The 249762-nt window shown below is 44.2% G+C and overlaps 3 protein-coding genes and 1 long non-coding RNA gene across 14 annotated transcripts; 2 read left to right on the forward strand and 2 right to left on the reverse strand.

Moving 5' to 3' along the window:
- The first annotated feature begins 1656 nt into the window (after window positions 1-1656).
- Window positions 1657-56528, forward strand: IFT57 (intraflagellar transport 57). Its single transcript, XM_044285022.1, is given in 14 exon segments — window positions 1657-1673; window positions 2718-2891; window positions 6259-6413; window positions 6415-6473; window positions 9074-9236; window positions 10409-10527; window positions 12679-12769; window positions 13175-13246; window positions 18650-18766; window positions 18856-18927; window positions 28565-28696; window positions 34340-34402; window positions 47043-47109; window positions 54710-56528. Coding segments are annotated over 12 exon segments (1230 nt in total). The 5' UTR covers window positions 1657-1673; window positions 2718-2891; window positions 6259-6317; the 3' UTR covers window positions 54889-56528.
- An 8122-nt stretch (window positions 56529-64650) lies between these two features.
- HHLA2 (HERV-H LTR-associating 2) lies at window positions 64651-141149 on the reverse strand. 5 transcript variants are annotated; one of them, XM_044285035.1, is made up of 7 exons: window positions 140998-141149; window positions 112366-112463; window positions 98149-98457; window positions 83946-84254; window positions 78891-79124; window positions 72869-73168; window positions 64651-65216 (listed from the first exon to the last, which is right to left on the reverse strand). In XM_044285035.1, exons 2-7 carry the CDS (start codon window positions 112409-112411, stop codon window positions 65128-65130), a joined length of 1287 nt encoding a protein of 428 aa, XP_044140970.1. In that variant the 5' UTR covers window positions 112412-112463; window positions 140998-141149; the 3' UTR covers window positions 64651-65127. The 5 variants fall into 5 exon arrangements, with proteins under 5 accessions (XP_044140970.1, XP_044140972.1, XP_044140974.1 ...); XM_044285037.1 differs by lacking the exon at window positions 140998-141149 and adding an exon at window positions 125927-125996; XM_044285039.1 differs by lacking the exon at window positions 140998-141149 and adding an exon at window positions 125884-125905.
- A 6569-nt stretch (window positions 141150-147718) lies between these two features.
- BBX (BBX high mobility group box domain containing) lies at window positions 147719-229891 on the reverse strand. 7 transcript variants are annotated; one of them, XM_044285028.1, is made up of 15 exons: window positions 229576-229891; window positions 221891-222130; window positions 213975-214170; window positions 208677-208786; window positions 206973-207053; window positions 203701-203781; window positions 200691-200771; window positions 197611-197691; window positions 186913-187696; window positions 178746-178878; window positions 168589-168737; window positions 166835-166924; window positions 162081-162269; window positions 155359-155545; window positions 147719-153225 (listed from the first exon to the last, which is right to left on the reverse strand). In XM_044285028.1, the coding sequence occupies exons 1-15, from the start codon at window positions 229648-229650 to the stop codon at window positions 153141-153143; spliced, it is 2562 nt and encodes an 853-aa protein (XP_044140963.1). In that variant the 5' UTR covers window positions 229651-229891; the 3' UTR covers window positions 147719-153140. The 7 variants fall into 7 exon arrangements, with proteins under 7 accessions (XP_044140963.1, XP_044140962.1, XP_044140965.1 ...); XM_044285027.1 differs by having other exon boundaries at window positions 166835-166927; window positions 229576-229890; XM_044285030.1 differs by lacking the exon at window positions 166835-166924.
- LOC122931099 lies at window positions 196871-211551 on the forward strand. The gene is made up of 3 exons (XR_006388212.1): window positions 196871-197005; window positions 209193-209294; window positions 210328-211551. It is a non-coding gene; the product is annotated as an uncharacterized LOC122931099 (long non-coding RNA).
- Window positions 229892-249762: the final 19871 nt, after the last annotated feature.

The following is a 249762-nucleotide window of genomic DNA, read 5'->3' on the forward strand; positions in this document are numbered from 1 at the left end:
AGACTGTGAGAAACAAGATTCTCTGGTCTGAGGAAACCAAGACTGGGCTTTTTGGCCTCGATTCTAAGTGTTGTGATTGGAAGAAATCAGGCACTGCCTATCACCTGTCTAATACCATCCCCACAATGAAGCATGGTGGTGGCAGCATCACGCTGTGGGGGTCTTTTTTCTGTGGGTGGAACAGGAAGAGGGAAAGCCAAATGGAACAAAATACAGAGCTATTTTTATGAAAACCTGAGTGGCTTAGGGACAACTCTGTGAATGTCCTTGAGTGGCCCAGCCAGTGCCCTGAGCATCTCTGGAGAGACCTGAAAATGGCTGTCCACTGACAGTCCTCATTCAACCTGAGCTCGAGAGGATCTTCAGAGAAGAATGGCAGAAAATCCCCAGATCCAAGTGTAAATACCTGATGGCATTATACCCAAGAAGACTGGAGGGTATAATCACTGCCAAAGGTGCTTAACTAAGTAATGAGTAATGGGTCTGAAATGTCACAGATTTTAGTTCTTCCTTTTCAATAAATTAGCAGACTTCGAACATCTATTTTCACTTTCTCATTATGGTGTACTGAGTGCAGAATGATGGGTAAAAACTTGACCAGCACCTATCTGCCATTAGTGGCATCAGGGTTGCAAAACGTCTGTAGATTTACAGACCGTCAGCAAAAACAGGGTATTATTTTCTGCCACCCGTAGCATCCGGCAGAAAAAAAAACTGTCCGTGAATTATCTTAAGTATCTGTAGATTTGTCGCTGCAGCCGCCATGCTGCATAGGCCGCAGGCCTCTTCCAGGCCAGTCTGCAGCCTGAGTTACTTCCCGGTCCAGCTCTATCCCAGCGCAGGCGGCGTGCCACGTGATTATGGCTTTGTTACTACTGGAGGGACTATGGCGCACATTATTTCTGTTATGGGGCTGTTATTACTAATACTGGAGGTACTAATGGGTGGGTTACAATTATTTGGCACAATATGGGGGGAACTATTGCTAACAGGTACTTTGGGGGAGCATTATCATTATTATGGCACTATTACTAATGATGACACTCTGAAAAAGAATTATTAGTAGTGATGAGCAAAGCAAGTTTCAGATGCTACATCCAAAGACGCTTAGTTCAAAACTTCGGATTAATGCTGTACAGAGAGCCGTCTCCGTACAGCATTAAAATGTACTTGCTCCGATGAGTCGAAGTCAGTTATTCGTGAACTTTGGTAGTTGATATTTAAAGTGGAAAACCACATTAAAACTTGGAATCGAACTCAGCTTCGCTTCAGAGGTACCAGTCATTACCAGTACAGCATTAATATGAAGTTTTGAATGAAGCGACTTTGGATGTAGCACCTGAAGCTTGCTTCGCTCATCACTGATTATTAGTAGGACTAGTGGGGACTATCCCCACATATTAGTATGTGGGGAATATCTGTATGACACTGTCGTTGCTGCAGTATAGAGTTTGGAGGCATTGGGAGCACAGAGGGCACAGTATTGGGGTAGCAGCAGGATAACAATGTGGGGGCAGGAGGAGAATGACAGAAAAGTGAGAAATCTAAGATGTCTGTGTGGTAAACTCTGCAGAGAGAAGACGTGGCTGAAAAAGATCATCATGGCGGTCTGGTCTGAATGGAGAAGATGAGGCAAGGGAACGTCTACATCACATGTGGTGCTGTGTTCTCCTGTATGGTAGTGATGCATGTAATGTCTATCTAAATAAGTCTTTAATGCTGGGGGTGTTGATTGGAGCAGCAATTTGGCACATATGCATTTCTTCAGCGCCATTGTCTGCAGCTCTGGTCCGTTCCCTCCTAAAACTGCAGCGGGAACTTACTGGTATATGGCATGTTACCACTGCAGCCAATCTCCTCTCAGTGGTCTAATGCTGAGGGCAGTGACTGGCTGCAGTGGCCACATGCCATAGCCTTGCACATCATTGTGCACATCACTGACACTGTACTTGCCGGTTATATACCTGTCAGTCTTTGTCTACATGGCCGCAGCAATGATGCCAGGAAGTCCAACAGAAATAAAGCCGTCATACTGATGTAACAGCGTAGAACTGTGGATTTCTTTCCACATGCTGCTGCCATATTTTATTTAACTACTGGACAACCCCTTTAATTATGGGGAGTTTGTGATTCAAGGGCATCCTGTTTAAGACATTTTGAGGGAGTGGAATGGGGGGGGGGGGCATGGTCTCTAAAAAGGAGTGGGGTGTATGTCTGTAAAAATTTAGGCTGTCCATGATTTTTGGTTAAGTTGTCCAGAAAAACGTAAAAGGAAGGTTGTTAACCCTGAGTGGCATATCCTAGCAATATGCCTTCAATGTCTGCGCTGACCCTTTTGAGCTTCTTCAGTCAATTTAATATACTTTTGTTAAACACACAGAAATGAAACAAGGGGAAATGAACAATCATGCGTACAATCTAGATATGTCGGTCAACATTGCATGTACACCCACAATCCTATATATGAGCATGTGCAATTATTATCTATGGCCACAATATTTGGGCTTCAGTTCTACTCATGGCACTGAGACTGACATGCATTGAATGCATATTATAGTATTTTAAATAAAACATTTTGAATAAAAATCCTCCCTTGTCAATGGCTATATTTAGAGTCTAATCTATTGTGTAGAACTAGATCCATTACTTTACTGGGCAGACCTGCTGCACATAGTGGCCCTCTGTGGCTTATGTATCTTATCGATGTTCATTAATAGGACACGCCATATGTATTCCGCTCTGCCAGCTCTAAACATGGAAGGCGCAGCGCGAGTCACGTGACACAGAGAGTCGCCTCGCGTGACGTCATCGCGCCCGTTGCCATAGGAAAGAGATTAACGAAAGCTGACGCGCTGGGAGAGAGAATAACGGGGACTCCCTTGCTGTTACCGGTGGGTTCCACGTGATGTATATTCTCCTGTAATTGGTGCTGATTTCTCTTCTTCTTGTGGTTCCGCTGAGGGAGGTGTCACTGGATCGTCCTCTGTATCTAGGGCACGGACAGATCAGTCAGCCCATATTCTTCACTATGGGGATTCTTCCCTCCTGCAGATCGTGTATATACAGGGAAGACATGAATATGTCATGGTGATTCTCGTGATAATTCTAGTCTTTTTGGTGGCGATGTGTTAGTTATCATTTGTTTCTGCAGAGTAAAGTGCCTTCTACAACTGAGCTCTTTCCAAAGAACCAGCTGTGATTAGTTTTCACTGGATATAAGTTTATTACTGTACAACTGAAAGGAGGCTGTAGTACCCTCTAGCCTGGATGCAAGATGAGATACAGGTTTCATATAGTATCCGGCAGCACATTTGCCCTCAGATGCTACATCTGGGCCTGTAGATCCTGCACACTCCAAGGTTGCTGAAGCTGATGTCCCAGCTGGTCCCATAAATGCTGATAAATCTGGCGACTGGGCAGGAAGCGTAATCCAGACATCCCAACCTGCAAAAACTCATTTCAGGGAGGTGCACTTCTCATTTCAGGGAGGTTTTTTTTCACGAACTTTTTATTACATTTTCCAAACATATGAAGTATCTGCACACTTTGCTCTATGGTGTGGAGGACCGGGCTCATTACCCTGCCCCAAATTATCATATTTATATATATGATTAAAGCATCCAGGAGGTGTGAATTTAACACTGGGGTAAATAATATAATTAAAATGGAGGGTTAAATGTGTAAATGTATTTTTAAAAAAATGCATCTCTCTCAATAGTTATATAGCTACTGAATGAGACCGAAGAAGGGATGCCTTTAACATATATATCTCCTTGAGAAGCCAATTTGACCCTAAAGGGTTAATTCAACCTGTAATCTAAACTCTGTCCTGTCACTTCTCTTATCTCTCTGCTCTGCTATCTGACTGAGATAAACCTTTCCGGGAGATATTGTTTCACATGTGGGTGTCAGGGAGCCGCTATCTAATAGCGGGAGACTCCCTGAACCTCCGGGAGAGTTGAGATCCCTGGTAATCTGGTGGAGAAACCCTTGCTGAATGTGGGGTGCATTAAAGGGAGCCTGTCATCAGCATTTCACTTTTTTAACCCTTCCCATAGCTCCCTAGCATGCTTACAGTTAATAAAAACGTTACCTCTGGCATCAATCCTGTACTTAATATTATCTTTATAACATATGCAAATGAGGGCTCGCAAGTGCCCAGGGGCGGCGTTACTCTCGTAGGTGCCCTGCTAGCTCATCCTTTTCATTGCTTCCCCCTGCCCCTTCCTACCCTCCGCCCGCCCATCCTTTCCCTCTGACCGCTTATCTACCAACTTGTTATTCCGCTGAGATCCTGCGCCTGCGTACTCATTCCTTTGGCCGGGGCATGCGCACTGCGATGCCCATTCCTTGTACGGCATCACAGTAATTAATTTGCATGCGCCGATGGACCGCCTCCTTTGTTGTGTTTTCGCATCGTTAGCCAGCGCATGCGCAATAGTTACTGTGATGAGGGATTCTGTCACCTCGTTTTACCCTATAGAGCTGCAGACATGCACGGCTAGATCGCCGCTAGCATGTCCGCAATATACCTGTCCCATAGCGCTGTGTGCTTTTATTGTGTTTAGAAAATGATTTTATAGATCTGTAAATGAGCCTGGTAAGGTGCCCAAGGGGTTGCACTAACCTCCTTGGTGCCCAGCCATGCCCCCTGTGAAGGAGCCCAGCCCCGCCTGCGTCCTCCCAATCTCCTAGCTCACAGTTAGATTGCCATAATCTCGCGATGCGCAGTGGCGGCATAGTGTTCCTTCCCTGTGCTGGCATCAGCCTCAGGGAAGGAACTGTGCATCGCGAGATTAAGACAATCTAACTTTGTGAGCAAGGAGGAGATTCGGAGGACGCAGGCGGTGCTGGGCTCCTTCACAGGCTAGTACAGCCCCTTGGGCACCTTACAAGGCTCATTTACATATCTATAAAATATTTTTTTAAACACAATAAAAGCACACAGAGCTATGGGACAGGTATATTGCGGACATGCAAGCAGCGATCTAGCCGTGCATGTCCGCAGCTCTATAATCTAAAACAAGGTGACAGAATCCCTTTAATATACAAACTATGAGCCTAGTCATAAACTCTGACTCAGTAAAACCATAACCATACATCAGAGTCCACCCCATCACGGGATGACTATCCAAACCACTCTCCTTAGACCCACGTCCAACATTCAACAAAATAGGTGTGGGCGGGGAGAGGGCACAAAAGATCAGGCTCCTCAGGCGGGTGCAGATGAAAGGCAACCCAGTCCGTGGAGCACAGACACTTATAGCCCATTAACTGTCCCCATTCCACCAATCAGAACATTTTTACCAGGGACCGGGTAACCCTACCCAGAACCCTGGGTCACAATAGGTCAATCAATCTGACCAATTAAGGGAAATCACTAGGGAGAATCAAACTTCTGCCCAGTGATTCTGACTAGAAGCGGGAAAACTTTTCCCTCCAAAATCACAGGCTAAAAATAGCCTTACCATCACTGGGCAGAAAACCTTTCTAGCCAGTGACAGTCACCTAAAGGTCAGCAGGCAATGCGAGTATTGCCATGTGTACCCCTCCTTAATGTCCGGGGTCCCTCCATCCTGCACATATCACTGAGCTGTTAGTGTCCCTCGTGTCACTTCTACAGGCTGACCGACTGTCATGGCTCCCCGATCATCACACCAGCAATTGGGGCAGTGTGCTGCTCCACAGCGAAGGCAGGATTGGAGCGCTCACCGCCAAGCTTCCATGCTTGAACCTGACCATTGTGGGATCCAAAACAGAACCTGGAAGACGATACAGTCCAGTCTGTAGCAGTCCAGATTTCTCATTCACTGCACCCAGCTGGGGCACCAGAGGACTTTTCTTATAACCTGGATAACCCCTTAAATCACACATTTCTTCTGACTTCTACGAGACAAGTTGAGCGACATGACTCAAGCCCTAAAAATCATAAAGCAAAAATCTGAGAAAAAAAGCAGAAGCACTCTGCTTTCTGAGATCATGGCCACAAGTGGTGCCCTGGGTTCCTACAAGGCATAAGAATCCACAGTCTGTTTCCTCATCCTTGGGCATGGCTGATGTAAAAATACAGAAGTAGCCAATGTTATATTGACATGCTTAAGGCGGCACAATTACATTACAGTAATACAAGTCACATTAAGGTGACCATTCCAGTGTGCCTGCAGTCATATTGACCATGGCTACATCTGTAGGAGAGCTTGGACCCGCAGATTACAAAGTAAATGGAAATGATCACAAATTAACTTTTTTATCTTCCAGAGAAAGACAAGGTTATAAAAAAATTTTCAATTCCTTCAAGTAAAAGGCCATTGATTGAAATGACTGAAGACGGGAGGAGAATGGAAGAGGAGGAACGTGGCCCTGGAGCCGTCTTCCAGGTGTTTGTCCTCATGGAGGACTTGCTGGAGAAACTGAAAACTACTTGATTTTGAAGAGGATTTACTGAGAAGGCACAATATGCGGCCAATATCTCGGTAAGTGGAGTGTAGACATATTGACCAGTCATCTCTTGGTTTTACACAGAAGTTCCCAAGATAACCCTTAATGGACAGCAATTCTGGGTCTCCTATCAGGTTATTACTTACCTAGTCCGAGATCTCACTCAGCTTCTCTTCTGGTTGCCACTTTATAATGGACTGAGTGAGAAGATGGTGACATTACCAGCAGTGCTCACTCCATCCACTACACTCTACTGGTGTCTAGTTACTGACATCAGCATACTAGCGTCTTTTACTACCCCTTAGGACTATTTACATGGGCGGACTATCAGGTCAGTTATCAGGAATGAACGTTTGTATAGATGCCTGGTCCAGATAACTGGCCCATCTAAGGCTACTTTCACACTTGCGTTTTTGGCTGATCCGGCAGGGATCTGCAAAAACGCTTCCGTTACTGATAATACAACCAGCTGCATCCATTATAAAGGGATCCGGTTGTATTATCTTTAACATAGCCAAGACGGATCTGTCATGAGCTCTATTAAAGTCAATGGGCAACAGATCCGTTTTCTATTGTGTCCGAAAAAATGGATCCTGCACCATTGACTTGCATTGTGGGTCATGACAGATCCATCTTGCTCCACATCCCAGGACAGACAGAAAACTGCAGCATGCTGAGGTTTGCTCTCCGGGATGGGAACCCAACCAAACAGAACGGAATGCATTTTGGAGCACTCCGTTCAGTTCAGTTTTGTCCCCATTGACAATGAATGGTTACAAAACTGAAGCGTTTTTCTCCGGCATTGAGATCCTCTGCCGGATCTCAATATCGGAAAAGTTAAATGCAAGTGTGAAAGTAGCCAAAATATGGTGCGGAGTTTGTTGGGTGATCCATCATTTATGCAGCACATAAAATCATCGCTTGTCAGCAGCATATGTTCCAGTGTGAACAGGGATGTGCTACTCACAAGCATTAAAAACAGTATGGGGACAAATAGTCGGAGTAACAATTAGTAATTCCTGTACAGAGCAGGTCATGGCCGCTTATAAATGCAGCCTAACCTAGTGGGCAATGATTGGGAAGAAACTTTTCCTTCCCGATTGCTGCCCATGTTACTAGTCCTTACTCCATACATCCATTAGACCAGTAATGCAGATCCCTTTCTTGGCTGAGGGCCGTATTGTCCAATTGAACCATTCCCAAAGACCGCAAGAAAGCTTAAAGGGGTATTACCATATGAGACAAATTAATACAATTACTAAAAACACCTAAATATTACTTTTATCATAAACACAATCGCTTTTTCTATTTCTAATGGTTTTTTTTTCTCTAGGGAGCAATAATCAGGTGTAATAAAATGGCCACTGCAGTAATGGCACACAAAACCCGTTAGGTCACTTCAGAGCAGTTATCTGAAGAGCTGTGTCCGCTCTCCTCACTACTCTTGCTGTCATGAATTGAGATATCAGCCGTTGTTGTAATGGAGTTGGAGAAACAACAAGTCTTTCACTACTCCCATAAACTAGGAAGAAGATAGCTGAATGTACTCATGGCCACTTCTCCACTTCATCATTTCGGAAATCCCATAGCAGTGAAGGGAGAGCAAGTTGCACAAGCGTGGCCACCTCTCCATTCACCACTATGGGACTGCCAGTGCTCGACTGTGTTCAGAGTTCCCATAGCAGTGAACGGAGGGTGGGCGTACATGAGCGGCTGCTCTCCCTTTACTTCATTGGCCCCGTTCTGGAGATAGGAGAAGGTCTCAGAGGTGGGACCCAAACCTATCTGACTTTAATGTGAAATGCCATCAGTGTCCAACATGGGAATACCCCTTTAAATGTTGAATATTATAATCCAGAGCAGTGGTCACAATTCTGCTGGTTGACAATGGAAATGGTAGACAAGCTTGTTGATAGACACTCCTAGCTAAACTCCTATATTGTGGTGGGACAGTTAAGCCTCATGCAGACGTCCGTGAAACACGGTCCGTGAGATACCAGACTGGCATTACAGGAGCGCACGGCGTCATTGGTTGCTATGACGCCGTGCGCTTTGTGCCGCCGCTGCTGTGCAGTAATACACTGGTATAGATCATACACGTGTATTACTGTACTGCGGCGGCACAAAGCGCACAGCGTCATAGCAACCAATGCGCTCCTGCAATGCCAGTCCGGTATCTCACGGACCGTGTTCCACTGGACGTCTGCATGAGGCTTTAGTCTTTCCCACTTTCGGTTATTGTGCAGCACTTGGTGTAAAGACTGTATATCCTTGAATTAAAGTCAGCATAACAAGTTCTGCACATACATTGAGCCAGACAGGGAATACTGGGAGATTTCAGTGAAATCTGAAGAATGCAGTCCTGGACTATAATACAGAATTTAACATTTACCGGGACAGATGACCCCCAAAACACAGTTGCTCAAATCTAAGTATAGCAGAGGCACCCCTGCGCTCACGGGAAGAACTTCTCTGTGCCTGTGTGTGAACCTTAGGCACACGAAGGGTCATAAATGTCTCTGTTATTCCCTTTAAGGTCTCCCTGCCATATATTGTTTTGTTCTCTGTCTGCTGTTGAGGTGTGTTGTAGGATTATTATATGTATATAACACACTTTTTAATATTTTCTTAACAGGCTATATTTTGCAATACCAACCAACCCTGGGGAACAGTTCTACATGTTCAGTACTCTTGCTGCATGGCTTATAAATAAAGCTGGACGTGATTTTGAACAGCCCCAAGAATACGATGACCCAAATGCCATCATTTCCAAAATTCTTACAGAGCTGCGTTCATTTGTAAGTGCATGCTTAAAACTAACTTGAAGTGTTGAACACTCGGTCTAATCTGCAGGCAGCATGTTGTAGAGCAGGAGGAGCTGAGCAGGGTGATATATAGTTCTGTGGGAAAAGTAAAACTTGTCATTTATACATTTACATCTCTGCTTTTCCTGGGCTTGTCTTATCAGTGATTGACAACCTACCCTGCATGACTTTACATATAGAGATCTCTATCAGTCACTGAGTAGGACCGCCCACTGGACTAATCATGGAAAGACCTGGGATTTAAGTCAATAAATTATACGTTTTACAGAATCTTTTCCTATAAACTATATATAAATATGCTCAGCTCCATCTGCATAATAGCATGCGGCCTGCAGATTGCCTTGGGTTTTCATGGTGATAGGTTTGTTTAACCACCTAACTGTTCTGCCCGAGTTCAGCTCTGGCTTTGGGAAAAGTACTTAAAGGGGTTCTGCTGTTTTTTTAAACTGATGATCTATCCTCTGGATAGATCATCAGCATCTGATCGGCGGAGGTCCGACACCCGGGACCCCTTCCAATCAGCTATTTGAGAAGGTAGCGGCGCTGGCAGTAGCGCCGCGGCCTTCTCGCTGTTTACCGCAGGCCCGGTGACGTCACGACTGGTATCACTGGCCTGGGCGCTGCTAAGCTCCATTCAAGTGAACAGAGCTTAGCCCCACCCAGGCCAATGATACTAGTCGTGACGTCACTGGGCCTGCGGTAAACAGCGAGAAGGCCGTGGCGCTACTGCCAGTGCCGCTGCCTTCTCAAACAGCTGATCAGCAGTGGTACAATTTTAATGTGACTGTTAAGAAGTTTAAAGGGATTTTCCTCAGGATAAGTCATCAATATGAGATTGTCGGGTGCACCCCCACTGATCAGCTGTTTAAGGAAGTCACCTCACTCACTGGGGCTCTTGTGAGCACCACGGTCTCATGTAGCGGCTGTGCTTAGTATCTCAGCTCAGCCTAATTCCCTTGAATGGGGCTCAGGCTCTTCACAGAGCAGATCAGGGGAATGCTGGGAGATGGCCGATATGATATTGATGACCTGTTCTGATAGGTAATCAATATTAAAATCCTGGATAACCCCTCTTTTTATGAGGACTTACTCCTGTGTGAGAATCGGCATGTTGTGTTCATGATGCTATATATTGTTTTGTTCAGGGAGGTACCGCAGATTTCCCCCCCTCTAAACTGAAGGCAGGCTATGGAGAACAAGTCTGCTATGTCCTTGACTTCTTGGCAGAAAGAGCCTTAAAACATATAGATTTTACATGGAAAAGGTAAGTTACCCTTTAATGTTAGTTCTCCTGTAGAGTCACTTTCATTATTACAGTGCCTTGCAAAAGTATTCACCCCCCCCCCCCCCCCCTTGACTTTTTTCATATTTTGGTGCCTCACAACCTGGAATTAACATAAATTATTTGAGGATTTGCATAATTTAATTTACAGAACATGTCCACAACTTTTTTATATATATTTTTTATTGTAAAGGAAACAACAAATTGGACAAAATAACAGAAAAAGTCAATGTGCAGAACTATTCACCCCCCTAAAGTCAATACATTGTAGAGCCACCTTTTGCGGCAATCACAGCTCCAAGTCACTTTGGATAAGTCTCTATGAGCTTGTCACATCCAACCACTGGGATTTTTGCCCATTCCTCCTTGCAAAACTGCTCCAGCTCCTTCAAGTTGGATGGTTTGCGCTTGTGAACAGCAATCTCTAAGTCTGAGCACAGATTTTCTATTGGATTGAGATCTGGGCTTTGACTAGGCCATTCCAGCACATTTACATGTTTCCCCTTAAACCACTCAAGTGTTGCTGTAGCAGTGTGTTTGGGGGCATTGTCCTGCTGGAAGATGAACCTCCATCCTAGCCTCAAACCACGCACAGAGTGGTACAGGTTTTACTCAAGAATATCCCTGTATTTAGCACCATCCATCTTTGCCTCAACTCTGACCAGTTTCCCAGTCCCATCCCCACAGCATGATGTTGCCACCACCATGTTTCACTGTGGGGGATGGTGTTCTTTGGGTGATGTGATGTGTTGGGTTTGCTCTACACATAGCGTTTTCTTTGATGGCTGAAAAGTAACATTTTAGTCTCATCAGACCAGAGCACCTTTCTCCATACATTTTGGGGTCTCCCACATGCCTTTTTGCAAACTCACAACGTGCCTTATTAGTTTTAGCTGAAAGTAATGGCTTGCTTCTGGCCACTTTTCCATAAAGCCCAACTCTATGGAGCGTACGGCTTATTGTCGTCCTATGTCCAGATACTCCAATCTCAGCTGTGGAACTCTGCGGATCCAGGGTTACCTTTAGGTCTCTGTGCTGCCTCTCTGATTAATGCCCTCCTTGCCCGGTCCATGAGTTTTGGTGGGCGGCCGTCTCTTGGAAGGTTTGCTGTTGTGCCATGTTCTTTCCATTTGATTATGATAGATTTGATGGTGCTCCTGGGGATCATCAAAGATTTGGATATTTTTTAATAACCTAACCCTGAGTTGTACCTCTCAACTACATTGTCCCTTACTTGTTTGGAGAGTTCCTTGGTCTTCATGGCAGTGTTTGGTTAGTGATTCCTCTTGCTTAGGTGTTGCAGCCTCTGGAGCCTTTCAAAATAGGTGTGTATATGTAATGACAGATCATGTGACACTTAGATTGCACATAGGTGAACATCATTTCACTAATTATGTGACTTCTGAAGGTAATTGGTTGCACCAGAGCTTTTTATGGGCTTCCTAACAAAGGGGATGAATACATACGCACATGGCAATTTTCTGTTTTCTATTTCTAAACAATAGTTTTATTTATATATTTTTCCCATTTTACTTCACCAAATTAGACTACTGTGTTGTGATCCATCACATAAAATTCAGATTAACAAAACTTTGAATTTAAGGCTGTAATGTAACAAAATACAAAAAAGTCAAGGGGGGTACTTTTGCAAGTGACCCTGCTAGAATTGCATTGGTAGATAAAGGGGTATTCCATCCTCTAAAGAGATGGCGTATCACTAGGATCCGTGGTAGTTCATCCTCTGGGAACCCCCAGTGAGTTTGAGAATGTAAGGGATGCAGTTCTGATGTAGTTCTGCACATCCTTCACTGTTTTTCTTGCCCAAAGAGGCTCCCATATGGATGCCGCTAAGAGCCCTGCTGTGCAGGGAAAACATTCTGCTTTGTAAGGCACCTACAGAATGATACCGCTGATACTCTCTACGGTGCCCACATTTTGATGGTGGGGTCTGAGTTTTCTCCAGTTATGGCTGTTGGCAAGGGGCACAGGGGGTCACTCACAGCCACTATGCCAACGTGGACATTTGTGCCACTTTCTGTTAATGTGTTGGAGTAATTTTCTCAATAAATGCATAGAAACCAATTATTTTAAAACGAATAGTTGAAGCCGTTATTTAATTTCATACTGTTTCAGACCAAGCTACCCGTCAGAGGAACTGGAAGAAGAGGTTGTGGCGGAAGACGACGCAGAGCTAACGTTGAATAAGATCGAAGATGAAATTGCTGTGAGTTTATTATATATACGCTTTACTCTCTATACTATATCCATGCAGCACACATTCAAATAGACTTCCAGTCCACCATTACTATTGTACTTGGCCATGAATCGGTGTAGATTATTGGATAACCGTACATTAGTTATGCAGTAAGGCTTTATTATATGGGGATTTCATGGTGCAACAATTTCTGCTGGTTTGCATTAAAAAAAGAACATACATCCCAGATGTGATTTGGTGTATGTCTATGTGCTTGATCGGTACAACAACTTCAATGGATGACATGTGTACACTGACTTTTGTGCATGTGGGGATATACATTACCCCATCCCACAGTTTGCCCATAATTAGTACTTTTCCTTGGCGCACCATGGACTTTATGGCAATAACTAATACTTTGTAACTGTTTACTAGGAGGAAGATTCAGACAATGATGAAGAACAGTTCATAGATTTAAATGTTCTTAAGGCGCAAACTAGCAAATTGGTAAGTACCTTTATATTAATGTATGAAACATAAAAGGTCTCCCAGACAAGTCAATGCACATCTAGGTCTGGAGGTGTCTTCATTCCTGAGCCCTCCTGATAGCTAAAGCCAAGACTGGTAGCTAGACGCTCTGGAGATGGAAATATTATATTTTCATCTATGTTTTAAGATGATCACAACTTCTGGATCCTGACTTCAGCCAGAGCAATGTGGCACAAATCTTAAAGGGCTGTTATGTTACAAACTTTTTTTCATGCTGTTGTTTCACATTGCCATTTTTTTTTGCAGTTTTAAAGGAAATTTGTCACCAACAACCACCTTATTAAACTGTTTGCATAGACACATAGCTGTAATTCGCCTGATAAAAACGCTGATTTTCTTTGGCTGATCCAAGACTCCGTTCCAGAGTTATGATGCTTTTTCTTAATATGCAGATTAGGCATGTGGTGCATTGAGGGCGTCACCTTTGCTCTTTTTGCACCCAAGCTCCACTCCTTTCTGTGGTCACCCCATTCCTCACTGCTTTGATTGGCAGGGACAGGCAGTGGCAAGGCCATAGAAATTAGTGAAGCTTGGTTGCAACAAGAGCAACGGTGACACCCTCATTGCACCACATGCCTAATCTGCATATTAAGAAAAAGCATCATAACTCTGGAACGTATCAACTCGAGAACAGAGCCTCGAATCAACAAAAATAATAGAGTGTTTTAATCAGGTGAACCACAGCTATGTATCTATGCAAACGGTAGAATAGGTCACTGATTCCCATCAACTACTGCAATTATTTGTATGGGTTTTAACCACTTAAGGACCACAGGTTTATACCCCCCTAGTGACCAGGCCCTTTTTTACAAATCGGCACTCCACAACTTTGGCGGTTTATTGCTCGGTCATGCAACTTACCACCCAAATTAATTTGACCTCCTTTTCTTCTCACTAATAGAGCTTTCATTTGGTGGTATTTCATTGCTGCTGACATTTTTACTTTTTTTGTTATTAATCGAAATTTAACGATTTTTTTGCAAAAAAATGACATTTTTCACTTTCAGTTGTAAAATTTTGCAAAAAAAAACGACATCCATTTATAAATTTTTCGCTAAATTTATTGTTCTACATGTCTTTGATTAAAAAAAAATGTTTGGGTAAAAAAAAAATGGTTTGGGTAAAAGTTATAGCGTTTTTCAAGCAGCTCTGACTTTCTGAGCACCTGTCATGTTTCCTGAGGTTCTACAATGCCCAAACAGTAGAAAACCCCCACAAATGACCCCATTTCGGAAAGTAGACACCCTAAGGTATTCGCTGATGGGCATAGTGAGTTCATAGAACTTTTTATTTTTTGTCACAAGTTAGCGGAAAATGATGATTTATTTTTTATTTTATTTTTTTTCTTACAAAGTCTCATATTCCACTAACTTGTGACAAAAAATAAAAACTTCCATGAACTCACTATGCCCATCACAAAATACCTTGGGGTGTCTTCTTTCCAAAATGGGGTCACTTGTGGGGAAGTTATACTGCCCTGGCAATTTAGGGGCCCAAATGTGTGGTTAGTAGTTTGAAATCAAAATGTGTAAAAAAATGGCCTGTGAAATCCGAAAGGTGCACTTTGGAATGTTGGCCCCTTTGCCCACCTAGGCGGCAAAAAAGTGACACACATCTGGTATCGCCGTACTCAGGAGAAGTTGGGGAATGTGTTTTGGGGTGGCATTTTACATATACCCATGCTGGGTGAGAGAAATATCTTGGCAAAAGACAACTTTTCCCATTTTTTTATACAAAGTTGGCATTTGACCAAGATATTTATCTCACCCAGCATGGGTATATGTAAAATGACACCCCAAAACACATTGCCCAACTTCTCCTGAGTACGGCGATACCAGATGTGTGACACTTTTTTGCAGCCTAGGTGGGCAAAGGGGCCCACATTCCAAAGAGCACCTTTAGGATTTCACCGGCCATTTTTTACAGATTTTGATTTCAAACTACTTCGCACACATTAGGGCCCCTAAATTGCCAGGGCAGTATAACTACCCCAAAAGTGACCCCATTTTGGAAAGAAGACACCCCAAGGTATTCCGTGAGGGACATGGTGAGTTCCTGGAATTTTTTATTTTTTGTCACAAGTTAGTGGAATATGAGACTTTGTAAGAAAAAAAAAAAAAAATCATCATTTTCCGCTAACTTGTGACAAAAAATAAAAAATTCTAGGAACTCGCCATACCCCTCACGGAATACCTTGGGGTGTCTTCTTTCCAAAATGGGGTCACTTGTGGGGTAGTTATACTGCCCTGGCATTCTAGGGGCCCTAATGTGTGGTAAGTAGTTTGAAATCAAAATGTGTAAAAAATGACCTGTGAAATCCGAAAGGTGCTCTTTGGAATGTGTGCCCCTTTGCCCACCTAGGCGGCAAAAAAGTGACACACATCTGGTATCGCCGTACTCAGGAGAAGTTGGGGAATGTGTTTTGGGGTGTCATTTTACATATACCCATGCTGGGTGAGAGAAATATCTCTGCAAAAGACAACTTTTCCCATTTTTTTATACAAAGTTGGCATTTGACCAAGATATTTATCTCACCCAGCATGGGTATATGTAAAATGACACCCCAAAACACATTGCCCAACTTCTCCTGAGTACGGCGATACCAGATGTGTGACACTTTTCTGCAGCCTAGATGCGCAAAGGGGCCCAAATTCCTTTTAGGGGGGCATTTTTAGACATTTGGATCCCAGACTTCTTCTCATGGTTTCGGGCCCCTAAAATGCCAGGGCAGTATAAATACCCCACATCTGACCCCATTTTGGAAAGAAGACACCCCAAGGTATTCAATGAGGGGCATGGCGAGTTCATTGAAATTTTTTTTTGGGCACAAGTTAGCGGAAATTTATTTATTTATTTATTTTCTCACAAAGTCTCCCTTTCCGCTAACTTGGGACAAAAATGTCAATCTTTCATGGACTCAATATGCCCCTCACGGAATACCTTGGGGTGTCTTCTTTCCGAAATGGGGTCACATGTGGGGTATTTATACTGCCCTGGCATTTTAGGGGCCCTAAAGAGTGAGAAGAAGTCTGGAATATAAATGTCTAAAAAATGTTACGCATTTGGATTCCGTGAGGGGTATGGTGAGTTCATGTGAGATTTTATTTTTTGACACAAGTTAGTGGAATATGAGACTTAGTAAGAAAAAAAAATATATATATATATTTCTGCTAACTTGGGCCAAAAAAAATTCTGAATGGAGCCTTACAGGGGGGCGATCAATGACAGGGGGGTGATCAGGGAGTGTATATGGGGTGATCACCCCCCTGTCACTGATCACCCCTCTGTCACTGATCACCCCTCTGAAAGGCTCCATTCAGACATCCATACGTTTTTTAAGGATCCACGGATACATAGATCGGAACCGCAAAACACATACGGACGTCTGAATGGAGCCTTACATGGGGGTGATCAATGACAGGGGGGTGTCATTGATCACCCCCCTGTAAGGCTCCATTCAGACGTCCGTATGTGTTTTGCGGATCCGATCCATGTATCCGTGGATCCGTAAAAATCATACGGACGTCTGAATGGAGCCTTACAGGGGGGTGATCAATGACAGGGGGGTGATCAGGGAGTTTATATGGGTGATCACCCCCCAGTCATTGATCACCCCCCTGTAAGGCTCCATTCAGACGTCCGCATGTGTTTTGCGGATCCGATCCATGTATCCGTGGATCCGTAAAAATCATACGGACGTCTGAATGGAGCCTTACAGGGGGGTGATCAATGACAGGGGGGTGATCAATGACAGGGGGTGATCACCCCCTTGTCATTGATCACCTCCCTGTAAGGCTCCATTCAGACGTCCGTATGCGTTTTGCGGATCCGATCCATGTATCCGTGGATCCGTAAAAATCATACGGACGTGTGAATGGAGCCTTACGGGGGGGGTGATCAGGGAGTTTATATGGGTGATCACCCCCCAGTCATTGATCACCCCCCTGTAAGGCTCCATTCAGACGTCCGCATGTGTTTTGCGGATCCGATCCATGTATCCGTGGGTCCGTAAAAATCATACGGACGTCTGAATGGAGCCTTACAGGGGGGTGATCAATGACAGGGTGTGATCAATGACAGGGGGTGATCAGGGAGTGTATATGAGGTGATCACCCCCTTGTCATTGATCACCTCCCTGTAAGGCTCCATACAGACGTCCGTATGCGTTTTGCGGATCCGATCCATGTATCCGTGGATCCGTAAAAATCATACGGACCTCTGAATGGAGCCTGACAGGGGGGTGATCAATGACAGGGGGGTGATCAGGGAGTCTATATTGGCTGATCAGTGGTTCATAAAGGGTTAATAAGTGACAGGGGGGGTGTAGTGTAGTGTAGTGGTGTTTGGTGCTACTTTACTGAGCTGCCTGTGTCCTCTGGTGGTCGATCCAAACAAAAGGGACCACCAGAGGACCAGGTAGCAGGTATATTAGACGCTGTTATCAAAACAGCGTCTAATATACCTGTTAGGGGTTAACAAAATCACATCTCCAGTCTGCCAGCGAGCGATCGCCGCTGGCAGGCTGGAGATCCACTCGCTTACCTTCCGTTCCTGTGAGCGCGCGCGCCTGTGTGCGCGCGTTCACAGGAAATCTCGGCTCACGCGAGATGACGCCTATTGGCGTTAGCGTAGCCTGGGAGAGCCGCCGCGATGACGCCTTTCGGCGTTGGCGCGGCGGGAAGTGGTTAAGATTCTATTTGAGATGCAATTCTATTTTGCTTTAAATCTCATTTCATTGTGAAATACCAATGAAAAATAATTAAAAAGCAGGTATTTAAATGTCACATTACACAAAGTGTAATACACGCTTTGGAAAGGATGTGTAGTGGAAGCGCAACTGCATTGAAAAACCACAAGTTGCAGAAACACAATGACCCAGATTTACGAATCTGTCTGTGCCGAGAATCAGTTCAAAAAGTGGGGCAGTTTGGCACAATTATGGTTTTTACAACTATTTGCGACTCGCTTTAAAATGTGGGATTAGAAAAAAAAAAAAAGGTTGTGTCTTTACCTGAAAGGGTGTGACGTAAATGTGACGCTTTGCGGGAAAATTGTGCCACAGATCTGGCATAAAATTCTGTCTCAAAGTAAACCAACAATGGTTGGGATAGAACTAGACAATAGTGTCTCCTTGTGCTTCCCCGGGGATAACAGCTGCTTATCCTGTGGGGAGAGGTCGTCCATATTGGCCCGCTCCTTCTAAAGCTCCGTTATTTGATTAGCTTGATCATAGGATACAGGGTGCACGTTTTTGAGCTTCATTGTAGATAATCTTACCTAAAAATTCTGACATAAACTGGAATTGCATAGGGTACAGTACTCAGTGCTTTAGAAATAATAAGACGTATTCCCTTTCTTCAGAATGAATCTTCTAAGCCAGGAGAGATTTTGGAATCCAATACAGATGCAGCAGAGTGGTACCTGGAGGTGGAGCGGGTTCTTCCTCAGTTAAAGGTGATCGTCAGGACAGACAATAAGGTGAGCAGATATCAAGAGATACCGTCTTGCTGAATGTCTGGGTATGAACTGTGTCACATGCTGAAATATTTCCGATGTTTTACTCCTAGGACTGGAGGGCTCATGTGGATCAAATGCATCAACACAAAGATGGCATGGAAACCTCCTTAAGTGAAACAAAGGTGAGATTGCCTTTCTTGCAGAGAAGCTTTGGCTTGGAGCTGCAGTCAGCTGTTTTGAAGGCTCCTGACAGCGACTGTCTGTAAGTGAACAGTTCTTTTAAAAGGGTTTTTCAAGATTAAAATACTGATGACTAGTGTTGAGCGAACTTCTGTTTTAAGTTCGGCGTCTAAAGTTCGGGTTATCGAAGTATCCCGTTATGGATTCCGCTACCACGGACCATAACGGAATTTTGAATCCATAACGGGATACTTCGATAACCTGACCTCGAACTTTAGACGCCAAACTTAAAACACAAGTTCGCTCAACACTACTGATGACCTATTCTCTGGAAAGGTCATCAATATGTGATCGGTGGGGGTCCGACACCTGGGACCTCCGCCGATCAGCTGTTTGAGAAGGTGCCAACGCTCCTGCGAGCACCGCAGCTTTCTCTATGCTCATCAAGCACATCGCCGTACATTGTATAGTGGCTGTGCTTGGTATCGTGCTCAGCCCTATTCACTTTAGAAAAGCTTGGAGAAAACTGTTAGGGTCCATTCACACGTCCATGGTGTATTGCAGATCCGCAATACACCCGGCCAGCACCCCCCCCATAGAACTGCCTATTCTCGTCCGCAATTGTGGACAAGATTAGGACATGTTCTATTTTTTTGCGGAGCCGCAGCCCGGAAGTTCGGGGCCACTCTCTGGAAATGTAAATGCGGAGAGCACATAGTGTGCTCTCTGCATCCATTCCTGCCCCATTGAGAATGAATGGGTCCGCACCCGTTCCGGATATTGCGGAACGGATGCAAACCCATTTGCGGACGTGTGAATGGACCCTTAGGGGGGGTTAAAGGGTGCCACCATTAAATTTTATTTCTCGCCCATTTTCCTTGGGGGACACAGACCTTGGGTATAGCTCAGCTCCCTAGGAGGCGTGACACTAAGTAAAACTGTTAAGCCCCTCCTCAGCCTGGAGATAGAGGCTACCAGTTTTAGCTTAGTGTCCAAGGAGGCAAGACACTCCCTGCTACTGCAGGGCTGTTTTCTCCTTGTTATTTTTACTTTTTCTTCTAATTTTGTTATTTTATTTTTTCCTAGGGATACCAGAGACGCATTTGACCTCTCTGCTCTCCCGGGGTTGAGCTGCGCCAGTGCCAACTTATCTGCACTGCTGCCTCCCCCACAGAAGCAATAGGAGGATCTGGGCAGCAATGGCTCCCCTACATCCCGCCAGCTAGGGGGTCGCCCGCACGCCAAGCCCCTCTTCCAGCTTCCTGCCACTGCGGTGCCAGTGGCTGAAGGGGCGACCCTGCTGGAAAGGACTGAGGGTGAAGACGTCGCACGGTGAGATGGCTATTCCAGCCCATACCCCGTCCCTATCTGCAGCATCTACCCCTCTGGGTAAGGGGGGCACCCGTGGTCGCTCATTCTGAGCGCTCATCTGCAGGACAATGCAGCACAGCAGCATCCTCAGCACCCCCACGCTTTCCCCCCCCACGCTGCTATCTTTCTCCCCCCCCCTCCCCCTCATCGGGGCTGACTCCATTTTTCTCTTCTCTCTCTCCCCCTTCCCGCCGAGAACGGGGGGCGGGGCTTAGCGGTCCCGGCAGGGGCGGGGCTTCCGCGCGTCATTTTGGGGGCGGAGCTACGTTCTCCTTCACAGGAGACATTTCAAGCGCTGGAGGGGGCGGAGCTTGTTCCCCGCGCTTTCTGCTGAGGTTTCCCGCGCTTCCTCACTCCTGACAGGAAGCTGGGACACGGTGGGGGACTCTAACCTCCTGTGTACATCGCTCGGCTTCTGTGGGCGCTCTCTGCTGCTCTCTGCTGCTCACTGCTGTTCACTGCTGTTCACTGCTTCTCTGCTGCTGCTGATCTGGGCCATCTCCTGACGTTCTTCTGAGGCACTGGTAGGACAGTTAACCCTCTCCTAACCCTCCTGGTCATAGCTGCTATAACCCTTTGTGGTCTCTATATTAGAGTACAACCACACTTCAGCATGTCAGATCCCACAGGTGCCCCCAAACCCTGGTACCATGCCTGTACCGCCTGTAAGGAACTTTTTCCGCGTGGGCAATCTGAGCCGCATTGCCTTGCATGTCAGGCCCCGGTGCAGGGCCCGCTTCCCGCTGCGCCCCCCGGTGCCTCTGAACCCCCTGACTGGGCTAGGTCTCTGTCTCAGGCGGTGGAAAGCCTTACACACGTAGTGGGCCGTCTCGTGGATAGACCGCCTCTCCCGCAGGCTGCCACAATCCCTGTCGCACCCGCTGGGACTACCGTTTCTGCCGCCCCCACTGGTTCCCTGCCTCCCAGCGAATCTTCCAGGGCCCGGCATACTCAGAAACGTTCAAGGGTTGAGCGCACATCTTCTCCAGATGCTTCGCTCTCTCCGCCATGCGTGCGAGCTCAGTCAAGTCTATCCTCTCAAAGGGATACGCTTTCTGAGGGAGAACTGGCGGATTCGGACGTGGACATGGACTCAGAGCTTCCGTCCAAATTGGCGTCCGCGGTGGGGCATCTTGTCACTAGCATCCGTGATACCTTTCAGCTACACGATGACCCCCCCAGCTCTGAACAGGCCGGCGTGTCCTTTCTCCGCCCCAAACAGGCCTCCAAGGTTTTTCCCATACACGCTGATTTTTCTTCTGTGGTATCCAAGGCTTGAACTCGGCCTAACGTCCGCTTTATTACACCCAAAAAGCTGGACATTTGTTATCCCTTTCCAGCGGATTCTGTGACCACGTGGACATCCCCGCCTAAGGTTGATCCTCCCGTGGCTCGCCTGTCCAAAAGCACTACTATTCCTGTACAGGACGGATCTTCCCTCCAGTCTGTTGAGGACCGTCGTACGGAATCCCTCTCCAAGGCCATATTTACTGCCTCTGGTTCGGCCCTTAGACCGGTCTTTGCCTCCGCCTGGGTTGGCAAAGCGGTCTCTGAATGGGGTTTGCAACTGGAACGGGAGTTAGGGTCGGACGTCCCTGTTCAGGACCTCCGTTCCTTAGCCCAACTAATTGTTCAGGCCGGAAAATTCGTCTGTGAGGCCTCCCTTGATGCGGGTGCCCTCATTGCCCGTTCCTCTGCCCTGGCAGTTTCTGTCAGGAGGGAACTCTGGCTGAAGGTTTGGGCGGCGGACGCCGCTTCCAAACGCTCTTTGGCCGGCCTACCATTCACGGGTTCCCGCCTGTTCGGAACCCGTCTGGACGAACTTATATCAGAGGCCACGGGTGGGAAGAGTACTCACCTCCCCCAGTCCAGGCCAATGGGCGCCCCCCGTGGTCGCGCTGGTTCGTCCCGTTTTCGGTCCTTTCGCAAGCCCACCGGGTCTAGACCCGCGGCCAGTTCTTCTTCCTCTGGCCCAGCCCAGGATAGACGCAAGAAGCCGTTTTTTCGGACGCAACCTACCTGGCGCAAGTCCCAGCCTGCACGGGCTCCCACAGGCCAGCAGCCCTCTGCCTGAAGGTGCGCCCCCACCCACCCGGGTGGGGGGCCGCCTTCTCCTATTCAGGAACGTATGGCGGGCCCACATCTCAGACGCATGGGCGCTCGAGATTGTATCTTGCGGATACAAAATCGAATTTGCGTCCATTCCGCCAGACCGTTTCTTCCGATCCCGTCCTCCGCGAGATCCCGTACGAGTGGCCGCCTTCTTCGCGGCCATTCACTCTCTAATGGACAAGGGTGTCGTCGCCCCCGTGCCTCCGACGGAAAGGTTCAGGGGGTTCTACTCGAACCTCTTTGTGGTTCCCAAGAAGGAAGGCTCAGTGCGTCCGATCTTGGACCTAAAACGCCTGAACCGTTTTCTCCGACTGCAGAGATTCCGGATGGAGTCTCTCAGGTCCGCAGTGGCCTCCCTGGAAAGAGGGGATTTCATGGCCTCAATCGACATTCAGGATGCATACCTCCACGTTCCGGTTGCTCCATGTCATCACCGCTTCCTGCGCTTTGCGGTGGGGGACGATCACTTCCAATTCGTCGCCCTTCCCTTTGGTCTGGCGACTGCTCCTCGAGTGTTCACCAAGGTCCTGGCCCCTGTCTTGGCCCTTCTACGTTCAAGAAGTGTTTTTCTTCTCCCATACTTGGACGACATCCTGGTCAAGGCACCCTCCTTCTCTCAGACATCCCGCAGTGTGGAACTCACTCTGGAGACCCTGACGCGGTTCGGTTGGATTATCAACCACCCCAAATCTTCCCTTACCCCCTCCAGACGGCTGATCTTCCTGGGGATGCTCCTGGATACAGAGTTGGCGGAGGTCCGCCTTCCGTCGGACAAGCGTCTGGCCCTTCGCGGGTCGGTTCGCAGTCTCCTCCGTCATCACCGCCCTTCCCTCAGATCCAGCATGCGGTTGTTGGGAAAGATGGTTGCCTGTTTCGAAGCGGTGCCGTTCGCACAATTCCGATCCCGCACCTTTCAGAGGGCAATTCTGTCGGCCTGGGACAAATCACTGAGGAGTCTGGACAGGACCTTTCTTCTGCCTCCCCTGGCTCGAGCTTCCCTCGGCTGGTGGTTGCATATCCCTCTAAGGGGGAAGTCCTTCCTTCCACTGAACTGGCTGGTGATTACCACAGATGCCAGCTTACGGGGGTGGGGGTGGGGTTTTCCCTCCCCGGTCCGTCCAGGGCGTTTGGTCTCTATCGGAGTCCAGACTTCCAATCAATATTCTGGAACTGAGGGCGATTCTTCTGTCCCTCAGACACTGGACCCATCTGCTGAGGGCCACCCTGTTCGGATCCAATCGGACAATGCCACGGCTGTGGCATACATAAACCATCAGGGAGGCACTCGCAGCGCTGCAGCGATGCAAGAGGTGACCCTCATTCTCCTCTGGGCGGAGACGCACGTGCCGGCCTTATCTGCGATTTACATCCCGGGGGTGGACAACTGGGCGGCGGATTTCCTCAGCCGGTCCACCATCGACCCGGGAGAATGGTCCCTGCACCCAGAGGTGTTCGAAGCCCTTTGTCTTCGCTGGGGTCGCCCCGACGTGGACCTCATGGCCTCCAAATTCAACCACAAGGTCCCCCTATACCTGGCCAGGGCACGGGACCCGAAGGCATACGGCGCCGACGCGCTCGTCCTTCCGTGGCGCGAATTCTCCCTTCTGTACGTCTTTCCTCCTTTTCCCCTCCTGCCACGGGTTCTTCGGAGGATCGCGGCAGAGGGCGTCCCCGCGATTCTAATCGCCCCGGATTGGCCCCGCCGGTCTTGGTACGCCGACCTAATGTTGCTGTTGGCAGACGCACCGTGGCCACTGCCCTCCAGGGAAGACCTTCTCTCTCAGGGACCGATCTTCCACGAGCATTTAGGCTCGCTACGTTTGACGGCGTGGCTATTGAGACCGCCGTCTTAACGCGACGGGGTTTCTCCGCGGACGTAGTCCGCACCATGATCCGGGCTCGTAAGCCCGTATCCTCTAGGATCTACTATCGGGTTTGGAGGTCCTATCTGGGGTTCTGTGAGTCCCGGAGCATCCCACCTCTCTGGTTTTCTCTTCCCACAATCCTGTCCTTCCTCCAGTCGGGTCTGGACCTGGGGCTGTGCCTCAGTTCTCTGAAGGGTCAGATTTCGGCGCTGTCTATTCTTCTCCAGCGTCCCCTGGCCCCTCTAGGGCCAATTAAGACCTTTTTACAAGGGGTGGCTCACTCTGTTCCGCCGTACCGCCCTCCAGTTCCTTCCTGGGACCTGAATGTGGTGCTCTCGGCGCTCCAATCAGCCCCCTTCGAGCCTTTACGGGAGGTCTCCCTTCGCCTTCTGTCCTGCAAGGTCATCTTTCTTGTGGCCGTCACGTCTCTCCGACGGGTGTCGGAGTTAGCGGCTCTTTCTTGCTCCGAACCTTTCCTGATCTTCCACCAGGATAAGGTTGTGCTTCGGCCTGTCCCGACTTTCCTGCCAAAGGTGGTCTCCGCCTTTCACATCAATGAGGACATCGTCCTTCCGTCGCTCTGTCCCTCTCCTTCCCACCCCAGAGAACGGGAACTGCACCGTCTGGATGTGGTCAGGGCGTTGAGGATTTACTTGGAGGTCACCGGGTCCTTTCGGCGCACGGACTCCCTGTTTGTGGTTCCGGAGGGTTCGCGCAAAGGGTTGGCGGTCTCCAAGGTGGCTATTGCCCATTTCATTAAACTGGCGGTGTCTGAGGCTTATCGAGCCAAGGGCAGACCTCCGCCTTTTGGCGTCACTGCTCATTCCACCAGAGCAGTCGGAGCTTCCTGGGCGCAGAGGCATCGGGCCTCGGCTGAACAGTTGTGCAAAGCAGCCACTTGGTCCTCTCTGCACACTTTCACAAAGTTCTATAGGGTGCATACGCATGCATCAGCGGATGCTGCGTTGGGCCGCCTGGTTTTGCAGGCAGCGGTTTCCTGATGCTCTGGTGGTGTTCCGCCTTGGGTTTGTGGTCCCTCCCTTCTTGGACTGCTCTTGAACGTCCCAAGGTCTGTGTCCCCCAAGGAAAATGGGCGAGAAAAGGAGATTTTTGTATAACTTACCAGTTAAATCTCTTTCTCGCTCTTCCTTGGGGGACACAGCACCCACCCTTCTGTGTTTGGTTACAGGGTTATGGTCTGGCGCCCCGTTGGGTTGCTGGCTGGTTGTTTCCGTTATTGGTTGTTATCCTTTCACTACTTGGACACGCAACTGGTAGCCTCTATCTCCAGGCTGAGGGTATAGCTGATGGAGGAGGGGCTTAACAGTTTTACTTAGTGTCACGCCTCCTAGGGAGCTGAGCTATACCCAAGGTCTGTGTCCCCCAAGGAAGAGCGAGAAAGAGATTTAACTGGTAAGTTATACAAAAATCTCCTTTTTAAAATAATTCAGTGTGAAAAACATTAATTTACTTTCTGTTAGAAAAATGCTCCAGTAGTGAGGTATTCTCTTTATTATTATCACAGCCCCTGGTGTTTAATCTGTATAGTAATGTGTATGTCCACCTACTGAGGAGGTTGCACATTCTCAGTTCCAGCCTTTAACTGCCACTGGTCATACAGGTGAAAACCGAAAAATTTGAATATCGTGCAAACTTTATTTATTTCAGTAATGCAACTTAAAATGTGAAACTAACATATGAGAGAGACTCATTACATGCAAAGCGAGATATTTCAAGCCTTTATTTGTTATAATTTGGATGATTATGGCTTACAGCTTATGAAAACCCCAAAGTCACAATCTCAGGTCCCCTTTGCTCAGGGGATATGGATTAATCAGCTGACTAGAGTGTGACACTTTGAGCCTAGAATATTGAACCTTTTCACAAAATTCTAATTTTAAGCTGCATTAATGCAATTCCTTTTAATTTGCATTACTGAAATAAATGGACTTTTGCACGATATTCTAATTTTCTGAGTTTCACCTGTATATACTGTTAGAAGCTGTGACAGTTAGGGCTCTTTCACACCTGCGTTCTTGTCTTCCGGCATAGAGTTCCGTCGTCGGGGCTCTATGCCGGAAGAATCCTGATCAGTTTTATCCTAATGCATTCTGAATGGAGAGAAATCCGTTCAGGATGCATCAGGATGTCTTCAGTTCAGGACCGGAACGTTTTTTGGCCGGAGAAAATACTGCAGCATGCTGCGCTTTTTGCTCCGGCCAAAAATCCTGAACACTTGCCGCAACGCCGGATCCGGAATTAATGCCCACGGATCCGGCCTTAAGCTAAACATCGTTTCGGCGCATTGCCGGATCCGACGTTTAGCTTTTTCTGAATGGTTACCATGGCTGCCGGGACGCTAAAGTCCTGGAAGCCATGGTAAAGTGTAGTGGGGAGCGGGGGAGCAGTATACTTGCCGTCCGTGCGGCTCCCGGGGCGCTTCAGAGTGACGTCAGGGCGCCCCACGCGCATGGATGACGTGATCGCATGGCAGGTCATCCATGCGCATGGGGCACTCTGACGTCATTCTGGAGCGCCCCGGGAGCCGCACGGACGGTAAGTATACTGCTCCCCCGCTCCCCGCTACTACTATGGCAACCAGGACTTTAATAGCGTCCTGGCTGCCATAGTAACACTGAACACATTTTGAAGACGGATCCGTCTTCAAATGCTTTCAGTTCACTTGCGTTTTTCCGGATCCGGCGTGTAATTCCGGCAAATGGAGTACACGCCGGATCCGGGCAACTCAAGTGTGAAAGAGCCCTTACAGAGGACTTCAGCAGAAAGAACACCCCCTTGAGCTGTAATAGGGAGAGATCTGCAGCAGAAAGGACACATATCCTGATCTTGTTAGAAAGAGCCTGCGTCTGCCAGACTTACAATTTATCCCAGTTTTTAACTCCTAGTAACTGAAATTGACACCAGATTCTAGGTGGTGTAGATTTCAGTTTCCTGTTCACTGAAAGCCAGAAGAGTCTGTGCCTCTTAATAAATTTGGTGCATCTTACTACAGCGACTGTATAGTAAGTGCTGTAGGAAACAAAAGTATTAGTCCTAAGGCTGGGTTCACACGGGCGTTGCAGGTGACGTGCGGGAAAAGATGCGGGTGCGTTGCGATTTTTCCCCGCGAGTGCAAAGCGTTTTTAATAAGTTTTGCACGCGCGTGAGAAAAATCAGCATGTTTGGTACCCAGACCCGAACCCGGACTTCTTCACAGAAGTTCAGGTTTGGGTTAGGTGTTGTGTAGATTTTATTATTTTCCCTTATAACATGGTTATAAGGGAAAATAATAGCATTCTTAATACAGAATGCCTAGTAAAATAGGGATGGAGGGGTTAAAAAAATAAATAATAATAATTTAACTCACCTAATTCACTTGTTCACGCTGCCCGGCTTCTCTTCTGTCTTTTTCTTTGATGACCTGGGAGAAAAAGGACCTGTGGTGACGTAAATGTGTGCATCACATGGTCCATCACATGATGCCCACCATGGTAATGGATCATGTGACGGACCATGTGATGAGCGCAGTGACATCACCATGGGTCCTTTTCCTCCCAGGTTCTCAACGAAGAAGACAGAAGAGAAGCCGGGCTGCGTGAACAAGTGGTTGAGGTGAGTTCAATATTTTATTTTTTAACCCCTCCATCCCTATTTTACTAAGCATTCTGTATTAAGAATGCTATTATTTTCCCTTATAACCATGTTATAAGGGAAAATAATAATGATCGGGTCCCTATCCCAAATCATCTCCTAGCAGCCATGCATGAAAATCGCACCGCATCTGCACATTCACTTCTATGGGGCCTGCTTTGCGTGAAAAACGCAAAATATAGAGCATGCTGCGATTTTCACGCAACGCACACACGATGCGTGAAAATAACCGCTCATGTGCACAGCCTCATAGAAATGAATGGGTCCGGATTCAGTGCGGGTGCAATGCGTTCACCTCACGCATTGCACCTAAGCAGAAAACTCGCCCGTGTGAAAGAGGCCTTAAACAGGATTGCAATAACTTTGTTTACAAAGGACCCTTGGAATGGGTTTTATATACGACGCCCAGTAGGACCAGATGATTTGTACATGTAATGTGTAGAATCGGATATGTGCCTCCTCTGTGCTTAGGTAGGTGCAGAGGTTGCTATTGATCTGTACATTACTCCTATGCAGTTCCTCCTCATACTGTATGTAAGTGAATTGTAGAAAATGTTAGTTTTATATTGCATTCCCTTCACACTCTTTCAGTGAATTAAATAATGCTTAGTCTGTTAAACGATGTGCATTGTGTTTACAGGGATATCTGGACAAGCTCCACAGTGAAGTCAGCAAGACCTTGGAGAAGGTGGGCAGTCGTGAGAAGTATATCAACAGCCAGCTAGATCCCTTGATCCAGGAGTATCGGGCTGCACAAGCCCAAATGAGCGAGGTAATGTTGTCAAATATATTTGATTGAAAATGTCTCTTTCTGGCCCTTAGTAGAATTTGAAGATATCCCATATTTTTGGTGATTGCTATACTTGGAAATGTGTAGTAGAGCATAACGCGGCACTCACCCGGGAGTAAAAATCTTCTAGCTTTATTGCTTTCTGCGGGTTACATAAACATGGACATGAACATCTAGGCGACGGGCGTTTCGTGCATACCTGCACTTCGTCTGGCCTTCTCACCACACAAACTGTGGCACGCCCCTTAAAGGCACCTAATGAGCCACATTATACAGCACCTGATACAAATCATAGCACTAAAAAGAAGGATAAAAATGTGTACCTGAGAGACCGGGAATGTCACATAAACCTTACAGTATTGCGCTTCCTTAGGAGATATTTCATAAAAACACACTAAGGTCATTCCTGTCGTTTAACCCTAGAGGGCCCAACACACTGGTTTTTATGATAATTTCTGCCTCCTTTTGTAATAGCATTTTTTCTCTATCTCCTTACCTGTTGTAAACGGAATGAACCACAGAACCGCATTTGGCCAATATCACCTCCATGTTGCTTGCAAATGTGGTCGATCAATCTCGGTGCTCCCACCTTAGTTCTAAGTGAGCGTGCATGCTCGCCAAAGCAAACCTGCATCGCCCTGACCGTTTTCCTTATATAGTATAAACCACACGTGCATATAATAGCATACACTACATAATTAGTCTGACAGGTAAAAAACTCCTTTAAAAAGAATTACCTATTGCCCAATCTTACATATGATCCCTTTAATAACTTGCTGCAAAAACGGCACTGGCCACAACGATGATTACCCTCCAGCATCATACGTTTTAGCCAGTTAGGTCCCTGTTCAGACAGTCGCATACGGACTGGCATCATACAGACTGGCATCATTATAGTAAATAACATGTATACCATATATATGGGTATAGGTTTTAGAAATCGATTTGGGAGTGATAGCAACTGAAAGTGAAAGCAGGTTTCAGCTGCTTTCACTACTGACCCAAATTCTAAAGACTATGGGGGTAATTTACTATGCACCACTATCTGTGACTTCGCCCCGCTCACGGCAGGTCTAAAATTGTGGCGGGTTAGGGGATGGGCCAGCAGGCCCATCTCATTCATCATTTTCTAAGCCTGTTTTAGGCGTAGAAAAAAGTCTAAATGTAAGTGTAAAAGGAAATATTAATTATTAATATTTTGGGATAGTATCAATAATTCATAAATAGGTGTGAGTCGTCTAGTGATGACTCTGCCTATTTATACTATATAAATACAACTACCTGTTGCCCTACCTCTTTTCTGGACTACGTGCGATGGATTATTACGGTGGTGACCACAAATGACTATAAACTGCGTATATAACAATAAAGTAATTTATACAAGTCTGCAGTCTATAAATTCTATTATATCTATATATAGTTATACCAATGGTTATAAATATATATACATATAGACATACACCGCAATACAGTAGCAACACTACAAAACCTGACTACGCTAACACAACACAATCTACTATGCAATCCCAATTCCACCCCACACACTATCTACACATACACTTACATACACACACTATTAGCAGCGCCCACCCACCTAGCTACACACTGTCCCCACAGGATAACAAGGGGTTAATACAATATAGATATAGGCAGGGTAGATAGCAGGGGTTACAGTGGTAGCAGTTAATGAAGTTGTAATATTACAGGGGTTAATATGTAGCTGTGGGCTATGTAATATAGCAGGGGTTAATGATATTGGAAAATATTGGTGGCAGTGGGTAAGGGTTAAATATATAATATAGTGGGTATAAGGGGTGGATAAATGCTCGCTTGACAGGCGCTGCACGGGTTAACCTTCCTCCTCCATGGAGCTGCTTGGTTCATCCTCCCCCTGAGTGCAGCGCTGCCAGGATTATTTAAACCCACCAGCGCTCCTGTGCTTCCAGCGCTGCAGGCGTGCGCGCACGCCTGCAGGCAAGTCCACGTGTGCTGGCACAGTGATATGACATCATCGCACCAGCCCGCACGTCCTGGCTCGCGCTTCCGGGCGGGTGGATGCTTTGATCCTCCCGCCTGTGAAGTGTCCGCGCATCTCCGGCACCATAATTACAGCACCGGAAGTCCGCGGCATACAAAGACAGGGGAGCCCTTTGTTCCCTTGTCTTTGTAATGCAAAGCATCTCCGGCCCTGCCGGCGATGCTATCAAAAGGCAGAGGATCTCTATTAACGTGGCCTAAACTGGACATAATTGTCCAATCACCTAGGTGTCATTTCTCTCCTGCAGGCGCGCAGGCATGCGCTTGCAGGGGGAAATCGGCTGGGGACACACAAACTATTTGTTTGCTTTATTATTGCTGGGTAGCTTGCACCTGCGATTTGTCTCAGGAGGTGCTGTTCTGTTTTTTGCTTATATGTACAGTACAGACCAAAAGTTTGGACACACCTTCTCATTCAAAGAGTTTTCTTTATTTTCATGACTATGGAAATTGTAGATTCACACTGAAGGCATCAAAACTATGAATTAACACATGTGGAATTATATACCTAACAAAAAAGTGTGAAACAACTGAAAATATGTCATATTCTAGGTTCTTCAAAGTAGCCACCTTTTGCTTTGATTACTGCTTTGCACACTCTTGGCATTCTCTTGATGAGCTTCAAGAGGTAGTCACCTGAAATGGTTTTCACTTCACAGGTGTGCCCTGTCAGGTTTAATAAGTGGGATTTCTTGCCTTATAAATGGGGTTGGGACCATCAGTTGCGTTGTGGAGAAGTCAGGTGGATACACAGCTGATAGTCCTACTGAATAGACTTTTAGAATTTGTATTATGGCAAGAAAAAAAGCCGCTAAGTAAAGAAAAACAAGTGTCCATCATTACTTTAAGAAATGAAGGTCAGTCAGTCCGAAAAATTGGGAAAACTTTGAAAGTAAGGGCTATTTGACCATGAAGGAGAGTGATGGGGTGCTGCGCCAGATGACCTGGCCTCCACAGTCACCGGACCTGAACCCAATCAAGATGGTTTGGGGTGAGCTGGACCGCAGAGTGAAGGCAAAAGGGCCAACAAGTGCTAAGCATCTCTGGGAACTCCTTCAAGACTGTTGGAAGACCATTTCAGGTGACTACCTCTTGAAGTTCATCAAGAGAATGCCAAGAGGCGTGCAAAGCAGTAATCAAAGCAAAAGGTGGCTACTTTGAAGAACCTAGAATATGACATATTTCAGTTGTTTCACACTTTTTTGTTATGTATATAATTTCACATGTGTTAATTCATAGTTTTGATGCCTTCAGTGTGAATCTACAATTTTCATAGTCATGAAAATAAAGAAAACTCTTTGAATGAGAAGGTGTGTCCAAACTTTTGGTCTGTACTTTATATTATAGAGGACCAGGCATCCTCTTTGGAACTTAGCACTCCCCGCCCATCCCCCACCCCTTGGTTTTTAATCAGAGTAACAATGGAGCTGGCCCCTCCGTGTTAGAGTAGGTCCCACCTGATAAGAAGCTACATTGTTGTCTGGTAGGTGGGCCCGACATATTTTTGATCAATAATATGCGCTAAGAGCTTCTTCACTGCTTTGCAGTAAGTATTGGCGTCATGTATTTGACCTTGTTCACACATTCACCTGTTCACTCAGTCTTAGTGCATTTAGTGGTGTGCTGCTACTTTATTTGTTTGCTTTATTATTGTCGGGTAGCTTGCACCTGCGATTTGTTTTTATATATATATGTGTATATATATATATATATATATATATATATATATATATATACACATCCTGGGGGCATCACTAAAGTATATATAGCCATGCATATGAATTACAGAGGCATATATGCATGTCTATATATACACTTATACATTGGGCCCATATGCAAGGGACATATATATCTATCCCCACATATATACTGGCCATACAGGGCCAATATATATATATATATATATATATATGTTAGACATATATACGTATAAATATTCAAATCTCCCCCTTAAAGGGCTTCTGTCAGCCCACTAAACCGTTTTTTTTGTTTTGTTAATATTAATCCCTACACTGCGAGCTCCCTGTACATATGCTAAATATTCGTTTTTGTTCAGTAGATTTTGTTAAAAATCAAGTTTTATAATATGTAAATTACCTTGCTACCAGCAAGTAGGGCGGCTACTTGCTGGTAGCAGCCGCATCCTCCTCTCATCATGACGCCCCCTCCGCCGTTTGATTGACAGGGCCAGGGAACGGGATCGTTCTCTGCTGGCCCTGTTTGAATTCAAAATATCGCGCCTGTGCCATACCTGTCTTTAATCGGCGCAGGTGCACTGAGAGGCGGCCGCTCTCTCGGCCGCTCCATCCTCAATGCGCCTGCGCCGGGTGTAGATGTGACGTCATCGGCGCAGGCGCATTGAGGATGGAGCGGCCGACAGAGCGGCCGCCTCTCAGTGCGCCTGCGCCGATGACGTCACATCTACACCCGGCGCAGGCGCATTGAGGATGGGGCGGCCGGGAGAGCGGCCGCCTCTCAGTACGCCTGCACCGATTAAAGAAAGGTACGGCGCAGGCGCGATATTTTGAATTCAAACAGGGCCAGCAGAGAACGAACCCGTTCCCTGGCCCTGTCAATCAAACGGCGGAGGGGGCGTCATGATGAGAGGAGGATGCGGCTGCTACCAGCAAGTAGCCGCCCTACTTGCTGGTAGCAAGGTAATTTACATATTATAAAACTTGATTTTTAACAAAATCTACTGAACAAAAATGAATATTTAGCATATGTACAGGGAGCTCGCAGTGTAGGGATTAATATTAACCCAAAAAAAAAAAAAACGGTTTAGTGGGCTGACAGAAGCCCTTTAAGACAGCTCGGAAGCTGTCTTACATTTAGAACTGCCGCTGGATGCGCCAAAGTTATGGAGGGGCCTGGATCTCTTGATAACTTTGGCGGATCCACTGCCAGTTTTAGACGCTGTTCTTAATAAAGCCCTAAACACTGGTCTTAGTAAATGTGCCCCAATAGCTCCCTACATGTAGCAAATGCAAATGGCTAATGCTTAAATCCTGGTCTTGTTTTAAAGCTTAAATTGTCAGCTGTCAAACAAGAGCAGACTCAGATCTCTAGATACATCACTCGAGATATGAAGGGTTAGAGAAGCCCTTAACCCCTTAGCTGGCTGCGATCTCAGTGGTGTGTATAACCTGCATACAGACTGGCATCATTATAGTATACAGTGGGAGACACATATGCAAACTGTTGTAATTCCTACACCATTTACCTGATTTGGATGTAAATACCCTCAAATTAAAGCTGGCAGTCTGCAGTTAAAGCACATCTAGTTCGTTTTATATCAAATCCATTGTGGTGGTGTATAGAGCCAAAAATCTTAGAATTGTGTAGATGTCCCAATATTTATGGACCTGACTGTATATTGTATATACCAAATATCAACATCCTCTCCAAATAGATGCTCACATCTTGCCAATACCATGATTTCCTACCCAGCAATTATATAGTGTTCAGTAATGTATTCAGAAAAACAGGTAGTGCACAATTTGTGCAAAATTGCAGCTGTTGCTTTATTACAATATGTATTGAATTGCATAGAATGAATTAGTTGCTTGTTTTCTCCCCCCCTTATAGTTAAAAGAGCAACACCAACAAGTAACTGAAAAGGTGACAGAAAAGACACGAATCCTGTCAGAGGTAAGTAAGCATTTCATACTTTTATGGTTTTTCCATCTATATCTATTTTGAAGTTACCGTATGTATATAGGATCTGTGCACACTGCATCAGAGCCCTGTGTTTAACATATCCATAGAAAATAAAAAATACCCCTAAAGTAGGTGCTAGATATCAATATATACAAGTCACAATTGCCCACGGGGGCAAAATCCCTAATTGGCACCCACCTCCCCTTAAAATGCTCCTTCTTAAGATGGATAGCTTCCAGATATATAATGCAACAAATATATATATATATTGTAAGGGATTAGGTAGCGGGGCTGTCGTCTCCTGGGTAGACAGGCACAGTTTAGCAGGCACACCGAAGAAGTTACAGTCCACACGGCAGGAACTTCGTTTAACTGACCTCAGCCAGTTTTATTGTCAGGTTGAGGTACAGAACATAAAATATAGCAAACAAAAATCCTAAGCCTGTCCGGCTCTAACAATACAGCATGAACCCTCCCTGACCAAGTGCCGGCCTAATACCAAGCACCTACACAAAATAGCAAAGTCCGTACCTCTTGAAGTGCTCTCACAGGCTCCATGCAGGTAACCTGTTCCCAGGCTGAGCGAGCTGTGTCTGCATTCTCAGCCTTATATCAGGCCAGCACACCTGAGGAGTAATTACCTGACAGCCCAAAAGCCGGACTGTCCGGATGGAGTGGGCCCCACCCTTCTCTCCCCACTCCAGCAACACAGGCCCTAAGAACAGGTTTTATGCAAACCCGAATTGCACAGACCTCTCCTGAACATTTCCCTGGTTGCTTTTAAATGACAGAAGTGAGAAATCTTGGGCACACATAGACCCCATCCACTACTTCTCCAGACACTCTGTCACATATCCTCCCCCCCTGTTTCAGACCCGGGGCTGGAACACATCTGGACATCAGACAATGTACACGGGACAAGGCATCTGCATTTCCCATTTGGGTCCCTGGCCTGTGCTTTACGGTAAACTGGTACTCTTGCAGGGCTAAGAACCATCTTGTTACCCTCCTATTTTTTTCCTTATTCTCACACATCCATTTTAAGGGAGCATGATCCGTGACCAATTCAAAGTGACGGCCAAGCAAATAGTAGCGGAGTGCTTCCAGGGCCCATTTAATAGCGAGGCACTCTTTTTCCACAATTGCATATTTTTGCTCATGGTCATTAAGTTTCCTGCTCAGATACAGTACAGGGTGTTCCTCTCCATCCCTTACCTGTGACAGTACTGCCCCCAGTCCCACCTCAGACGCATCAGTCTGTAGGACAAACCCTTTCTTAAAATCTGGGGTTATCAGCACTGGCTGAGCGCACAGGAGGGTTTTTAAAGTCTGAAATGATTTTTCAGCCTCTTGTGACCACTTGACCATGACAGAGTCTTTCCCTTTTGTCAGGTCCGTTAATGGGGCTGCAAGGGAAGCAAAATTAGGTATAAATCGCCGGTAATAGCCTGTAATCCCCAAGAAGGCACGGACTTGCTTCTTGTTTACCGGTTGAGGCCACCTTTGTATGGCTTCGATTTTGTTTAACTGGGGCTTTACTAGGCCTCGGCCTATGATGTAACCTAGATACTTAGCATCTTCAAGACCAATGGCACATTTTTTGGGATTAGCTGTGAAGCCTGCCTCACACAGGGAATTGATAACCGCCTGCACCCTAGATAGATGGGATTCCCAGTCTGGACTTTGGATGATGATGTCATCCAGATATGCGGCTGCGTACTGTCTGTGGGGTCTTAAAATCTTATCCATCGCCCTCTGGAAGGTTGCAGGGGCTCCATGCAAACCAAACGGCAAGACCACATAATGAAACAACCCATCAGGAGTGGCAAAGGCAGTTTTCTCTTTGGCCTCATTTGTCAGGGGAATTTGCCAGTATCCCTTGGTTAGGTCTAGAGTGGTTATATACCTGGCATTTCCGAGCCTGTCAATGAGCTCATCAACACGGGGCATTGGGTAAGCATCAAACTTAGATATGGTGTTCAACTTTCGGAAGTCATTGCAAAACCTCCAGCTGCCATCTGGTTTGGGGATCAGAACTATAGGACTGGACCACTGGCTATGGGACTCTTCAATTACCCCAAGTTCCAACATTTTCCTCACCTCTTCAGAGATAAGCCCTCTCCTGGCCTCTGGTATTCTGTAGGGCCGCAGCTTAACCCTTTTCCCCGGTTCTGTAATGATGTCATGTTTTATGACAGAGGTGCGACCTGGGCTCTCTGAGAAAAAATCCCTATTCTTAAAGAGGAATCCCTGCACTTCTACCTTTTGTGTCTTGGCCAGGGAGTCGGGAACTGTTACCTCTGGCAACAGGGGCTTCCCAGAGCACCGCTGCTCTGGTGGGAAGGAGGTGTCAGCTGCAAGTGATAGTCGATCTTTCCACGGTTTTATAAGATTAACGTGGTATATTTGCTCAGGCTTCCTCTTACCTGGTTGACGTATTTTATAGTTTACCTCATTTACTTTCTCTATCACCTCAAAGGGGCCTTGCCACTTAGCCAGGAACTTACTCTCTACTGTAGGGATCAGTACCAGAACCCGGTCACCTGGTGCAAAGGTACGTACTCTGGCACTGCGGTTATACACCCTTTGCTGTGCCCCCTGAGCCTGGGCCATATGTTCTCGTACAATAGGCATCACCGCAGATATACGGTCTTGCATTTGTACCACATGTTCTAGGACACTTCTATAGGGGGTAGCTTCTTCTTCCCAAGTTTCTTTTGCTATATCTAGAAGACCCCTAGGGTGGCGACCATATAGCAACTCAAATGGGGAGTAGCCTGTAGAGGACTGAGGCACCTCACGGATGGCGAACATGAGATAAGGGAGAAGGAAATCCCAGTTTTTCCCATCTTTGTCTACCACTTTTTTAAGCATGGCTTTTAGAGTTTTATTAAATCTCTCTACCAGTCCATCAGTCTGTGGATGGTAGACAGAGGTACGCAGCTGTTTAACTTTGAACAGTTTACATAACTCCTTCATGATGCGTGACATAAAGGGGGTACCCTGATCTGTTAGGATCTCTTTTGGTAGTCCCACGCGACTGAACACCTGCACCAACTCTTTAGCTATGGCCTTCGATGACGTATTACGTAAGGGTATAGCTTCCGGGTAACGAGTAGCGTAGTCCATGATTACGAGAATATGTTGGTGGCCTCGAGCAGATCTTACAAGGGGCCCCACCAGATCCATGGCTATTCTCTCAAATGGTATTTCAATGATTGGTAGAGGTACCAGGGGACTACGATAGTGTGGCCTAGGAGCTGAAATTTGGCACTCGGGGCAGGTGTCACAATAGTCTTTAACATCTTTATGGACCCCAGGCCAAAAGAACCTTTGAAGGACTCTGTCTGTAGTCTTTTCAGCTCCCAAATGTCCCCCCATAAGGTGACCATGAGCAATATCTAGTACCGTGCGTCGGTACACTTTAGGAACCACCAGTTGTTCCACCAGATCCTCTCCCCTTTTTACCACCTGGTACAACAAGTCATGTTTCACAGCCATATGCGGGAAACAAAGTCTGCCGTCCGGTTCCACCAGTTTACCATCAATAGACTTCACATTTTCCCTGGCTCTAGTAAGGGTGGGATCTTTTAATTGCTCAGCACCAAATTTCTCTTTCCGTACTGCCAGGTCTGGCAAATTGTCATTAAGTGAGTCTTCCCTCTCTGGACTGCTCTGACCCTCTTCTAACCTATCACTATGGTCAGAGACCTCAGGCTCCCCTACCATGACAGACAAGGGAAACGATTCACCATCAACAGAAGTCTCTCTTAAATACCCACACCTTTCGGTACCCGGTGGTAGGTCATCTCCTTCCTGACAGGCATTTGAAAGTTTATGTTCCCATAGCTGCCAGAAATGTGGAAAATCCCGCCCCATGATGGCATCATGCATTAACTTAGGCACTAAACCAACCATAAATTTTTCTGCCCCGAATCGGGTATTTACATCTACCACAGCAGTGTGATAATTACGGGTGTCTCCATGTATGCAGGTTACCGCCATGGTTTTCGTTTGCCATTTCCTGGGGTTTACCAAATCCGTTTTTACAAGGGTGACCAGACTGCCTGAGTCCAACAAGGCACTCACATCTTTACCTTCCACCGTAATAACACACATTTGTTTCTCCCCCGCAGTATTTAGTAATGCTACACACGCAGGCTGGGCATACAGTGATAAACGGCGGTTTATATATGAGGCATCACATTGCATTGGTTCACCATACATTGGGCAATTGGCAACAACATGACCTGGCATTTGACATCTGAAACATTTTATTAAGTCCCTATTAAGTCTCTTATAGGCCACAGATCTCCCTGGCATGGCTTGCCAGCTTCTAGAGCCTGGGCCTCCAGTCTCTCCACTTGCACCCACAGATACATCGCTTCTGCCAGCCCCCTTTTCCCTTAGAACAGTCTTACCAGGTAGTCCCGGAGATCTCCGCTGCAGGGCTGGGGGGCGCTGCGGCAGACTCAGTAGCTCCTCTGCGGATGTGTACCTCTCCACCATCTCCACCATCTGGTCAGCATTCTTGGGGTCACCGTGGCTCACCCACTTGCGCAAGGTAACAGGGAGGGCCCTTAAGTACCGGTCCATCACAACCCGTTCCACCATCTGAGGGCCTGTCAGGAACTCCGGCTGCAACCACTTCTTGGTCAGGTGTATGAGGTCGTGCATTTGGGAACGTGGAGGTTTATCCATACTGTAGTCCCAGTTGTGCACACGCTGAGCACGGACCGAAAGAGTAACCCCAAGGCGTGTAAGGATCTCCTTTTTTAGCATAACATAGTCCATAGCATCCTGATTCTCCAGGTCAAAATATGCCTTTTGGGGTTCTCCTGAAAGGAAGGGGGCCAACAGTCCGGCCCACTGTGCCTTTGGCCAACCTTCTCGCTCGGCAGTCCTTTCGAAGGTGGTAAGGTAGGCCTCCACGTCATCTGCGGTTGTCATCTTTTGCAGAAAGTGACTAGCCCTTATGGCGGCATGAGGGGCCTCTGCCATCCCTGGGACCCGTCCAGCGACACTGGACAGTTGCTGCACCACAACTGCTAAGGTCTCCCGATCTTTTCTTTGCGCCTCTTGTGCAGCCTCCAGTTGGGCCGTCAGCCTGCGGCTGGTTTCCTCAAGCGCCTTTTGCTGTACTCGGGTAGCCTCCTGCTGCACTCGGGTAGCCTCCTGTTGAGATGCAACAGCTTGCAACATAGCTTTAACCACATCCTCCATTTTCCAAGAGGCAGAAAACAGTCTTTGGTGCACCGCACAAAAATGGACTCTGTCCCTTTAAATGTTCAGTTTTTTGTTTTTTTTTTCTCCTTATGCCAGAATTTGGTGTGCCCGCATCCTCCACCACAGGTAAGGGATTAGGTAGCGGGGCTGTCGTCTCCTGGGTAGACAGGCACAGTTTAGCAGGCACACCGAAGAAGTTACAGTCCACACGGCAGGAACTTCGTTTAACTGACCTCAGCCAGTTTTATTGTCAGGTTGAGGTACAGAACATAAAACATAGCAAACAAAAATCCTAAGCCTGTCCGGCTCTAACTATACAGCATGAACCCTCCCTGACCAAGTGCCGGCCTAATACCAAGCACCCAAACAAAATAGCAAAGTCCGTACCTCTTGAAGTGCTCTCACAGGCTCCATGCAGGTAACCTGTTCCCAGGCTGAGCGAGCTGTGTCTGCATTCTCAGCCTTATATCAGGCCAGCACACCTGAGGAGTAATTACCTGACAGCCCAAAAGCCGGACTGTCCGGATGGAGTGGGGCCCACCCTTCTCTCCCCACTCCAGCAACACAGGCCCTAAGAACAGGTTTTATGCAAACCCCGAATTGCACAGACCTCTCCTGAACATTTCCCTGGTTGCTTTTAAATGACAGAAGTGAGAAATCTTGGGCACACATAGACCCCATCCACTACTTCTCCAGACACTCTGTCACAATATATATATATAAAAAAACATCCATTTGCCAATAATATATATGTGGGAGCGTAGTCAGTTCTACTGATGTGATCATGGGGCCAAATTAAGGGTTAAGTCGAGTGGCTCAGGAAAGAAGGGAGGTCTGTTCTCCATAAAATGACCTTCAATTTAGTTTCAACATGCGTGTATATATACCAATGGCATATCATAATGGCTTTAGGCCAAAAAGGAATGAAATTATTACAAAGGTTCTCATAGAAGTAAAGACAAAGTAATATGATTGTAAGAGCTTTGTCGCACTCTGTGCAGATATTGCTGTGCAAAGGGTTCCCACCCCAGTTTACAATTCATTAAAAATCCCAGCAGATTTCCTCAATTGGAATGCTTTTACCACAATGTATATATGCATATTTATTGTGAAGGACATCATACCTATTCCATTTTGTTCCTGTCTCCCCCTCCTTCTTTCTCATACTCAATTATTCTCATGCTGAAGTTTGCATTTTGACATTATGGTTAGATCAGAATGTTCTAAACTCAAGGCAGAATACTTTGTCTTTACTGTTAATTAAAAATCACAGCTGATGATCTTCAATTGGAATGCTTTTATTTGCCGAGTACATTAGGTAGACATGTGGCAGTTTGTGTAGGCCTTCGTCAGACACTATGTCACATATATACTCTTCCTTCAAGATGCTATATGCACCATTCTACTAGGTGTGAACACCCTCTCTATCCTGGCTACCGACTGCGGCATAGTGTCTGACGAAGGCCTACCCGCCGAAAACGTTACCACGAACTGCCACGTGTCTACCTAATGTACTCAGCAAATAAAAGCATTCCAATTGAAGATCATCTGCTGTGATTTTTAATTAACAGTAAAGACAAAGTACTCAGCCTTGAGTTTAGAACATTCTGATCTAACCATAATGTCAAAATGCAAACTTCAGCATGAGAATAATTGAGTATGAGAAAGAAGGAGGGGGAGACAGGAACAAAATGGAATAGGTATGATGTCCTTCACAATAAATATGCATATATACAGTGTGGTATCAGCAGGTTGTAAATGCAGAGCTCAATGTAGTCATTGCAGCACTGCTATTTATGTTGGCGTATCCCTTAATCCGGTCTGGCGTATAATGAAAACGGGGGCTGTGTTAAAGAGCACCTGTCACCACTCCTGACATGCCTGTTTTAATAGCTTCATGCATTCCCCGTGTAGTAACAATTCGGGAGCAGCTATTCTTATGACTCTATGTTGTGCCATTCCTGTATTATTTCAGCTAGAAGTTATGAATGCGTTGCTAGCAGTCTGCAGTAAGGGTACAGAGGGGTGGTAACCAGTTGGGGGCGTGTACCTGCACAGACTGACTCTATCCAATCAGTGCTGCCATGGTCAGACTGTGCAGGGACACCCCCATCTTGTTACCTCCCCTCTGTACCCTTACTGCAGACTGCTGGCAATTCATTAATAACTTCTAGTAGAAATAATAAAGGAATGACACCACATACAGATATAAGAATAGATGCTCCAGAATTGTTATTACATGGGGAATGCATGAAGCTATTAAACCGGCATGTCAGGAGAGGTGACAGGTCCTCTTTAAGGTGGCCATACACATATCTAAAGATAGAAGAACTTTTGATGTTTGAACAGTCAATCATCTGGGGAACAACCATTTCACACGCACAGCCGTACACATTTTAGTCCATATTGGGTGTTACAGTTGTGTAAACTGCCCATACTTATCCAGTGAAAGCAGGCGATGGACCAAACATCTTTCTGGGAACTTTTGTTCAAAAACAAAAAAAGATCTTTCATTGACAAATGATTATTATTTCAATGAAAGATCTTTTGGGCAAAAAAAACGGCTGATTTATTTTTTCAAACGGTAATGGTCAAAGATCTTATGTTGTTACATTTCAGCTCTAATAAGTCTGGTTACTTAAAGGATAACTGTCACACTTAGACCCCAATTTCAATTTTCATATATGTAGTTACTAATAACATGATATTCCAGCATCAGTTACTATTAGACTGACTCACCCCTATATTTAATAAGATTCAGCCCTTAGCAACCAGTCTGCATAAAACTGCAATTTCACTATTCAGTTAAGATGGCCGCCACTGCCCTCACCCTGAGGCTAATCCCGCCTGCCCTCACTAGCCAGTAACAATAGCCCCCCAAAAGTGTCAGTAACCAGAGCCCTCCCCCTAAAGGGTTAATCTCCTGCAGCACAAAGGGGTCCTCTTACCACATGTTGCTTTCATTTATACACTGAGCAGACAGCAGATCTCCCTTCCCTGGTCTGCGCTGCTCCAACTCTACTTCTCCAGCTCTGCTGAGTGAGGGAGCGTCTGCCAAGCGCAGGGACAGGGAGAAGTGCACACAGCCCAGGCACTGTTATCAGCTGCTGGGGAGGACCTGGCTTTAATCATTTACTTACAGTCCCTTACTGTCAGTAATGTGACCTTGCACGCAGTGTGCTTCTGCATCCTCCGTCCTTCAACAGAGAGACGGACCCTGCCTAGCAACACTATTTTAAGCACAGGTAAAAGTAGGCAGTACAGGGAACAAAACTGTGGAATTAAGGGGCAATTGAATACACAGTGAAAAGTTGAAATAGGGCCACCAAGGAGATATCAATCACCACAATCCAATACTCCCCAAAAAAATATATGACAGTTATACTTTAATGAAGGGGGTGATGTTCTTCTCCAAGTAAACCTTCAATAGTAAGAGGTATAAGAGCTTAAAGGATAACTGTCGTTTTTTTTTTTTGAGTATTGGATTGTGGTGATTAATATCTCCTTGGTGGCCCTATTTCAACTTTTCACTGTGTATTCAATTACCTCTTAATTCCACAGTTTTGGTCCCTGTACTGCCTACTTTTACCTCTGCTTAAAATAGGGTTGCTAGGCAGGGTCCGTCTGTGTTGAAGGGCGGAGGACGCAGAAGCACGCTGCATGCAAGGTCAGATTACTGACAGCCAGGGACTGTAAGTAAATGATTAAAGCCAGGTCCTCCCCAGCAGCTGATACCAGTGCCAGGGCTGTGTGCACTTCTCCCTGTCCCTGCGCTTGGCAGACGCTCCCTCACTCAGCAGAGCTGGAGAAGGCAGAGTTGAAGCAGCGCAGGCCAGGGAAGGGAGATCTGCCATCTGCTCAGTGTATAAATAAATGCAACATGTGGTAAGAGGACCCCTTTGTGCTGCAGGAGATTAACCCTTTAGGGGGAGGGCTCTGGTTACTGACACTTTTGGGGGGCTATTGTTACTGGCTAGTGAGGGCAGGCGGGATTAGCCTCAGGGTGAGGGCAGTGGCGGCCATCTTAACTGAATAGTGAGATTGCAGTTTTATGCAGACTGGTTGCTAAGGGCTGAATCTTATTAAATATGGGGTAAGTCAGTCTAATAGTAACTGATTCTGGAATATCATGTTATTAGTGACTACATATATGAAAATTGAAATTGGGGTCTAAATGTGACAGTTATCCTTTAAGACCTTCTAGATGGAGTTCATAATAAATGTCCATTAAATTACCTTATGTTGAATTATGATTAATTGGCATTACAGGACAACTCTGTCCTGCTCCAATTCTGATGGTATTTCGTCATTTTCCTTTTCTTCTATTGGTTTGGATGCACACAATGTACCCATGACAATGCTGTACCTGACAAAGCTGGGCACGTTGTCTTGCAGTTGTGACTGACATTCTGCTGCAAATGTTGGGCCTGTAATGTCAAGTAATTGTATCTAAGCACAGAAGTAAAGGTGTACATGTCAATTGCTCCTTCAAAGACTTAGGTCCTAACTGCATACCGTACTTCTTTTTACATTGAACTCAATAATGTGACTGGGTACACAGTAAGTCTCCATGCGCCCTCTAGTGGAGGCTGCAGGTAGCTGTTACATTCAAAGGGTTTTCTAAACCCTCGCTAATTTTTTAGTTTTCCTACTGCTCCACACTGTCAATGAAGTCCCCACTACACCGCAGTGGTCACTAACCATTTTACATAAATCACAGAACAAGGGGTAGAGGCAGCAGTCCAAATATCTTGCAAAAAGCTGTTCTCCTTTATTCCAGATGCAACATTTTGGCTGTTACAGGGCCAGATTTATCATGACTCTGACAGCTCACTCCACTTTCACATATGGCTAAAGTCAGTTTTAGCCAAGTCAGATTTATGAACGGCCCTTTAAGACTGTAATAAATGTGGTTTGACGGTAGCAGTTTATCCGTCAGTAAGCAGCTTTACAAAAGTCGCACATCTTTACGAAAAAGTCGCACATTTTTATGAAAAAGTTCCATGTTCTATTAAAAAGTCTCATAACATGAGCATTGTCCTCACTGGAGCGAAATTGCGACTGTTTGGCGACTTTTTAAATAGTCCCAATAGTAAATCTGTCTAGAGATTCATTTATATAAGACAGTGATGGCGAACCTATGGCACGGGTGCCAGAGGCGGCACTCGGAGCTCTCTCTGTGGGCACCCACGCCCTGGAAAAAGTCTATGGTTAGACTCTTCCTGCCATTCATCAGCGCAGGGCACACTTTGAAAGCACGGGCAGTGCATTGAATGTAGGCAAGCTATTATATCTAAATGATAAAGTACATGGAAGATATAATATACTGTATTGGACTGTAGTATTCAGGGTAAATTGCTGTGTTGGCACTTTGTGATAAATAAGTGGGTTTTGGGTTACAGTTTGGGCACTCGGTTTCTAAAAGGTTCACCATCACTGATATAAGAAAACACGCCCACTTTCATAGTGCAGAGCAGAAAAAAGTTGCAAATTTGTGCGCAGTTTTAGCGTTTGCGCATTTTTTGGGGACTTTTTCAGTCCATTATTCTGACCTGAGCTAATGATAAATCTGGCCCACAGTCTTTATCAAACTTGCTTCATAGAGGCTATGACAGCCGAAACGTTGCATCTGGAATAAAGGAGAACCACATTTTGAAAGATATTTGGAATGCTGCCTCCATCCCTTGTGTGGTTTTGGATTTCTCGTCTTTAGGGATGAGTTGGACCAAATCCCTTTAGGGGCACGCACCCTCACATTTTGAGCACTAGGAGTATAGTCCACTTTTTATTTTTTTATAAATTTTTTTACGTGACTGCTACAGCCAATTAGTAGCCTCAGTGGTCACGTGTTCATGAATGGCACACGACTGCTGAGGTCACCCACCAACCTGCAGCTGCCCGGATCAGAGATTACTTCAATCACGGCCATTTATCCACTGAGATGTCATGGTCAATAGCAACTGCAGCATAGAGGTTAGAGTCTAGACAAAGGGAAGGTGGTCCCTCTATCCCCGATTGAGTGCAATTACTATACCCCCCAGCCATTCTTTTGTTAAAGTTTTCTTTTTAAATAGCATTGCCGTGATTGTACAGACCCACAGAATTAGGTTATCATGTAATTTTTACCGCATAGTAAACGCCATGATAACGCCATTAGTTTCTGATGTTTTATATATTCACGTTTTTAAAAGCCATAATACCGAAACTCTATAATAATGCTGGATCTTCTTTTTTCACTCCATTCCACCCTCCCAAAATATGTTTGTTTCAAGGTTTTTTTGCAGTTTCTCAGTACATTACATTTGGTATGAAATGGGGCCATTAAAAAATACTACTTGTACTTTAAGAAAACAAGCAAAAAATAAAAAGGAAAAACCGCTGACCCCCACATTGGTTTGGTGCTGTTAATAACAAATTTAAAACACATCAAACTAAATGAAAGTCTGTGTACAGATGTAGCAGGGTTAGCACTCAAGCTCTTAAGGCATTTGGTGCGGATCCGTCATGGATCTGCACAGACTGATCCGTTCAGAAAACACAAACATCTGCATCCGTTCAGAACAGATCCGTTTGTATTATCTTTACATAGCCACGATGGATCCGTCTTGAACACCATTGAAAATCAATAGAGGACGGATCCGTATTCTATTGTGCCAGATTGTGTCAGTGAAAACGGATCCGTCCTGACACACAATGTAAGTCAATGGGGACGTCACTGACACAATCTGGCACGAAAACGGATCTGTCCTCCATTGACTTTCAATGGTGTTCAAGATGCATTTCATACCAAATGTAATGTACTGAGAAACTGCAAAAAAAAACTTGAAACAAACATATTTTGTGAGGGTGGAATGGAGTGAAAAAAGAATGTTCCGTTTGGCTCAGTTTCATCAGACGGACACCAAAACGCTGCAAGCAGAGTTTTGGTGTCCGCCTTCAAAGCGGAAAGGAGACGGAACTAATTGCAAAGCTGATGCATTCTGAGCGGATCCCTTTCCATTCAGAATACATTAGAATGCGAACTGATCCGTTTTGGACCGCTTGTGAGAGCCCTGAACTGATCTCACTAACGGAAAGCCAAAACGCCAGTGTGAGAGTAGCCTTACTCAAATTTCTTAACTCATTGCGTTATCTTGAGAAAAAATCCATTGAAAAGCAATTGAAGGTGTTTGCTTCGCGCATTTAGTTTAGATAACACGTCTGATAAATCGTGAGTGTTAACTCTACTACATCTGTATGTAGTAACTCACATGAAGCATCTTATGAAGTACATCCTGTTGGAGGAACCCTTTCTCTGTTGTAATACATTCAGTGGCACATGGCCCTGGCTCAATGAATATTTATTGTATTATCTGGGATAAATATATAGAAATAAAAAATGTTAATTCAAGTTATTTATTTTAAGCTAAATGAAGAATTAGAGAAGGTAAAGCAGGAAATTGAAGAAAAGGGAAGCAGCATTTCAGATGGTGGTAAGTATGAAGGAAGGAACGTGATTGAATCTGATCCGCTTCCCATTTTATTGTGATTGTCATTTCAATGTGGTACATTCACACGAACGTAAGCCGCCAAAACTGCGGTTCGCAATGCACAGGAACTGGCTGTTCGAATCCCATCTTGCGGCGCAGACCCATTGACTTGAATAGGTCCACGATCAGCAATATGCAGCAAACTATAGGACATGTCCTTTCTTTTGCAGTGCAAAGGCAGCGACCCAAAAAGCCCTCCATTCCGCACCGCGCCGAAACTTGAGAACTGCACACCCATTCAAGTCAATGGGTTGTTTGCAGTCCACAATACGGGCATGGACCGCCTACGGTCGTGTGAATGTACCCTTAGTATAATTCAGGAGGGCGACTGAGGGCTCCACTTGGGGTCAGAGATGGAGGCATGACTTATATTATAAGGTTAGTTGTCCATGTAAAAGTATGTTCACACATTCAGGATTTGATTTAGGATTTATGTGCCTATATCTTCATCAAATCCATTGGCTGGCTCCAATGACATTGGAGGCTGATCTTCATTTGGATCCGTTGGCGCATGCTTGACAAAATGTAAGTTTCAGCCTCCGATTTTTGCTGTGGCTTCTCGAAGATACCCTATGATGGCTAGCCATGGCTTCCAGCTGGTAAGAAGGTCCTTTATTGATAACCATGTCTGCTATTGCTCTTATGCTGAACTCCAGGACGTCTAAAATGGGTCGTTCCCCAGACGTGGCCAAGAAAATGCTCTGTTCTAGTCTGCTTCAGTGCACTGATATACTGGAGTTCAGAGTTGTACACGTTGGTGCCCGCAGCTTTGTATCACGTGTTCTCTCGCTAAACCAGTTCTACTTTACACCAGTTTGATCATCTCCCCCTTGTCGTCTCACGCCTGTGCTGTGTCTCTATCTAATTAGTATAATTATAAAAAGAGTGATTCCTCGAAAATCGGGCAATGTAGAAACATAATAAAAGCAGCTTTTTAATCAGCATGATTAACCCTATGAGGAGTTATGTCTGGTTTCATAGGGTTGATCATGCTGACAGATGCTTTTTCAGTTACACAATAATTGCAGGGTTCAGAAGCTTCCAAATTCACATGAATTGTTTTATAGCTGTGTACATTTAAGGGACACCCAACCTCTTATGTACGTTTTCTGTGCAGCCGAATGCAATCTGTCATTACTGGCGTATTCTACAGTAGGATTACTGACACAGCCCCACAATCACCGTATCGCTCATATGACGCTATGTTTCTGTCTGAAGGTGTTGGCATCCTGGGCCGTGTTGTGTTTGTGAATGTCATATGAATAACCTAGTAAACAGTGGACTCGGATTACAGAGGATCTATCAGTATGCCTTGCAAGTCTCTTTTAGTAATTGGTTGCATTTCTTCATACACTAACAATGCTGGAAATCCACTTCTTGGAATTGACAAGGAGAAGTGTTACCCTTCTCCTTGTCAATGTCCCTACACACGTTGACACTAATAAATCATCTGACAGTGTCAGATTGTGTACACACATTGTGGTAACACCCAGTTTTCGATTATTTTTCATACAGTACATTTTCAAGAGGGATAACAGAGGGAGACCACAATACAGATTTTTTTTAGATAAGGCCAATTAAAAATGTTCTTAAAGGGAATGTCACCACCAACTAGTGGAGAAGAGCTGAAAGGACACGGCCTATTTTTATTGTTTTCATTTTAGATTTTACTTCCCCACCTTCCAAGAGCCATAATTTTTTTTGTTTTGTTTTGTTTTCTGTTAACATAGCTATATAGAGTGTTATAGAAATTAATGGAGAAGTAACTCACTTCCTGTCCTTTGTCAGTTGGAGATCAGAGTGTTGGTCACATGACACAGCTGAGAATCGGAAGGGAGGGGATAACTTACAAATACTCACAAAAATTACCTTCACTGCAGTTTACATGATGTAATTTTCTTAACAGGTCAGAGAATAAACATTTTTAAATAATGAAAATAATATTAAACAAGATACACTCCTTTATAAGGGGTTTTTCCAGTTTGCATCAGTATCCTTTAAAATAATAATTTATGGAGGTAGCTGTAATTTTGTTATGTATTTCTTGGGAAGATTTACATGCAGTAAGCAACTTCATGAGCTTATCTGTTAAAACCTATAGTAATTTTGGAAACTCCCCTTAAGGGTTGTTTTTTGCAGGGCAAGTTGTGAATCACGGGCTCAGAGCGTGACCATGTGCGAACTCTACACGCGGCACCACAACCTGGTGTGTGTAAGAGTTAAGTGTGGAATCACTTTCAGATAAATAATTCTATATCACCTTGTGATAACATGTACTGTACACAACAGCAGTGCCCGCATGATCACCTGTACAGGAGGACAGCTGTAAATGACAGACCTTTAAATGCCAGGATCTGAGATACCAAATGTGGAACTCTGGCTGTGACATTGTAAATGGCAGGAACAGAGTTTAAAAAAAGTTAGAATGCACAAAATATTTGAAAAACAAACTTTATTGAATAAATTATGCAGAAGAGTTATTCATATAGATATTTTGTTTCCCAGCAGATACTAAACATTATTTATGATCTGTGGCGAAACCAACCTCGCCACTGGGTTTTGGAGAGGGCTGTTTAAAAGCCTCTTGCCTCAGGATTATGGCCCATAGTAACTTTAAAGGAGAAAACAGACCGGCCGCACAGCTTAAATCTGTCTGTAGAATTGTATTTTATGTTATTATGCGTTCGGTTAAATTGTATGTTATGTGAGGGCACCCAGATAGCTAATATTATTGTATTTGTGTATTCTGAGTGCCATTCACCTAATGATATGCACTCAGACTTGAGCTATCTGGGGATATGTTAAATGTCTGTGTTTGCTGTGGGGGTGTGCCATTGTGTGTTTGGGTGGTGATTCCTGTCCTGTTGTCTCCACATGTGTATTGGTGATCTCCCCTTTGTCCTGAGACATAATTGGATTGTCTTCGGTCGTCTCCGGGACAGAGGGGAGGAAACCATGATGCATTGTGGGGATATGTTGTATCTGCAACAAACTGTAATAAAAACCAGGCTGGGTGTGCCAGCACTTCAGATCACTGCTGACCCTCAAGACGGAGCCTTGTCTCGTTATTGGGGGGATTCCCTGTATGCTGTTGGAGACTGATTGCCAGGAGTGTAAGCTGATTGGATGCTTTTCCTGTTCATCTGCTGGCAGCTACTTGTGAGGTTCCAGTTTGGAGTGCTATTTTGTATCCAGTTCGGGAGGTTGGTGTTCTGCAGTAGCTGTGCCTGTCTCTCGGGAAAGGGGCATATCGCCTGAACGGATCTTAACCCCTTGTCTGCCGAAACGGTGCCGTTACATTGGTGGCAAGCAGCGGGATCGTTCCTACAGCCAGAAGGACAGCTACAGGAGACACCATTTCTTTGGATTCTACAATTTAAGGGCAACGCATGTCCCAGTACAGCGACCCTAAAAGCACCAGGATGGAACCAGCAGTGTTATATGAGGAGGAGGACCTGGATGGCCGGGATGCATTAAGGAAAGGCATCTGGTACCAGGCCCTGGATAATGTACAATACCAGCGAGGTGAGAGTCTCCCCAGTGAAGAGCAGCGGTTGCAGAAGCAAGTGGCCCTGCGGATGTCCTTCCTGGGAGAGCAGCCCCTGGAGGAATGGGTGATAGAACTACAGCACCGGGTATGGCAGGAGCTATGGCTGGAGGATGCCTACCAGGCGCTTTGGTGGTATGTGGCACAGTTTATACCCTGGACAGCTGAGCATGACAAGCCAGAGGGAGAGGAGTTTGATGGTCCTGGCTTGTTATGGGAGTCCTTTGCAGAGCCTGACTTCGGGAGCCCTGCACAGTCCAGACTTCAGGACATTTTCTATGAGAGGGAGGCTAGGCATGAGTGGGATGACCCCCATGAGGTAGAGAAAGACCTGGCTCACCTAGCAACCCTGGAGTGGGAACTGGAGCAGGACTACCGAGATCTCTTCCACTCCATTGAGAAGGCTCAGCAGGACGGTAAGGTGACAGACCCAGATCCAGAGCCATTCAGCTGGGCAGATATTGTAGAGTGTTACTGGGAAGGACCCCAGGTGGCCGGTAGAGATGGGACCGAGGTCTCTCCGCCGGTCCTGCAGGGAATTGGGAGCCTAGTCTCCATTCCCCAGCGGCAGTGTGAAGTGCAGGGAGGGGAGAGCAGCGGCCTCCCTCCCCAGCGGCAGGCTGAGTTGCAGGGGGCAGAGGTAGTTGTTCCTGCCCCCCAGCAGCAGCATGATTTTTTGGGAATTGGGAGCCGAGTCTCCATTCCCCAGCGGCAGACGGAGTTACAGGGGGCAGAGACAGTCGGTCCTGTCCCCCAGCGGCAGAGTGTCCTACAGGGAATAGAGAGCCCAGTCTCCTTTCCCCAGCAGCAGGACACTGTATTGGGAGCGGAGGCGGTCGGTCGCCCTCCCCAGCGGCTGGAAGTATGTATGGGAGAGGAGCTTGTTACCCCCCCTTCCCAGCGGCAGATTAACGCACCAGGGGGAGACAGTAAGCCCCACAGCTGTGCAGATGGGACCGTGGTCTCTGCACTTACAGCACAGGGGGTAGGGACAGTTGTTCCTGTCCCCCAGCAACAGGGCAGTTTAGCCAAAGGGGAGACAGTCGGTTTCTCCCTCCAACAACCAGACTCCAACCAGGCTTCTTCCGTGGTAGTGATGGCACCAGGGCAGAGTCCCGCTGATCCCTGCCCACAAAGCAACCTCCACTCCAAGCCAGGGAGCAACTCAGAGACCGGGAGTACCAGCTACCAATATAACCTTGGTGGATTCACTGGACAGAGACAGCCTACTAAATTCAACAGGTCCAGTATTGGGTTGTGGGTGGGCTGCCAGACTAACTCAGGTACCGACCGGCGTGAGGTCAGGTATCTGGTTAGTCTTCCCTGGGGGGGGGGGATGTGTGGCGAAACCAACCTCGCCACTGGGTTTTGGAGAGGGCTGTTTAAAAGCCTCTTGCCTCAGGATTATGGCCCATAGTAACTTTAAAGGAGAAAACAGACCGGCCGCACAGCTTAAATCTGTCTGTAGAATTGTATTTTATGTTATTATGCGTTCGGTTAAATTGTATGTTATGTGAGGGCACCCAGATAGCTAATATTATTGTATTTGTGTATTCTGAGTGCCATTCACCTAATGATATGCACTCAGACTTGAGCTATCTGGGGATATGTTAAATGTCTGTGTTTGCTGTGGGGGTGTGCCATTGTGTGTTTGGGTGGTGATTCCTGTCCTGTTGTCTCCACATGTGTATTGGTGATCTCCCCTTTGTCCTGAGACATAATTGGATTGTCTTCGGTCGTCTCCGGGACAGAGGGGAGGAAACCATGATGCATTGTGGGGATATGTTGTATCTGCAACAAACTGTAATAAAAACCAGGCTGGGTGTGCCAGCACTTCAGATCACTGCTGACCCTCAAGACGGAGCCTTGTCTCGTTATTGGGGGGATTCCCTGTATGCTGTTGGAGACTGATTGCCAGGAGTGTAAGCCGACTGAATGCTTTTCCTGTTCGCCTGCTGACAGCTATTTGCGAGGTTCCAGTTTGGAGTGCTATTTTGTATCCAGTTCGGGAGGTTGGTGTTCTGCAGTAGCTGTGCCTGTCTCTCGGAAAGGGGCATATCGCCTAAACGGATTTTAACCCCTTGTCTGCTGAAACGGTGCCGTTACATGATCTATGTACATATTTATTTTAAAATAGCACTCCCACAAAATTTGTATTGTCTGACCTGTTAGAAAGGTACATGATGTACATTTTAACAAAGGTAATTTTCTTACCAGTGACTGTATTTGTGAGTTATAACCTCTCTTCTGACTGTCCAAATAACACAGCATTTGGTGTGTGGACAGGAAACCTATTTCTCTATATATTCCTATGGGAGCCTCAATGTCAGTATTATAGAAATGAATGGAAAAGTAACTCACTTCCTGTCCTTTGTCAGTTGGAGATCAGAGTGTTGGTCACATGACACAGCTGAGAATCGGAAGAGAGGGGATAACTTACAAATACTCACAAAATTACTTTCACTACAGTTAACATCATGTAAGTTTCTTAACAGGTCAGAGAATAAAGATTTTTAAATGATGAAAATAATATCAAACAAGATACACTCCTTTATAAGGGTTTTTTCCAGTTTGCATCAGTATCCTTTAAAATAATAATTTATGAAGGTAGCTGTAATTTTGTATTTCCTGGGGAAGATGTACATCTGGTAAGCAACTTCATGAGCATATCTGTTAAAACCCATAGTAATCTTGGAAACTCCCCTTTAAGGTGTTTGGTGAATGGTGTTTAAAAAATGTTTTTTTCCTTTGCATGTTTCCAATCTTAAAAATGTATATAAATAAAAATGTAATTTACATACCTCTAAATGAAGTCTAAAAAGTGCAATCTGTTCTACAGTTTATAGGGACCCCACGGTATGATAAGCCATCACTTAGTAAGGACAGCACCTTTGAAAAAAGCACTCCATATATTACTAACTCACCACCAGTATAGTAGCAGTCTAATTTGTTACACCCTAGCTTATTTGCATCCATACTTTTTGAACCTTTTCATTATGGGAACCAAGTCAAGTGACCTGACTGCTTGTTCTAATGTGTATACAGGAACTTAGTTTCCCCCCAGTGGCGGACTTCCTGTGAACTGTAGGATGACAGTACGATCAAATCCCTCCTGGCACAAAATTCTGCCTTACACATATGGCTAGCGTGCCCACTTGTTGTTCCATTTTGGAGGGATGTCTCAGCAGCCATCAATCATATCTGTTCTACTATCAACTCTCTTACCCCTTCACTAGTGCTGCTTAACCTACCAAGTGACTCATACCCTCTTTCTAAATCATATTTACCCACTCTATTGCTTATGGCAGCCAAGTTACTGATACCCTTACACTGGCTGAGTGACCAACCACCTTCACTTGAGGAGTGGATTGTCAAAGTGCAGGAAATGTATAGACTAGAACAGGGATCAGCAACCTTCGGCACTCCAATTGTGGTGAAACTACAACTCCCAGCATGCACAGCTCCTTGGCTGTTCTCAGGACTCCCAGAGAAGTGAATGGAGCATCCTGGGAGTCGTAGTTTGACAACAACTGGAGTGCCGGAGGTTGCTGATCCCTGGACTAGAAGAAGACCTCTCTAGCTGGGAATCATTCTCACACGATAATAGGGCATACAAATTTAGTGAACTTCCTCCGTGGCCCTTACTCTACTTAATACATATATGCTGTCTTTGACAAGTTTCAAACCTTCCAGCCATTGTCTCTTTACAAATAGGGGAGGCAATATATGCAACTTTATCTTAGGCTATGTTTAGTGGAATTGCTTCTTAATGTGCCATTTTATGGGCAATGCCTTTGTGAGTAGCTGAATGTCGTCATGACCTGTTGGCACTGTTGCATATACTATTATTATGACTGTACTGTACAAATCTCTCTCTCTGCAATTGTTTTATGTTAAAAGCAAAAAACAAAAAACTCCTAGTAGCTCTCAGCGCAGCATAAAGTCTTGCCTTGATTATTTTGAATGCATTAATAATCAGTATTTTCCCCTTTACAGCCCCCCTTGTGAAGATGAAGCAAGCCTTAACCAAGCTGAAGCAGGAGAACGTACAAATGGACATTAGGATCGGTGTTGTGGAGCACGCGCTGCTGCAGTCAAAGCTGAAAGAAAAGTCAAACATGACGCGAGACATGCACGCTGCAGTTATTCCAGAATCTTCCATCGGAGATTATTAATTATCAGACTTTATTATACTATAAATAAACATAATGAAAAATAAAAATCTAGTAAATTAACGGCACCCATAACCTCTAGGAAACAAGCGCTGGACCACAGAATAAAAAAAACATATCCTCTTTATTTTTTATAGATGAACCAATGCAAAGAGACTGGGTGAGGAAAAAAAATGGGTAATCACATACATGTCTGTGAAAAGAAATAGTTTGCATATAAACATACAACGCAAAACAGTCGAATGTCCCAAAATGTATAGGGAAATAGACGAGGGAATAAAAGTGCAAGCGCAGAGAGAATCTACCAGAGCTCACCCGCCACACTCGTCCACCGTTCTATAAATGTACATGTAAAATCCTTCATTATGCAGTACAGGGTTCATGTACTTCTGTGGGAGAATTATTATGGCTCAATAAAAAACAGAAATGCCGAGGTCTAAGTGTCTACATGTCTTCACAGAACAGCGCCAGCAAAGCAATGACCCAGCATCAGAAGGAATATCTATCTGTAGCCACCTTCCCACTTGGCACTGGCTCTGCCCTACTGTACTCGGTTTTGGTGAGAGGCAGTTTATTTTCCCCCGTGGATATGCTACCTCCTCAATGAAGCTAGTAGCAGCTAGTCATCAGTATGGTCATGTGACTTCATTGTGCAGACAGGCCGATCGATATTTAGATAGACACATATTAGATTAGATAAACCAAAAGATAATTTAATAGATATGAGATTAGGTAGACAGAGCAATAGATAAGTAGATATGAGATTAGTCTAATGTCATACCTAATTATTGCTCTTACTAATCTTATATCTATCTAATTATCTAATCTTATCAGTCTGTCTAATGTCATCTAATTGCCTACTGGTCTGTGTGTCTGTCTATTTATCTGTCGGCCTATGTAATCTTTTGTAGATACTGTTTTGCTTTCTCTTTTTGATGAAAAATGTGTATTTTACAAAATGTATTTATTCTTCGTTTGGTGTAATCATTGCATTTTGCATATTATTTTGTAAGTGTTGTTAATAAATCTATTTTAAATAATAATTCACACATCTTAGAACCATAAGTGGATATTGGTGGGCAATCCCGTAATTGTCAGGTTTTGTATTAAAAAAAAAAAAACATATGCACTAGAAAGGTTAGAAGGGTGTTTTTTCTATTTGTTTTTATTTTCCTGAGCTTTAGGGCCTCATTCACACATATGTGGACAATGGTCTGTCAAAACCCGTCCTGATTAGTGCACAGCGTCATTGGTTGCTATGACGCCGTGCGCTTCGTGCCGCTGCTGTACAGTAATACATTCGTATAGATCATATGAGTGTATTACTGTACAACAGGGGTGGCATGAAGCGCACAGCGTCATAGCAACCAATGACGCTGTGCGCCTGTGCACTCGGCAGGACGGATTTTTATGAATGAGGCCTTAGCCAGTACTGAGGTCTGCCCATAAGTATAGCAAGCTTTCTTCATTTCCGGAGCTCACTTGATTCAATAGGGAGAACGTTGACAAAACCTTTATATCCAAGTGAGAAGTTGGCAGCTTTTCTGACATTTCCATTTCCAAATACCATCTTCATTTATGAGATGGGCCTGTCCAGCTTGGTCTGCCCAGAGGCATATGCACTGATTTCACGGCAATCTAACTGTGAAAAAAGGAGGAGATTCGGAGGACGCAGGCGGTTCCTTCACAGGCTAGTACAGCCCCTTGGGCACCTTACAAGGCTCATTTACATATCTATAAAAATCATTTTTTAATCTAAGTAAAAGGACACAGCCCTATAGGACAGGTATATTGCGGACATGCTAGCGGCGATCTAGCCGTGCATGTCTGCATCTCTATAACCTAAAACGAGGTGACAGAATCCCTTTAAGTGATGTGCTGGGTGTTGATAGATATAGGATCGTGTCATCTGCGTATAGCCCAATACGCGCCTCCTCCCCCAGTTTCACCCTAGTTAAGTTATTGCTATTTCTTACTCTAATTGCCAGTGTCTCAATCGCAAGGGCAAACAGGAGCGGTGATGACGGGCATCCCTGTCTAGTGCCCCTGTGAAAATGGAATGTTTCTGAGAGCTCCCCGTTTATTAATAATCTGCTCACCCGGTTGCTATATAGGAGAGTGATCCATTTAAGAAATTGTGGGCCAAAGCCATACCTCCTTAGGCGTTAAAACAAGACCCATTCTATGGAGTCGAAGGCCTTGGCTGCATCCAGTGAAGCCAGTACCCAATTGTGTGACTACTTGAACTCTTAATATTTTCTGTAGTAGACTTCCCCGGCATGAAGCCTGTCTGATCCTGGTGCACCAATGACAGGGTTACCTGGTTTAATCGTGTGGCCAATACCCTAGTTCCTTCTATCTGGTTTAAGTAATAAGATAATGGTTGCTTCCATGAATGACTCCGGCAAATGTCCTGTTTCCTGGGCTGCATGTAAAGTGAGCAGTAATTGCGTGGCTAGTTCCTTTGCATATTTGGCATATACTTCCTTAGGAAGCCCATCAGGCCCAGGTGACTTCCCATTATTGAGATCCAATATGACTTGCGTTATTTCTTCTAGGCTACTTGGTTGGTATAAGGGTCCATTCACACATCCGTAAGTGTTTTGCGGATCCGCAAAACACGGACACCTGCAATGTGCGATCCACAATTTGCGGGACGCCCATCACAGACACTATAATAGAAAATGCCTTTTCTGGTCCGCAATTGCGGACAAGAATAGGGCATGTTTTATTTTTTCCAGGAATGGAATTGCGGATCCCGAAAAAACGGATCCCGAAAAAACAGATGCGGATCCCGGAAATGCGGATTCGCATCTGTTTCAGCCCTATTGAAAGTGAATGGGTCCGCAAATTGCGGAACGAATGCGGACCCAAATTACGGACGTTTGAATGGACCCTTAGTGCGTACTTTGTGCTGCGGTGAGCTTGGGGAAAGGTATGCTCTCCAAATATGCGCCTATCTCTGATTCTATATAGCTCTCGGTAGAATTGTGTAAAGGTCTGAAGGATTGTTTGTCGTGTGTTAAGTGTCTGACCTACAGAGTCCCTTATCGATAGTATTGTTAAGGAGGGTGAGTTGTGACGGATCAGTTGGGCCAAAAGTTTAGCTGATTGATTCCTTAGTTCAAATGCTGTCTGTTTCAAGAAAAATAATTTCCTATCAGCTTTGTCCTTAAGTATCATAAGATACTTCCTGACCGCTTGAAGCCAAGAAGTTCTGGTAAAGTCAGTCGGGTGCTGGATATATTGTTGTTTTAATGTGCTACATTGAGACTCCATTTCTGCTTCTAACCGTTTAGTGTCTTTTTTAATGTGGGATATGCTAGAATGCAGGGACCAGCGAAGGAATGCTTTTAACGTGTCCCATACCAGTGCTAAGTTGGTCTCTTCCGCATGGAGCTCCAAGAATTTGTTCCGTCTGCTGAACCCAGTGAGTTCAACCAGAACCGGTGTATATTCATTCTGTACATTACTGAGGTAGTGCCTCGTGTTATAACCCCCAGCATTGGCGAGTGGTCCGATATACCGCTAGATAGATATCGTATAGTCCTGAGGCTCAACATAGTCAATCCATTACCTAGCACGTAGTCTATTCGGGTTAGGGAATTGTGACTACTGTTATGGCAGGAGTTTACCCTATCTCTGGGGTGCCTAGCTCTCCACAGATCAAACCATCTAAACTCAGGTTCCCTTTAACAGGTTCCCAACTGTCACCGGGATTTTGTGTATAGAGCTGAGGACATGGGTTGCTAGATGGCCGCTAGCATTTCTTCAATACCCAGTCCCCATAGCTCTGTCTGCTTTCATTGTGTAAAAAAAAAAACATTTGATGCATATGCAAATTAACCTGAGATAAGTCCTGTCCCTGAGATGAGTCCTGTCCCTGAGATGAGTCCTGTATGTGAGATGAGTCAGCGACAGGACTTATCTCGGATTAATTTGCATATGTATCAAATCGCTTTTTTTTTACACAATAAAAGCACACAGAGCTATGGGGACTGGGTATTGCGGATGTGCTAGCAGCCATCTAGCAACCCATGTCCTCAGCTCTGTACACAAAATCCCGGTGACAGGTTCCCTTTAAGTCTTGAAGAACTCCCTATCCCTGCTGGGGCTACTATATCCGTGAATCCGTCCATCGAGGGGTCTACCATCATATTGAGATCCCCCATGCATATTATTCTAGACTGCAGGTAAGTGGCTGCGAATGTGGCAGCCTGATACAACATTTGTATTGAACCAGGGGGAGGATTGTAGATACATAATAATGTGTATTGTACATTGTCAGAGTGAACAAAGACATATCTGCCTTCCGAATCAACAACTAGTTCTTTTACCTCCCAGCGCAGTTGTTTATGAATTAGTAGGGAGACTCCTCGGAAAGAGGAAGTGGGATCGGAATGTGCGGCCCATTGAACCCAGGGCTTTTGTAAGTCTCTAAAAGTGCTATTGGTGAGATATGTCCTGCAGACATAGGACTTGTGGGTTAGAATTCCTAGTAAAGGTAAATAACATAGATCTCTTTTGCAGGGTTCCCAGGCCCCTGACGTTCCATGACATTATTTTTAGCTCAGCCATGGACTCCAAGGCAGACATGTGTTGTCACAGGTGGAGTACAGCGCAGTGGGTTTAGTAGTGTGTAACATTACTATATAAGCAACTTCATTTCACTTCTCAAATATCACTGTGTGTGTCTCCTATATGATATATTTAACTGACATTTTTTATCGTAACAACCAACGATTTATACAGGAAAATCATGATGATTAACAAAGTTGCCCAAACTTTCGCATCCCACTGTATCTTGTCTCTGTCTTTGCAGTTGAGAAACCTGGCAAGCATAGGGCGAGGTGGAGCCCCTGGCGGCGGGGGTTTTGCTGGTACTCTATGTGCCCGTTCCTCTGCATCAGGGAAAAGCTCTTTTATCCATTTTTCTATGAACTCATCTGGTGCACGACCTTCTGCTCTTTCAGGCAAACCGATAATTCTGATGTTGTTTCTACGAAGTCTGTTTTCTAGGTCGTCTGCTTTTTGTGTCCAGAGTTCTGCTTTGGTGTTTAGATCAGAAATGGATCGTGGAACAGTGGCAGTAGCATCTTCTTTGTGGGATATGCGCTCTTCGGTGTTCTGGACTCTTTCTCACAGGTTGTGTAGGTCTTGGCGTAGTGACCCCAAATCAATTTTGACTTTGTCTAGTTTCCCTGTGAGGGATATCTTACAAACTGTTATAGCCTCTAGAACTTGGGCAGATACTTGTTTCAGTGCGAGTTCATCCTGGTCTTCCCCAGGGGATGTTATAGGCGTTGGTGGGTCCGATGCTGTACTTGCTGTTGTATTGACATTCTGTTGCGTTATTGGCGACCGCGATCCCTTTTCTGGGTGTCTAGCGAATTCACGCAATTTGTCAGCACCACTCTGTGCTTTTTGTGGACCCATTGTAGTGTCATTTATTGTAATGGACTCAGGATATGGACCTCTTTAGGACGTAGTATATTTCTGTTTATGGCCCTTCCGCTGTCTTGCAGAGGGGTTGTCTTGTCTCCTGTGTGTGTCTTGTAAGATGATATGTAGGGCAATAGCTTATGTCTGCGCTCTCCTTATCTGTATTTCCTTCTGGTCTTTTATATAGTGACCTGCTGCTGTTATATAAGGCCCAGCAGATCGCTATGCACTTTTCATTTTTGCTGCGCAGGAGCTAGTGTTCTTTCACCCCCCTCCGTTACTGGGTAGTGGAGGTGTGGGCAAAATGGCCGACTGGCGGGAAACCAAGGAAGTGACTGACACTGCAACCAGATCACACTGTTCCCCCACAGGTAATGTGTCTGCCGCCTCCCACTCTTTCTCCCTTCTCACCAAGTCCGGTGTGTCCGGGCAAACTGCTGGACTCTATGCAGGCTTGCCGCGTGGCGTGCTCCTCCGGCTCCCGGCGCGATTTCACTGGCTCCCGTCCCCGCTCATCTGTGCACTGCCTCAGGTGCCACTACACAGCTCAGGCTTCAAGTATTGCAGGGTTTCATCATGGGTCTTTGTTTTGATGAATGGCTGTGGTGTTGGTCAGAATGTATCCTTTTGTGTAGCTCCAGCCACGGAGTTCCTCTCACCAGCGTCTGTTCATCTTGGCTGCTGCCCCCCCCCCCCCCCCCCGAGCAGGTTTTTCAGCGAAAGCCAGAAGTGGATCCAGTAGAAAAGATAAGTATACGTTCTTCCTTCATAATTCTGATTCCTTTTGAATCCACTTCTGGCTTTGGCTGAAAAACCTTCAGGAATATCTGCCTCCAAAAAGCTCTTACAATTCTAACAAGGAAAAAAAAACAGGTTAAGAGCTCATGCACACAACCATGGTTTGGGTCCACATTCCATCCTCTTTTTTTGCAGGTCGGATATAGACCCACTCATCTCGATAGGACCGCAAAAGATGCGGACAGCACACTATGTGCTGGCCACATCCATACTTCCGTAACGTCCGCAAACTTATAGAAAATGTCCTGTTCTTGTCCTCACGTCCAGGACTACTATCAATAGGCCTGACAGAACAACAGACGTGCAGGTTGGGGGGACACCTGGGAAATAGTGACTATAAAGTAATAACCTTCCAATTATCACTAACTGGGACAAAGTCCTCAAAAATAAAAATACAGCCACAAAATGGGATATCTTTAACAGCATCCTAAAATCTCATTGTGAGAGGTACATACCGTATGGGAATAAAAGGTTAAGGAACAAAAAGAAACCAATGTGGATAAACAGAACTGTAAAGAAAGCAATAAATGACAAAAAGAAAGCATATAAATCACTAAAACAGGAGGGTGGCACGGAAGCTCTGAAAAACTATAAGGAAAAAAATAGAACATGTAAAAAACAAATAAAAGCGGCCAAACTAGAGACCGAGAGATTAATTGCCAAAGAGAGTAAAACTAACCCTAAAATGTTCTTCAATTATATAAATGTTAAAAAGTATAAATCTGAAGGTGTCGGTCCTTTAAAGAGTAATGGGGGGGGGGAGTCGCAGAGAGCGACGAGGAGAAAGCAAAGCTGTTAAATATTTTTTTCTCCATTGTATTCACTGAGGAAAATAAACTGTCAGATGACATGCAGAATGTAAAAATAAATTCCCCATTAAAAGTGTCCTGTCTGACCCAGGAAGAAGTACAACAGCGACTTAAAAAGATTAAAATAGACAAATCGCCAGGACCGGATGGCATACACCCCCGTATCCTAAGAGAATTAAGTAATGTCATAGCCAGACCCTTATTTCTGATATTTGCAGACTCTATACTGACAGGGAATGCCCCACAGGATTGGCGCATGGCATATGTGGCGCCAATATTCATTAAGGGTCCAAAAACAGAGCCTGGAAACTATAGGGCGGTAAGTTTAACATCTGTTGTGAGTAAACTGAAGGTTTTCTGAGAGATGCTATCTTAGAGCATCTCAACGGAAATAAGCAAATAACGCCATATCAGCATGGCTTCATGAGGGATCGGTCATGCCAAACTAATTTAATCAGTTTCTATGAGGAGGTAAGTTCTAGACTTGACAGCGGTGAGTCAATGGATGTCGCATATCTTGACTTCTCCAAAGCATTTGACACTGTACCACATAAAAGGTTAGTATATAAAATGAGAATGCTCGGACTGGGAGAAAACATCTGTATGTGGGTAAGTAACTGGCTTAGGGATAGAAAACAGAGGGTGGTTATTAACAGTACACACTCAGATTGGGTCACTGTCACTAGTGGGGTACCTCAGAGGTCAGTATTGGGTCCTGTTCTCTTCAATATATTTATTAATGATCTTGTAGAAGGCTTGCATAGTAAAGTATCAATTTTCACAGATTACACTAAACTGTGTAAAGTAATTACCACTGAAGAGGACAGTATACTACTACAGAGGGATCTGGATAGATTGGAGGCTTGGGCAGATAAGTGGCAGATGAGGTTTAACACTGACAAATGTAAAGTTATTCACATCGGAAGGAATAATGCAAGTCACCCGTACATACTAAATGGATAAGGACTTAGGAATTTTAGCAAACAGCAAACTAAGCTACAAAAACCAGTGTCAGGCAGCTGCTGCCAAGGCCAATAAGATAATGGGTTGCATCAGAAGGGGCATAGATGCCCGTGATAAGAACATAGTCCTACCACTTTACAAATCGCTAGTCAGACTACTCATGGAGTACTGTGTACAGTTCTGGGCTCCTGTAAACAAGGCAGACATAGCAGAGGGTCCAGAGGAGGGCAACTAAAGTAATAACTGGAATGGGGCAACTACAGTACCTTGAAAAATTATCAAAATTAGGGTTATTCACTTTAGAAAAAAGACGACCGAGGGGAGATCTAATTAATATGTATAAATATATCAGGGGTCAGTACAGAGATCTATCCCATCATCTATTTATCCCTAGGACTGTGACTGTGACGAGGGGACATCCTCTGCGTCTGGAGGAAAGAAGGTTTGTACACAAACATAGAAAAGGATTATTTACGGTAAGAGCAGTGAGACTATGGAACTCTGCCTGAGGAGGTAGTGATGGTGAGTACAATAAAGGAATTAAAGAGGGGCCTGAATGTATTTCTGGAGCGTAATATTATTACATGCTATAGCTACTGGAGAGGGGTCATTGATCCAGGGAGTTATTCTGATTGCCTGATTGGAGCGGAGAAGGAATTTTTTATTCCCCTAAAGTGGGGAAAATTGGCTTCTACCTCACAGTTTTTTTTTTTCCTTCCTCTGGATCAACTTGCAGGATTACAGGCCGAACTGGATGGACAAATGTATTTTTTGGGCCTTATGTACTATGTTACCATGTTATTATGGCCAAGGATAGGACTGTTCTATTAGGGATCGGTCGTTACGTTCTGCAAAATGCGGACTGTACAAGTCCGATATCCATGTTTTGTGGATCCGCATTTTGTGGACCGCAAAACAGCCAAGGGTCTTGTGCATGAGCCCTAAACCTGGATATAGTGCTGGTGTTCAGCTGGTCTAGAACCTTACAGAAATGTAACTGAAGCAAATTTATTTGGACTGTCACATCATAATTTCTTGCATCACTTCTCCTATTCTTTGGTAGTGATGAGCGGCAGGGGCAATATTTGAATTTGCGATATTTCGCAAATATTTGGTAGAATATTCGTCATATTTTAGTGAATTCAAGATTATTTTCTTGATCGCGAAAAATCGGCAATGTAAAATTTGCATAATGCGCGCGAAATACAGGCGTGGGTCACGTTTGCTACATTTTTCAAGCTGCTAGAAGTTTCCTGAGTCCAGAGAAAATAGTTGGCACAGCAGAACATTACAATAGTGTTATATGCAGATAGAGTGCTCCAATATATTCGTGATTGCGAAATATTCGCTAATGATGTGAATATTTTGGCGCAAAACGTGCAACTTCACATTTTAACAGGTCTGACTACTTATTAGTGATTGGTGCACTAAGTATTGTTGTGAACTGGTGACATCACAGCACTATGTCTGTAGATCACTATCTAAACTACACTGACTATTTTAAATATATATATATATATATATATATATATATATATGTATATGTATATGTATATAAGCTAACTAGCTATCTATCTAATGTAATGACACAGGAAAGCAGAGAGCACAGCAATACATCTCAGATATACTGGATACTGGATACAAGGGCTGCTGGGGAGGTTCTTATATAGTAAGGGGTAGGCAACTTTCCTATTGGTTGCTAGGGATGTTGCTAAGCTCAGACAAAGACACTGCAGCCTTCTCATTGGCCCACAAGCAAGAAGGGAGGTTACTGATGGAAAAAAAATCTAGAATATTCAAAATTACGAATATATATCACTATATTCTAAATATCTGCAAATTCTCGATATTCGCGATGAATATTTGCGCCCAACACTATTCTTTGGTAGAAATCCTGTTTATACAGAAATGCAACTTTAAGTATTGTGGCTCCACATTAGTAATCTTGTTACAGTCATTGGATTGGAAATTCCCCCTAACCTTGTTATGTTCACAAACAGTATTTTTTATGCAGTCTTGAATGAGGGTTTTCGAAATCAAGTGCAAATAATTAAATATCCTTCATAGGCGCAGACCTCTTTCATTTGGCTCTTCGGCTGTTACTTTTGCCTACAGGATCCAACATTCCTGCAGGATACCTGTCAGGAGTCGGCCCCAATATCTTCTAAAGCTGTTAGGCTTTTTGTGATTATTCCGTACTCCTTCATCCTGTATCTGTCTGGTTTCTGTTTCAACAGATTATAAGTAATACAAGACAAATGACGACTGGAATAACTGCTAGAATAAATGCTAGGGATATTGCCCATCTCTGGCGAGTTCCTGCAAAAAGAATATGAATATTTAGACAGAGGTTATAAAACTGTATGGATGTATTATATATAAACACAGAAAAATCCATAATCATGTTACTGTAAATCTTGCTTATCTATGGGAAGAATATATGGAAGGTCCCCGGAAGGAAATATTTCTCCCAGAAGGGCATCCCTGAACTTTATGGCCAAGTTCAGCGGCAAGTTAATATATGTCTGGCACACAGTGTCAGTGGCAAGATACATCTGACCACAGACACGTGGTCTAGCAAACACGAGCAGGGAAGGTACATAACTTTTACTGCCCACTTAGTGAACCTTCTGACGGCCGTCAAGCATGTAACTCATGGCTCCCGTGTTGAATAGGTGTTACCGCCAAGGATTGCATGCAGGCCTGCCTCTTCTTATCCTCCTCCTACTCCATCCGCCATCTCCTCCTCAACTGACTCCTCCTTTTTCACTGCTACCGCCTCTTCCGCTGCACCCCCCTCCAAGCTCCCCAGAACCTATTCGATGTCCCAGGTGAGACGTCATGCTGTGTTGTGGCTGTTGTGCCTGGAAGCCAAGAGTCACACCGTTCCTGCACTGCTTTCAGCTCTGCGGTCACAGGCCAATCAGTGGCTAACCCTGCTCAATTTGACAGCTGGTAAAGTGATGTGCGACAACGGTGCCAATCTGCTGAGCGCGCTGAAACAGGGCAAAATGACACGTGCCGTGCATGGCACACGTCCTGAACTTAGTCGTGCAGCGATCAATTGCCAAATGCCCCCGGGTCCAGGACGTCATGCTGCAGGCCAGGAAAATCTATGGCCATTTTAGATCTTGCACGATCGCCTTGCTGACGTTCAGCGGCGACACTACGTGCCCGTCAGTCTGATTTGTGACAGCCCGACACGCTGGAACTCCACCTTGTATATGCTTGATAGGCTGCTCCAGCAGCAACGTGCCGTTAACGACTACCTGTACGAACTCTACAGCAGGACAGGTTCTGGGGAGCTTGGTTTCTTTTCACCGAGCCAGTGGCTGCTCATGTGCGACGCATGCAGACTTATACAGCCATTTGAAGAGATCACCAAACTCACCAAACTGGTCAGTCGCAGCCAGGGGGGCCATCAGTGACATCTTACCTTACGCCTTCTTTCTGGAGCGTGCATTGCATCATGTCATTGATCAAGCCATCGAGGAGCAGGAGCTGGAGGATGAGGAAGTCGCAATGCTGAATGAATTCCCAGGGGGGCTACTCCATCTGAGACAAGTCAGCAGGAGTCTGAAGAGGAGTCAGAGGAGGATGGTGGCTGGGGGGAGGAGGAGCAAGAAGAGCAGTGTTTGAGGGGGACTTTAAACTCGCCCTGCAAGAAGAGGGCGGTTTGAAGATGTGTTGGTCACTTTGGATATGAGATCATTCTTGCAACCAACCCATCGACAGCCGCCCTCTGGATTCAGCCTCAGGGAACGCCTAGACGACAGGGGTCTGACTACATCGGGTTAACAGCCAATGTGGATGCTCTGAGAAGCGAGGAACCCCTGGACTACTGGGTGTGTAGGCTTGACCTGTGGCCAGAGCTGGCACAATTTACCATGGAGCTCATGGCTTGCCCCTCGTCGAGTGTCCTGTCCAAAAGGACGTTCAGTGCAGCAGGGGGGGATCGTGACCAATAAGCACATTCGCCTAACTCACGGCAGTCTGAAATACCTCAAATTTCTAAAAATAATTGAGGCATGGATCTCGGAGGAATTCAACACCTATGACGACCACATGTAATTGAATTTCCTCATGCCAGCCCACACATATCCGCCACGACCCAGAACAAAGAATGGTCCTTGTCTTATGTATATACAGCGGCATAAAAGGCCTTTTCTGTCAGGTGAATGCCTAATTTTTGGGGCCTGTACTCCAGTGACGTACAGTAAAATTTGTATGCAGTGACCGCCTAATGTACCTCCAGCCACATAATCACAAGTTCTTTTCTGTCAGGTGAATGCCTAATTTTTGGGGCCTGTACTCCAGTGGCCTACAGTAAAATTTTTATCCAGTGGCCGCCTAATGTACCTCCAGCCACATAATCACAAGTTCTTTTCTGTCAGGTGAATACCTAATTTTTAGGGCCTGTACTCCCGTGGCCTAAAATAAAAAATTTCTAAGCTCCAGAAGGGCACATTTTTGAGTTTCCCTTTAAGACGCATAAAAATGGCCCCTGATTAAAATACATATTTTTGGGTGGAAATTTTTGCCAATGATCCCCCTCTGGTATGTCACTGTCCATGTTGTGGGACTATTTGTGCACTTCTAGTAAGTATTTGGTGGCTGCAAATATGACCTGAAGGTCTTTCAGGTTCGCCTGCCATTAAAGTCAATGGGGCCCACCGCGAACGCGCATTCATGAACCGTCCCGGCTGATGTTCGTCCTTTACTAATCCAGACTATTTAAAACAGCAGAAACCCGCCATCTATAGTGCCGATAATTTTTAAAGAACAGACTTCTTCCACACATGTATGATGGATGACCTTAAGGGTTTTCTTAGGTTATCAATATCTGATCAGTGGCGGTCCAATTCCCAGCACCCCCGACGATCAGCTGTTTGAAGAGGCCACAGCGCTTCCTGGACCAGTGACGGTCACGTTCATTGGTCACATGTAAAGAGAAAAATCTCTGCACTCCAATGTTTATGTTGCAAATAAAGATATAGTTTATTGTCCTTTACAGAGACATTAAACAGATTTCTGATCCAGATATTATTATCATAATTTTTTCACAGTAAGTCACCGAACGTTTCGGTCCAGGTTTGACCTTCTTCAGCGGTGTTGCCTATAGGTAAGTATAATATATGCAATGAGTAATGACAAATGATCAGAACGGATGTCCAGGTCAATTCATAGAATACAACAAAAAATTAAATAGAATAAAACTAAAATCCGGATAACACAAAAAATCACAGGTAATTATATGTCTAAAAACATATGTATCTCGTACAATAATACATATAAAGCATGGCCTAATTATCAATTCACAAAGTAAAAAAAAACAACAGAAAGCTCACATGGAGGGGTGGAGAAACGGACCTGTGTGAGTATTATGGCATCAGGGAAGGCTGGATCGTGTGTTAAGCTGTAGTAGCATCCTGTAATATGTAGGGTGCACATGTGAGGGTCGGGGAGCATCATTGTGTCATTAGATGACGTTAGTTATATATCTAATACGGTTTTATGGGTATATGGGGCAGGGAGCGTCATTGCGTCATTAGGTGACGCTGATCGAGTGTTTAATGCGGTTGCCCGGGTGACCACAAGACGCGTTTAGTGTCCGGGCAGTCGGCTGCATAGAATAGCCCCTAATATTGTTCTCAATGTTACCAGGGACACTTCATGACTATCTTTGCTCTTTCTATACGCCCCTGTATTTTGTTAGGGAGAATAATAGAGCTGCTACAACAAATGTTATACTATATTGTAATGTGAATTAATGATTAGGCCAATTTTGGCCAATACGCTGAAGTTTTGCTTTATATGTATTGTTGTACGAGATACATATGTTTCTAGACATATACTTACCTGGGATTTTTTGTGTTATCCAGATTTTTGTTTTATTATTTTTATTTTTGTTGTATTCTTTGAATTGACCTGGACATTCATTCTGATCATTTGTCATTACTCATTGCTTATATTATACTTACCGATAGGCAACACCGCTGAAGGTCCACCTGGACCGAAACGTTCGGTGACTAACTGTGAAAAAATATGATAATATCTGGATCAGAAATCCGTTTAATGTCTCTGTAAAGGACAATAAACTATATCTTTATTTGCAACATAAACATTGGAGTGCAGCAATTTTTCTCCTTACATGTGACCAATGAACGTGACCGTCACTGGCCCAGGAAGCGCTGTGGCCTCTTCAAACAGCTGATCGTCGGGGGTGCTGGGAATCGGACCGCCACTGATCAGATATTGATGACCGATCCTAGGAAAACCCTTTTAAACCCTTAAGGTAATCCATCATACATGTGTGGAAGAAGTCTGTTCTTTAAAAATTATCGGCACCATAGATGGCGGGTTTCTGCTGTTTTAAATAGTTAACAGACACCCGGAATTAATGTCTGTGATCAGCAATAGTAGCACCTAGGATGGATTTCCCCAGGAGTGCTGCACTCCCAGGAAATTGAATGGCTCCCCTACACTGATTGGGGGAGCCATTCATTCCTTGTTGTAGCCTCAAACTTTAGAATGGTTTGAGGCTACCACATCAATATTTTCCTTATGGAGACCTGCCTGTGGTCAGACTCAGAAGGAAGGTATTGAATGTCCCACAGGCTGCAATGGTAATTCATTGCAGTCTATGGGAGAAGTGATCTAACAATTGCATGTTCAAATTCCATCTCCGTGACCACACAGTACAATAAAGGGCTTAAAAATGCATTTATTAAGAATGATATGAAATGCCTATATTTCACTGGGCAAAATAAGAGAGAGTTCTGAAAATTGGAGCAGATATGAACAACATTATGGGGATTTCAGCTCAACTATGCAAGAACTATGAAACAGTAAGTTTGACTTTTCCCCGTTCATCTGTGTCTGTTTTATTAAAGGCGCTGTCTCGCCAGCAAATGTTATTTATCATTTAGACAGAGATAATACAAGGCACTTACTAATGTATTGGGATTGTCCATATTGTCTCCTTTGCTGGCTTGATTCATTTTTCCATCACATTATACACATCATGGGCATCACCAGGTGCAAAAATGCCCATACTATTAAAATATTTTTCCCATATGGAAAATGGTAAAATGTAAAACGGTACTCAGGAAAAGTCGAGCAATGTGTTTTGGGGTGTCTTTTTACACATGCCCATGCTGGGTGAGATAAATATCTCTGTCAAATGACAACTTTGTATAAAAAAAATGGGAAAAGTTGTCTTTTGGAGAGATATTTCTCTCACCCAGCATGGGTATATGTAAAAAGACACCCCAAAACACATTGCCCAACTTCTCCTGAGTACGGCGATACCACATCTGTGACACTTTTTTGCAGCCTAGGTGGGCAAAGGGGCCCACATTCCAAAGAGCACCTTTAGGATTTCACAGGGCATTTTTTACACATTTTGATTTCAAACTACTTCTCACGCATTAGGGCCCCTAAAATGCCAGGGCAGTATAAATACCCCACAAGTGACCCCATTTTGGAAAGAAGACACCCCAAGGTATTTCGTGATGGGCATAGTGAGTTCATGGAAGTTTTTATTTTTTGTCACAAGTTAGTGGAATCTGAGACTTTGTAAGAAAAATAAATTAAAAAAAATCATCATTTTCCGCTAACTTGTGACAAAAAATAACAATTCTAGGAACTCGCCATGCCCCTCACGGAATACATTGGGGTGTCTTCTTTCCAAAATGGGGTCACTTGTGGGGTAGTTATACTGCCCTGGCATTTTAGGGGCCCTAATGCGCGAGAAGTAGTTTGAAATCCAAATGTGTTAAAAATGCCCTGTGAAATCCTAAAGGTGCTCTTTAGAATGTGAACCTCTGAATGGAGCCTTACAGGGGGGTATTCAATGACAGGGGGGTGATCAGGGAGTCTATATGGGGTGATCACCCCCCCTGTCATTAATTAACCCCCTGTAAGACTCCATTCAGACGTCCGTATGTGTTTTGCGGATCCACGGATCCATGGATCGGATCCGCAAAACACACACAGACGTCTGAATGGAGCCTTACAAGGGGGTGATGAATGACAGGGGGGTGATCAGGGAGTCTATATGGGGTGATCACCCCCCTGTCATTGATCACCCCCCTGTAAGGCTCCATTCAGACGTCCGTATGTGTTTCGGATCCGTGGATCCGCAAAACACTGACACAGCGGATCCGCAAAACACATACGGACATCTGAATGGAGCCTTCCAGGGGGGTAATCAATGACAGGGGGGTGATCAATGACAGGGGGGTGATCAGGGAGTCTGTATAGGGTGATCAGGGGGTTAATAAGGGGTTAATAAGTGACAGGGGGGGTGTAGTGTAGTGGTGTTTGGTGCTATTTTACAGAGCTGCCTGTGTCCTCTGGTGGTCGATCCAAGAGGACCAGGTATATTAGACGCTGTTATCAAAACAGCGTCAAATATACCTTTAAGGGGTAAAAAAAAAAAAAAATCGCATCTACAGCCTGCCAGCAAACGATCGGCGCTGGCAGGCTGCAGATCAGCTAGTTTACCTGCACTTCCTGTGAACGTGCGCGCCTGTGTGCGCGCGTTCACAGGAAATCTCGGCTATCGCGAGAGGACGCGCCGGCACGTCCAGGAGGAATAACAGCGGCAGTCCTGAGCTGGTTAAAGAGTTAAAAAAGGGGTACGTAGAACAGGTTTTATTTTTCTTTCGTAGTTCTCAGACAACTACTTATATTTTTTTGTCTCAATAAGAGACTTGAAATTGCATATTTGACCTAATGTATAATGCTTTACAATACTTATAGAATACTTTGTTGGGATTGCTAATGGAGTCACAGAGTAAGAATTCCCTAGAATGGTATCTGAAATAGATTTTTCTGAAGTAGACAACCACTTTAAAGGGTTTTCATGAATATTGTTTTAAAATAATAATTTATGAAGGTAGCTGTAATTGTGTTTATTGCTCTTATCTTAATTTTTGGGCTGTGGTCACATGACCATGTCCATGCAGCTCTTTCTTATTTCCTGTGATGTATTGTCCATACAGGGACAGTGATAGGGGAGTGCCTATGTAACTAGGTGGGAGGAGGTATAAATTAGCTGAGTGTTATTAGAGGCGGAGATGGAGGTGTGGCAGAGGAAGGAGAAGTGCATCATGGGTTTGGTTGGATACAGCAACAGGAAGTGCCAACAGGAAGTACCAGAGGGATTTGTTCACATGGTGTAAATGGGTCAGGAGAGTTCAAATTGAAGAAAAAGTATGAGGAAGGTGTACATGAGGTAAGCAACGACAGCATACTTGTTAAAACCACAGTAATCCTAGAAAACCCCTTTATGGTGTGGAGTACAGCTTACGTGCTTAACCTCTTAATCTCCTATCATTTAAAGAGCATTTGTCAGCAGATTTATACCTATGAACCTGGCTGACCTGTTACATGTGCACTTGGCAGCTGAACACATCTGTGTTGGTCCCATGTTCATATGTGCCTACATTGCTGAGAAAAATAGTGTTTTAATATATGCAAATTAACCTCTAGGAGCAATGGGGGCGTTGCCATTACACCTAGAGGCTCTGCTTTTTCTGCAACTGCTGTGGCCTCTGCACTTTGATTAACAAGACCAGACATGATGTTTTCAGTGCCTAGCACCGTCAACCAAAGTGTAGAGGGTGCGGGAGTTTCAGAGAGAGCAGAGCCTCTAGGTGTAATGGCTACGCCCCTGTTGCTCCTACGGCTCATTAGCATATATTAGGCCATCATTTTCTCCGCAATTTAGCCACAAGACCAGACATGATGATGTTTTCACTGCCTAGCACTGTCAACCAAAGTGTAGAGGGTGCAATTTAGCCATATATGGACATGGGACCAAACACAGATGCCTTTAGCTGCCAAGCGCACATGTAACAGGTCAGCCAGGTTCATAGGTACAAAGCTGCTGACAGATGTCCTTTAGTAAAGTTATAGAAACCAATCGATTACTACTACTATATTAGAAAAGAAATTCAGCTTACCTTCGACTGTGATATTGATCATGATCATCTCAATATTCATCTTCTGTTCTGTCTTAATTAAACAGATATAGATCCCAGTATCATTTGCTCCAAGATTGGTTAAATTCAGATTTTTGTTCTCATCTTTGTGTACCCTGTTCTTATAATCTGTAGATATCACAGGTGGTGAATTGTTCATGGAGGCTATTGGCACTTCATTTGTTCCTTTTCTGAAATACCAGCTAGAGTAGAAATTAGTGCTTACACCTTTACAAAAAGTGCATCCACATGTAATATTGTCATCTTTTTTTAAGATGCGTTCTAAAAAATAGAAAGAAAATTAATATTATTGCAATTCAAGTATAACCAGAACAAATGTCATCTCTGCAGCCTACGCTGTATCATGAGGTTGTACTCACATATAAAGGCAACATGCAATTCGGTAGACATTGTGATCAAAAGTAGAACTTGCCTGCTCCTCTAAACCCTGATCCAGGCATGGGATTCAGCTAGTTCCCTCCAGTTCTCCAGATCCGGTTGTTAAAATTACAACTGGATCGGAAAACCATGTTACTGGCTGAGTCCCGGTCTGGTGCTCTGGCGGCGGCAGGGCAGCTGGAGATGTTCGCTTACATTGCTTTGCACGCCGCTGATAGTTTAGCTCCTTAGTTGGGTGATGTGTGTGCAGTGTATATATGGTGTATTTATGTATGTGTACCATGTATATGGTGTATTTATGTGTGTTGCATATATATGGTGTATGTATATGTAAACATGTGGCATTTTCTGGAGTTCCGGGGTCTCCATGGGGCTGTTAGATGGAGGCTTCCGCCCAGCCGTGATCCCGGTGACGTCACCGGCACTGATGGGCGGGCTTTAGCGCTGCCCTAGCCTGTAGAACGGCTAGGGCAGCGCTAAAGCCCGCCCATCAGAGCCGGTGACATCAGCGAACACACTGCTGGGAGGAAGCCTCCGCCCGGCAGTGTGTTATTGTAAATAAAAGAGCCCTAGGGAGCGCATTGGAGTATGAAATGCTCCGATGCCAACATCAGGGGGGATGCCTGGGTGAAATTATGGGTATGTCTGGGTTCCAGTCTGTTTAGAAAGGATAGTAAAAACAGAAGAGGAGTTCTTTGCTTTTATGTAAAGCCCACACTCCGGGAAGATATAAGTGAGGGACATTAACATGTGGAGTCACTGTGGGTAGAAATATGTGGAGGTAAACAATAATAAAATACTGATAGGAGTTTACTATAAACCACCTAATATACCAGAGTCCAAAAAAAATCTACTACTAAAGGAGATAGATGAGGCGGCAAATCATATTGAGGTCGTTATTATGGGGGACTTCCAGGAGTGGACTGGGAACTTAAAGTGGCCCTGGAAAAAAAACTAAAAGTGGCCCCAGATACCACAAAATGCTACCTCAGCAGAACCAGATACCACAGTGAAGAACAAAATACTGCCTAAATTAATTAATGGTGAGAGCATTAGATCTTTATGTGCCTGGTTTTTGGCCAAGAGGAGGGTTTAGGTGGCCCTCTGGGCATTGGCCCACCGAGAAATTTCCCTGTAGGGTCTATGGCCCTGGGGACTTCAAAATCACAGATATAGACTGGGAAACTGAAGCCTGTAGATCTCATAAAGAAAACAGGTTCTTGGCAATAACCAAAGACAATTATCTTTCCCAACTGGTTCAGGCCCCCGACGGCCATACTGGACTTATTACTAACCAATTGACCTGACAAAGCAACAAATGTGCAAATTGGGGGACACCTTAAAATATTGTCATTCAAAAGGGTGTTTTTTCAGGAAGGTACAAAAACACCAGACTTCCAAAATGCACAATTTGACCAGCTAAGCCTCACAAACTGAGACAACGTCCTTGAGAATAGGAATGCAGCCATAATGGGATTTTTTAAAGGCATCCTAAACTCTAATTGTGAGAGCTACATACCGTACAGGAATAAAAGGGTGAGAAACAAGAAAAACCAATGTGGATAAATAGAAATGTATAGGGAGCAATAAATGCCAAAAAGAAAGCATTTAAATCGCTAAAACATGAAGGTAGTAAGGAAGCATTGAAAAACTATAAGGAAAAAAATTGAATATGTAAAAGATAGATAAAAGCAGCCAAGCTGCCAAAGAGAGTAAAACTAACCGTAAATGTTCTTCAATTATATAAATGGTAAAAAGTATAAATCTGAAAGTGTTGGCCCTTTAAAGAGTGATTAGGGAAGAGTTGTAGACAGTAATGAGGAGAAAGCGAAGCTATAAAATATTTTGTTGTAAAAGAAAAAAAAAAAAAAAGTCTAAATAAACTCCCCATTAAAAATGCCCTGTCTGACCCAGGAAGAAGTGCAGAGATGTCTTAAAAAGATTAAAATAGACAAACCACAAGGTCCACATGGCATACAGTATCCTAAGAGAATTAAGTAATGTAATAGACAGATCCTTTTTTCCGATATTTAAGGACTCTATATTGACAGGGAGTGTTCAACAGGATAGGCGCATAGCAAATGTGGTACCAATATTAAAAAAGGGTCCAAAAACAGAGCCCGGAAACTATAGGCCAGTAAGTTTAACATCTGTTGTGGGTAAACTGTTTGAAGGTTTTATAAGAGATGCTATCTTGGAGTACCTTAATGAAAATAAGCGTTTAACTCCATATCAGCATGGCCTCATGAGGGATCGGTTATGTCAAACTAATTTAATCAGTTTCTATGAAGAGGTAACTTCTAGACTTGACCGCGGTGAATCAATGGATGTCATATATATCTGGACTTCTCCAAAGCATTTGACACTGTACCACATAAAAGGTTAGTACCGTATATAAAATGAGAATGCTTGGACTGGGAGAAAATGTCTGTATGTGGGTAAGTAACTGGCTCAGTGATAGAAAACAGAGGGTGGTTATTAACGGTACACACTCAGATTGGGTCACTGTCACTAATGGGGTACCTCAGGGGTCAGTATTCGGCATCAATTTATTCTGGGCTCCTGTGAACAAGACAGACATAGCAGACCTGGAGAGGGTTCAGAGAAGAGCAACTAAAGTAATAACTGGAATGGGTGGACTACGGTAACCAGAAAGGTTATCAAAATTAGGGCTCATGCACACGTCCATATGTATTTTGCGGTCTGCAAAAAACAGATCCGCTAAAAATACTGATGACGTCCGTGTGCATTCCGTATTTTGAGGAACGGAACAGCTGGGCCCTAATAGAATAGTCCTATCCTTGTCTGTAATGCGGACAATAATAGAACATGTTCTATTTTTTTGCGGAACGGAAATATGGAAACGGAATGCACTCAGAGTACCTTCCGTTTTTTTTGCGGACCCATTGAAATAAATGGTTCCGCATACGGTCCGCAAAAAAATGGAATAGACACGGAAAGAAAATATGTTCGTGTGCATGAGCCCTTAGGCTTATTCAGTTTAGAAAAAAGACGACTGAGGGGAGATCTAATAACTATGTATAAATATATCAGGGGTCAGTACAGAGATATATCCCATCATCTATTTATCCCCAGGACTGTGACTGTGACGAGGGGACATCCTCTGCGTCTGGAGGAAAGAAGGTTTGTACACATAGAAGAAGATTCTTTACGGTAAGAGCAGTGAGACTATGGAACTCTCTGCCTGAGGAGGTGGTGATGGTGAGTACAATAAAGGAATTCAAGAGGGGCCTGGATGTATTTATGGAGTGTAATATTATTACAGGCTATAGCTACTAGAGAGGGGTCATTGATCCAGGGAGTTATTCTGATTGCCTGATTGGAGTCGGGAAGGAATTTCTTTCTTGCCTTCCTCTGGATCAACTTGCAGGATAACAGGCTGAACTGGATGGACAGATGTCTTTTTTTTTCCAGCCTTATAAACCATGTTATTATGTTACTATGAATAACTCACTGGTTATACTAAATTTGTAATTACATGCAATTACAAAAGTATTCAGATACAGGTGCTGGTTTGGAAATTGTTGAATATACTTTGTGCCACAATCCCTTTAAGTTGGCGCACAGTTTGAAATGGCAATAAATTTCATGATATGTCTCACCTTTGCCTCTACTTGAATTTGGTTAGGGTCTACAATTTATCATGAAACAATTTCACTACTATACTGAAACAGGCTAGTAAAACCTCTAACAGTATTATGATGAGCCAAAAGCAAAGATAAGAAAGAACAAATACACAGCATGCATAGATTTCATTTTCTGGCCTAAAGACTGCCCAAGATGTGCCAACTGTGCACACCTCTTAATAAATGGGTTGCATTTTACTCCAACAGAAATGTAAATGCCAGTCTTAGTAAATCTGCCCCAATGAGGAACCCTTGTGCATTTAATCCAGGCCACACTTACATGGCTGGTTGAAATGGGCTGCAAACATTGCTGCTAACACCACAAAACAGATGCTTTCATTACACCGAACAGCACCTGGAAACTCGAAACTTTACTATTTGAAGCGATTATACCAAAATGTAACTTTATGGTCACAACCATAAGCGCTATGTTTCGAAATAAAACAGCTAGGCCTATGAAGAGAAATACACCAAACCCATCACATAGTATGGAGGTAGATCTCTCCTTTGGGTGGATAGATGAGATAGTGCCACATGGATCTTAGTCAAAACTAATGTCTGGATGAATGTTGCATCTTATCAGAAAATATTGGAGGAGCATAAGCCAGAAAGCTGCGCATAGGGTACATCTGGACTGGAAGACATGAAAAGCATGTGAGACATAAGGCCAACCCTCAGGTGGCTGTATGAGAAAGAGGTGAAGGTTCTACAGTGACCAATAAGTCAACATTAATGAGCCGCTTTGGTTGTCTATCATTAACTACACTCATTGATTAAAAAAAAAACGCATTAAGAAGAAGTTGTTGGAATTGAATGAAACTTTCTATGTGTCAATGTAATGATGATATATGTAAGTGTTTACAATATTAGAGTGAAAGAAGACATTTATTGGGGAAAATGTACAATTAAAATAAGGCTCTAGTGTGGATACAAGATGAGATACGGTTGGAAATAAAGGCATATATCATGGTGGAGGCGGAGATATTCTTCGGAAACCCTTGCTGTGTGTGGATAGGCATTATCCTGCTGAAAAATACCAGTTAGTCCTGCCATGAGACACAACCCGCATGTATCCATCATATTACTATCTCACTGTCATATGCAATGGCTTCCCAGATCATTACACCAGCAGTTGGGGCAGTGTGTCACTCAAGACAAACACAGGATTGAAGCGCTCACCACGAGGCCTCCATACTTAAACCCAACCGTCGTGGGATCCCAAACAGAACCTAGATTTGTAGCTAAAGATTATACCATTTCAGTCCGTAGCAGTCCAGAAGGACTGTGGCTGGGTGTCAATGGTCGTAGACCTTCTGCAAAGGGTCTGGAAATGGTCGGGGCAGACACAGGAGTGTGTAATTAAGGTGCCATCTGTGTCTGGATGGTGGACAATGAAACTGGGAGCTGCTCTTGCTTGTAGGTGGATGAAATGATCCTCCCTACTGGTGGTCTGTCTGGGCTGTGCCTGGTTGCCAGGCATACAGCTATATAGCTATGTCAGAACGGCCTAAATGGTGGGGCAATTCATCAAAATGAACATCCTCCTTTCCTCAGTCCAATGATGCGCCCACCTCACAAAGTCGGTCAACTGGGCGAAATGTCCTTGAGTGCATCGTAGAGGCATGTCGATCAGTCAGTGATCTCTCACCAAGAGGTCCGTTATTTTATTTTTATGGATATAGAATATCTTACAAATTCTGCCTGGTTAGGTAAAATAACAAGCAGAACTCTAAATGTTAGACACCATATTTAAAAATATATATAAACATATTTGTGGCCAAAAATGGTAATCTCAATATATACAATGCAATTTGAATGCAAAAAAAATCAAGAAAAAGCACTGTAAAAATGAAATAATCAAGTGTGATGACTGCGGGAGGATATAACAAGAACAATTGACATTATAGAAGAATACAGAATAATGCTGTAGGCATAGTCACGTTTGAAGCAAATCTTACCCTTCATTGTCCAGGCACCTGTCCAGCTACTATGTACAATGGAGTGGTCTACAGTGCAAGTTACAGAATCATTTTGGACAGTATAGGAACTGTAAGTGCTTTGATCTTCATGAACCATTTGACCATTCACATACCACTTTATAGTAATGCCCTCCATATACGAGGTATTAACAGAGCATGTGAGGTTCAGCAGACCATTACCATCCCATGTATACTCCATTGTATGTTGAAGATCTGAAAAATGAATACAATATTATAATACAACTGGGAACAATCCTTGTGTAGACCAACTCTGTATTTACAAATTCTGTACTCACTGCACGGTGGTTTTTCCAGTAATGTGATTTAGTAACCATGACCCTGGGGGTAGAGAGATCTAAAGATCTTTAGATGTGTGATGAGTTGTTAGGGTTGCCCTAGGACAGTGATGGCTAACCTTGGCACTCCAGCTGTGGTGAAACTACGACTCCCAGCATGCTCCATTTATTTCTACAGAGTTCTGAGAGCAGCCAAGCAAGGGGGGCATCTTGGGAGTTGTAGTTTTACCACAGCTGGAGTGCCAAGGTTAGCCATCACTGCCCTAGGAGTATTTTGGCAAGCAGAATGGAGCTCAACATGAGTACAACTTCCAGCAACTCTACCATACAGTTGATTTCTAATGAATAGCCATCCATGCAATACATGAACAGTCTGGGTCTGCTAGAATGGGAGTGTCTCTTCTTTCATGCAAATAGAAGAGGGTCTCAAGTGGGAGGACTCGCTCTGTGACATCTATAACACTATCTGCTATAAATGGATGAAAGGTGTTGTCCAGCCTTTACTCAGGATTGGCCATTACTAGTTTTTCAGCACGGTTTGACAGTCCTCATCGCTGCCAATCAGCTGTTCCAGGGTAGTTACTTTCCCGGAAGTTGCCATCGGAACTACACAGCTTCATCAACTGTGTAGTGGACAGAGCTGGTCAGTGCAGCGCTGCTCCAATTGACTTCAATGGGAGCAACTCTGTAGTAACGAGCTCCTTCCACTGCAAGGTTTATAAATAGTTATGGTGCTGACTTCTGATAACAGAGCTACACCTAAGCAGCTGATCTTAGGGAGATGTGTTGGAACCCTGCCGATCACTTGGTAAAGGCTGGATAGCCCCTTTAACCCCTTATCACAAAATGTCATATGGCATCTAAGTGGTAGGACAGAGAAAGAGCGCTTTCTCTGTTCTCCGATCTGAGCCCTAGCAGTGAAATTGTGGCAGCCAGTAAAAGCCTCATAGACTGCAATAGTATTCATATGACGCACTGTTATGGGAGCGTCTGTGGATGATGCACTGTTATGGGGGCATTTGTGGATGACACTGTTATGAATTTTCAGCCATAGCGACGTGCACCTACGCATTGAGATGTACTGACCAATCCCCCCTCATTTTGTTTTGTAGTTTATATGGGAGTTGTGGCTGACTCCTATTTGGTCGTGCACTCCTGTAGCCTGTTCTGCCTCATAGGCTGATTTTAATTAACATGAGTACATAGTTTGCTCAGCATGCATGCTGGTATTTTTAGTCCCTGGATTCAATGGAGGCCATTTTGGCACCATAGAGATATAAACCAAAAGGGGCCCTGCATGCATGTGGGACCTACACTTCCTGAATTTCATGGTAGCTGTCATGGCACATAACAGGTAAGTTTAGTGTTAGGACCCGTCTTACAGAGATCGCCTTGGCGTGTGGCAGACGGGCTCAAATAATTTTGTACAAAATATATTTGCTAAGCATCTCTAATTTTTTAGCATAGCATTTGCAATATAATACACTTTTGTACTTTATTTGGTTTGTAGAGTGCTGTTGCACTATGTGTTGTTCTACTGTTATGGAGGGGATCTGTGGATGACAGATATATAGCATCTTATGCTATATATGTGTCATCCACAGATCCCCCCATAACAGTGTCCTGCAGCCTCCTTTGACCTGTAGATTGTTACATTGTATACTGCAGCCCGACCCACCCCCCAGTCCTCTGTTACATTGCTGCTCCCTTTTGTATGGCAGATTTGGGCCCTCGTCCACGTCGGCCGACCTACCTGCCCCCTCCCTCTGCTCCCCCTCTGCCTGGGATGTCATATTTGGCGGGGCCTGTCCCTCCTGCTTCCCCGGAAGCCCCCTAGCATGCAGACCCCTCTGCTGCTCCTCAGACTGGGGCTGGTCCACTCCCTCACCCTGCAGCCCCCCTATGAGTTGCTCTGGGATGGGGTCTCTCTCTTTTCCTGGGGACAGTGGTCGGAGGCCCGGGATAAACTTTGGGGGGCACTGTGGAGCCTCCAGGAGGTGCAGGGAGTCCGGCTGAGATGCGGGGATCAATGTGGACTCCAAGGGGCCCAACTGGAGGAGGCGGTGATGGAAAGGGCCGAGTGTCTGCTGAGCTGTGAGCGTCTGCAGATGGGGGAGCCCTCCCGGTACTTTTAGTCCGGCTGCCTCTCGCTGTGCGCTGCCATGCTGTCGCCGGAACTCCGCCCCGCCCCCATTATAGTCAATGGGACTGAGCGGCAATCCGGGGCACACGTGAACTAGCGGCAGGACGGATCCGACAGGCTGTTCACCCGCCGGAACAGCCTGCCGGACTCCCATGCCGCTAATGTGAAAGTACCCTTATTCATATGTAAAAAAGGCGCACATGCATAAATAGTTTGGAAAAAAGTCTCCACTAGTAAATGTGACTAATAAACTTAGGCTCCATTCACACATCCGCAATTCCGTTCTGCATTTTGCAGAACAGAATTGCGGACCTATTCATTCCTATGGGGCAGCACAATGTGCTGCCCGGACACGGAACTGCGGATCCGCACTTCCGGGTCCGCACTTCCGTTCCGCAAAAAAATAGAACATGTCCTATTCTTGTCCACAATTGCGGACAAGAACAGGCATATTCTATTAGTGCCGGGAATGTGCGGTCCGCAAAATGCGGAACGCACATTGCTTCTTTCTGTGTTTTGCGGATCCGCGGCTCCGTGGATCCGCAAAACACGTTGCGGACGTGTGAATGGAGCCTTAGACTTGTCTAAAGCAGCATTTTTTTTTGGACTAAAAACAGGTGCAAAACACTAATAAATGAGTTCCAATGAATTTGTATAGAGACAGCAGTAGTGATCGCTCATTCCTATACAGATTAGATGCTGCATATACTGGTAAGGGCTCATTCACACAACCATATGTCCGCTTCCGTAGTTACGTTCAGCGGCCCCGCAAAAAATATAGAGCATGTCCTATTTTTGTATGGGTTATTCAGTTTAGAAAAAAGACTGAGATCTCTCCCATCATCTATTTATCCCCAGGATAGTGATTGTGACGAGGGACATCGTCTGCGTCCGGAGGAAAGAAGGATTCTTCACGGTAAGAACAGTGAGACTTTGGAACTCTCTGCCTGAAGAGGTGGTGATGGTGAGTACAATAAAGGAATTTAAGAGGGGCCTGGATGCAGGCTCAGACTGGCCTACATGTGTACAGGGGAATCCCCCGGTGGGCCTCTGAGCAAGGTGGGCCCCTAGTCTCCCACCCCCTGCACAAGTGGCACATAACACAGTAGACTTACTGCACTACACACATATATTCAATGTGCAGCACCTCAACCAGCCTATGTTCATATAACAAACTTGTTAGATTATTTATTATATTTGAATGTATCCGTATGGTGGGCCCCCAAAAATAAATTTTACTGGTGGGCCGCAGGTACCCCAGTCCGACACTGCCTGGATGTATTTCTGGAGTGTAATAATATTACAGGCTATAGCTACTAGAGGGGGGTCGTTGATCCAGGGAGTTATTCTGATTGGCTGATTGGAGTCGGGAAGGAATTTTTTCCCCTTAGGGCTCGTTCACACGAATGTGTGAAGCCCGTGCCCGTGCTGTGGACCCCAAATTGCCATCCGCAATGCACAGGCACCAGTCCGTGGGGCAGCCGCATGGGGATCGTGGACCCATTCACTTGAATGGGTCTGCGATCCCTCCGTTCCGCAAAAAGATAGAACATGCTATATCTTTTTGCAGTGCGGAGGCACGGAACGGAACCCCAAGAAGCACTCCGTAGTGCTTCCGTAGTGTTCCGTACTTCCGTTCCGCATCTCCGGATTTGCAGACCCATTGAAGTGAATGGGTTTGCATCCGTGATGCGGAATGGCCACGGAACAGTGCCTGTGCATAGCTGATCCGCAAATGCGGTCCGCAATACAGAAACGGGCAGCAAACGTTCGTGTGAACGAGCCCTTAAGTGGGGAAAATTGGCTTCTACCTCACAGTTTTTTTTACTTCCTCTGGATCAACTTGCAGGATAACAGGCTGAACTTGATAGACAGTAACATAGTTTATAAGGCTGAAATGAAGACACCTATATTAATTACGGACAAGAAAAGGCATTTTCTACGATAGTGTCGGCTATCTGCGGTCCGCAAGTTGCGGAACGCACATGGGCCGGTATCCGTGTTTTGCGGATCCGCAAAACACTACGGCCATGTGAATGTAGCCCAAATGGCCCTCTCACATCTGCTGGTGATCAGGCAATTATCAGAAACATTTGGTTTGTTCCCTATAATTGCCTGGGCATCGTCCTGTGTAAATGCAGATTTGGGGCTCATGCGCACAAACGTATTTTCTTTCCGTTTTTTTTTTTGTGGACCGTATGTGGAACCATGCATTTCATTTCCCTATGTCCGTATTTCCGTTCTGCAAAAAATAGAACATATCCTGTCCGCATTACGGACAAGGATAGTACTGTTCTATTAGGGGCCAGCTGTTCTGTTCCGCAAAATACGGAATGCACACGGACGTCATCTGTAATTTTTGCGGACCGCAAAATACATACAGTCGTGTGCATGAGCCCTAATAGAGTGAAGATCATTGTACAGTGTACATTGAAGGTCAAGAAGGAAATATTAGGTGGCTCTTGGGCGCCAGTTATCATAATCTTGCTGTGCTCTTTATACAGTGAATACAGCTCTGTTCACACCACAGTTTGCCTATACTGGTCAGGTGTATTCTTTCTTCTAAATATAGTCTAGACGATAAATGTTTCTTACCTATAACCTGCAAAGTCACTTTATCTTCTTTCTTTCCAGCATCCGTTGACGTGTAGCAGTTATATTTATTTTCATCACTTTTCTTCAAGTCCTTTATTAGCAGCGAAGCATTTCCTTTACTTATTTCGCTTAGAAACAGGGACGTTCTTCCAGAATAGCTTTTGTCCTGACTCTGCAGTTGGTTTTCTTTCGTATAATATGAATGCACATTTTTATTGTCATTAGTTGTCCAATGAATTAATACATTCTCCCCGGGTGTGAAAGAACATGGCAAGATGACATCTTTGTTCTGTTCAGCGAAAAATGCAGCTGTAAAATATGAAAGACATGAGAGAGTTACTAATTTATAGAAACCATCATGTTACAGCGGATTCTCTCAAAATGAACCTGTCACTTCTCCTGACACGTCTGTTTCAGTAACTACATACCTTCCCCATGTAATAACCATTGGAGTATATTCTTATGTGTTCCATTCCTCAGTTATTGCTACTAGAAGTTTTTTTTTTAGGGTGCCTTCACACATTGTGGAATATTCTGCCAGAAAATCCACAGGATTGTTGTGGATTTTTGAAGTATGGTGCAGATTTCCTATATGAGAATCTCTCCATTCAATTGAATGGCAAACTGATTCTGCAGTAGGAAACATTCCTAATCCGTGTGGAATTTGTTGCAGATTTTTCCGGAGCATTTTCTGGAATTTGTTGCAGATTTTCTGGCAGAATTTTCTGCCACGTGTGAAGGCACCCTTATTGGATCTGCAAAATACCAGTTGAGGTAATGACAATGGCAGCACTAATTGAGACACCATTGTCTACCACTCGTAAAGCTCAGTTGCAGATTCATTAAGAAATTCTGCAGGGTCCCACTGATGTGTGTATAAGTGGTCCCCTTAAATGTCTGTATATTTAAATGTATTTAATGTATTGTAATTCCTTAATTCAGGCTGGCATTGTCATTATAAATATTCGCCCCTTGGTTGTGCTGGCATCACTTATATATATAGATTGGGGTTTGCTGACTCAGAGTTGAAGTAGTAGTGTTAGAAGAGTGTAGAAAGGAAGCAGAGAGAAGGAAGTGTATGGAGGAGCAGAACAGGCTCAGTCCAAAATGTAGCTGCCTTTCCTTCCTCTGGGCCCTGATCAAGCCTAGAGTGGACAGACCAAGTAGTCACAGCAGCCCAGCACAGACAAGTGAGTCTATGTACGAATATAGAGAAACTCTAGTGCAGATTAGAGCGGAGTCTAGCCAATGGACTTCAGAAGCACCAGTGACCGAGAGGAACTTGAAGGTACCTGGATACAACTGGATGATTAGTGCGCAGAATTATCTTTTTTCACTAAATGCCTTCTGGGACATAGTGAACTTGAATATTTCAGGAGAGCATCCTACATCAAATAATGTAGCAGAGAGTTTGCCTGCCACGAGGGAGAACACCCTTATTGGATTGCTCAAATATTAAAGTAAGGAAACCATTATATTCAGTAACTGAGTGCTAGAGTAAAACTATCTAAGAAGATAACTTTTGTCTTGCCTGTAAAGTAGCTGCATTAGGAAAACTCAACTGACAATTGCCAGACCTGCAGTAAGGATTACAGCTAAACTAATTTTTGAATCATTCCTTATGCCATATAAATGCACTGTACTGATGATCTATACCAACTGTCCTGAGACGATTGATTCAGTAAATGTTCAACAGTTTTACCACCAATGACTCGTCAATATTCCTACTAACAACATTTGCATCTTACGGTGCTGGCGTCACGAACACAGGGGCCCAGCCACCAAAGCACCCTAAGCATACCCACTACCATCAAGGGCACCTCAACTTCCATCTGATTTAGTGCTGTCTTCCCTTCCACTGCACTGCCGGCCCAGGGAACAGCTGCTAACTGTGAGTACAACTACTACCCCCTATTCGGCACACCATCATTCTCACTCACTACACCTGGCCTGGCACGTTGTAATTCGAGCAGCAATAACTGAGGAGTGGAACACGGTTATATGAATAGATGCTCCAGAAACCTTATTGCATGGAGAATTTAATATTTTAACAAAAGAGACATGTCAGAAGTGTTGACAGAACATTTTTGTGATAGTTTCACACCATCCAAAAAATGTATCAACCTCTGCACTCCAAAATAATGTTTTCAAAAAGTTGCAAAATACTGACTTTGAGGTCACATATGCAAAAAATTATGCATGATTACACCAGTTTTGAAAACTGGGTGGGAGAGTGTGTATGGTTAATTATGTCAATTAGTTTCATTTCATATGTATCAATGGGACCTTTTTAACCACCTCCCGACCGCCTAACGCGCCGATGCGTCCGGGAGGTGGTTGATTTATTCCTCCTGGACGCATCGGCGCGTCATCTCGCGAGACGCGAGATTTCCTGTGAACGCGCGCACACAGGCGCGCGCGCTCACAGGAACAGAAGGTAAGCGAGTGGATCTCCAGCCTGCCAGCGGCGATCGCTCGCTGGCAGGCTGGAGATCCGAATTTTTTAACCCCTAACAGGTATATTAGACGCTGTTTTCATAACAGCGTCTAATATACCTCCTACCTGGTCCTCTGGTGGTCCCTTTTGTTAGGATCGACCACCAGAGGACTCAGGTAGGTCAGTACAGTCCCACCAAACACCACACTACACCCCCCCCCCCGTCACTTATTAACCCCTTATAAACCCCTGATCACCCCATATAAACTCCCTGATCACCCCCCTGTCATTGATCACCGCCCTGTCATTGATCACCCCCCTGTCAGGCTCCGTTCAGACGTCCGCATGATTTTTACGGATCCGATCCATGTATCCATGGATCCGTAAAAATCATGCGGACGTCTGAATGGAGCCTTACAGGGGGGTGATCAATGACAGGCGGGTGATCACCCATATACACTCCCTGATCACCCCCTGTCATTGATCACCGCCCTGTCAGGCTCCATTCAGACGTCCGCATGATTTTTACGGATCCGATCCATGTATCCATGGATCCGTAAAAATCATGCGGACGTCTGAATGGAGCCTTACAGGGGGGTGATCACCCATATACACTCCCTGATCACCCCCTGTCATTGATCACCCCCCTGTCAGGCTCCATTCAGACGTCCGCATGATTTTTACGGATCCGATCCATGTATCCATGGATCCGTAAAAATCATGCGGACGTCTGAATGGAGCCTTACAGGGGGGGTGATCAGTGACAGGGGGGTGATCACCCTGATTACCCTGATCACCCCCTGTCATTGATAACCCCCCTGTAAGGCTCCATTCAGACGTCCGCATGCGTTCTGTGGATCCGATCCATGTATCCATGGATCCGTAAAAAATCATGCGGACGTCTGAATGGAGCCTTACAGGGGGGGTGATCAGTGACAGGGGGGTGATTACCCTGATCACCCCCTGTCATTGATAACCCCCCTGTAAGGCTCCATTCAGACGTCCGCATGCGTTTTGTGGATCCGATCCATGTATCCATGGATCCATAAAAAATCATGCGGATGTCTGAATGGAGCCTTACAGGGGGGGTGATCAGTGACAGGGGGGTGATCACCCTGATTACCCTGATCACCCCCTGTCATTGATAACCCCCCTGTAAGACTCCATTCAGACGTCCGCATGCGTTCTGTGGATCCGATCCATGTATCCATGGATCCGTAAAAAATCATGCGGATGTCTGAATGGAGCCTTACGGGGGGGTGATCAGTGACAGGGGGGTGATCACCCTGATTACCCTGATCACCCCCTGTCATTGATAACCCCCCTGTAAGGCTCCATTCAGACGTCTGCATGCGTTCTGTGGATCCGATCCATGTATCCATGGATCCGTAAAAATCATGCGGACGTCTGAATGGAGCCTTACAGGGGGGGTGATCAGTGACAGGGGGGTGATTACCCTGATCACCCCCTGTCATTGATAACCCCCCTGTAAGGCTCCATTCAGACGTCCGCATGCGTTTTGTGGATCCGATCCATGTATCCATGGATCCGTAAAAAATCATGCGGATGTCTGAATGGAGCCTTACAGGGGGGGTGATCAGTGACAGGGGGGTGATCACCCTGATTACCCTGATCACCCCCTGTCATTGATAACCCCCCTGTAAGGCTCCATTCAGACGTCTGCATGCGTTCTGTGGATCCGATCCATGTATCCATGGATCCGTAAAAAATCATGCGGATGTCTGAATGGAGCCTTACAGGGGGGGTGATCAATGACAGGGGGGTGATCAGGGAGTCTATATGGGTGATCACCCCCCTGGTAAGGCTCCATTCAGCCATTTTTTTTGGCACAAGTTAGCGGAAATTTTTTGTTTGTTTTTGTTTTCGTTTTTTCTTACAAAGTCTCATATTCCACTAACTTGTGTCAAAAAATAAAATCTCACATGGACGCACCATACCCCTCACGGAATCCAAATGCGTAAACATTTTTAGACATTTATATTCCAGACTTCTCACGCTTTAGGGCCCCTAAAAAGCCAGGGCAGTATAAATACCCCACATGTGACCCCATTTCGGAAAGAAGACACCCCAAGGTATTCCGTGAGGGGCATATTGAGTCCATGAAAGATTGAAATTTTTGTCCTAAGTTAGCGGAAAGTGAGACTTTGTGAGAAAAAAAACAAAAAAAATCAATATCCGCTAACTTATGCAAAAAAAAAAAAATTCTAGGAACTCGCCAGGCCCCTCATTGAATACCTCGGGGTGTCTTCTTTCCAAAGTGGGGTCACATGTGGGGTATTTATACTGCCCTGGCTTTTTAGGGGCCCGAAAGTGTGAGAAGAAGTCTGGGATCCAAATGTCTAAAAATGCCCTCCTAAAAGGAATTTGGGCCCCTTTGCGCATCTAGGCTGCAAAAAAGTGTCACACATCTGGTATCGTCGTACTCAGGAGAAGTTGGGCAATGTGTTTTGGGGTGTCATTTTACATATACCCATGCTGAGTGAGAGAAATATCTTGGTCAAATGCCAACTTTGTATAAAAAAATGGGAAAAGTTGTCTTTTGCCAAGATATTTCTCTCACCCAGCATGGGTATATGTAAAATGACCCCCCAAAACACATTCCCCAACTTCTCCTGAGTACGGCGATACCAGATGTGTGACACTTTTTTGCAGCCAAGGTGGGCAAAGGGGCACCTTTCAGATTTCGCAGGCCATTTTTTACACATTTTGATTTCAAGGTACTTCTTACACATTTGGGCCCCTAAATTGCCAGGGCAGTATAACTACGCCACAAGTGACCCCATTTTGGAAAGAAGACACCCCAAGGTATTCCGTGGGGGGCACGGCGAGTTCCTAGAATTTTTTATTTTTTGTCACAATTTAGCGGAAAATGATGATTTTTCTTTTTTCCTTACAAAGTCTCATATTCCACTAACTTGCGACAAAAAATAAAAAATTCTAGGAACTCGCCATGCCCCTCACGGAATACCTTGGGGTGTCTTCTTTCCAAAATGGGGTCACTTGTGGCGTAGTTATACTGCCCTGGCAATTTAGGGGCCCAAATGTGTGAGAAGAACTTTGCAATCAAAATGTGTAAAAAATGCCCTGCAAAATCCGAAAGGTGCACTTTGGAATATGTGCCCCTTTGCCCACCTTGGCAGCAAAAAAGTGTGACACATCTGGTATCGCCGTACTCAGGAGAAGTTGGGCAATGTGTTTTGGGGTGTCATTTTACATATACCCATGCTGGGTGAGAAAAATATCTTGGTCAAATGCCAACTTTGTATAAAAAAATTGGAAAAGTTGTCTTTTGCCAAGATATTTCTCTCACCCAGCATGGGTATATGTAAAATGACAGCCCAAAACACATTCCCCAACTTCTCCTGAGTACGGCGATACCAGATGTGTGACACTTTTTTGATGCCAAGGTGGGCAAAGGGGCACATATTCCAAAGTGCACCTTTCGGATTTCACCGGTCATTTTTTACAGATTTTGATTGCAAAGTACTTCTCACACATTTGGGCCCCTAAATTGCCAGGGCAGTATAACTACGCCACAAGTGACCCCATTTTGGAAAGAAGACACCCCATGGTATTCCGTGAGGGGCATGGCGAGTTCCTAGAATTTTTTATTTTTTGTCGCAAGTTAGTGGAATATGAGACTTTGTAAGGAAAAAAGAGAAAAAAAAAAAAATCATCATTTTCCGCTAACTTGTGACAAAAAATAAAAAATTCTAGGAACTCGCAGTGCCCCTCACGGAATACCTTAGGGTGTCTTCTTTCCAAAATGGGGTCACTTGTGGCGTAGTTATACTGCCCTGGCAATTTAGGGGCCCAAATGTGTGAGAAGAACTTTGCAATCAAAATGTGTAAAAAATGCCCTGCAAAATCCGAAAGGTGCACTTTGGAATATGTGCCCCTTTGCCCACCTTGGCAGCAAAAAAGTGTGACACATCTGGTATCGCCGTACTCAGGAGAAGTTGGGCAATGTGTTTTGGGGTGTCATTTTACATATACCCATGCTGGGTGAGAAAAATATCTTGGTCAAATGCCAACTTTGTATAAAAAAATGGGAAAAGTTGTCTTTTGCCAAGATATTTCTCTCACCCAGCATGGGTATATGTAAAATGACACCCCAAAACACATTCCCCAACTTCTCCTGAGTACGGCGATACCACATGTGTGACACTTTTTTGCTGCCAAGGTGGGCAAAGGGGCGCATATTCCAAAGTGCACCTTTCGGATTTCACCGGTCATTTCTTACACATTTTGATTGCAAAGTTCTTCTCACACATTTGGGCCCCTAAATTGCCAGGGCAGTATAACTACCCAACAAGTGACCCCATTTTGGAAAGAAGACACCCCAAGGTATTCTGTGAGGGGCATGGTGAGTTCCTAGAATTTTTTATTTTTTGTCGCAAGTTAGTGGAATATGAGACTTTGTAAGAAAAAAAAATAAAAAAAAAAATCATCATCATTTTCCGCTAACTTGTGACAAAAAATAAAAAGTTCTATGAACTCACTATGCCCATCAGCGAATACCTTAGGGTGTCTACTTTCCGAAATGGGGTCATTTGTGCGGTTTTTCTACTGTCTGGGCATTGTAGAACCTCAGGAAACATGACAGGTGCTCAGAAAATCAGAGCCGTTTCAAAAAGCGGAAATTCACATTTTTGTACCATAGTTTGTAAATGCTATAACTTTTACCCAAACCATTTTTTTTTTTGCCCAAACATTTTTTTTTTATCAAAGACATGTAGAACTATAAATTTAGCGAAAAATTTATATATGGATGTCGTTTTTTTTGCAAAATTTCACAGCTGAAAGTGAAAAATGTCATTTTTTTGCAAAAAAATCGTTACATTTTGATTAATAACAAAAAAAGTAAAAATGTCAGCAGCAATAAAATACCACCAAATGAAAGCTCCATTAGTGAGAAGAAAAGGAGGTAAAATTCATTTGGGTGGTAAGTTGCATGACCGAGCGATAAACGGTGAAAATAGTGTAGTGCCGAAGTGTAAAAAGTGGCCTGGTCATGAAGGGGGTTTCACCTAGCGGGGCTGAAGTGGTTAAAAGTTGCAAAAAAGTCAGAAACTCACTCCAGTAGGGTGTAGAAAACCGGAGTAGCCAAAAGTGCTAAGCTTAAAGATCGACCAAATTTAACAAAAAATGTGCGGCATTTTGTAAACAAAACTAGCTCAACAAAACTATCTTCAAATATTTCCCCACAAAGCTTTTTTCAGATATTTTATAGGCGTTTTGTTAGCCATACATCTATGGGAATTATTAAAGCTGTCCAAACATTTTTTCTTTTTTTACTGGTGTTTTTTTTCAGTTGCATTGCTTTTTTGGGGTCAGTCATGTTTTTGAAATTGTAGCATACACTGGGTGTGGTGTTTTTTTGCTTCTTTTTCTGGCATTTTTGTCCCATAGACTTTTTTTTTTGTTCTGCTTGAAAACATGCAAGTGTCAATGTGTGTGGCGTTTTCTATGCTGTTTTTAAATACCATTTTTTTTAACCATGGCTTTTTTCCCATTAATCTGCAGACATGACATCAAATTGGAGTAGAAATACATGTGGCTAGCAAAAAAAAAAAATACTTGAAAATGCATGTGCTAAAACATACTAGCCCAGTTTAACTAACGTGTCTGCACCTAAAATCTGTCTAAAAGTGGCACAAATTGGCACAATTTTGGTGCAATTTATGGGTCAACTAGGGTTTCTAACTTCTTTCCAACTTGCTTGAAAAGGTGTAATCTTAGCAGGAAGTGGCAGAGCTTCAAATGAAAAGGGGCCTAAGATGTGCCATTTTGTGCCAAAGTTGCATCACAATTTCATTTCAAGTAAGCCACCCAATAGTTGGTATAGAGTTAGATAAAATTGTTTATCCCTGCACCACATTTATGCCCTGCCTAAGTTTACCCCAACAATAGGATTAGTAAATGTGGGCCACTATTTGTTGAAAAATGCTATAAAACAGCAACAAAAAATGTGACTAAAAATGGCAATAAAGCAGCAGAAGGCTGTCGTTTTTAGATGTTTTCTTAAATCCTGATTCCATCCATGTTTTACTTACTGGTGTTCTTAACTGTGGTTTTCATGATATCACAACCCAGCAATGGAGTTCTCTGCATATCGTGTGCATGTATATAAGTCTTTACATATATGAACTGCTGACTTCTCCCACCTAGCCACCATTATATGTATGAACTGCTAACTTCTCCCACTTATCCACCACTGATTGGCAGCTTTCTTAATATGGAAAATATAGGGAGAAAGGTGTCTATCAGTGCCCGCTGCTCATGAATACCAGGACTCGGCACTGAAGGCGATAAAGTGTGACTTTATGAACACTACAACAGTAAGATATATGGATGGAATGGGGGTCTCTGTCACCACTTTATGCTCATCATCACCTGGTGACAGATTCTCTTTTATATAAACATGCTTGAAGAGAACTTGCACACATTGCAGGAGTGGACTGTTCAGCCCCAGGACCAACATAATTCAGTGAGGACTCTTGGCACTGTCTTAGGAAAGCAAACTTCTGCTCTAAAAGCTTAATGATTGCAAAGGGTCTTACAAAGATCTGTGGGGGCATTTATCAAAACTGGGGTAAAGGAAAATTGGCTTTATTGCCCATAGCAACCAATCACATGGAGTCTTTTATTTTCCAAAGGAACTGTCAAAATTTAAGGTGGGATCTGATTGGTGGTTGCTATGGGCAACTAAGCCAGTTTACCTTTGAACCATTTTTGATAAATATCCCCCAATGAGCTCAGTGGTTTAGAGGCAAAAGGCTTAGTGGCTACTGTCGTTAAAAATAATGTCAAAGATGTTTATTTGGGGGAATAACAACGGCCAGGTAAAAATCTTGAAGTGAACCTTGATTTTTTTTCCAGAGACGAAGCTTTATTTAGATTATCAGACCCAGAGACAGCAAGTATTGTAGATCTTGTCTCAGTTATCAGACCCACAGACTTGAAACCAAACTCGGCTTCGGTTCCAACTGGTACCTCAGAACCAAAGCCAAGTTCGGTTTCAAGTTTTAAATTGGTTTTCCACTTTAAAAAAATCAACTACCGTAGTTATTCAACAAGGTCATGTGTGACTTCACGAATAACTAACTTCGGCTCATCAGAGCCCATTCATTCTAATACTGTAAGTAGACGAATCTACATACAGTATTGATCCGAAGTTATGAACGAAGTGACTTCAGATGTAACATCCAAATTCGCTCATCTCCACTAATGACCTATCCAGCGGCGGTCATCAGCAAGTGAAATGAAAAAAATAGCAATATTGGCATTTTTTTTTTATTTACAGTTTTTTCTTACAATGTTTACCATGCAACATAATAATTTTATTGTGCGGTCATTATGGACGTGGCAGAAAGGGGTTACAATATATGTTAGTATTTTTTTAATTTTAGCATAGCATGGTGTAAACACCATAGCTTGCTGCTTTTCCAAGTGCTGCTTGTTATAAGTGCATTGGAGATATTCAGGAGACTAACAGTCTAACTCAGAGTTTTTCCACTGTAGCAGAACTTCAGTGGTGTTTCTGGTGAATACTCAGAAACTGTGTTTCAAAGGTAAGGAATTTGCTAGACACAGTATCTCTATTGTCTGATTGCAAATGAGCATAGGCAAGTAAGGTGTTAGTTTGCTGTTGGGGTAGGAGCCTTTGTGGGAGTGTGTGTATTTTTATCCACACAGTATTAGCTTGCTAATTAAAGCTTGCTTCTTTTCTAAGTGCTGCTTGTTATAAGTGCATTGGAGATATTCAGGAGGTAATCTGGAGGTAGATACAATCTAAACAAGTAAGATTTGTTTGTTTAAAATCTTTCCCCTCTTTACAATGGCAGGCCTGTTTCTGTGCAGGAATTGTTGTGCTTTTATTTCAGGTTCCACTCTTCAGAGGTTTGGATACTGTCTGATCTGTAGACAGCTCTCCATAATGCAGCAGGAAATTACCTTTTTGAAATATGAGATTTGTAAATTAACCACTAAACAAACACAGGCTGAGAACATTGCAATGCCACTGCCACAGAGGCCCCCTAGAAATGGAAGATGGGTTACTGTAGGTTCTGGTAGACTGAGAGTTGTGGATACAAGGCATGTCCCACAGTCTGTGGCTCTCCATAATTCATTTGCAGCACTTTCAGAGTGCAAGAGCAACATGGAGGATGGCTCAAGCACAGTGGGTGAGAAACAATCATCTCCCATGCCTAAAGTATGTAAGAATGCAGCCAAAGACAAAAAGGAGAAGGTGAGGATTGATAGTAAGCAGCTGTTGGTGGGCGATTCCATCATAAGAGGTGTGAAGTTTGAGGAGAATGGTGTTGTGAGATGTCTCCCTGGTGCTACCGCTAGCAGGGATAGACGACGGATCCTAAATATTGTTAGGCAAGCAAAGCAGGAAAGGGAAGTGGGTGTTATTCTCCATCTTTGGACAAACGATCTGGCTTGCAATGAGGTTTCAAAGGTGAAAGAAGGTTTTCATACACTTGGAAAGGATATACGGGAGGTTGCATCAACTGTTTCATTCTCTGCAGTTTTGCCTGTGCAGAACCTTCAGCATGACAGGAAGATGCGCATTAAGGAATTCAATGTATGTCTTGGTGAATGGTGTCTGAACCAAGGGTTTGGCTTTGTGTCTCATGTTAGCTCTTGTTGGAATGGAAAAGAACTGTACAAGAAAGATGGTTTGCATCTTTCTCTCAAGGGAACGAATGTCCTCGGTGAACAGTTCCAAGTATTTGCTAAGAAGCATTTAAACTAGGAAAGGGGGGCAGAAGAGTGATAATCCAGCAGTCCAACTGCCCCCGGAACAATGCCAGAAGAGGCCAGTAGCACAAAGGTTAAAAAATGACAAGCTCAGAGTCTTGTCTACAAATGCTCGCAGTCTAGGGAATAAGATCAATGAACTTGAGGCTATAATGGCATCTGAGAATATAGATGTAGTGGCTGTTACTGAGACGTGGTTCAAGGGGAGTAATGACTGGGATATATCAATACCAGGGTTCTCTCTATACAGAAAAGACAGAGAAGGCAAGAAGGGGGAGGGGTGGCCCTGTATGTGAAAGATAGCATAAAATCTAATTAGATACAAGTTAGCGAGAACAATTTATAGTCAGTTTGGGTTACCTTGCAGCTTGATAATTATAAGGTAACTCGTGTAGGTGTGATATATAGACCACCTAGCCAAGTCAAAGAATAAGATGATCTACTAGTTGAGGAAATAGCTAAAATGACATTGAAGGGGGAAGTTATCATTATGGGAGACTTCAATCTTCCAGATGTAAACTGGAAAACCAAAATAGCTAGTTCTGCCAGGAGTACAGATATTCTAAATTCCCTACTGGGATTATCTCTACAGCAAGTAGTGGAGGAGCCAACCCGGAAGGAGGCCATTTTAGATTTAGTATTCACAAATGGGAATTTGGTATCTGATATTACTGTAGGGGAAAGCTTGGGATCTAATGATCACCAGTCAGTGTGGTTTACTATAAGTACAGTGACTGAGTCACACCACACAAAAACAAAAGTTTTAGAAAAACTGACTTTTCTAAAATTAGATTAGTGGTATACGAGTCCCTATCAGACTGGAACAGTTTCATTGGAGTCCAGGAGAAATGGGACTACTTAAAAGTGGCACTATTAAAGGCAACAGAAAATGGCATTAGGCTTCTCAGTAAAAGCAAAAAAAGGCAGAGACCACTGTGGTACTCAGCAGAAGTGGCCAAAATCATTAAAAACAAAAAGATAGCATTTAGGAAATATAAAAAAAAAAAAAAAAAACGAGGATGACAGACAAATTTATAAGATTAGGCAGACAGAGGCCAAACAAGTTATAAGAGCTTCTAAAGCACAGGCAGAAGAGAAATTAGCTCAGTCAGGGGAAAAAAGATGATAAGGCATTCTTCAGATACATAAATGAAAAAAGGAACTAAAATAAGAAATTACCAAATTAAAAACTAAAGAAGGAAGGTATATGGAAGAAGATAAAGAACTAGCTGACTGCCTCAATGAATACTTCTGTTCAGTTTTTACAAAGGAAAATTAAGGAGAAGGACCTCAGTTAGGAAAGAAGACTAATGAATCTTTTGACGCATGTGTCTTTACAGAGGAAGAGGTTCTAAGTCAACTGTCTAAAATAATACAAATAAGTCACAGGGGCCTGATGGGATACACCCAAAGCTATTAAAAGAGCTCAGCGGTGAACTAGCAAAACCATTAACAGATTTATTTAACCAATCCCTGGCAACAGGAGTCGTCCCAGAAGATTGGAAATTAGCAAATGTTGTGCCCATTCACAAGAAAGGTAGTAGGGAGGAATCAGGCAACTATAGGCCAGTAAGCCTGACATCAATAGTGGAGAAATTAATGGAAACCATACTTAAGGAGAGGATTGTGGACCATCTAAAATCCCATGGATTGAACGATGAAAAACAGCATGGGTTTACTTCAGGGAGATCATGTCAAACTAATCTTATTGATTTTTTTGATTGGGTGACTAAAATAATAGATAGAGGAGGTGCAGTAGACATCGCTTATCTAGACTTTAGTAAGGCTTTTGATACTGTCCCACATAGAAGGCTTATCAATAAAGTGCAGTCATTGGGCTTGGACTCCCATATTGTTGAATGGATTAGGCAGTGGCTGAGGGACAGGCAACAGAGGGTTGTAGTCAATGGAGTATATTCAGACCAAGGTCTTATTACCAGTGGGGTACCTCAGGGATCTATTCTGGGACCCATATTGTTTAATATCTTTATCAGCGAAATTGCAGAAGGCCTTAATGGTAAGGTGTGTATTTTTGCTGATGACACAAAGATTTGTAACAGGGTTGATGTTCCTGGAGGAATACACCAAATGGAAAAGGACTTAGGAAAACTAGAGGAATGGTCAAAAATCTGGCAACTAAAATGTAATGTTGATAAGTGCAAGATAATGCACCTGGGACGTAAAAACCCAAGAGCAGAATATAAAATCAGTGATACAGTCCTAACCTCAGTATCTGAGGAAAGGGATTTAGGGATCATTATTTCAGAAGACTTAAAGGTAGGCAGACAATGTCACAGAGCAGCAGGAAATGCTAGCAGAATGCTTGGGTGTATAGCAAGAGGAATTACCAGTAGAAAGAGGGAGGTGCTCATGCCGCTCTAAAGAGCACTAGTAAGACCTCATTTGGAGTATTGTGCTCAGTACTGGAGACCATATCTCCAGAAGGATATTGATACTTTGGAGAGAGTTCAGAGAGGAGCTACTAAACTGGTACATGGATTGCAGGATAAAACTTACCAGGTAAGATTAAAGGACCTTAACATGTATAGCTTGGAAGAAAGACGAGACAGAGGGGATATGATAGAAACTTTTAAATACATAAAGGGAATCAACAAGGTAAAAGAGGAAAGAATATTTGAAAGAAGAAAAACTGCTACAAGAGGACATAGTTTTAAACTAGAGGGGCAAAGGTTTAAAAGTAATATCAGGAAGTATTACTTTACTGAGAGAGTAGTGGATGCATGGAAGAGCCTTCCTGCAGAAGTGGTAGCTGCAAATACAGTGGAGGAGTTTAAGCATGCATGGGATAGGCATAAGGCCATCCTTCATATAAGATAGCCAGGGGCTATCCATAGTACTTAGTATATTGGGCAGACTAGATGGGCCAAATGGTTCTTATCTGCCGACACATTCTATGTTTCTTATCCTGTCAAGTTTTATTTTATTTTTATTTTTTTCCTTTGGCATGTTTCTTACCTATAACCTGCAAAGTCACTTTATCTTCTTTCTTTCCAGCATTTGTTGACATGTAGCAGTTATATGTATTTTCATCACTTTTCTTCAAGTCCTTTATTAGCAGTGAAGCATTTCCTTTACTTATTTCGCTTAGAAACAGGGACGTTCTTCCAGAATAGCTTTTGTCCTGACTCTGCAGTTGGTTTTCGTTCGTATAATATGAGTGCACATTTTTATTGTCATTAGTTGTCCAATGAATTACTACATTCTCCCCGGGTGTGAAAGAACATGGCAAGATGACATCTTTGTTCTGTTCAGCCAAAAGTGCAGCTGTAAAATATGAAAGACATGAGAGAGTTACTAATTTATAGAAACCATCATGTTACAGCGGATTCTCTCAAAATGGACCTGTCACCTCTCCTGACACGTCTGATCAGTAACTACTGGATGGATGGATGGATGTCTTTTTACGGCCTAACAAACTATGTTACTATGTTACTTTCATTCCCCTTGTAACAACCATTCTGGAGAATATTCTTATGTGTTCCATTCCTCAGTTATTGCTACTAGAAGATTTTTATTGGATCTATTACTGGTTACCAGTTGGGGGATGTCTCTACACATTATGACAATGGAAGCGCTGATTGGGATACCCCTTTCCCCCACTCGTAACACCCAGTTACAGTTATTTCATTTGGAAACAGTGATGTTCTTCCAAAATAGTCTTTGTCTTGTTTTTGAAGTCGGACTTTTGAGTGCACAATTGAATAACTTCCACTCCCCCAGGTATCAAAGAACATGGCAAGTGACATCTTTGTTTTGTTCACCCAAAAGCGCAGTTGTAAAATATGAAAGACGTGAGATAAGTTTGTTTAAAGGGGTCCTGCAACCATGAGAATGCTATGCTACTATTGATATGATAAGTTTAGTACTGGTACTGTATTTATATAATGAGCCTGGTTCTGGTGCTGTATTTATGTAATGAGCTTGGTGCTGGTGCTGTATTTATGTACTGAGCTTGGTTATGGTGCTGTATTTATGTACTGAGCTTGGTGCTGGATTTATGTACTGAGCTTGGTGCTGGTGCTGTATTTATGTACTGAGCTTGGTGCTGGTGCTGTATTTATGTACTGAGCTTGGTGCTGGTGCTGTATTTATGTACTGAGCCTGGTTATGGTGCTGTATTTATGTACTGAGCTTGGTGCTGGTGCTGTATTTATGTACTGAGCCTGGTTATGGTGCTGTATTTATGTACTGAGCTTGATTATGGTGCTGTATTAATGTACTGAGCTTGGTGCTGGTGCTGTATTTATGTACTGAGCTTGGTTATGGTGCTGTATTTATGTACTGAGCTTGGTGCTGGTGCTGTATTTATGTACTGAGCCTGGTTATGGTGCTGTATTTATGTACTGAGCTTGGTTATGGTGCTGTATTTATGTACTGAGCTTGGTGCTGGATTTATGTACTGAGCCTGGTTATGGTGCTGTATTTATGTACTGAGCTTGGTGTTGGTGCTGTATTTATGTAATGAGCTTGGTGCTATATTTATGTAATGAGCTTGGTGCTGGTGCTGTATTTATGTAATGAGCTTGGTGCTGGTGCTGTATTTATGTAATTATCTTGGGTCTGGTGCTGTATTTATGTACTGAGCTTGGTGCTGGTGCTGTATTAATGTACTGAGCTTGGTGCTGGTGCTGTATTTATGTAATTATCTTGGGTCTGGTGCTCTACTTATGACATAAGATTGGTACTGGTAGTATGATAAGCTGTATTTATATACTGAGCTCGGTTCTGGTACTGTATTTATACAATACGCTTAGGTTCTGGTACTGTACTTACCTTGCTGCTGGTGATGCATTGATGCACTGTGCTTGGTACTGGCTATATTTATGTTCCTTGTGCTGTATTCATGTGTATGATGACAGTTTTGTACAAGACTGAAGAACTTGACTTCAACAATAGCAGCTACCTTTCACAAATCCTAATCAATGGCAGTAAAACCAGTTTACACGTTGTGCGTTTCGGCTGAGTGCCTTAATCATAACCTGGTCAAGTTATGATTAAGGGTGCTCAGACAAAATGTGTAAACTGGATTTAATGCACTGCTTATCAGACATGTTGCGGAAATAAAATGAAGTCTTTAACTGGATGGTGGCTGGTGTTGGAAATTTGTTGCAATCGAATTCTACCTTACTCCAGAAGTTCCGAGTATGCGAAGTCCAGAGCAGCGACGGGTGAGCTGACTACTTTATTTTGTTTAATGGCTCTTGGTACTCAGATACCTCCAAGACTTAAGTAGAACAGAATTACATAACAACCAACTGGTCGCAAGAAATGTTATACTAAGCAAACTGACAGGCAACAAATGTAGACAAATAAGCTCACTGGTAGATGACAGAAAACTGGGTGAGGATGGCAACGGATGAGATAGATGGAGGCCAGCATGGAAGAAACAACAGACAGCAATAGCATACAGGTGCAGAGTGATAAATGTAGGTGAGATGAATAAAACCTAGCAGAACCCAGGCCCAAACTTCAAAGTCCAACAGGACAGTAAAGAAAATCAAAAACTCAAACAAAAAACAGAAAGGTGAACCCACAACAAATACAACTACAATAGAGACAACATGGAACCACAAATCCCAGAACACAAGCAAATAAAGACAATGGACTAGGATTTAATACTCTTGAACAAAATGCATACAACTTTTGCTATATCCAGTCAAGGCAGAAAAACTAAAGGTATTTAAAGCTATAGCAAACAAATTCCCAGGAAATGCCTCAAATAAAGTTAGTGAGAAACAGCCATGAGATCCATATTGCCTATAACACCGAGTTCGGTTTGGGTGCTGCATGTATATAATAAGCTTGGCTCTGGTGCTGTATTTATGTAATAAGTCTAATTATGGTACTGTAGTCATAATCAGCTTGATTCTGATGCTATATTTATATACTGAGCTTGATGCTATATGTACGGCATGTACTGAGCTTGGTTCAGGTGCTGTATTTTTATAATGAACCTGGTTAATATGTAGTAAGCTTACTTCTGATACTGTTTTTACATGCTGTGCATGATTCTGGTTATGTATTTATAGAATGAGCTTGGCTCTTATATTGCATTTATATATTGAATTTGGTTGTGGTGCTGTATTTATATAATGAGCATAGTTGTGATAACGTATTTACTGTATATTATATGCTTAGTTCTGGTACTGTATTCATGTAATGAACTTGGTTTTGGTGCTCTATTTATATACTGAGCTTGGTTCTGATATTGTATTTGTGTTATGAACTGGTTGAGGTGCTATATTTGTTATGGCAATGGGTGTGGAACCACTGTGTCAACCAACAGATTTGGCTTAGGGCTACTCCCAAGATCGTTATCATGACAGATCCCTGGTTTTCACCCTTTAACTTCTTTACAGGTTTCTGGACTTTGCTGCAGGGGAAATACAGTGGGGCATTGAAGATGAAATGTGGCTGGATCTTTCAGCACGACAATGATCCCAAACCCACCACCAGGGCAACAAAGGAGTGGCTTTGTAAGAAACATTTCAAGGTCCTGGAGTGGCCTAGCCAGTCTCCAGATCTCAACCACATAGAAGGAGGGAGTTGAAAGTCTGTGTTGTCCAGCGACCTCCCCAAACCATCACTGCTCTAGAGGAGATCTGCATGCAGGAATGGGCCAAAATACCAGCAACGGTGTGTGAAAACCTTGTGAAGACTTACAGTTTGACCTGTCATTGCCAACAAAGGGTCTAAAACAAAGTATTGAGATGAACATTTGTTCTTGACCAAATATTTATTTTGCACCATAATTGGAAATAAACTCTTTAAAAATCTGACAATGTGATTTTCAGGATTTTCTTTTCTCATTATGTCTCTCATAGTTGAGGTATACCTATGATGAAAGTTACAGGCCTCTCTTATCTTTTCAAGTGGGAGAACTTGCACAATTGATGGCTGACTAAATAATTTTTTGCCCCACTGTAGCAGGCCACTGCCTTCTGGAGTAGTCTCTGTGTGAATGACAGCTGACCCACGGGGGTCAGAGACATCGGTGTACAGCACCAAGGGATCAGACAAAACCGTAGTAAGGGCAGTAAGAGTTTGAGCAATCCAATAGACAGTCCGAGGTCAGGGCAGGCAGCGAAGGGTCAATACAAAGGTCAGCATAGGTCAGGTTAGGCAGCAGAGGATCAGAATCCAGTAAACGGGCAGAAAATTGATAAACGGGAAGACAAAAGAAACAGCACTCCTTCACAGGACACTAGCAAGCTAGAAAAGCTATTTCTCAGACACCTTTCCATAGAGGAAGGCGTCTTAAGTACTGTGAGGGGTAATTTTCTTTCAGGGGATCATCCTTACAGATACGGCTTCAGGACACTAGGTTCAAGGTCCAAAAAATGCACTTATTGTGGCACCCCAGCAAAAATAGAACAACAAAACAATAATAAATAAACACCTTGCCCGTCTGGGCTCTACCTAAACACAGTGATATCCCTTACTCACCTAAAGCACCGTTCACACACGGCCATCACATGAGACTTTCTTAGCCATTAGTCCAGCTCACTTCCAGGCTGTAACAAAGTCAGTCCAGGCTATCTCTCAGCCTCGTGGTCCCTCAGCCTTGCCCAGCTGAGACCACATTCACAGAGCCTCCAGGCCTCTGTCCACGGGTAACACACTCCCCCCTTACTGACACCCTGGGAGGTGCTTTATGCCAGCCTGAGTACCTCCAGCTAGTCTCACCTGTGGTGGAATAGGGGTGTGGACCGCACTATCCACCCCTTCCTTGCCTCTAACCTGTGTGAGATCTGTCACTGTTTCCCAGTACCTAAAGGTGGCTAGGCTGGTGTGAATTATGGTGCGTGTGCGATTACCCTTTTGGAACCAGAAGGAGCATGCATGCACTCTATGGATGAGTGGAGTGGCCGTTTTTCGGCAAGAAGCAGGCCAAGGGTTGCCAGGGAGAAAAAGCAGACAACTCCAGCAATCCAGCCTGCTGAAAGGGAGCAGATGAAGACCTGTGGGTCCAGGCCGCTGGAGCAGGAGATAGAGCCGTGCCTGGCCAGGAGAGAGGAATGGCGGTGGGCACACGCTGATATAACAGTATTTATATTAGGAGCTTGGTTCTGAAATTGTATTCATATAAGCTTGGTTCTTTTGCTGTATCTCTACACTGAGCTTAGTTCTGGTACTGCATTTACAGTATGTAATGAACTTGGCTATGGTTTGTTTTTATGTAATGTGCTTGGTTCTGGTACTGTATTCATATAGTGAACTTGGTTCTGGTGCTGTATTCATCTAATGAACTTGGTTCTGGTGCTGTATTAGTATAATAAGGTTGGTGCTGGTATTGTGATTTCTGCATTCTGGTGGAAATCTGTCACATAGATTATCACTCAGTAAAACTATTCTCATGTAGAACATAATACCTCCTTCCCTGATGTACCTTCCATTCTGTGTTTCTTGTTTTCTTTCTTGCAAAAATAATCTTTGTATGATATGAAAATTAGGCAGTAAGGTGCCCAAGAGGGTGTTATTTTTTTTATCAAAGGTGCCCAGGTCCGTCCTCCAGCAGAGCCCAAGCACGCCTCTCCTGGGCTGAGACTTCACACCCCCATCAGCGCCGTTGCCTACACACCACCCCTACATCACTGACGAGAGGTAACACCACCCACACTTGCCTTCAGCTTCGCTAAGAAATCTCGCCCAGGCGCATGCCCAGTGAGTCATAAGAGGCTGATGCCCTCAGCAGGATATGGAGTGCGCAGGCATAGCCAGTCTTTGGTACTGCGCCTGCTCAATATTTCTCTGTTAAGCTCTCGTCAGTGATGTAGCGGGGGAAGTGGGGTGCTTGCGGTGGCAATGGTTCTGATGGGGGCCTGGAGTCTCAGCCCAGGAGAGGCCTGCTTAGGCTCTGCTGGAGGGCGGACTTGCACACTAGATGGGGGCGTTCCCAGGCACATTTGAAAGAAAATAATGCCCCTCTGGACACCTTACTGCCTAAGGCCTCATGCACACGACCGTATGTATTTTGCAGTCCGCAAAAATTACGGATGACATCCACGTGCAATCCGTATTTTGCGGAACGGAACAGCTAGCCCCTAATAGAACAGTACTATTCTTGTCCGTAATGTGGACAATAATAGTACATGTTCTATTTTTTGGCGGAACTGAAATACAGACATACAGAAACGGAATACACACGGAGTACCTTCCGTTTTTTTTTTGCATTGAAAAAAATTGTTTGGTTTACGGTCTGCAATGGAACAGCTGCAAAAAAAAATGGAACAGACACATAATAAAAATACGTTTGTGTGCATGAGGCCTAATTTGCATAGCATACAAAGATGATTTTCGCAAGATAGAAAATAAGAAACGCCAAATGGAAAGTACATCAGGGAAGGAGGTGTTATGTTCTATATGGCAATAGTTTTACTTTAACTCCTCGTCACATACATGAATTTATGCCTCTTGGAAATCTAGTTGGTACAGAAAGTGTTAAGGAAGTGCATTGGAGGAATATCAGTAGAATAAAGTGGCGAAAGCACTATGACATTTCTGTGACACATTTTTGTGTCCTATGGCTCTGCTTGGCTCAGGGCTTTGACTACCGCATAAGGGGCCGATCATGCAGTATCTGTAAGGAGAGCTGAAAGAAGAAATGGGGCACATCGCTTTCCTATTCCCAATGCCACTTTGTTATACCAATAAGCCATCAGTGTCTCTCCTCGGGCAACCCCTTCCTGTCCTTTGATCATATTATGTGTCATGGTGCAATTAAAACTAATAAATATAGCACAGTAGTAGGATACTGTATATCTATACATTTTTATGTATGTCTGCCACTTACTGCTATAAAAATTCATATTTTTGTATTTTAGGTAAGTTGAATTTCAGTGTAATTAGTCTGCAGGATTCTGATGTATTGTGGCCTAAGATATGCCAAATGGACATCTTTTTGGCATTGGCTTGCTCACTAAACTCTATAGGCATGTTCCTATATACATTGGGAGATTTTTCTGGCCTATGTGGCAACAGTATACCACAGATGTGGTGTAAATCTAGCCTAACCTCGTGTCAGTGCAGCTCCTGTCTCCTAACCATACAACCAATGGTGTTGTTTTATTTCCCCATCCTTAATTTTTTTAATAGTCTGGTTGTGTGCTTAGATCAGGACCTGTAACCCCTCCTGACATATGTATGTTTTAGTAACTTCTTGCATTCCCCATGTAATAATCTATTCTTATGATTATCTGTGCAGGGACACCCCCCCCCCAAACCTTTATTACAGACTAATACATAGTAACATAGTACATAAGGCCGAAAAAAGACATCTGTCCATCCAGTTCGGCCGGTCATCCTGCAAGTTGATCCAGAGGAAGGCAAAAATAACCCTGTGAGGTAGAAGCCAATTTTCCACACTTTAGGGGAATAAAAAATTCCTTCCCGACTCCAATCAGGCAATCAGAATAACTCCCTGGATCAACGACCCCTCTCTAGTAGCTATAGGGGGTATATAGTCTACTGAATCTGCCGCTAAGTCTTATAAATGATACATGGTTGGTGGGGGCACTGTAACAGAACTAGCATTGAGGTCCAAGAGTTTTGTGTTACCTCACATCATTTGCCAAGTCATTTACACTGAAGTGGAAAAGGATTCTCTTTGTAGATTCATTGGGGGCCATTTATTAAGACTGGCGTATTACACGCCATTCTTTATCTATTTCCCACTGGTGTGAGATGTGCCACAGTTATTAAGAGAAAAGTTTGGCAAATTTGTGCAGGTCCATGCACCAAAAAGAAAATCTATGCCAGCATGGGATCTGATGTAGATTCCAGTATAATCTTAGACCATAAGACTATAGGCAGGCCAGGCAGACTATGACTGCACCCTCACCACCCACTTTCCACCCTGCTTTTTGGACAAGTGTTGAGCGAGGATCTAAACCTTCAATAACATTTTTGTTCAAACGTTGTGTGCACCAAACTTTGTGACTTTTTGATAGATGTTTTCTGGCGTACAGGGGCTGGTAAATGTTCCACAATGTGCCTGCCCCTTTCTAGTAGGAATTTTTTATGTAGATACTGTGGGGATGTGCTCGTGGTAGGCTACGGTAGCGGCGGCAGTATTGAGGCAATCATAGACAGTCTTTGTGATACACTGTGACTTTATTCACACCAACGGCATAACAGGCAATGTGCAGACCACACAGGTGCATATCCACATAGTGCATAGAACAAAAGTCCTTCCATAGAAAATAAACAGCAGGTTTGAGTCACCTTGTTTTGGACAGACCACAGCAGTTCTGCAGGCTTCTAGGCTATCTGCCTTTGTCTCCCTCAGGCCAGAGCCCCTTCGGCTTGTAGCACCACAGGTCCCAGGGCTATCCTTCAATGTGTGCTGCGCCCAGACTCTCCTTCATCAGCACTCCCTCTGTCTCTGGAAATCTCCAGCACAGCAAGACACACCCCACCCCCATCATCAGCAGGCTGGGTTCTTTAAAGGCCCAGCTCCACCAAAAACCTGGGCTGGCCGTCGGGAACAGGCCCCCCCCCCACTCTTTACCTGATCCCAGTAAGAACCGGCCCGGACACGCTGCGCCAGCAGCATTCGCCGCTGTAACCGCAATGATCCGGTTCTTACTCCACCGAGGCCAGGACCTCTGGTGGCACGTATCGTCCGTCCATTATTATTCCGGGGACTCTCCTACATATCCCCCCCCTTTGTTCACCCCTGAGGGCTTGAACATACTGTTCAAGCCTGAGGGGGTGAACACACGCACAGCAGTGTACCCGGGACAGGGCATCTGCGTTCCCCTGTAAGCGGCCGGCCCTGTGCTCAACAGTGAACTTAAAGTTCTGGAGGGACAAGAACCACCTGGTAACCCGAGCGCTCCCCTCCTTAGCCCGACTCATCCACTGGAGAGGGGAGTGGTCGGTCACCAGACGGAATCTTCTCCCCAGAAGGTAATATCTGAGAGACTCGAGTGCCCACTTGATGGCGAGGCACTCTCTCTCCACAATGCTATACCGGGTTTCTGCTGGGGTAAGCTTGCGGCTTAGAAAAACCACGGGGTGCTCTTCCCCGTTGAGCTCTTGGGAAAGCACAGCCCCTAGTCCTACTCCCGAGGCATCTGTTTGAACTACAAACTCCCGCTTGAAGTCGGGCGTCACCAGAACTGGGGACTCACATAGGGCCGACTTCAAACGGGAGAACGCCTCCTCCTTCTCCCCCCAGCGAACCATCACCGACTTTCTACCCTTCAAGAGGCCGGTTAACGGGGCTGCCAAGGTGGCAAAATGGGGAATGAACCTCATGTAGTACCCAATCAGGCCCAAAAATGACCGTACTTGCTTGGACGTACGAGGCCTGGGCCAATTCCGGATTGCTTCAACTTTATTCACTTGGGGCCTAATGACTCCGCGTCCAATCACATACCCCAAATAGCGAGCTTCCTCTAGTCCCACCGAGCATTTTTTTGGGTTGGCAGTTAACCCCGCCTTCCTTAGAGAATCTATCACTGCCTGAAGTTTTGACAAATGACCCTCCCAGTCTGGGCTAAACACGACTATATCATCCAGATACGCGGAGGTATACTGGTGATGGGGCTTGAGGACGACATCCATCAGACGCTGGAACGTAGCCGGAGCGCCATGCAACCCAAAAGGCAACACCCTATACTGAAAAAGCCCCTCCGGGGTGACAAAGGCCGTCTTCTCCTTTGCCGCCTCCGTCAGAGGTACCTGCCAGTAGCCCTTCGTGAGATCTAGGATCGAAAAATACCGGGCTTTTCCCAGCCGCTCTATCAACTCGTCTACCCGAGGCATGGGATAGGCGTCAAATTTTGATACCTCATTCAATTTCCTAAAATCATTACAGAACCGTAATGAACCATCCGGTTTGGGAATAAGGACAATCGGGCTAGCCCACTCGCTCTTTGACTCTTCTATGACCCCTAGACGTAGCATCGATCTTACCTCCTGCGAAATGGCCTGTCGCCGAGCCTCCGGTACTCGGTATGGTCTTAGGCGGACTTTCACCCGGGGCTCGGTGACAATGTCATGCTCGATCAAGGTGGTACGTCCAGGAAGGTCAGAGAATACGTCCCTATTCCGACTAACAAATTCTTTCACCTCTTGCGCTTGTTTGGTCGACAGTCCGTCCCCTATCGTCACCCCAGCGGCGTTCTCCGGAACACCTGGTGACCCCGGGTCACTCCCTGACGTCCCGACAGAGGGCGGGCTGTCTGCAAACAAATTCTCTCTGTCTCTCCAAGGTTTTAGTAGATTCACATGATATACCTGTTCGGGCTTCCGCCTCCCTGGCTGGTATATCCTGTAATCAACTGGGCCCACCTTCTCCTTAACTTCATAGGGTCCTTGCCACCGGGCCAAGAATTTACTCTCGACCGTGGGCACGAGTACAAGAACTCGGTCCCCCGGGTGAAATGTCCTTACCCGGGCGGTTCGGTTATATACCCGACTCTGGGCCAGTTGTGCCGCTTCCATGTGCTCACGGACGATCGGCAACACGACCCCTATTCGGTCCTGCATTTTTCCTATGTGCTCTATCACACTTTTATGAGGCGTAGGCTGTTGCTCCCATGCTTCCTTAGCGATATCCAGTAGCCCACGGGGATGTCGCCCATATAACAACTCAAAGGGCGAGAACCCCGTGGACGCCTGGGGCACCTCCCGTACCGCAAACAAAACATAGGGCAACAGTAAGTCCCAATCCCTCCCGTCCTTAGCCACGACTCTTTTTAGCATGGACTTCAGGGTCTTATTAAACCGTTCTACTAACCCATCGGTTTGGGGATGGTAGACGGACGTGTGCAGGTGTTTAATATTTAATAGCTTACACAATTCCTTTGTTATTTTGGACATAAAGGGTGTCCCCTGGTCCGTCAGAATCTCCTTTGGTATCCCCACCCGGGCAAGCATACTCATGAGCTCTTTAGCTATTACCTTGGCCGACGTATGGCGCAATGGGACCGCCTCCGGATAGCGAGTGGCATAGTCTAACACTACCAGGATGTGTTGGTGACCTCGGGCTGACTTAATAATGGGGCCTACCAGATCCATGGTGATCCTTTCGAAGGGCACCTCTATAATGGGCATAGGTACCAGTGGACTGCGATAGTGAGGTTGGGGGCTAGTCAGCTGACACACTGGACAGGACTGACAGAACCTCCGGACTTCCTCATATATCCCAGGCCAATAGAACCGTTGTAGAATTCGCTCCAGCGTTTTCTTAACCCCCAGATGACCACCCAACACATGCGCATGCGCTAAATCCAAGACCATACGCCGGTAAGGCTGGGGCACCACCAGTTGTTCCACCACCTCCTGCCTCACCTTGTCTACCCTATATAACAGGTCCTGGTTATAGGCCAGGTGAGGAAATACGGTATCGGCGCCGGGACGCTGGGCAACACCATTAACCACCGACACACCTTCTCTAGCCCGCAATAACGTCGAATCCTGGAGCTGTGCAGTCCCGAAGGTTTCTCAGGGTACCTCCAGATCCAGGATGGACGAACTTTCTACTGTCTCACCCGCCAATACTTCTAGGGGAAACCGGTCAGGGTTACACTCTACCTCCTCTACGGTGACCCCTACAGCTGGGGTCCCTGCCTCGGGGTCCTCGGGCTCGGGACCTGGACATTTTCCTTCCCCATAGGTAGGCAACCCGTTCCTCCACAAAGTCCAGAACAGGGGAAAGTCCCTCCCCAATATTGCGGCATAAGGGAGCCGTCTCCCCACCCCGACGACATGTGGTACCTCCTTTCCACACACTGCCAGGGTAACCTTAGTGGTGGGATACTCCCTGCGATCCCCATGTATACAGACAATGGTAAGGGTTCGCCTTTCTGGGAGTTTTTCCGTTACCAGCGACTCATGGACCAGAGTTACCAGGCTCCCAGAGTCCAGCAGGGCCTGCACGGAGTGTCCATTAACAACGACATCACACACCGGAGGGTTGTCCGCCGCCAGCAGGGGGTCAGCTATATACACCGGTTGGGCATAAAAAGAGGACCGGCGAGCGAACCCGCAGTCCATGGGTTCGGATGCCCTAGGGCAGTTGGATGCCACATGTCCCCAGTCCTGACAATGCCAACATCTGATCCTCGCAGCCTCCCTCCTCCCCAGGGTATTCCTCCCACGGACTGGAGATCCACTCCCCTCCTTATGTGGTGGGATCCCTTTTTCAGGATCCCGGGTCGGCAGCGGGGGCTGACGTGACTTCGGTAGTACCGCTGAGTCCCGCCCCAAATCCTGAGTGGCCATATACCTCTCCACCAGGCTCACCAGTTGTTCCAGGTTGCCTGGATCGCCTTGTCCCACCCAGCGCTGTATGGCTCTCGGGAGGGTACGCACGAACCTGTCGACCACGACCCTTTCAACCATCTGAGAAGGGCTCAATATCTCAGGCTGAAGCCATTTTTTTACTAGGTGAAGTAAGTCATAGGCTTGTGACCGGGCGGGTCGGGACTCGGCAAACACCCACTGATACACCCTGTGCGCTCGCACATAGGTGTTTACCCCCAACCTGGCCAACACCTCAGCTTTTAGCCTCTCATAGTCCTTGGCCTCATCGCAGCTGAGGTCAAAATAGGCCTTTTGTGCGTCCCCCACCAGAAAAGGCGCCACCACCTCGGCCCACTGCTCCAACGGCAGCCTCTCTTGCTCCGCGGTTCTTTCGAATACCATCAGGAATGCCTCTATATCATCTCCCGGACCCATTTTCCTCAGGGCGGATCGGACTTTGTCCCTGGCGGTAGACACAGTCGGGGTTGTCGCAGTTGAAACTCCTTGCAGGGATGTTCGCACCGACTTTTGCATGGCTACCAGCTGCTGCATTAGGAGAGTGTTTGTTTGCTGCTGTGCACACATAGCCTCCTCATGTCTTTTTTGCTGTAGCTCATTACTTTCCCTCTGAGCCTGCAATGCCTGTTGCTGCTGTACATTACTCTGAATCAGGTGCTTAATGGCCTCCTCCATCTTGTCAGGAACCATAAAACTTGCAGGCCTGATATATGACATGCAGTCCAACACAACTCTTGCCTCAGGCCTGCCTCACTGCAGGAATGCCCGCTCCAAGCCACCAATTGTGGGGATGTGCTCGTGGTAGGCTACGGTAGCGGCGGCAGTATTGAGGCAATCATAGACAGTCTTTGTGACTTTATTCACACCAACGGCATAACAGGCAATGTGCAGACCACACAGGTGCATATCCACATAGTGCATAGAACAAAAGTCCTTCCATAGAAAATAAACAGCAGGTTTGAGTCACCTTGTTTTGGACAGACCACAGCAGTTCTGCAGGCTTCTAGGCTATCTGCCTTTGTCTCCCTCAGGCCAGAGCCCCTTCGGCTTGTAGCACCACAGGTCCCAGGGCTATCCTTCAATGTGTGCTGCGCCCAGACTCTCCTTCATCAGCACTCACTCTGTCTCTGGAAATCTCCAGCACAGCAAGACACACCCCACCCCCATCATCAGCAGGCTGGGTTCTTTAAAGGCCCAGCTCCACCAAAAACCTGGGCTGGCCGTCGGGAACAGGCACCCCCCCACTCTTTACCTGATCCCAGTAAGAACCGGCCCGGACACGCTGCGCCAGCAGCATTCGCCGCTGTAACCGCAATGATCCGGTTCTTACTCCACTGAGGCCAGGACCTCTGGTGGCACGTATCGTCCGTCCATTATTATTCCGGGGACTTTCCTACAATACCCATCAGTCATGAAGAATGTATGTGCAACAAGTAACTAGCTGCCGCTCCTATTAATATTACGAGGGCACTGTGGTATCTGAAAAAGGGGCATGCAAAAAAATTACGGCAGCATTCCCTCTGCACTACATTTTCCTGTCCTAGTCTAGGACCTTCTAGAAGCAAATGCCATACTGAAAAAGTGCAGCCACTTCTGTATTATAATCTAGATTTATTTCTATAAACCAAATGTAAGTATATGCATTAAATGTGAGACTGTGCTATGCATACGTACAGCTAAGGTAAATGAGACAAACTAAACATTGCCCATGCCCCCTCTGCTCTGTCACCATGACTATGTCACCTATTTAGTACCTGTGTGTGCCATAAATTTGTTTTCATTCTTATTCCAAAAAAACCTCTTTAAAGTGCTTCACAGACATATAAATTAATAATTTAATCAGGTATTAATGCAAAACAGGTGAAGTTAGACATGCAATCATACAATCTAGGCACTTACCATGAATGACTGTGAAGCCACAAAAAATCAAGGATGAGAAAAACATGGCAGAGCTTTACTCCTTCTCCACACCTTTATACCTTTCTACTTGAGACATACTGAAAATGAAACACAATAATCTTAGATGAATAAACATATTACCATCTTACTTTTAATAGGTATTAGTCACCATGACACAAATACTATGGTACGCTGTACTAAATATATCAATGCAGGCTGTGGGATCTGCTGTCAAAACTGAAAGGGCAGTATAACCAATCGCTGGTAACAGGAGTCGTCCCAGAAGATTGGAAATGAGCAAATGTTGTGCCCATTCACAAGAAAGGTAGCAGGGAGGAATCGGGCAACTATAGGCCAGTAAGGGTACTTTCACACTTGCGTTTTTCTTTTCCGGCATTGAGTTCCGTCCTAGGGGCTCTATACCGGAAAAGAACTGATCAGTTTTATCCCCATGCATTCTGAATGGAGAGTAATCCGTTCAGGATGCATCAGGATGTCTTTAGTTCAGTCATTTTGACTGATCGGGCTAAAAGATAATACCGCAGCATGCTACGGTTTTCTCTCCGTCAAAAAAAGACTTGGCTGAATGCCAGATCCGGCATTTTTCCCCATAGGAATGTATTAGTGCCAGATCCGGCATTCAAAATACCGGAATGCCGGATCGGTCCTTCCGGCCTGCGCAGACCGGTAAAAATGTGAAAAATACAAGACGGATCCGCAGAGAGCAGAGAGACGGATCCGTTCTTGCAATGCATTTGTGAGACGGATCCGGATCCGTCTCACAAATGCTTTCAGTCACATCAAAATCGGCAGATCCAGCCGGCAGTTCCGACGACGGAACTGCCCGCTGGATCACACTGCCGCAAGTGTGAAAGTAGCCCAAGCCTGACATCAATAGTGGAGAAATTTATGGAAACCATACTTAAGGAGAGGATTGTGGAACATCTAAAATCCCATGGATTGAAAGATGAAAAACAGCATGGGTTTACTTCAGGGAGATCATGTCAAATCTAATCTTATTTATATATTTTTTTTGATTGGGTGACTAACATAATAGATGGCGGATGTGCAGTAGACATCGCTTATCTGGACTTCAGTAAGGCTTTCGATACTGTCCCACATAGAAGGCTTATCAATAAAGTGCAGTCTTTGGGCTTGGACTCCCATATTGTTGAATGGATTAGGCAGTGGCCGAGGGACAGGCAACAGAGGGTTGTAGTCAATGGAGTATATTCAGACCAAGGTCTTGTTACCAGTGGGGTACCTCGGGGATCTATTCTGGGACCCATATTGTTTAATATCTTTATCAGCGAAATTGCAGAAGGCCTCAATGGTAAGGTGTGTCTTTTTGCTGATGACAAAGATTTGTAACAGGGTTGATGTTCCTGGAGGGATACACCAAATGAAAAAGGACTTAGGAAAACTAGAGGAATGGTCAAAAATCTGGCAACTAAAATTTAATGTTGATAAGTGCAAGATAATGCACCTGGGGCGCAAAAACCCAAGAGCAGAATATAAAATCAGTGGTACAGTCTTAACCTCTGTATCTGAGGAAAGGGATTTAGGGGTCATTATTTCAGAAGACTTAAGGTAGGCAGACAATGTCATAGAGCAGCAGGAAATGCTAGCAGAATGCTTGGGCTGTATAGGGAGAAGGCATTACCAGTAGAAAGAGGGAGCTGCTCATGCCGCTCCACAGAGCACTAGTGAGACCTCATTTGGAGTATTGTGCTCAGTACTGGAGACCATATCTCCAGAAGGATATTGATACTTTGGAGAGGATTCAGAGAAGAGCTACTAAACTGGTACATGGATTGCAGGATAAACCTTACCAGGAAAGATTAAAGGACCTTAAAATGTATAGCTTGGAAGAAAGATGACAGAGGGGATATGATAGAAACTTTAAAATACATAAAGGGAATCAACAAGGTAAAAGAGGAGAGAATATTTAAAAGAAGAAAAACTGCTACAAGAGGACATAGTTTTAAATTAGAGGGGCAAAGGTTTAAAAGTAATATCAGGAAGTATTAGTTTACTGAGAGAGTAGTGGATGCATGGAATATAGTAAAACACTTCATCCAGCTCACCTTCCTGATCAAATACATTCACCCGACTCCTGAAACCTTTGGGGTGGGTCCCCTTTGCAATCAGCAGAAAAACTTGAAACAGGAATGGTTCCGGATTCAATGGAGATCCTCTTTAAAACTTCTTCTTTATTAAACATTCATTAACAGCAGACAGCCACCTGGTGCACAAGACATGTTGACGCGTTTCGGGTACTGGACCCTTAGTCGTTACAATACAGCACAGAGAAACACAAAAATTTTAATGGATATTGAGCCCACCCCTCCAAATTTCTGGGGAGGAGGGCACCTTTTCATTGGTTGTTTCACTGCAGTGAACACCCATCATATAGACTACTAATCACCGAGTAGATGTCCTTCACATTGTGCTGAAACTCTCAAACTCATTAACCCCGTGCGGGGTATGCCTAGATGTATTTTGCTAGACAATGAGAAGGAGAAAAAACAAACAAACGCACAGTGTGAATGATGTACACACTGTGCTGAAGCTCTCAAACTCATTAACCCTGTGCGGGGTATGCCTGGATGTATTTGGCTAGACAATGAGAAGAAAAAAAAACATGTGGCTGTCTGCTGTTAATGAATGTTTAATAAAGAAGAAGTTTTAAAGAGGATCTCTATTGAATCCGGAACCATTCCTGTTTCAAGTTTTTCTGCTGGATGCATGGAATAGCCTTCCTGCAGAAGTGGTAGCTGCAAATACAGTGAAGGAGTTTAAGCATGCATGGGATAGGCATAAGGCCATCCTTCATATAAGATAGGGCCAGGGGCTATTCATAGTATTCTGTATATTGGGCAGACTAGATGGGCCAAATGGTTCTTATCTGCCGACACATTCTATGTTTCTATGTTTTAGGCTTCTTTATGCACATAACAAACACCACTCAGTTTGACGATGGAGGACTATCCACATCATAGAGATGTCTAAACATCTAGAAAAAAGAAGCAGCACACAAACTTGTATGGGGGTGCAAAAAATCCTCCTGGGGGACCGGAGACCAAGATCCCAAATGTAGACAAAAAGCAAAGAAAGAAGGCAGCACTCCAAATGGTGAAGAAAAGTGGACAATTTATTCACCCAACCAGCAGCAACGTTTCAGCTCTCACAATGTGAGAGCTGAAACGTTGCTGCTGGTTGGGTGAATAAATCGTCCACTTTTCTTCACCATTTGGAGTGCTGCCTTCTTTTTTTGCTTTTTGTCTAAACATCTAAGTACAGATGTACTATTCGCCAACATGTCCACCAGCCCACTATTTGTTTAGTAGGACCATTGTCATGCCACTTGAATGAGCTGCATGCTATTAAATAAATTAGGAGTACTACATAAAAGGGGCCATAATCCTCCTCTCTGCTCTACTTGTCAGGATCATATACCCTGAAAAGCAGAGAGGAGGATGAGGCCGCCCTCTAGTTCAGTTTGTGAAGTAACTCGTCCTGCTGTGTGATTAGGACAGGTTTTGTGTGTACTAATAGGATGGCGGCCATTATATTTCTTCATGATGAATGCTACCTAGACAAAAGGAGCCATTATAACTAATGAAAGGTATTTGGGAATATATTTATAATAAAGTAATATTTAAGTATTTTAATTTTCTTAATTCCAGGAGGACCCCTTTAATGCTATAGGCATGTCACGGTGGTCATCACAGTTAATGATTTATCTGTAGCTCTCTAGTGATTTAAAGGAAAAATTGTTCCAAAGTTTCTGTCCTGATATGCTATAGATAACAACAATGAATAATCCATGAGACTTTAGCACCCTTTAATGCCCTCAAGTCTAGGGATCGACCGATTATCGGTTTTGCCGATATTATCGATTTTGACGGTTATCGGCATCGGCATCTATTTTGTCGATATTCCGATAGCTTATGGAGAACACAGATCGCGCTGTCAGCGCTCTCCGTGTTCCCTCAGCAGCACAGGGGAGAAGGAAGCAGTGTCTCCCTCCCCCTGTGCTGCTGCTGCCACCAATGAAGAGACAGATAAGAAGAGAAGGGGAGGGGCTGTGGCCACTGCGCCACCAATGATGTTAACTTACTCATTCATTCAAATTGAACAGGAGGCGGGAGCTGCAGAATCACATAGCCGACTCCCGACCTCTATGAGCTGTAGCTGCGATCTGCGGTAGTTAACCCCTCAGGTGCCGCGGATCGCAGCTACCGCTCATAGAGGTCGCGAGACGGTTATGTGATTCTGCAGAGATTTATCTTTATTGATGGCGCAGTGCGCCCCCCCAGACCCCCCAGTATTAATCATTGGTGGCGCAGTGCGCCCCCCACCCCCACATTAAAAACATTGGTAGGGCAGTGAGCCCCCACCCCAGTATTAAACACATTGGTGGCGCAGTGCGCCCCCCCCCCCACCCAAACCCCCCAGTATTAATCATTGGTGGCAGTGGCCACAGGGTCCCCTCTACCCTCCTCCTCCGATCGGAGCCCCAGCAGTGTAATCCTGGGACTCCGATCGGTTACCATGGCAGCCAGGACACTACTGAAGCCCTGGCTGCCATAGTAAGCTCCATGCTGCTGTGTGCACAAAGCACAGAGCAGCAGGGACAGTGTGAAGTCCTATTCACCCTGATAGAGCTCTATCAGGGTGAATAGGACAAGGGTTCTAAAAAAATATTAAGTATAAATGAAAAAGAAAGATTAAAAAAAAAAAAAAAAGACCTACACAATAAACATATTCATTTTCAGCTGGTGTAGGATTTTTTTTTTTTCAAAAATGAAAATTCACAGAATATCGGTATAAATTATCGGCTATCGGCCTGAAAGTTCACAAATTATCGGTATCGGCCCTAAAAAATCTATATCAGTCGATCCCTACAAGTCAAGTCTATTCAGATTCCAGTTATTTTTTTTCATTGCTGAAAATCTCTGTGTGTTGCCAAGAGAGTTTGGATGTTTAATTATTAGAGATAATGCTCCAGCTTACAGACTCCATGATATGATCTAATGACACATCTCTATGGTATATATATATATATATATATATATATATATATGTGTGTTGGCTGCCCTTCCCTATTAAACAGCACCTACACAGTGCAAGAAATATGCTGTTTAATATGCATTGTAATATAAAGCAATTAAAATACCAACCTTTGAATCCTGGCAGAAGAGTTTGTGTCTCGGGATCTCTGCAGCCTGTCCCTAAACACTCCTACAAAGCTTTGAAACAAGATTGTGTCTATCATTTGCCTGTCTGTACTGACTGGAAATGTGCTAGAGAAGAAGAGCAGTATAAAATGCCCCTTCAGAAGAGCCTACATCCCTAGCATTAACGCTTTCAAAATCACACTGCTTTCATTGAAAATGAATAGGTTACTATGAGGCTACAGTGGTTCTCTGCGTATATATATATATATATATATATATATATATATATATATATAATTAAGCTCATGGCAATCTAGATATGTATTGAGACACTGAACGTGTTTATTCGGAACATACTGATGTATACAACATTAGGTTTTGTAGGGGATTTGCTCTTTTCCAGGGGTTGCAAACACACACTTCACAGACACCAGGATTTAGGGGCCAAACTGTGCTTTATTGTGGCACACAGCATAAAGCAAAAACACACAAAGCCAAAATAAAATACCTTGCCCGTCTGGGCCCTATCTAAACACATAGGTTTCCCTGACTCACCTAAAGCGTAACACAGTTCACACCCATGATGAGCTGCGGCTTTCCCAGCCCAACCTCCAGCAGCCTCCAGGCTGCTCCCACACCAGTGTCTCTTGGGGGATAGTGGTCTCTTAGCCCTCCTGGCTCAGACCACACAGAGCCACTCCAGCCTTCTGTGTGCAAGTCCCCACCCCTCTCACTCTGAGGATTCCTTTATCCCCAGGTGATTACTGCACCTGGTCTTTCTTCAGACCTGGTGATTCTGGGGAAGACACAGCAAATCCTGCCATATATCTCACCTAACAACTATGAGGCCTGTCACTTCCTCACATATCCCCCCCCCCCCCCTTTGTTCAAGCCCGTGAGGGTGAGCACCTGCATAACCAGGGGAGACTGGTGAGAGGGCATCCACCTGGCCTGGACGTGGGGGAACAGCCACCCACCCTGCTCTTTGGCTGCTCCCAATAAGAACCGGCCCAGATTAGTGTAACCCAGTGTCAGCAAGCACTAGCTGCCACTGACACAGAAAATTACCGGTTCTTATTTCACCGAGGCCAGGAACCTCGGTGACACGAACCTTCCCTTTTTTCTGCCAGACCCAGGACAACAGCGCTTGGTTTGTCACCCTCATGAGTTTATTTCAGAGCTGACAAGGCCTCTGGGATTTTCTTGCCCATCTCATGAGCAGGTACTGTCTTTATATTTCCTGGCTTCTGCACAGGCCCCTCACGTCCTTTCTTGGACTGCGGCAACTCTTGACTGAACTGGTCCCAGTCATGGTCGTGTCCCAACCCTTTCTCTTTTGCCTTGCGGGGCTCCTTCAGCAGAGCAGGTTTATAATGTCTCGCTCCTTTTCCACACATCTGGACCCCTTTACCATTATTCTCAGTAGGGGTTTCTTCGGGTTTGGAGCCAACTTCAGAGTCTTCTGCGTCTTCAGTGGCTTTTCCCACTTCAGCAGTCGCTTTTTTCGCCCTTACCTTGGTCTCTGGGACATCCAAGGTTTTCTCCCATTTTAAGACCTCTGCCTTAGCTTCTTTGGAGTCTCCATTTACTTTATTACCCTTTTCATCCTTCACGGACTTGGCCTCATATCCTTGCCTTCATAACGCCTCCTCCTTCTCATCAAGGTTGGAGGCACTGGGGACATCAGGATCTTCACCAGACTCGTTGCCTTCTGGCAAACCCTCTAGAGGTTCACTCAGGATATTGTTCCCCAATCGCTTAAGCGCTAGTGGAGCCATATCACAGTAGTAGACACCATCTGTATGCTGATCGTCTGTTTCCTGGTATTTCTTCTCCAGCAGACCGCTGGCTTTCTGTAAGGCACTGACAGCAGAGGGAACATCTTTCATGACCAGGTCCTGGCTACTTATTGCCACGAGTCTCTTGGCCTCTGCATTCACATCAGCACCATCAGTTGGGTGAGCAGAAAGATCTTCCATCTTCTCCACCTCGGTCGGCACCACGGCGCCACCATCTCCAGACCCATTCTTAACAGGCTCTGGCTTAGACTTCTTCAACTCATAGACGTTCTTTCTGACATCATCCTTTGAGCTCATGAGATCTCCCATCCCTGCTCTGAGTTGTCTGTTCAGCCTCTCACATTTATCTCGCTCCTCAAGCGCTTCTTCAAGGGATCGAGCCAAGGAGAGTGTCTCCTATTCCAGATGCTCTTCACTTGGCTCTGCTGCAGCCAATGTAGGAGTATCACCATTCTCTTTTGGCCACCCTGTGGGGGTTCCACGCAGGGTCTCTTTAAGCACTTTGTTTGTATCTACTGCAGTCTTCTTCGGTGACTCTGTGAAGACATCTAGTCCCTTCTCTATCATATCTAGGGACAGTGTGGAGAGAGAAAAATCTTCAGGATTGCAGCTGTACTGACGTGTCAGGTCATCTACCCCTGCCTGGGTATGGGTCTCAGACACTAGGCTGCCATCTCCCCACTCAGCTCTCGTCACGTCAGGTATAACTGTCGTCTGGTCGCTACTAGTGACCACCTGAATTTTGCAATACCTTAACTTGGTAGCTTCCTTCTCAGAGTTGCTAATGGTCACAGCGCATATATTGCCTATGTCACTGGTGTCATTATTAACTCTGACCTCTAGGGGCACTGCCGAGTTAATCCCTACCTGGGACATTACTTTATGGTCCATAAAACACTGTGGAGACTGCATGTCCACCTCTGGTACTTGTGATACTCCCTCTAGGACTGCTACCCTTTCTTGCACATTCACCAGAGTAGGATTGCTCCACTCAGTGCTCACAATATTTATCTGCACTTCTGCATCATTGTTTTCAATAGGCAATATTCTTTCCTTATGGCAGTCAATGTGCAGCTCCCTTAGACCTTCATTTACACGGGCAAGTACAGGTTCTGCAGGAGTTTCGTCACTATCTGCAGAAGTGTCTACCTTGCCCCATAACAACGAAACGTTATCACAACCCAACATCACATCATATAAGAACATATTTGTAACATCAGGTCCATAAGACCCAGTTCTTAGTGGAGACTCCCCCTCAGTGAGAACCACCTGCACTTGCTCAGGCTCTCTTTCAGGTGCCTAGTTTACATTACTTATATGTAATTCTTCAAACCTCCTGATCAAGTCATAAAGTTCTTCATGAAAAATAGCAGATAATGAAAATAAAGATACATCATCATTTACATTTTTACCACCTGTGGGCGCTTCTCTCCTGATCACATCCTGAAAGGGAAAAGGCATGTCATCATCATCATATACTTCACATGACCTCACATTTTCATTTTTCACTTCAACTACATCACTGTTTTCAATGGTCCTTTCCCTTACACGTTCACTTAAAGGGATAGGTACAAGTTCTGCAGGAGTTTTTGCACTCTCTGCAGAAGTGTCTCCATTACTCCACAACTCCCAGCATAAGGGAAAATTACACCCCAACACTCCCTCCTGCATGAGCGTATGTGTAACATCCAGTTCGAAAGTCCCTGTTCTCATTGGAGTCTCACGCTCAGTGAAAATCAGTGGATAGTCCTTATCCACATGACTGTCCAGCACCTTTATTATTTTACCAGTCTCAGGTTTCAATATTGTGCTACCCCTTACCCGGGCTAGCATGGGATCCCGGATCCTTGTCATCCCAAAACTAGCTTTGGTCATGGGCAACTGAGGTAACACAGAAACCTTCTCCCCTGCAGGTTTCTGCGAGGGAGCGATCACAGCAGGCTTATCCGCCTGTTCAGACACAGTTTTTTCTCTGTGTGACTTATCACCTACCGGCCCAGCAGGTATCTCCTGCCGCTGGCTCACTGTCACTGGCTCTGCCACATAGTTAATAACAGGAACAGTCTTACCCTTTGTAATCAACCATTCTGGTAAAGCAGTGACATTCTCTCCCGCGGACTCATCAAGGTTGTGGTTGCTCCTAGCAACAGCTTTACTGCACCTCCGCACTTCCTCTCTAGGACTCCAGGCACAGTTGCAGGGAAGATATGCACTCCTGAGAACCGCAGCGCTCTTCACCTCCTTTTCTTCCCGACGGTTGCCCTTGGCAACGGCACATCTTTGCTTTTTATCAGGAACTCCGCTCCACAACTGCCCAAACAATGGAAAGTCCTTGCCCAGTACAAATTCCACTTCCAGTGTCTCACATTTTAACAGCTCCCATTGCACAGAGCCATACTCTGTCACAAAGGTCAGAGACACGGTGGCATCCGTCTCTGTCCCTCTCTCCAGAAAGTCCAGAATTTCAGGCAGGACCCGAGACAATTGCTGGCGAGAGTCTAGAATGACCCCCAGCGGGATTCCTCCGATCACTAACTCGCAGGATTTCTCCCACGGGCTATACCATTTTGCAGCCATTTCCACCAGTCAGTCTCTCGTACTCAGCTTCTGGCCTTTTAAATCCTGCACAGTAACTCCTTTGCAACCCAGCAAAAAGTGTCCAGAACAACATGAGCAGCACCTGCTCCTTTCAGTGATGTTGTTGCCCCTAGCAACCACGTTGTTTTTTTACTTTTCAGCACGGACATGTGCCCGCATCCAACACCAATTGTAGGGGATTAGCTCTTTTCCAGGGGTTGTAAACACACACTTCTTCACAGACACCAGGATTTAGGGGCCAAACTGGGCTTTATTGCGGCACACAGCATAAAGCAAAAACACACAAAGCCAAAATAAAATACCTTGCCTGTCGGGGCCCTATCTAAACACATAGGTTTCCCTGACTCACCTAGAGCGTAACACAGTTCACACCCGTGATGAGATGCGGCTTTCCCAGCCCAACCTCCAGCAGCCTCCAGGCTGCTCCCACACCAGTGTCTCTTGTGGGATAGTGGTCTCACAGCCCTCCCGGCTCAGACCACACAGAGCCACTCCAGCCTTCTGTGTGCAAGTCCCCACCCCTCTCACTCTGATCACTTCCTGCACCTGGTCTTTCTTCAGACCTGGTGATTCTGGGGAAGACACAGCAAATCCTGCCATATATCTCCCCTAACAACCATGAGGCCTGTCACTTCCTCACAGTGTATAAAGCCATCCTTGAAGTTAAAGGGGTTTTCTGGGACTAAGATATTGATGGCCTATCCTCAGGATAGATCATCAATCAGACCAGTGAGGGGCAACACTCGGCACTACCTCTGATCCGCGGTATCCTGGCACAGACACGACACAGTGGACAGAACCTTGTGCTGTCAGTTGTGCCTACTGTATATTGTTTCCAGTGCCGGCAGCTGCCCTAATAGCTGATGGGTGGTAGGTGCCTGGTATCGAATCCCCACTGATCTAATACTGATGACCCATCCTGAGGACAGACTATCAATATCTAAGTACTGGAAAACCTCTTCAATTACAGGGTTATATTTGAACTTATCCCCCTTACAGCCACAGCCAGTTTTGACCATTATTATTATTTTTCTGTTTTTCATCCCCATCTTCCGAGAGCCATAATATAAAAATGTTTTTTTCTGTTGATGTAACTGTATAAGGTCTTGTTTGTTGTACATCATGCCAGAAATATATTAGCTCTTTGGGCAGTCGTAGTTTCATTCCGTCCACCGCTCGGCATGTTTGCTGTGTTGCAGCCAGACCTCCGGCATGCCCCCATTATAGTGAATGGGGCCAGAGCGGACTTCCGGCGGCACACGTGCACTAGCGGCAGCACAGATCTGGCAGGCTGTTCACCTGCCAGAACAGCCTGCCCTAGAAGGCTGCCACTAATGTGAAAGTAACCTTACCCTTACATTTAATGACACAAACCAGCAAAATCAATGTTTCTTAACTTTCTAACGTATTTCCTTATGGCAGCCGCCAGAGTTCCTCAGGGGACATACCAAGAAAAAATCATCTGCTCTGCAGACACAGCTACATCTTAAGGTCCCTTTACACGGGCCGCCAATCGGGGCAATTACTCAGAAAAAAGCCTTTACGCTGGGTTCACACCTGAGCGTTTTACAGCGCGTTCCTACGCGCTGTAAAACGCACAACAGGCAAGAACCAATGATTCCCTATGGGAATGGTTCTCACCTGGGCGTTTTAAAGCGCGTACGATCGCGCTGTAAAACGCCCGACGCTCAAACAAGTGCTTGAGCTTTTTTTGGGGCGTTTGACGCGCGTTCCCGCACATAGATATTCGGGAACGCGCGACAATGTGTGCACCCCTGTCTCTGTATGCGCGATTGTAAACGCCCGTACAATCGCGCATACAGAGCGCTCGTTTCAGAACGCTCAGGTGTGAACCCAGCGTTATGGGAATACTCGTTATCGATAATTGCCCTTTTTAAAGTCACCTAATGAACAAGCAAACGCTCGTATATCATGTAAAAGCATCGCTGATACAGTCACCTTAATCAACATAACTGGGCAGCAGATTGTGCTGCATAATTAGAGATCTGCTGCCCAGAAACAATGACTATCTATGGGAACCAGTGATTGCAGCAGCAATTGCCGGTCTCCATAAAGCGATTGTGATTGCTACATGTAAATGCAGCTCTTACCTTCTAGTGAGCAGGCAGTTATCAGGAACTAACGGATCCTTTACTGAACATATAAATAAGGGTCCATTCACACGTCTGTTGTTCTGGGTCTGCACCTGTTCCGCAACAGACCCATTCATTTAAATGTGGTCGCAAGAGATGCGTACAGCACACCGTGTGCTGTCCACATCTGTAGCTCCGTTCTGCAGCCACACAAAAAAGACAGAGCGTGTCCTATTCTTGCCCGCAATAGCAGACAAGAATAGGCATTTCTATCATAGGGCTGGCATGTGCGGTCCGCAAAATGCGTAAACGCACACGGCCGGTATCCGTGTTTTGCGAATGCACAATTTGCGGACCGCAAAACACTTATGGACTTGTGAATGGACCTTAACAGATAAAAGAAAATGAATGATGCATAGAATATACAAGCAGTGGAACCACTTAGATTAGGTAGATTAGGCTCCAAGTATGGGATCGCTCTTGTCGGGACGGCTACTCCTTCGCAGGCAGTGTCTGTCTAGGATAATATAGAGTACTCTCCTTTTTTCAACAACTTTTTGGTTTACTTTTTCGATTGTTACATATGACTTTTATATGCATTAAAGGTTATTTTTTATGGTGGTTTCCTTATGAATACAGGCATCCTATTAGGCCCTGCTGCTAGTAGGTTCTAATACAGTAGGTACTAAGATGGCATTTAGTCCCTTGCAAGCCATAGTAGTGGCCTCATAGCAAAAGGGTGATCGAGGGAGCCCGCTGCCTCTGTAAATCCGTTACCTGTAGATGCCAAGTTATGTCCAATCCAGGCTGTTGGAGCAGGAGCCTGGCTGAATATTACATCTGGCTCAAACTGCAAATAAGCTTGAACCCACCATAGGATTCAGGACAGATACCGTTGACAGCGGAGCTCACGTGAGATTCACACTGGGCCTTCAGATACCTCCCAGTGGAGACAATGGCAATATTGCAGTCTATGCAGTTCCAAAATCATATGTTCATCTTAGATGTATCAATAGTTAGCTGCCTTGTCAGTGAATCTGTAAAGCAGTATGGCAGAGGAGGGGGTTTAACCTGGTAGCACCCTCTTTTCTATACACTACAGGTTTTTAGGTTAGCATGCAAAGCAACTTTTTTTTTAAGTCTGACTTTTCCCCATTAGAACTTTAAAAAAAAAAGTGATTACTATGCAAATGTATTCTGAACGGTACTGTAGTCGTGTATGAGTTTAGTGTCAGTATGAACTGCTGTGATGTATAAGCAGAAAAAAACCCAACTACATCCTTATAAAATATCGGACCAGGAAAGTTATCATTTGCTCAGTTGTTTTTCTTTAAAGTGTAAACCCTGTTCATTTTTACAGTACTGTATGTTTGCACATTTTATGTGGGTCCTGCACCCAAAAACTGCAACAAATCCAACATTTGTAAATTTGGCCCTACCCATCTACAAATAGACAACACTTCTACTGTCCCCTTTTACCTACACTAAAAGGTTCACATATTTCACTACAGTATAAACTACGGAATGCAGATGGAGCAGATTTTTAGTTACTTTTCCAGGTAATCTCAAGGCCAAATATAGCTGAAAACATGTAGCGAGACTCGTGGAGCAAGGTTCAGCGAGGTTAAAAATAGGTGAGTTCAGTATAATCACGAGCAGGAACGTACATACCGTAGAAATCATGGAGTCCCATAGCAAAAACTGAGCATCGGCCCCCGCTACCAACTCCCTAGCCCAAGCAGGTCCCACTTTTACCTACCATCCCACCCCTTTGCCCTACACACAGACAGTAAATTACGTTAAAACAACACCTCTATATTACAACACAGTGCGTTAACTATTTACAGTGACTGCTCTCTGCTGTAATATCTTCTCTGCCTCTCCTCACCCAGGTCGCGTGGTGGTGGCCAGAGGGAAACGGTTGGTTGGCAAAGCTACTGGTAGGGCACAGAGCGGACATGTTGTCACAGTTTTGTAGGAAGTGATGACAGGAAGACGTCACAGGAGGAGGATGCATCTCGAGGAGGGTGGCACAGGATGCCTAGGGGCAAGAATTATTTATGATAATGGGCTGGTTTAGCTTGACTGGATAGCAGGTATTCCAAGAGGAAAGGGAGTGGCACCATTCAGCCCCAGCTGGCCCCCCTGACTTCATGGGACCCACATAGTAGGTGGTCTGCCTCTATTGATGAGACACCACTGATCACAAGGGCTGAAAGTTAAAGGGGTTGTCTCACTTAAGTTAAATTGATACAAGGCACTTACTAATGTATTGTGAATGTCCATATTGCCTCCTTTGCTGGCTTGATTCATTTTCCCATCCCATTATACACTGCTCGTTTCCATGTTTACCACCACTCTGTAATCCAGCAGTGGTGGCTGTGCTTGCACACTATAGGTAAAGGCCTCTCCGGTAGCTAGGACCGGGGCAGCAGTTTCCTATAGTATACAGGGAGTGCAGAATTATTAGGCAAATTAGTATTTTGACCACATCATCCTCTTTATGCATGTTGTCTTACTCCAAGCTGTATAGGCTCGAAAGCCTACTACCAATTAAGCATATTAGGTGATGTGCATCTCTGTAATGAGAAGGGGTGTGGTCTAATGACATCAACACCCTATATCAGGTGTGCATAATTATTAGGCAACTTCCTTTCCTTTGGCAAAATGGGTCAAAAGAAGGACTTGACAGGCTCAGAAAAGTCAAAAATAGTGAGATATCTTGCAGAGGGATGCAGCACTCTTAAAATTGCAAAGCTTCTGAAGCGTGATCATCGAACAATCAAGCGTTTCATTCAAAATAGTCAACAGGGTCGCAAGAAGCGTGTGGAAAAACCAAGGCGCAAAATAACTGCCCATGAACTGAGAAAAGTCAAGCGTGCAGCTGCCAAGATGCCACTTGCCACCAGTTTGGCCATATTTCAGAGCTGCAACATCACTGGAGTGCCCAAAAGCACAAGGTGTGCAATACTCAGAGACATGGCCAAGGTAAGAAAGGCTGAAAGACGACCACCACTAAACAAGACACACAAGCTGAAACGTCAAGACTGGGCCAAGAAATATCTCAAGACTGATTTCTCTAAGGTTTTTTGGACTGATGAAATGAGAGTGAGTCTTGATGGGCCAGATGGCTGGATTGGTAAAGGGCAGAGAGCTCCAGTCCGACTCAGACGCCAGCAAGGTGGAGGTGGAGTACTGGTTTGGGCTGGTATCATCAAAGATGAGCTTGTGGGGCCTTTTCGGGTTGAGGATGGAGTCAAGCTCAACTCCCAGTCCTACTGCCAGTTTCTGGAAGACACCTTCTTCAAGCAGTGGTACAGGAAGAAGTCTGCATCCTTCAAGAAAAACATGATTTTCATGCAGGACAATGCTCCATCACACGCGTCCAAGTACTCCACAACGTGGCTGGCAAGAAAGGGTATAAAAGAAGAAAATCTAATGACATGGCCTCCTTGTTCACCTGATCTGAACCCCATTGAGAACCTGTGGTCCATCATCAAATGTGAGATTTACAAGGAGGGAAAACAGTACACCTCTCTGAACAGTGTCTGGGAGGCTGTGGTTGCTGCTGCACGCAATGTTGATGGTGAACAGATCAAAACACTGACAGAATCCATGGATGGCAGGCTTTTGAGTGTCCTTGCAAAGAAAGGTGGCTATATTGGTCACTGATTTGTTTTTGTTTTGTTTTTGTTTTTGAATGTCAGAAATGTATATTTGTGAATCTTGAGATTTTATATTGGTTTCACTGGTAAAAATAAATTATTGAAATGGGTATATATTTGTTTTTTGTTAAGTTGCCTAATAATTATGCACAGTAATAGTCACCTGCACACACAGATATCCCCCTAAAATAGCTAAAACTAAAAACAAACTAAAAACTACTTCCAAAAATATTCAGCTTTGATATTAATGAGTTTTTTGGGTTCATTGAGAACATGGTTGTTGTTCAATAATAAAATTAATCCTCAAAAATACAACTTGCCTAATAATTCTGCACTCCCTGTACAAGCACGGAAACTGCTGATAGATTGCAGGGTGGTCGTAACCCCTGGAAACAAGCGGTGTATAATGTAATGGAAAAATGAATCCAGCCAGCAAAGGAGGCAATATGGACAATCACAATAAATTAGTAAGTGCCTTGTATAAACTTTCTCTACATACAAAAATATGTTAAACATAAAAAAGTGATTTAAACAGCAGGTGATTTTCTGATGACACATTCCCTTTAATCTGTAGGATACCAGCGTCGTTCATGTACGGAGCTGCGTCCGCCCGATCAGCTGCAGGGGTCTAGCAGTCACTGATAGCTGGACCCCTGCTGTATGCGCCGGCATCGGTGAAAACACCGATGCTGGCGCATTAACCCTTGCACTGCCACGGTCAGCGCTAACCATGGCACATGCGGTATCCTTTCGGGTGCAGGGTGTCCATCAGGTTTCCGTGCTGCTGTGACGGGGACCCGATGGCAGGTAAGGCAGCCCAATGTCTTCCTTAGGCATCGTGGCTGCCTTCCATGAGAATCTGTGAGATCCAGCCCCCTGGATCTCACAGGCAGGAAGCTGTAAGTGTATTACAGTGAGTAAGTAAAAAAATAAAAAAGTTTAAAAAAAAAATCTAAAAGTAAAAAAAAAAAATCCTTTTCCCCAAATAAAGTAAAAAAAATTGTAAAAAATAGGGAAAAAAAGAAAAGTAGACATATTAGGTATCGCCGTGTCCGTATCGACCGGCTCTATAAAAATGTCACATAATCCACCCTGTCAGGTAAAAATAAAAACTGTGTCAAAAAAGCCATTTTCTGGTCACCTTGCCTCACAAAAATTGTAATACCAAGTAATAAAAAAGTCTTATGTACACCAAAATGGTACCAATCAAACAGTCATCTAGTCCCACAAAAAATGAGCCCCTATCTAAGACAATTCGCCCCCCCCCCCCCCCAAAAAAAAATATAGGGCTCTCAGAAAATGACAACACAAAGACAAGAATTTATTCTGTTCAAAATGATTTCACTGTGTAAAACTTAACGAAAATCAAAAATGATAGACATAGTAGGTATTGCCGCGTCTGTAACAACCTGCTCTATAAAAATATCACATTATATGCCCCCTCAGGTGATTTCTATTTAAAAAAAAAATATGCCAAAACAGCAATTTTTTTCACCTTGCCTCACAAAGTTTAATATCAAACGATCAAAAAGTCTTATGTACCCCAAAATGGTACCAATTAAACAGACATCTCATCCCGGGAAAAATGAGCCCCCCCCCATAAGACAATCACTTAAAAAATTAAAACCAATGGCATCCATAAACCTATCCATCAAAATCTGCGCTGCAGAAGCCATATGGCGCTCCTTCCTTTCGGAGTCCTGCCGAGTGGCCCCACAGCAGTTGACCACCACATATGGGGTGTTGCCGTATTCAGGAGAAAATGGTTTAAAAAATTATGGGGTACTTTTTTTCCTGTTACCCCTTGTGCAAATGAAAATTTTGGGCTAAAGCAACATTTTATTGGAAGAAACAAAACATTTCATTTTTATAGCCAAGTGTTTCCAAATTCCACAAAACAATTAGGGGGCCAAAGTGCTCAATACCCCCCTTAATATATTCTTTAAGGAGTGTAGTTTCCAAAATGGGGTCACTTTTTGAGGGTTTCCACTGAGGGGGTATGTCAGGGTCTCTTCAAATACAAAATGGTGCCTAAAAAACATTCTAGCGAAACTTGCCTTCAAAATCCATATGGTGCCTCTTTCCTTCTGACCACTACCACGTGGCCAAGGCTACATGCACACGACCGTATGTGTTTTCAAAAAAATTACATCCGTATGCCATCCTTTTTTCTGCGGGTCCATTGTAACAATGCCTAAAACGGACAAGAATAGGACATGTTATTTTTTTTTTTTGCAGGGCTATGGAATGGATATACGGATGTGGTTAGCACACGGTGTGCTGTCCGCATTTTTTGCGGACCCATTGAAATGAATGGGTAATGGAACGGACACGGAAACAAAATACGTTTGTGTGCATGAGGCCTACACTGCAGAATCAGAGTAATATATTTTGAGGTTTATTTTGCTGTTAGCCCTTGCTGTGTTGAAAGAAAAAAGTGATTAACATAAAAAATCTACAAAAAAAGTAACAATTTAGAAATTTCACCTCCATTTTCCTTTAATTCTTGTGAAACACCTCAAGGGTTAACAAAGTTTGTAACATAGTTTTGAATAATTTGAGGGGTGTAGTTTCTAAAATGGGGTCATTTATGGGTGGTTTAAATTACGTAAGCCCCTCAAAATCACTTTATAACTGAATTGGTGCGTAAAAAAATGGTTTTGGAAATTTTGTTGAAAATTTGAAAAATTGCTTCTAAACTTCTAAGGCCCTTCACACGAGTGTGACGGATTAGGTCCGGATGTGTTCAGGGTACGTTGAGTGAAACTCGCACCATTTTGCAAGCAAGTTCAGTCAGTTTTGTCTGCGACTGCATTCAGTTTTATCCGCGCGAGTGCAATGCGTTTTGATGCGTTTTTCACTCATGTGATAAAAAATGAAGGTTTACAAACAACATCTCTTAGCAACCATAAGTGAAAAACGCATTGCATCCGCACATGCTTGCGGATGCAATGCGTTATTCACGCAGCCCCATTCATTTCTATGGAGCAAGGGATGTGTGAAAAATGCAGAATATGGCTACATGCACACGGCCGTATGTGTTTTGCAGTCCGCAAATTGCGTATTCGCAAAAAAAAGAATGACGTTCCGTATGGCATACTTTTTTTTGCGGATCCGTTATTTTGCAGATCCATTGTAATAATGCCTATCCTTGTCCGCAAACTAGAAAAAAATAGGACATGCATTATTTTTTTACAGGGAAACAGAACGGACCTACTGATGCGGACAGCACACGGTGTACTGTTCGTGTTTTTTGCGGACCCATTGAAATGAATGGGTCTGCATCCTATCCGCAAAAAAAAAAAACGGAACGGACACGGAAACAAACAACGTTCGTGTGCATGTAGTCTATAGAACATGATGCGATTTGCACGCAACGCAGAACTGATGCGTAAAAACAACACTCATGTGCACAGACCCATTGAAATGAATGGGTCAGGATTCAGTGCGGGTGCTATGCGTTCACGTCACGCATTGCACCCATGCGGAAAACTTGCTTGTGTAAAGGGGGCCTAAGCCTTCTAACGTCCTAAAAAAATAAAATGACATTTACAAAATGATGTTGATTGATCTGTCTTAGGCCCCCTGCACACGAACATGTGTGATACGTGGCTGTATTGCGGCCCGCAATACACGGCCACAGTTCAGTGTGCATTCCGCATCACGGATGCGGACCCATTCACTTCAATGGGTCCGCAAATCCGGAATTGCGGAACGGCCGCACAGAACAGGACCCCTCGGAAGCACTACGGAGTGCTTCTGTGGGGTTGCGTCCCGTACTTCCGTTCCACAAAAAGATAGAACATGTCCTATCTTTTTGCGGAACGGGCGGATCGCGAACCCATTCAAATGAATGGGTCCGCGATCCGATGCGGCTGACCTACGGCCGGCGATCGTGCACGGATCACACACGTTCGTGTGCAGGGGGCCTTAGGCTACTTTCTCACTGGCGTTTCTGGGTCCGCTTGTGAAATCCGTTTCAGGGATCTCACAAGCGTCCCAAAACGGATCAGTTCAGATCCAATGCATTCTGAATGGATAATGATCCGTTCAGAATCATCTGTGTTTTGCAGATCCGCAATTTGCGGACAGCAATACACACAACGGTCGTGTGCATGTAGCCTTATCTGTGGTGTTACGTAGGACTGCAAGTGACATCTACTACATTATCTGTAAAAGGGGCGTGGCCACTGGTGGGGGGGCGCAATACTTGGCTTGCCCCGGGTGCTGGCAACCCACGCTATGCCACTGAGTAAAAGCGTTCCACAGTTATTACCACATAAAGTGACACCTGTCAGATTTGCAAACATCGGCTTGGGATTTAAGGTGAAAAGTGGCCCGGTACTGAAAGGGTTAAGGAACAAACTCAGAAACAAAACTGAAAGTTTCTTTAATCTCAGGGTGTGTCACCGCCAAGGTACTGCAAATGTTCTGCATTCTAGTGAGTCATGAGCGACTTGGACTAGAGTCCAGATTCCATGGGGGAGATTTAGCGGGAGATATAGCTACAGACACCTAAAGTAATGTTATACTGAATGCAGCTATTGAAATGCATATAAACCGACATCAAAACCGCATTTACATTTTTTCAATGTGATTTTGATGCTGTTTTAATTGCATCTCAACTGCAACATGTGAACATACCCTAAGGGGGAGGACACGTAGTAGCAAATAGGCATGGCTTTCGTATGCTTGTAAACTGCACCGATTGGTGGTAAAACTGCATGGTTTTCATCTGAATTGCAGTAGAATGGGGTTTGTTATATGTATCCTTACTGAAACAGCACGACACCACGTTTATACCATATGAAAGTCACAAATTATAACGCCATATTTGCACTTTAATTTGCAACCAGATATGCCCGAGAGTGACTGTTTAAAGGGGTATTCCCATCAACAATTTTCATACTTACCTGCGGCAAGCGCGACGTTCACTTCCTGGATTCTGCTGGGCGGGGCTCAGTCAGCTTGATTGACATCTTCTCCCGGCCGGGCTGCACGCTGTCTTCAACGCGCACACCGCCACGGTTACTTTTCCCTGGCCTGTATAGTACAGAGCTGGCGTGCGCGTTCGCGGCTCTGTACTATACTGGCCAGGAAGAAGTCATCATGGCGCATGCGCGGCGGCGTGCGCGTTCAGGACATTGCGCGGTCCGGCCGGGAGAAAATCTTCAGTCTTCTGCGCAAGCACGGCCACCGGATTCGACAGGCGAGAGGTGGCCGTAACCAGGGGAGACGAAAGACAACAATCAGGTAAGAGGGGAATTATTTTCTCAAAAAGGGTGGAAATTGGGTTATAAAATGTATTTACAAAAATTATCACTGTCAAATCATTAACAGATTTAACAGTGATCATTGTGATGGTAATACCCCTTTAACTTTACTTTTCAATTTTAAAGTCCAGAATGATTTTTTTTTAAATGTACAGTAATTGCTTTCTTTCAAATATAGCAACATAACTGTCCACAGGTTGCATGTGGTATTGGACCCCAGCCCATTGACTTCAATTGAGTTGAGCTGCAATACCAGGCACAACTCAAGAAAAGATGATATTTTTGAAAGAAAGCAGCCAATCATAGATAACTGCTTCAACTATTAAGTTACATTAAAGGGGTTCTCCGGGAATTAAGAAAATAAAATTACAAGATAAAATTCTTAAATATTACTTTATTATAAATATATTCACAATTACTATTATTACATTAGTTATAATGGCTCGTTTTGTCTGGGGAGAAATCTTCAGGGGAAATAAAATGGCTGCTGTCCTAATAGTGCACACGATACCTGTCCTAATCACACAGCAGGGCAAGTTACTTCACAACACTGAGGTAAAGAGCTGCCTCATCCTCCTCTCTGCTCTACTTGTCAGGGATTATGATCCTGAATACAGTTTAATATGATCTTCAGCTGGATCTCTGTAGGAATGGAGTTCAGGAGGAGACATGAAGTACAGAGAGGAGGGTGGAGGGTAATGAGCAGCAGCATTATATGCAGTCTCCATTATCACAGCCCAACATCACCACAGTCTGTCCTGTCCATCGTCTTTGTACTTCATGTCTCCTCATGAACTCCATTCCTACAGAGATTCAACAAAAGTTTTTATCATCTATATTCATGATCATAATCTCTGACAAGCAGAGCAGAGAGGAGGATGAGGCAGCTCTTTACCTCAGTGTGGTGAAGTAACTCGTACTTCTGTGTGATTTGAACAGGTTTTGTGAGTACTAATAGGATGGCGGACATTTTATTTCTCCTAATGATTGCTTCCCAGACAAAACGAGCCATTTGGGAATATATTTGTAATGAATTAGTATTCAAGTATTTTCTTTTTCTTAATTCCCAGAAAACCTGGGAATGGCTACATGTGGCGAGTCTGCTGAGGTTTTTCTGTGCAGGAAAATGCAAGCAGATCTGGATAATTTCTGTAACAAAAACTGCCTGAAATAGGCTGTCTTTTGCAGTTCCATTGTTGCCAGGATCACAATGAGTTTTCGCATGCTTTCAGTCAGATTTTCTCCACAGTGTGTGGGCAATATTTCTGAAATCTCATCCACTTTGCTACCACTGTAAATGCTTCTTGGTTTATGAAATACCTCTCTGGAGAACCACATGTAGCTGTATCCATACAGTCCAGAGGAACACTTTGAGATATGCAGCTATCACAGGAACGTTATATAGGAAAATCATGCTATCAAAAGTCTGCATTTAGCCCCTAAAGCCTCTTGCACACGACTGTATGTATTTAGCGGTCTGCAAAAAACGGATCCGCAAAAAAAAAGGATGACATCCGTTTGTATTCTGTATTTTGTGGAACAGAACAGCTGGCCCTTCATAGAACAGTCCTATCCTTGTCCGTAATGCAGACAATAATAGGACATGTTCTATTTTTTTGCGGAACGGAAATACGGAAATGGAATGCACGCGGAGTAACTTTGTTTTTGTTTTTTGCGGACCCATTGAAGTGAATTGTTTCCGCATACGGTCCACAAAATAAAACGGAACAGACATGGAAAGAAAATACGTTGCAAAGTGCAAAGCGTTTCAATGCGTTTTGCACACGTGTGAGAAAAATCTGCATGTTTGGTACCCAGACCCGAACCTGGACTTCTTCACAGAAGTTCGGGTTTGGGTTAGGTGTTGTGTAGATTTTATTATTTTCCCTTATAACATGGTTATAAGGGAAAATAATAGCATTCTTAATACAGAATGCAAAGTAAATTAGGGATGGAGGGATTAAAAAAGTAAATAAATAATTAAAGTATAACTGTCATATTTTTGTTGTCGTTGGAGTATTGGATTGTGATGATTGATATCTCCTTGGTGGCCCTATTTCAACTTTTCACTGTGTATTCAATTACCCCTTAATTCCACAGTTTTGGTCCCTGTACTGCCTACTTTTACCTGTGCTTAAAATAGTGTTGCTAGGCAGGGTCCGAGGACGGAGGACGCAGAAGCATGCAGCGTGCAAGGTCACATTCCTGACAGCCAGGGACTGTAAGTAACTGATTACAGCCAGGTCCTCCCCAGCAGCTGATGACAGTTTGGGCGGGCGTTGTGTCTGCCGTCCCAGACCTCCAGGCGTACTTAAATGACTGAGTATAATCTGCGCTTTACATGTATAGCGAACTAATCTAGCATTACCTTTTTGGACTTGACACTCCATGGATGTCCAAATGAGATTGTGCACGCACGAACATATAGGAAAAATATAGCAGGGAATTCAATCCTAAATGCTAGAAGTCACCATCCCTTACATACTATAAAAGCGATCCCTGTGGGGGAATATATACGGACTGCGAGAAATTGCAGTTTACGAATGTTCCTTGAGGAGGAATTTTGTGCAGTGGATAAAAGGTTAAAAGCAAGAAATTACCCCGATTGGATGTTGCAGAGAGGCAGAAATATAGCGATGCAAAAAAAAAAAACAGTTTTGATATGCTTTTTGGGTGAAATTCCAAGGAAAGAGTGTGACGGTACATGGAGACAGAGGACAGGACAAGGTTCCGATCTTATCTATAACATATAGCAAGCAATTTAATAAAATATGTTCTGTGATCAAGGGATGCTTGCTGATTTTATATGACGATGAGATCCTATATAATGCACTGAAATCTGGCTGTAGAATAGTGCCAGAGGGCTGCTACGCTGTCCTGCTCTCTGTCGCCATCTTTATTCACTTCTAACACACCAGGCAACAATAAAAATAGGAGACAAAATTGTCTCAGCTACAAAGGGTTCACAAGGTGCGGGGGCAATCCATGCAAAACCGGCAACTATGCGACTCCTTTGCAATCCTTTGAAAATTCGGACCACTCCTGTAGTTTTCCAATCAAAAGTTACATCAATTGTAACACTACAGGGGTGGTCTATATGATCCGTTGCACAGAATGTGACTTGATGTACATAGGCAGTACTATGCGAAAATTCAAAAACCGGCTCTTGAGGCCTTACTGATATAATTTAAATGCTCCATGCACATGACCGTTGTGTGCATCCGTGGCCGTTGCGCCGTCTTCATATTTTTTTTTTTGCGGACCCATTGACTTTCAATGGGTCCGTGGAAAAATCAGAAAATGCACAGTTTTGCAGCCGTATCTGTGATCCGTGTTTCCTGTCCGTCAATAAAATAAGACCTGTCCTATTTTTTTGACGGACAACGGTTCACGGACCCATTCAAGTCAATGGGTCAGTAAAAAAACACGGATGCACACAAGATTGGCATCCGTGGTCTGTGGCCGTAGGCTACTTTTACACAGACGGATCCGCCTGTATATTCTAACACAGAGGCGCTCCCATGGTGATGGGGACGCTTCAGGTTAGAATATACTAAAAGAACTGTGTACATGACTGCCCCCTGCCAGGCAGCAGGGGGCAGACCCCCCCCCCCTCCCCCCCCTGTATTTAACACATTGGTGGCCAGTGCGGCCGGCCCCCCTCCCTCCCCTGTAGTACTGTAGATTCATTGGTGGTCAGTGTGACCCCCCTCCTAATTAAAATCTCCCCCCCTATCATTGGTGGCAGCGGAGAGTACCGATCGGAGTCCCAGTTTAATCGCTGGGGCTCCGATCGGTAACCATGGCAACCAGGACGCTACTGCAGTCCTGGTTGCCATGGTTACTTAGCAATTTATAGAAGCATTATACTTACCTGCGAGCTGCGCTGTTTGTGTCCGGCCGGGAGCTCCTCCTACTGGTAAGTGACAGGTCTGTGCGGCGCATTGCTAAAGAACTGTCACTTACCAGTAGGAGGAGCTCCCGGCCGGTCACAGACATCGCAGCTCGCTGGTAAGTATAATGCTTCTACAAATTGCTAAGTAACCATGCCAACCGGGACTGCAGTAGCGTCCTGGTTGCCATGGTTACCGATCGGAGCCCCAGCGATTAAACTAGGACTCCGATCGGTACTCTCCACTGCCACCAATGATAGGGGGGGAGATTTTAATTAGGAGGGGGAGGGAGGGGGGGGGGCCCACTGGCCACCAATGAATCTACAGTACTACAGGGGAGGGAGGGGGGCCCACTGGCCACCAATGAATCTACAGTACTACAGGGGAGGGAGGGGGGGCCGGCCGCACTGGCCACCAATGTGTTAAATACAGGGGGCAGTCATGTACACAGTTCTTTGAGTATATTCTAACCTGATGCGTCCCCATCTCCATGGGAACGCCGCTGTGTTAGAATATACTGTCGGATCTGAGTATCACGATCTAACTCAAATCCGATGGTATATTCTAACATAGAGGCATTCCCATGATGATGGGGACGCTTCAAGTTAAAATATACCATCGGATTGGAGAAAACTCCGATCCGATGGTATAAAAGGGACTCCTGACTTTACATTGAAAGTCATTGGGGGACGGATCCGTTTGAAATTGCACCATATTGTGTCAACGTCAAACTGATCCGTCCCCATTGACTTGCATTGTAATTCAGGACGGATCCGTTTGGCTCCGCACGGCCAGGCGGACACCAAAACAACTTTTTTTTCATGTCCGTGGATCCTCCAAAAATCAAGGAAGACCCACGGACGAAAAAACGGTCACGGATCACGGACCTACGGACCCCGTTTTAGCGGACCTTAAAAAAAAAACGGTCGTGTGCATGAGGCCTAATCCTAATGCACTGAATATTTCTAATGCAGCAAGACATTTTGTGCAAATGCATGCCCGTAGAGTGAAAAGCTTTAATGCTTTTGCAATTGAGAGGGTGTTTGCACCTCCAAGAGGAGGTGACCACCGGAGAACCACCGTTTTGGATTTTCAGACTAAACAGCAGAGTCCCAGCTAGTCTAAACTTAAAAAGGGAGTTAATGTACATTTACCAATAAAATTGGCATAAATTAGGTAATATATTATATACGTCATTCTCCTATGGGGGGGCACATGGAACCCTTAATGTTGGGAATCCAATGGCATGGAGTAAGGTCATATTAGTAAATTGTTATTATGTTTTTATATGTAGTATTCAATTCACATTGTGCAGTTTTTCTTCCCCCTATTTTGATTTGGAGTCTAACTAGTGTGATAGGGCCATAGACCTCAAGGGGTTAATGTGATTAAAAACGTCAGCACAATGTGAAAGACATCTACACTGTGATTAGTTGTATAGGTGAGGGGTGTTAAACGTAATGAAACAACCAATGAAGGAAGTTCCTCCTCCCCTGGATTTTGGAGGGGAGGGCTTAGAATACATTTAAATTCTTGTGTTTTACTATGTAATGTTGTGACGACTAAGGGTCAAGTACCTGAAACGCGTCAACTAGTCTTGTATACCAGGTGGATGTGTCTGCTGTAATATAATTTATCAATAAAGAAGACGTTTTAGAGGATCTCCATCTGAATCCGAAGCCGTTCTTTTTCAAATTTTCCAGCTGATAACAGTGTCTAAACTGTGTGCACTTTTCCCTGTCCCTGTGCTTGGCAGACGCTCCCTCACTCAGCAGACTGGGACAATGCAGTGTCGAAGCAGCGCAGACCACTTGTTTGCAAAGCCAGGCTCGTCTTCATTCTTCTTCTTTGATGACCTGGCAGGAAAAAGACCTTTGGTGACGTCACTGCGCTCATAACATAGTCCATCACCATGGTGATGGGCCATGTGATGGCTCCGTGCTCATCACATGGTTCCTCACATGGTCCATCACCATGGTGATGTACCATGTGATGAGCTCAGTGACATCACCAAAGGTCCTTTTCCTCCCAGGTCATCAAAGAAGAGGAAAGAAGACAAGCTGGGCAGCGTGAACAAGTTGATGAGGTGAGTTAAATTTGTATTTATTTTTTTAACCCCTCCATCCCTATTTTACTAAGCATTTTGCACTAAGAATGCTATTATTTTCCCTTATAACCATGTTATAAGGGAAAATAATAATTATCGGGTCCCCATCCTGATCATCTCCTAGCAACCATGCATGAAAATCACTTCTATGGGGCCTGCGTTGTGTGAAAAACGCACAATATAGAGCACGCTCATGTGCACAGCCCCATAGAAATGAATGGGTCTGGATTCAGTGCAGGTGCAATGCGTTCACCTCAGGCATTGGAGAAATAAACTCGCCCGTGTGAAAGAGGCCTAAGACTCATGCATTTAAAGAAGTCTGACCGCTGGAGCCACTGTTGATCATGAGAATGGGGGTTGCGTTTCCCTGTCTGAATGCAGTGGCGGACATGTATTTGCGCTGCCACTCCAACTCTATAGGACCGCTGTAGATGGTGGAGTGCTTGTACTTGGTAATCTCCGACAGTCCCATAGATTTGAATGGAGTGACAGCACACAAACAGGGAAACATAGCTCCCCTTCTCATGATCGGCGGGGGCCCTAACTGTCAGACCCCTGCCTTTCTGTGGACAGGGGGATACATTGTTGTAATGGACAACCCTTTTAAGGCTAAAGTTACATGGTGATATGTCGTGCAACATTTTTTGTAATAGTAAATGGTGTCGCAATGTGACAAGCGACCTATTACGACAGGACAGTCGCAAAAAATCCATCCCAGTTGGATTTTGGTGCGACTGCCACGTCGCAGCTGCAGCATGTCGTATTGACACTATTGACTATCATTACAAAAAATGTTGCGCACCTTTTCAGAGACAATAAGTTGCCCAACACATGTCGCTGTGTAGCTGTACTTTTTTGTCGCCGTTTAACCTTAGCCTAAGGCCTCATGCACACGATCGTTATTTTGGTCCGTATACGAGCCGCAGTTTTTGCGGCTTGGATGCGGACCCATTCCCTTCAATGGGGCCGCATCCGTTGCTCCGTTCCATGGTCCGCAAAAAAAATATAACCTGTCCTATTCTTGTCCGTTTTGCGGACAAGAATAGGCAGTTATATCAATGGCTGTCCCTGCCGTTCCGCAAATTGCGGAACGCGCGCAGACAACGTCATTCGTGTTTTGCGGATCCGCAATTTGCAGACCGCAAAACACACAACGGTCGGGTGCAAGAGGCCTAAAGACTATACATCCTGACCAATTTTAGAAAGCATTCTCCTACCTTGGGGGAGATTTATCAAAACTGATGTAATGGAAATCTGGCAACCAATCAGTTCCCACCTGTCATTTTTCAGAGCTCCTTTGAAAAATGAAAGGATCATTCTGATTGGTTGCTATGGGCAGCTAAGCCAGTTTTCCTTTATACCAGTTTGATAAATCTCCCCCGTTGTCTTTGGGGTACCATAGAAGCAGCAGTGGTAAGAATTCCCAGAAGTGATCATATCGACTCATCCACTAATATAGACTGCACGTATTAGCATGTTTGGCATAGTAAGTACAATGCAGCTGCCTGCGTGACTACTCACTAGATCAGACAATAAACTTGTGCCTGTGTTGATTAAAGGGGTTTTCCAGTCTGCCAGTATTGATGCCCTATGCATCGATATCAGATGGGTGGGGGTTCGACACCAGACACCCCCACTGATCATGTGATTTAGGCAGCCACATAAGAGCTGATGAAGTCAGAAGTAGATGGCTCTGTCCTCCGCTCCCGTTCAGGTAAGCAGAAGGAAGATTCCTTGCAGCACTGTACACGAGTGCAAATGTTTAAAACCCTAGAAGGTATCACCCTAATTGTACTCCTGACACCCCCCACTCTCCCCATCTCAGCAGCTGTCCTTTTGGCTCTTCTAAGGTGGAGAAGAAAATTGAGAGTCAGACATATTCATAGAACCAAACCTTCAGTTCTGTTTCAATGGCTGGTGTCACCTACCTCATCGCTGACCCCTGCCTTCGCACTGGCTTACTCTGGGTTTCTGCATTCTCACATATACTCAGTATTTACATACGCATACAGAAGACTTACCTTGTTTGCCGTGTTGTCACCTTGACACTGAACATTTCATCACACCCCAAGCAGGTTTGGCTGTGTATGGAAGGCTTTCATGGCATCTCCTGGGTGCAGCAGCAGTAACTATCACTAATTAGACGTTTCTTACCAGCCGTGTCAGGTGCTGGGAACTAGAGTTTTGCCACGCTGCTACAAGGAAGCTGGGTACAAAGTCTGCAGTCGTCAGCTGGTTAGGTACAAGGTTACCTGCACGCCTAAGAAAAGGGTGCAAGTAACAGACCTGCACACCTAAGGCCTCTTTCACACGGGTGAAAATTCTGCGTGGTTGCAATGCATGAGGTGACTCACGCATTGAATCCGGACCCATTCACTCCAATGGGGCTGTGTACACGAGCGGTGATTTTCACGCATCACTTGTGCGTTGCATGAAAATCGCAGCATGCTCTATATTGTGCGTTTTTCATGCAACGCAGGCCCCATAGAAGTGAATGGGGCTGTGTACACGAGCGGTGATTTTCACGCATCACTTGTGCGTTGCGTGAAAATCGCAGCAAGCTCTATATTGTGCGTTTTTCATGCAACGCAGGCCCCATAGAAGTGAATGGGGCTGGGTGAAAATCGGTGCGATTTTCACTCATGGTTGCTAGGAGACGATCGGGATGGGGACCCGATCTTTATTATTTTCCCTTATAACATGGTTATAAAGGGAAGATAATAGCATTCCTAATACAGAATGCTAAGTAAATTAAGGATGGAGGGGTCAAAAAATAAATAAATAAATGACTTACCTTATCCACTTGTTCGTGCAGTCCAGCTAGTATTTCTTCTTCTTTGAGGAGAAAAGGACCTTTGGTGACGTCATTGCCCTCATCACATTGTCACGGACCATGTGATGAGCGCAGTGACGTCACCAAAGGTCCTTTTCTTCTCAGGTTCTCAAAGAAGAAGAAAGAAGACAAGCCGGGCTGCGCGAACAAGTGGATGAGGTAATTATTTGTTTAACCCCTCCATCCCTAATTTACTTCGCATTCTGTATTAAAAATGCTAATATTTTCCCTTATAACCATGTTATAAGGGAAAATAAAATCTACACAACACTTAACCCAAACCCGAACTTCTGTGAAGAAGTCTGGGTACCAAACATGTCGATTTTTCTCACACGCGTGCAAAACGCATTAAAACGCTTTGCATTTTCCCGCAATGCCCCCGCATTTTGTCCGGCCCTCACATGCGACGCCCATGTGAAAGAGGTGTAAGGAACAGCATGGAAACTATTGCATAACCAAAGACATAATACAGATACTTAATATAAATGAGATGAGCTTTATACCAGTTTCACACGAGCCTGTTCGGCCCAGGAAACACACTTTGTGTGACGGCTGTATTTCCTGGACTGATCACTGCTTCTCTGACATGAACTCATAGCATTATAAAGATTTATGATGCTGTGAGTTCCTGCCTGACCGTGGGTCTACTGAGCTATGCTCTTGGCATTATGCGACTACAGTTCAGTAGACCCACAGACAGGCTGGAACTCACTGCTTTATTATAATGCTGCGAGTTCATGTCAGAGGAGCAGTGTTCAGTCTGGGAAATACAGCTGTCACATAGAGCATGTTTCCTAGACTGAACATGCTCATGTGAAAATGGCCTTACGATGGATTCACACATAGCAAAACACATTTTCAATGGGTGATAGGATTGTTCTGGCACCAAAATTGTTTGCCGGCAGCAGATTGTGCCGTCTAAACACTCTGCTGCGGGGATAAACCTTGGACGAGCAATGGCATTAACGATTGCTTCTCCCCATACTGTGGAGGAGATCGCTGCATGTAAATTTACTGACAAGCAGGAAAGAACACTTCTTGGCAGCCCTAATGATCAGTTGTTTCAAGGGAAGCCCGTCTCATTGAAAATGCAGTGCAAGCTCCATGCAGTATGATATCGAGCGGAAGGAGCTGAGCAGATTAATATATAGTTTTGAGGGAAATGGTTCAGCAAAACTTGTGATTTATCCATGAAATCTCTGCTCTTTCTACACTTACGATTCCAGTGGGCAGTCCTACTTGGTAACTGACAGCCTTCCTCATAGAAGTGTGCATATAGTGATAGTCTATACCTAAATAGGACTGCCCAATGGACTGCTGGAAGAATAGAAAGAGCAGAGATGTAAATCAATAAATGACAAGTTACACTGAATCTTTTCCTCCTGCTCTATAACATGCTGCCTGCAGACTGCACTGCATTTTCATAGTGACAGGTTCCCTTTAAGGCAGCGCCATACTTTTAGCAGTGGCTTTGCCTGGTATTACAGCTCAGTATCAACCACTTAAAGAGACAAAACTGTGGCGAATTTACAAAAAATACGTAGTTGATGCTGTTGAGGATGTCATGATATCAATGTGAAGCCATTACAATATGGCGCTGGCACCTAGATGTTTACGTAGTTTACATACCAAAGTTTGTAAAATAATGCACAATGCGCAGATGCCAAGTGTTATCTCTTTTCTTGTTTTTGTATTTTAGCCAATGAAACAATGGCTTTGACCCTGCCTGATGTCAGTGTTTCCTCCATGCATGTAAAATCCTAGGATTAAGACAATTTGGTGCAGTACAGCAAATACATTTGGCTCTGATTGAGAGCAGCTTTAACAATGCCAAAAGATATGCAGAACTATGAAAACAATGAATCAGCTCATAGGCATAAGTCTTGGTTTAACTTGACGGGAATGTTATTTTCCATAGCATTATCCTTCCACAACTAATGTCCAAACTATTCATAGAGTACACCAATATTAAAGGGGTTCTCGTGGAATGCTTTAAAATGGCTGCCAGCAAACTGTCCTAGACTGTGAGCAGGACTGGTTGCCTCCACTTGCAGAGCTGATCAGGCGGGTGAGGAAACAGGCCTCACTGCACACTGGCATTTGCATATAGTAAACATTGCAGAGCGTTCCTGTCAGGCTGCTCAGCCAATAAACAAGGAGTTGACACCTGCACTCCATAGATAATTTTGGGGCCCGTGGAAGGTCAAAGCCACACCTGAGGAGAAGATGTATCACAGCACTCCTTATGCGTCAAAGAATAGCTGTATTCATGTATATTTCATCAGGTCCAGATCAATTGATTGTATCATATCAAGTAATGCTCATATCACAGAATGTTTCAATCAACCTCTGACCTTCTTCAAGCATATGCATCTTAGAGAAGGAGCATGGATATATGAGGATTACTTGATATGATATCAATTGATCTGGATCTGATGAAACATACATGGATAGATACATGAATGAATCTATTCTTTGATGTATAAAGAGTACATAGGTACTTAGCTTCAAGGCTGCTCAGCTGTGATGGAATATCGTAGACAGGATCACATCATTATCATCTATTGTAGAGCAGTGTATTGTATAGTTAGGCCCTGCCCCTAGGCAGCTCCGCAAGGGATGGCAACGAGTCCTGCTCACATTCTAGGACAGGTTGTTGGTGGACATTTTAGATCATTCCTGGATAACCCCTTTAAGGCTACTTTCACACTAGCGTTCGGGGCTCCGCTTGTGAGTTCCGTTTGAAGGCTCTCACAAGCGGCCCCGAACGCATCCGTCCAGCCCGAATGCATTCTGAGTGGATGCGGATCCGCTCAGAATGCATCAGTCTGGCACCGTTTGGCCTCCGCTCAGCAGGCGGACACCAGAACGCTGATTGCAGCGTTCGGGTGTCCGCCTGGCCGTGCGGAGGCAAACGGATCCGTCCAGACTTACAATGTAAGTCAATGGGGACGGATCAGTTTGAAGTTGACACAATATGGCTCAATTTCAAACGGATCAGTCCCCCATTGACTTTCAATGCAAAGTCTGGACGGATCCGTCTGAGCAACTTTCACACTTAGATTTTTTTCTGAAATATAATGCAGACGGATCCGTTCTGAACGGATCCCATCGTCTGCATTATAGGAGCGATCCGCTCAGACGGATCCGCTCCGAACGCAAGTGTGAAAGTAACCTAACCCTTATGATACCGAAACTTCATTTTTCCGTTTTCATACCTATCTTCCTTGAACCATAACGTTATTTTTCCGTTCACATAGCTGTATGAGGGCTTATTTTCTGCGGGACAAGTTGTACTTTCTAATGACACCATTTAATATGGCATACAATGTAGTGGGAAGTGGAAAAAAAATTCCAAATGGGGTGAAATTGGAAAAAAAATAAGAATTCCTCCACCTTTTTTTGGGCTTTGTTCCCACGGCGTTCCGTTTGCACCAAAACTGACTTTTGCCCTTCATTTTCTTGGTCAGTACGATTACAACGATACCACATATGTATAGTTTTTTTTATGTCTAAATAATGTAAAAATAAATTTAAACTTTGAAAAAACCACCATATTCTGACCCCCATAACTTTTTTTTATAGTTTATATCTACTGAGCTGTGTGGGGGCTCATTTTTTGCGGGATTATCTGTAGTTTTAATTGATACCATTTTGGAGTGTGTGTGACCTTGTAATTACATTTTATAAAAAAAAATTTGGGAAGAGAAACAATGAAAAAATGGCAAATTGGCCATTTTGACCCATTTTTCCGTCACGCCATTCGCTGTATAGGAAAAATATTTTTATATTTTAATAGTACTGAAGTTTTTTAGTCACGGTGATGCTCATGTTGTTTATATTTTTTATTTATGTATATTTTTTTGTTTTATTACCTTTTTTTTAAGCTAGTTTTTGAGCGTACAAAATCCATTTTATTCTGATCAATCATGGGTCTTTTAGACACATGACACATTATTTGAGCAGAATTGCTCATTTATGTTGGCCTGTCACCTGATGGCCAAAATAAAAATTGCAGCTGTAATACACTGGGTCTCTTCAGAGAGACCCAGCGCATTGAAATCGATTACTGGTATCCTCATTGGCCGCAGAGGATGCCGGTAAGAAGCCCGGAACGCACCCTTTAGATGCCGTGATCACGGCATCTAAAGGCTTTAAAGACCATCACGACAATAATACCGATCGCAGTCATTAGCCGCGGGCCTCAAACAGCGGTGACCCACTGGCCATGACACCCGCTGCACTCATGAGCAGGCGCCATGTTTGCACTTCGCTCCAGCGCCGTACATGTATAGCGCTGGTAGCAAAGGGGTTAGTAATAATAACCAAAAATAATGGTGAAGGTTTGGCATTGTGCCTGAAAAGTGCAGTTAAAAAGTCCCATGTTCAACTTTTTTTTAAAATTGTCGCATCTCCCACTTTTTCACCGTCCTCAACACTTTTTTGAAAGGGGGTGTGGCTAGCTGCCCTGACAAATTTATCTTCTTTTATGATAGTCTTGATAAATCCCCCCTGTGTCTGTTATGTTCATGAAATAAGCATTTCCATATATGAAATAATACATTTGAAGACTATATAAAAACCACACAACAATCTGAAGGTCTGTTATACAGTTATTGAAACATTTTATTACCATTTCAAATAGTTTAAGAAATCTACACAGAGCTTGACTGGGAACAAAATAAGATCATCACAGCCGTATAAAACATTAGTTCATTGTGATTTAATAAATAGAAGTTCAATTTTGGAGCACAGCATTGGGATGGGTACATTATCAAACACACAATGCTTCAATGCAGCAAAGAGGTTCAATGCTTTTGGTCTCAGAACTGGAATTTATATCTAATGTTTGGAAAAAGAAGTGGATAAAAAAAATAAAGAAGAAAAAAATATATATATACTGGTCTGGGAATTTCTGGAACACTGCGTTTTATGGCACAACCACAGCACAAGTGACAAAGTTAAAAGCAAATTTAAAAAAAAAACGAAACAAAAAAAACATTTACTGGAACACTGTATAATTTATAAAATATGTTTTATGCAGTCCAGACACCTATTTATTAATTTTTTAAAATCTAATCACAGGTTTACTACAGTACAGTTGATTTAAAGGATGAAATAATTGTGGGTGCGACACACATATGCAGACAAATCAATGATATAAGTGGTTTTACACACTAAAGCAAAATATTGCAACAGAGCAAAGAGGTTTTCTATTTTGGTATTCAAACGCTTATAAGGTGCAAACATTTCCCAGGAGGGATTTTAACTACACGTCTTGATGACACTGCTGTGAAGATGACCATGTGTATGGCAATATTGCGGTATTTCCACACAAGCCCTGTTTATTACAGTTTCCACAGAGCAGGAGTAACCATGGTGTCCCCCATACACGGGATAAAAACACACAAGATGGTGCTTTCCTGCATTGCGAGATCAGTTACGGGGTTTGCAATCCTAGGAGGAAATCTAAGGGTATGTCCATACAGGCATTAAAGTAGGTGGAAAGAAGATCTGCAAGGAATCTGCAGCAAAATACATGCAGATCTGTTACAGGTTTTACTCCAGATTTCACCTTATGCAAGGGTGAAATTCACAGTGAAAAGCCACAACATAAATTGAGATGTTGTAGATTTAAAGGGGTTGTCCCATGAATAATAATCTACAGTTTTCAAACCAGCACCTGGATCTGAATGCTTTTGTAATTGCAAAAATAAATGGATTATAGCTACTGAGTTATTCAATGAAATCTATCTGTATAGCGCCACCTGCTGCTTGCTCTTTTTCTAATTTCGCTGTCCAGCTCACTGAGCAGATGCTCAGTTCCATCTGTCAACTAATGCTAGCTGCAGAAAGGACATGCTCCCTAAGCTGCCAGCCTGAAAAAAATCTAGAATAACAATTGGAGCAATGAATGGGGAGATCTCTGGATCCATGTGCGGTGCAGGGCTGGTTCCAGCTTTGCTAGAAAGAGATTGGTCATGTACTAGATTACATATGATTTTCATGGGATAACCCCTTTAAGAGCTGCACCACAGATTTGTTTAAACAGGGTGTGAATGAGTTTTTGTAAAGCCTCATCCACTTACTACTGTACTGTGGATTCAGACCCAAAGCCAGATGGAAAATCTGCAGCGTATGTGCCCTGTGTGAACATACTCTTACAGTCTTGCCAGCTCTGGGATAAAATATTAGAGACTTGGATATGCTCTATTTATATACAAACATACAAATCAGGAAATGTTGGAGTGAAATGTTAAGAAGTTGTGCTAATAGTTATTACCTGATTATACCAATGCCTTGTCTAAAGATTCAGTGCATTAGCGAACAGAACTACTGAAACTCACTTACTCAGAGCCATCAATGGCCAATATCTCAAAAACTAACTAAAGCTTTGCAGGATTTCTGCTACTTAGTGCCTAGAAGCTTAAAAATTAAGCAATATCTACAAAAGTTTCAAAAAACAGTCACTACACTACTCTAAGGGAAAGCCACTTAGGTTTAGTAACTCAGTAATTCACATATAAAATAGGATATTTTCTCTCCTGTTTTAAGAAAAAAGGTACCATAGTCATACAGAAATATCTAGAAGCAGTATTGAAAGGTTACTTGGGGCAATCTGACAAAAATAGAGATATCTAAGGGAATCACGGGAAGGAGTATTTCATAACCATTGTTAATGTGCAGGACCAAAAATAAACTAATATAATTCAGAATTTTATCTTCTTTTAATTCCTGAAGTGCCATACCTCAAGTAATAACACACTGATCTAACACTTAGTGCCAAGTAGTAGTGCCGATGCTATGTTGGTTTAAAGCTGGCATCTTCAAGCTGTTTTAACTGGTGTGCCACGTTTAAATATACTAAGTGCCGAGCAACATTGAAGTGTACTGCCAATGACAAGTTTGCCATAAGAAACTTATAACTGGTGGCAGAAGGGAGCAGGTGGTCTTGTTGCCTAGGCAACCACAAGATGTCGGAAGCCTCTCCTGAAAAGACTTCTGGGGTCCTACAGTTGCCTTCTTCTTGGACATGCAGTCCAGTCTTTGTGTAGCATGTTATAGAACAAAAGGAGCTGAGCAGATTGATATATAGTTTTAAGGTAAAAGATTCCATATGGCTTATAATTCATGGATTTAAACCCCTGCTCATTCTGGGCTTTGATGTCCGGTGGGCAGTCCTATTGGACACCGCTGTCACTCAGTGAATAGGACCACCCACTGAATGCCTAAGCTCAGAAAAGGCAGGGATTTTGATGAATGAGTTAGAAGATGGTGAATATTTCCCCACAAAACTATATATCAGTCTTCTCAGCTCCTTCTGCTCTATAACATGCTATGCAGAAATCAGACTGCATGTTCAATGTGAAAGACTCCCTTTAAGTATTAAAAAAACCCTGGTTAAACCAATATTACACAGATAGTTAAACACTGCATCGACATTGACCTCAACCTGATAAATGTAAATTTAAACTGGTTATACTAAGAGTAAATCAACCAAACAGAATACTTTGTGTGAAAAGTGCCCCCCTGGCAGTGCTATTTTGCTAGTACCCAGTCAGGTGTACAGTTGCTGTCATATGATCGTGATCTTGGAGCCAAGTTCTACATCTAATTATAGTTCCACATTTCAGCAACAGCATGACAGCTGCAATAGCTAAAAGCTAGGGACTAAACGAAAGAAGAGCCACTCACCTGGGGGACACTGCATTTAAGAAGATTTTCCTTCTGTGCAAGTTAATGATTTCCACTTTGCTGACCACACTATTGCATAAGACGACAGAATACTGGCTGTGCAAGCAGATCCAGTAACTCCACCGTTAATCTAAGCTCGGGATCATTTTACATAGTTTTGAAGTACTACTGAAAACAAACGAGCCAAACCCTAACCTTCTAAAGACGGCATGGAATTGGAGGGCCACCTTCTGGACTATAGTAACATGACCAGAGGGTCTACTTAAAGCTAAGTATTTCATCATTAGAAAAAAGGCAAACAAGTTATTGCTGTAACAGTACCCCCAAAGCTCAACATATCGGCATGGTACAGGTGAGAGGACAATGCTGGAATAAGGAAGCGGAGCTGTAAAAGGCTTTTCCTTAGAATATCTAGGCAGTGCTATAACAATAAACTCAAATCTGGAAACAACTTTATCAAGCAATTTTAGATACAGAAGACACTATTGTAGATTCCAATTTCTGTTGTGAAGTACATGATACAGTATATACATGACCACAATCTTTAAAATAATGGCTTTGTGTTGTCTAAACTAGGCTGAAGTGGGCTATCACATAAGAAAAGCCTTCTGTAACTGGAAGACATTCAGATGTCTGCTATAAAGTAACGTAGCTTTGGAGCCTTAATCCTTAATCTTATTGGGCTCTTCTAGCATATTAGGACCTTGCATAAATACCCCTTACTCTGTATTACACACAATAGAGACATAGAGGAGCATAGCACAATCACCTTCACCACAAGTGCCATATGAAGAAGCACTGGGCAAGGCCACGTAAAGAAGAAGACAGCCCTACAGCTAGACGGGGCTGCACGACCCAGTGAAGGGAGCATAGGAGGGGGTAGAGGACCCGTCCTGACATGTCTGTTTTAGCAATAAATTTCATTCTCCTCTTTAGTGTGGTGTTCCTCTATTATTCGTGATAGAAATTATGAATAAATGAACAGTTGGACATTACTATTCCTTATGTCAAAGGAGAATGTCCCTGGACAATAACAGACTGTATAGGGACACATCCCAAAAACTGGTAACCTCCAGCTGTCAATTCATTCATACACCTCAAAGAGGATGAGCTCCAGCTTCCATAACATTTAGCTTTTTTTTTTTTTTTTTTGCCAAGTATGTAAAATCCAAATACAGAAGTCAAGCACCATCTACACCACATCAGACCCTTACTCATGATGTATATGTCATGAGTAAGGGTCGGATGTGGTGACCTGAAACACATAGATGAGGCTCGTCTTATTTTATGGAAGGTGGAGTTCCTCTTTTTCACATGTTACCATATGCCTGAGGCCTCATGCACATGGTCGTTGCCCGGCCGTGGCCGCATTGCGGGTCACAAACAGCGGGTCTGCAATATGCAGGCACCGGCCGTGTGGTCCCCGTATCACAGATACGGACGCATTTACTTGAATGGGTCTGCAATACGGAGCTGTGGAGTGCTTCCGTGGTGTTTCTGTCCGTGCCTCCGCACCACAAAAAATAGAACATGTTCTATTTTTTTTATGGTGCAGATGGATCACTGACCCATTCAAGTTGAATGAATTGCGGTCCATAATGCACGGAACGCCGCACAACGGCCATGTGCATGAACCCTTAGCCGTGCTTTAGTGTCTTCTGGTGAGCTGGACTGGTGCAGTTTATTATTTTAAAGAGGAAGAACACAATATAGCAGTGATGGCCAACCTTGAAACTCCAGCTGTGGTGAAACTACGACTCCCAGCATGCTCCATTTATGTCTACAGAGTTCTGAGAGCAGCCAAGCAAGGGGGGCATCTTGGGAGTTGTAGTTTTACCACAGCTGGAGTGCCAAGGTTAGCCATCACTGCAATATAGGGTTATAAGAATAGGTTCCCAAGAATTGATATCAAGGGAGCTACAATTACTTTCTAAAGCAGACATGTCCGGAGAGGTGACAGTCCTGTTAGTATAACCCTTATGGTATTCGTGTACAGTTACCAAACCTCCAGGCATGGCTAGGGCAGCTAGACAGAAGCATATTGTTTACTGCAGCCATCAGTAAGACACGCCAGTCCCTAAACTTCCTATGGGTTCCTATGGTCGTTTTATATACGTTCACCACATGCAGTTCTTCAAAGCACATTGCTAAGGTGAGCCATACCGTGACATCTACATACCATAGTACAAGAAAGCCTTTTTGGGGTTTTCTGTATTTGTCACTACAACTCAACCTCTTGTTCTTTAAAGCCTTTTACAATGAAATTCATAGATGGAATGGAGAACACAAACTATAGACAAATACTGCTCCCCTTGTTACTTATGATGAGGCGCACATTCAGTGCTAGTGCATAGTTAAATGTGTTAGTGACCTGGCTAATAGGAATCCCTGATCTGGATGCACCGGTCATCACCCTATAGTACGGTATCAATTACCAGCATGACTACTAAAATTGCATGACAGCTGCGTAATGCGCCGCAATCCTTAATACCGTCAGCTAGAAACAGCACACATAATAGCCATTAACTATTACGAAGGGTTAAAAACACCAATTCAGTTTCAATATGCTTCGAAGTTGAAGGCTTAAAGTGACATGCACACCTATGTAAAACAGGAATTGGCAATGCTCACAAACATACATGTAAACCTTTTCTAATTTTACTACTGCGCCTTTGACGTAATGTCTATGTGCCACAGCCCGAGTAGTAAACTCTACTTACATGTATGTTTATGCTGGGATCCTATATAAAATGCCGTTTTGCATAGGATCACTTCATAGTTAAGTTTTATGGCGCCTTCACATGTTCAAAGAAAGTTTTCTGCAACTGAAAGTCAGTTCCATTCACCTTCACCTGAACAGGGCTTGCAGAAATCCATGAGCTTGCCACAGCCCTGTTCAGATGAATGGTACTGATTTTCAGGTGCGGAAAGCGGTTGGATGTGAAGACACGCGTATTGTGTAGACAGACCTAATACTATCTATTAAGGCTTATCACTGGATGTGTGCATATCGCTGGCTGCTGTCAGTACATTATGGGTGGCATTTAGATGGCCTGTGTTTATGGCACGAGCTGAGGATATGAAGCAGGGTCTATAGTCTACAGAAACCTAGAGAAGTGCAGAAGGCAAGGGTCGCAGACAAGACACACGGTACACCTGAGCCTACGGTTTATATCTTTTAAACTCAGTCTCAATATAAATGTAAGCATAAACTATTATATAAACCATTTTTTGGAACGTAAATCTTCATTTACAAAAATGACCAAGCATGTCTATTATCTAGTGCAGTGCATCAGTATTTCTTTTTTTTTCTTTTTTTAGTAACTATAATATGAAACTAGTATCACACTCTGCGTCACGGAGCTTCTCTATGGAGATAGAGCACTGGCGGCTTCAGTCTTCATTCCATTGTTAGCCTCAGTAGAAAGCAGCAGTGAACCTAGCGCCATCATTTTCCATCAGTAGGCCAAGAACAAGTTGAGCTTTAAGGATAAAACCCAAGCTTTCAGCTTCTGGCTTCAAGTGAAACTCATCTGCCCATTTCATCCTCCATTTCATGGATAATTTTAGCCTTCCTAAGTAAGGCTCAAGGCTTTTCTTTAAATATGGAGTAAAATGTTGTCATAAAGTGAAGTTTCATTGGTCAGCGCAAGATATAAGCACAGCTGCCTGGGACATGTCTTTTTTCTGTCCATCTCTTGTATGGGTAGATCTAGGACTTCTGAAGAAAGATAAAAAAACATGCTCAATGTACATCCCACGCATGTTCTGAACAGTACCCCAGCATGGTGCAACTGCTGCCAAGCCTTAAAGGGGTATTTCCATCACAGACAATGGGGGCATATCACTAGGATATGCCCCCATTGTCTGATAGATGCAGGTCCCAGAGGTGGCTGAGAACGGAGCAGGGAGAATGGTGGCTGGAGGAAGTGAATGGGAGCGCACCGTGCTTGCTCAGCCACCACTCCTATTCATTTCTTTGGCGCCCCCATATAAATTAATCGAGGGTAGCTGTACACGTGCAGTGTGCCCTCCACCACTTTCCCCGCTCCGTTCTCAGTGTAGGTGCGGGTCCCAGAGGTAGGACCCAAACCTTTCAGACAATGGGGGCATATCCTAGCAATATGCATTGTCTGTAATGAGAATACCACTTTAAGTCCCTTTCTTTGCTGCCAGATACGAGTTGGACAGTTGCCATGTTGGACAGTCTGGTTGCTAAAGTTTACTGCTTAAGGCCTCATAAACACATCCATAAGCATTTTGCGGTCTGCAAATTGCCGATCTACAAAATACGGAAGCGTTTTTTTATGGACTTAAATTGGTCTGCATCTTGCGGACAAGTATAGGACACATTCTATCTTTTGTGGAATGGACATACAGATGTGGAAAGCACAATGATTGATTCTGTGTGCTTTCTACGTCTGTATGTCCACTCCGAAAAAGACTAAACATGTCCTATAAATGCGGACTATGGAAGGCAATGGGTCTGCTAAAAAATATACGGACTGCACATACACAGCTTATGTATTTTTCTGCAGACTGCTAAATGTTTACGGATGAGTGCATGAGGCCTTATCACCAGTTGGGTCATCAGGCAGTGGGGTACATTTACCAAGATGGCTTTTACTCCAGTCTCCACTCCTCCTTGTGCTGCCATTAGATTTGTCTAATTAATGATAATTTAGATGGAGATTTGAAATCCAAGACTTACTGGGGGAGATTTATCAAACTGGTGTAAAGGAAAACTGGCTTACTTACCCATAGCAATCAATCACAATCCACATTTCATTTCCCAGAGGAGCTCTGAAAAATGAAAGGTGGAAGCGGATTGGTTGCTATAGGCAACTAAGCTAGTTAATTAATGTTAATTTAGATGGAGATTTGAAATCCAAGACTTACTGGGGGAGATTTATCAAACTGGTGTAAAGGAAAACTGGCTTACTTACCCATAGCAATCAATCACAATCCACATTTCATTTTCCAGAGGAGCTCTGAAAAATGAAAGGTGGAAGCGGATTGGTTGCTATAGGCAACTAAGCTAGTTAATTAATGTTAATTTAGATGGAGATTTGAAATCCAAGACTTACTGGGGGAGATTTATCAAACTGGTGTAAAGGAAAACTGGCTTACTTACCCATAGCAATCAATCACAATCCACATTTCATTTTCCAGAGGAGCTCTGAAAAATGAAAGGTGGAAGCAGATTGGTTGCTATAGGCAACTAAGCCAGTTCTACATTATACCAGTTTTGATAGATCTATCCCATTGTTTTCAATGGGAATCTACATTTTTGTCTGTAGAGGTGCATTTTTTTTCCATGTGGATTTAAAATCCATGTGAAGGAATGACGTTGCTTCATGACTCGGTTTAGGGTACGGCTATACGTGAACACTGGTGGCGCCACAGCTGTCGTGGCCAGGTTCACTGAGTAGTGGTGATCTCATAGAAATGAATGGGATCACCGCGGCTGTCACAAGAAATTCAGCAGTGTTTGACTTCTTGCAACAGGCATGGTGATTCCATTCATTTCTATGGAATCACAGATACTCAGCAAACCTGGCCACGACGGCTGTGTAGCCGTATCCTTAGGCTCCATTCAGATGTCCTTAGTGCATTGCGGATCCGCAATACACCCGGCCAGCTCTATTGAATGGGACTAATCCCAGTGCAATCCCGCGGCAGTTCAAACTGCAACTCTGCAGCAGAAATACAAAGGTTGTCTTCAGATTTTTTGCCGTGGATTCTGCTTTGTATTTTTTCACATGTCGTGTAAACATAACTTTACTGCTGCTTCATGGATATTGTTGAAAGCGCATGGGAAAACATATGGAGATATGGAGACTGCAAAACTAACCTGTGAACATTTTCCATGGCTGCCACCTCAGCCAGAGCAGCCAGACTAAAGAAAGCAGACACAGTTGGTATGTCTTGGGTAATACTGCAGTTCTGGTCAACGCCTGCTTCCCCAGAGATTGTCAGCTCTGCTCTGCACGTTCCCTCCACACTGCAATTACTTTGATAACTATTTGGAGGATTATCATCTGGAAAGAAAACAGACATACTTATAAACATGTAAGAAACACCGAGCTGAAAAGGTAAACCTAATAGATAATATAACCTTTTTATTGCTTATATGCTTTTCATTCAATATGTAAAATATGCACGTGACTTTAGCTCGTTAATACATTTCTAATACATCCATTTGGGGTGCCTTCACATGTGGCAGATTTTGTTGCAGAAATTTCTGAGACTGAAAAGCCTCTTGCAAACAACCATGTCAGGATGCATTGCGAATGCATGCAATGCAAAAATGCGCAATTTCGCAGGCAAAGTCAGTCATTCAGTTTTGCCTGCGATCACGTTCAGTATTTATGTTTATCGCGCGGGTGCAATGCAATTTAATGCGTTTTGCACGCACGTTATAAAGCACTGAAGGTATACAAACAACATCTCCTAGCAACCATCCTTTAAAAACGCATCGCATCCGCACTTGCTTGTGATGCGATTTTCACGATGCAGCCCCATTCACTTCAATGGGGCCTGCATGGTGTGAAAATCGCTGAATATAGAATATGCAGCGATTATCACACAACGCACAAGTTATGCGTGAAAACCAATGCACATGTACACAGCCCCATTGTAATGAATGGGTTCAGATTCCGTGCGGGTGCAATGCGTTCACATCACGCATTGCACCCGTGCTTAATACTCGCTCATGTGAAAGGGGCCAAAATCTGTTCCATTCATCTGAATGGGGCTTGCAGAAACCAATGTGCTTGCAGACGTTTCTGCAAAACAAAAAAAAAAAGAGCATTTGGAGGCTCCTTAACACACATTCAAGAATTTATGAAATATAGTCTGCACCACACTGTGTGTGCACTGCAATAAACCTTTATTCTGTGCTGAAAGAGGAGGACCTGTCACCACAAAATGCAGTGCAATCTGCAGGCAGCGTGTCATAGGGTAAGAGAAGCTGAGCAGATTAATATACAGTTTTGTTGGAAAAGGTTCAGTAAAACTTGTAATTTATACTTTTAACCCCTTGACTGCCCAGATGCCTTTTTACGGCAGCCCAGTCTAAGCGCTGCACGGGGACTTAGCTCACACATGAGAGCCACAGACCTGCTCTAACGCTTGCAATGGTGCCTGCCGCATGTTCAACCCTGACAGAGGGAGCGGACACCCTCTGTCTCCCATCGGCACCCGCAAATGCGATCGCGGGGTGCCGATGTGTGTAAAGGCAGGATGGGATCTTATGAAGGTCCCAAGCCTCCGTTGAGTAGTTTCCAGCAGGCTGTGCCTCTCTGGCGCAGCCTGCTGGTCAATATCAGTATAGCATTGATTTTAAAATGCAATGCACTATAGCAGAGGTGGGGAAACTCCGCCCGCCCCTCCATAACTACTCCCAACCACATCACAGCCTGCAGCGGCAGCCCCCGGCTCCTTCTAGCTGCCCATATTCATGACTCCGCCCACTGACTTTGGAATCGTATAAGAGCAGAGGCAAGCACAACAGCCAAGCGAGAAACGTCTCTCCAACTCCCACACACAGAGTTTGGCCTGCGCGGGTGTCATACATGAAGGTGCTATGTCTGTCTTCTGCGGCCCTGTGGCCTGGTCCTTACTTCCTGCCTGCAACCTGCAGTCCGCACACTGATCTACAATAGCAGGCATTAGGGAATAATGAGTCCTTCATACATGAGCAACATGACATTATTATGTCACCTTGTGGCTGCCCCCATACAGTGTAACCTCTCCGTGAGGCTGCCCCATACAGTATAACCTCTCCTTGTGGCTGCCCTGTCCCCATTCAGTATAACATCTCCTTGTGGCTGCCCCCATACAGTATAACGTCTCCTTGTGGCTGCCCCATACAGTATAACGTCTCCTTGTGGCTGCCCCATACAGTATAATGTCTTCTTGTAGCTGCCCCATACAGTATAATGTCTTCTTGTGGCTGCCCCCATACAGTATAACGTCTCCTTGTGGTTGCCGCCATACAGTATAACGTCTCCCTGTAGCCGCCATACAGTATAACGTCTCCCTGCGGCTGCCCCATACAGTATAACGTCTCCCTGCGGCTGCCCCATACAGTATAACGTCTCCCTGCGGCTGCCCCATACAGTATAACGTCTCCCTGCGGCTGCCCCATACAGTATAACGTCTCCCTGCGGCTGCCCCATACAGTATAACGTCTCCCTGCGGCTGCCCCATACAGTATAACGTCTCCCTGCGGCTGCCCCATACAGTATAACGTCTCCCTGCGGCTGCCCCATACAGTATAACGTCTCCCTGCGGCTGCCCCATACAGTATAACGTCTCCCTGCGGCTGCCCCATACAGTATAACGTCTCCCTGCGGCTGCCCCATACAGTATAACGTCTCCCTGCGGCTGCCCCATACAGTATAACGTCTCCTTGTGGCTGCCCCATACAGTATAACGTCTCCTTGTGGCTGCCCCCATACAGTATAACGTCTCCTTGTGGCTGCCCCCATACAGTATAACGTCTCCTTGTGGCTGCCCCATGCAGTATAACGTCTCCTTGTGGTTCCCCAATGCAGTATAACGTCTCCTTGAGGCTGCCCCATACAGTATAACCTCTCCTTGAGGCTGCCCCATACAGTATAACCTCTCCTTGAGGCTGCCCCATACAGTATAATGTCCCCTTGTGGCTGCCCCCATATAGTATAATGTCTCCTTGTGGCTGCCCCATACAGTATAACCTCTCCTTGTGGCTGCCCCATACAGTATAACCTTTCCTTGTGGCTGCCCCACACAGTATAACCTTTCCTTGTGGCTGCCACTGTCCCTATACAGTATAACAACTTGTGGCTGCCCCATACGGTATAACGTCTCCTTGTGGCTGCCCCATACAGTATAACCTCTCCTTGTGGCTGCCCCATACAGTATAACCTCTCCTTGTGGCTGCCCCATACAGTATAACCTCTCCTTGTGGCTGCCCCACACAGTATAACCTCTCCTTGTGGCTGCCCCACACAGTATAACGTCACGTCTCCTTCTGGCTGCCCCTGTCCCCATACAGTATAACGTCTCCTTGTGGCTGCCTCCATACAGTATAACTTCTCCTTGTGGCTGCCTCCATACAGTATAACTTCTCCTTCTGGCTGCCCCCACACAGTATAATGTCATTATGTCAACTTGTGTTTTTTTTTTCTTTTAAATGGGTATTTATTGCGCTATAGATCGTTTTTGCGATACATTTCTTAATAACGTTATCGTTTTTTATATCGCCCAACCCTAGTCTGAAGGAGGTGTGATCTGAGGCAGGGGGTTGTCTGATGGGAGTCTGATGGAGGTGGGGGAAGATCTGTGGCTGAACAAGGGACAAAGGCGGGGACAGTTATGAAGGAAGAGGCAGGGGCAGTCGCAGGGACAGTGAAATCTGGGTGAACCCCTCTGGGTTTAGCTTGGCTGCCATTAATGCCAAATAAAGAACTAAATATGTAACATTCTGAACTTCAAAATTAGACTGTACTATTAATAATATATAGTGCAGGCGCCATTTTGTGTTGCAAAAATACAGCACTCTAGATTTTTTTTTAATTGAAGCGCAATTTATGTAACTTACCCCTAAGTCAGTTATATGTTTGACCAAATACAGCAGTCAAATGTTTAAGTTGAGAATTTTGTATGGCCCGCGAATGATGCTACAAATATCCAAATGGCCCTAGGCAGCAAATATAGGGATAATGCACTGCATTTTAAAATCAGAATATTGTCTGTTATATTCCCCTTGTGCGACCGTTAAGTGGTTAAAAAAAAGTTTTAAAAAAATCACCTTTATTAAATAAAAATTAACAGCGATAATGAGCAATCAAAAAGCGTAATTTACTCCAAAATGATACCAATGAAACATACAAGTCGTCCCGCAAAAATCAAGCCCTCACACAACTCCATAGAAAGAAAAATAAAAAAGTTATAGGTCTTGGGATGCAGCAATGCAAAAAAAAAAAGAATTTCCTTTAAAAATAAAAATAAAAATAAAAAATAGATGTATTTGGTATCATCGTAATCGTACTGACCCAGAAAATAAAGATATGCTATTTATACCGGAAAATGAACGCTGCAAAATTTATAACGGAAAAATGCAGGGTCAGTATTGCTGTTTTCCCCATTTCCATTCCAGAAAGAGTTCATAAAAGTTAATCAAAGTTATGTGTACCCCAAAAGGGCGCCATTAAAAACTTTTCCTGCAAACAACAAGCCTTCATACGGCTATATAGACTTAAAAATAAAAAAAAGTTATAGCTCTTGGAAGGCGACGATGAAAAAAAGGAAGAAAAACGCTTGGTCAGTAAGGCCCAAAACAGGCTGGTCACTTAGGGGTTAAATATATGTTATTCCTGACTTCAGTTGTACAGAGGTGGTGTTATCGGTGAGTGATGGCATTCTCTGTGTAAGGGCTCATGTACACGGCCGTTCCTTGCATTGGGGACCACAATTTGCGATCCCCAATGCATGGGCAACATCCGTGCGGCTGCCGCAGATGGATCCAGACCCATTTAACTTGAATGGGTCCATGATCCGTCCGCACTGCAAAAAAATAGATGTTCTATTTTTTTGCCATGTGGAGGCAAGGAGAGAAACCCCACGTAAGCACTCCTTAGTGATTCTGTGGGGTTCCGTGCCTTTGTTCCGCACCACACCTTCTGGATTGTAGACCCATTTAAGTGAATGGGTCCACATCCGTGATGCAATGCACAAACGTCTGGGGCCAGTATATTGCGGACCCGCTGTTTGCGGGCCGCAATACGGGCCCTGCCGGCACATGTTTGCGTGCGTGAGCCCTAAGGGTGTATACATAGATAGCTGTTAGTCACTGATAGTTGTACACAGAAGAGGTGTTACCAGTGATCAATGGTATTCTCTGTGTAAGTGTGTATACACAGATAGCTGTCAGTCACCGATACCTGTACACAGGGGAAGTGTTACCAGTGATTGATAGCATTCTGTGTGTGTATACACAGATAGTTGTACACAGGGCAGGTGTTATCAGTGATTGATAGCATTCTCTGTGTAAGTGTAAATACATAGATAGCTGTCAGTCACCGATACCTGTACACAGGGGAAGTGTTACCAGTGATTGATAGCATTCTGTGTGTGTATACACAGATAGTTGTACACAGGGCAGGTGTTACCAGTGATTGATAGCATTCTCTGTGTAAGTGTAAATACATAGATAGCTGTCAGTCACTGATAGCTGTACACAGGGCAGGTGTTATCAGTGATTGATAGCATTCTCTGTGTAAGTGTAAATACATAGATAGCTGTCAGTCACTGATCGTTGTATACAGAGGAGGTGTTACCAGTGATTGATAGCATTCTCTATGTAAGTGTGTGTATACATAGATAGCTGTCAGTCACTAATACCTGTACACGGGGAGGTGTTACCAGTGATTGATAGCATTCTCTATGCAAGTGTGTGTATACATAGATAGCTGTCAGTCACTAATACCTGTACACGGGGAGGTGTTACCAGTGATTGATAGTATTCTGTTTGTGTGTGTGTATACACAGATAGCTGTACACAGGGGTGGTGTTATCAATGATTCATAGCATTCTCTGTGTAAGGGTGTATACATAGATTGCTGTCAGTCATTAATAACTGTACAAGGGGGTGGTCTTAAGTTCATAAAAAGACATATACATTATCCCCACAGGATAGGGGATAACTATCAGATCAGTGGGGGTCCTGCCGCTGGGGCCCCCACCAATCACAAGAATGGGGGCCCCATAACCTGTGGAGCCCCCCCTGAAATGGATAGACAGGCCAGTCAGAAATGTGCACTGCCACTCCATTCATTTCTATGGGAGTGCCGGAGATAGCCTAGTACAGCATAGAAATGAATGGAGCAGCGGTGCGCATTTTTGACCAGCCGCTCTGTCCATTTCACGGGGGTCCACATGGTATGGGACCCCGTTCTTATGATTTGTAGGGGTCCCAGTGACAGGACCGATCTGATAGTCTTTAAATTATTTTTTTTCCCCAAACCGTTATTGCTGTTCATTATTTTAAAAAATATAAGGTTGCTTTTCTACACTTTCTTGTTTTAGTGCAGTTTTTTTGCACCTGCATTTTTTGTGGTACCACACGAGCTCCAGATGTTAGCTGAAGGTCTATTGGGAATATGAAGCTCAATTAGGTGGTGTTTTTGTCTTTCTTGCTACTTTTAATAGCATGCTGTAGCTCTTGCCCTTTCTTCAGGTGTTTTATCATCACCTTCTCTATAGAGAAAAACGCCATGAAGAAAGTGCTAGTGGTAAGACATTGTATGCAAAAAATATATATAATAAACTCCACAAAAACTGCAGGTGGCCAGAAAATTTGTGTTTGTGAAAAAGTGTCACATTTAAAAAAAAAAAAAAAAATTACTGGTAAAAAATGCCTGAGCCAAATTAAATGTGTGTAAGGACTTTCAAAAAAATTTTCCCGCAATATTAGATAACACATACATACTATAATGAACTCTAGATACACGTGATTTCTATGTACAATATATCAATACTACAACTGGATAAAATACTGACAAAAAAAAATAAGTGTTTTATTCTTACCCAAACTTGGACCTAATGAAGGCTGACAGTCCAAAGACCTAACTAGGTGTGTAATTTTAGTTTTTCTTGCTTTCCTCTTTTGACTTCCCACAAGAGGTTCCTGTGCGGCAGTGGGCTCTGGAATGGGAGGAACAGGATTGGAATTGCTCCTTGGTGGATTATCGGTGGTGTTCTGGTCTTCTACTATGGCTGGACCAAAAACAAAATACAAGTATTATGTAAAATAATATATCTACAGTACTATGATAACTCATAACTAAGGTGGTTGATGGATAAAAGCATTCCATACATCTAGAAAAAGGTCATACATCTAGTAACTAGCAGCTATATCATATAAACAGAATATCTCCAAAGTAAGGCTACTTTCACATTAGCGTTTTTTGCGGATCCGTCATGAATCTGCAAAAATGCTTCCGTTACCATTATACAACTGTATGCATCCGCCATGAACGGATCCGGTTGTATTATGTCTTGTAAAGCCAAGACGGATCCGTCATGAACATCATTGAAAGTCAACGGGGGACGGATGTGTTTTCTATTGTGTCAGAGAAAATGGATCCGTCCCCATTGACTTACATTGTGTGCCAGGATGAATCCGTCTTGCTCCGCACCAGATCATGGACAGAATAACGCTGCTTGCAGCATTATTCTGTCCACGATGGGAGAGCAACCAAACGGAACTGAATAAATTTTGGTGCATTCCGTTTTGTTCAGTTTTGTCCCCATTGACAATGAACGGGGACAAAACTGAAGTGTTTTCATCCGATATTGAGATTCTATGACAGATCTCAATAACGGAATTGAAACGCTAATGTGAAAGTAGCCCAAGAAAACAATTACTCATATTTAGTATAAATAATCACTAACTCCAAATTGTTTTTAGGCAGTATTCCACATAAGTGTATTAAACACAGATACATACATATGTTTTATTTGATTTTGTCAAGACAGATGACAGAAGTCCAGCAAGAAGTATAGCAAAAGACAGACACGGTGGGACAAAATGGGGATAAAATGGAATTGGTAGCTTTAGGAAGCCCCTCCAGTTTTTGTAAATAGTTTTTAAAAGTCTTCCCCAGTTGTTGAAAGATATAGTAGTGGTCAATAAGATGACCTCAATACAGCTAGTGACGGTAACTACAGATCACCCATATGATGCAGGCCAAAAATGGACACCTAAAGTTGCCCATACACTTTTAAATAGCTGTTACTTGAATGCTCATTTGCTATAGGCTGTATTACACTTGCCAATATTTCGGCCGATAATCACTGTGTTGGTGTGAACACTCGTTAGCGATCATCTTGCAGTGTAATACTGCCGCCAATTCAGATTTTTAAGCATGCTTAAAACCACTACTAGGCAGTATGGGGACAAGCGACCGCTGCATGTAATAGAAGCAGTCTCCTCCGCTAGCTAGCAAGTGATTGCTTTACTCTCCAGACTCCACTGGCTTATCTCCCGGGAAAACAAAGGGATCGGATTGTGACATTCACGGCACCCAATTGTTCTCTCCTAGGACATTATCTGTTGAGGAGAGTCAGGAGCTTGTCAAAGGGCTCTTTCAGACGAGAGTGTCCCTTGTGGGAATCATGCTCCGTGTAAGAGAGGGATTGTGTGGTTTGGACTACAGAAGCACATGGCATTATTATTATTATTATTATTATTTTTATAGCGCCTTCATTCCATGGCGCTGTACATATGAAAAGGGGTATACATACATAATACAGACAATTGCACTAAGCATAAACAAGACGAGTTACAAACTGGTACGGAGGAGAGAGGGCCCTGCCCGTGAGGGCTTACAATCTACATGGTATGGGAGAAGGACACAATAGGGGAGGGTAAAGCTGGTCATGGCGGTATAGCAGGGTCACTGGTTGTAGGCTTGTCTGAAGAGGTGGGTTTTTAGGTTTCTTTTGAAGGATTCCACTGTAGGTGAGAGTCTGATATGTTGGGGTAGCGAGTTACAGAGTGTGGGGGATGCACGGGAGAAATCTTGGAAGCGATTGTGGGAAGAGGCGATAAGAGGAGAGGAGAGAAGGAGGTCTTGTGAGTATCGGAGATTGCGTGTGGGGGTGTATCGGAAAAGTAGCTCAGAGATGTAGGGAGGGGACATGTTGTGGACGGCCTTGTATGTATTTGTTAGTATTTTGAACTGAATTCGCTGGGCAATGGGGAGCCAGTGGAGTAACAGGGTGAGAGGTAGAATAGTTGGGCAGCAGAGTTGAGGATGGATTGGACGGGTGCGAGAGTGCTAGATGGAAGGCCACAGAGGAGAATGTTGCAGTAGTCTAGGCGGGAGATGATGAGGGCATGTACAAGCATTTTTTCACAGATTCAAAGTTGAGGAAAGCACGGATGCGGGAGATGTATTTGAGTTGGAGAAGGCAGGTGGTGGAAAGAGCTTGGATGTGAGGTCGGAAGGAGAGGGCAGAATCCAAGGTCACTCCAAGGCATAGGACTTTGTTGACCGGGGAGAATGTGCAGCCATTGATTGTGATAGATAGGTCTGTTGGGTGGACGTTGAGCAGGATGGGGGAAAGATGATGAATTCTGTTTTATCCATGTTAAGTTTTAGAAAGCGAGAGGAGAAGAAGGAGGATATAGAAGATAGATATTGTGGGATTCTGGATAATAAGGTGGTGATGTCTGGACCAGAGAGGTAGATTTGTGTGTTGTCAGCATAAGAGTGATACTGAAAGCCATGGGACTCTATGAGATGTCCCAGGCCAAAAGTGTAAATAGAGAAGAGCAGGGGTCCTAGGACAGAGCCTTGCGGGACACCAACAGAGAGGGAATAAGACAAGAAGGTTGTGTGAGAGTGGGAGACGCTAAACATCGGGTCTATAAGGTATGATGTGATCCAGGAAAGGGCCAGGTCAGTGAAGCCAAGAGATGAGAGAGTTTGCAACAGAAGGGAGTGGTCGACAGTGTCAAAGGCAGAGGACAGGTCAAGGAGAAGGGGGACAGCGTAATGTTTTTTGGTTTTGTCTGTTAGTAGGTCAGTTAGGGTCAGAAGCCAGATTGTAGTCGGTCAAAGAGGGAGCAGGAGGAGAGATGAGAGGACAGTTCAGAGTGGACATGTTGTTCAAGTAGCTTTGAGGCATACGGAGGAAGTGATATGGGGCGATAACTGGACAAAGAAGATGGGTTTTTGAGGATGTGTATATTGGTAGCATACTTAAAAGCAGAGGGGAAGACACCAGAGGTTAGTGATAGGTTGAAGAGATGAGTTAGGGCTGGCATAAACACTGTAGTGAGGTTAGGGATGAGGTGGGATGGGATTGGGTCAAGTGCACAGGTGGTCAGATGAGATCTGGAGAGTAGAGTGGAGTTTTTCTTCTGTAATGGTGGAGAAGCGGGGTTTGGAAGAAAAGGACTGAGCAGTTGTGTAGAGGGTCTGTGGGGACTAAAGCTTTCTCTGATGTTGACTATCTTTTGTTTGAAGTATGTGGCAAAGTCCTCAGCTGAGATGAGAGGAGAGGGTGGGGGCGCTGGGGGACGGAGAAGGGAGTTAAGTGTTAAAAAGTTGTTTAGGGCTGTGGGCCAGGGAAGATATGAGAGATGAGAAGTAGGCCAGTTTTGCATCAGCGAGTGAGGATTTGAATAGGAGGAGGGATTGCTTGTATCCGGTGAATTGATCTTTAGATCTTTAGTCATTTTCATGATTGATAATGCTGTGCACTTCTGTAGCCCAGACCATACAATCCCCCTCTTAAACGGAGCATGATTCACCCCAAGGGACACGCTTGTGTGAAAGAGCCCATACACATAAGGCTACTTTCACACTAGCGTTTTTACTGGATCCGGCAGGGTTCAGCAAAAAACGCTTCTGTTACTGATAATACAACCATCTGCATCTGTTTCAAACAGATCCGGTTGTATTATCTTTAACATAGCCAAGACAGATCCGTCATGAACTCCACTGAAAGTCAATGAAGGACGGATCCATTTTCTATTGTGGCAGAAAAAAAAACTGATCCGTCCGCATTGACTTGCATTTGGGTCATGACACATTCCATGACAGAAAGAAAACTGCAACATGCTGTGGTTTGCTCTCCGTTATGAGAATGCAACCAAATGGAACAGAATGCATTTTGGAGCACTCCGTTCTGTTCAGTTAAGTTTTGTCCCCATTGACTATCTTTGTCCCTATGACGGATCTCAATACCGGACAATAGAAACGGCATAGTGCTGGTACAAGCACCACAACCCTTTTAAGCAGCGGATCACGAGAGTTGGACTCAATATTATGCCAATGGACAACCCCTTTAAGAAGCTTGGTAACATCTAGTAGTCTGAAAGGAAGATAATTGTTAACTTCTCTCACAGTAATTAACATAAAATAAAACTAAGACCTCATGCAAACTATAGTATTTTTGGTCTGCGTCTGATCCGGAATTTTTGTGGATCGCACATAAACCCATTAATTTCTTTGGGGCTGCAAAAAATTTCTGCATCCGTGCCACAAATGATAGAACATGTCCTATTTTTGTCTGGTTTGTGGAGAAGAATAGGGATTTCTACAATTTTGCAAAATGCACACAGCTGGTATCTGTATTTTGCGGATCCACAGTTTGCAGACCACAAAATGGATATGGAAGAGCAGCATGTTGTCTTTAGATGGTGGTTTAGAACATCTTCAACCACTTCATACCATTAGGGTGGTAAGGTGGGGGAGGGTGTTAAATAATTGAGGGCGCTTGTTCTAGAGATAGGTTTGGGTGCTATATCTATGGCATATCCTGCATACCTTTATCTGATGTGCTTTGTTTCTCCTTTTTTTGCTTGTATTTGCTTACAATTTTGTGAAACAGATTCTTCTTCTGTGACTGTAGAGCACCTGCTATACAAGGACAACATAAGATCACTGTTATAGTGTGCTCGTCACTTCATCTAATGCTACAGTCTATATGCTATAGAAACTAATTTATATAGGGTGCATTAGCTTTACAGTTTCTTCTACTTGTACTCAGCATTCACTTACAGTACATCATGTTGCCTGTAGCACTATTCCACCATGTGAAAATATTGTAAATCTGATGGTCCTATTATAAGTGAGATCTGTGCCAAAATGGGTCAATTTGATTATAAAGGACATGAGAGGACATAAGTGTGAAGAGAGCCTTACTGTGTACCCAGCAACAGCCATGTGCGCCGCTCTGCACCTAGACAATGAATACGGCAGCAGCCCCTGCTGGGTTTACCTACATGCACCTAGACAACGAATACCGCAGCAGCCCCTGCTGGGTTCACCTACATGCACCTAGACAACGAATACCGCAGCAGCCCCTGCTGGGTTCACCTACATGCACCTAGACAACGAATACCGCAGCAGCCCCTGCTGGGTTCACCTACATGCACCTAGACAACGAATACCGCAGCAGCCCCTGCTGGGTTCACCTACATGCACCTAGACAACAAATACCGCAGCAGCCCCTGCTGGGTTCACCTACATGCACCTAGACAACAAATACCGCAGCAGCCCCTGCTGGGTTCACCTACATGCACCTAGACAACAAATACCGCAGCAGCCCCTGCTGGGTTCACCTACATGCACCTAGACAACGAATACCGCAGCAGCCCCTCCTGGGTTCACCTACATGCACCTAGACAACGAATACCGCAGCAGCCCCTGCTGGGTTCACCTACATGCACCTAGACAACGAATACCGCAGCAGCCCCTGCTGGGTTCACCTACATGCACCTAGACAACGAATACTGCAGCAGCCCCTGCTGGGTTCACCTACATGCACCTAGACAACAAATACCGCAGCAGCCCCTGCTGGGTTCACCTACATGCACCTAGACAACGAATACCGCAGCAGCCCCTGCTGGGTTCACCTACATGCACCTAGACAACGAATACCGCAGCAGCCCCTGCTGGGTTCATCTACATACTGCATGTGAGTATCTCAGCCCACTGGGATTCAAAATAAAGTGTAAAAAAGGAATTGATGCAAGTTATTCTCTGAAGAGGGAGCGGCACACTTCATAAACATGCTCGGGATATCAGAGGGGTCTTACAGGACACGCAAACAAGCTAGGGCCTATTCACATAAGTGATTCATGTCTCTGTTCTGTCCGACTTTAGAACTGACAGCACATTATAATATCAATGCGTCAATTCACATGTCCGATTTTCTGCAGCATGTGCTTTTTGGTCCGTTTTTTCAAGCTAGACTCTCCCATTTCAAGTCAATAGGTCTGCAAAAAAAAAAAAATGGACAGCACATGGACACCATCTGTGTGTGGTCTGTTTTTCAAAGATGAATGCTAGGAGATAGATGCAAAAAAATAGATGACATACTGATGCCATATGGACAGAGAAACCAGATACACAATCAAGGCAATAGTGATTCCACATGGAAAATTATCAGATTCTAGTGAACATAACAGAGAAGATTTACAGCGCTCATCTGAATAAGCTGAAAACCAATTATTTACCATTCCCTCAGCTTCTAAACAGGCATTAATAACAGCTTAAAAACATGACATTTCAGGTACCTTTGTTTGCTTTCTGTTCCTCATCTTGCCCATTTTTGGGCTTCTTCTTCTTCCTCTGGAATGAAGCATTTTTGCGATCAAATGTAACGGGACTATACTGAGGAAGACTATTGAATTTCTTCTCAAATTCTTCTTCCAACTTTGCCAAGCTACAAAAAAAGCAGAGTTAGTCCCTAAAAGTTCAATCCAGATAAAACATGTAGCGGGTGACTAGTTTATTATGATCAATAGGACACTTTATAAAAACTAGTTATTATGCAGTGTAAGCCCGCAGCTGGAAAAGTACTGGAGGGAGTGTACGTGTAATTCAGATTTCCAACCTGGGTGAGACAGGAAAACCCAGGAAAGGTTCCTCAGTGAACCTAGATTTTGGTAACTGACTTTTCTAGGCCCGAAGATTACTTCCCTTCTAAGAGAAAGAAAGCCGTCTCTGTAGGGCCACCTAGTAAAGGTAGCTAACCTACAGTCAATGCTGACCCTTAAACACACCTTGGAACATGACTAAGTATATTAGCTAAATCAAGAGCCTTCTCCAAAAGGAGACTTATCTAGACACAACTGCTTTGAGGTTCCTGCCAGAACGCACATTTTCTCCATGTGGAGAGCGTCACAACAGGTGTAGGGAGAATTAGAGGCCAGGCAATGTTCCTGGGGAAAAGGGATATGCAGATTAGCTCCACAACCGATGTTGGGGGAGAATTAGATGCCAGGCAATGTTCCTGGGGAAAAGGGATATGCAGATTAGCTCCACAACCGATGTTGGGGGAGAATTAGATGCCAGGCAATGTTCCTGGGGAAAAGGGATATGCAGATTAGCTCCACAACCGATGTTGGGGAAGAATTAGAGGCCAGGCAATGTTCCTGGGGAAAAGGGATATGCAGATTAGCTCCACAACCGATGTTGGGGGAGAATTAGAGGCCAGGCAATGTTCCTGGGGAAAAGGGATATGCAGATTAACTCCATAACCGATGTTGGGGGAGAATTAGAGGCCAGGCAATGTTCCTGGGGAAAAGGGATATGCAGATTAGCTCCACAACCGATGTTAGGGGAGAATTAGAAGCCAGGCAATGTTCCTGAGGAAAAGGGATATGCAGATTAATTCTCCCCCAACATCGGTTGTGGAGCTAGAGGCCAGGCAATGTTCCTGGGGAAAAGTGATATGCAGATTAGCTCCACAACCGATGTTGGGGGAGAATTAGAGGCCAGGCAATGTTCCTGGGGAAAAGGAATATGCAGATTAGCTCCACAACCGATGTTGGGGGAGAATTAGAAGCCAGGCAATGTTCCTGGGGAAAAGGGATATGCAGATTTGCTCTTTTCCAAGAGAAAGACTAGTCTAAAGTCAATGTCTGACCCTATACCAGGACTTGCAATCTGACTGGTATTAGCCTGATTAAGGGTTGGGCACTGACTACAGGGTAGCTATAATGGTATCTATTATTTTACCAGACAAAACAGTGCCTGCACAACTTTGTTGGCACTTTTTATTTATGACTAAACAAAGCCGAGTTTGTGGACTTTTAAACTCGTGAAGACTGTGAATTAACATTTCCAAGCATGCCCCAACATGTACAGGTCCCTCAGACTTCCAAGAAGCATCAGCAACCACCAGATTGTATTTAATAAGACATACTTGGTAAACGGTTTGCAGCAGGATGTGAGTGCATCTGTGAATAGCTGGAGAGCAGTAAATGGAGTGTGGACCATAGGACAGCAAAAAGGGACGGAACATGACAACTGTGCTGCTACTGCGTGCTGGAGCTACTGGAGGATCATTAGACTCATAAACGGAAACATCTATCAACTTCATATTCTCTTAATGAGGGGCCATGTCAGATCTCAACACTGGACATGAAGATGGGCAGAGGGTGGAATTTAGTAGGTTATCATAATAAACTGGGTATTGTCACGATACCAAAATTTTTATACCATGAAAAAGTATTGCCATACTCGACACCATTCCATACCACACGAAAAAAATAAAACCACCAAAAAATCTGCGTGCATTCCGCATTTTATGGAACGTCCGGCCCATAATAGAACAGTCCTATCCTATTTTTTGGGAGGACAAGACGACTTAAAAAAGTGGCGAATCGCACAGTTTTTATTATTCTTATTTTTTTCTGTTACGGCATTCACCGCATAGATTTTTTAAAATATTTTAATAGTTCGGACTTTTCGGATGTGGCGATATGTAATATGTTTAGTTTTATATTGTTTATATATTTTCTATGTAAAATTGGGAAAGGGGTGTTTATTTTTTAATTTTTTATAAACTTTTTATTTAATAACTATTTCCCCCCTTAAGGGCTAGCACCTGGGATCTTTTCATCCCTTGTCCGATTCACCCTAATAGAGCTTTATTAGGGTGAATAGTACTTTACACTCTCCCTTCTGCCCTGTGCTTACCATGACAGCCAGGGCTTCAGTAGCATCCTGGCTGCCATGGTAACCGATCGGAGTCCCGCGATTACATTGCTGGGGCTCTGATCAGAACTGCCACTGCACCACCAATGTAGAGGGCAGAGGGGACCCTGTGGCCACTGCCACCAAAGATTATAATACTGGGGCGGTTGGGGGGGGCACACTGCGCCACCAATGAAGAGGGCGGAGGGGACCCTGTGGCCACTGCCACCATTGATTATAAATCTTGGGGGGCGTTGGGCACACTGTGCCACCAATGAAGATAATTAACGTTTAATACAGATACAGGAGGCAGGTGCCGCACCTGAGGGGTTAATTGACACCGATATCGCAGCTCCATGTCATAGAGGCCGAGTGCCGGCTATGTGATTCTGCCACTGGCACCCGCCTCCTGTATCTGTATTAAATGTTAATTTATCTTCATTGGTGGCGCAGTGGCCACAGCCCCTCCCCTCCTCTGCCCCTCTCTCCTCTCATTGGCAGCAGCGGCACAGGGGGGAGGGAGAGACTGCTTCCGCCTCCCCTGTGCTGCTGAGGGAACATGGCGTGTGCCAAGAGCAGCACGTGCCTAGTATCAGTAAAAGGCAAATCCCAGTATCGAATTGATAACGGTACAAAAGTATCGATAATTCGATACCCGGTGCAACCCTACTGGGTACTAGGCATTAGTTTAAAAGTATGAGACTGGCACTCAATTATGGGGGTCATATAGAATGTGGCAATTTATTACAACAATTAATAAGATCACACTTAAAAGGATATATAAAAACTACAATCTCACACAGTAAATAATAAAGTCAATAATATTAATTGTTGTAATAAGTTGCCACATTCTATATGACTCACATAATTGAGTGCCAGTCTCATACCATTTGTTTCCAATTGCTCTTTATACTGATTGGGTGATCAGTTGCAGACTAGAGCACCAGTTCCAAGTTGTTAAGGAGGTGAGCTATCCACTTCAGTGCCATTATATTAGTTTAAAAGTGTCCCTGCGCTTTCCAATAAGTTTTGACATTTACACATATCAAACGTTTTGATTTGTGGGGGCCCGAGTGCTGAGATCCCCAATGATTACAAGAATGAGGAGAAACAAACGCTCACACAGAGCACAGTCTCCTCACTGCTAAAGACAAGTTCAACAGAAAGTCTATTAGACTGGCTCCAGCCTGTCTTCTGCAGAGGGGATAGACTGCGTTCTACAGGAGCAGTGGGGATCGCGGCGCTTTTACAGTGGCATACAAAGGTTTGGACACCCCTGGTCAAAATTTGTGTTGTTATGAACAGTTAAACAAGTTGAAGATGAAATGATCCCCAAAAGGCAGGATGACACACACTTTTCAACATTTTATTCAATATTAGTGTATTATTTTGGTTTTGTGCAATCTCAGAGTGAAAAAGAAAAGGAGTAACTTGCAAAAGTATGGGAACCCAAGGTGATATGGGCACTTAGATAACTTTGACTGAGGTCTCAGACTTTAGATAGCCTGTTAGGGTTAAGGCTTGTTCACAATCATTGTTAGGAAAGGCCAGGTGATGCAAATTTTAAAGCTTTAAAAATACTCAGACTCCTCTAACTTTGTCCCAAAAAACAGAAGCCATGAGCTCTTCTAAACAGCTGCCTAACATGCCTGAAAGGCCCACATAGCAGGAGAAGGCCATAAGAAGATAGCAAAGCGTTTTCAGGTTGCATTTTCCTCAGGTCGAAATGTAATTAAGAATTGGCAGGTAACAGGAACAGGGTCAAGAGAAGGTCTGAAAGACCAAGAAAAATTTCAGACACAGATGCCCATAGGATTGCTAGAAAGGCAAATCTGAATCCCCGCTAGACTGCAAAAGACCTTCATGAAGCTTTAGCAGACTCTAGAGTTGTGGTACATTGTTCAACTGTTCAGCGACACCTGCACAAATATGGCCTTCATGGAAGAGTTATTAGAAGAAAACCTCTCCTGCGTCCTCACCACAAAATTCAGCATCAGAAGTTTGCAAAAGAACATCTAAACAAGCCTGATGCATTTTGGAAATTCTGTGGATCGATAAGGTTAAAATAGAACTCTATGGCCACAGTGAGAAAAGGTATGTTTGGAGAAAAAAAAGGCACAGAATTTCATGAAAAGAACACCTATCCAACCATTAAGCATGGGGGTGGATCAATCATGCTTTGGGGTTGTGCTGCAGCCAATGGCACGGGGAACATTTCACGGGTGGAGAGAAATGTGGATTCAATGAAATTCCAGCAAATTCTGGAAGTAAACATAACACCAAGTGTAAAGCCGAAATTAAAAAGAGGAAGGCTTTTACAAATGGAGAATGATCCTAAACACACCTCAAAATCCACCATAGACTACCTGAAAAGGCTCAAGCTGAAGGTTTTTCCATGGCCTACACAGTCTCCTGATCTGAACATCATTGAAAATCTGTGGATAGACCTCAAAAGAGCAGTGCATGCAAGACTGCCCAGGAATCTCACAGAACTGGAAGACTCGTGCAAGGAAGAATGGATGAATTGAAAGACTCTTCGCTGGCTACAAAAAGCATTTACAAGCTGTGATACTTGCCAAAGGGGATGCTACTCGGTACTAACCATGCAGGGTGCCCAAATGTTTTGCTTTGGTCCTTTTCCTTTTTTGAAAATGTAAAAGATGAAAATAAAAAAATTGTTTTTACAAAGGGAATGTGTCATCTTTAACTGTATGTCTTCTGGAGATCATTTCACCTTCAACGTGCTTAACTGTTTACAGTAACAGTCATTTTGACCAGGAGTGCCAAAACTTTTGTATACCGTATATGTCTCTATGGCACATCACAAGTGTTTTTTAAGTACAGGTACACTTTAAATGGGTGGGTCACTTTCTGGCTGCTGTTGACCAATGTGTAAGTAATAGCAATATATGGCACTTACCAATATACCCTTTGTTGATATTCTGCGCCCTTTTCCTATACTTCATAAGCAGTGTCCTCTCGTTCGGCAAAACTTCGGTGCTGTTCACATACAAGTCCTGTCTGTAAGATGGCCCCTGATGGAGACTCATGTGACCAGACATCACTCAGCCTCCCCCATTGTAACAATGCACCTGAACAAGAGGCAGATGCAGAGTATCTGAGTGGAGGAGACATCATATGGAGGTGATTTGTCTGGTCACACGACCCTCCATCAGCAGCCATTCTATGGACAAGACCTCCATGGGCACAGCACAAAAGACTTGGCGAACAGGGAGGAATATCTTATCAAATATAGAAAATGCCACAGAATATCAGCAAAGGTTACAAACACATAGGGGGATATTGATCAAACCTGGTTTAAAGGAAAACTGGCGTAGTTCCCCATAGCAACCAATCAGATTCCACCTTTCATTTTCTAAAAGGAGCACTGAAAAATCAAAAGGTGGAATCTGATTGGTTGCTATGGGCAACTACGCCAGTTTTTCCTTTAAACCAGGTTTAATAAATAATAAATAAATCCCCCACTGCTCAACAGTAGCAAGAAAATGGTCAACCCTTTAAGCATTAAAATTACACTATAAGGCCTCCTGCACACGAACGTATGGGCCTCGTGGCCGTGCTGCAGCCCGCATTTTGCACGAACACTGACCGTGGGGCAGCCGCAGCAGATCGTTGACCCATTCACTTTAATGGGTCCGCGATCAGGCCGACCTGTTCTATCTTTTTGCGGGACGGAAGTACGCCCCGCAAAAAAAAATAATGTCCTATTCTTGTCCGTTTTAGGCATTGTTACAATGGATTCACAAAAAAAAAAAAAAAAATGATTGCATACGGATGTCTAAGGCCCCATGCACACAATCGTTGCGTGTTTTGCGGTCCGCAAATTGCGTATCCGCAAAACACCGTCGGCGTGTTTTGCGGACCCATCTTTTGCAGCCCCACTGAAGTGAATGGGTCCGCATCCAAGCGACAAATACTGCGGGCTCGGATGCAGACCAAAACAACGGTCGTGTGCATGAGGCCTAATACAGTTAAATAAAATGTGTAAAATGTGTAAGAACTACAGTCATCTTAATAGATGCAGAACACATACAAATGAAGACTATATGAAACACAAAGATTGTCCTCTAGTTTTAAAGGCAAATTCATGATATGGTGATCAGAAATAACTTACAAAAAGGTAGAAGTCAGCATTAGCAATGTATGTGGTCTGGTTTATTTGAGTTTAAAGAGGACCTTTCATCAGGCTAGCTCTAGTCTAATTATTATCCTACCTTATAGGGCGGCCCCCACTGGTACATTTTTTTTTTCTTTTCTACAGAACCCCCTGTTCATCCTCTGTTTGCCTCATATATTTTGGTGCCTTATATTATAATGAGGCGACTCTGTTATATAACTAGGCGGAGACTTGTATTTTCCCTGGGAGTGGTTATCTTCTCCCTGGCTGTGAGCGCATCTAATCAGAACGCCCCTCTTATAGCCTGGGAGAATGTGCTCAAGGATATCTACACGCTCAAGTTCTCGCGATTCTCGTGAGAACTTGAGCTCATTCTCCCTGGCTAAGAGAGGGGCGTTCTGATTAGATGCGCTCACAGCCGCCCTATAAGGTAGGATAATAATTAGACTAGAGCTAGCCTGATGAAAGGTCCTCTTTAAGGATAGTGTCACGCACAGATTTATTTATTTTTTCAAAAAAGCTACAGCTTTTGTGGTGGTTTAGGAGCCAAAGAAAGAAGTAAATTCAAAACGAATGAAAAGAAAGGACTTGTGCTTCTCCTTGTTGCTGGATCCACTTCTGGCTTTGGCTAAAAAATGTCACCAATTATTTTTTGACAGATGGCACACAGGACCGATTAATTTCTATGTACACATCTGCATTTTTCATGGATCCGTGTGCCAGATCCACAAATCTCAGCGAGGTCCTATTCCTGTCCATATTTGTGGAAAGGAATAGCATTTTCTACTGATGAAGTGAGAAAAAAAATGAAATGCACTTAGAAGACTTTTGCAGACTGAAAATAAGACACAGCTGTGTGTATGAGGGAAAACGTTATAGACTTTGAAGGGCTTCTGTCAACAGATTTGTAAGGAGAAGTGACAGGAGAGGGAGCGGCAGTTGCAGAGAGCACTGAGCCTCTAGGTGTAACGGCGACACCCCTGTTGCTCCTAGAGGCTCATTTGCATATATTAAAACATCATTTTTCTGAGCAGTGCAGATACATATGAACATGGGACCAACACAGATGTCTTCAGCTGCCAAGCGCACATGTAACAGGTCAGCCAGTTTCATAGGTACAAATCTGCTGACAGATGTCCTTTAACCGCTACAGGACCGCCGTACGCAGGATTGCGTCCTGCCGGCAGCCCTGCTCTTCTGGGTGGACGCATATACGCGTCCTCCCGCGAGAGCCGAGATTTCCTGTGAACGCGCGCACACAGGCGCGCGCGCTCACAGGAACGGAAGGGAAGCGAGTGGACCTCCAGCCTGCCAGCGGCGATCGCTCGCTGGCAGGCTGGAGATGTGATTTTTTTTTAACCCCTAACAGGTATATTAGACGCTGTTTTGATAACAGCGCCTAATATACCTGCTACCTGGTCCTCTGGTGGTCCCTTTTGTTTGGATCGACCACCAGAGGACTCAGGCAGCTCACTAAAGTAGCACCAAACACCACTACACTACACTACACCCCCCCCCCCCCCGTCACTTATTAACCCTTTATGAACCACTGATCACCCCTGATCACCCCCCTGTCATTGATCACCCCCCTGTAAGGCTCCATTCAGACGTCCGTATGATTTTTACGGATCCACTGATACATGGATCGGATCCGCAAAACGCATACGGACGCCTGAATGGAGCCTTACAGGGGGGTGATCAATGACAAGGGGGCGATCACCCATATAGACTTCCTGATCACTTCCCTGTCATTGATTACCCCCGTCATTGATCACCCCCCTGTAAGGCTCCATTCAGACGTCCGTATGATTTTTACGGATCCACGGACACATGAATCGGATCCGCAAAACACATACGGACGTCTGAATGCAGCCTTACAGGGGGGTGATCAATGACAAGCGGGTGATCACCCATATTGACTTCCTGATCACTTCCCTGTCATTGATCACCCCCCTGTCAGGCTCCATTCAGACGTCCGTATGATTTTTACGGATCCATGGATACATGGATCGGATCCGCAAAACACATACGGACGTCTGAATGGAGCCTTACAGGGGGGAGATCAATGACAGGGGGGTGATCACCTCACTCCCTGATCAGTGTATATGAGGAACTCGCCATGCCCCTCACGGAATACCTTGGGGTGTCTTCTTTCCAAAATGGGGTAACTTGTGGCGTAGTTATACTGCCCTGGCATTCTAGGGGCCCAAATGCGTGAGAAGTACTTTGCAATCAAAATGTGTAAAAAATGGCCTGCGAAATCCGAAAGGTGCACTTTGGAATATGTGCCCCTTTGCCCACCTTGGCTGCAAAAAAGTGTCACACATCTGGTATCGCTGAGAAGTTGGGGAATGTGTTTTGGGGTGTCATTTTACATATACCCATGCTGGGTGAGAAATATCTCGGCAAAAGACAACTTTTCCCATTTTTTTATACAAAGTTGGCATTTGACCTGGATGGTGGAATATGAGACTTTGTAAGAAAAAAAAAAAACATCATTTTCCGCTAACTTGTGACAAAAAATAAAAAGTTCTATGAACTCACTATGCCCATCAGTGAATACCTTAGGGTGTCTACTTTCCAAAATGGGGTCATTTGTGGGGTGTTTGTACTGTCTGGGCATTGTAGAACCTCAGGAAACATGACAGGTGCTCAGAAAGTCAGAGCTGCTTCAAAAAGCGGAAATTCACATTTTTGTACCATAGTTTGTAAATGCTATAACTTTTACCCAAACCATTTTTTTTTTTTTATCAAAGACATGTAGAACAATAAATTTAGCGAAAAATTTATATATGGATGTCGTTTTTTTCCCAAAATTTTACAGCTGAAAGTGAAAAATGTCATTTTTTTGCAAAAAAATTGTTAAATTTTGATTAATAACAAAAAAAGTAAAAATGTCAGCAGCAATGAAATACCACCAAATGAAAGCTCTATTAGTGAGAAGAAAAGGAGGTAAAATTCATTTGGGTGGTATGTTGCATGACCGAGCAATAAACGGTGAAAGTAGTGTAGTGCAGAAGTGTAAAAAGTGGCCTGGTCATTAAGGGGGTTTCAGCTAGCGGGGTTGAAGTGGTTAAAGGGGTTGTCCGGGTTCAGAGCTGAACCCGGACATACCTCCATTTTCACCCCGGCAGCCCCCCTGACTTGAGCATCGGAGCAGTTCAGTTCATTTTTAGGAGTTCCGGAGACCAACCGGGGTTCTCCATGGGGCTGCCAGGAAGCCTGGAGACGTCACCGGCACTGATGGGCGGGCTTTAGCCCTTCCCTAGCCAGTAAAATGGCTAGGGCAGCACAAAAGCCTGCCCATCAGTGCCGGTGACGTCACTGAACACACAGCCGGGTGGAAGCTTCCGCCTGGCAGTGTGTTATGATAAACAAAAGAGTCCGTGCCCTGCGCGATCTAGCGCAGGTCAAGGGAGCGCATCGGAGCTAGAGATGCTCCGATGCTAGCCTCAGGTGGGCTGCCTGGGTGAAAATAAGGGTATGTCCGGTTTTCAGCTCTGAACCCGGACAACCCCTTTAAGGGATATGGGATTTTTCAAAGCTTCAGTATAAAGTCAACTTGTCTAAGGCAAAACATTTCTATAAATTATAATTACAAAGTGTACATACCCAACATTTCCTTCCTCCTTTGTTTTTGTCTTCTTTAGTTTTTTATTATTTCCATTTTGACTAATGGTCCAGGTGTCATCATTCCAACTGCCTTCATGATCGGATGAACTACCTTTCCCTAGGTTCCTCTTCCCTAAAAAACGATTCGAGAAATTTAGAACAAATTTTTAAAAAAGAAAACACGATACTCAATGGTAGCCGATAGGATTGTGTGTTCTAGGAACATTTTTCTGAATATTAAAGGAAATCTGTAACACTGAACTTGGTGTCTGAGCTGCAGGCAGCATGTTATAGAGCAGGAGGAGCTGAGCAGATTGATATATAGTTTTACAGGAAAAGATTTAGTAAAACGTGTATTTCATTCATTTACGGTATATTCCTGCTCATTCTGGAGGCGGTCCTATCAGTGATTGACGGCTATCCCTGTTTACACAGTCATTGAGGGAAGGCTGTCAGTCACTGATAGGACTGAATCCTTCACTTCAAATCCCAGAATGAGCAGGAATTCAAATGCAAGTTATAATGAACCTTTTACCACAAAACTACCTGCTACCTGCAGATTATTTAGAATTTTCATGATGACTGGTTTCTTTTCATTGCATTTTTAGCTCTGCAAATTATTTCATGTTTATAGCAAATGGAATCTCATATAACTTAACTCCAAACAACAGTTTAGACCAGGCATGCTCAACCTGCGGCCCTCCAGCTGTTGCAAAACTACAACTCCCAGCATGTCCGAACAGCCTACAGCAGGGCATTGTGGGAGTTGTGGTTTTAAAAGGGCAGCAGGTTGAGCATGCCTGGTTAAGACCATGTGGCGAAGTTAGTATACTTTTGGCTTCTTCTGGAGTGAAACTGTGTCTTTCTTATCTTTTAAGATCATTTGATTGATTAGCACAATTATCATATATTATATGACTAAGCACCGATCAAAAAAATGAGGATATAGTTACAGAATACCACATGGGCACCAATAAATAAATACTAACTCTGTTATATAACTAGGCGGAGACTTGTATTTTCCCTGGGAGTTGTTATCTTCTCCCTGGCTGTGAGCGCATCTAATCAGAACGTCCCTCTTATAGCCAGGGAGAATGTGCTCAAGGATGTCTACACGCTCAAGTTCTCGCGAAATATTTTTACATCTGACCTCAGTTCAGACACCCAATGTTAATCTGACCTCAGCTCACAGCGCAATCAGACCCTCAATTAGGGATGAGCGAATCAAATTCGGATGAAACATCCAAAGTCGTTTCGCATAAAACTTTGTTTCAATACTGTACGATAGGAGTTCGGGAAATGTTTTTTTAAATAATTTCAAAATAATAACTTCGGATCATCGGAGACAATTTATTATAATACTGTATGGAGTGCTCACTCCGTACAGTATTGAAACAAAGTTTTATGCAAATTGACTTTGGATGTTTCATCCAAAGTCGATTCGCTCATCCCTGCCCTCAATGTTAATCAGGCCTCAGAACAAATCCCCAAATGTTATTAAGTCCTCCAATCAGACCTCCATATTAATAAGTTCCCCAATCAGGCCTCAGATCAGACCTCTATGTGGATGACCCTCAATCAAACCTCCATGTGAATGACCCCCAATCAGACCTTAGATCAGACCTCCATGTGAATGACAATGTACAATGTTATGGGGGTAATCTGCTGCTGACACACTTGGGGTTCATTCACACATCTGCAAAATGGATCCGGATCCGTTCCGCAGTGTTGCGGAACAGATCCAGACCTATTCATTTTCAATGGGGCCGGAAGAGATGCGGACAGCACACTGTGTGCTGTCCGCATCCGCATTTCCGTTCCGCAAAAATAGAACATGTCCTATTCTTGTCCGCAGACAAGGACAAGAAAAGGCATTTCTATTAAAGTGCGCAAAGTGCAGAACACACATGGCCTGTGTCCGTGTTTTGCGGATTCGCAATTTGCGGATGTGTGAATTGACCCTTATGGGAAAGGGGATCTGCCACTGACACAATGTTATGGGAGGGGGATCTGCAGTTGACACAAGTTTATGGGGGTAATCTGCTGCTGACATAATGTTATCACCCGCTCCAGCTGGCCGGTCCTTATCACCCAGCACCCGCCAGGCTCTCCCTCTTCAGGTAACACATGTGGATAGATGTCGGGTACATCTCAGGCTGCTGTTCCTATGCAGCACAGCCTCCGATGTACCGAACATTTTTTTTTTCTGTACTTAGACGCACTAACTTCCCCCCCACCCCCATTTTAGCATGAAAAAAAAGTGTTTTTCATAGAAAAAAAAAAAAAGGATATGTGTTACTATCTTTTTTAACCTCCAGATTTTGTACACAAACAGTAGGAGCAGCCAGGAGAAGCTAAAGAAGATAAACCATAAAACTGTAGATGGGTCAGAACCACGAACAGTGGGACCCATCCTAAAATCCACCAAAACAACTGGGAGGGCACTGTCTACCCCAATGAACGCAGAGAGAAAAAGATTTTACAGGTTACTGACAAAAAAATCCTACTTATTTGCTCGTGTCATTGGGGGACACAGGAGACTGTGGTATGTTCGAAAGCAGTCCGAGAATGGGGGAACAAAACACTTTGGCACAACTTTTAAAGCTGGTTGCAGAGCTCAGCAGCTGGGGTGATGCCAAGTGGGGCATTCAATAAAAAAGGACAGACAGTGGAAAGAGAAAAAGGGAGGAAGAGTCATACCGGCTGAAGAAGGCTGAGAGACCAAGAGGTCAGGGCGGAGAACAAACAGAACTCAGAGCATGCCCTAAGCTGAGAGTCAAACAGACTGCCCCCACAGGAACCTGCTGAATGGAGGAGACCAAACAAACAGGCCACCAACCAGAGAAAGGACTGTAGTACAGATTGTGAAGTGGAGTGACTGCAAGGTGACCCAGATGGTCTAGCCCTCAGGGAAGAATCCACTTGCCAGAGAGGAACTCTCGGTACAAATTCCAGGACCAACCTCTGCTGAAGAAAAATATAAACTTGGAATAGAAAGAACAAGAGCAGAAAAAATCATCATGCACTAGTAAGATGAATATGGGAAAGGGATGAACCAAAACCATAGAAAGGAGTATGCAGTAGGGATCCAGGAGACAACGGTTCCTGCATGGGACGAGAGTCCTCCTTGACAAAACAGCCACCAGGCAGACCACCAGAGATAGGAGTGCTGGAGATGGCACCTCTATAGGATTGCAGAATGGATTGCACACTAGTGGGCTGTGGGATAATTGTCCAGAATGAATAGTGCTGGGCGCACAAAAAAACAAGAACATTGGAAGATGAAAAAGTCAGATGGTCCAAGTAAACTGGAGAACAAACCAAGCAGGCCAAACCAGAGGATTGCTATGACTTTGGCAAACAGCCTGGGAAGGACATCAGAGACGGACAGAGTAGGTTGTAGTCCAAACAACACCACGCAGACATATACATCAAACAAAAGGCAGAAACAAGGTTGCAGAAAAGACCATGCACACCAACAGAATATGCTCAGGTGAGGCTTGACAGTCTTGTCAGGGATAAATCTGCTAACCCCGAGTACTAGGATGAAAAATGATGACTCAGGTGCTGTTTAGAAGTCTGGAAATCTCAGACTTGATAAGCCTGTATTTCCATAAAATGCATGCTCCAAAAGGCTATACCTGAAATTTTAACAAAAACAATGTCAGTATCAAATCAAACTGGTTATCAAAGAATCGAAAAAGTGTTGATATTCCGAGAATTTGCAAGATATTCTGAGGTTAGAAAAAAATGCTTCTGGGGTCTCAGAGAACTCTGTGAAGCCTGTGACCCAGGTGCAGAAGGAATAGAGAGGGGGTGGTGAATTGTGAGCGGACAAGAAAAAAAATCTCTGGGCATCTAACAGTGGGGCAACTGTTCAACTGCTGGATGAGGCTGTCCATGAAAATGGGTAAGGAAAGACAAACAGCCCTACAATCTACACTACACTATTTGTGCTTTTCTCCTCTTGAGCACCGCAGTCTGGAAATCAGACAGGACACAGCACATCACCCATCTATGCAGTCTGGAGGATCAGCATTACAACTTGCAGTTTACCGAGGAGGAATTGTGACAGTTCTGGGAATGTGCCAGGGGACTCCATTCTTGGTGATCCATTGGGTAGTGGTGAGCTGCTAGTAGCCATGTGCTCATACTAAATGGAAGTGGAACGTGATTGCTGTGGGGATTGCGATTTTATGGTGATTAAGTGTGAATAGGGAGGTAGTGGATTACTCAGTTTTTCCCACATTTCTCAGTTTTCACTAGCAGATTTGGTGCTGTTCGTTCTTTAATCCTTATTCTGTAAATGGAGTAATACAGCTGCCGGGGGCATATCAGTACAAGTACTCAAACTCTGGAAAGGAGAGATGAAGCTGGCTGGTACATCTGAACTGCTGACAAAACTCTTGTCAAGACTTCTCCTCAGCTGCTCCAAGTCTCTGGAATATCTCTACCCCAAGCAATTAGGTTAATTCATAACTTCCACAGTTTTAGGAACTCCCTAAAAACACATCTTTTTAGGATGGCCTATTATATCGCCTAATCCAACTCTTCTCCATCATCCCTTCTTAATCATCATTCTTCTGAACCTGACCCATCGTAAAATATCCACACACACCCAGCACTCAGAAGCATTACAGATATTATGTCATGGCTGTGTCAGTCTTTTTGTTGTGTGCCGTGACACATTAGCAGTGCATGCTGGTTGCCCTTCCTCCGGGTTCCTTCCTTGTCTGGTGCTGGAGGGGTTAACTACCTGGCTGGTTGTGGTCACTTGGTGTTTATATTGCCTGTGGCTCGTAGGCTGGAGTGAGTTGTACTCCAGCCTTTGTTGGTGCTGTTGGTGTTATTTATGTATGGGTGGATGTTGTGATGTCTTGTTTGGTTTTCCATGTTTGGTCTGTCTATGGTGTATGCTCAGTCCTGCATGGATGCTAGACATCTCCCTGGGTATCTGTGCCTTCGGTGAAAGGGGCCCAGGGTTCCTCGGTGTGGGAACTACAAATCAGTGAGCAGCTCTGCCTGGTGCCTTCATACATCCTGTCCGCATGGGGGTCCAGGCAGTTACTGGTGTGCTGGTTCCTATGTTTGGTATGTGGGCTCCAGTAAATTTGCACGGGTTCCAGTCGTGTGGCTGCGGCAGGCAAGTGTGTTGTTTTGGTTCTTACCTGCCGATCCAACAGCTGTTCACGGCCTCCAGCCCCTCCTCCCTCCCCATACTGTAACCGATGTATCGCCGGCTGCGCTGTGCAGCACAGCGGCTGGCGATACATCCGTGTCAACCACGTAAAAAGTCAACCATCGCTTTATAAGGCGCACTGGGGGGGGGGGGGGGAGGGGGGGGGGGTTTGTCTTATAAAGCGAAAAATATGGTAATATAATTGCAGCATTTTTGGGTCGGCCAATTGGCGATTGCGATATGGCGATTAATTGCGATTGCTTTGGCGATATATTGTGCAGGCCTAGTGCAAAAGTTCATTTATTTCAGTAATGCAACTTAAAAGGAGTTGCATTAATGCAACTTAAAATAAGAATATTGTGAAAAGGTTCAATATTCTAGGCTCAAAGTGTCACACTCTAGTCAGCTAATTAATCCATACCCCCTGAGCAAATAAAGGCTTGAAATATCTTGCTTTGCATGTAATGAGTCTCTCTCATATGTTAGTTTCACCTTTTAAGTTGCGTTACTGAAATAAATGAACTTTGCACGATATTCTAATTTTTCGAATTTCACCTGTACATTATATATATATATATATATATATATATATATATATATATATATATATATATACATATATATACACACACATATATATATATATATACACACACCAGAATCCCTCAATTAGAGGTCATACAATATTTCTTATCCACAAATGTGCAGTCACCTTCATGCAACTTTTCAGCAAACACTGGTTAAAAGGGGTCACTTTTCAAACTGGTTCAAACTGGTGTAAAGTAGAACTGGCTTAGTTGCCCATAGCAACCAATCAGCTTCCACCTTTCATTTTGGACAGCTCCTTTGGAAAATGAAAGGAGGAATCTGATTGGTTGCTACGGGCATCTAAGCCAGTTCTATTTTATATCAGTTTAATAAATGACTCCCATAGTGTGCAAAAAAACAAAACAAAACTAAGTTGAGGATTTAAGACCTACCACATGTGTCTACATTCAATGATACACGTGTTAAAGAAATGCAAAAAACACAGGAATGCAACAACCAATGTTGCATGCAAATACTGGGAATTATGTAGAATATAATTTCCAATAGTAAGAAAAAAGCTCCCTGTTTTTATTTAATTAGGCGGCAGCGCTGGTATTAATGACCTATTTATATTGAGAATATAATTTCCATCCCCTTATACAAACTGTAATCCTTATTACAAAATAATGCATGAACTACCGTATTTTTCGCTTTATAAGACGCACTTTTTCCCCCCCATAAGAGGGGGGAAAATGACAGTGCGTCTTATAAAACGATGGTTGACTTTTTTTTTACAGGGCTGACACTGATATCACCGGCCGCTATGCTGCACAGTGTGGCCGTCGATACATCAGTTACAGTGCGGGGCTGGAGGCAAGTCACAGCGGGGCCCGGTGCAGTCACTGTATTACACCAGGCCCCGCACACAGAAGTCTCTTTGTATGTAAAATCTTTCATTAATCCTTTACACTGTAAATCGCTCTCTTTTTGATAAACTTTACTATCCTAATCGCCTGCATCACTACTCACTATAAATACAGCGTGCGGTCCGGCCGGCGTGTGACTGACGTCACGCTCCTCCCACATCATTAATGAAGCAGGAGCAGGATGAAGTCATGCGCCGGAGGGACTGCACGCTACATTCATAGTGAGTACTGATGCAGGCGATTAGGCTAGTTAATCAATATGAGAGACCGATGGATTCAGGAATAATGAAAGATTTTACATACAAAGAGTCTTCTGTGTGCGGGGCCCGGTGTAATACAGTGACTGCACCGGGCCCCGCTGTGACTTGCCTCCAGCCCCTCCTCCCTCCCCGCACTGTGACTGATGTATCGCCGGCCACACTGTGCAGCATAGCGGCCGACATATCAGTGTCAGCTAGTTTATCAAAAGGAGAGCGATTGATTCTATTTTACATACAAAGAATAAAGTACTGTAATGCTGTGAAACATAGGGCCATGAGGGGGGCCAGCATAAGATGCTATATGTGTGTCACCCACACATATAGCATCTTATGCTGGCCCCCCTCATGGCCCTATGTTTCACAGCACACATCCCCCATAACAGTGCATCATCCATAGATTCCCCCCCCCCCCATAACAGTGCATCATCCACAGATTCCCCCCATAACAGTATGTCATCCACAGATCCCCCATAACAGTGTCATCCCCAGACTATTAATTCAAAATCCACCAAAAGCACAGCTCCTCCTCAAAAACCTAGGTGCGTCTTATAAAGCGAAAAATACAGTAAGTCCTCTTTCAGATACTTTATTACACCAGTATAAACTACTATGGCAACCAGGGCTTTAATAGCGTCCTGGCTGCCATAGTAACACTGAACGCATTTTGAAGACTGATCCGTCTTCAAATGCTTTCAGTTCACTTGCGTTTTTCCGGATCCGGCGTGTAATTCCGTCAAATGGAGTACACGACGGATCCAGACAACGCAAGTGTGAAAGAGCCCTTAGGCTTTGGAGTGAGGAGGCGTGTCTCACAGTAATCCAATCTGATTGGTTAGCAGGAAGCTGCTGGCTACAGCAAGTTTGTATGAGACCTGAGGGAATGCAGTTTTGGCCTCAGAGAACTGGCAGGGGAGTCATCTTGAGAAGATCCTTATAATGTAGGATTCAAAACAGCCGTAACTAAGGGGAAAACTCAAGGAAAACAGTGGTAAGTGAAGAAACTAAAGATTGCTTTATGCATAATGCTGCTGCAGCAGTAACATAAGCTAAAATGGATTTTTTAATGAAAATATGACAGTTATGCTTTAAGTCAATGGGATCAGTTGGTTGCCATTGGTGTCTGTGATGGATGAGGCACTGCATCATGATTTCTGTTTTTAATGGAAACCATGAGATAGAGGTGAACAGAAACTGTAAGACAGATATATTCTATACAGAGGTTCAGACGCAGTAGAACAGTTTCTATCAATATATAAGGAAGAACACCGACTTACCTCTGTCAACATTCGCTCGCAAAGTAGTCAACATTCCCTCAGAGACTAGCGTTTTATACAGAGCACCTTTGCAGGAGCGTTCTGACTTTCTTGATCCGCAGGCCTCAGGCTTTTTGCTACTCTCACAGTCCTCAAACTTCAGCTCTTCTGGTAGTTGTGACTGGAGAACATCCTCTATAGGAGATAGTGGTTCATCTTTTATGTCTTCTTGCAGTTCAGACTCTGTGGCATGTGTGAAAATCATGGCCTCTGGCTCCATCATTTCTTTGGTGGACTCGGTAGTTTTCTCTTTCTTCTCTTTAGATTTCACTTTTTTCTTTGTTGGCTTTAACTCTGAGAAGTTATGTTTTGGACTAGCAGAACGGACTTTTTTGCATGGGGAAGATGATGGCGTTTCAATGCTCCAGTCTCCCTTTGCAACGGCTTCTATAGTGTACATGACACTTTCAATGTCTGATTCTGATGACTGTCTCTTTTTACAGCTCTTCTTTGGAGACCCTTTCTCAGCAGCATCATGGTCAGTTTTGTTTTTCTTCTTTTTCTTTTTAATTTTGTCCCGTTTCAGGAATCCTACAAAGTGCGCCCCTACATGCTCTGTGGAAGGTGACCCGTGTGTTTTAATTGTAACATTACTAAGTCCTTCCTCTTTACAAACAGTAGAACATTCTTTCTGGCTGTTGCATATGACAACTTCATCAGTCTTTTCAACATTCAATGCTTTCAGTTGTGCTGGATTTATATTTCCTGAAATTTCGATTTTCACTGCTTCTGAGGCCACGCACATCTACAAAGGAACGGACAAACATGAGATAATGATGGAAACAATCTCAGGAGAATCTACTCCTGATAAACAGATCACATCAATTAAAAAGGCATGTTTCACACAGCAGTATTTATCCGGCCGAATCCCGACATATTAGGGCTCGTTCACATCACAGTCTGCATTTCCATTCAAAGGATGAGGAAAACGCAAATAAACGGATCAGTTGTAAATCCCATTCACTTCTATGGAGGTGATAAAGTGTCAGTTAGACTCCGTTTGACTCCTTTCCGTCCGCTTTATGTTATTTTAGACAGAAAAAAAAAAAAATATCTTACATGCGGGACTTTTGCTTCCGTCTAAAATAACAGATTTGAGACGGATACGTTTTGTTTTGCATTAAAGTCAATGAGTGACGGATTGTAACGGATTGCTTTGTATATGATCCATTATGCAATCCCTTTTTCTGTTCTGTTTTTCTTTTCTGAGCAAAAAAAGATCTGTTTAAAAACAATGAATAACAGAACATAAAGGAAAGCAAACGGATGCATTGTGTCCGATTTTTTAACGGATCAGTTTCGTCTTTCCGTTAGTGTCTGTTGGCTTTCTGTTATTTATTTACTTTCCGTTATTTTGAACGGATTACAAATATAATGGAAAGCCTAGCGGTGATGTGAACGAAGCCTTATAGTCAACAGGGCCAGCGGGCCTACCGGTAACATCCAGCAATGCTGGATCCAGATAGCTCTGGCTGTTCTCGGCCTGAACTAAAAACTTTGGCTGTTCTCGGCCTGAACTAATACCGGCAGTGTGAAACAGGCCTAGTGGAGCTGCAGATACAGGGTCCCTTGCTGTCACATACTGTAGACTGGTGCCTAGCTTTGTAAGCACACGTTTCTATGGGAAAAATAATTAACCCCTTCTCTCTCTGTGTATTTGGGCCTTAATGACCAAAGCAAAATAAGCTGTTTTGCTGTGTCTTTATTTAATATGTTATATCTTTGAGGGAATTTTATGTATATCTTTGGTATTGTTTTTTTTTTCAGGAGAAACATAGCTTTCATTTAGTGGTATATATCATGGGTATTTTTATTTTTTTCTAAATCTTACAAAAAGGCAAAAATGATGGAAAAAAAAAATGCAGTTTACTCCGATTTCACGTGTAACATTTTATCTTGATTTATGTTATTTTTTTGACTGCCACATAATTTAAAATTTTTGATTTTTATTGTATTTTAGATTTAAAAAGGAATATATATTTTCAAAAATGGTTTATGTCCTGATACATGGTACTTTGCCACTTGCATCAGGCTCTAATTTTACTTTTTATCAATTAACCCTTTCTACCCTGGAGTTTTTTTTCCTTTTTACGTTTTTCGCTCCCTGCCTTTCCTGAGACATAACTTTTTTATTTTTCCGTTTACATAGCCGTATGAAGGCTTGTTTTTTTTTGCGGGACAAATTGTACTTTCCAATGCCACCATTTAATATTGCATATAATGTAGCGGGAAGCAGGAAAAAAAAATGGGATGGAATTGGGGAAAAAAAAAAAAAAAGAAGCAATTCTGCCAAAGTTTTAAGTTTTTTTCTTTATTTACGCCGTCTGATAAAACGGATCGATTACTTTCATTCTACAGGTCAGTACAAATCCGGTGAAACCTTATATGTATATTTTTTCTTGCGTTTTGATACTGATAAAATAATAAAAACATTGGGGGGGGAAAAATTATCTGTTTTATTTTTTCAGCACCATATTTTTCCCCCTATAATTTGTAGTTATGTGTATGGAGCTTTGTCATTTTTTGTGGGGTGATCTGTACTTTTCATTGATACCATTCTGGGGTGTGTATGACTTTTTGATCACTCTTTATATATTTTTTGTGGGATTTTTTATTTTTTCCCGTTTCGCCATATGGTGAAAATATTTTTACACTTTCTTATGGTTCCCAAGGGAACTATAATACACAATCATTAGATTGCTATTCTCATAGACTCCAATGCATTAGCGTGTACAAAAAGAAGCCGCATGTCCTATCTTGGGGCAGAATCAGCACTGATTTTTCCCATTCAAATTATTAGGAAGCAGAAAAAAAACCGCATCATTTGAGATGTGCACATACGCGCGCAAGTGTGCCAAAAACAGCTTGTGGAAAAAGTGCTATAGAATTCAATAAAGTAAAAAATGTGCCTGAAAAACGCTTTACAAAAAACGCATGTAATTTTGAGGCGTAAAAATCTACTTTGATTCAGTGCTGATATTTTACATATGTATTTTGACAAAAATCAGCCATGTGAACTGACCCATACTCTCACAAACTTTGTATAATCTAACACCATACCTGGCTCTCTTTGATGGAATATACTGTCCAAACGACAGTCGACCCCTTAACCCTTAGATGACTGCCACCGTACATACGGTGCCCACAATCTTGAGTGCTGTTTCAAATAGCAGAAGCTAGGAACTAATGGCAATAACGCAGACTGTAGAAATTTAACCTCTCAGATGCTGTGGTCAAATGTGACCATGGCATTTGAGTGCTGAAAACCCAGAAACACTGCACTTTCATGCCTGAACCGGCTCCCCTACGCGGCAATGGGGAGAGCCTCTCGGTCATTCTCAAAAACAGATATGATTTTGAAAATACATTCTTTTAAAAGTGTGCTTATCAAATGAATACTGAAAACAGATGGCAAAGTGGGAAATTTAAGTCAAGGGGATCTAAAGTAAAGGAGCGCTGAACTTGCTCAGTTTAGACAACCCTTCTCAGATATATATATAGTTCTCTCTTTAAATGACCACTAACTTTTCACACAGCTCTACATAAATCAATAGTTCAAGGGACCATGAGAAACTTTGTAAATATATCTTATCAGAAAAAAAAAAAAAGGTCTACAGGCAGACACGGCGAGATGACGTGAGTACGACGCGTCTCGTTCTCCCCTCTGTGCTGGCCTCCTCCCTCCGAGCTCCCGGCTCTGAACAGCTGATGCCGAACAGCTGATGCCTTGAGCCGCGTACCTGGTCTGGCCGTTTGAATTGCTCCCGCATGTTCTCGGAGGTCGCTGTCGGAGGGCGTCTGGCTGCCGCTGCTGGTTGCTGCTGGTGCGGGTGTTCCGCTCTCCTGTTGTGCCCCTGGACCCGGCTGCCTCGCTGCTCCGCTTCCTGTCCTTGCTAGCTGCTGCCCTTTCGCAGCTCTCCCTGCCACTGCACCATCTGCTCCTCCGGACTTCCACCTTCCACCTTGCTGCTCCTGTTTGCCATTGGACTGCCTGCTACCCGGACGGATCCCTCGCTGCCACCCCACATCCATACTGCCGTTTCCCCTTCCCTTTTGTTTCGAACTGCTGTTGCAACTACGGCGGGGGTCGGGACTAAGGCACTGGACACGTGAGAACCGAGTTTGATTTATTTTCTACTCGCCGTATTGCTGATCTTTCCGCCTCACTACTACAATGAATGTATAACTTTTGTTGAAAAGTTCGGGTTTGCCTATTGCCTTTTTTCCCCCCTCCTCTCCTCCTCTGCGGTGCCTACTGCGGGGGGAATATTGGAACCAACAGGGGGGGAAAGGGTAAAGGAAAGGAAAATTTAGGGAGAGAGAGAGGTGGGGGAAGGGGAAGAAAAAAAGGAAGGAAAAAGGGGAAAGGAAAACAGAAAAGAAAAAAGAAAAAAAAAAGAAAAAAAAGAAGGGGAAGAAAGGGGAAAAAAAAAAAAAAAAAAAAAGTGGGGAAAATGGCACCAAAACGACGCTCAGCGGACTCCTCTGTTATTAAGCTGGGGGCTAAGACTCCAGAGAATAAAATTGACAAGTTTTTGAAATCGCCCTTTCTAAATGAAAAAAACCAAGCTAAAATTAAACCTCCTGCCAAGCTGAAAAAATCTGCTAAAATTCCCCAAAACGATGATTTCTCTGAGGACGGATTAGAGGATGCAGATCAGGAGGCAGGTGAGGAAGGTCCCTCTGCACAAACACAAACTGAATATGACCCATTTGTCTTGGATAAAATCCTCTGTGCTGTGGAAAACAATGGCACTTTAGTCCAAGGAATGTCCACTCAATTGGGGTCCGTGCAGAGCGATATTTCTCTAATAAGAGAAGACCTGGCAAAGATACGGGATCGAGTCCTTAGTGTGGAAAAAATTGTTGACTCCTTACAAACTGACATGGGCATGTTAAAATCTAAAACGCTACTTCTGGCCTCAGAAAATCAAGCACTCCACAATAAGCTAGAGGACCTAGAAAACAGGTCAAGGCGTAACAACGTCCGTATAATTGGATTTCCAGAAGGAGCTGAGGGCCGACATCTAGAGGAACAAATTAAAGATGTGGTCAGGCACAGTCTCGGCAGCGATAATTTCTTTTCCATGTTTCAAATAGAAAGAGCCCACCGAATTCCAGGAGGGAAGCCTACACCAGGAAGACCGCCGCGCGCAATTTTAATTAAATTGCTACTGTCCGCCGATAGAGACATGATCTTGAAAAGAGCAAGAGAATGCTCACCTATTGAATATCAGGGCACCAAATTGCTTTTTTTTCCTGATTTTGCGCGACAGACTCAGGAAAAAAGAAGAAACTTCATAGAGATAAAGAAACGCTTGGCGGCTAAGGAGATCAAATATTCCCTACAGTATCCAGCGAAATTAAGAGTAATCCATAAGGGGACTTCCCTCTACTTTGAGACACCACAGCAAGCGCTAGACTGGATGGATCAAATAGGCATCTGAAATCGCGCACTATTATGATTGAAGGGATGGAAGGGAGGGGGGGTTAGGCCGGGGGAGAACGGCCGGAGGTTAGAGGTTCGCTGATTAGCTCGGGCGGATCAAGGGAGAAAAGGGGGGGGGGGGGAAGGATCCAACCTTGCAGGAATGGGGTGTTTTTTTTTTTTTTTTTTTTTTTTTCCTTCTTTTTCCCTTGTTATAACTGATGTCCACTAGGATTGTAGCTTGGAATGTCAGAGGGCTCGGGGAAAGGGTTAAAAGGCAAGCGATCATGGATGCAGCAAAGAGATATCTTCCAGCAATCATCTGCATAGTTGAAACTCATCTAACTAAAGAAACCCTGTCCCGTCTGACAACGGGATGGCAGTCTCAATCATATCACTCCACCTTTAGCGGCTCCTCCAGGGGTGTTTCGGTTCTTATTCATAATTCCATAGATTTCACCCTTATAAAATCACATATAGATGACCAGGGCAGATTTATTTTTTTTACATGGCAAGCTGCATGGCCATAGTTATATTCTTGCCTTTTTCTACATACCTCCGCCATTTTCAATGTATCCACTGCTCCAGCTAATGCTTTTTTTTCGAAAAGAGACCAGAATGCCGCTTAATCCTGATGGGGGATTTTAATGCGGTTATGGACCCCAACAAAGATAGATTTACATTAGACGCAGAAAGGGGGAGGAACTTTTCTAATTCTCCGTTGCCTCAGTTTTGCTTAGAGGTGGGACTGGTGGACATATGGGAACACTTTTGCAGAGGAAAGAGAGTTTATTCCTGTGTTAGCAGGGGCGGCAGAGCAATGTCTAGGATCGATCTAGCATTCACCAATGAGAGCAACCTGAGTAATATCCGTAAGATGCGATATGGGGTAAGAACAGTTTCAGACCACACACCGGTTCTGGTTGAGGTTGGCAGCGTGGAGAATAAGGACATTAGGGGGCTAGGATTTAAGCTGAATCCATATTGGCTCACTATTATGGACAATCTTCAGTCGATTAAACTACTGATGTCCTCCTTTTGGGAGGTGAATCTACCCTCTGCTAACATCAACATAGTATGGGATGCCTTTAAAGCATTTCTGAGGGGGGTTTTTATAAGTGAGATTGCCGCAGTAAAGAGAACGTTTAGGAAGAAAGAGCAGGAACTGGACAAGACGGCTGCCCTTACAGCAGAGCGATATGCTAGCCAGCCTACTGAATACAATAGGGAAGAGATGCAGAAGGCTAGTTGTGCCCTGGGGAAATATGTAATAGAGAAGGCAAACCATAGGGTATTCTTTAAGGGGCTCAATTATTTCATCGAGTCTGGACGCCCGGGTAGGCTTTTAGCTAGAATAATTTCACAACAGGAAAAAAAATAAAAATCTATTACTTTGATCCGCAACGTAGAGGGGGAAACTATAGCAGATTTGGGGGGAATTGGGAATACCTTTTTACAATACTTTGCTCCGATATATAGATCCTCCCCAGGTCTGTCATCTGAACTGGCGATGCGGTTCCTGGAGAGAATTCCACTTCCTACTTTAAATGAAGCTCAAAAGGAATATTTGGAGGAGGGGCTGTCCCTCACGGAGCTGCAGGAGGCCCTTGGATCCATCTCGGGGAACTCATCGCCAGGATTGGATGGCCTTCCATACGAGGTCTATCGCAAGTATAGCGAGGTGATTCTCCCCAGGTTGCTACAGGTCTTTTCCCAAGCAATACAGGAAGGGCAACTACCATACTCTATGATGGAGGCCCTTATAGTTTTAATTCCAAAAAAGGATAAGGACCCGGCAGAACTGAGCTCCTATAGACCAATATCCCTATTAAACACCGATGCTAAGTTACTATCAAAAGTCCTGGCTAGGAGGCTCTCGCGGGTTATGTCCACCATTATCCACCCAGATCAAAATGGCTTCATGCCAAAAAGGGGTACCCATAACAATCTACACAGGCTATTCATGAATATTCAGTCCCCGGGGCATGGTGCCCGCTCCATCCTGTCGCTGGATGCAACTAAAGCCTTCGACAGGGTGGAGTGGATCTTTCTCTGGGAGGTCATGAAAAAAATGGGCTTTGGTCCAAGATTCATGGGGATGGTTCAGTTACTCTATAATTCTCCCGTTGCTAGGATCAGGATCAATGATTTGACGACAGAGAGTTTTACCTTGGGACGGGGCACCCGTCAGGGTTGTCCCCTTTCCCCTTTAATATTTATATCGAACCTTTAGCTGCCATGATAAGACAGGACCCGGAGGTGGCCGGTTTTGGCATAATGGGGAAGCATGACCGAGTATCCCTTTACGCAGATGACATCCTGGTTTTTATCCATCAAACAGACACCACTCTCCCTCGAATAATGGACCTTGTTGGTCTTTTTTCCGATTCGTCTGGACTGCAGATCAACTGGGATAAGACCGTTCTCCTCCCTATGGATGAGCTGCGAGGTGAATGGAATAACCAATTAACAATTTCTGATTCAATAAAGTATCTGGGGATAACAGTTTCTGCCAAACCTCAGGAATATTTACAACATAACCTGATTCCTTTGCTGATGAAGTTGAGAGCCAAAATTAAGATATGGCAAAAAATCCTGCCAGCAAGAGCGGACAGAATTTCATTAATAAAAATGGTAGTGCTGCCCCAGGTTCTTTATGTCCTGCGCAATTCGCCCATATGGATCCCAGACAAGTATTTTAGACTGATAGATCGTATGATCAATGATCTATTATGGGGGAGGAAGCGCGTGAGACTGAAGGCACTCTATTTTTCCATGCCTTACAATCGGGGAGGTCTTAACCTCCCCTATTTTAGGGGCTACTTTGTGGCTTCCCAACTCTGTCTTTTTAATGACTGGGAAAATAGCCCTTTTTGTAGTAGAGTGGTGAAAGATTCAGGCTTCTCGGATTTTTTCACCGTACTGGAATCTAGCAAATATCCCGAGCGGATACTCACTTTTTTGTAGAATGGCCACAAAGATCTGGCTGGCCATAAGGAGTTGGTGCGGAGTTGAGGCATCACTCGTCTGCACCCCATTATGGCACAACTCAAAACTTCTCATTTTAAACGACTTAAGCTGCCGCCAGTATTGGAGGATCAAAAATGTTCAGTACCTACATCAAGTAGTCAGTGGGGGACAAATTTCGTCCCTCATGGAACTAAGGGCAAATTTAGGTGAGGTGGCTTGGTATGCATATTTTCAATTGAGGTCCGCACTCTCTAGCACTCTAAATAGTCACTCTTTTATTATAGATACTCCCGCATTTTTACACGATTTAATTTGTAGGAAAATTGTTACGAGAATTAAATTATCATACTGCTATAGACACTTAATGGATAATTTCTTTTTGGATGTTCTCTCTCCAGGGCAGAGAGCTTGGTCCTCTCTCCTTGCAGAGGCGGGTCATCCAAATTGGGATAAGATAGGGGAAAGCTTAAAGCTGGTTTCACACAATTTTAACCACATTGTTGTACAATTTAATATTTTGCACAAAATTTATGTGACACCCTTATGGCTACATAGAAGAGGACTCAGGGTCTCCTCCGAATGCCCACGTTGTGGTGACTCCGAGGCAGATCACTTACATATGTTCTGGGATTGCCCAATGGTGAGCAGGTATTGGAGTTTGGTCCAAAAAAAACCTGGCGTGTAAACTTAAAATTGTTGTCCCTTTGTCCCCCAGGATATGGGTCCTAGGAGACCTATCTGAGGTTAATTACCAGCCCACAAAATGCCACCTCTTGACTAAAGTGATGTTCTTGGCTAGGCTACTCATTTCTAGAGCTTGGTTTTCCTCTTCCGCCCCAGACTGTAATAACTGGCTGAGTTTAGTTGAGAAAGTGAAAAGCTACGAGAAGATACTTCATAAACAAAGAGGATCCTACTTAAAGTGGAGTAACTTATGGAAAGACTGGGACACAGTTAATTAATTAATTATGATTTTTTTTTTTTTTTCCCCTGCAAGGTGGGAGGGTGGGTGGGGTGAGATAGGGGGATACTCCATTTGTCCGGCTCGCTCTATATGTATTGCACCGGGGAAGAATGTGAAGATATATTTGAGCACATGAGGATCTCTAGGAATGTTGAGGATGGGGGGACTTTCCGGCATTAAAACAAAGGTTGTAACTTTTGTTTATTCAGAAGGCTATACACATCTGCTTACTAGGCTCCGGATCCTGCCATCCTCCTCAGCTAGAGTCCTCCATTTGATTTTTAAAATATTTACACAATCATGGATATTTCTATGCAATTATTGTCAATTATGTCCATAGACTAGATTTGACGGACTGATGGACTATAAATTATTAGCTATGTATTTTGGTTATTAATTTTTGTATTAAATAAAATTTATATAAAAAAAAAAAATAAATAAGAAAAAAATGTCTAGCTCTCCTGTTATCAGCTGTTTACCCATCCCCCTTGCTAAAAACTTTTCTCTTTGAAATTTCTCTTGAAGCTGTCTAGCACAGACCATAGCACTGAAAGATCAGATTACATATGAAAATACAAGTTATAGAGGGGAAAAGTGAGCAAGAACTGAGTGAGACAGGAAACCCCAAGAGACTGCTGCAGCTACATAGGAAGTTTTCTCTCAGCCCAAGTGCTTTAACCACAACCATACAGGTCAGTACTCTGTAATGAACTCCATCATCCTGGTGCTGCTTCTGAATGAGTGTGCAAATGTTGTAAAGTAGATTCTCCTTTACTTTCTGTGTGCAGGGGGTGGGAGCTAGTCTGCACCCACCAGATCTAAGTAAACTAAGTTGCATAATGGCTAGAAATATTCTTATTCCTCATGTACACACATTGTACCTATTTAATAATGCAAGGTTTGTTGAAAGGTTAGGTACGCTTTAACATTCTGACTGTGAGGAGTCTCCTGGGAGACTCAGGAATCAACTGTTATCAATAGCAGAAGTACAGTGTAGATGTTTCCCCACAGATTACATTTGATTGCTGGGAGTTCCGGCAGGGCGACACTTTGTGACCTGCTTACTTTCAAGGGAACCTTCTAACCAGTAAGGATTGTCCAAAGCGGAGAACTTCTCTAATGTCAGCTCTGCAGGGTTTAGCAATTTCCTTCCAATACATAGTCAACACTAAATATTAGATTTTTTTTGTAGGATAAATATAGACAGTAAGCAATAGTTATGATTTAGTACACATCTCTCTTGGGACCAATATAACTTATACAGCTTAAAATTATCAGGTACTTTTGCAGTTGTTACCTCTGCCAGCTGAAACAATGCTGATGTCCCACACTGCTTTGCTGATACAGATGAATCGGAATGTGATGAGCTTGAGGAAATCTACACTCAAAACCAACAAACACATCAGTCACACAATGACGAAAACAAAAGTAGTGAGGTGTATTAATAAAATGGCTAACAAAAAGAGATGGAGCAAAACTGACTGGCAAAGTGATCTCATTACCGCTGCTGTTTAGTGGAATCTAGGATAGGAATTGAGCTGTCCAGGAACAGTACGATTTGCCAGCAATATGGCAAGCTTTTACCCACTCCACTGTACTAGTAATGAGTAGCAAGAGCCCAATAAACACTAGAAACCGATTGTGTTTAACCACCAAACAACGACCAATTTAAAGACACCTGTCACCAGTTTTATGCTGCCTGGTGGTAGCATAAACTGGTGACAGTAACCCAGATTGAAATGCTTATTTTTGGCCCAGTTATTTTCTTAAAGTCCCAAGTATAAGCTCCAGCAGGACTTGAGAACCGCAGTCCTGATATTCATAAGCTTCAGGTACCTCCCCCAACCCTGTGGATGGTTGACAACTCTCTTTCTATACTGTCTATGGATAGGGAGATTCAGGAGCTCATGAATAAGAACACTCCTGAACTTGTGCATTGCACTGAGTGGACTCTACAGTGGTGATCAAAATTAGAGAACAACACACAAGTTCCGTTATGTCAAGGTCGTAGTGTAGTCCTATGTGAATATATCCTAACATAAGTAAAATATCAGTATTTTAAAATTCTTTCATAAATTGTATTTATTTTAAAGCACAGAATAAAAATGTAAATGAGATAATTGAAAAAGAACACTGATCAAAATTAGAGAACACTTTCAGATACCTGCAAGTTATTGGTGTTAATCTGGCAACTGGTGCTAATTTCCTTAATGATCTGACAAACCCTATTTAACTGGCAGCCTAACTTTCTAGTTTTCACTGACCAAAATGGTGTGCCGTTCCAAAGTGACTGAAACCCTCCGGCAGCAGGTTGTCCAGATGAAGTCCAAAGGGGTGACCCCATCAGCCATAGCAATAGAAGTTGGTCGTTCCAAGTCTGTGATTTCTAAAATATTCAATTTTACAACATCACACACTCATTCAAAGTCCCTTGAGAAGGCTGGTTGCCCTCAAAAGACAAATGCAAGAGAGGACAGGATAATGCAGAGAATCTCCGTGGGTTGTCGTTTCAACACTGCAGCTGGAATTGCTTGCCAGTTCAGCACTGAACAGGGTAAGGATCTGTCTCGTCATACAGTGTCTCGACGTTTAAGAGCATTTGGACTGAAAGCCCACTCTGCAGTGACCAAACCTCTCCTCATTAGCAGAAAGAATCAAAAGGCTTGCCTCGCCTTTGCTGAGGAACATGTTGTGTGGACAGAGGAGAAGTGGCCCAGAGTTCATTTTAGTGATGAAAGCAAGTTTAATTTATTTGGGTCTGATGGGAAACATTATGTTCGTCGACAAACTGGGGAAAGACTGAACCCAAAGAAGTCAGTGAAAGGTGGAGGAGGAAGTGTATTGGTTTAGGGAATGTTTTCTACAGCAGGAGTTGGACCTCTCATACAGCTACATGGCAGAGTGAATGCAAGTGTGTATCAGAACTTTTTTCAACAACACATGGTTCCTTCCTTGCGTTCATCACTCAATCAGCCAGCAATTTTCATGCAGGACAATGCCCCATGTCACACAGCAAAACGGGTAAAGCAGTTCCTTGAAACGGAAAACATTAAAACAATGAAATGGCCAGGAACAGCCCAGAGTCCTGATCTAAACCCAATAGAAAACCTCTGGAAAAGCCTTGGTCACAAAGTTATGGTCAAGAAACCCACAACAGTCACAGAACTGCTGAAGAGATTGGAAGAAGAGTGGACCAAAATCCCACCAGAGCAGTGTGAGAGACTAGTGATGTCCTGTGGCCGCAGATGTGCTGAAGTCATCCAAAGCAAGGGCCTGTACACTTCCTACTGATTGGTGACTGGTGTAACCTGCAGAAAATTTTGTTTGAATCTTTCTCTGGGCTACAGTCATTGCTGTTCTCTAGTTTTGATCATCAGGTTTTTTGAAAAATAAAGGTTTTATGTTAATATACTTTGGTTATTTAGGAAAACACTGTTCTATTTAGGAAAACCCCTTACAAAAAGAATCCTTCAAATGATGATCAATGTAGATTACATTATTTCTGAAAAAAATCAAGTGTTTATAAATTGTTCTCTAATTTTGATCGCCACTGTAGACCTCAGGACTGCTGGAGCTGCTCAAAATGGATTTTAACAAAATCGGTCAAACAAAAGTAAGAGATCCTGCATTTCAATAAGGTTGTCTGTAAACATATGTGCTGTCCTCACATAAGCCAGTATAAATCTGGTGACAAATGCCCTTTGAGAGTAATGATACAGTCCCACCGTTGTTTACCTCATCATGTCCGTGGGATTGTACCTCAGTTTGTGGTCACAATATGTCAGACAGCCTAATAGATGAATTGCCAGTAACATTTCTTACATACTGACTAGTAACAGTTACTTGAATTTGTAAAATATAGACCCTGTATAAGGTCATTTATATAATAATGTAAATTTAGGACTTGTTCACATTTGCGTCAGAGGTTCTAGTAGGAGCCTTCATTGAAGATTCCTCTAAAAAAACACCAGACAAAAAAGTCCTGCATTGCTGCAGTGTTCTGTCCACTGAAATGACTCCTGAATGGAAACCAGATGGACCCCATTACAGTCAATGTGGTCCTTCTGGGGCCTTTGTCTCAGTTTTTGTGTAGCAGCTCTTAATTCCATTATTTTCAGTGCTCTGCTCCTATAACGCAGCAGAACAACGAAAATCATTAGCACCAATGTGAACAAGCCCTAAATACAATATACTGAAATCAGAATCTAATCTTCACATACTCTCAGAAAAACACAGATTTTATTATATATATATATATATATATATATATATATATATATATATATATATATATATATATCTATATATATATATATATCTGCTGCAATCATTTAAAAACACACACATTAATAACTATCACAGGTAATATTGTGTTACCTCTGCTAAATGGAAAAGTGCTGACTTTCCACAACGTTTTGTAGGTTCAGGACTGTTAATTTGCAAGGTACTTGAAGAGATCTATGCATAATAAAAATATATTAATATTATATATTCTCAACATATGTAGGCATACCGCCAATGGCATATAATAGTTATGTATGAAAAATACTGCAAACAAAGAAAGATATTGTCCAGGTTAGACTTAAAGGGAATGTCTCATCAGAAAATGACCTGCTGTTTAACCCACTTTCTTATGTTTAACTTATTTTTTAAGATTTTAGGATGATGTTTTTAATTTTCCATGTATTCCATATATTAAAACAAAAAATATAAAATCCTGCAGTTTTTGCACTGGCCACTATGTCTAATAATTGGCGCCACTTCTTGGTTTATACAGATCACTTTACTGCAGTTAACTCATTCTAATCCTGCCTATAATGATATCACCTCTGTGTTCAGATAAGACGTGATCCACCATTTACAAGACGTGATTGTCAAATCTTATCTACAGGTGAAACTCGAAAAATCCGAATATTTGAATATCGTGCAAAAGTTAATTTATTTCAGTAATGCAAGTTAAAAGGCATTTTATATGTAAAATTGGGAAAGGGGGCGATTTATACTTAATAATTTGGTGTTTTTTCTTTTATTTATTTAATAACTATTGCCCTTAGGGGGCTAGATCTTTTGATCCCTTGTCCTATTCACCCTGATAGAGCTCTATTAAGGTGAATAAGACTTTACATTGTCCCTGCTGCCCTGTGCATAGTACACACAGCAGCAGAGAGATTACCATGGCAGCCAGGGCTTCAGTAGCATCCTGGCTGCCATGGTAACCGATCGGAACCCCAGGATTACACTGCTGGGGTTTTAATCACAAGCTGCCACTGCAACCAATGACTTTAATACTGGGGGGTGAGGCGCACTGCGCCACTAATGATTTTAATACTGGGGGGGTGGGGCGCACTGCGCCACCAATGATTTTAATACTGGGGGATGGGGGGCGCACTGCGCCACCATTGATAACTAACCTTTAATACAGATACAGGAGGTGGGTACCGCCGCCACCCGCCTCCTGTATTTGTATTAAAGGTTAATTATCATTGGTGGCACAGTGGCCAGGCACCTGCTATGCTGGCTGCTTGACTCTGGGGAGGACACTCAGGAGGAGAAGGCTGCTGCCGTTCGCCGGGCTCACTTGCTCAGACGGCGCAGCAGTGTATTCCCTCCCCCGTCCTGCTTTAATTAATAGCGCCACATTCATTAGTGGCAGTGGTGCGGGCAGCTTCAGAGCCTGCTCACTTCATTGGGCTCAGCACGGCCGCGTCATTGGAGGGACTCCCTCCCTCCTTCTCAACTGCCGAGCGCCATAAGAGGAGGGGCTAGTATCGAAAAAATTAACATCCCGATACTGGCATAAAAGTATAGATTGGTTATCGAACGTTCGATACCTGAAAAAACCCTAGATCACAGATAATCAATATGGTGATAACTTTCTTTTAAACCCCCTTTTACTGCAATTGTATACCACCATGTCCCACTACACAGTGAAGAGAGCCTTCTGCTTCTGGCTGCGTCCACGGTTTAGATTCCGATGCCAGTGGCTGCTGAAAACAGCTGATCTGCGGTGATGCCGGGTATCAGACCTCCAAGATCTGATATTGATAACCTATCCAGAGGATAGGTCATCAATATCTAAAAGCTGCAAAACCCCTTTAAAAACAGTCATGCAATTGAAAGGTTTGTTCCACCAAAAATATTCTACAGTTTTCAAACCAGCACCTAGATCTGAATGCTTTTGTAATTGCATGAAATTAAACACTTCGTATAGCCACTGAGTTATTCACTAAAATGTAAAGGTATAGCGCCACCTGCTGTTTCTTTCTTATTTCGTTGTCTTACTTACTGAGAAAGCCGCACATGCTCAGTTTCATCCTTTAACTGCCTCCTGAGCTGTGATAGGGAGAGAGCTCCAGCAGCAAAGACACGCCCCCCGAGAACGACACTCCCCTTGAGCTGCCTGCTTGATATAGACCAGGCATCCAGCTGTTGTAAAACTACAACTCCCACAGTGCCCTTCTGTAGGCCGATACCTGTAGGCTGTTCGGGCATGCTGGGAGTTGTAGTTTTGCAACAGCTGGAGGGCCGCAGTTTGAGGATGCCTGATATAGACTGTAAATGTAGCAGAGCAACGGATGGGGAGATACCCATGTGAGGTACAGGGCTAGTTCTACCTTTGTTAGAAAGAGATTCTCCTGTACTGTATGATGTCCGATTTAAATTTTTTACATTAATCACGGCATTAAATATGCACACTGCTGCTACCTAAAGGAATACAAATGTCAGCTACAAATGCCCTACTAATGTAACCTCAGTAACTGTATAGCGAGCCTATGGCTCCCATTCCCACAGTTCGGCCACTAGGCCTGAAACCTGTAGTAGAATGGTGCAGGCTGGAGCATTGCTTGGCATGTAGATCGGGGGCCTGGGCTCTGGATTTCAAGCAAATTCCCCTGAACTTGTATCAGGCAACTTTATGTCTTCACCGCTCTGCAGCAATGTGGGCATTCGGGGAGCTCATTAAACTTGCAGGCAGCAGCTCCCTTGTGTGCCCAGCCGAAATTTTATAAAACCATCCAGGAGCCCCTGCAGTATGAGAGCACGAAGCAGGGCTTGTGCTTAGTCCCACCCATAAGCCAGGCCTAGCAGGCGAGGATCACATACTAATGGGGTCCATAATTCCCTCAACATCCTGACTCTAGCTAGCATCAGGACATTCTGTGAAGGCTCTGCCTCCTGTCTCTAGCAGCGCTGCTGTGTCTCACTGGAAGAGGAGAAGGACACTTCAGGTGACATTTGCTTATGTGTGGTGTTACATAAGATTGCAGGTAGGTAAAAAGGGGAGAGTCCACAGGTTAGAGGGGGGCTGCAATATTTGGCTTGCTCCAGGAGCTGTCAACCCACGCTACACCACTACCCAAATAACTCTTTTAGTTTTACTACTTACTTCTGCAAACTGGAAGAGTGCAGACTTTTCACATCGCTTAGCAGGTGAAATGACATCTGAGTCGGACGTGTTGGAAGAAATCTGAATAGAAAATACATGAATACATATATTATCCATCCCAGTCATTTTCAGAAGCATTTAAAACATAAAATACATGAGAAATGTAGTGGTATATTTAATAAGAAGCTTTGAAAACTCTTTGAAAAAAATCTTGCTTTGAACACTAAAAAAATAAAATAAAAAAAAAAGGGGCAGAATGGCTTAACAAAAAAAAAAAAAAAAAAAAAGGGGCAGAATGGCTTAACAAAAAAAAAAAAAAAAAAAAAAAAAAAAAAAAAAAAGAAGAAGATTACTGTACCAATCTGCCACTAGTCCTGTTCTGATGCTTCTAACAACCGATCCCCTAGTTGTCTATAGTTCCTGGTCCCTTTCAACACAGCAAATGTGGGTGCTCCGTGACGTGCACTGGCCACAGCAGTCACATTTACGTGTCGAGAGACCAAAAAGTAGAGACCAGTGAGGCACCATTGAGGAAACATTGGAACAGGAGCTGCAGGGACTGGTAAGGTGAGAAAAAAAATGTTAAGCTGTAATGCACCTTTTTAAAATTATCCTGGCCAGACAAACCCTTTTAAGGCCTCATGCACACGGCCGTTGCCTGGCCGTGGCTGTATTGCAGACCGCAAACAGCAGGTCTGCAACATGCGGGCATCGGCCATGTGCTCATCGCATCACAGATGCGGACCCATTCACTTGAATGGATACGCAATCCAGAGCTGCGGTGCGGAACTGAGGCACAGAACCCCACGGAAGTCTGTGCCTCCGCACCACAAAAAAATAGAACATGTTTTGTTTGTTTCTTTGCGGTGGGGACGGAACACGGACCCATTCATTTAAGTTAAATGGGTCTCGATCCATCCCGGCTACCGCACGGACGTTGCCCGTGCATTGGAGGCCGCAAATTGTGACGGCCGTGTGCATGAGGCCTAAAGGACAGGACAGTTGTAGAAAACACATTGTTGCTTGTAACAATAAATATCAGTACATAAATATCAGTATTGCCATTCACTAGTATGTAAGAACCTCATTGATCGCACACATTTAACCAGTCAGATGCCATGGTCAAATGAGACCATAACGTCTGTGAAGATAGAAACTGGGAGCACTCACTCCTGGCCATGCACCAGCTCCCCCTAGCAAGGATAGGGGGAGCTGGATGGTGTGGTCGATAGCCTTGGTCCTCCTGAACGATCCAACGCTGCTGCACATTAGTTCCTATGGACACCCTGCCTGTGGCAGGTCTTTATAGGAACACTAATGCACTGGAGTCTATGAGAAAAGCAATCTAATGATTGCTTGTTCAAGTTGCCTAGTGGGAACTATTAAAAAAAGTGCAAAAAAAAAAAAAAAATATGAAAAGTTTTTAAAAATTAAAATAACCCTCTTTCCCCAAAATAAAAATACATAAACAATTAAAAATATGAACATCATGGGCATCGCCACTTGTGAAAACATCTGTAGTATTAAAATATTATAATATGTATCCCATATGGCAAACGGCAAAAAGGGGAAAAAAAGTTAACGGGATTCTGTCACCTCTCATAACATAAATTCTGATTTTAAACCAGTCATGCTCCACAGATTACCTTGAATCAGCTGTGCTGTTCTATACTGTAATCCGTCCAGTAGTTTTGCAGAAAAACTACTTTTATAATTATGCAAATTAATCCTGAAGGTGCCCAGAGGGGCGTTATGTTCCACTTTGTGTGCCCAGTAACGCCCCCCTGCAGTGCCCAAAACGCCTTCCTCCAGAATCCCCAACGGCCCACAGCGTCTCATCCCTCTCCTCCCCCTCCCCAACTGGGCATGCGCAGTGACGACGATGAAGCTCCTGCCCTCAGTCTCCAGCAAATCGCACTGGCGCAGCCCTCAGTGGGTACTGCGTCTGCGCGAGACTTCGCTCGGCTGTCAGGGAGGGGGAGGAGAGGGACGAGACGCTGTGGGCCGTTAGGGATAGTGCCAATCAAACTGTCATCTCATCCGGCAAAAATTATACTCTACCTAAGACAAATCACCCAAAAAATAAAAAAGTATACATATTAGGTATTGCCACGTCGTAAGGACCTGCTCTATAGAAATATCACATAATCTCAGGTGAACACCGTAAAAAAGGGGCAACAAAGCTATTTTATTATCACCTTACACCACAAAAAGTGTAATACCAAGCGATCAAAAAGTTATACGCACCCCAAAATCATACCAAACAGTCATCTCATCCCGCAAAAAATTTGACCCTACATAGGAAAATTGCCCAAAAAATAGAAATAAACTATGGCTCTCAGAATATGGAGACACAGATTTTTTGGGTTTCAAAAATTATATTATTGTGTAAAATTTAAATAAATAAAGTATACATTTTAGGTATTGCCTCGTCCGTAAGAATCTGCTTTATAAAAATATCACATGACCTAAACCCCTCAGATGAACACCTTAAAAAAAAAAAAAAAAAAAAAAACACAAACACACGTGTCAAAAAAGCCATTCTTTGTCACCTTACAAAATTGCGGAACGAATGCAGACCCATTCATACGGTCGTGTGAATGTAGCCTTACACTGACAGTGTGCCTACGAGACCCAGCCTGGGGGCTGATCCTCATAGGCCTCCACAGCTGATAGAAAGGAAGAGTTCCAGCACTTGTATGTAGTTTCGTTGCGATATCTTTATTTTCCAAAAACAGCTTCACAAATAATCAGACTGGCCATATTTAAACCGAAGCGCCAGGGGCCCCACACGGTTATGACTAAGAATGTCTAAGTTCAAAACGCGTCAACTGAGCAGGTGTGTGTGAACTAGTCCTTATTTGTGAAGTGGTTTTTGGAAAATAAAAGATATCGCAACAAAACTACATACAAGTGCTGAAACTCTTCCTTCCTATCATTAGCTGGCAGGCACAAAGACTTGTACAAAGCTTGGGACTGCCTCAGCAGCCATCAGCCCCTTGTATTGTAGTTCCTCTGCAAACCCCTTATATGAGGCAGTCTGTATTGCCAGCCTATTTTTTCCAACCATTAAAAAATGGGTCTCATTCAAGTCAACAGATTTCATGGAGAAATGAGAAATAGAGACTTTGATGCAGATATGAACAGATCCATATATTATCTTGCCATTATAATACTGCTGCATGCTTCATGATGGTGACACAAACATACAGAAAGCTTAGAATAAAAATGTGGGTTGTTCTTGTCAAGATATAAATGGTGGAGTTTCATACCTCTGCTATTTCAAGTAATGCAGACTTCTTAGTGGGCTGAAAGCAGTCTGACTCCTTTGACTCCGTAGGACTTGAAGATACCTGTGTATAAAAGACAAGTTTAGTACACATGAAAATAATAAGCATAATAAAAAGCAGAAAAGCCACAAAAGCACTTTGTGATCAGCATATTGTCAAGGAACCCTTCTAATAAGTAGGGGTATCCATTTAGATAGCCAAGATAAATGGTATATAGTAGGGAAACAGGTCTAGCACACCATCTGCCAGGAGACCAGGAGTCATGTGTTCTCTGGTGTGCCTCAGAGACACATACTGTAACTTGACTGTTTAGGATAGTTCATCGATATCAGATTGGCGGGGTCTACTCTCGGCATGCCCACTGATCAGCTGTTTGAAGAGAACTCAGCACTCATATGAGCGCTGCCTTTTCTTCTCCGTTTACCTGCTCAGCAGAACAATTTCAGCGGCGAGCAGTGTAATTACAACTATGTGATGGCTTCTTCCTATTCACTCGAACAGATGGGAGCCGTAGCATAGAAGTGAATGGGGACGCCAGGCAAACCGGTGATTAGCAGGGGCACCAAAAGACTTATCCTGAGGATAGATCGTCAACAGTAAACGCAGAGAACTCCTTTAATGGAGAATTCCATATTTGCATTCCTTGCTGGGTTCTGCTGATCTCAATGACACAACAGGGGACACAGGAAAGTGGCCCTTGTTTGACATCTAAAGTGGTTCTCCAGGCTCCTGAAACTGGATATTAACAACCGATCCTGAGGATAGGTCATCAATCGGAGAGGGTCTGACACCCTCACCAATCAGCTGTTCCTTGCAGCCTATGGAACTAGGACTTTGAATGGACCTGGACACACAGCTCCATTTAGAGTGTAGTGGCCATGCCATGTTACTGCAGCTCAGCTCCCATTCACTTCAGTGAGAGTAAGCTGCAGTAACCCAGCATGGCCACTACACTGTGAATGGAGCTGTGCTTCCTGTTCTATTCAAAGAGCACTGGAAGCTGCAGGGAACAGCCGATTGGTGGGGGTGGGGCATGTCAGAGCATCATAGATCGGATATTAATGTACGTACTGTACAAAAATAACATTTATATGGTGCATGGGTCACACAGGGCCTATTAGGTTTTGGAACCTGGCAACCAGGCGGTCATTGTTAGGTCCAGGGTCTGCTATAACAACCATGGAGACACCAACAATCACATTTGAGGTGTGGGGGGGGTAGGGTTGTTGGGGAAGCAATGTGGTGAAACAAGAAGTCTCCTACCTCAGCATACTAAAATGCAGAGATTGGAGTTCTCTCTGATCCCGGCAGTTAGGGCGGCTGCCAGCTGTATAAGCCAGAAATGTTTTCCTGAAGTGACCTGATATTATGGTGCAGGGCAAGACGAGGTAACACATTCAGCTGTGTCCCTTGTGTCATTATGGATTCCCCTTGCTCAATTGTATCCACATGGACAAATAGGCTTTACACCAGACTAGATATTTCTCTTTACATACAATTCTCATTACAGTAGATCAGATCAATGTCATGTACAAACAATGTCATGTATATTGTAAAAGAATACATAGGTAAGAAAAAAAAACGCTAAATGTTCAAACAGATTTAGACTATAAGTGGACAAAGCTATGAATAATTAAGAACAAAGTGCTACAAAGCCATTATCTTATATTTCTAGTTATTACAAACCTCTGGCTCTTCGTTGTCTATGTCAGCAGCCATTGCTTGGTCCCTGTGTGCAGTCAAGGCATGTTCCCCAGCAAGAAGCAGCATACTCAGGCCTCCCATTTGTGTTGGATCTTATGGAAACACAAGTACAAAAGTTACAAGATAACAGGGATAGAAGGTAGACATACATCATACAAATTCACATCATAGAGTACTGGAGCCATTTATATTATTTTTAAAGTGATACAGAAGAAAACAATCCAGCTATATTGGTACTCCTTCAGTGATATGTCCTATGGAAGCCCTGTAATGCATTCACAATGGGGTGGCCCCCACATGTTCCCTTGTAGGCTTCAAACAGCTTTGTGTGATTCCAGAGGTTAAGTATTACAGGAGCTGTGCCCCTTCAGGTCCTTGAGTCACCTCCCTCCTTTTCTAGGAATGCTCATCACTGGAATTAGAATCTATCTAGCAAGAAGAGCATTAGTGAGTAAGGGCATTGTTGTCAAGAAGGTTGCCTCATTCTTGGTATTTTAGGTCAACCTGGATGGGGTGGAGGTCAGAGATTTCTGGAGGCCAGTCAAGTTCTACCCCATCAAACATGGAGGAATCTCACAGGACACAGTCATGCTGAAACAGGTAGGAACCTTAACCAAACTGCTTCCACAAAGTATACAATCCTCTAGAATGCCAATATACGGTATAATAATAATAAAAAAGAGGTTTTCTAGGATTTAAATATTAATGGCCTATTATCAAAGACAGGTCAACAATAATTTGACCGATGGGGTTCAGTACAAAGAAGGGGCCATGACAGAACTCTTCTACCTGGGGTTGGGGATTAAAGGAGTTCTCTAGATTACAAAAGGCATTTTCCTATACTCCTTCACCTCTTGGCCAGAGTTGAAGGCAGTTACAAACATTGATTGCCGCTCTGGAAGACCTCTTCTGTCCTGCATTTCACAGACAAGGGGAACTCTGTAATATCTAATTTCCCCTGTGGTGGCGCTGTAGGGAAAATGAACACAGGTTTCCTCACAGATTACAGCTGGTTGCTGGGGCACTTGCACTTTGCGATCAGCTTATTATGAAGGGACCCATTTAATAATTAGGGATTGTCCAAACAGGGTTCGTTAAACCAGTTTACATCAGGGTGTGTCCACGGGATAAACAGACATAAAACACAGGAGGTCACAGACACAAGGTCAGGTTCAGTGACAGGGATGTGTGTATGTAATGGGCTGCTAACATAAGGTGGAGCGGCTGGGACTGGACATTACAGTTAGCCTCATACATCTGACAGAAAATATCAGGCATATACCAGAAGATTCTTCCTGATCCAAAAAAATGAAAACAGGGTGGTGTGGTTTACTAATGGCAGCATCAGGAGCACTAAGTCTTATCTTATAGCAATAACTGGGATCTAACAGACTATGGCAGTGTCCTTTCAGCTAAAGAGGACGTGGGGAAATCTGTTTCCAGGCATGAGCAGACTTACAAATCGGAGATGGAGATATTGAAGGGGGAAATACAGCATTTGGGTCACCCACACGGAGGAAGCTGAACCCCCCCCCCCCCCCCACCCCCAGGATCCTATAAAAATCCACCTTGAACATCAAAAGTGGATTTAATTTCATTCCCACTAAATTTCTACATTTTTTTTTGCATTTAGATGACACTGACAACCGCAATTGCCAGAACAACTTGCGGATCAGGGGAGTCCCTTAAAGTGTCTCTGCTGGAGACCAGGAGCCAGCTATACAGGCTTTATTAGGTTCTTTGTTGGATGGGTTGCTCCTACCTATTGAAATTGACCGATTAAATATGACCTTGGGACCTTGTCTGGAAGATACAGCCAGATCCAGAGATATTATATGCAGAGTCCACTTTTTCAAGCAAAAAGAGACCCTTTTGAGGGCTGCAAGACAATGTGACAACATGGAGGGAGGGACAACCAATGGCCAAATACTCCCAGATATATTGCAGAGAATACTTTATCTATGCAGAGTTGTCCCCCCCAATCATCACACTAAGAGGAAAAAGAAATCTTGTAAAGATGGGGATATCCTCTCCAGATCTCCAACAGGAAAGATGGCAGAATCTTAATCTTCCGTGACCCAGGAGACCTACTCAAACTTTTACAGACATTTGAACTTTCCATGACTAATCCTTGAGTGGCCCATCCTTCTTGTTCTCATCTCTTCTCCAACTAGACAGCATGGACATAAGTCTCCCCTCAAACCTGACGAAGACCACATCCATCCGGCTATGCGGGGGCCCTACACTGTGAATTTTCCTCAGAAGGAAGGCGATTGGTGACACCAAGTTTTGGAGGGACTAATGTCTGAACTTGTGTTATGTTTGCCTTTCTGTAGTTTCTTATGTTATCCTTGCAATTTTTATAATGCCCTTGTGGTTCCACTCCAAGGTTTCTTGGGTTCTGGGCCAAGTGAGATGTCTCATTTGTGCCACAAGAGGCACAAATGAGGCTCTCATTTCTCTGACTCTTGTAGGTCTGTTTGACAGGTTAATTCACTTATTGGACCGGTAATCTATTTTTTGTCTGGGGAGAGGTGTTCTCACCCCCTAATGAGGCTTTCACTCTCAATTACAATGATGGTCGGCTATTCTCCAGCTGTCTTCCATAACTGTTTGATTGTTCTTCTTTTCTATTTTTCTTACATGGCTGTTACACTTTTTATGTTCCCTTCTGTGTGTGCCACCTTTTGTGCCTATATTCCTGATCGCTAACGTATATTTTCCCATCCAGGACCAAATTTGCCCCTTTCCTTGTTTGCAGCTTTGGAGGACATTACAGATGGCCTGCTGAGTATCTTAGGTGCTGACTTAAATTTTTCTTCTGGATGTTTCATTGGATATCTCCACTGGTAATTCCTTTCTTTTTCTTGGGGCAATTTGTGGATTTTGAAGACACCTTAATTCCCTCCGGTTAGTGGACACTATCCTTATGGACCAAGTGTGTGTCACGCATATTAAAGCGAACCTTTCACCAGGATTTCACTTAATAAACTATTACCAGTACCTTATAGATTATCCTCATTGTGTTTCAATGCATTCTTGTGCCGCTTTCCTGGGATGGATATTCATGAAAAAAACAACTTATAAAGTCCTCGTCTCCAGCTCCTGAAGTCACGCTAGAAGTCAAGGGGGTAGCCCTTCCCTCACTCCGGGCTGTAACTCCCCTGCCCTAACCCCGCCTCTAAGTAGTGTAACTGACACCCGGCTCAGTCGCCGGGACCGCGCTTGTACAGGTGGCGCATGCGCCGTCGGACTCAAGCGCGATCCTGTAACTGAATCGCGCGTGAGGAAGAGAAGACAGGCAGGCATCGGGGACGGCGCATGCACGATTCAGTTACAGGATCGCGCTCGAGTCCGACGGCGCATGCGCCGCCTGTACAAGCGCGGTCCCGGCGACTGAGCCGGGTGTCATTTACACTACTTAGAGGCGGGGTTAGGGCAGGGGAGGTACAGCCCGGAGTGAGGGAAGGGCTACCCCCTTGACTTCTAGCGTGACTTCAGGAGCTGGAGACAAGGACTTTATAACTCGTTTTTTTCATGAATATCCATCCCAGGAAAGCGGCACAAGAATGCATTGAAACACAATGAGGATAATCTATAAGGTACTGGTAATAGTTTATTAAGTGAAATCCTGGTGAAAGTTTTGCTTTAAATTGGAGATTGCTGCATTCATACAGGTCCATGCCGGTGACCCTACTGTCCCAACAATTCAAAGAGAAGCAATAAAAAGTGTATTGAGAGAGACAGTTTCATCTCACGCATCCAGAATAAAAAAGATGCAGGATGCAGATATGCTAACCCTCCTGGAGAAAATCTCGGACCTGGAGATGCACCATAAGCATTCTCTCTCTTCTGAGGTTTACCTGGAGTTGTGCAACATAGGGAATGCCTTCAGCAAACTGATTGATCAAAAATATATACAGTACATGCTAGGGACGTTCAAATGCATCTTATATGACCAGATGAATATGTGTGGCAGATTATTAGCTTGAATGTTGAGGCCTAAACAAGCCACCAGATATACTGCGTTTTATACCTTAATTGATAGGTAGAGGAGGGAGTAGGGAAGTAAGGGACAACACCATCCGGTCCCTATTCTTGGCAGCCCATGCTAAGCTCTTTAAAACACCTCTTGCCTCCCATCGATCGTCGCCTTGCTCTCTCTCATTTAGAAGGGCCTTGGGTGCAGCTCTACATACGGGCATCCTCGATCTGCCCAGCAAAGTTTTCCAGTGGAGGGGCATTGGTTGCAATATGCTCAACTCTGTAGTTTTCTCTCATTTCTGAGCCCACTCATTTGTCTAGGGATCTCACAGTATTTGTTTGTAGTTTTCACCTCCTGCACATATAGTGTTTCTGGTCTACAGGTTAATCCTGGGAGATGCTGGAACTCCTTTCCCCTTATCATGTATCACTGGGAGAGGGAATTGAACCATTCCTTTTCTCCTGAGCAATGGTCTAAGGCATTCAGTTGGGGCATAAGTCTTCTATAAGCTGTATGCTGCAAGATGGGGACGAGCACCATATTTAGTGGCAGTGTAACAGGGTCAAATTTTCTGGAGATCCATCAATGTTCTATATGATTAAATGCATGTCTCCTCCTCAAGATGGACACTTGAGATGGCTCTCTTGACCATGCTCTCTGGTTCTTTTCCATCTCCAGAACACGTTTTGTCATTCCTAGTATTGGAAATCCCCTATCATCCCCCCCCCCCCATTAGGGAACGGTTCAATACTCTCAAGAAGATTAGGCAAATGGAGGAAATGACTTCTGAAGATCTGGGTAGATCGACAAATTTCTTAAGGCTTGGCAACCTTGGATTCTGTGCAAAGAATCTTCGGTATTTTGGGACTGCTCAGATTCCAGGGACAATTGGGAGGATTCTGGGCTCATTCCCTTGCCCTAATCTTATCTCATTGGTCCACCAGTAGGTTGTCACTTCTTTCCTTTTTTTTAATCTCCCTCTCTCGATCCTCCTGTTATGCCTTGTACATTTTGGGTTGTCTGTCATGTTTGATTTATGATTTTTTACCATTATTGTATGCAGCCTTTGATGCTTCACATTTTCTCAAATACTAACGTTTGCCAACGCTGTATGCTTTATTCCTTATTGTTATGTATACCTTTGTTGATAATTTGTGATTCTGCAATAAAAGTTACTGAACAGCAAAAAACTGAAAGCAGAAGTCTTCAGCACAAACAACTGAACTTGCACGAGAAAGACTCCATCATGGCCTTACAACATATTGAAGAGTTTTGGTAAAAGTGTTGGTGCTTACCTGCTATGCCAAAATTGAGCTGTGGCATTTCTTCTTCCTTTGAAACTATCTTGGAGCTTGCTATTTCTTTGACTGGCTCTTGAGGGTAAGGCCAAAGCTTTTTCCTTGTTGCGATAGTGGTAGGTGCTTTTACTGGTTTATTTGTTGTTGGGCACCATTTATAACCGGGATGTGCTTTCATAAATGCATCCTTGTACTGGGCATAAAAAAAAAAATAAAAAAAAAGAGACAAAAACAGTGAATGTAATGCAAATACCCACAGACTAAACAGGAAAGAATAATTACTATAATACTGAAAAGGTAAACTAAATATAGTCATGAATCTGACAGGCTTGTTTACAAGGTAAGGCTGGGTTCAAATGACGCTTTTCCCATCCATTTAAAGTAGACAAAAAAACGTATATGTTAAATAGATGCTTCAGACTAATGCATACAGAAGCATCCATTCACTATAGAGTTCCATTGTAAAAAAAAAAACATACTTTTTTTTTTTACCGGACTGTGCAGGATACAGGAATGTGTTGTGCTGTATCTTTTTTTTTTTTTTTTAAACGTATAGATCAAACGGAGGCATAAAATGTTATGTGAACCCACCCTAACACAGTAAAATAGTGGGACCACCACAATTCAATCGTAAAGGGATTCTCTGAGACCAAGGACACATGGTTAGGGAGCTGTGCAAGGTGCCAGAGCAAAAGAAGAAAAAAAAAAAAAAGTGTTCTGGTTCCAGCCCCGAGCTCCTTTCTCTGCGGCTTCTGGTCTCAGGCCGCAGGAGAACCCATTTAATCTTCTCCTATATCATCATAGAGAGAAAACTAGGAAACAAAAAAAAAATTTGTCTTTTCTTACAGATTCATCCCTGTTTTTACAAAAAATAAAAAAAATATTAAAAAAATGTGTATATTATAAAATTAACTTTATTACTAGATTACAAACAATTTGCTAACCCTTTGATTATCTTTCATGTTCCTTAGACGCTTGATTACACGGTATAGTTATCTGCCTATCTATAAATCAATCTCTCTATTTACATACGATATACAATATCATTAAAAACCTCTTTAGTTACATTATTTCTTTACATTTTGCCCGCCCACTATTTAAGCATTGTGAAAACTGGATACCTCATTATTAAAAATGATGTAATAAATAAACACATACGTCATTTCATTACTTATACACCCACCGTCCAGAGTACAACCGATATCCTAATTTCTACAATCAGGCTGCACGTAGAGGCTCAGGGGTAACCACTGTCAGGGCCTACAGATCAATTATCAATATGAACAGCACTCCCAGGGTGTAGAAGAAAAATAATCAATGCGATTGTCCCGTATGTACAATCCAAAGGCTGCACATGTATCCAAAAAGTGGTGGCCAGATATAGTCTTTGTCATGGCCTACAGATCAATGCAGTAGTAGTGGACACCTCCAAGCCCCAGCCTGCAGCATAACTGAAGAAATGAAGATATCCACCATGGAGCGCTACTATCGAAACTTCACAGTTCAAGGGGAGAGGTAACCCTTGGGCATATCCCTTGTAGATTACAGCTTCTCTTTATAACCCACATACATATGCAAATGCATGGGGCTGAGCTATAGTACAGGGCACAGCCACACGTACGGATGAGCCATTTTGCATGACAGTTTTGCTGGTGTCATGAAACCTTTAAATCTCACTAAATCTCCTTCATCGGGTTCATGTTTCTGCCTATCAAACCAGATGCACAGGCTACACAGACAATTCATGCAATATTAATAGACCAGAGTCAACATGCATATCTGCTATTGTGACGTGAGCAAAGATAATCTTTGGATAATGCAGCAGGCACCATTATTTGTACAAGTATACCTTATGGCCTGGAAAGGGTGACCACATTCAAGCCTGCCGACGAGGAGAAAGCTGTGAGCACGGTACAGTGTGATACAGAGCTTCTTTCACACGAAGATGTCACACTGCACTCTGCCATAAGCAAACGCTAGTTCCTGATTCAGACACATTTACATTTACTTCCCTTACAAGATAAGTCACCGAAGTCAAGTCACTTACATTCTGAACAATAAGGGGGTTATCATACAAATAAGGAAGCCTACGAACCTCGGCCTTTTGCTACGATAAGCCATCAAGTTTCTCTTTCTGCTTCTGTGAGAGAAAAAAAGCCTCCGCCTGAAGACAGGGCTCACATGTCCTCATAGCGCCACCTAGTGTTCAACTAGGCAAAGTCTCACTGCAAACATTTTTGCTCATTTTAGTAAACTTGGGGAACAGCTTTCCAAGAAGCAAAGTTAGCTACAAAAAAGTAAGGCTAAACACTATTAATAGAAAAAGTCAAGGAGTTTTTTTATGGTTTTAGGAGTAAATGTTTTTAATCCTTTTTCAACTGGACCTGAAAGTGTAAGAAATAAAAAGGAAGTAAAGTAAAATGACTCATAATGCCGGCAATATAGATGCAAGGGATCTCAATAGCCATCTCTCCAATAAGTAGACGACATGTGTGGATTGGAGAGGTAGGATATGCAGGTGCCAGACGCAATGGAATCACTTATATCCTGGGGAGCAAAGGTTGGGGCATTGTGAAATCCAATATCCCATATTCTTGATTCCTCCAGCGGTAGGAGTTGGTGGACAGTGGGTTGCCCCCCAATCCCAACACGTTAGATTTCAACAACATCTAATGTGCTGGGTATAGGTTCTCCTGACTAGACATCACCATTTACACACGCCAGACGAGTGGGCAATTATTGAAAAGAGGCCATTTCTTCCCAATAACTGGCCACTCACCAGTGGAGCAAAGAGTTACATGCAGCAATCTCCTCCACTATACGGGGGCGAGCTAAGGCTATTCCAATCATTTGTCCTCATACAGATTCCTTTTTTTCTGGGCAGCCGATCTCTGTTCACACAGCACCATCTGCTTCCCAGAAACTATGACTGAGGTCTCCTCCTCATGGCCCATCATTTCCCTCAATGAACGAGCATTTTGCTTGTCCATCAGTCGATCTACGGCACTTTTACACAGGACTATAATCAGAGACGGGCGTTCATACTAATGTTCATTCTCCATAATCGGCCGCCAATTGCCACAAATAAACTGTGATTATCCCAGGAGAAAGCTTCATGTAGTCACTCATTTACCAACCATATAAAAAGGGCTGTCCAATAAGGACAAGCAGCTCTGTCATGTCTCCTACACCACCATATGTGGGGGCTGCACAGGATAGAAGGGGAGACAATGAAGTCGGGGATATAGCTTCACCATGAGCATTGGCAGCAGCTGCCTCAGAAAGATTTCATGAGCAATGTTAATAAGGACCAGTCCAAAAGAAAAAGAAAAAAATTTACATAGAGGTATTCTGATGACCGGTAGTTTAAAGGGGTTGTCCGGGTTCAGAGCTGAACCCGGACAAACCCTTATTTTCACCCAGGCAGCCGCCCTGAGGCTAGCATTGGAGCATCTCATGCTCCGATGCGCTCCCTTGCACTGCGCTAAATCGCGCAGGGCACGGGCTCTTTTGTTTATCATAACACACTGTCGGCAGTGTGTTCGGTGACGTCACCGGCTCTGATGGGCGGGCTTTAGCACTAAAGCCCGCCCATCAGTGCCGGTGACATCACCGGGGTTTCTGGCAGCCCCATGGAGAGCCCCGGTACGTCGCCGGATCTCCCAAAATTGCCTTTGCCCCGTGTCGTTTAGTGCAGGGCAAAGGAGAGCATCAACTGCTCCTCTGCTCATGTCAGGGGGGCTGCCGGAGTGAAAATGGAGGTATGTCCGGGTTCAGCTCTGAACCCGGAAAACCCCTTTAAGACATGTCATAATTGTCTGCACTCTGGGCAAGTAGTCGTCTGCAATATATTACAGTTAGAGATGAGCAAATTTCATGTTATGAAATTCGTTCACGCTTCGTTTGTTGGTAAAGGCAGAATTGCATTATGGATTCCGTTACCACGGACCATGACGCAATTCTATGACTGAATGCATAACGGAATGGCTTTAGAGGCATTCCGTTATACATTCCGACATAATAGAAGTCTATGGCCTGCAAAATGTATTTGTCCTGTTTTTGTTATGCGGGAGAGTCCTCTCCTGCATAACGGAAACAGGATGGATCCTTTATGTAGGCCATAGACTTCTATTATGACGGAATGAATAACGGAATGCCTCTAAAGCCATTCCATTATGCATTCAGTCATAGAATTGCGTTATGGTCCGTGGTAACAAAATCCATAATGCAATTCTGCTTTTACCACCAAACGAAGCGTGAACGAATTTCAAAATATGAAATTCGCTCATCTCTAATTACAGTATTAACATTCTACATTACAAAGGAAAGAAAAATATAAAATATTTGGAGTTCGCTAAAAACAAACTACTAAGAACCATAAGTGTATTCCACTCCCCAACATTGAAATTGCAACACCAAGAAGGGAAAATCGTGGAAATACGGAAATCACAGGATCGATAGGCAAGCTAATGGTATGCAAATTATAAAAAAAAGGAAACAAAATATTCAAAACATCTTGATTTATTCAGTATCAAGTAGGAGCACCACACACGTAATACACGTGCTTACATGCCTTGGCATGCTATCGATGAGGTTATTGATGGCTGTCTGTCGGAATGCACTCGGAAGCGCAAATCGTCAATGCCTAAAACGGAAAACAATAGGACATGTTCTATTTTTTTTTTTTGCAGGGCTACGGAACGGACATACTGATGCGGATAGCACACTCTGTGCTGTCTGCATTTTTTGCGGACTCATTGAAATTAATGGGTCCGCATCCTATCTGCAAAAAAACGGAACGGACACTGAAACAAACAACGTTCATGTGCATGTAGCCATAATCGAATAGTCCTATCCTATTTTTTTTTGTGGGGGGGGGGACAAGGCGACAAAAAAAAAAATTTGCGAATTGCGCAGTTTTTCTTTTTTTCTGTTACGGCGTTCACTGCATAGGAGATTTTTTTAAAAAATGTTAATAGTTTGGACTTTACGGACGTGGCAATATGTTTATTTATTTATGGTTTATATATAAAATTGGGAAAAGAGTGATTTATACTTAATATTTTGGTGTGTTTTTTTTTTGTTTTTTTTTACTTTTTATTTACTATTTCCCCCCTTAGGGGCTATCTATTAGGCTGAATAGGATCTCAATCCATTAAAAAGGCGATTGCGCTGCCTTCCACGGACTCCAGCCTCTAAGTGTAGATGGATGGTAACAGCTCTTTTTCCTGCAGCCCCAACACAGAACTCCAACGGGTTTCGGCAAACAAGCTTCGCCCCTGACGAAGTTGGTTTGTCACCAATGTTTTTGATACTGGGGTTGGGGGGATTGGGGAGGGGGAGGAGCACTGAGCCACCAATGTTTTTAATACTGGGGGAAGGGATGCACTGAGCCACCAATGAAGATAACCCCTCAGTTCCGCTCCTGTTTTTGTATTAAAAGGTTGGTTAACTGCCGCAGATCGCAGCGCCTTGTCATATAGCCGGCACCCGCCTCCTGTATTTGTATTAATGAGTTACTTATCTTCTTTGGTGGCGCAGTGGCCACAGCCCCTCCCATCCTCCGCCGCTCTGTCTTCTCATTGGTGGCAGCGGCACGGTGGGGAGGGACTCCTTCTCCCCTGTGCTGCTGAGGAGAACAGGGAGAGCGCTGAGAATGGACCACTATACGCCATTCTTCTAATCAAATGATCTGTCAGTGCAGAATCTGTGTACCTCTTACTGTCATTCCAGTCCGTCATTGTTCTCCCAACCACTGGGACACACAAGGCTGGACAGTGCTGACATCTTGGCCTAGGTGCATAGTAAGCTGCCAGAGTAACAAACCAAGGTCTCCCAGTTCAAGTATTCTGTCCCTCTCAGTTTGTGACAAGTGACGATAACTGGCGAGGATTGCATAATCATTCCACACGCAGGAATACGATTTCTTGAGGTTTCATGTGGCTAAAACACTGCTTTCAAGCTGGCTTTTACGCCCCATCCAAATGCCACTGATTGGAGCCAGGTGCTTGATAATGTGATCATTTGCATCTTAGCGACACCTGCTTCCTCCTCCTTACGGCTGGTCTTTCTTGGTATTGTAATTTCAATGTTGAGGAGTGTGTTATATCCACATACAAAGGTAATATTAAAAGAAATAAATATGGGGAAAAAAAAACTAAACTGAATGCAGACGCTTTCTGTAAAGGTGGCCATGCACATCAGATAGAGGGATTTCACACTAGGGAGTAGCGCTATCAAAACTGGTGCAAAGGAAGACTCCCCCAAAGCCTTTAGGCTAGGGCTGCACATTAGTCACAGTAATGTTGCGCAATATATTTTATAATGTTAGTGTATAGTGTCACACTGCAACGTGCTGCGACGCTGACAGTCACAAGAAACCCATACAAGATGGATTTTCGTGCGACTGTCGTGTTGCAGAGTGACACCATAGACTAACAGTTGCACTGTAGTTGTACCCTATGTAGCCCTAGCCTTATTCTGTGCAAGTAAAACTTCAGCGGTACATGAGACGGTAACATAATGGCAGCAGCTGTTCCACATAGAACTATGCTTCTTCTGAAGACAGCAGCCGGTTCTATGCAAAACAGCTGTTACCTGCACTTCCCAACTACTAGTGTTTACCTTCACACAATAAAGGCTATGTTTTAAGAAATCACCTTAATTCTCCCAAAACCTATTAACCTTCTTGAGGATTTCTTCATAACAGCATTTTTTATGCATTTTTTTTTTTACAAAGCTGAACTTTGATTTAGGGATAAATTAGCCTAGTAGTTTTTTCAAGAGAGGAGAGAGAAGATCTGGAGAATGAGCCATCAGAACAGCTCTCTGATGGATTTATTAGGCTGAGTTCACACGAGCGTGACAGATTTGGTCCGGATGCGTTCAGTTAAACTCGCACCATTTTGCAAGCAAGTTCAGTCAGTTTTGGCTGCAATTGCGTTTAGTTGTTCAGTTTTTTCCGCGCGGGTGCAATGCGTTTTGATGCGTTTTTCACGCGCGTGATAAAAAACTGAAGGTTTACAAACAACATCTCCTAGCAACCATCAGTGAAAAACGCATCGCACCCGCACTTGCTTGCAGATGCAATGCGTTATTAACGCAGCCCCATTCACTTCTATGGAGCCAGGGCTGCGTGAAAAACGCAGAATATAGAACATGCTGCGATTTTAAAGCATTGCAGAAGTGATGCATGAAAAAAAATGCTCATGTGCACAGCCCCATTGAAATGAATGGGTCAGGATTCAGTGCAGGTGCAATGCGTTCACCTACTGCATTGCACCCGCGCGGAAATCTCGCCCGTGTGAACTCAGCCTTACAGGTCAGCTTTCTGCAGCTGCTATGTACTGCGAAATATGGAAACTGCATAAACCAAATGGCACAACATTTGTGATTGGCTGACCTGGCCTATCCTGTGAATTCACAAAGTGTAGATCATCAGGGACCAGAACAACGGCAGAATGAAGAGTAATGATTCTTTGCTATTTTTATAATAGTCTGGTCCCTTTAACAACTACCCAACATCTTTTGACGGCAGGAGGTGCAAGATCTGAATCTGCAGCAATTTATTATAGCGTAGCTCAGAAATGCTCCTGCACGTGCAGACCGTGATGAGAAGACAGAAGAGGTTTATTACTGCATCTGGTACACATTTACATAGCGCTCAATGAGAGGAAGCAGCTATGCAGCAGCCTCTATCGGACCTGGTGTAAAGGAATACTGGTTTAGTTGCCCATAGCAACCAATCAGATTCCACCTTTTATTTTTCAGAGCTATCCTTTTATCCAAATAAGTCTTGATCCCTTTCATCCTGAAGTCGTACACTTTTCCCAGGTAACAGAGTTATAGGCTAGTTGAACAAACTAGAATGGCATTGCTGACATAGAACCATGTATAAACATCTGTTCACAAACCTCCTTCGCCATGTCTGTGTACTTCTGCTTCTCATTGGGATCCAGATAGGCCCACCAATCGGCCAATATTTTTGTAGCACCACGGTTATCCAGACGAGGATGCTCTTGGCGCACAAGAGAACGATGGCGCTTACAGAATAAAAGGAAAGCATTCATGGGTCTCCGGGCTCTCTGTTCAGGGGACTCGTCTTCTGCTTCATCCACTTCATGTTCTAGTCCATCAGCATCAAGGAGCTGAACCTGCAATTACAATTATACCAAATATTAGAATAATACATTTGAATAATTTTATATGAACTTGGCCGCATTCAGACGGTTTTGATGCGGATGCATTTTAGCACCCAAAAGAAATTACCCCTATGTTCATATGAATTGAATTTAGATTACCATAGAACCTTATAGTTCACACTCTCAGGTGTCACAGGTGTCATATGGGCACAAAACTAAGGCCTTAGGACTCATGAACATGGCCGTTGCCGTATTGCGGCCCACATACAGCAGGTCCGCAATTCACGGGCACCGGCTGTATGCTCCCCGCATCACGGATGTGGACCAATTGACTTGAATGGGTCTGCATTCCGAGAGATGCGATGAGTAACGGATGCACGGATCTGTCCGTCCAGGTTTTCTGTCTGTACCTACACACCACAAAAAAGTAGTACGGACTGGCGGGAGCGGATAGCGAACCCCATTCAAGTGAATAAGTCTGCGCTCCGCAAGCGGCGGCCCCATGGCCGGTGCCTGTGCAGCACATGGTCGTACTCATGAGCCCTTATGATGACTGTGTGAAAAAGCCTGGCTAATCTCTCCAAAGTTAACCAGTTATAAACAGGCTTGGCGTTTTGCTCGTTTAGCAGGTGATCGGCAGCACATTTACATGGGCAGATTGTCGGGAACGACCATTAGCAGGAACAGTCGTTCGTGATAAGCTAGACGATTATTGGCTCGTGTAATTGCAGCTTAAGGTGCTGGCAGATACCTCTGGTAGTGGCTCATCTCCCCGAGAACAAAAGGATTGGGCATGTTGAAATCAAAGTAATCTCACCCTACCATCTGGCATCAGAGGACTGCTGAGAAGCCTCCTTACAAATGGGATGGGGGGAGTCCCCTAAAATCCCTTTAGGGTATGTTCACACATGGCAGTGGAACGTGGAAAATGGAGATTTTAGCAGATCTCATCCACATGCTGCAGAAAAAAGGTTCAACATATTTTGACCTGTGGGGCGGATTTTAAATCTCCACAGTGAAGGTCACCCTGATAAAAGCATAGTGTAACATCTGCACCAAAGTTAGTGACAAACCTGATTCTGATGCAGAATCACTAGAAATTCTGCCCTGTGTGGTCATACTCTTAATCCAGCATTAAAGGGCATCTGTCAGCAGCTTTGTATCTATGAACTGGCTGACCTGTTACATGTGCGCTTTGGTGCTGAAGTCATCTGTGTCTGCACTGCTGAGAATTATGTTTTAATATATGCAAATGAGCCTCTAGGAGCAACAGGGGAGTTACCATTACACCTAGAGGCTCAGTGCTCTCTGCAACTGCCACTCCCTCTGCACTTTAATTGATAGGGACAGGTGTGATGACATTTTCTCTGCCTGGTCCTGTCCATCAAAGTGCAGAGGGCACTGAGCCTCTAGGTGTAATGGTAACTCCCCTGTTGCTCCTAGAGGCTCATTTGCATATATTAAAACATAATTCTCAGCAGTGCAGACACAGATGACTTCAGCACCAAAGCGCACATGTAACAGGTCAGCCAGTTCATAGATACAAAGCTGCTGAGAAACATCTACAAAAATCTAAATGCTGCAATGTCTTCTACACAGAGGGATTGCTTCCTTGGATCTCTGTACCCGGCCTTCTGCTTTCAGGGCTCGATTCACAGACGTGAATATATATTATATATATTTATTTCTCAAAAAAAGAGGCAGCACTTCAGAGTAAAAGGTGAAGTGACCAGCTTTATTCTCTCTCTATATATTTATACATATACACACACTAGCAGAAGGACCCAGCTTCGCACGGGTATATTTCATATATCGACAGTATCCCCCATAACAGTGACCTCTACAGTACCCCGCCCCCTTAACAGTGAACTCCACAGTCCCCCACCCCTTAACACTGACCTCCCCCCCCCCCCCCCACAGTGCCCCGCCATCTTTAAAATGGGACCTCCACAGTACCACACTCCCTTAAGGGTCTATTCACACGTCCGTTGTTTCTTTCATGATCTGTTCCGTTTTTTTGCGGAACAGATCTGGACCAGTTCTGTACCCATTCATTTTCAATGGGTCCTGAAAAAAAATAAAAAAATCAGACAGCTCAACGTCTGATTTTTTTTTCAGGACTCATTGAAAATGAATGGGTACAGAACTGGTCCAGATCTGTTCCGCAAAAAACAGACCAGATTAGGAAAGAAACAACGGACATGTGAATGGACCTTAACAGTGACCTCACTGTACCCCGCTGCCTTATCAGTGATCTCCACAGCAGTTGCACATTTAATAGTGGCCCCTGCCCCCTTAACAGTAACATCCACAGTGAACGCCCCTTTAACAGTGACCTCCACAGTGCCCGCCCCCTTAACAGTAACATCCACAGTGAACGCCCCTTTAACAGTGACCTCCACAGTGCCCGCCCCTTTAATGCTAGGGTTACACGACAACATGGGCCGCGCAACATTTTGTCTCAACAATTTTTATAATGATAGGCTATAGTGTTGCACTGCGACTGTCGCAAAAAAATAATTCAAGATGGATTTGTCTGTCGCGTCGCAGTATGTTGCATGTCGCAGTACAACACCATGGACTATCATTATAAAAATTGTTGCACAACACACATAGCAGTGTAGTTGTGTCGCGCGACATATGTCGTTGTGTAGCCCTAGCCTAAAGCTGACCTACAGCAGTGAAGAAAAATGGCTGGATTGTTATGGAAACCTGGTGTAAAACGGTGTGTATATGGAGACTAAGGGCCTGCGAGCTTCTATTGGCTGATAAGGGACATGTGACCGTGTGTATGGCAGTTGGGATATGAAGAGAAAGTCCTGCAGGCTTGTATTGGCTAATGGAGGTCATTTTTTGAAAATATCTCAGGAACGGTACGTCCTAGAGAGCTGAAACCCGGTCTAAGACCTTCCCGGACACCTGATGTGCCAAATTTGGTGAAGATCAGTCCAGTAGTTTGGTCGCACATAAAGAACAAACAGACAGAAACTAATTTATATATACACACACACACTGCACATACATAAAACGTGCAGCCTTTTACATTAAAGAGGATTCCTGAGACATAAATATTGATCGCCTACCCTCAGAAACGGCCATCAATGTCAGATCAGTGGGAGTCCAATATCTAGCAACCCCACCGATCAGCTGCTTGAAGGAGGCTGCAGCGCTAACTGTAGTGCCTTGACCTCCTCACAGCATACAAAGCACAGCACCGTACATTGTATAGTGGCAGTGCTTGGTATTGCAGCCCAGGCTGATTCACTTGAATGGGACAGATCTGCGTCTAGGCCATGTGACCGATGAATGTAATGTCACTGGCCTAGGAAGAGGACTGTGGGCGCCTGCAACAGCTCATCAGCAGGGCCCCACAGCTCAGATACTGTGCTGAGGATAGTTTATCAGTATTTCAGTGCCCATTTTTGGAGCATCCTTCAAAGGAAGGCAAGAATCTCCTCTTCAGGGTCTAAGTGCCCAGCTGAGGAGGGGCTTGGGTCCCCCCCCCCGCCCCCGATGCACCGAAGACTTAATTTTCATCTTAATAAAAAGTTATTTTCCTCAACAATGGCACAACAGAGAAACATCAATGAAGTATCATGTATTCTGCAGAATCAACCCTATAGACACCATGTATATTGTGTTGGGGTCAACCCTGCTGACAGATTTACTTTGAAATATTATTTCAGCTGAAATAAAAAACACCTGTAAAAACAAACCCTCGTTTGTCAATGTGTCCTGACCTGTATTCACCCTCCTGTTGGTGGTATTTAATGAGGCCCCCTCACACACACACCATTTTTCCACCATCTTTAAACACTTGTAGTCAATTTGAAATTCAAGCGGTTTTTTTACAAGCATTTTTTTGGTGTTTTTACTTTGCACATGTGGTTTTTCATGATGCTTTTCATGTCTTAACGATAAGCCTACGTGAAATGGCTGAAAAAAAAAATGCTATACTCACAGCATGCCGCCATATTGAATACCCAAAACGCTTATATTGGTCGGCATTTTCCATCAGTATTTATCAGCCAAAACACAAAAGAGGAAGAAATCTCTCCATTATCCGTTTTCTCTGCAGGTTGCGCTCACAAATACTGTCGGTGTGTGTACCTTCAATAATTTACTATGAGGTACCATCAGCAGAGCGTCTGACAAAAAAAACCTGCTGCAAACCGCAGGGTGTGAATCCATCCGTCGCAGTGTGAGATACCATAAAACCCTATTCACAGAATGCCCCATTTGTGACATTTCCATGTCTGTCCACACCGGATTCATCAGGACAATCACAGGATCACTAGTGATTTTTATTAAGCTATGTTCACATTCGTGTCGGAGCATCCATTAGATTTGACTGGAGAAATAGAGCTGCATGTATGGCTAGTCTTCCTGTCAAGTCGTAAGGCTTCATTCACACACGTCCATTTTTTTGCCTATATTTCAGACACTGCTAGGCTGAAAATTAGTTTCCAGACCATCTCCTAGAGGCGATCTGTGAAAACCACGAATGGCATCTGTGTTGTGTCTGTGGTTTTCATGGACCCATAGGCTATAATGTGTGTGAGGGATCGGGCCTGCGTCCACGGTGACGCCACGTATCCATAGGTATGTGTGCTGTCCAGAGAGGACACAGCTGCAAGTTACTAAGGCCTCCTTCACATTCCCATTTCCGTTTGACATCCGCGTTTCATCCGTGTGTCTATGTTTTGCCCTCCGTACGTCATCCATATTCCACAGACGCTGCTCAGCTGCAAGTTAATTTCTGGAACATCTTCTATTCGTGGTCAGTGAAGAACGGACCAAACACGTACGCAGCACGGATGCTGTCCATGTTGAGTCCATGTTTTTTCACAGACCCATAGACTTCTATTGGGTGTGTTTGGTCCGCACCACAGACCAAGGCAGTGCATGGCAAACACATTAAAATCAATGGGTACGTGAGCTATCCACAGAAAATGCAGATAGCACACATCAGTGAAAAACGGAAATGTGGACGAAGCCTAAGGCCTCTTTCACACAGGCGTGACAGGCGTGATAAAAAAAAAAAAAACTGAAGGTTTACAAACAACATCTCCTAGCAACCATCAGTGAAAAACGCATTGCATCCGCACTTGCTTCCAGATGCGATGCGTTTTTCACTGAAGCCCCATTCACATCTATGGGGCCAGGGCTGCGTGAAAAACACAGAATATAGAACATGCTGCGATTTTCACGCAACGCACAAGTGATGCGTGAAATTCACTGCTCATCTGAACAGCCCCATTGAAGTGAATGGGTCCGGATTCAGTGCGGGTGCACCTCACGCATTACACCTGCGGGGAATTCTCACCCATGTGAAAAGGGCCTAAGGGTCCATTCACACGTCCGTTGTTTCTTTCCTGATCTGTTCCGTTTTTTGTGGAACAGATCTGGACCCATTCATTTTCAATGGGTCCTGAAAAAAATCAGACAGCACAATGTCTGATTTTTTTTCAGGACCCATTGAAAATGAATGGGTCCAGATCTGGTCCGCAAAAAACGGAACCGATCAGGAAAGAAACAACGGACGTGTGAATGGACCCCAAGTCTGCAGGTTCCATCAGGCACTGTTGGTAAGCAGAAGTCAATTACCACCCCGTGTGAACGTACTCCGTTTTCTAAGAGTTAGGGCTCATGCACTACTTTTTTGCGGTGCGGACCGTGGACCACAAATGCGGTCCGCAGCATGTGCAAGGCCGGAACACGGCTGTGTGTATGATCCCTTAGGGTATGTTCACATGGGGCAAATACCTTACGGATGCTGCACCACTGAACTGCAGCTATGAAATCCACAGCGTATTGCAGCAAATACCAGCAAAATGGAAGAGATTTTACCAAAAACCCTCACACTTCATAAAATCCACATGGCAATGAACCTACTGTGCACATTTCAAATCCGCATCGTGGTAATATACGATTTCACCACGTGTAACTGATCGTGGCTGAATTCCACTGCAAATCCACACGCTACACGTAGAGTTTGATAAAAATCCACAACAGGTAATCCTCTGTGGAAAGTATTTCCATTGGAATTACCCTAGGAATACTGAGGGGGCCTTCCAGCTCTCTCATGGGTGGTCACCCAGCTTTCCTGGTCTCCTGAGGAACTACAGAAACATATAGATATAGATAAGTCATCAGATTATTTAGCCATTCAGGAGGCTTAGAAAGCCAGGTGGCGGCTCCTAGGAGAACTGAGTGGTATACAGGCTGTCACCCAGCTTTCCTGGAGACCTGTGTGGTATACAGCCTGTCACCCAGCTTTCCTGAGGAGAATATAGCTCAGTACGGGAACATATAGAGAAGTCATCAGATGATTTGGCCATTCAGGAGTCTTAGTTCTCATAGGAGCTGCGACCCAGCTTTCTAAGACTCCTGAATGGGTAAATCATATGATAACGTATCTAAATGTTCCTATACTGAGATATATTCTCCTCAGGAGACCTGGGTGACAGCCTGTACACCACAGCTCTCCTAGGAGCTGCCATCCGGCTTTCTAAGACTCCTGAATGGGTAAACCATATGATAACGTATCTATATGTTCCTGTACTGAGATATATTCTCCTCAGGAGACCAGGAAAGCTGGGTGACAGCCTGCACACCACACAGCTCTCCTAGGAGCTGCCACCTGGCTTTCTAAGACTCCTGAATGGGTAAACCATATGATAACGTATCTATATGTTCCTGTACTGAGATATATTCTCCTCAGGAGACCAGGAAAGCTGGGTGACAGCCTGCACACCACACAGCTCTCCTAGGAGCTGCCACCCGGCTTTCTAAGACTCCTGAATGAGTAAACCATATGATAACGTAGCTATATGTTCCTGTACTGAGATATATTCTCCTCAGGAAAGCTGGGTGACAGCCTGCACACCACACAGCTCTCCTAGGAGCTGCCACCCTGCTTTCTAAGACTCCTGAATGAGTAAACCATATGATAACGTAGCTATATGTTCCTATACTGAGATATATTCCCCTCAGGAGAGCTGAGTGACAGCCTGCATACCACACAGCTCTCCTAGGAGCTGCCACCCGGCTTTCTGTGCGTATGCAGGCTGTCACCCAGCTTTCCTAGAAACGGCCGAATGGTAAGTGCAGGGACGGAGCACGGTGCAGGAGCTCCGGCCTAATGACGGCAGCAGGTATGCAGCTCCGCGCTGGGTTCATGGCCGTGCTCGAGGCCAACTTGGCAGCAGCAGGCAGACATTACAAACTTTGGCGGCTGAGTGCAGAGCGCATCATGTTCCGCCGCAGAGCCGGCCGTGCAGGGACCTGGCAGCACTTGGTGCCCCGGGATGTTGCGCTGCCCGCAGCCCCATCATGTCCCCAGCTGTGTACAGCAGGAGGATGATGGGCTGATTGTCCTCCCTCCACTTGTCAGCGAGTGCTCCCGCTCTGCCTCCCCCGCACTAACTCCTCTCCCCCCGCCGAGGCTCTCTCACCGGGACACGGGCTCTGATGTCAGCCGGACAGTTATCACATAAGTACCGTCCGGGCTCCGGTAAAGGCTCCGCCATTTTCCGCTGCCCTGGAGATGACGCACGGCGACATCAGCACGCTGCGACCGATAGACGGCGAGAGAGAGTGGCCAAACCACGATGTAGCCGAGAGCTGAGGGGTCCGGGCAGGGTGGCAGGGCTGCTCATGGAGCGCTAATCCTATGGAGGAAGTCCTTGCTGCTGCATTCCGGGGAGTCACACGGGTTATTACTGCCCTCAGCCATGGACGCGGGACCCGTCCTCCCTGACAGGGCAGTCATGTGCAGGAGACTGGGGGGCACCTCTCATAAAGCTGCCCAAGTAGCACTGCCGTACCCTACCTGCATGAGCTCCACACACTGCCAATCATACAGTCCTGTGAGGGTATGGCTGCGCCGTGAGGTGTTGTGCGCCATTTCAGTTAACCCCTTCTCGATCAGCAGGGGATCGGCTGTTCCCGTCAGGCATCGGTGAAAATATACCCTCACTATGCCATGTGTGTAGGGAGGGAGAGAGCAGCCATGGGGGACCCCATGGCAGGGAAGGCAGCCCGAAACTGATGGCATTTTTCATATGGATCAGAATCCTGATTCGCCTGACAAATGCATTGAAAGTGTCATCCGGAAAAACGGATCCAGCGTTTATTTTTATTTTTTCGCATTTTGACCACAATTCCGGATCTGTTTTGCCGAAACACCGGGGTCCAGATCTGGCATTAATGCGTATCAATGGGAAAAAATGGCAAGTGTTATGGAATTTTGGACAGAAATAAAACCGCAGCATGCTGTGGTATTAACTCCGTCCTAAAAAGACTGAACTGAAGACATCCTGATGCATCCTGAATGGATTTCTCTCCATTCAGAATGCATTAGGATAAAACTGATCAGTTATTTTCCGGTATTGAGCCCCTAGGACGGAACTCAATGCCAGAAAAGAATAACGCTAGTGTGAAAAACAGTGTAAGGGTACTTTCACACTAGCGTTATTCTTTTGCGGCATAGAGTTCCGTCCTAGGGGCTCTATACCGGAAAATAACTGATCAGTTTTATCCCCATGCATTCTGAATAGAGAGAAATCCGTTCAGGATGCATCAGGATGTCTTCAATTTAGTCACTGAACTGCGGTATTATCTCCATCCAAAATTACGGATCAGTTGCCGGAATGCCAGATACGGCATTAATGTACATTGAAATGTATTAGTGCCGGATCCGGCATTAAGAATACCGCAATGCCGGATCCGTCCTTGCGCAGACTGGTAAAAATGTGAAAAGAATATATAACGGATCAGTTTCTATGGATGACATCCGTCTACAAATGCTGACCGTTTGCATGCAGATCGCCTGATCCGGCAGGCAGTTCCGGCGACGAAACTGCTTGCTGGATCCCTCTGCCGCAAGTGTGAAAGTAGCCTAATACACTTACAGCCAAGGCATAACAATTCAGAAGTATTGTAAAGGGGATCAGACCCCCAAAAGTTGAAGTCCCAGAGTGGGACTAAAAATAAAGTGAAAAAAAGAAAGTTTTACCCCAAAAATTAAAAGTTTCAAGTAAAAAAAAACTAAAAAAAACTGTCCTTTTCCAAAAATAAAGTGAAAAATTGTAAAAAAAATAGGGAAAAAAAGAAAAGTAGACATTAGGTATCGCCGCGTCCGTATTGACCGGATCTATAAAAATGTCACATGACCTAACCCCTCAGGTGAACACAGTAAAAAAAATGAAATAAAAAATGAAATCACTAAAAATGCAACACAAAGCGATCAAAAAGGCGTATGCCCGCCATAATAGTACCAATCTAAGTCACCTCATCCCGCAAAAAATGAGATCCTACCTAAGACAATCGCCCCCAAAAAAAAAAAAGTAAAACATGATTTTTTTGTTTCAAAAATGCTTTTGTTAAATGTAAAAAAAAAAAAAAGTTCACATATTAGGTATCGCCGCATCCGTAAAAACCTGCTCTATAAAAATATCACATGACCTAATCCCCTCAGGTGAACTCCGTAAAAAAAAAAAAACTGTGTCAAAAAAGCCATTTTTTTGTCACCTTACATCACAAAGTGTAATAGCAAGCGATCAAAAAGTCATATGCACCCCAAAATAGTTCCAATCAAACAGTCATCTCATCCCGCAAAAATTATACCCTGCCTAAGACAATCGGCCAAAAAAAAACTATGGCTCTCAGACTATGGAGACACTAAAACATGATTTTATTCTGTTCAAAAATGATTTCACGGTGTTGTCAGGTCCGTGACAACCTGCTCTATAAAAATATCACATTATATGCCCCCTCAGGTGAATAATGTAAAAAAATAAAATGCCAAAACAGCCATTTGTTTTACCTTGCCTCACAAAATGTTTAATACCAAGCAATCAAAAAGTCTTATGTACCCAAAATGGTACCAAACAAACCGTCACCTCATCCCGCAAAAAATGAGCCCCCACATAAGACAATCACTCAAAAAAATAAAAACCAATGGCGCGCATAAACCAATCCATCAAAATCTGCGCTGCAAAAGCCATATGGCGCTCCTTCAGTTCTGAGTCCTGCCAAGTGCCCCCACAGCAGTTCACCACCACATATGGGTGTTGCCGTATTCAGGATAAAATGGGTAACAACTTATGGGGTGATTTTTCTTCTGTAAGGGTACTTTCACACTTGCGTTTTTCTTTTCCGGCATAGAGTTCCGTCACAGGGGCTCTATACCGGAAAATAACTGATCAGGCATAGCCCCATGCATTCTGAATGGAGAGTAATCCGTTCAGTTTGCATCAGGATGTCTTCAGTTCAGTCGTTTTGACTGATTAGGCAAAAGAGAAAACCGCAGCATGCTACGGTTTTCTCTCCGGCGAAAAAAACTGAAGACTTGCCTGAACGCCGGATCCGGCATTTTTTCCTATAGGAATGTATTAGCGCCGGATTCGGCATTCAGAATACCGGAATTCCGGATCCGTTGTTCCAGCATGTGCATGCGCAGATCGGTAAAAATGTACAATACGGATCCGTCGGTCCGCATGACAAGCGGAGAGACGGATCCGTCCTTGCAATACATTTGTGAGACGGATCTGGATCTGTCTCACAAATGCTTTCAGTCAGCGGCAGATCGGCGGATCCGGCAGCCAGTTCAGACGACGGAACTGCCCGCCGGATCACACTGCCGCAAGTGTGAAAGTAGCCTTAGGCTACTTTCACATTAGCGTTTTTCTTTTCAGGCATAGAGTTCCGTCACAGGTGCTCTATACCGGAAAATAACTGATCAGGCATAGCCCCATGCATTCTGAATGGAGAGGATCCTGATCAGTCTGAAAAATGCTAAATCAACATTTTATTGGAAGAAATAAAACTTTTCATTTTCAAGTCAAGTGTTTTCAAATTCCGTAAAACGCTTAGGGGGTCAAAGTGCTCAGTACCCCCCTTAAGATATTCTTTAAGGGGTGTAGTTTCCAAAATGGGGTTACTTTTTGAGGGTTTCCACTGTAGGGGTACGTCAGGGTCTCTTCAATTACAAAATGGTGCCTAAAATCCATTCTAGCAAAATCTGCCTCCAAAATCCATATGGCGCTCCTTTCCTTCTGACCACTGCCACGTGCCCATAGAGCAGTTTATATTTAAACACACAACCTTATTTGGCTTATAATCACTCTTGTCCCAGACACTAAAACTTAGACTTTAATCGATTTAGTTAAAATGTACCGACATTGAAAATGTGAGCAAGCTGAAAGGGTTAAAACTATCTGATACCCTATGCTATCTGATACCCTAGTGCTGTTATACAGGGAAATACCTGCACGGATGAGGTCGGGGGTGCATTACCCCGCATTCTATACCCTGAAAGGACACTAGCTGTCCTAATTATTGTATTAACAGTATTGTTTCAAACAGTCACCTACTGCTATAAAATAATACTTTTGAAGCAACACTATCCTTAGTAAGGCCTCATGCACACGACCGTTGTGTGCATCCGCGGCCGTTGTTCCGTTTTCCGTTTTTTTCCACAGACCCATTGACTTTCAATGGGTCCGTGGAAAAATCGGAAAATGCACCGTTTGGCACCTGTCCTATTTTTTTCACGGCCAACTGTTCACGGACCCATTCAAGTCAATGGGTCCGTGAAAAATCACGGATGCACACAAGATTGTCATCCACGTCCGTGTCCGTTTTTTCCTATCATTTCAATGGCAAACTTGACTTTTTTTTTCATTTTTCATGTCCGTGGATCCTCCAAAAATCAAGGAAGACCCACGGACGAAAAAACGGTCACGGATCACGGACCTACGTACCCCGTTTTTGCCGATCTTAAAAAAAAAAACGGTTGTGTGCATGAGGCCTAAGACTGTGTCAGTGAAAGCTATCACAGCGGTTCTGATAGTGGTATACGGCGATCACAGTGGTTCTGTAAACTGCAGAATCAGAGTAATGTATATTGAGGTTTAGTTTGCTGTTGACCCTTGCTGTTTTGCAAGACAAAAATGGATTTACATGAAAAATCTGCATAAAAAATGAAATTATGAAATTTCGCATCCATTTTCCTTAAATTCCTGTGGAACACCTAAAGGGTTAACAAAGTTTGTAACATCAGTTTTGAATAATTTGAGGGGTGTAGTTTCTAAAATGAGGTTATTTATGGGTGGTTTCTATTATGTAAGTCCCTCAAAATCACTTTATAACTGAATTGGTGCTTAAAAAAATGGTTTTGGAAATTTAGTTGAAAATTAGAAAAATGGCTTCTAAACTTTTAAGCCTTCTAATGTCCTAAAAAAATTAAATAACATTTACAAAATGATGCCAACATAAAGCAGACATTTGGGAATGATGACGTTAGTGAGGCGTTACTATCTGTCTTAGTCCTTTTGCACAAGTTTCCGTTCCGTTTTTTTGCGTTCCTTATACGGAACCATTCATTTCAATGGATCCGCAAAAAAAAACGGAAGGTACTCCGTATGCCTTCCGTTTCCATATTTCCGTTCAAAGATAGAACATGTCCTATTATTGGCCGCATAACGGACAAGGATAGGACTGTTCTATCCGGGGCCAGCTGTTCCGTTCCGCAAAAAACTGAATGCACAGGGACGTCATCAGTATTTTTTGCGGACCGCAAAATACTGAAAAAGCCATACGGTTGTGTGCAAGAGGCCTTAAAAGTAGAGAAATTCTAATTTTGAAAATTGTGAATTTTAAAAAATTTAGGGTAAATTTGGGATTTTTTTTTATAAATAAAGGAAATATATATGGACTCAAACGTAGTATTGTCGTGAAATACAATGTGTCACGAGAAAATCTCAGAATGGCTTGGATAAGTAAAAGTCTTCCAAAGTTATTACCACATAAATTGACACGTCGGATTTGCAAAAAATGGCCTGGGCAGAAGGGCGAAAACTGGGTAGAAAGGGTTAATGTATTTTAATGTCGTACCAATGCATGTCGCATTGGTACGACATTAAAAAAGGGTAAGGCCTCATGCACACGACAGTATTTTTTCACGGTCCGCAAAAACGGGGTCCGTAGGTCCGTGATCCGTGACCGTTTTTTCGTCCGTGGGTCTTCCTTGATTTTTGCGGAGCCGAACGGATCCGTCCTGAATTACAATGCAAGTCAATGGGGACGGATCCGTTTGACGTTGACACAATATGGTGCCATTTCAAACTGATCCGTCCCATTTGACTTTCAATGTAAAGTCTGGAGTTCTTTTATACCATCGGATTGGAGTTTTCTCCAATCCGATGGTATATTTTAACTTGAAGCGTCCCCATCACCATGGGAACGCCTCTATGTTAGAATATACTGTCGGCTATGAGCTACATTGTGAAACTCAGATCCGACAGTATATTCTAACACAGAGGCGTTCCCATGGTGATGGGGACGCTTCAGGTTAGAATATACAAAAAAAACTGTGTACCTGACTACCCCCCCCCCTGTTTTTAACTCATTGGTGGCCAGTGGGCCCCCCCCCTCCCCTGTAGTTAACTCGTTGGTGGCCAGTGTGCGCCCCCCCCCCCCCGCCTCCCTCTATTGTAATAATAGCATTGGTGGCAGTGTGCACCCCCGCCCTCCCCCCCCTCTATTGTAATAATAGCATTGGTGGCAGTGTGCGCCCCCCCTCCCTCCCTCTATTGTAATAATAGCATTGGTGGCAGTGTGCGCCCCCCCCCCCTCCCTCCCTCTATTGTAATAATAGCATTGGTGGCAGTGTGCGCCCCCCTCTCCCTCCTTCTATTGTAATAATAGCATTGGTGGCAGTGTGCGCCCCCCCCTCTCTCTATTGTAATAATAGCATTGGTGGCAGTGTGCGCCCCCCTCCCTCTATTGTAATAATAGCATTGGTGGCAGTGTGCGCCCCCTCTATTGTAATAATAGCATTGGTGGCAGTGTGCGCCCCCCCCCCCTCCCTCTATTGTAATAATAGCATTGGTGGCAGTGTGAGGCCTCCCCTCTCCCCTCTCCCCCCCCCCCCCCCCCCCCATCATACTTACCTGCTGGCTGCTGCGATCTCTGTGTCCGGCCGGGAGCTCCTCCTACTGGTAAGTGACAGGTCTGTGCGGCGCATTGCTGTCACTTACCAGTAGGAGGAGCTCCCGGCCGGACGCAGACATCGCAGCAGCCAGCAGGTAAGTATGAATCTTCTACTATTGCTAAGGCTAAGTAACCATGGCAACCAGGACTGCAGTAGCGTCCTCGTTGCCATGGTTACCGATCGGAGCCCCAGCGATTAAACTGGGACTCCGATCGGAACTCCGCTGCCACCAATGATCTGGGGGGGGGGGGGGAGAGGGGAGGCCGCACACTGCCACCAATGGATTAAAAGAATAGAGGGAGGAAGGGGGGGGGGGGGGCGCACACTGCCACCAATGTATTAAAACAATAGAGGGAGGAAGGGGGGGGCGCACACTGCCACCAATGTATTAAAACAATAGAGGGAGGAGGGGGGGGGGCGCACACTGCTACCAATGTTAATGCAATAGAGGGAGGGAGGGGGGGGGCCGCACACTGTGCCACCAATGCTATTATTACAATAGAGGGAGGAGGGGGCCCATGGGCGCACACTGTGCCACCAATGTTATCATTACAATAGAGGGAGGGAGGGGGGGCGCACTGGCCACCAATGAAATTTAAACTGGGGAGGGAGGGGGGTCTGCCCCCTGCTGCCTGGCAGCCCCGGATCTCTTACAGGGGGCTATGATAGCACAATTAACCCCTTTAGGTGCAGCACCTGAGGGGTTAATTGTACGGATCACGGCCCCCTGTAAGAGATCGGGTGCTGCCAGGCAGCAGGGGGCAGTCATGTACACAGTTCGTTGTATATTCTAACTAGAAGCGTCCCCATCACCATGGGAACGCCTCTGTGTTAGAATATACTGTCGGATCTGAGTTTTCACGAAGTGAAAACTCAGCTATGAAAAAGCTTTTATGCAGACGGATCTTCGGATCCGTCTGTATGAAAGTAACCTACGGCCACGGGTCACGGACACGGATGCCAATCTTGTGTGCATCCGTGTTCTTTCACGGACCCATTGACTTGAATGGGTCTGTGAACCGTTGTCCGTCAAAAAAATAGGACAGGTCCTATTTTTTTGACGGACAAGATACACGGATCATGGTCCCGGCTGCAAAACGGTGCATTTTCCGATTTTTCCACGTTCCCATTGAAAGTCAATGGGTCCGTGAAAAAAAAACAGAAAACGGCACAACGGCCACGGATGCACACAACGGTCGTGTGCATGAGGCCTTAGACTAAAATCCATCCGAGAGCTCATGCACACAACCGTGCAGCTGGCCCCTAAAACTAAGCAGCTGGCCCCTAATAGAAGAGTACTATCCTTGTCCGTAATGTGGACAATAATAGGACATGTTTTATTATTTTGCAGAACAGACATACGGAAACGGAATGCACACTAAGTAACTTCCGTTTTTTTGAATGGACCCTTTGAAATGAATGGTTCCGCATACGGTCTGCAAAAAACCTGGAACTGACACAGAAAGAAAATACGGTCATGTGCATGAGCCCTAAGGCAGATTCTTTTTGCGAGCGTTGCAACATGTCGCATCATCATCAATATACATTACATGACACATGTCACTGTCTAGGTGTACCCTTATAATAAAACCACACAATGCCAATATAAGGCTTCCCTGTGTTAGGGGTCTTCAAAGGATATGTAAATAAAAAAAACAGACACTATAACCCAGTATGCAGCACTATTAGGCTACATTGACATGCAAAACACAGATACCGGCCGTGTACGTTCCACATTTTTCGGACCGCACATGGCTGGCACTATGATAGAAATGCCTATTCTTGTCTGCAATTGCGGACAAGAATAGGACATGCTATATATTTTTTGCGGGGCCGCAGAACGGAACTATGGATGCAGACTGCATATGATATGCTATCCGCATCTTTTCCGGCCCTATTGAAATGAATGGGTCCACATCCGTTCCGCAAAATTGCATAATAGATGCGGACCCGTTCATACGTCCATGTGAATGCACACAACCATATGTATTTTGCGGTCCGCAAAAAAAAAACGGATGACGTCCATGTGCATTCCATATTTTTTGGAACAGAACAGCTGGCCCCTGATAGAATAGTCCTATCCTTGTCCGTAATGCGGACAATAATAGGACATGTTCTATTATTTTTGCGGAACGGACAAACGGAATGCGAACGGAGTAACTTCCTTTTTTTTGTGGACCCATTGAAATGAATAATTTTGTATATGGTCCACAAAAAAAAAACGGAACGGACACGGAAAGAATATATGTTCGTGTGCATGAGGCCTAATCGGTAGGAAAATGCTGGGCTCCATGACAGACAACCGACGGACTCCATTATAGTCAATTGGGTCTATAATGACTGATCCCGATTCTGGTCCTAGAACCTGTACACACCACCACAGAGGCTATTTATTGGCTGGCAGGGGTCACGTGAGTAGATATGGAAGGTCATTGTATACACCTGAAACAGCAGGATGCTTTTCAGTCAGCTGCTCATTTTTTTATTTTATTTTTTTGATGTCAAACCACCCCTTTAAAGGGGTTGTTCAGGAAAATATATTTATGACTTAGGGCTCATGCAGACGACCATATTTTCTTTCTACGTCCATTCTGGGTTTTTTGCAGACCGCATGCGGAACCATTCATTTCAATGGGTCCGTAAAAAAAACTCAAGTTACTCCGTGAGCATTCCGTTTCCGTATGTCAGTTCCGCAAAATCATCGAACATGTCCTATTATTGTCCGCATTACGGACAAGGATAGTACTGTTCTATTAGGGGCCAGATGTTCCGTTCTGCAAAATACAGAATGCACACGGACGTCATACTTATATTTTGCAGATCCGTTTTTTTGCGGACCACAAAATACATACGGTCATGTGCATGAGCCCTTATCCTCAGATAGGTCATCAATATCAGATCTGCAATATCCTAGGATAGTGACATCACCATACACCAGTCACATGGCCAAGTTGCTTAGCCCCATGCAAGTAAATGGGGCTGGGCTGCAATACCAAGCACTGCCACTATGTGATGTATGGTGATATCCTTGGAAAACTGCTGGGAGCCTACCTCTTTCACCAAAGCACTGATGAGCTCAGCGGTTCCCTAATACAACTGATCGGTGAGGATGCCGGGACTGAGACCCACACTGAAGTGATAATGATGACCTATCCTGAGCATAAGTCATTATTCCAGAATAACCCCGTTAACGCAAAATACTGCACGTGTACGGCATTTGTGTGCAGGGGAAATATGAGGTGGGTTTACAAGCTGATCCTGCTCTGTATGTGGCGGGTGACGGCTGTGTAATACAGACGACACAAAGCCACAATGACCAGGATCAGTCCTCAGATGATGCATCAATAGCAACTGTGGCATCCAAGCAGTAGGAGGGGGCTCATCTGGTCTCTGTTCAACAGAATAACGTCCTCGGGCTCATGCATGTGACCATGGTTTTGGCCCTTTAATTTCAACGGGGCCACAAAAGATGCAGACAGCACACTGTGTGCTTTTCACATCCATATGTCCATTCCGCAGCCCCGAAGAAAAAATAGAACATGTCCTTTTGGCCGTTTTGCAGACAAGGATAGGAATGTTATATAGATAGCAGGATGCACCGTGCATGGCCGGTATCTATGTTTTTTAGATCTCCAATTTGCGCACCACAAAAACTGCTATGGCCGTGTGCATGAGGCCTTATTCACACAGTCAGTTTTGGTCAGCTAGGTGCAGATCTTTCCATTACATCTTATGTTTGTGGAGGTTCCAATCCTGGTTTTGGCTCTCAAACACTGATGTGTGAATAAAAGCATATGCCATTGGAAGATCACATATTCAAGTAAAAAAAAGTTTTTTAAATATTACATTCGAATCACCCATTTTACTTATACATATAAAAATGTCTGCTTTATTAAAATCTAAATATATATCTCTAAAAATTTTATATTTTTCCTGCATGGTGACTTTTTGGTCACTATGCCTCACTAAAAATGTAAGGGAATGTGTCAGTGATGACCTCACTGGGCGGAGTGTATGTGTTTAAATCCTGTCTTGCTCACTAATGGAGTACTGCAGTTTTAAAAAGGCTCAGGCTTGAGCCAAAACTAGTCATTGATGATGCTATTATGCCTTGAATAAACGTCTCTTCATATCATCAAGAAAGCGAGTGCCGGTCCTCCTTCGCTATATACTAGTAGGTTGCCTTCCCTGGACGCGTGCACCACGTGCAAACCGCAGTGCCGACCCATCTTCTTCAAATACTATAGAAAAAGGATCCGTACCCCATTGACTTTCAATGGTGTTCATGACGTCATAGCTATATAAGACATAATACAACCGCATCCGTTCATGACAGATACATGCAGTTGTATTATTGTAACCGTCCATGACAGATCCACAAAAAACGCTAGTGTGAAAGTAACCTTAGATGAAAGGAAAATGTAAAAAGTTATGGCTCTTTGAAGACTGGGAGAAAAAAAAAAAATTGGACCAGTCCTTAACCCCCCTCACCAATTTTAATAAAGTTTTTACTTAAGATTCCCTATATGTCTACTTTATGTTGGCATTTTTTGAAAATTACATTTTATTTTTTAGGACTTTAGAAGGCTTGGAAATCTCAAATTTTCTATAAAATTTTAAAAACCGGCTTTTTCAAGGACCAATTCAGTTCTGAAGTGTGCATGTAGCCTTAAGGTTATTGGGGAAAGGGTGGGGGAGTTAGGGTCCATTCACACGTCCGTTGTTTCTTTCCTGATCTGTTCCGTTTTTTGCGGAACAGATCTGGGCCAGATCTGTACCCATTCATTTTCAATGGGTCCTGAAAAAAAATCTGACATTGTGCAAAAAACGTATCAGATCAGGAAAGAAACAACGGACGTGTGAATGGACCCTTAGGTTGCTATTTTCAAATGTGCCAATGAAACTCAGGAATAAATCTGGCAAGCTACTCCCTTTTTGTCACAGAGCAAATAAACTTTTATTTAGGACCACCCTTTTTGTCTAGCTCATATTGCCTATATAAGTGCATGTGACTTGAATAAAGGATGGCATATTTTCCATGATACCAGCCTGTATTGGTCTCATTGAGAAAGCTGTATAAGCTCATACTTATAATCCTAATTAATTTGGCGCCACACAAAGAAGAAGGGAATCGCATAAATTGCGATAACAAAATTAGCGCCCGAACAGGGACAGACAGCTTGCGTAATTTCCGATTCAAACGCCAGGAGAGGACTTGGCAAAACCATCAGATGAGGTCACCAGCTGCAGCAAAGGTAAAAAGCTTTAATTCTTACAGAACCTCAGAGTCTTTTGCCCAAGTAGATTCTCAAGCGTTGAATTGGTGTTATCGCCATAGAAGGGTTTAAATTATAGCTGATCTGTCCTTTAGAACGAAAGAACCCGTTTAAATATTCCTTCTTTGTCTGGTAGGACATACTGGAACTAAGTGGAAGTTGTTAGACAGCTGATAGACAGTTGCATATCCTGTGACGTAGAATTGGATCCCAGCCAGACTCTGACTAGAGTTTTTGGAAAAAGAAAGGATCGAGTTCCCCTATTCGGAAGAATCTAGATTATATAGTTTTGAGTTCCCCAATTTGGATGACTTTTAATTAGAATTTTTTTTTCTGTTGTTTTTTTTTTTTTTTTTCGTGAATTCCCAATTAGGAAGAATCTAGGTTAAAAAAATTGTGATTTCGTGTTTAGGAAGAATCTAGTTAAAAAAATGTTGGGGTTTCCCTGACTAGGAAGAATCTAGAATTAACATATAAAATGGGTAACTTTAATGTTACAGGATATAGTGAGGAGATGTTAGCAGCAGGTCAGTTGAGAGAAAGAGAAGGAAATGTTTCAGTAAATAAGTTAACATTGTTCATGCGCGCAATTGGTATGCCTGAAACTGGTAGATTGAATGAAAATTTATGGAAAAACATATTGCAGGAAAAAACATGTTGGCTGAGAGATAATAATAGGCTGGTGCAAGCAGAGTTATGATAGAAGTTGTCCACTTATGTGACTGATGGAAAGTTGAAAGAAGTTGAGAAGAATGGACAATATAGGTATTGTAAAATGGAGGATTTGGATGTGGTAGCGAAAAAAGAACAGGACAGTCTGCAATGTGGCAGCCCTTCCCCCACCACATCTGCTGTAACCTCCAATAATAATGCTGGGTCTTGTAGTTCCACAAAAACTCCTTTTGCTCCTTCTGTCAGCGCCTCCTCTGCACAATGTTCTGAAATGTGCTCCTATTCAACAGGAACACATCCCTCTCTGCTTTTTGTTCCTTCCATCCCTTCCCCATCCCCTGAAACTCCCTCCTCAGGAAACCAACCCCCTCCTTATGGGGGATGGGAATGGAGGTGCAGGCACAAAAATGCTGAAACTAGCAACATATGTGTTGTCTGTAGATTCCTATCATAGGGTCCAGGTATTGGATTATACCCAGTGATGTCTGCAAATAACCCTTCCCAATTGTATGTCCTACCAGTTAGAATTATGCCTGCCCCTATGATGCCTTCTGGAAATGTCCCAGACCAATCTACTCAATCTAGGGATGCACCCACTTTAAGTCCACTCTCAGATTTGAGTGGATTTCAATCACAAGAAAATGTGGGGTTTCCAACATCATTGTTTGATATACGAAATCTGCTGCACCCAGTTTCCCCTGTCATATCATCTACGCCAAATCCACCACGGCCAAATCTACCCTATCGTACGCCCAGGCACCTAACCTCTGAAGCTGCTCCTCTCAGGGGTCCAAATGACGGCCCTGATGAGCCTGTGTGTCGCCCTTAGTCCCCTAGTGAGATGCTGGCCTTGATGAGTAGAATCCCTAATCCAGAGGACTTACCCATGCCGTCCTGTAGGGAGTTAGCGAAGCTACGGAAAGCTTTCTCATGTTGTTGGCGGGATTTGGAAGATTTAGTCCAGTGTAAAGCTGGTGATTCCTTTTCTCAGATTATAGCCTTTGTTGTCCGGTGAGCAATACATAGTGAAGCTCACGGAATGGGGGAGAAAACTATTAGGTGATCAGTCTGTTACATTGTCTGATATGCATCAAGCTAGAAATGAGAGTGTGGAGAAATTTTACACTAGACTCCAGCAAAGATGGGTGGATTTGGGCTTTGAGTACACCTCAGATATGCATGGGAATTTTGAGTGCAGCTGTTGTGGATGGTCTTAGGGAAAGCATTCGCAAGGGTCTGGTATCGGCTAGGCCTGAATGGAGAACTATACAGCCCTCCATTTTGTTTGTTTGATTGACACTGGAGCAGCCAAAACAGTTATCCGCAGCAAACATGTAAAAAGATCCCTCATGTCTGAGGATAGTATTCCATGTGTAGGGGTAGATGGTAATAAGGTTCCTACTCCTCTCACTAAGCCAATACAAATTGCATTTGCCCCAAACCAACAAATGCTAAGTCGTCTCTTAGTCAGTGACACCGCCCCTGTTAATTTGCTAGGAGCAGATTTGTTGCAGGGAATATATGCGCAGATAACATATCTTCCTGATTGTACCGTGAATTTACAAGGTAAACTAGGCGAAGAGGATATATGTCTCTTGGCAGCCTGTGATTATAATCCATTCCACATGTACGTGTCTACACTCTCTGAAGAGGGCGTGACCCTTCTGCTGCAACAAGTACCTGCACATCTGTAGGCCTCCGGACCCACAGATGTTGCCCGTTTATCTGTCCCTCCAATGATGATAGAACTTAAACCTTGAAAGGCGCAGTATCCCTTCAGTATACAACAAACGGATGCCATCATCAAAATAGTACGTGATTTAGTTGATAATGGGGTACTAATTGAAATCATCTCTCCATGTAACGCTCCCTTGTACCCCATTAAGAAAAAGGGGGGGAAAAAGGTCAGCCAGTGCAGTATAGAATGGTACATTATCTTAGGGCTGTTAAGATAATCTATTAGGGTGAATAGGACTTTACACTCTCCCTGCTGCCCTGTGCTTTGTGCACACAACAGCAGGGAGCTGACCATGGCAGCCAGCTTCTCATGTGCCCCCCAGCCTCTGATCCGCCCTCCAGCCTCTGATGTGCCCCCCAGCCTCTCCCGCTTATCAGTCCCCTCTGGTAACTCAAACCCACCTCCCCCCCCCTCCCCAGTATTAATCATTGTTGGCAGGGGCCACAGGGTCACCCTCCTCCCCCCATTATTGGTGGCAGTGGGCAGTGCACCCCCACCCCCCAGTATTGATCATTGGTGGCAGGGGCCCCCTTCCCCCCTACATCATTGGTGGCAGCAGCAGTTCTGATCAGAGTCCCAGCAGTGTAATGCTGGGGCTCTGATCGGTTACCATGGCAGCCAGGATGCTACTGAAGTCCTGGCTGCCATGGTATATCAGTGAGCAACATTATACTCACATGCGCCGTGGCCGCCGGGCGCTCCTTCTTCTGTCTGTGTGGCGCATTGCTAATGCTTATAGCATTAGCAATGCGCCGCACAGACCTATGAGAAGAAGGAGCGCCCGGCGGCCACGGCGCACGCGAGTATAATGCTGCTCACCGATATACCATGGCAGCCAGGACTTCAGTAGCGTGACTCCTGGCTGCCATGGTGTCACGGAAGGTGTAAAGAAAACTAGAAGAGACAAAATGAAGATCCGACTGACTGGATCCAAAACTAAGGAACAAAAGGGAGAGCCCTGCAACAGACCTGGCTCTCTCCCTAACTGCTCAGCCTATGCAAAAATCTCAATGGTAGATGATCGCATATGCTCGTACCTCGACTGTATAACACCTGAACACCCTATAATAGTGAGGGGACACGACCATCGGCTCCCCACACTTGATACGGAGGGAGTCAGGGTCACCTGGGATCCAGCAAACAGGAAAACACAAATGAATGAACAAAACTTATCTGTAGAAGACTCAGTAGTAGCATCCAGCATGCATACACTCCAGGAAGTTGTATAAACCGCAAAGTGATGCAGTATGGGAAGGGATTTAAAGGGATGCAATCAGTGCAACTACATGACAGCTGAGAGAGGCTAACGAGATGAGAAAAGGAAAGCAAAACAAAAGGAACCTCAAGGAGGAGGTTCTGAAGGACGTCTGTCAGAGCTTCTCAGTTGTCTGGTGGTGACACATGGTAACCGATCAGAGCCCCAGCATTACACTGCTGGGACTCCGATCAGAACTGCCGCTCCGTGGTCATATCGCAGTCCGGCGATATAGGTGATATGCACAAAATCCATATCGTGGCACAAATGCATATCGCCTATACCGCCCACCCCTACCCTCTGGTACCAAACCCACATACATTGATTCCCCATAGTGCTACCCATTTCCCTGTGGTGGATCTTGCAAATGCATTTTTCTCAGTTCCATTACATGCGGATTGCAGATATCTTTTTGCTTTCACTCATGACAGGAAGCAATACACCTGGATGGTCTTACCACAAGGTGCACATGATTCCCCCAGTATGTACAGTACTGCCTTAGCCCAGATTTTAGCAGATTGGCCCATTCCATCTGAAGGAGTTGTCTTACTTCAATATATAGATGGCTTACTTCTTTGCTTCCCAGGAGAGGAGGTGTGTAAACAAGCCTCGGTTTCTCTTCTCACCTTTCTGCCTGCAAATGGCTGTAAAGCTTCCCGCAAGAAGCTTCAATTTTGTTGTACCACGGTCACCTTTCTAGGGCACTGTATATCTACTGGGATTAGACATCTCACCCCAGACCATATAACTGCAATCCAGCAAATTCCTCTGCCTACTACTGTGGGGGCTCTGAGAATTTATTTGGGTCTAGTCTTACACTGTAGGCCTTGGATCAGGAATGCTTCTGCTCTTATGCATCCCTTAGATGATTGTCTCACCTCTCTTCCTTTTTCATTGACAGATACAGCCGTGGAGAACTTTCATGCATTAAAACTAGTCATCAGTTCCACACCAGCATTGGGTCTGACAGACTACAATAAAGATTTCAGACTTTATTGCACTGAATGTCTTGGCCACGCTTCCCCTGTTCTCACCCAAGGCAGGGCTGGCCAACAGCGTCCAGTGGCGTATTACTCTGCCAGACTTAATCCAGTGGCTAGGAGAGCGCCATCTCGTGTAAATGCAGTAGTGGCCTTCCAACTGATGCTTGACAAAAGCTCAGAGATTGTGCTCAATTATCCAATCACTGTTTTTGTCCCTCATGATATCTTGGCCATTCTCACACAAGTACAACCAAAATACCTGTCCACCGCCAGACACCTTAGACTACAATGTGCACTACTTATGCCACCAAATGTCACCATCAAAAGGTGCACAACTTTGAATCCAGCTACTCTGCTGCCTCTGGAGGGGGGAGGCAGTAGTAGTATGAGTCATCTAGCTGAGTATCTTCCTCACCCGGAAGATGAACACGACTGTCGCCAATTAATGTCCCAAGAGACAGCAGGGTTTGATCACGTGGTAGATACTCCCTTAGAAAACCCAGATTTAGAGCTCTTTGTGGATGGATCGCGGTATGGTGTCCAGGGGAAGTTTTATACTGGATATGCAGTTCTCACTCCGCACGATACGATCAAAGCTGAATCACTCCCCTCTCACATGTCTGTAAAGGAAGCTAAACTTAAAGCTTTGAAAGAAGCCTGCAGGTATGCGGAGGGAAAAACTGCAAACATCTATACGGTATGCTTTTGGGATCACCCATGATTATGGTCCAATTTGGAAGGCTAGAGATTTCCTTACAGCAAATGGCAAGCTAATTAAACATGGCAAAGGGGTGAAATCCCTAATGGATGCTCTGCTGTTGCCAACGAGGGTGGCTATTATGAAAATTAAAGGCCATTCATCAGGAAAAAAAACTTGAAACTCGAGGAAATAATTGAGCTGATCTGGCAGAAAAAGCTGCTACACAGAACCTAGAAATGATCCTGTAGGGATAGCAGCAGTACAACAGCAAATCTCCCTGCCAGTTAGCTATGAAACATTCAAAACCTTACAGTCTCAAGCAACCAAAGAGGAAAAGGCAGTATGGATAGAGAAAGGAGCTGTGATGACCCCAAAAGAAACATGGGAATTTAGAGGAAAGCTGTGTTTGCCCCGTGCCTTGTTCCCAGTCACAGCCCAGGCCACTCATGGGAATACTCACCTGTCCAAAACTGCAATGACTGCTCTAGTTCATGATCATTGGTATGCTCCAGGATTCAGTGTAGCTGCAACCAAATTCACTCAGGCTTGCATGATTTGTGCCCATCACAACATAGGAAGGACGGTAAAAACACCTTTGAGGCACACTTCCAGGCTTGATTTCCCCTTCCAAAGACTGCAAATAAATACATCCAACTACCCAAAGTTGGGACCCTAGAATATGTCTTAGTATGTGTAGATCTGTTTTCAGGGTGGGCAGAAGCCTATCCTGTGGCCAAAGCCACTGCACAAAACACAGGAATGAGATAGCTTGCCTGTATGGGATCCCAGAGACAATTGAGAGCGACCGAGGTTCTCACTTTACAGGGGAGATCATGCAGGAAATTTTGGGAGCCCTAGGTATTGAACAAGCCTTCCATACTGCATATCACCCACAAAGCAGCGGTAGAGTAGAGCGACTTAACGGCACAATTAAATCAAAAATACAGAAGGCTATGGCTGAACTTAATAAGCCATGAACAGAGTGTCTACCCTTGGCACTCTTCTCCATCCGGTATACCCCTAACCGGAAGACAGGCCTAAGTCCATATGAAGTACTCTTTGGGAATGCACCTAGATTAGGACTCTATTTTCCACAACAACTCCAGATGCAGCATAATAGTCTTTCAAAGTACGTTATCTGTCTTACAAACGGACTGTCTAATGTGTATTCCCAAGTTTTTGCTTCTCTTCCAGATCCAGACAGTATAGATAGAGGCAACTTACTCTCCAGAACCAGGAGATTGGGTAGTGGTGAAACGACACGTGTGGAAGGTCCTAGAACCACGGTTTGAGGTTCCACATCAAGTACTGTTAACCACCGCCACTGCTGTCAAGTTGGAAGAAAAGCCTAATTGGGTCCACACATCTCACTGCAAAAAAGTACCAGAACCTCAAGTGCCGGAATGACTGCAAGGGCCGTAATGTTTTTGCATGCCTTAGGCCTCTTTCATACGAACTATACGGATTGGCTCCGGATGCGTTCAGTGAAACTCGCACCATTTTGCAAGCAAGTTCAGTCAGTTTTGTCTGCGATTGCGTTCAGGTTTTTCCGTGCAGGTGCAATGCGTTTTGATGCGTTTTTCACGTACGTGATAAAAAACTGAAGGTTTCCAAACAACATCTCTTAGCAACCATCAGTGAAAAACGCATTGCATCCGCACTTGCTTGCGGATGCAATGCGTTTTTCACTGAAGCCCCATTCACTTATATGGGGCCAGGGCATGCGTGAAGAACACAGAATATAGAACATGCAACGCAGAACTGATGCGTGAAAAAAACCGACACATTGAAATGAATAGGTCAGGATTAAGTGCGGGTGCTATGCGTTCATGTCACGCATTGCGCCCACGCAGAAAACTCGCTCGTGTGAAAGGGGCCTTAGGCTGAGTAACAACTGCATACCCAGTATAAAACCCGCACGGAATTCTCACCTGTGTGAAAGGGGCCTTAATGTTCATTCTATATTGTACAGGGGGAAAGGCAGTCAGATCAAACCCCAGATACCCTATTTAGAGCAATACTAATACATAAGAATCAGAGTGTAATTGCATTTGTACCTCCTACATCTTCACCCACGATTGACAAAATGGCCTTAGAGACAGGGTTTTCAGATACAAATGTATGGAATGAGTGGATCCGCTATACGGTTCTTTCCCAGAAGCAAGGTACGGTACCCTTCCCTTTGAATGAGGTTACCGATCCTGAGGGTTTCAGGCGCACCCTTAAGATGTATACTGAAACTATTCCCAGTAATGACACCTCCTGCTGCAGGACATTAGAATTACTTTATCCTATTGTTAATGATAAAGACCATATGGGTTTCGGTATAACACTATACTCTGGACATTATACCTGTTTTAATCGCAATGGTACAGGCAAAGACATTGGTGTTTTCCCTCCAGGATATTGTTCCTATAACATCTAGCTAAATGAGACAAGTAGTGACTCTGATGCTTACCCTGACAAATGGTTTGTCCACCAAGATTATTAACATTCAGATATCTGGTGGTTGTGTGGAGACCTGAAACTCCGACCCAGGATATGAACGGAATGGATTGGCCAATGTACCCCGATTAAGGTGCTGATGATATTTGTTCTATTTTTGACTCTTGAGTGGGATCAAGTCAGTAAGAAAACCAATGTCCGGTCATGGCTAAGGAGGTCACTCCCTACATCTTTTGATTCTCATATATATATATATATATATATATCCAGAAAAACGGGCGGCACTCCAACGGATAAAAGAAAGTGAACCTTTATTCACCCAGGTGGTGCAATGTTTTGGCTCTACACTTGAGCCTTTTTCAAGCGCTTGAAAAAGGCTCAAGTGTAGAGCCGAAACGTTGCACCACCTGGGTCAATAAAGGTTCACTTTCTTTTATCCGTTGGTGTGCCGCCTGTTTTTCTGGATTTATACATTGGGGTAAGAAGCCTATTCCCCCCTCACTTTGTTTGATCTTGCACCAGTGCCGCCATTTTTCCTGATATATATATATATATATATATATATACACACACTAT

This window comes from Bufo gargarizans, chromosome 3, assembly GCF_014858855.1.
Source record: "Bufo gargarizans isolate SCDJY-AF-19 chromosome 3, ASM1485885v1, whole genome shotgun sequence".
Lineage (NCBI taxonomy): Eukaryota > Metazoa > Chordata > Amphibia > Anura > Bufonidae > Bufo > Bufo gargarizans.

What these genes read in the sequence shown, in the direction of transcription:
- HHLA2 (XM_044285035.1), bottom strand. Translation starts at nt 112,411, where the DNA reads ATGTTTTTCTCATCCTTGATTTTTTGTGGCTTCACAGTCATTCATG. An exon ending in TGGCTTCACAGTCATTCATG is followed by an intron (nt 98,458 to 112,365) that starts GTAAGTGCCTAG and finishes CATATTTTACAG; the next exon opens with CTGCACTTTTGGCTGAACAG. An exon ending in AGTGACTTTGCAGGTTATAG is followed by an intron (nt 84,255 to 98,148) that starts GTAAGAAACATG and finishes CATATTTTACAG; the next exon opens with CTGCATTTTTCGCTGAACAG.
- BBX (XM_044285027.1), bottom strand. Translation starts at nt 229,650, where the DNA reads ATGGCGGAGCCTTTACCGGAGCCCGGACGGTACTTATGTGATAACTGT. An exon ending in AAGGAGGAAGGAAATGTTGG is followed by an intron (nt 168,738 to 178,745) that starts GTATGTACACTT and finishes CTTTTTTTGTAG; the next exon opens with CTTGGCAAAGTTGGAAGAAG. An exon ending in GGAACAGAAAGCAAACAAAG is followed by an intron (nt 166,928 to 168,588) that starts GTACCTGAAATG and finishes GTCCTTGTATAG; the next exon opens with CAGGTGCTCTACAGTCACAG.